The following is a 222,480-nucleotide window of genomic DNA, read 5'->3' on the forward strand; positions in this document are numbered from 1 at the left end:
ACGCGAGGCCTCGTTCGCCCTCCTGCATTCCTCGGCACTCGCCACAATCCCCAGAGCCTGCCCAGTCTCCCTGGGCTGCTATCAATAAGCAGCCACAGCCTCCAAGCATGCCAGGACTCCCCAAACTCAAGCTAAAGGGGACTGTTCCCAACACCCACAGCAGGATGGGTCACTGGGCTGTGCAGCATTTCTGCATGGAAAAAGCAGAAACATGTCCCACAGAGTTGTTACCCGAGCTCTGGCGCTGCAAGGAAAGGACATGGCAGGTCACTCTTGTCTCTCACAAGCGTGCGGGATGTCATTTATCTCGCACTACAGCCGGAGCAGCTACCAGGAGACCTCCAGGTCTGAGCTCTGCTCCCAGGACTGCACTTGCATCTGTGGGGAGGGAGGGGGACCCAAAGCCATCTCCTCACCCCAGCCCAGGAGATGCCCACTTCTCTCCCCTGCCAAGGAGCCTGTGGGGAGCGGTTCCCATACAGAGATTCACAGTTACTTAATGACTGTACCCTTACCTAATTAAAATTAGTGATTATTAGCCCCCAATAATGCTTCAATACAGGCAGGTCATGTAAATGCTAGTAATGATTTGTGGTCCGGAAGCAGTGGCTGAGACAGAGGCTCATGTACAAGTGTCTGTTCATCATCCAAAGCCAAGGACAAGCTTGGGAAGCCACACGCTAAACAGACACACACAGGCACAGGGGTTTCATGTGAAAAAAGGGAAAGTAAAAAAACAAAGCAAGGCATCAACGAAGCAAGGCAGCCTCTAGGTCTCACTGCAGCAAGGTGAGGGGCTATACATGTAGCTATAGATTTTATTTTTTTTTAATTCTGTGGAAGTTGGGAGTTGAGCAAATCTCTCCTGTGCCAGCGCTGGGAGAAAGGTAAGAATTGCAACAGGCTCCCAGACCGTCCCTGCCTCCACCCGCTCTGTGTCATCTCGTTAAATGCCAGCAGGAGGGTGGGGTGATCCCTCCACTCAGCAGTGCCTGGCACTGCCCTGCCCTAACACACTAGAAAGGGTGAGGCACACCCAGGCCGCAGGGCATCCTCCCTGCTTGTATTTACACGCTCTAAGGGCCATTCTTGCAAGTTTTTGCACTTCTTCTTGGCCTGTGTATGTTGGGAACGGGGTGGGAGGACAAAGGGATGCAGCAAACTCTGGGCAGGCTAATTCCCTCGTTGGCATGCAGTCCAACACGCGTTTAAGCTTCCCTCCTGGGTTAGTTTGCTGCAGGGCTCCTGGAAGGCGTCGGTGAAGCAGCCAGGCTGGTTTGGTGGCACGTCCAGTCTAGAGGTACCAGCTGCCCCGGCTTTGCTCACAGCGCTGCGTGGTATCGCAGCATCACAGGACTGCAGCTGACAGTCCTCTAGCAAAAAAGGTGACATTCTTGTCCTGGATCTTATACTGGTAGATCTGGACGAGATCCTGCTCCGCTGTCAGCTCCAAGGACGCTCTCCTAATTATTTTAATCTGCAAAGGGAAAGGAACAGGAATATCATCCCTTTGGCTGCCCCAGACACAGCATCCTAACCCCCCCACACCTCTTGCTGGCCTGCAGGGAAGGTGGATGACTGATAGGAAAACCACACAGCTGCCTGTAACCAGCCCCCTTGGTGGCAGCCCCTGATGAGGGGCCACGCAGTGACCAGGCCCCAGCAACCCAGCTGCCCTCCCAGCCCAGAAGAGATCACTACAAGCCAGGCTGAGATTCACCAACAGGATAGTTTGGGGAAGCTTCCCAGGAAATAGATATTTTTCTTTGCCATCATCTTGGGGCAGGAGACAACCTGTACTGCAGCTGCTGTATAAACGCCTTCCAGCTTCCAGGGATGGGGGAGTCCCCTGGTGGCAGGATATCCCTGAATATCCCCATGGAAGTGGAGTCACAGCTGTAAGAGTCCAGGTGCTCCAGCAGATCCTGGTGACCGCAGCAAGGCTGCTCGTTAGTCCTTAACCATGCTGCAGACCAGGTTAGTCCTGGGCCATCTCCCACGGGGCAGATGCAGCATGTCTCGCCCACCCTTGGGTGTGCAGACAGCGTTGTGCGTGACACCGACATGTGCCCCCTCTCCGTGCTCTCCTGTGCATTACCTGCCCGTGAACATCCTTGCAGAAGCCGGTCGCCAGCCCCTCCACCCACAGGATCAGGTCACTGTGATGACACAGGGAGTTCACAATCAGTTCATTTTCCTCGTCTTCTGAATCCTCGTTGCTGTGAACCAGCACCACGATGTTTCCCTGGAAGGAGAGCACCAGGCAGCGATGAGCCCCTGGCTGACTCCTAATCCGCTCAGGGAAAGGAAGGGGAGATAGCAACGGGAGCTTGCACAAATGCCCTGCTAACTAAGCTACTTAGGCATCCCCCAGCATGGCAGCTGGTTCTGAGCTAAAGTCCGCTGGGAAAATAAACAGCAGATACATATATAAAACTCTGAAACAGCTTGCTGTATATATACTGTATTTACATACACACACATATATATTAAAAATATGCAGCCTAAAAATACATCAAGCCCTGGTTGAGACAGCTGTCTAGTTAAACCAGTCTGTCAGGCCACGCAAATGGCAACTCTGAATGAATTCAGAACAGCTAAATAAAGACATGGCCAAACGGCCGCAGCCAGAGCTGTGATGCTTGAACCTTCACAGCTCTCACAAGAAGCAAAGAGCTCCCCAACGCAACACTGAATCTGTTAAAAATACATCCCAAGAGTCTCCGCCTCAGCCCATGCAGGTCACCAAGGACTTAAAATAACATGAAATTCCCAATCAATCAAAATGTACTTTAAAGCTTTGGGACATCTTAGACAGAAATAGAAATGTGTTAGCATTATCATCTTTTTTAGCTGTTTTGGAGGTAAATATTCTCAGCAAGCAGAACATCCCTTGTCAGCATTTACAGCACAAAGACCCTGGCACCATACAAAGTGCAGGCTAACAAAACCTGACACCGTCTACTTTATTTCACACTCAAGCAGAGAAAGAAGTGGCCAGGGTGGGGGATGCTGCAATGTAAATAGCAAAGGATGGATATGAGTGTAACGATTTTTGGCTGCAATGCTCTCAGAAGTTAACACATCGCTGGGGACATCTTTGTAGAAGTGCTGCATTGTCACGCGCCCTTAGAAACAAGCTGGTGCAACACACAGCAACACTGAAGATCGGCAGAAGCAGACTCGCATCCCCTCCAAGTGGACCTTCATCTCTGCCCGCTGCAAGACTCATCAGCCTCTCACTACCTTCATAACCTGTTTCCTTCGCTGCTCTCCCACACGCACACAAACATGGGTGTGAGTAGAGATCTCTGGAGAGCCAGGAGCTGTAAGAAACAATATTTTAGACCTTGAATCCCTGCTCACACTTCAGGGACAGAGAGTGCCCTTCTCCTGGGAAACCAGTTGCAAAGGACCCTACAGAGGTACTCCAAGGACTAACACAACTCCCTGAGGGTGGCCCTAGAGCAATGATTTGAATTTCTTGGATAGCCAAAGCCTTCCAAACCTCACCATGCACAGGTGAAAAAAGAAAAGAAAGCCAGGCTTTGCTCCAGAGGCTCTTCTCTACATGTAGTGTACAGGATGCTGTGTACAGAGGGAGCAGTACCTTCAGCTGGTAGCACACCGTGACTCTGCAGTAGTGGATGAAGTCCAGCACCGCCACTGGTGTGGCACCCAGGCTGAGCAGGACGCTGAGGTCATCCACCAGCAGCACGGGGCCCTTCCAGGAGTCGCTGCCAGCAGGAGTCAGGGATGTCCGGACAAAGTCAAACAAGGCTTTGAGGTTGGAAGTGCTCTCACTGGAAGAGAAGAAAGAGGTCTCAAGGGGCTTGGCCCACGTGTGCGTTGTGCATCCCCCTCCTCACCCACTGACCCAATGCAGGGAACACCAGCCTGCACCCTCCCTGCTGTCCCCACTGCTGTGACAGTCACTGCTCCTTTACTCAACTGTGTGCGGTGAAGCCCTCCTGCCCGGCTCCAGGGATCATAGAATCAAAGCATGGTTTAGGTTGGAAGGGACCTTTAAAGGTCAACTAGTCCAACCCCCCTGCCACAAGCAGGGACATCTTCAACTAGATCAGGTTGCTCAGAGCCCCGTCCAACCTGACCTTGAATGTTTCCAGGGATGGGGCATCTGCCACCTCTCTGGGCAACCTGTGTCGGTGTTTCACCACCCTCATAGTCAAAAATTTCTTCTTTACGTCTAGTCTGATATCTGCCCTCTTTTAGTTTAAAGTGCACTTGGCCTTGCTGAGCCTCATGAGGTTCACATGAGCCCACTTCTCGAGCTTGTCCAGTGCTTGATCCTGCCGCACTTCAGCAACACCCACTCACCCAGACCTGAAGGGCTGCATGGTCCCACGGCACAGGGGTCTGCGGGGTTTCAGTGCCTGCCCCAGGTCTCACCAAAGGCCTATCTACCCCAGCATGAGTCTGAAACAGCGGAGAACTGGGAGCATACAGGAACAGAGCAAGTACGCAGCAGTCCTTGCCCAGAGGCTGCCTGACCCAGAGGCGGTATCTGCCAATTTAACAGCCCTCAGTGGATTTTTTTCTACCAAATCATCAGGGACATGGAGAAAGTGAAGTGGGAATAAAAATGAAAGCCAGCATGGTTAAAGCAGCACTGTTCTCTTGGATGAGAATAAAACTCAGAATAATAAAAAAAAGCAATAAAACTGCTTGGATGGAGTTTTATTTGACACAAACCTGTTGAGTGCTGAAATAAATTTTCTCTAGACCTATAACATGCTTGGCAAAGAGGACAGGGGCAGAAATTGCCCCAAAATGCTGGAGAAGGGGGACAGAATCTGAGCAGCAGGGAGAGACAGGGCAGGACAAGCACAGCAATGTGCACAGCACCGGCATTTCCCTTCACTTAGGTGCCCAGCTACCGAGTCCTCGGGCCTTGGAGGGAAGCCCAAAAGGAGCCAGGTCTCAGCTGCGGACCTCACTGTTGCTCTCGGTGTTGGCTGCAGTGGTTGAAGACATGAAGGGGGAAATGCTCTGGGCTGGGGGCCCTGCTGAGCCCCAGCAGAACCACCAACCGCTCAGGTTTACCTTATAAACTGAAGAGGACTGGGCTGTCCCGACTGCTTCTCCTCCTCTCCAAACAAGAGGTCAAGGCAGGACTTGAGGCCTTCCAAGAAGACAAGCTGTCCCCGTTCTTTGGCAGCTGTCAGACTGACTCCCTCGAGAGAGGAAAACATGAAGTTGCAGAGCGAACAGCTTTGGAGGAATGGTGCAAACAGAACCAAGCGGATCGACAGCCAATTTTTATCAAGTCTTATCTAAATGTGCTAATAAAGTCAATGCTTCAGTGAGTCCTGCAAACGGGATGAAACAGGTGGTTCTGTTACACACACTGGTGGACACATTTGCTCTCCTGTATTTTGCCAGGACATTAAAAACAAACCCGACTGTGATTTGGGGGCTCAGACATCCTGGAGTTGCTCCTGGGAAGACAGCTTTGTTGCATGGGAGAAAAACAGCTTCTTTTCTAGAGGCAAGGAGAGGATGGGTACAGGCTTCTCCAGGCTGCCTCAAGGACCCTGCTGTGAGTAATTTCTTCGCCCTCCCTTCTTGGGTGGTGAAAGCCTTTGGTTTTCACTATCTCCAAATCATCACTGTGGCAATAACAACTCCCCAGCACAACCCACGCACCTGAGCGACGCACAGCCTGGATCTGGAGAACGCCGTTGGCTGTGCACCCCGATGCTTGCACAACGCCCGGGAGAGAGCAGCGCGGCTGAGGCTCCCATGGGAAGCAGCCTCAGCCCTGGCTCCCCTTCGGAGAAGGAGGAGGGACCATGAAAAACTGCCTGGGGCCACCATTCAAACTCAAGCCAAGATTTCCTGCTCTCAGCCATGCTTCACGATGAGGCTGACCTCAAAAGCCACGTGCTGGGCGCGTTCAGATTCAACAGAGAAAGCCCTGGCAGAGTTGCAGCAGACATGCAGAAAACCCCAAATGGAGATCTAGTTCATGAACTCCTGTCTCATCCTCCTTTCTTTCATCAGCAAGGGCTCCTTGTGCCAACCATTCTATAGCTCCTCAGTTTACTGGTAACTGCATCAGTCCACCTCTCAGGAGAAAATTTAGTACCTGTTACTGACATGATCATGCAAAGATCTCTCATGTGCACTATCTTCAAATCTCAGCCAAACTGTGCATTTCCCGGCAGGAAGAAGTGCAAATTTGCTTGGCTTTCCAGTGTGGGTTGCTTCCCACATTTGACAACGGTACTGTGATTTCTTAAAATGGAACCAAGAAGCATTAACGCCAAGATTTGCAACATCTCAGCAGCCTGGAAATAGGGCTGTTGTGCAAGGCAGCAGGTAGGTGGACAAGATAGAGAGATAAGATGGTTTACAAAGAGTTCAGGAAGGTTTAGCTCAATGCAATATTGCCTGACAGGCAGAACTGGTGAGCCAGAGGCAGGTAACCAGAAACAAGGATCCTGAGAAAGCAGTTCCCATATCCCTTGAGAGAAGACATCCCTTTGGGATGCTGCGAGATTTTGAACCCTCCGAAGGGGGTGGCTGAGCAGGACTGGTCAGGAACAGAGGTAAGTCCTAGAGCAGGAGCCCTTACCTTAAGCCAAGACTGGCTTCTGCTTGAATGCTGGAAGAGGCACACACCAGCAGCGCTAGTGGTTTTGACCAGGAACTTTTTAAGCATCACCGAAAAAACAGATTTTTGCTTATTTCCTAAGCAATCGTGCTGGGAGCTGCAGGACACTTGAGCACAGTCTGAGTTGCCCAGCAAGGGGAAGAAGGCTCATAGCAGCTCTTCCCCCAGGACCTTGAGCACTGAACAGAGTGCTGTGCTTGGCACTGTCCCAACACCTTCTTTTGAAAAGACCTTGGAGGTTTTCCAAGCATTTCCCAGTCCTCACGACACCCTTGAGAGCCACTGCGCTCTCTTTGCTCACACACGAGGGAGATGCAGCAAAGCAATGTGTCCACTTCTGCCTCCTGCTTTCTATCCCCACGTTTCATCTGCTCGACCTTCCTGTTACTCTGACATGAAAATGTAAGTGCCAACATTTTAAAGCCCCTTTTCTTCTCTTTTTTAATTAAAAAAAAAGGGAAAGATTGTAAAGCCACATCTTAAAGCATCTGATCAATAAGACAATCCCTACAAGGGGCTGGGCCCAGCTGCTTTGTGAGCATGGTATTTTCACATGCGGACCTCCAGAGAGAAGGTCTGGGTAGATAAGGAAGAGGTCCTTTCCAGGAAGATTAACCCTGAGCTCCTGCAAGGCTTATCAGTTGCCACACGTTCAGTGCTAATGAGAGGAAAGACAGATTTCCACCGCTTTCCCTCCCAGCTGAAATGTGAGGGGGAGAGATCCATTCATCAGGGCTGCTGTCAGAAAACACTGTCTACGGCAATTAGAAAACAACAGATCGGAGGCAACGTCTTCCATCACAGCCAGCAGATACTTTGACAAGCGGAGACTACTCCAAGGTGAAGGCCGTCTGACATGTCCCCACCTCAGATCCAGTTTTTACATCAGCCCTGAGCTTGCCCTTCTTTTTCCTGGTCTTCCACACGTGCTTCTGGGACAAAATCAGTCCCACTTGCCATGCACACTCTGGGAAGGAGAGCCTTAGGAAAGGCACCAGCCAGCACTTTTGGACATACCCCTTTTGTTTTCAAACATCTTCTCAATGAACAGTGTTGCAGCACACTCTTGCCTCATCTAATCCACATTGTCTCCTCTCTTTTCCCCTTCTCCCAGGCAATCCAGGAGCAGTAATTCCCACAAATGAGACTCTTAAAGAGTGTGGGGCCGTTCACTCTCCTTGCCATACCTCCTGCTGGCCCCGAGCCCAGCAGAAGCTGATATGGGCTGCAGGCAGAGGGATTCGGCTTTTGCAGGTGATATTTGCTCACTAAAACCATGCCAGAAAGCAAGGCAGGAACAGAGAGCTAAGGGAAGCCTCCTGGGCAATTGCAAGCACGCACAATGGAAACATTTCTAGCCAAGAACAGAAGAACCTTTATGTGGCAGGCCAGGAGCGAGGAACAGCCGGCAAATACCTGATGTGCCATAAAGCAGGGCTGGGTTGCACAACAGTCTCAGAAACCTCATCCCCTCGTGAATTTTTGGAGACCACAGGACTCGGCACTTACTGAAATGCTTTGTTACAGCAGTGGCTAAATTCGCTGTTAATGTCAATAATTCAGAAATGGACTTTAACTTTGCTTCAGACATTTCTTCCTGCGCACACAAACTCTATACTTCAGATCAGCAAGAAAAGAGTGTCCTCTCTTTAAAATACCCAGCAGCTTAGTGCTGTTACACCAGGGCCTGCCTGGATGACAGAGAGAAGGGCCACAGCATGAGAGGAAGGCTGCTGGGGCAGTGTGCTTGTGGGTCAGACCAGGAATTCGATCTCCTCGGGGCCATGACATTCCTGGGTGGACCCAGCAAGTCCAGTCTCATTTTCCAACTGGGGAACCAGGTCCCAGAGAGACAGCATTGGATGGAGACCTGGACTCACCCCACTGCAGTCATCTGCCACAGCAAACCTCTGCTCGTCTCCCACCTAGCAGCCTGCCTGATGTAACCTCTGGAAGCAACACAGGAAGGATCAGGACAGCTCAGACAGTGGAAGAAGTGCTCAAAATGGCCAAAGGCACCTTCCTGACTGCCACAGACACTACACACGTCCCTGCTGCAGAGCCACAGTGCTGCAGAGCACCCAAACAGCGTGCATTACCAGCCCTGAAAGCTTTCATTATCTCACAGCACCACGCTCCATTATCGCTGGGAGCACATAGACATTATCTCTGGCAATCTGTCATTTATCGATCAAGCCCAGAAATGCTTCTGAAACAGCAACTCAGCGTGACGGGAGCTGTGAGCTCCACAACGGAGCACAATTGTTCTTGTTCATCCGGGATGCTGCCAGCCGGGCAGCGTGGCAGCCCACCGGCCTGCCAGCAGTGACGTCCCTTCAAACCAGAACCGCCGCTTGCTGCTGGCCATGTCATAAGGGAAAGCAAAATATTTGCAGGAGAGAACTAGTAATGGAGCATGCGAGGCAGCAGTCATTAGCTCAAACAGCAAACACAGCCGTGGTACAAAGTGCGACGATCTGTGATCAGGCAACCGGCCAAGGTCTCTTCTCTAGTACAACTACTGGCAGGGGAAAGCAGAGGTGACCAGGCGATGTCCTGTTGTCTGTGATCTCAGCACTGTGGCAGGGGACAGGGGAGCAGGCAAGAGAGAGACCAAATGGGGACAAATACGTTTTTCCTTTAAAACAAAACAAACATTGTACAAATGAGGGTAGGAGCACCAATCTGGCAAGCTGCCCTGGTGCCATTAGTCTTGCCACGGCCCAGCATGTTCTCTACAATGTCGTGACAAATAACATTAACTATCCCTTAAAATTAAGTGCAGACCCTCATGAAAAGAGTGGGATTTGCAGAAAAGGAAAAGTGTAAAGCCAATATTGCAGCACAGGCACAAAAAACCAGAGAAGCTTTTTCCTGCAAGTAAAATACATCACTGCATTTAGCTAACACAGAAGGAACTGGTTCTGGACTGGTAAGACCTGGCAACACTGTGGGGAAGCAGCACATAAGGTAAGCATTACTTCAGCTGTGTATAAATATTCAGTATATCACCATACATCAGGTGCTACAAGGACCAGATCCACAAAACATTGCTGTAAAGACTGTGTAATACAACCCTGGCTCCAGGACCCTTCCTCCCAGGCCTGGGACCAGCCCATTCCCAGCAGAAACAGGAGCATCACTAAGTTATGAAGCTCTTGCACCTGCAGTCTTTCATAAATGCATAATCTTCTGCTAGGAATGATTATGCATGGGAGATTTAACCTGTGGATGGGATAACATAATGCAGGTGGCTGCCCACAGGCCAGATTCTTCCAAGCAGTTCCCAGAAGAACTACAGCCTGACCCCCTGCAGCTCTCCCAGCCAACGCCGAGAGCCAGGCAGCTGGTCTTGAGCTCGCCACTGAGGAAGAGGAGATGGGAAGGGAGCGGCCAGTCACTTGAAGCGTGCAGCTCACCCAACTGCAGCACGACACAGCTCAGGGTACTGCCTGGAATCGGGGGTTGCTGCAGCCATGTAAATGACATCCCAGATGGTCTCCAGTAGAGATCTACAGCAGCAAACTCTTAAGCAAGTCTAAGAGTGAAAGTACCCTGCCAAAACCCACCTTTACTGAGCCTGATGTGTTCATTTAGGCAAAGAAGGATTAAAGCAAAGACAAGATCTTATGGAAACTCAGACAGATATAAATAACTGATGTTACAACCCCCAACTCCTCAGAGCTTTGGAAGAATTCACAACAACCGACCACACAGGCACCTGTGAAGTTACAGCGTAAGACTGCCTCAGACTTGAAACCAACAGGACAGGGACAGCTCACCGCTGCGGGCGCGCAAATGTAATCGCTTCTCTGAACTCCCCTGGGCAAACCGTATTGTTCTTCTTATCACCTCCCTTCCCGTCAGTAACCTTTTTGTTGAAGCATCAGACAGCAAATCATTTCGATTTGCATTGCACGTGTGCTCCAGCTAATCCTCATGTTCTCTCCCTTCTCAGGCTCTCCCACGAGGGAGATGACAACAGCACCTATTAAAAGCACACGCACAAGCTATGCACCGGGAAATTTCACCACATTAGGCAACACACCAACAAACATGATTCTGCTTTTAGAGCAGGCAAGGATCCCATATTTAACAGCTGAACCTCCTACCTACACCAGTTGCTATGCCCTGTGCATAGCATAATGCCTGTGGGACATTTCCTGTCCCACTTAGCAAGCTCCCCCCAAGATTTCCTCCTCTCTGCAATGCGAAGGCCAGAACTATTCCATGCTCACAGAGGCTGGTTTGCTCAGCAGTGGGGAATCTGCTCCGCCGGGGAATCACACATTGAGTATTGGCCTGTGAGTTAAAGCTCCACATGGAAATGCTTCATTTGCTCATTCCATTTTATTTAACTTATGTCTCAGCTTTCAGACCATTGATCTCCTTTTAAAAGGTAAAAGCTGAGTAGTAAATAAAATACCGTTGCTCAACAAGCACCAAAACTCAACCCATATTTACAGTGGGGAATACAACGTTAATGCAACACCTTCTTCTTCAACACCTGAAAGTCTTTATAAGCAGCCGCACTGCTGGGATTTCCAGCAGAACCAGAGGAGGGAGGACTAATGCAAGCTCTCATCCCTTCGGCCCTGGAAGGTCACCTGGACTTCCCAGCTGGAGCATTTCACATCTGAGCGTTGTACAAAAAGCTGAGAGATGCAGTTTAAAGCCAAAGCTCAGACTGATTTGCTGACACTGGGAATGACCCTGCCTACTTTGTTTCTCTGTTTCAGGGTACACATAATCCTTGCCTGACTCACCACGGGAAGGAAATCTGTAAGAACATACTCGGTGCCTGTGGCTCCTCAGACAGCTCAAACTGATGGCTTCGCCCAGAGGCCAAAAGAGGCAGACAGGTGTCCTTCTGAATCTACAGGTGATTCAGCCCAAAGCACTTCACCACAACATAACCATAGGACAGAGCATAAAGTCACCTCAGGAGCTCCTGTGCCATAGAGCCAGTGCATCTTGCAGGCGTACAGAGAGGCCCTAGGGACACAGACACCACGGCATTTTTCTCCCCAGAGCACTAATGAAACTACATCTACCAGTCTGGGCCGGTCTGGGGAATGCTGATCTCCAGAAAACATTTCTAAGCACAAAGAAAGCAAGCAGCCGTTCAGCACTCTGCCCTCTCCAGGGCAGAGCCTGATGGGGCCCTTGCAGTGACCCTCATAGCCAGGTTTTTGACCTATATCACATTCCTTCTCCAGTGAGAAGTGTTCTCCAGCCCCTGCCGCAGGCACACCACTCCTGACTGTCCCCATCAAGATCTGGAAACATTAGCTCACATGCAATTCCTGTTCCCCATTCTCATTCCTTTCCACCCAACAGAAACTACCTGGACCTGTAATTATTAACCTACGCCAAGAGACTTACCAGCTTTTGTGCTACGATGTTATAGTGACTGAAGGACTGGAGCAGGGCCACAAAGCAAACCTTACAGCCAGCTGGGTGAGAAGACAAAAAGACACATTATCATTTCAATTTTGCAAGCTGCCATTATCGAAGCACATAAATCACAGCAGCCAGGCTACAAATCTGTCTGGAAAGGCCTTGAACTGACGCAGGTCTAGGCAGCCCCTCACTTGCTCGTGGCTGGGTTTTCAATTTTCACCTTTCTATAGGATTTCTGTATTAGGGAAAAAGTTAGTCAGTTTAAAAAGAAAGGGAAAGAACAAGAAAAAGATGACAAAAAAAGTAGGAGGTCCCTTTTCTGTCTCATGCCATCCTGCCCTGGGATCTCCTGGCACTGTTTGCTGGTATTACTGCAAGGAAGCCAATGGCCAACCGTGACACAAACTACTGAAACCACTGACATGCCAAAAATCCCTGTTTTGGCTCTCATAGGGCAAGTGACCTTGACTGGAGAAACACACTGAACAAGCAATTTTGACAAAGATACCTCACTAAAATGTGATTTTGGAAAAGCCGGCACGTAACAACCTGGCCTTATGGTTTGGGCATGAACAAAATCAGTATTTGTTTCTCCCTGCCAGAGAGCAAGACATGGATTTCAAGTGGAACAAGCCAGTGGCCCCCGTTGAGCCTTCACTGACCCCTCGGGAGCTCCCAGAAGTTCTGGGCACCAAGCAGGTACTTGGCCAACGTGGGGGTGCTACAGACACAGAGTAACTGGCAACCAGGTCCTGGGGTGGAAATGAGTGGGTGACAGCAAGCATACCTGCCTTGAGATAAATTAATAATCCCAAAGGGCTGCCCACCCACAAGGAGGCTTTTCCCAGGCAGGCGGGCAGCTCCCTGCAACAACTCCCAGGACAGTGCGGCAGATCAGCGTGTTAGCAGAGCCGTGCAGGGATGCGGGCAGACCCTGAGGCAGTGCCTTGGCAGAGCTGTCCCTTTGAACCACTCACACTGTTAATAACCTGCTCTCCACAGGCTTTCCTGCAGTTTCACTCTGTTCCATTAAGTAAAACAATTTTTTTTAAATGGGGTAAAGCCATAGCTGAGGAAGTGGCAGTTATGGGGGGCAGGATGCATTCAGCCCCACCACCTGCACAGCACTCTGAGCTAAGTTTCAAGTCTGATAGATAACAGATTTGCTGGGCTGGTTGCTTTGCCAACAGAAAGCTGGAGGAGTCTGTGAGTCCAGCACCCGCTCTACAGGGGCTGGTAAGTTACTCACAGGTGAAACTGTTAGCAGAAAAGCAATCAGGCAACTTGCCAGGCTCTTTGTTTGTTTCTTCACTCCCTACCAGCCAGCTGATCCTGATATTTTTAATTACATTATAAAACACCTAGGTAGTGAAGGAATTAGAGTCCACACCTCACTGTCAGATGTCCATGTGATTTACAACATTCACTGCACTCATGACGAAACAAGGTGCACAGACATTGCAGGATGTACCCAAGGATACAGAGCAAGTCCCAAGAACAAGCCCAGACTGGGATCCACAAATCCTGACCTCAAGGCTTTGCGCTAATCCGAGGATGCCTCACGCTCTGCAAAACCAGCCTCTGCTCACACAGAAACACTTTATGCTGAAGGAACCTCCAAGGAGCAGGCAAAGGCAAACCCTTGCCTTGGAGAGTCCTGCTGGTGACATACCTCTGAGGTAGAAGGAGAGGAAATGGTGCACCAGGAAGCTGCCATCTGTTCTGGTGTCTCGCAGCAGCGTGAATTTACCCTGAAAAAGAAGCAGCAAAATAATTTAACAGAGGAAGATGAGGGCACAAACTGCTCCTGGTTCCATCTTGGTAGACAAGACATCTGCTCAGGCTAGGGGAAACTCTGCAGGTACTAGTCAGAGAAAGAAGTGGACAAGCAGCGCTCCAGCCATCCGTCCGTTTACAAAGAGATGCCAGCGCTTCCTCCAGACACAGCCCACAGGGAGGCATCAGAAGATGTTGAGTTCGCTGCTTTCTGAAAGACATGCCCACCAGCTAAAAGCCCTTGCGTTAGACTGAGACCCCAGCTGGACCCCCACGCTCTGTGCCCACCAAGAGCCACCTCCTCACATGCAAAAACACCTGGTCGCTGCGGAGAACACCAGTGAGCAGCACTGCACTTTCCAGTGCCGGCACGTCCAGAGTATACACACGTATTCGTGCCCCTGGTGCTGGACATCATTGACACAGGTGGCTGTGAGCAATTTCCATCTCTCGGCTTTGTCCCCCTCTCCTCCAATTCACAGTCATCTTCTTCCTACTCCAAGTGGCCCAGATGGCAGGGGGACAACAGCCACCCACTCTGTTCCCAGTCCATTCTCCCACTGCCACAGCCAGCACCGCCTGTGCGCTTAAAATGGCAGCCCTGCTACAGCTGCTGCTTCTCCTGTCCCCAGACATCCCTCCCTGTCCCGTGTTCCAGGCTTACCTCAAACATGCCATGTTCAGAGCAGAAAACCTTATCATCAAAATATGTGTACTGGAGCAGAGCTCTCTGCACAAAGTATACACCTTGTTTTGATCAAGCAGGAAATTAATTCCGTTCATCAGTGCATGCTTGTTATCAGTACCAGCCTCATCAAGGCATTTGTTTCCATTAAAATCTTAGTCAAGATGTTTCTTTAATCAATACAAATCATAGAAGAGCTGCTTTTAATCACAGAGAACTTATCAATGCTTTTTTTTTTTTTTCCTCAATCTATTAGAAGAAAACAAAAAGCCTTTTGCAGCAACAAGCAATCTACCCATAGGCAATTCACAAGCCATCTATCAGAGTTAACTCCCCAGTGCCTAAAACACGTTACAAAGCGGTGCTAATGGAATGGCAAATATTGAACACATCTGCAGGGAATGCAAAGCAGAAGCCAGGGTAGAGAAGCACTGCTCTGCCTCAGCCAGCGAGAGCGCTCTTTCCCACCCAAAAAAAGGTTTATGCCTCTGTGGCCTTTACAATAACAGGAGACACCACCTCCGTGAGCATCTCACTAAGACGTATCCTCCATGGCTAAGCCTGGAGGAGTCTCTAGGTTCAAACAGCCCAAGCTCAAACGTTCAGCGGTTTATCTTCTGCGCGACTCCATCCCCTGCAACTTCCCTCTTCCCTGCAACAGCAGGCTGAATGCCACCCCAAGTCCCTTCCTTCGCCTGCTAGCTCTCAAAAGGCTCTCTCCTTTGCTCCCACATACGCTGTGCAGAACACGGAAGGATGTTATCATTCAGAGCATACATTATTTCACTTTTCAAACCTTCCAGTTATCAACCCTTAAATCCTGCCAACCCTCAATTCACTGTCAGACTGCAGCTGCTTAGATAGCACTCAAAACTCTTCATTTCTGACGCTTAGATGCCCAGCTAGCCAGGGGTGGAAATGTCCAAACGGTGCATCTCCAGAGGCAGCAGCTGCACCAAAGCACAGCTGGTGGAAGGAAGGAAGGCAACAGCTCCGGTAAAGTCCAGCACCCTGCTTGTGGTCACAGAACTGCCCCAAAGCCTTTATCAACTCCAGAGCACAGGACGCAAGTACAGGAATCGGGGTTCTACCAGTCGTGTCAACACAAGGAGGAAGGCATGCAAAACCAGCAGGAATCTGCAAGGCTTTCCAAGGTCTGCAAACCCCTGTGGTCATGCTGTCTTCACGTGAGTCCATGCACCTCTTGCACACATCCCCACAGACTATGTATATCAAACTGTTTAGCAGCTGGCTGGAAGAAACCAGGTCCCTGGAGGTCCTGAGGGCGGGCAGCTTCCCCTTGCTGCCAGGCAAGAGGAATTCTCCTGCTGAGGAGCAGGTAAGTCCTGGCCCCACCACCAGGACCACGTTTGCTGGCATGCAGAAACCCCACGGCCCCCAGTTTGCCACCACAGATGTGCGGTCTGATTCTCTTCCCTCTTCTGCACATCCTTCTCAAGCCCAGAAAGATGCTGCTGGGGATGAAGCACTTCCAAAGGGAAGGCCTTCTTGTAACACCTTCTCTATCCATCTGCCCCACACTCTGCTTTTTTTTTTTTTTTTTCCACTCTTTCCACCTGCAGGCTACAAGGCAGAAGCTGCAGCTACTTGTTAGAAACTGCCAAAATCCCTTGGCAGGGCAGCAGCGGGTGTCACAAGCATTCAGTGGTGACATGTCAGATACACCTACACAGGCGGCAGCTTCATCCACCTACCAGCCCTGCAGTGAAGGCATTTGTCAGCATTTTGAAAATGGCACAAACCAACCATGGAGACACAAAAATCAGGATGGCAGAGATGGGAAGAAGAGATCTGCAAAGGGCTGATGCTTTTTTAAGCACAGCAGGACACCAATTTCTAGCCAGCCTTGGCCAGATATCTCGGCACACCCCATGGACCGTGTCTCGCAGGAGGGAGAGCCCATACCCAGACTGCACGGCTCTGCACAGCGATCGGTGACACTAAGCGGCGCAGAGGGGGACTCACAAAACAAGAATACTCATGATTTACCACTGGCTTAGTTCATATCGCAGTGTATAAACTCAATCTTCCAACTCTGGCATCAGGGAACGCCACTTGTTCTGCAGCCAGCCATATACTGGTGCTACACTACTGCCAGACACCTCGAGGAGGAGAAATCTGCAGCGTGCGGTGGGAAGTCCAAGTCCCTGCCTGATGGGAGAGGAATAACCAACAGAAATCTGAGGCAATTCCTCACATAAAGGAGCCTTTGGTTCAGCTCCTCTGTTGGGTCCTGCCTGGGCTGCCAATCAAAAGTCAGGATCTTCAGGCCAAATCTCCTTTTGGTTTTGCTCTGCAGAATTTCCTATTCGCATAAAGGTGAGCCCCCTGCCTCCAAAACTGGGCTTGCAGGTGACGGCATCCCCACTCATCCCACGGCTCCACCATCAAAACCCGCCTCAGAGCACAGGTTCCACTCTGCCAACAGTCCAATTCCACCAAGGGCTCCTCGCTTAGCATTCCAGGTGCATTAAAAACCCAATCATCAACCCACAGGAACCACAGGGACTTGGGAATTTACACAGCATCAGGCTATCCTTTATGGAGAATGACACTGCTACCACCGAACCTTAGCCAACAACCTCTACCAGGTTTGCTTTGAGCCTCGAGGGCCTGACCTCTATCCAGCAGCACTCTCCCAGCTCTTCCCCGGCATTTTTTCCCCAGCAGACCAGCCCCGTCCTGCTCCAGGCAGGCTGACGAGGAATTACCTCGCTGGCATTTTCCAGTCCAGGGAGAAAGCTGCCCTGCTCACATCATAAGCTCTACGAGGAGAAAATAGGGGAAACTCAAGACTTACAAAATAAATTATCACCCCAAACCTGCTTTTATTATCTAAGTTACTATCTGTCAGGAAAGACACAGAGTAACGTGTAACACATGCGTATTTTATTAACTTTTTACCTGAAGCACTTTGCGGCTTTTATACAGGGCGAGGGCGCTTAGTTACAGCGTGACTTCATCAGCGCAAAAACTGCACGGATTAACTGAATCAATTTAGTGGCCTAACGGAAGAGAAACCTCTAAAACACACCAGAGGGCCCGGACGAGCGCTGGGTGGCGGGTCGGACCCCCAGGTTCGCCGTTATCCACGACACGGCAACCACCAACGCACAGACACGCCGAAGGCTGCGGGGACAGGGCCCGGCCCCACCGACACCGGAGCCAGAGCCGTGAGGGGCGGCGGGGAACCAGGGCCGGGCGAAGGGAAGGGCCCGGGGGCCGTTCACCTCCGCGGGAGAGGCCGAGGCCGAGGCCGCCGCCATCCCGCTCTCCCGCCTCCGCCGCCTGACGAGGCCCCGCCCCTCCCAGCATGCACCGCGCGGCTCCCGGCGGCCAGCGCTGCCCGGACTACAATTCCCGGCAGGCACCGCGCGGGGCCCTCACCGCCGCCACAGCGGCCCCGCTCCCTCCCGCCTGGCCCGCCCGTCCTCCCTCTTACCGTCTCCGGCCGCTGCGGGGAAGCGTCCAGCAGCTCGTTCAGCTCCGTAAACATGGCGGGCGGCCGGCCGCCGCGGAGAGGACCCGGAGACTTCCGGGCGGGGAGAGGCGGTGCGGCTCCCCTCTCCGGTCACCTCCGCGCATGCGCTGAGCGGAGCCGAAGGGCGCCGCCTGCTGGAGGGGCGGGGAGCCATGGCGGGCGGCGTTCGCCTCAGGCCGCCCGTCCCCGCTCCCCTCAGCGACCCGGCCGGGCCTCGGGGGCTGCCCGGCCTTACCCTGCCTCAGCCGGTGTCCCGGGACGGGTCCCGGACGTCCCTGGAGAGGTCTCCAGCATCTTCCCGGGGAGCCTGTGCCGCTGCGGCTGGGCCCAGCGCCGCGGTCTCCCTCGCCGGCCACGGTCCCCCTCAGGCAGCCTGGGGAGGGATGAGCCGCGTCGCTGGTCACACTCACCCTGGTGCTCAGCAGGCCCCCGCGGCCTTCTCAGCCCCTGCTGGTGCTTTGGGTTCATCCTGCTGCAGGACTTGGCTTTTTCCCGTGGTAGAGCTCCGTGAGGATCCTGTCAGCCCATCATCTCTCCAGCCTGCCCAGGGTCCCTGAGCGGCAAGCATCCCAATCGTTAATGAAGGTGCTAAATGGGACTGGATCCCAGTACCCACCACCAGTGACCGGCCTCCAGCTGGACTTGGTGGCGCTGGTCACCACCCTGATCCCTGGCCCAGAGGTGCCCCCCCACACACACACCCCTTTGCCAACTGCAGGTCCCTGGGTTTATATGGCGGATATCTGGGAGGGGTCTATTACTCTGTCCTATTAACGTTATTAGCACATTTGAGAGCTGCTGAGCATTAATTTGGCACTCTCAAAACAATGAGCCACAGCAGTTCCCAGCCAGCAGCTGAGTAGTAACAGCAAATTTACAGCCTGTAACCACGAAAATCCACATCATTTAGTGTTATTTTTGCCCGTGTGCCTGAATTTGCATTTTTTTTGGCACTGAATTCACCTTTCCATTTCATTGCCCCATCTAAGCTTTTGTAACCCTTGGTTTTCATAACGTGGATGAGGATTGCCCGGCTGAGGGGAGATGTGCTAGAGCCCTGGATGTGCCAAGGGGCCTGGAGAGAAGATGCACCAGCCTTGCACTGTCTCATCTGCTGTGAGCATTAGGGGGCATCAAACGATGCTAATAAATGGCAAGCGCCGAGCAAGAGAGAGGAGATGTCTGCATAGTTTCACGTGGGGCTCTTCAGAACCACAAATTATCACTACTAGAGGTTTAGGAGGGTGAATAAACGGGAGAAGGGGACAAGTCCATGGAAGAGAAATCTTCTGAGGGCCGCCACCGGCTCGGGAAGTCCCTGAGCTGCAAATTACTAGGGCCTGGGAGAAGAACTGTGGGAATGCAAGAAGTGCTTGCCTTGGCCTTGGTCTTCCCTCGCCTTCTGGTTAGCACGACTGTGGTAGAAAAGACAGTGGGCTGTATGAATATTTGGTTGAGCCATTGCATCTGTTCTTCTCTCTTTATTTCCTATGTTCTTATGTGTATTATTTGTAAAATTTATCATCCTGTTCTCCGTCCCTTCTTCAGAGTATTTAAGAATATGCTGGCTAAGGCAGGTCCCAGCCCAGACCCTGAGATATCCATTCTGTAATCTCGCCTGGTTGCAGAAACTGATCATTTGTGTCAGCCCTTTGCTTCCTGTCTTTTAACCAGTTATTTAGCTGTGAAAGGACTTCCTCTCTTACCCTTTGATGGCTTCATTTCTGTAAAAGCTTTAGCTGAAAGCTTCTTTAAAAGTCCCAATCACTTTGCTTTTGTTTTCCTACTCTTTCACAGAGCTGGGAACCTGGGTCTGGTCTCAGGGAGTCCAGTAACCAGCTAAGTCCCTGCTCTGTGTTGGTGCAGCCAGAGCCTTAATTCCTTCACCGCCCTTTGAAATAGTCTGGCTCCTGGCCTCCTAGTTCACATCGTTTGTCTGCAGAGCCCCATTCTGCGGCACAGATGACAGCAAAGGGAGTTCACAGACGGTGAAGAACCCGGAGATGTTCCTACCTGGGAGCTCTCTATAGGCCTGCATTTGTATGCTAGTGAATATGCCATTTTCAGACCACCTTTTGTCTGCACTGTATTTCTCTCTCTGTAGCACTTTTCTTCCAGCTCCTTCAGGAGCCGCAGAGCCCTAAATGCCTTGTAAATGAAATGTAAAATCCTCTCTTTTTCTCTTTGCAGTGGGAAGGGGACCAAAACCGCATGCACAGTACAGCTGCATCTCTCAAAACACCTCTTGTCCTTCTTAATATATTCCTTCTCACATTTCATGACTTGTTACCGCGCGAAGGCAGTGAGAATTTTGCTGTTAAAACTGTTGCCCCTTCCCTCCCATCTGCTTCATGCTTATTTGCAGTATTTACAATGCAGCAAACCTCGTAAGTATTGCATAGTGGAGCCATATGGCATCCATAGGTAACAATGCTGCTTACAATTAAGCTCCTCCACTATGTCAGACCAGTGGGTAAAAAGCAATTCATGACCAAGAGTAGAAAAAAAACAACTGAACAAATCAAAACAATTAATCTTGCGGTGTTCAAGGCAATTCCCAAGAGCATGGCAAGGAAGGTTAACTAAAAGCACTGGGCTTCTTGATGTGAGTGCGTGGAAAATGATTTTTAGGGAGAAAGCACTTTGATTCACCTCCTTTGATTATGTGTTTCTGGCAACAGAGATGCTTGCACTACTTATTGCTGAGCTATCCGGGATATTCCCGTCCCTTTGGATTTTAATGCACACATCAAATTGCACCACAGCAAGAGGAGTGTACCAAAGTGGGAGGGTTTTCTTGTCTTCAGATAACTCTGTTGTTGCTGATAGAATGCTAAATGCTTTAGTAATGCTTTGAGTCATAAAAGATCATTAGCGCTCTGAGGCCAGAGAAGGTTAATAAGAGAGCAGATGTTGGGCTGAGTCAATGGCCGGATAAGAAAAGAAATGGGCAAGTTGTCCCTTTAACTCAGCTTGTGTTCAGGGGATAAATTCAGCCTGCTCAATGGTCGGGCCTTGACATGGCAAAAAGCAGCTGGAAGGAATAATGGATGAGCTGAACCAGGTGCCGAATTTCTCTGAAGAAATGCAAGAGCCAGACTTTGAAAAGAATTTCTAAGCCAGCGGGTCCCTGCCTGTGACAGCCAGTGGAAAGAGGGAGCACGGAGCCCGGTGCGAGAGGCAGGGCTGTTCTCCGGGGGCGGCTGCTGCCTGCTCCTGCCATTGTCGCTGTTACTCAGATGTGTCACCCTGCCGTAACCTCGGTCCTCGCCCCTCTGCCATTAACAGCGCTCTTTTCTGTAGGAAAACTCAGGGAAAACTGGTTTCTTTCGGTCGCGCTAGCAATGCGGACATCTGACATTTCTTTTCCAGCTCGCCCATGCTTTGCAAATGAGCAGCAACACCAGAGCTGGTTATGGTTAGCTCCTAATTTCAAACATCACTGCCTGTTGTTGTGTTTGGACTCACTCTTCCCACTTTCAGCAGCCAGCAGATCTGCCCTGTGCCCACTGGAAGTGGGGGTTAGGTATTACACTGGCCGGCACAGGACCTCGCCATCTTCCTTGGAGACTGGCTCAGAAACGCAGAGGGTAAAATAGCCAAGTAGCAGCCGGGGAGCAGGGAGCGTTGGTTTTCATGTTCCTGTCTTCTTTAGCTTGGCAGCGGTTGGGAAAATCACTGCTGATGAAACAGAGTCCTGCAGGTATTTACAAAGCCTCTAGTCTGTGATTCCCCAAGGCCGCAGATCATAGAATGGTTTGGGTTGGGCTGTAGGGACAAAGCGCCAGGGAGGAGACGGGGAAAATAAATAGAATTTATATGCCTGAGGACACAGTAAGACAGCCGTTGACACCTGAGCTGCCTTTAAAAGACAGACACCTTCAAAAGAAAAAAGCGGAACAGCATCAGCGCCTACGACTCCCTCTTTTACCTTCTCCTTACACTGGTTGCATGAAACCAGATACATGCTTCAGGGTGGGGTTAGTCTCAAGTCTGGGTATTTGCTGTCCTGGAAGATTTTATGGGGGACTGATACAACTGGGACAGAAGAAATACAAGGTAAACAGAGAAAATAGGAAGGGCAATGATTTTTATTCTTTCCCTTTTCAGATCTTACTTTTTACCTATTTGTATACATGTATACATATATATCCCCCTATGTATGTAGCAACTATTAAAAATGTAGGAGGAAATTAAAAAATGTAGGAGAAAATTATTTAAGAATTACCATTCTGTCAGCCCCCAGTGAAGGTGAAGCTCATAAACCTGTTTTGCAGAGGCAACAACCCTGGCAGAGGGACAGAAGAGCAGGCCTGACATTTCTAATGAGAAAAAAGCAGAAGCATCGCACTATCACTGAGCATAAGACTGGAGGGACCCAGAGAGGTCGTGTAGATAGAGCAACACCTGCCACCAGGCAAAATCAGCTCAACTTAAACCCTTCTTGACAGATGTTTGTCCAACCTGTTCTTAGAAACCCTCAGTGACGATGACTCTGCACCCTCTCTTGGCATTTCTTTCCGGCGCCTCATTATCCCCGCTTTAGATACTTGCCGCTGATGTCAAACCTAAGTAATCCTTTGCTACATTTAACCACGGTTTGTTTGCTGATTGCTGGTGGCTGTGAAGAATAATTTACAGCATTCATAAAGCAAGGGGGAAAAAAAAAAGAGTTTTGATTCAATTTTCAGGTCACCTTTAAAATTCACTTTACCATTTCGAAGCAAAATGCCTGCTGGCTCTCCACGAGGGGTCTCCAGGCCTTTTCCAGCAGAAACTGAAAAATCCCTGGGAAAAGTGCTGAAACCAGCAGGGATCCAGCAGCAAAGTCATCTCAGTGAGGAACCGCTGAGATCCTGAGGATGGCTGCAAGCAAAATGGGATCAAAGCAGGCAGAGGAAACGCTGTCCTTCTCCTCTCCCAGATGCAGGTGTTTGGCTCTCTAAAGACACTGCTTTCTGCCCTTCCCACCCACCATCATTCTTCACGCTTCTTACCCTCTTCTGACTCTGTTCCTCATTTGGCCCCATCCTGCTTTTCTTCTTGCCTCTCTGATCTTTTCCTTCCCACCCTCCCAACTCTTGCTCACAGAGCTCTCCCACGGTTCCTTTTTTCCTGCCCTCTCCTATTTCTGCCAATCTTACCTACAACATACTCTCAGCATCCCAAGGACGATACAGACAACTTCAGAGATCCAGTTCTCAGCTCTGTATCCCTGGCCTGGGTCACCACGCAGAAGCAAGAGCTCTAAAGCTGCAGAAGAATCTCCTCATCTTCTCCCATATCCTTCCTGAAATCTCCTCTTTTCCAATGTCTTGCACAAAACCCTAGCAAGTTTGGCTCATCTTGTGCTAAACCCCACTGTCTGCCATGCCAGCCAGTATTGTCTCGCTGTTTCTTTGTACTCTTCTACCCAACAGATTGTCTCCATCTGCTGTCTCTTGCCTTGCAGTTAAATTCTGAGCTCTCTGAAGCAAGAACCGTATTTTCATGCTGCGTTTTTGTAGCACGTAGCAAAAGGAGATCTTCATTCAAGATCGAGACTCCTGGGTGCTTCTGCAGAATGAATTCTAATTCATTTAATAAATGCAAATTGTATACGTAGATTGGAGCAATATTCCTGAATCAAGAAGTATTGGGGAGTGAAAGAAGCAAAAAGCTTACCCTTCAGCCCCACCTCTGTCCATGTGAAGAAGTGGTGTTCTGGAGAGCACAGGATCATAGAAAACAGAGCTGAGAGGGACCCAGGGGATCGGCAATCCCACAGCCTCGCCGTATGGGAGAGTCAGCAGTTCCTGCCACCCTGAGAGGCACCTAACCCGCTCTTGATGACCTCTTCAAGGAGAGCTGCCCACCCTCCCCCGGCAGCCTGTCCTTGTGTTCTTTCTCCTTACAGTTAGGAAATACTTCCTAATGTCTTGCTGAACTGTCTCTTCTGGCAACTGAAGTTCACCTTTTTGGGGGGTCTTCTGACATGCCACCACAGATCCTGGTTATTCCCAGCCTTTTTGAAGAAGTCTTTACACCCGTTGAGACTGTTCTCATGTCCCCTTGGTCTTCAGTTCTCCACACTGCCCACCCCACCCCGCAGAGGCTGTCTTTTCTGGAGCTCTCATCTTTCTTCTTGCTTCCCTTGAACCTTCTCCCATGGGCTGCATCTTTCCTGAAGTAAGTGGCATGCCTCAAACTGGAACCGGTCTTGTAAAACCTTATCCAACCCTTGTGCTACCTAATAGATCTGAGGTGGCTTTAACTAGTTTTCTAAGTGCCATAGGATGAAGTTCAGAAAATGCCTAACCATTCTGTGTATGCTTTTAGTATTCTCATTTATTGCAGTTAACACTCTCTTGGTGGAGAAGAGCACAATATCCTATTTATTGTGGTAGGCACCTGCTTGCAGTTGACGTTTTTAAAGACCAGTTTTAAAAAAAACCAAACTGTGAAATCCTTGAATTCTCAGCTGCCTTTGTCAGCAGCGTTCCTTCTTCACTGGGTCCAGACCAACACTCTCTTGCTCGTTCTCCTCCTGCTGATGTAGTCTTTTCTTCTTCCTCTTAATGATGCTTGCTATTTCCATCTCAATTTGTGCCTTGGCCTTTCTGATGTTTCCCCACATGCTTATGCTACTCTTATAACTGTCCTTAGTAATTTGACCTAGTTCCAGCTTTCTGTAAACTTTTTTTCTTGAGCCTGAGGTCACTGAAGAGCTTGCAACGTAGCCAAGCTGGTTCCTACTACACTTCCTATTGGGATGGCTTGTGTGTGTGTTGTTTGCATCGTTTCTTTGAAGAACTGCCAGTTTCCTTAACTCCTTTCACTTTTAAACGTGCCTCCCATGAGATCTTACTTACCATTTCTCTAAGTGTCCCAGGGTCTCTTGTCTTTATTTCCCTTTTCTTCCACATCTCTTCATGAGGGTTGTGAGCTTGGTCACTCCACGCTCAGTCTTGGCCAACTTGCCTCCTTGCCTTTACGTTTCAAATCAGTCTCCAGTGGCTGATCGCCATCGCTGCCTGCAGGCGTGCTGGGCTGCCTGCACCCTGATCTCTTCCTCTCCCAGCAGAACCAGTTAACCTAAGCCGTGTGCTGGCCAGCATGGCCCAAAGCAGTGACAAACAGGGCCTGCCGTGGTTAAAGCCATCCCCAGAGCTTCACTAGCGTCAGCAAACGCATGCCCAGCTGTTCTTTCCCACACTGAGCATTTTACAGTTTATGAAGCTAAGAGGATTTTGCTTTTCTCCTCTCTTTAAATCCAATGTAGAGTCAGTTTAATACTGGATTCGCTCCCTGTTACAGTGAGACTGAGAATAATGGAGTAATTGGTATTTCCCATTACTAAATGCTGAGGTCCTGATGCTTTCTGGCTATGCAAATACTGGTTAAGGGCTCCTACAAGCCAGGAGGCAGCCCAGCAACAGTGGGAAGACCTGGATGTCAGCAGAGATGCTCTCACAAGCTCCCCACGCTGACCTACAGGACATGTCTTCTCCCAGATGTGCCTCTTGGGTCACCAGGAAGCATCCTGAGCTCCCCGTGCAGCAGTCCTGTGCAGCGGGTTGGCAAAGCAGCTCCCAGGGATGCTCCAGGTGGGTCAGGAGGGTTTGGGAATGGTCCCTCAAGCCCGACCTCCTTTCCCCAAGTCCTAGGAGGCTGGAGGTGTGGTAGCGAGGGTGGGATTCCTCTGACCACGTGTAGATGTGTACAACCAGAGCACATCTGGGCTACAGCTGTACTTAAAGGGAGCCAGACCGTACCGTGGTGGAGGACGTGGGTCAGATAAGCACCGACCAAGAGGAAAGGAGACAGCCAGCCTCATCTTCCAAATATTCCTCAAAGGCAAGGGGAGCTGCCGGGGCTGTAGGGCCAGCTCTCAGGCAAGGAAATGGCATCTGGGGGGCGTTCAAAAGGGCACATGGGGAAGACACGGCATTGCCACACCAGCACGGTCCGGCGAGGCAGCGGGATGCGGGTTTGTGGTGGGGTGGGAGTATCTGGGGCTGTGCCTAGGGCGAAGCGGGTGCCCCTGCCAGCGTGGTGGGTGCCAGCAGCCCGCAGCGACGGCCGCAGCTGTGCTCGGCGTGTGTAAACCCAAGCCAGCAAAGAGACGGTGCTGCAGAGGACATGGGCACAGAGCTCCCACCCCACCAGCTCCAGGTATCAAATAAATCCCCAGCCTCCGCTCTCAGGGAAAGCTCCCAGCAGCTCGGGGAAGGATGGCCAAACCCCGGGTCCAAAAGGAGCAGCGTCCCGCACCGAGGGCATTGAGCATGGCTCGGGGTCCACACGGCCTGCCGGGGACCACGGAGCCGCCGATCCAACCCCTTCTCCCCTCCTTCGCTCTCCCGGCCAGGGCTCAGCCGGTGAATCGGGACTCCGGCTATTTTGTTTCAGGCAGCCGGAGCTTGTCAAAAGGAAGAAAGGCTCCTTGTCTCGGGGTCGTGGCTCTAATCCTGTTATGTGTCTGTAAGAGAAAAGAGGACGATGGAGCGAGGAGCACAGACCTGGTGCCGATGCCAATTCCCTTCCCTTCGCACCCAGCGTCCCGTGCCAGCCCTCGCCCAGCCACAAAAGGCTGCCTCCCCTCCCGGCAAACTAACCAAGCATTTAAATTTAATAGCTGTCCGCAACCTCGCCGTTTCAAAGTGATTAAGCATTTGATTAAAGCCCATGTGTTGCTTTGCTGGCTGGGAGGCAAATTCCTCCACAGGGCCCATGAAATCGGCTCCGGTGACCGGCACGGCACACGGCGGATGCTCTTTGCCATCCCCCCCTGCTCTCCCCGTGTCAGACGAGGTGCTGACAGGGAGCCTGGCCCCTCGGGTAACCCCAGCTGCCCCCTCCATCCCGATGCACCCGTGCGTGCAAACAGTGCTCCTCCCTCCGTCGGTGCTCCGGCAAAGCCAGAGCAGGAGGAGAGCCCGCGGGCTGGGGACGTGCCATCGCCCAGGGGAGAAACCGAGGCACGGCGAGGGACGCTGAGGCCAGAGCGAGATGGGGCTCCAGGGCTCGTGGCCGGCTGGAGCGAAATCAGGAACGGAGGTTGTGTCTTCATGCAGAAAACAGGAGCTCGCCAGATAGGTGAGTACGGTCCGAAGCAGGGCGCACAGCAAGGAGGGGAATTATGGGGGTCAGACCGATACCCCAGAGCGGACGGACAGGGGGACAAATACCCCCAGCTCTCTTAACACGTGTATTATGAACAGGAGCATCCTTAGACCTGCTTAAATCCTTGTGACCCAATTTTGCCCTGAATCCCGATAATTCCCTACAGCCCATGTGGGTGAGCAGCTGCAGCCGAGAGTGCCAGGCTGAAGATGACACCCGTCGCCTCGAGCCTTCCTCGGGTCCACCCCTCGCTGCTCTTAAACGAGGGGTTAACACCGAGGAGTTACCACCTCGGCTTTGCAGGGAGGTTGTTGCCCCGCTGCCCTTCGCTGCCTACCTTGACCACATGCTGGGCTCCTCTGAAAGGACGAAAAACGGGTGGTGAAGGACGAACAACCCCAGTTGCTACTTTGCCCACCTCGGAGGCTCCCAAGGTGGGCACCTCCGTGTCGAGGCAGGGCAGATCCGGGATGGATGGGCTGTGCCATGCCGGCAGCACGACGGAGGGGCTGATGCCACGCCAGCCTCATCTCCAGGGTGGGCATCATCCGTGATGGATGGGCTGTGCCGTGCCAGCCTCATCTCCAAGCAGAAGAAGGAGCACGGCAGGGACGGCGGCTTCCCCAAATCACCCAAAGGGTGAAGGCTGCCCCAGGAGACCTGCCTGCTGCTGGCCAGCAAAACAGGGATGAGGTTTCTCTGTCTGGTCAGGAGACAAGCATTATGTCAGCTGCTTCTTCTTTGCAAAGGAGATTTTCTTCTCTCCCCAGGCAGCATCCGGCTGGACCCGCAGGTGCCGTCAGGAAGGATCCCAGTGAGGAGCGGACCATTTCCAGAGCCCACCACGCAGCCGCACGTTCACTGGTTGGACTCGCTCCGTGGCCGCCCCATCCCACCCCACGTCTCCCTGCATCTGGCCCCACCGACTCCCTCCAAGGGCGGCTGGAGACGTAGGGTGGCCTCCTCCATCCCCGCAGTGCCCATTCCCTCCTCTTCCCCGCAGCTCCACAGGCATTTCTCACCCACAACCCCATATCGTTCCTCATCCCCTCCAACATCCCCTTCCTTATGCATGCCCATAACCATTTCTTCTCCTCTCGCTCCTTGTACTTGTCCTGGTTTCAGGAAGAAGAAACCTGACTTTCCATGAGGCTTTCTCGGGCATCAGCATCTCCTGTCCGCTCAGCCAGGCTCCTGCTCCCCCAACACATCGCTCTCCCCCCGGGCTTGGCCCCAGCCATCTTTTCTCTCTGTGTCCGTGCTGCCCCGGTGCTTTATCCATGGTTTTAGCTGCCATACTGTCCAGCTCCGTGCTGGAAGGGGACTGGCAAAAACCAAAGCCCTGATGGTGCCGGTCAGCCACTCGCTCCGCTTTGCTTGACCCCCGGGATTGTCTGCCGGCTCCCACTGCCACCCCTCATTTTTTAATCTCCCCAAGTGAGCTGAGAATTAATTATTTAGCAGTGCGCAGAAAGCATCGGGAACATCTAAAACACGCTGAGCTGCAGCTTTAGCTCCTACCTGCCCTGGGGAGATCGCCGGCTGCATCCCTAACGCACGGCACGCTTAATATTGTATGTTGATTAATTGCTTCATTTCCTCTCTCCCGAGGAGCTGTGAGTTTTGGCTCGTGGGTGAATCCGTCTCTGGAAGAAATCGGCTCCTGTGGGAAGCAAGAGGGAGCCGCAGCCGGAGGGGAGGGTGGTGGGAGTGCCGGGGTTCCCTGGGGAGAGACCCCCCCGCTCCACGCTTGGTGCCGGGTCAGGGTGATGGCAATCGGAGGGGACTGCTTCTGATTTACACCGGCAGAAGCTGGGCCAGCATCGCCAAAGCTGACAGGGGTTTTGCCGGAGGGAAATGAGGAGCTGGGGAGTGACGACCCCGGGGCATTTTGGCTGCAGAGCCCAAAATCCCACTGACATCCTGGGCAGCTCCATTGAAAGGAGGCGGTTTGGGCAGGAGGGGGCTGGGAACACGCTGTCGGTGATGGCTGCACCCCCCGTGCATCCATGCCTTGCGGGGGGACCCCATGATGGGGACGGGGATGGAGCAGACCCTGTGAGCAATCCAGGCACCTCCACCAAACATCCCGGGGTGTCCCAGCTGCACCCGAGCGTGTCTGGGATGGCAGCACCCCGCAGGGTCCCCGCTCCGGTGGGACACGTTGCACCCCTGGCTTGGCAAAGCCAGGGAGGGCAGGGAAGGGGGGGACTGGGCACCCACCACCCGCCCTGGGTGACGCTCAGATGGGAGCCGGGGGAGCAGGGAGCAAACCTGCTGTGTCTGTGTCGGGAGATCGCAGGCACCGGCAAGAGGCTTAACTTTAAAAAAAAAAATGTTTTATTTCAAGATCTTCCTTTTTTTTTTGTTGTTTTTACCTGTATTTCAAAAAAAGTGGGGTAAAAGTACAAAAAAAGTCAGTTGCGGAATGGCAAAGGTTTAGAAATCACAGCGCTGAACTAACCCAAGCGATAGACACGGAGCACAAACCAAACACCCCCACGACACGACGCGGCCAAAGACCATTTACAGCCTTTGGCTTTGTATTATTATTAATTAATTTTTGTTTTCCTCTGTACAAAACACACCAAAGCATGCCACGGAGCGGGAAAAAGAGATACCAGACGGGGAGGAGACAGGAGATTTGTACAGCAGGGGATGGGAGGGCTGGCTCCCGCTCTCGCCTCCTTCTCCTCCCCTGCTCACGTCAGGTTGTTCTGCAGACAGTTGAGCTCGCCGCCGTCCTGCTCCCCTTTGCCGTCGTGCTTGGGCGACGTCGAGTTGTGGATGTTAAATGGCTCCTCGTCCTTCAGGCAGGATTTCAGGGAGTCCTGCAGCTTGTGGGGAGCGCTGGGGTCGTCCTGCCAGGAGAGATGGCAGAGGGAGGGGGGTAAGGAGACGACCGTGCCATGGGGGACGCTGTTGCAATGGCCGGGGGGGTGACACGCAGCGGGGACCGGGTGAAGGCACCGCTGACACCCCCAGCATCCCGAACCGGGCTCTGCCTCCTTACGGGCAGCCCCTGGCAGGAGGCAGGGCTGCCCAAAGGTGAATACAAATGTGTGTCCCCCCCTCAGAGCACATCTCGGCGTGGGGGGACATGGAGCTCACAGCACGGGGAGGGGGGAGCCGGCGGATGAGAGGGTCCGACCTGCCTGCGGTGACTCGTTGCCGTTCCCCGCAACGGGTTCCCCACCTCGGGGTGCCTCCAGCACCCAAAGCCGCTCGCCAACAGCACCCAAAAGAACCGCATCGGTCACGGGAGCCATCCCACCCGCCACCCCTCCAGCCGTCCCTGCCGTCCCCACCACCACCCCATTTCTCTTCCCATTTCCAGCCCGGCTCGTCTCATCGTCCCCGCGACAATTAGCAACTCCCCGAGCGGCGCTTGGCAGGAGGCCCGAGGGGTTGGATTTATTGCGGTTCGTTAGCGTACAGCTGGCCCCGCCGTGCCGCTGACCGGATCTGCCGGTGGCAAAACCGGGGACGTCTCTTCCCGACGTCTCCCCACGGCTGCCGGGAGCATCTTCTCCCCGGGGCTGGGCTGCGCCCCGAGTTTTTCCCGCATCCATGGGGAGAGCGGCACCCGCCGGCACCGGGGCTGAGCTCCGGCTGTGTTGGGTAATGTCTGTGCCGGGACGGTCCCGGCATCGCTGGTGGGGCAGGATGAGCCCTGGCATGGGGGTCTGCGAGGGCGGGATGGGCCGTGGCGGTGAGGCACCCCCGGCACCGTAGCAGTTACGGTGCTCCCGGTGCCGCTCGGCGAGCGGCGGATGGATGGAGACACCCGAGGGCCGGTATCGCACAGCCGTGCTCATACGAGGACGGGAAACCTCCATCTTCTGGGCAGTGGCCCTACGAGCGCTTCCCAGCTCGTCCCGGCTCGTGCTATCGACTCCACGGCAAATGCCACGGGACGGGCACCGAGCTCCATCGCCCGGCACAGCGGCCGCACCACACGTCCCCCAGCAACCCCTTTCCCAGGGGTGTCGACTCCGCTGTCCCCTCCGCATCCTCGGTACGCCGCATCCCAGGCACCGCGCTGCCGGGGAGCGGCACTGAATTCATCCCAAGATTCATCCTTTCCACAGTGGGGAGCCAGCCGGCTCCGGGAGCCTCCTGCCAGGGTGGCCGGGCCGAGCGGTGGCAGACGCTACGGCTGCTAAAAGTGGTCGAAATGCGGGGAAAACCGGCGGTGGGCTAAGGCAAAGGCTAGAGGGACCTACGCTCCTCCTCCGGCTCACGCTCGGCAAAGCCCTTCGCTTCTCTCTGTTTCGATTCGAAAGACAGGAGGTTGGAAGGGCAGCCCGGGGGGGGGGGGACGCGGGTGGTCGCATCCTGACCACGCCAGCAGCATCCCGGAGCGTTTCATCCTCCAGCATCGCCCGCCGCTGCCGGCCATCATCCGCCGGTCCTGCCCTACAGCGATGCCACAGCCGAGGAGCATCGTCTGCCGGAGCCGCATCGCACCGGCTGTCCCCTCCCTGAAAATGCCGGCACAGCCGCCCCCGTCACCCGCACACGGAGCCAAAGCCACCGGGCGACTTTGGATGTTGGTTCCCCGGGGAGTCACAGGGGCAGGAGGGGACGGGGCAGGGGGACAGCGGGGTCCGGTTTGGGTAGTCGGGGCAGGATGCGGCGTGGCAGGACCTGACAGAGGGGACGGAGCGGTGGCCACGGTGGGATGGGGACAGGGGGATGCGGAGGGACCCGGCGGTGAGACCGTCACCCAGGCAGTGCCCGGACCACGGATGTGGGGGGACAGACGGGACATTACCGGACAGAGGGACAAGGATAGGACAGCAAGCAGGAGCGGGGGGACGGTGCCACGAAATCCTCTTACGTTTGGGTGGGAGCCCTCGGCGATGGTGGAGAGGGAGAAGTTGTCGTTGTGCAGCTCGGACGGGGTGCGGTATCTGCCAGGGGGGGGAGAGGAGAGCACGGCGGTGAGACTGGGGGTGCTGCCAAACACCCCCATCACCCCTGACTGCGTTTTGGGGTGAACCCGGTGTCGGGGGGGGGGGTAAATGCTCCCAGCGCTGGAGGCCTGGGGGTTAAATGTCCCCAGGGATGGAGGTTTGGGGCTAAATACCCCCGGATCTGGGGGCGTGGGGGCTAAATGCCCCTAGCTATGGAGATTTGGGGGCTAAATGACCCCAGCTATGGGGTTTGGGGCTAAATGTCCCCAGCTATGGGGTCTGGGGTCTAAATGACCTGAGCACTGGCATTTTGGGGGGCTAAATGCCTTTCAATCTGAGGGTTTGGGGGGGTTAATCACCCCCAGCTCTGGGAAGGTGCAGGCAGGCGAGCAGTGAGGGCAGCCCAGGGCAGGCAGGAGCCGCGGGCTCCCAGGGCCTGAGAGGGAGACCCATGGGCTGGCAGGGAGCTTCGCTGCTAATTACACTTGGCACTCCCAAACACTAATTAACAGCTCATTAGGGACCCAGGCTGGGAGGGTTCTCTCCTCCCCGTCTCCAGTGAGGTGGGCAGCAATTGCTGGGGTGGTGGTGGGGGGGATGACCCCAACCTTCACCCACGCCAGCCCTGTCCCCCCCCAGCCCTGTCCCCAGGGACGCAGTCGGGACCATCTCCGGTGGCCCCTGGGCAGCGTGGCGAGCCCAGCCCGTGGCCCCAGCTCCCAGTGCAGCAGATTAACTGGTGCCAGTCAGGAGCAGCTTTAAAGGATTAACCGTGGAGCAGGAGCCACAAGCCACGTCCCCGCAGGGCACCCGCCTCCGGGAGCTTTCCCGCCCACCGTCACCTTATCCCCGTTGGCACAGGGGGTCCCGGTGACACCCCACGGGGACGGGACCGCATCCAGCCCCAGTGCCACCGCCGGGAGCTGAGACCACCCAAACCGCTGGGGCTACCGGGGTGCTACCCCAAAGCGGTCGGGGACAGTTTTAGGGGTGCCGGCCCCGTCCCGATGCCGCTTACTTGGTCTTGCGCAGTTTGCTGTTCTCCGTCTTGAGCAGGTAGAGCTTCTTGGCGAAGAAGACGGTGAGCATGAAGAGCAGCAGCACCACGAGGGCGGCCGAGCCCACGGCCACGCACATCACTTGGAAGTCGGTGACGATGGCCTCGCAGCGCGTGCCCTTGTGCCACGTGTAGTCTTGCGTGTTGCACCTGCGAGGGGAGGCGGTTAGGGACCCCCCACCCCAAAAACACGTCCCCGTCCCACAGAGCATCCTCGGGGGACACCGACATCTGTAATCAGGGAGATTACGGGGAACGAGATTAATGGGTCCTCAAGGACCACCCTGAGAGGGGTGACCCCCCCCCCCCCCAAAACGCTGGGATCAAGCGAGATGGGTGACAGTGGGGGATGCCGGGAGGGGGGGTCGGGGTCCCCCCCAGGCGATGCTCGTCCCCCGCACCCCATCCTGGCGGCGGTGGGGAGCAGGGTGGCCGTCGGGGACAGCCCCGTCACGCCACACATCCACGTCCCCCCGTGCAGGCGGGCTCGGCGCCAGCCGCACGACGCGTGCCGAGCCGTACGGCACAGCCGGTGTCGGCCCTCCCCGGGCGCAATCTGCCGGGGCCGATTAGCGCGGAGGCCCCGGAGCTTCGGCTGCAAGGCCCTGACCTAATTCCTGCCCAGCCGCCGCTCGGGGGGCAGGGAAAGCCCCTCTGTGTCCCGGCGGGATGGGGCTGTGGGGGTGAAGGGCCCTGGATGGGGTGCAGGGGGACAGAGATGTGGGAATGGGGTGCAGGGGGACGGAGATGTGGGAATGGGGTGCAGGGGGATGGAGAGCCCAGGGATGGGGTGCATGGAGACAGAGATGTGGGAATGGGGTGCAGGGGGATGGAGATGCTGGGAATGGGGTGCAGGGGGATGGAGAGCCCAGGGATGGGGTGCATGGAGACAGAGATGCTGGGAATGGGGTGGAGGGGGATGGAGAGCCTGGGGATGGGTTGCATGGAGATGGAGATGCTGGGAATGGGGTGCACAGGGTGGAGAGCCTGGGAATGGTGTGCATGGAGACAGAGATGCTGGGAATGGGGTGCCTGGAGACGGAGATGCTGGGAATGGGGTGCATGGAGACAGAGATATGGGAATGGGGTGCAGGGGGATGGAGAGTCTGGGAATGGGGTGCACAGGGTGGAGACCCTGGGGATGGGGTGCATGGAGACAGAGATGCTGGGAATGGGGTGCAGGAGGACAGAGAGCCCAGGAATGGGGTGCCTGGAGACGGAGATGCTGGGAATGGGGTGCAGGGGGATGGAGAGCCCAGGGATGGGGCGCAGGGGGACGGAAAGCCCACATACGCACCCCCCCACCTCCCCACGGGACCTGGGGTCCCCATCCCTTACCGGCAGAAGGCCCCGTGGCTCTCCACCAGGTAGCACTGGCCGCCGTTGTGGCAGTAGCTGGGGACGAGGTCGCAGACGGAGCGGCAGGAGCTGTTGTGCCGCACGTAACCGCTCCGGCACTCGGTGCCGTTCTCCGGCTGGCCCCGCTCCCCCGGCCGCGGCCGCGCCGTGGGGCTGCCCCCCGCCACGCCGGAGGGCTGCGGCGGGACCACCGCGTCGCGGCGGCCGGTGGGTCGGGGGTCCCGCGGCGCCGGCTGGACGCCGGGCGAGGGCGAGGCGGGCGGCCGGTAGCCGTTCTCGTCCTCCAGCCCCCCGTCTTCCTCCTCCTCCTCCTCCTCGTCCTCTTCGTCCTCCTCCAGCTCGTCCTCCTCGTCCCCGTCGGCGTAGAAGGAGGTGGTGGGGTAGAAATCGGCTTCGTCGAAGGGCGTGAAGTCGTCGTAGAGCTCGTGGAGGGCCCACGGCGTGGCCGCTCCCTCCGGCTCCCGCCGCCGCGCCGAGCCGGCCGCCCCCCGGCCGCCCCCGGGGAAGCCCCCCAGTCCCTCGCCCCCCTCAAACAGGTCGTAGTAGTCAATGTCGATGATCTCCGAGGCCGTTCGGTCGGCCGGCGGCTCAGCCGGGACCGGGGTGACGGCGAGGGGCTCCTCCGCCTCCAGCCAGGTCAGATCCGTCCGGCCGCGAGCCCCCTGAGCCGGGGCCGGGCTGGATGCGGCCACCCAGAGCTCCGGGGGACCCCCCGAGTCCCCCGCGGCGCCCGGCACGGGGCTGGGGTCGCCCGGCACGGGGGTCCGCGGCGTGGCCGAGCCCCCGGCCGCCAGCAGCAGGTCGGATTCGGCCGAGCCGGTGACGAGCCGCGGGCCGGGGGGGCTCGGCGGGGCGGCCGTGAGCCCCCCAAAAACCCCCGGGCTGGGCAGGGAGGCCGGCGTGGGCCGCTCACCGCTCCCCGGTTCCTCGGGGCTGCCGAGTGCCACCGCCACCGTCCCCCCGTCGCCCGGCCGGGTCGCCGCAGCCTGGCCGTCCTCCGTCGAGACGGATTTGGGGGGCAAAGCGCTGGCATCGCCCTCCCCGGTGCACCCCGCGCACCCCTCCGGCATCGCTGCAGGGTCCGTGGTGGCGGCCGTGCCCCCCTCGGGGGGCTCTAGCTGGGGTCCCGCCGGGGGCCAGCCACCCGCCGTGGCCCCCCCGGGGCCGGTGCCGTTGTTGGGCCCCCCCGAGGGGTCTCTGCTCGCCGGGTCCCACTGCGAGGGGCTGCTCTCCAGGGAACCCTCCCAGCCTCTCCCCTCGGCCTCGCTGGCGTTTTGGGGGGGCCACTCGGATGCTGGAGGGGGGACAAGGAGAGAAAGACGTGTCAGAGGTGCCCCCCCGCACCCCGGGGAGGCCGCGGTGGCCTGGGGGGGGTCCCTGCCTGCTTGATCTTGTGCCCACCAGTACCGTGACAAGCCATTTGGGGGGGGGGGGGGGCTGCACCCCAAGTCTTTTACAGCCTCTCCTGGGGACCGAAGGGGCAAATGCCACAGCAGCTCCCGGCTCCGTGGGTCCCCCTGCACCCGTGACAGCCCCAATCATCACCCCTCAACTCTGCGAACCCCCCCACCGTGACACAGCCCCCCCCCCCAAGCCAAGCTGTCCCTGGCCCAGACCCCCCAGCTGCCCTGCAAGGGGATCCAGCCCTCCTCTGGCTCCTGCAAGTGCACCCCATTCACGTAATGGGATCCAGCCCCCTCCAGTGGGATCCAGCCCCTTGTTACAGGATTCTGCCCCCCCCACAAGGGGATCCAGCCCTCCTCTGGCTCCTGCAAGTGCCCCCCATACACACAATCGAATCCAGCCCCTGCAAGGGGATCCAGCCCCCCCTGCAATGGAATCCAGCCCCCTTACAAGGGGATCCAGCCCCCTGCAAGGGTAGAAGGGGATCCAGCCCCCCCCGGCAATGGAATCCAGCCCCCTTACAAGGGGATCCAGCCCCCTGCAAGGGTAGAAGGGGATCCAGCCCCCCTCCCCTCCCCTGGCAATGGAATCCAGCCCCCTTACAAGGGGATCCAGCCCTCTCTGCTTCCTGCATATGCATCCCATAACCACAAGAGGATCCAGCCCCTGCAAGGGGATCCAGTCCCTCCTCCAAGGGATCCAGTCCCTCCTCTGGCTCCTGCAAATGCACCCCGTACACACAAGGGGAATCCAGCCCCCCCCCCCCCCCAAAGGGATCCAGCCCCCGACAAAGGGATCCAGCCCTCCTCAGGCTCCTGCAAATGCACCCCCATACATAAAGGGGATCCAGCCCACTGCAACAGGCTCCAGCCCCCCCCAAAGGGATCCAGCCTCCTTACAAGAGGATCCAGTCCCCCCGCAAAGGGATCCAGCTCCCTTAAGACGGGATCCAGCCCCCCCCCCCCCAAGGGATCCAGCCCCCTTACGAGGGGATCCAGCCCTCCTCCGGTCCCTGCAGATACACCCCATACACACAAGGGGATCCAGCCCCCCCCCCCCCCCCAAGCCATCCAGCCCCCGGCAAAGGCATCCAGCCGCCCCCCCCCCCCCCCCCCCCGCAAGAGGATGCAGCTCCCTGCGATGGGATCCAGCCCCCTTACCGGGGGATCCCCCACACCCCCCGCCGCCCCCGGTGCCTGCAGAGGAATGCAGCCCCCCCCCCCTCCTCCCCCAGACCCCCCCCCTCCGGGGGATGCAACACCCCCCCCCCCCCCAAAAACGATCATCCCTCGCCTGCACCACGACCCGCCCCCCCCCCACCCCCCGGGGGGGGACACACAGGATCCTGCCCCATCCCGGCGAGCAGCCCCCCCCCCCCCCCCCCCCCCCCCCCCCCCGGTACGTACCGAGGGCTCCGATCGCCAGCAGCAGGGCCAGGGCGAGGGGGGAGCGGGGCCGGGCAGCCGCGGGGGCCATGGCGGCATGGAGGGGGACCCACGGCTCCGCCAGCGGGGCCGGCACCGGCAGCGGCTCCGCCCGCGCCCCCGCCGCCGCCTCCCGCCGCTCCGCTCCGCTCCGGGGCGGGGGGGGGACGGGACGGGGACGGGGACGGGCCGGGCTGGGGGCGGGCGGGAGCCACCGGCTCCGCCCGCGGGACTGGGGACGCCGCCGCCGGTAGCACCGGGAGATGGAAACGGGGGACACCCGCCCCCCCCCCCCCCAGCCACCACCTTGACATCCCCGGGGGGATCCCCCCCACCCCAGCACCGGGATCCCTCGCTGACCCCCCCCCCCTGCCAAAAGTGCTGCTGCATGGGGGAGCATCCCTGCACCGGGGACCCCCCCCACCCTCCTGCACCGGGGGACCCCCCCCCAACCTCCTGCACCGGGATCCCTTGCCGAACCCCCCCCCCCCCAAACTGCTCCTCCGCAGGGGTTATCCTCGCACCGGGATCCCTCACTGATTTCCCCCACCCACCCCCAAATCTGCTGCTGCATGGGGGGAGCATCCCTGCACCAGCACTGGGACACCCCCCCCCCCTTAGCACCAGCATCCTTCACTGACACCCCCCCCCCCAAAAGTGCTCCTGCATGGGGGAGCATCCCTGCACTGGGATCCCTTGCTGACGCCCCCCCAAACTGCTCCTGCGCAGGGGTTATCCTTGCACCGGGATGTCCCTGCACCGCCCCCCACCCCAGAACCGGGATCCCTCACTGATCCCCCCCCCCCAAATCTGCTGCTGCATGGGGGGGAGCATCCCTGCACCAGCACTGGGACCCCCCCCCCCCCCCTTAGCACCAGTATCCCTCACTGACACCCACCCCAAAAGTGCTCCTGCATGGGGGAGCACCCCTGCACCGGGACCCCCCCCACACACCCCACCAGCACTGGGATCCCTAACTGACAACCCTCCAAAGCTGCTTGTGCATGGGGGGGGGGGGCATCCCTGCACCAGCATCAGGACAGCCCCCTGCAACCCCACCAGGACCTCTTTGCTGAGCCCCCCTAAAACTGCTCGTGCATGGGGGGGCACCCCTGTACTGGGACACTAACACCAGGATTCCTCATTGACACCCCCCCCCCCCCCAAATGCTTCTGTATGGAGACGGGGGGGGCATCCCTGCACCAGCACTGAGATGACATCCCCCCCCCCACCCAGCATCCTCATCTGGGACCCCCACCCTGCACCCCCAAGGCACCCACCCATGCACAGTCCTGCAGGGGGCTGGTTCCCCCCCCCCCAGCAGCAGCGAGGTGAGGGCAGAGCACCAAAATCCTGGGGTGAAGCCATCGCCCCGGGGTCACCGCGGGGCTGTGGCACAGGGCAGGGGGGCTGCGGCCGCTCGGACACCCCCCCAGGCGAAGGCCCCGGGGTCAGGTCAAACCCTCCTCATCCCCCAAGTGCGCCCCCCCCGCGCCCCCCGGCCATGTCATCGCTTCCCAGTGCCAAACTGGTCCAGATGCCACTGGGTGCCACGGGTCCATCACCCATGACCCATCCACGCGGGTGCCACGAACTGGGATCTCTCCAACGGGCTGGGGGTGCAGGCAGGGGGGGGTGCAGGCAGGGACGGGGTGCAGGCAGGGATGGGGGTGCAGGCAGGGATGGGGGTGCAGGCAGGGGGGTGCTCCAGGCTGTGGCCCAGCACAAGGTGGGGAGGCCAAGCCGACGCAGCGGCTGGATCGAGCGAGGGAAGAGCCGGGAGAGGAGAAGCTGCGGAGACGTGACCAGCCTAGCAATGGGGCCGGGGAGAGCCCAGAGGGGCCGCGGGCAGGCAGCGGGCAGGCAGCGGGCAGGCAGCGGGCAGGCAGCGGGCAGGCAGCGGGCAGGCAGCGGGCAGGAGCCCTGCGGCGTGCACGCTGGAGCAGGACCGAGCGGACAAGCACGCACCGGGGAGCCAGGCACACGCACGGCTTTGGGTGTGTGTGTGTGGGCACGGAGGGACCCCCAGGACCCCCCCGCCAAGCCTCGGGCTCTGCCTGAAGCCATGGGGGGGGGGGGGGGGAACAACGGGGACAGAGCCCAAACCCTGCGGGTGCCACCGCCAACCCAGCCCATCGCTGCCCCGAATCCCACCTTTGCAGGGGATGTCGTGGCTGTGCTGGGGACAACCACGTATGAGGGGACACCCCGAGCTGCACCCGGGGGGGGGGGGGGGCTCAGCCCAAACCCATTGCACGGAAGAGGGGCTCGCCTTTGCCCTGCTCCCCGCACCGCTCGCCCCGCGGCCACCTCGTCCTCCCGGGGCCGGCGCGAGCTCCCGGCTGGCCGAGGCTTTCCAAGGTCACCTCGTGTCCTCCGCCGCCACGGCAGCTCCCGCATCCCGCGCCGGGGAAGGATGCTCAGGGCAGGGCCGGGGGTCCTGGGGAAGCAGCGGGTGCTCCCAAAGGAGCACATTTCGGTGTCCCCCAGCCCCTGCGCGGGACCCACATCAGCTCAGCCGCCGATGCACCCCTCGCCCACGCCACCCCGTCCCACGCAGAGGGGCAGCCGTGGGGAGCGCGTGCAGGGGGGGCTGCAGGGACCGGGGGAGCTGGGCTGAGGGGGGACGGCGGGGCCGGGGGTCCCCTCTCCCCTTCCCCGGCAGCCGCTGCGCCTGGCCGGGCTCCCCGTGCCGGGAACAAGCCCCGCTCTGTCCCCGCTCAAAGGGGGATTGAAGGGGCTGCACCTGCTTAATATTCCCCGCGCTTCCGCCCCTGGATGCGTTTCCAAGGGGACCGGCCGAGGGGCCGCCGGGATGGATGGGGGGACACGGCCTCGACAGCCGGGGAAAAGGGTCGGGAAGAGGCACCGGGGGTCCCTCCGCCAGGTCCCCGCCGTCGCAGCAAGAGGCCGAGGAAAGACGGGTGGGATCCGGGGGATGGGGACGATGCTGAGGAAGACACACGGGGCAGGGAGATGGAGCCGGGGCAGGGTAGCAGCACCCATCCTGCACCCAAAGCCCTCCCCCAGCACCAGGGCAGGGTGCCGGCATGCGGCAGAGATGGCTCGAGGCGTTTATGCTCAAGCGGTTGGTGCTTGTTAAGCCGATGGAAGCTTCCAGCACCCACAGTAATTCCTGGGGGCAGGAAGCTCGTGGGGCTGGCAGGGACCCCTGGGGACCACCTGGAGCAGGTCGCCCAGGACCACGTCTGGACGGGTCTTGGATGTCTCCATGGCTCCACCAGCCCTCGGGGCAGCCCGTGCCCGTGTCCTGGAGCACCAGCTCCTTCTCTCCGGTGGGGTTGCGTGGCTCTGGCCCATGTCACCTCGCAGCCGTGGGGCACCTCGCCTGGGAGCATCCCCCCCCCTCCTGACCCTGCCGCAGAGGGGACATCGTGGCTGTGGTCGACCGGCCGCTCACTGGTGTCCCCTCCGGGTATCGACACCCCAAAAGCTCCAGCCGCAGCCAGCGTCACCCCAGGGCTCTGAGTGCCGCAGGGAGGAGGGACCTTGCCCTGGATCCCATGGGATCCATGGGGGATAAAGGGGTGTCAGCACCCCCCACCCTGGCTGGAGGCTGCTCCCCCCCAAAGTCCCGGGGGATGGTGCCCATCACATTTCCAGAGGCCCCCCCTCTCCAGTACAGGGTCTGCATCCATCCCTGCACCCGCGGCTCCGGATCAGCCCCCCCGCAGCAGGCAACCGGGGTGGGCAAGGGGGGGACGGAGGGTCTCGCCACCCTCCGTGGGCAGAACTCAGCTGCTGCTTCAGGGAGAGGAGGGACGGTGGTCGATGCCGTGCACCAGGCAGGGACATCCAGCTGGGGGATGAATTTTGGAGCCTCCCCCCTCCAACACCCCCGGGACACGCAGCGGGCAAAGTGTGGCAGAGCCTTAATGCATCGGGCTCCATCGCTGCGCTTAAATTTAGGACCAGACAAGGCAGCAGAGCCCAATGCGGGTGTCGGAGCCATCTCGCGAGTCTGCTGTCAACACGTTTCCTACAAACCTGCCTCAGGTTTGTCTTCGTTGGAGGCAGAAGCAGCAGCAGAGGGTTGGATGAGGAGCAGCAGGACAGACAGACAGCGATGGCTCTTCAGTCTCGCGGAAGAAATCGAGCGGCAGCTCCCTCCTCTCGGGCAGACCGGCTGCTGCCACCGAGTGCGTGTTTTCCTGGGGGAGTTACTCAAAATATTTAAGGCGAATTAAAAGATTATGAAATGCAGCCACACCGGCTAACCATTTTGGGTGTTTCTGGAGGAAGTCACTGTGAGCACTGTCTGTCTGTCCTGCGAGAGGGTCACACGCAGCTGGGGACAGATCTCCCCCCAAATTCCTTCTCTGCCCGGTTCAGGGCTGGGAGCTGAGCTTGCTCACAGGTCTTGCCCTGCCTTGGAGGTCCCCAAAAACCCACGGGAGGGGCTTTGCTCATCCCCCCCCCCCCGCAGCCCAGCTCTGCTTCATGCTCCTGCCAATGCCTGGCTTCGGCTGCCAGGCAGGGGCTGCCCATGCCGTCGGGAGCACTTGGCTCAGCCCCGCATCCCGGCTCATCCCGGCTGGCAGCTCCCGGAGCGTGCCGGCAGCCGTGGGGCAGCCCCACACAGCCACCTTCCCCCCCCCCAGTCCCTGAGAGCAGCTGGGGGTCGATCTACCCTGGCACCCACCTGGGTGCAGGTGACAGGTTGGATTACGATCGGGGACCCCATGGGGACAGACAGACAGATGGAGGCTGGAGGGAGGCACAGGCTGGGCTCCCGACGACCCTCACCTTCATGGGATCCTTCCCATTACCTGAGCACAGGGGAATCGCCTCCTCCCCATGCTCGTATGACCCACACCGGGCTGCATCCAGGTCCCCGGGGTAACGGGGGGGTCGATGGATGGTGCAGGATCGGCTGCAGCTGCTATTCCTCTTTTGTTGTTATTATTTGTTGTTTGTTGTTGTTATTCTTTTTTTGAAACCAGCTTTTGTTTCCCCGACACGGTCTCTCCCTGGGCTGCCTGCTTGACGTCCTCCCTCCACATCCAGGTACCAGAGATGTTAAACCCACCCTTTTTCCAATTTTTTTTTTTTTTAAGTAACAAGTATTGGAAAGGTGCAAAGAAATCACGGCTTCAGAAAATGCTGAATTGAACAGACAGGGCTGAGGTCAGCGTTTTCTACCCCGGCTCGGGCACTGCTCACCTCGGACATGCGAGCTCTTCCCTCTCAAAGCATCCTTGACCGTGAGTCTGAGCCCAGGGTCAAGCTCAGCTCAGCCAGGCAGCGTTTTAGCAGGACAGCTTTACCCTTGATTGGGGCTGGCTTATCACGGCTCCGAGGTGATGAGCCCCGATGTGACACCGACAGCTGGAGAAAGCTGCCGCCTGCTTCAGCTGCGAGACTTAAAAATCAACTTTCAGCCTCCTCCGTGCTCCCCCAGGCCCCGTGCCCCCGCTGCCTTCAGCCTCAAATTCCCCACAAAAACATCCAAACCGTTTCTGCAGGGAACAGATTCACCCACCACGTATCAGTCACACACCAAACCGCTCCCGACGCCGAGTTGATCTGAAAATTGCTGTAATTCAAAGTCCTCGAAACAGGAGCTATGTTTAGGATTGCACGAGCAGCACCGGGTAAAGACACATGGATCTGCAACCTCTGCGCGCCCTGCAGTGCTGGAGCCCTCCAAGCCTTCTCCTACCTCTGGCCAGAGCGATAAGCAAGCTGGCATCTTCCAAAAAATCCCCTCCCTGGCCTGCACAGGGAGATGGTGCCTTTGGCTCACGGATTCAGTGTTGCAGAGGCAGAGTCCCATCGTCCGAGCGGGCACCGGCTCTGCTGGAGGGCCAGAGCCCCCGACTCATGCTCTCCCTGCAGCGGCTGTTTTCAAGCCACATTCCTCTGCATCTGCAGAGGGAAAAGGTGGGAGAGGTTTAATACTTGCACGCTACAGCTCCCGAGCTCCAAAGATTGAGAAAAAAAACCCCGAGTAAAACAGGCCTGAGCTGCTCTGGGGAGAAGAGCCAGCAGAGAGCTGTGCCTCCAGGACTGAGCATTGCGTCCCAAGGACCGAGCACCACAGCCGCCAGTTGTGTTCAACACCTTTTGTGTTTGCCAGTGTTCACAGAGTCTGCAAGGAGTGACAAATAAAACTGTCACGGACTGGGGTAAGCCAGCTGCAAGCAATAGCACCTTTACCACCTCTCCTTCCTAGCTCAAGAAACCAGTTTAATTCTTGTGATTTGGCACAGAGGGCACTAAACGCACTTGAGAAATGCTTTTTATCTTCAAGGTTTCACTTTTATTACTGCTGGAAAGCAGGCTGAATCAAAGCAGCTGTTTCACAGTTAAGGACAAGGAGCGAAGACACCACTTCACCCAACGGAAAATGAAGGAAAAAAGCTCAGGAAGGCAGAAGAGCTGAACCCCCGCAGTGCACAGTGCTGAACACACACCTTATCCCTCTCACGACAGGTCACGGGTATTTAACAACCTCCAAGATTCAGCCTCTGTTTCCCCTGGCAGAGGGAAGGCAAAATTACAGCAGCAGAGAGAACCAGAAACCAGCTCTGTGCTGAGCATCCTCTGAGGGCGGAACCTGTCTCCGTTCCAATGGGTCTTCTACAGCGTCCTGGTCCCCAGCGCTGGGAGGGAACAAGGGATTTCCATGACATAGATCCTGCAGGGATCTGGTGGCTCTTCCAACAGCAGCATGTGGACAAATGCCCAGCAAGGAGATGTCCCTCAGGGTCCTTGGGCTGAACCTGCATTCTGGAAGCTGCTGGTCCAGGTCTGTCTGCCAGCTCATCTGCTGCTCCCACCCGCCCGGGACCGGAGCACCGGTTCCCCCCCCACAGCTCTCCATCAGCTCAGCAACGCCGACCCGGGTGGGCAACCTTGGCACCGGCCCATGGTGACCACCAGCATTGCCAAACATCCCGGTGCTAGAAACCTGGGAGCATGCTATAGAAAGGCTGCTGGTTTTGGCAGACACCAAGTTGTTTTTATCACGCTTCAACTCGGAAGGACAGAAAAGGAAGGATTTGGGGGAAAAAAAAAAAAAAAAAAACAACAACCCCAAATAATCACCCCTAGGTTTCCCGTTGCAGCCTCCAGGCACCACCCCGCTTCCAGAGAGCTCCCAGGGCTGCTGAAAAGGGTCCCTGCACCGTGACCCCCGGCAGCGGCAGGAGGTTCTAATGAAAAGGGAAATTCCCATGCGGGCAGCACAGGCGGCCGGGCAGGAGACGGCGCAGACAAAGAGCGACACTGTTCCTAGAGAGCCGGGCAAGGGACCGGCTCCGGCACAGCCAAGCTGCTGGCAGGTCACCCGCATCCGCACTGCCACCGATTGTCTGGGGCGCATCGTTTCCTACCGGGATTTGGGGGGATTAGTCCACGGGATGGGAGCTGGTGTCTGGCAATAGCCATCGGGGTTATCCCCAGCTGCATTGTACTTCTTTTTGTTGCAAAACCTGCAGTTTGAAAAGGAGTTTCCAGCCTTGCCAAAATCCTTTGTTTTAAAGTTTCTCGTGAGAAAGGCAGAGGAATTGAAATAACTGTGTTGGAGGACAACGCGTGCACTTGCATACTGGGACACCTCAAACTCTTTAGGTGTCCTAATGTGCATTTTTGGCTTTAAGTCAGCCAGGAAAAAAAAAAAAAAAAAAAAAAAAAAAAGCAGCTTTTTAGGAACCACATGGTGGAGCTGGTATCGCCAGACAGGACACAGCCGCAGCGGGGAGTTTTAGGATATTATTAGGAAGTGGAGACAAGTGCAGGCAGGGGGTGTGAACGTCTGTTCCCGTTCCTGGTCCGCTGCCCCATCGCTCCTCCTGCCAACAAGGCAACAGCGCTAAGAAAAGAAACCTGCACGCCCGATCTCCTGTCTCTGGCAGTATCACATTATTCAGATGAAGATGCAAACCCCTCCCAGCAGGGTGTATTAGCAGGAGGAACAGCAAATTTTTTGGACAGGGCAGAAGGGCCCAGCATGGAGCAGGTAAGCTTCCAATTTACCCTAATGACACCCTGGTCTCAAACGATCCTAGTGCAGTTTCAAAAGCGTGGTCCCAAACTGCATCTAGACCTCCACTCAACTTCACTTCTAATTACTGTCAAGACAACAGCCCCGCCTCAGCCATCTTCTGTCGCTGCAAAGCTTTAAAGGCTCATGAATAGAAAAAACTTAAAAAATGGACACTACGATCTACCATATTCTTTGCATTCCTTTAGGAAAAAGGTTTTCAAGACGAGAGAAGGAAAAAAAGACAATCGCCGACCGTGCGGCAGGATGAGAAGGGTGCAATCGCAAGGGACAAGCCTCACTGAAGACACCTGGAGTGCAAAGGCACTAAGAGCTCCTTACCTTTCCTCCCTGGCCCTAAGCAGGAGGAGCACTAAGGAGCCCACAAAGGGAGCATTTGGAGGAAGACCCCAGCCCTAGGGACCTCCCATGCCAGCGACGAAGGAATCCCCAATGGGGGGACGGGGCTTTCATGGGGTGTCCTGGACCTGGGGGCACATCTCCACCCCCGTGCTTTTCCTTCTTCAGCTTCAGGGAATGAGGGACTGCGGGTATTACACATGTGGGACGCCCGGGAAGAAGTGCCATTAGTACACTTCTTCAGAGGAAAAGGCTCTTACTTGGTGAAGTAGCAGGAGCATTTAGAATATAATCCAGATTGGATTCCTGGTTTCAGTTTAATCAAAAAGGCAAACTATCCTGGCAGCCTCTGGAGCCCTGCAGGAGAGGACAAAAGATCTGAACAGGCATCTGAATTAAACAATTAACAGTGAAGCTTGTATGGGAATAGAGGAACGGTGGGACCCTACTAGGTCAGCGTGCCCAGTCCTCCTCTATTAAAATCTGCCACTTCAGAGCACTTCTTTCAAGTGTGTGATTCAACTGGGAACGCAAACCTGAGCAATCGTCCAAGTTGCACAGCAAGACAGTGGGGAAGCAGGAATCAAACAGAAATAATCCTATTAGGCCTCGAATGCTGTTTTACTTCGTCCACATTCATTAAGCTTTTTAAATGTGAAATACCATTTTCCAAAGTGGCGGATCGCCGAAGGCCCTTCGCAATGCGCCTGCTTACCTGCGTTACTTTGGTGTCTCCCACCTTGCCGGGTAACAAGCTCAGGCTTTGTATTTACTCCATTATAGTTCAGATGCAGCCCCAAAATAGACCTCTATCCTATTAACAATTCTCAGCTCATCCACAACACCCAGGGAGGGAAAGGAGACTCCAAACTGGCACAAGCTTTGTACAAAAAAACCACATTTTTTTTTTATTTCACAAAATTGGGTGGCTGTGTTGCAGGAATAAAACCGGCCCTATACATAGGATCAGATGAAAAAGTCAGCACATGTATTATTTATACAGAAACACAACAGTGTCAAGAATTCAGGTACTCTGTAGGATCATCGCTAGTACAGTAAAAAATAGTCTCCATCTGGATCCTTTATACTTGAAGTTGATCACGCTAAAAACAACCTGAGGTTATTCTAAACTGGACTACGGTCTGAACCAGAAAATCCCATGCTCACCCCAAAGACCCTGGAGGGAAAGGTAACATTGGGGATGAATTTCCTTTGTGGGAGGTGGAAGGCAGGCAGGCCCTGACCGTTCTCTGCTAGGCACTGTGGATTCTTAGAGCTTGACGGTGGAAAGCATCGTTCCTATGCACTGGAAGTAACAAGGCTGCAGATGATCGTCCGAGCATGCAGTGGATGTGCAGGCAGCCCAGAAATGGTTACTCCACACCCATGCACTCTCAGGACCTCGGAAGTTCAACCGTTAGCATCGATGAGTCCATCACCTGAGTGCTCTTCAAAGCAAATCCTTTTTTTTTAAATGGTGTAAGTGGTTCTGCAGGTTTCAGATTATTTGGGAGATCTCTCTCCGGTCAAGCCTTAGACCACCACCTTGCACTCGGTCGCTGAAAGCCACCCTTCAAATAAACGAGCAGTCTTCAGACCTTTGGCAAGGAAACCTGTCAAACCCTCTTACGCCAGGAAGAGGGCAAGAACCTGAACCACAGTCGGCAAAGGATTTTTTGCAGTCACTAACGACGAGCAAACAAGCAGTTTTGGCAGTCTGGAGGTCTGTATCAGCAGTACTGCGCTGGTGGTCTCACTCAATGAGTGCTCCTAGATTTGCCTGCTGAAGCTGTTCCCTTACCCGCAACCCCCCAGACCAAGGAAGCTCAGCGAGTGGAAAGTGATGTGTGAGTTGTCCCCAAGACTCGTACCACGGTCGCTGACTCTGCCCACCTCGGCTGTCCGCAGGAGGTAGTTCTGGCATTTGCATCCCAGCCATCCCAACCCAATCCCATAAGCTAGCACTTCTTCGCTATCTACTTTTTTTTTTTTGTTCATTTTAAAAAGTAAAAAGTATATGCTCCAAAAAAGAGGGACTAAAAATCATGATTTTATTCCTCAGTTGGCTACTGTACCAAACTACTCAGAAGGAAGGTTCAACTACCACCTCCAAAGGCAAAAGAAAGGTAAAAACTGGAGCAAGAAAACTCCTACCATTGAGTGGTTTTATTCCAATTGATTCACTCCTGGCTTCATTCGCACTGGATCAATATTTTCTTTAATAAGTTAGCAAGACAGCCCCAGGACTCGGCTACTGTCCTTAATGATCAGATATCTGCAATGAAAACGGCTGGCATTCCTGCACCTTCTGTGCTACAGGACGCCCTAATTTTCCTTCTTTGCTCAAAACACTGGTTTGGTATCTGATCTTGATGCTTTGCTCTACCTGGAGAACCCAAAACATTAAATCACAGGTGGAGCGGGCACGTGCTACATCCTAAAGCTCAGTTAATGCCTCCACCTTAAAAGTTTGGGTTTTTTACCCTCCCCAGCAGATCCTAAAGCTCAAAACACCAAGACAAAAGAAACCAGAGTTGAGCACACTCTGAAAGGCAAGCAGACCAAAGCGTAAAGTACTTCCCACCAGCAACACGGAGGCACTGCTGGCATCTCTGATCTAAAGCTTTCCCAAGGGAATGCCAAGTACTGCCAGGTTACGAGTGGTGGGGAGAGGGGGGGGGGGGAAAGACGCTGTGTGTATGTGCTTGTATACGTGGATGTATATGCACACATACATGACCGGGGCAGGCCAACGGGAGGTGAAAACCTCCCAAGGGAACAGAAGGTAACTGAGGAATTCATTTTTGGTCACCACTATGTTGCTGTAGAAGTTCCTTCTTCCTTGACTGCTTAGGGAGCGGCTGAGGCCGGCGGGGCTCCTGCCGGAGGTGGGGTCACCCCTTCTGCTGGCGGAGGTGGCTGTGCAGGAGGGGGATCTGCAAAAAAACAGCAGAGGAACAGTGAGCAGGACACCAGGAGGGGATGAACGCGGAAAAGGAACCCAACGCAAACGCCCAGATGTCTATATGCCATGGGAGACGCGGTTGCCCGAGGGGAAAGCAGCAAGGACTGTCGCCAGAAATGGCCACGACTGCGGCTTCCCTGTCTCTTAAGCTTCACGTGAAGCTCCACTGCACGTTTTATTGTGCTTTTCAATCACTAAGCACTGCGTGGACTCTGTGAAAGAGGAAAAAAATTCCTGTTTTTTACAGAAAAGATGACAGGCATGCAGCTCAGTAGCTGGCAAAGTTCACGTCAAGCAACTTTCAGAGCTGGAATTAGCATTTCTCATCTCCCAGCTCTGTGCTCCAGCCTTTAGATTATGGCTCTTTTCTATTTAAAATGGATGGAACAATAGACTTTATATAAACAGAGCCTGCACTTAAGCTCTGAACAGTGTATGTAGGTTAAAGTAGAGGAATCCACAGATGCAGCAAGTAGGAGGAAAGAAATGAAGGATACAAAAGGCCAGCTTTCATGCACAGAGAGGAGATGTTAATGGAACATGACTGACTTGTTTAGTAGGGGAGAAAAAACCGAAATTAAGATAAGGGAAGAGAGCAAGCAGGAATACAACCTGACATAAGATATTCCCAGCGGTAGAGGCTCAGAAAAAGGGAAGGAAAACTAAGGAAAGCTAGAGCACCAGAAGAATAAGGAGCAAATGTCTGAACTAAAATAGCATCAGAGTGGAGTATTTCATGCTTATGCTGGTTAACACTGATGAGTCAGTACCCCTCAGCAACTCCCTTCAGCTGAAGCCAAAATGGGATGGCTTTTCCCATTAATTTTTTGGGATAGGTACTACAAGCTATCACAATTCCTGCCCGTTCGACGATAGTTACACTAAATAACATTTTTGGGGTTAAGACTGCTGTGCTGAAGCAGACCAACACCTTGTCCCAGGCTGCAACTAATATAGACAAATTTACTGAGGAATTCACAACAGAGCATCCTGCACCAGCCATGCCAGCTTTTCTTTTGCCTTCTGGGTTTGGTGACATTCTCACGCTCATTCAAGTAACACCCACACAGTGGCTACTGACTTCAGCTGCTTTTTTTCGGCTGGCATAAATCAACTGCATTTTCAGAGGTATAGGTATTTATACCATGTAAGGAACTTTCCCAATATACCTTTTGCTTCTTCCTAATTAGGACTTCCTCTTTCTAATTTCACGGTGCTAAAGTTTTCTGTAAGGTATTGTTGAACCAAATTATATTCTGACCTCCACTATTTAAGGATTTAGCTCTAAGTTAATTCCCGAAAGTCTACTGTGCATTCTTCCAGACTAAGTTGAGAAAGGTTTTTGATGATGACCACAGAGCTTTAGCGTCATTATAAATAAAATAAGGGATGTTATAAATAAAATAAAGGACAATGGCTTACGTTTGGATGCCTAGAGGGGAGACAAGCACTTAAAGCTTCAAGCACACCTCTGGCACCAGTCTTTGGCTGCCAACGTGCGCAGATCCTATTATTCCTGCAGCAGATAAAGGGGTTTCAACCACAATGACTTTTCCAGCAACAAGACAAGCGACAGAAAAGCCACACCAGGTACGTTCAAAATGTTTTCTGCTGGAGATCCACTTACACATGCCATTTGGAGCTGCTAGAGGAACACGAGGTCCAATTAGATTTCCTGACATCGGTGACATGCCAGGTGGGGGGGGGACCACCGCCGGCTGGATGGATGTTGGCTGACACACTTGGCATCATCCGGCCTGGCATGGGCTGTCCAGGTATCATCGAACCGGGCCCCGGCATCTGACCTGCAGGAGCAGTGAAGAGACATGATCACGAGATTCAGGTGAAACATGGAAGTGATCAGAAGAGAAAAACAGTCTAGTTGTTCTCCCAGCAGTGAGGAAAAAAAAGGTCTCGTGCATGAGAGCCAACTCGATACTTGGTCCAAACACCAAAGGAAATGCCTTTTCATCTCCCCAAAGCCAACACACTCCCTTCAGAAAGAGCCACGGGGCACTTATCATGTCTCAAAAACGTCGGCACAAGAAGCAAGCAGAAGGTAGCACTCACAGTCAAAACCCAACATTTTAAGTGAACCCCTACTAAAAAGGCATTTGATAGCAATCTAAATGAAGGCGCGGGAAACAAATTGCACTAGAGTAACAAGGCATCAAAGTAAGAACACTTGATGAAAAAGAGCAGCCACAAAGCCTAATGAATTAATTTAATGGGAGAACTGAAATCATACAGTTAAAAATTGGACTGTACAGAAATTTCTACCATTAAAAACCCTATTCTGATGTGAGGGAGAGTTCCAATAAGTCTTCCTTACAGATCAGCTCTATAAAAGACTTTTATGTTTCAGCTGCATAAAGGAACTGTTAGACTCGCCCAGCTTCGGACACCTACAACTTGCTGATTGATGCTTTAAAACCTCATTTGAAGAGATTACTTTGCATAATCCAATTACATTTACTTTTACACATTTACAGAAAGGTACAGTATTTTAGTTAGAAAAGCAGCTATTAGGCATGGATAGTAAAGGCTTCCTTCAGAAGTGCTCATTCCACCCCAAACCCCAGGCAATTACGTGAAATAAAGTGTGATGACAGAACCCTCGAAGAAAAAGAAGACTGAACATACATAAAAAGCATCACAGCCACACCGGCTGTTAAAGCCAAGAAAACGGGAGCTCTGGATTTGGGACCAAGTCAATACTTCGGCACAAATACTATTAACTCCTACTTACGCTCAGCTTCAGAACAAGAGCTTTGAGTAATATTTTATTGATGTCCGTTACTTCCATTTTGTAGGATGTCAGGAAATTGCACCGGCTCACAGGCTATTGCCTGAAACAGGCAGGTTACAGCTCTTAGCAAGCACGCTCCGGTCAGAGGTAGGACCGTACGGGCCCACCAGCAAGTTCGCACAGCCACGGTGGACAGGGGACAAAGCAGCCTAAGACAGAGCTCAGTCAAAGAGGAAGCAGTGGGCTGGTCTATGCCTGAATGGTTGGGAATTCCTGACTTAGAAGAAGAATCATCTGCCTTTTAAAATAACCCTGGTGATCAAAAGCAAACCCTGCTCTTTGGGAACTGTCACTACTTAATGCCTATACAGACACCTCTGCCTGAGGGCCACGTCACACGCTCTCACAAAGGTGAAGTCCACCAGACATCCCAAATCCTCCTCCATCACTGCCCTTCTGCAGAAAGCTAGGGGCACCACTGAAGAGCACTCCAAGCATGCAGAAATACCTACTGAACGATCGTTAAAAAAGAAAAAACGCAACACAAATAGATGAACTTGCTCCATTTCCCCAATGTTTGGTCCCTTCACTAACCACACAAGTTTGCCCTGCTCAGCCACGTTCCTCCAGAAGATGCTCATCTTCGATACCTATCTAAAGCACTCGGTAGCTTGTCTAGCCCTTGGTAGCTGGTCTCTGCCTGTAGTTTCATGGTACTTTAAACCAATAACCTGCTCTTTGAGAAAGACAGGCTATCCTTGCAAAAAGACAAGGCAGGATGACGGTATAAGGGAGTACTTGCTTCTGAGACCAGAGCCACTAACAGCCCCAGTGCAAAAGAATCCAACACACCACAGCCCACTGGCTTCATCCAGTCTTGGAGGTCTGTGACAGAGGTGCTGAACCACCTTAAATTTACAGGGACTCCGAAGCATCAAACCATGAAAACATAACATTGGAGCTCCTGGTCATGTAAGCAAGAGGTCCGTGTGCCAACCTGACACTGCTTGATCACAGGAGCAAGACTAGCATACCTGCAAGCAGCAGATATGAAGCTCTACAGAAACCATCAGATTTCTCAAACATTTACAAGGGAAAAGAACTCTGCAAGTTTATCCCTGGACACACTCCATTGCTGATCAGCAGCCTGCAGCGCACATCATGGCATTTCCATCACTATTTATTAAGGAGTAACAGCCAACCAGAAAAACTGCGTACATTTGAGCCTCTAATCCCCTCCTTTGTCCCCACTATTAACAAAATATTTTCTGCTTTGGTGATGGTGAATAGCTGGTTTTGAAGAAGCCCCTTGGTATCCTTACGCCTTCAGTCAACAACCTAAAGAAGAAAGAAAAGGTGGGATATTTCCTAAAATGACGTGGCATGCCTTTGTGAGTAACTCAAGGTGACCAAGTCCTGTACGCAAGAGCTCCAGTGACCGGTTCCCCTTTTGCAGACAAGTTGAGCTGGGTGTGTGGCCTCCTCAGCAGCAGCAGGCTGCAAGAGGACTGAAGCGTTACCACCGTCACAGAATAGCTCGGTTTGGAAGGGACCTTGGGAGGTCTCTGGTCCAACCTTCTCTCAAAGCAGAGTCAGCTCTGAGGTCAGACCAGGTTGCTTAAGGCTTTGTCAAGACCTGACTGACCTCTAAAAGCATCAGGAATGGAGACTGCACCACCTCCCTGTACAACCTGTTTCAGTGCTTGACCTCCTTATATCCAGTCAAAACCTCCTGTGTTCCAGCTTACATCTCTCTTACTCCTACCACGCATCACTGAAAAGCCTGTCTCTGTCTTCTTGATGACCTCCTCAGGGGTACTGTAGGGCTGCTGGTAGGTCCCTCCAAAGCCTTCTCCTCTTGGGGCTGAACAAGCCCAATTCCCTCAGCATCTCCATGGGAAAAGGGCTCAGGCCCTCAGACCATCCTTGGTGGCCCTTTGCTGAACTCACTCCAGTTTAATCGATGCCTTTCTTGTAGCAGGGGACCCAATCCTCCAGATGCGGTCCAACAACTGCTGAGCAAAGGAGGGGGATAATCACATCCCTCAGTCTGCTCCCTGTGCTCCTGTTCGTATAGCCTGGGACGGTGCCGGTCTCCGCCGGCTCGCTGCCCACCGGGATCCACAGGGCCTTTTCTGCAGAGCTGCTGCTCGGGGTCAGTCCTCCCAGGTACAGGACTTTGCATTTGTCCTTGTTGAATTTCACAAGGCTTCTGCCAGCCCATTCCTCCAGCCTGCCTCAGCCCTCCTGAATGGCAGCCCTGCCCTCAAGCATATCAACGGATAATACGCAGATAAGTGAAGATTTAAGCAGACGCGGCATGAATTTACTGCTGCTGGCATCTGTGCATCTGTTTTGGTCCAGCTCACTCCGAGATGAGGAGTGGGCAGAAAGGGCATGGCAGGCAACACAAGAACACTGTCACTGAAAGCAACAGCCAGGCGCAGGCTGAGACTTAAAGACATAGTAATCTATTAGTATTAGAAGTGGGTCAGGAGCTACAGGACCAGTGCTGTTGCAAGACAAAACGCCGGTGGGTTTTCAAACAGCCCAGAACTGCCCATTTGCAGACTCTTTGTCATCGGTTCTGTGCTAGTGCTGAGCTCCTAGGAAACTTCACCTTGGAGCTTCAGACACGAGCATAGTAGGCAGACAACAAGCAAGCAGCTCTTCTCCATTGTGCAAGGCTGCCTGTGTGCAGAAACCAGTCTGGGGGTATATACGACCTCAGCCTGAACAGATCAGCTCTGAAGCACAGCCTGTCAGAGTACGCGGCTGTACAAGGGCAGCTGGTCAAGCTCCAGAAGTCGGGATTTTCCCTGATTTGCAGGAGACAGATGTGGGAACTTCTGACATGCCCAATGTTATGTGATGACCTGTGGCACTACAGTCACAACATATGACACAGCAGCTTGAGTTTCAGTTGCTGGAAGTTCTGGGTGAAATATCAAAAAAAACCCCAAAACAAACCTAAATGTGAAAAAAACCCAACCTCTGCATCACCAGCAATCTCAATCTACACAGAAGAAACGGGGGCTGATCAGGCCACTTCAGTAACTGATACCCTGTTCTCTTCACTTATGAAGTGTCCTGACAACTTCAACTGAAAGGAGTTGCTTTCCAGGAAAAATTTATACTCTTTTCCTCCATTTACCTGTGCAAGAAGTCCTCCAAGAATAGCTTGTATCTTCAGTGGCTGCTTTTGCAAATATAGTCTATTCCTTAGAGCCCAGAACAGAAAAACACTGCAGGTTGCTTTTGTTTCACAGGCAAAAGGGGAATCTGAGCATCTGCCTCACTCTACTGATAGGCTGCATATTCCTGGTCAGTTGAAAGTCTTCTAGTGGACTCAAAATAATATTTAATAGAGAAGTGGACTCAGCGTAGAGGCTCAGGCGTACAACTAATGCCCATCAGAGTACTTGGGAGAAAGTCTGTATGGGGGAAGAGATGACAGCTTATTACATGTCTAAGATCATAAGAGATATGGGAAAAGCAAATAGGAAGCCTTTATTTCCTTGAATACAGAATTAAAGGTGGCCACTGCAATTCTTATGCTGCAGGTTTAAAAACTCGCTTTCACAGAACTTAGTCACACCGTGGAACTCGCTAACACAGATTTGCGGAGGGTAGGTCTATCGGTGGCTATGAACACACCAGTTCAAAGCGGGCCCCTAAGCACCGAGTGTCAAAATGCTCGAGGAGTATGACTGTGGAAGGCTTGATCTGCATTTGCCCCATTTCTTACAGTCTTCACAAAGCCTTTGCTATCTATCAGATCAAAGACAGCGATGTGAACATCTGGGCAGACCCAGTATACACACACACTCACAAGCTACTTGTGAAAAGCCAAGTTTGCTGGAGAACAGAGCAACGGAGCTGGCACACCAAGAGCTTTAGCATTGGAAACTGTGTCTGGATCTAGATTAGCTCACACAAGGGAGACAAGCACTGCCTCCTTGTACATCCTCATCCTTGCACTCCTCCCACGCTTTGACTCCAGTGTTGCACTCGGAGGGTACCACATGAGAACTGCAGCCACTTGGTACATCAAGACAACATTATTATGCTCTTAAGAATTCTGGCTCGAGTAGATCTTTTATTTTTAATGAACTCCTATACTTTCAACGCCCCCCCGCCTCCCAAAAAAAAAAAAAAAAAAAAAAAAAACCACCCAGAAACAATTGCAGCTGCAAGCATGCAAAAGCAAAGGCAGACTAGCAGAAGCAGATACAGGGCAACTCAAACTGCTGAGGGCAGAAGGGTGGCAGGGACTGAACCTTGCCAAAACAAGAAACTGGAGACAAAACACGGCCCAAAGACAGAGAGGGCTTTGTGGCAAAAGAAGATATTCACAGCTATGACGAATGTTATTCACTGGCAAAATTAAGGTTGATCAGGGAATAAAAATGTAAAAACTAGAACAACGTAGCTCTGTTTCAGAAGACCAGGAAAGCTGGGAACTGAGAAATCCCCAGCCTGGGAGGTGCCACGTGACAGGAGCCTCAACCTCTCCAAGCGTAATTTGGCCATCCTCCTTCTAACACCACATGCCTACAAGATTCTCTCCGCACTAATGAAGTGATTAATATTAAAAAAACCTCTTCTGAAGCACCTGAAGCTGGATCAGACTTACTACACACTGAGTGGCTTCACATGAGGTCTTATGCTCTGACATTGGGCAAGTATTCCTTCAGTGAGAGAAAGGCTGTCAAACCTGCAGTAATGCAAAGATTCATGGACTATGTTTTATATTCAAATCAACCATAGTCAAGCTAAAATCACTAAACAGAAATTAAATCAACTTTAAAAAAATTTGTTTCAAAGTGTCTCATGACCCTAAATCTCATAGTGATGCTCGTTGGGAAGCACCCTCCTACGTGCACCAAGGAGTCTGTAGAGCTTTTTTCTCTCTTAAATCTTGGAGATTTAAAAATAAGCAGCACTGCAGTTTTTCTGAAGCCGCCCATAAACTGAGAAGCTCCTCTGTGTTTGAATACAGGGTTGGCTGCCCATTTTTTGCCTTCCTGACGTGGTACACAACAACTGTATCTTAAAATTAGCTTAGGGTACTTGCAGAGGAACAATCCTATCACATACCAGAACTCCAAAATGCTGAAGTTGAGCAGTAGTCAAGCAATACCCAACCAAACTGGGATTAAGCAAGTGGAAATTACTACTATCACTATGGCAAAAATGAAGTCCTATTTCTATAGAGTTTGTAGTATTTTTCATTTTACAAGTGATACCGCTTCAAGACAGTGGCTCAAGCATAAAATGTGGAAGCGTGACCTACATAAGGGGGAGAGCTTAAAAACAGCAGACGCAGGAAGAGATAAAGCGAAAAGGTTCAATAAAACAAGATTTAGCAGACTAAAAAAAATCCTTTACACGTTAGAGATTGTAGACATTTTCTAATGCGTGCTCTGAAGCATTCCACTATTAGCAAACTGCCAACTGCAGATTCACATTACAGTGGAACAGATGAGGAACAGTTTTTAAACAATCTCCAAGGTATTTATCTCTATTAAATAAGCCTCTACCTCTATTAAATCAGCTACTTGAGGGGCATTGGAGTGGTAAACAGTTTTAGTATTTTTGTTTCACTGTAGCAGCCGACAGGGCATGATGCACAAAGCTTGGAGCCAATTCAAATCCTCCTGCGCACCTCTCCCTATTTACCATTCAAAGAGAAAATCTGCAAATGCAGCCAGCGTTATGTGAAGGGAGTTCCTCCTTTGGCAGCCAGGATTTCAGAGAGGGGGAAAGCAGGCTGCGCTCCGACGTTCCTCTGATCTCCGTAGGGGACGTGCCTCGCTGAAATCTCGCTCTCCTACTACTGAATGAATTGTTTCAGTCTTCACATGGGAACAAGCAGAGAACTGCTCCAGGGAATGCCTGCTAGCTTCACTGCAGAGCAGCTCTGCAGCACTGCAAGATGCACTCCTTCCCACTGGGAATGGTTTTCAGAAAACCCAGAAATCTGCACTTATAACCAACCTCTCAGACACGTCCTTTCCTTCAGCACGTCCTCTCCCCACACGCACTGCAGCAGACAATCCCATAGCCAAGAACTGTGAATAATTAACCACAATAACTCATTTAGCATCGCGTCTCAGGGGAGAGGCAGAATTTCCACTTCGCTTGCATATTGCGTTTGTCACTCCCCTCTGGCGTGATTCATCCGGCGCTGACGATGGAGGCACCGGCGTGCTGAAGTCAGACACCTCCGAACGCCAAGGTGCACCGTGCCGGGCTCGCGGGGCCCTGACATCCACAGCGTCTCACAGCTGAGGGCTCACCATTATTTTTCTACAACAAAGCACGTACGATGGAAGCACGATACTTTGTCGAGAAGCTGCTTACTGTGTCACACCAGCAAGGACAACCGTTCTGCAGGGCAGCACGGGTAACCTTCAAATATTAATTCATCTTCAATAATACATTCTTGTAAGGAGTTAGGAGCTGCTCAAACTTACCGGAGAAGCTCTGCAGATGTTAAGACGACAGTACAATGCAGGTCACTAAAATACATCTGGCATCCTCAGTGGAACCACTGTCCTGTGGCTGACTCTTATTTACTATTTCAGCCCATAATGCCTCCTGCCTGGCCAGGTTTTCATAGTCAAGAATATACCAGAGAGCACCCAACGTGGCTTTAATGTTTCTGCATTACCAACCACCGTAACACCTTGCAAACCCACAACTACGCAAGAATTACAGCACTGTGGATGAATACTGCAAACCCATTTACACCCGTATGACCTTGCTTTTATCTGACTACTCCCTGCATGTCTCCTGCCAGCAAGCTCATTACGTACGATGGATAAAAAAGAAAGCACTGACAGTTGTTAAAAAACATTTACCAAAAGGAAGTGACTCAAAATCCTTATCTGTACCAAAAAATCCTGGAATTGCAATCAGTCCAATAGGAAAGTAAGCAGCATCCGGTAGCTCAGTTTAAAACCGCAAGTTTTAAATAATGAAATGCACAACACTTACTTGAAAAAACCACAAGCCCAAAATTACTTACAAAGCATTCTTTTGATTATTTCAACCATTGACAGAAAATTATGAAAAATATATTGGGGGGAAAAGGTTATTAAAGTTACTCATCCAGCCATAGTGGAAAGTGTATTCTTACCTCCTCATTCTATTTCTGCTTTGGGTCAGAAATTATTTACTAGCTGAAAATCCCCCCTGAAGGGAAAAGTTAGTGACAGCTATTAATACATATCTATCACTCTTTCTCCAAGAATTTAACGAAGTTTCTCGTATTACACACCACAAGTATCATTTGTACAAGGCACTTCACATTTCACAAATAACCAGAATACTGCACAAAGGGAAATCAATAACGTGCTTCAAATGATACAACCAGCAGCAAGGCTAGTAAGACAGGAAGAAATTGGGAATTTTATTTTCTGTTCTAATTACAAGGTACAGCTTTTCACAGTGAAATTGGAATCCAATTTTACTCTTCTATTTTAGAAGTCTGCATTCCACGGGAAAGGAGAACAAAACAAGCTCAGTCAAAATGATGTTAAAGTAAAAAATCTGGGAAAGGAACTGGTAATGGGACTTGTTTGAAATCAGTGCCCGTGCCCAAGAACAGCAACATACTTCTGGTCATCAAGTTGACCAGAACCTCACTGCACACAGGCACCAAAGGACAAACTGAAGGCAGCCAAACTCCGAGCACAGGCTTGCACTGGAGAAGCAGGCATCAAGTTAAACTGCACGTCACAGCAAACTGATTAACAGAGTCCTATTTCAAGTTTTTAAACTCAAAGCTTTAACCACCAAGCCATGTTGCTTGCTATGGCTAGCAAAAAGACAGTTAACCCAGACCCAGAAAGAAAAGCCCTGGGAGAAGCAGCAAAAGCTTCTAAGAAGCCTCTCGGGCTGTGCATTGTTCACCATCTGCTGTAAAATTTTTGCTTTATGTGGAATTGACCACCAGCTCTCCTCTCTGGAGGACCTCTCCTGGCTTGTCCTGGTTTCTCTTTCACCAAACCAGCCCGTGGGCACTGGCCCCGGGACTGATTTCAGCTCTTTAGCATGTCCCAACAAATTCTGCAGTCCAGAACCAGACGTGGCCATGCCGATGAAAAGCGGCTCACTGTAAAGACTGACCCTCGACTGGAGACATTCACCAGCTGTGTCCAGAGACTGACATCTAAGCTAAAGAACATTTTTGTGGAAAAAGCTTCACTGTTAACTTTTAGTTAAGAGATTTGGCTTAACTGCTTCTGTCTCTGAAACCAGAAAAGCCATAAGCAGCAATATTTTTTTTTTCTCCCATTTATAAGTGCCTTTTCAGATCCTTTCATCGCTTTGTTTCCTACCATCTCTTCAGCTTTCATCAATCACTTTGAAGACATCCGACTTAGCATTTTGTTCACGGTCTACTGAACCAACAGTTACACTTTTAGTCACTATTAAGGTCAGAAACCTGTTTGAAAACATCAGTGAGAACCAAGGTAAAGTCTGGAGTTAAAAACCACGAAGCTGAACAGGAAATTGTGCAGGGTATTTCCATCTCCAGCTTCCCCTCGGGGCTGTGTTTTGGAACGTTTCCCACTTGTACTTCTCAGTTACTGCTAAGTTGTTTTGGGATTTTCCTCCAATGCAAACTGAATGGGTCAGTTCTTCCTGCAGAGCTGTTAGACAGACCAGCAGGCAGCAACTTGTGTAAGTCTCCAATAACATCTTTACACCTGTATGAAAAATTACACTGTGGTATTCATCACTGGGGTTTCTTGAAATTGGCCACCTTAGGGACAGCAGGTTGTTAGTGGAGAGAAGCTGAGAACTCAGGTAAAGAAACTGCTCCTCCTTCTTACAAAAGCATGTCAAGCTCTGCACTGGGAAGCTGTACACCAACAGCTCTGAAGCCAGAGGTTCCACTACAGGACTAAAAGCAGCAAAAAAGAGCTTTCAGATTTCTTCTGCAAGTGTATCTCAGTCCTCTCTAGCAGGGTGAAATTCATTTACCCACACCCTCCAAACTTTGGCATCTCCACCAAGACAGCAGGAGACTCACAGGCAGGCACGCTGTGAGGGAACTTATGGATGTGTGGTTATTAAGGTGAAGTTCACCAGTCTGTTTCAAAGGATCCCAAATTAGTAAACGAGCAGGAAAAATTGCTACTGATCTACGTATGTACAGGTTGGTCTGTCATTAAAGTATTGGACTATTAATGCTCCAAGACTTACAAGTCCAATAAATACACAATTGCCCTAAAAAAGTGAAAGTAAGGAAAATACGTAGGATAGAAGTTCTGTAGTATTTATCACAGATTCAACATGACCAACGTGAGGTGATAAGGGATTGTTTTTTAATGTATATAATACATGGGGTGTGTGTACACAAAATGCAACTGCTGACCACTTCAGCATGTCAGTAAGATTTCTGGAGGCTGCTACATGCAATGGAGATTCTCCCTGTGATGATGTACTTATTTGTCAAGGAAAGTCAAACTCTGGGCATCTTAAACTACCTAAACAGAAAATCAGGTCAATTTGTGAGTCACCATCTCTGGGGACTGAAGGATCACTAAGTTACTATTTACACACACACCCCCAGGACTGGCTCAGAGTTTAAGTGTTGAACTCACTTGAGGAAACAGCAAACTTTCCCATTTTCTCTCCTTGCCCTCAAGTTATACAGAACTCCACTGTGAAGCCAAAAAGCTTTGGCACTTATGGACTTCCCACGCATTTTCTAACAAACTTCCACTGAGAGCCTGAGGAAAAGGGACTATTTTGCTTCCTAGATCAGTTGGGATATGGCAGAAGCAGCAGAGGGGTTTGCCTTTGAACTCTCAAAGGGCCTCTGAATTCTCACCTTCACAAAAATATCAAACCAGCAAACTGTCAGACTACGTAAAAGGCAAGATCCTAGTCCTGTATCTGTACAGCATGAGACAGCACCAGATGCTTCCCTGTCATGGGAGCCAGAAGTGCTGCACCTCATCCATCAGTTTGCTGCCCTCTAACAGGAGGGGTGGTGATGGTGGAAAAATCAATCTATTGACTAACTTTAATCAAATCTGAAAAAGAGATGTACTGACTAATTAACACAGTACCACACTCCCCACAATACACACTGAAAGGGATCACTGGGGATACAGAGGGCCTGGATGATTACAATGGGGCTGAAGTAATAAGGTATTATGTGAACCAAGGATGTGAATATATTAGAAATCAAGTTTTATTAGTCCCCTAGAGAATACAACAATGCATTTAATCTTGTTATATTTTCAGTCTCAATAGCAGCTTGTAAGTAAGAGCTAGTCTAATGGTATGCAATGATTCCCCCCTTTAATCTGTTTTCAATTTGCTATTTTTTCATTCCACAGAATGTTTCTTCATTCTACTGCTAAGTAAATAGACCTGAGTAGTCAATACAGCATACGACAGACAAATTGAGCTACAATATTATTTGAATCTAGAAAACCCAATAGACCGTATTTTATCACACTCCCAATTCAATTTCAGCAAAACCCCAAACAGCTCCCAAAACAGCTCCCAAAACAATGTCAGCATTTTTTGTCCACAAGGGCACAATGAAGCCAGGAACTCACTGACTCTGGTCCCTTAAAAAGATCATTAGCTTAAGCATCTAGATCACAAAACAACTAACTCTTACCTTTCTGTCCAATTAGCATTACTCTGCATCTGTTGATCAAATCAAGTTTTTTTTTTTTACTGTGGAGATTCACACAGCTAGATTAGATAACTCACATTTTCATGGTCATCTGCAAATCCTGCTAGCTTACTATGCACTTCTGCTCTTTTCCAAACCATACACTTAACACAGGACTTTTCCCAAGATGAAAACTCAAGCTCCTGCAGGCTTTCAGTTGCCACATCCTATTTTTGATTATGATAGCCCAAACTCTTCAGTTTCTTCAGCAGTAGCCTATGCAAGATCTTTCAAAATATTTTCAGCTAACAACTGATCAGGTCTTCTTTTAGAATAGTTTTTGGTCAAGCAGTTGACAACTGACAAAAGCTATTCTCCTTCACTGTGCTCTAATTGGACAATCAGTTTACTACATGCCAGGTGGTGGGTGCTATTCTGTTTTAAATTACAATTTCAACTTTTAGCAAGTACAGTAAAGCCACCAATTCTAACTCCCATCTTCATAGCAAAAGTACAACGTTTGATAGTCTCAATCCCTTTTAACAGTAAAATGCTTTAACAGTGAGACTGCAAATACTGTTAGCAACTTAATTACTTAACAGGAGGGCTGCCAGTTTTGCCATTAAGCACAAATAGTTGTTTTGAATAAATGGCAGTAATGTTTTTTATGCCCAGTGGATGTTCCTCCTCCTGAGGTGAGGCACAATCACATCGCCACCTAATTTCTCCATCCTTCAGTATTAGGAATATCTCTACCCTTGGCATCAAGCACAACTGAAGGGCAGAAGCCAGAAAGCCAAGCCCTGAGTAGGGCATGGGAGCATATTAGAATCAGGTCTCCTGCCAAAGGAAACTCCTTAAGGAGCTTCCTGCCTCCGCTTCTCGCTCGGGTCCTTTCCCCTAAGGTTTTTTTTTTAAACAGTTAGGTGTGTCATGAACTGAAGAATTTGAGGGAATGATTGTTTTTGAAGGAGCAGAGATCACTGGGTGTTTCAAAAAAAAAAAAAGTCTAAGGAAATACAAACAAGCTAAAAACACCTGAAAATGATACTTTGTGGCAGCTCCATTTTTTAATTCTGAGCTTGGCCTGACTATCTCCAAGAATGGAGATTCTACAACCTCGCTGGGCAACCTGCTCCAGGGTTTGATGACCCTCACAGGGAGGAGGGGGGAAAGAAAAACAAACAAAAAAAGTATTTTTTCTGTGTCCTGATGGAACTTCCCGTGTTTTAGTTTGTGCCCATTGCCTCTTGCCCTATCACTGGGTGCTACTGAGGAGAGTCTGGCACCCTCTTTCATTCCCTCCTTTTGTGTAATCAAACACGTGGGTTAGATACCTCCTCCCCAAACTCCATATGCACATCTGGTACAGGGGCAAAAGCTATAAAATGAAGCTGCAGTACAAGCAGAGCTCATCTTTCTAGCAGACTGTGTTTCTGTTTTGTAAGCAGCGCCATTATAAAGCACTACATAACACAGACCATCCATTACACCTTGTGCAATTTTACCTGACAATACGTCTTCCTCTGATTTTACTCTATTATGAATGGTGATTAAGGCAAGGGGATTTTCTCCTTCCAACTCTTACCTGGCTGTGGTGGGTGAGGTGGTGGCATTTGGTGGTGCATCATAGGGTACGGTGGGGGCTGCTGATGAGGCAGTAAGCCTGGATGTGCTGCTGCCCCAAGGGGGTTCATCCCAGGCCCACTGGAGTGCTGGTGAGGCTGCTGGGGGTTTTGACTGTGCTGCTGCTCCATTTGCTGACGAGCCCTTAATTCAGCGTATTTCAGCTGTTCCATGTGAAAATTCTGGCGTTCTGTCAGCAACTGTTGTCTCTGCTGCTCTAACTATGTCAAAAATAGGGGGGGGAAAGGCAAAGCAAAGTTAAGAACTATACATTTAAAACATGTTTCTGCAAATCAAATACCTGTCCTATTGATACACAACTGTCTGGTTTGCAGCAGGTTTTGGTAAAGGGGTCGAGGCCATTCTCCAGCTGGAACAGATGAACCCACCTTGCTCTGTCCTAAAGAATCTCGCAGTAATACAACACATTACTCAGTGAGTACTGTGCAAAGCATGCAGCCTTAACACAATTCTAGAAGAAACTGTTATGTTTTTCTCTGAATCTTCTGTATGTTGGAACAGGAAACAAAAGAGATTTTCTAGGCTAAGACCAAAGCAGAATATGTGTGCAATAGCACCAGCTCAGTGATTACAGGCAGGATCCCACTCTGTAACTTTAAGTGTAGGACTTGAACATCATGATAGCCAGACAGCAATGATTTGCACTGTTAAGAAGAGAATTATATAAAACCTCATGTAATTTAGGCCAATTAACATAAACCAGGCTACTTTGTTTAATTATGAAGCCATGTAGAAAGTAAGCAAGGCCAAAATGAAAAGATAAAAAGGCTACAGAAAATATTTCTTAGTATTGGGCATCTATATGATTAATCACTGTCCTGGTTAAGGAAGCGTATGTCATTTGACTTATTTAAAAAAATTGTAACTCATTTCTACATCTATTACTCTTAAGCAATTGGACACATGGATTTGTGTGACTAGTTTACAAATATTTAATGAGTATTTTAAGATATATTCCATAATTTATCTGAAAAGCAGGTTGCCAAGGAGACTTCCACCTAGCAGAAGTTCTCCAAAAATCCCAAAGCTCCATCAATACTTTGTGTTAGCAGTTTGACTGCTGACAAAGCATGGATGAAAACAGAATACTACAGAGCACGCATTCACCAACAGAACCAGATGGGGACAGAGCCTAATGAATAATACATCCTCCTTGTTGGGGGCTGGTTTTTTGCATGTAGAGACTACAATGTGATTATTCATGCTGCCATGACTCCTTTTTCCTTGACCAATCTGATATGTTAGCGGGAAGAACTTGATAAAATGAAGAGGCACGTACACCAATGGTGTAATTGTACATGTGTGGAAACAGATTCAGTAGGTGGCAGGCAGTTCAGAGAAGAATTACTGCAAATGACCCAAAACAAAGGCTTAGGCAAGAAGTATGGCTACACCATACTTTTTATATTCTTTTTATACTCTTTTGTATTCCAGCTTTGCTCTCTTCATGGTACCCTATCCAGCTAGACTTAAAAAAAAAAAAAAAAGCCTTTACAAATATCCCCAAACAGCATCCAGTGCCTGCAAATACACCTTGTACTTAGAAAAACCAGAGAAAACTTCCCTTCTACACATTCCCTCCTCTCAGGATGAGAAAAGACAGTTTGACAGAGGAAAAGGCACATAAACACAAGTTATAACATGAGCTGGTCTTAAAACTGATGCAGAGCCTAAAACACCTGGTTCCGTACTAGGTTCTTGCATTTGTTGTAGTACTTTCAGAAGCAGGTTTATGGACACAACCTACAGTCGTACCCCACAGATTAGCATTAAGACAATGGCTAGTAACACATTTTCCAGTGGGCAGTCTATCAGTAATTTGTATTTGCTCTTCAACGCTCAAAACTTAGTTATACTTGCAGCAGACGTCAGGCAAGAGTGAGGCTAGGCACCTTAAGCAAGATCAACGTGTATCAGTTTCCCACACAATCTCCCCTACACAACCCGATTCAGGAAATCAGCCAAATTTTTAGGCACATTGTCATGAACACTACACTCTTCACGATCCTCAAATTTGCACCAGCACATTTCCACAGTGTTGTGAAGTGATTAACAGTTAGAAGGGACTATTACAAGCACTTAATGTATACTGATACAATAACCATCATCGTACTACAATTTCATCTTCAGCAAGTAACTCTTCCCTAAACAGAACAAGTAAAGAAAGCATTCACATGCTATTATAAATTCTGGGTCAACAAGGCTCCTACCAACAGGATCCCTGGTTACACACAGAGTTGACAGCACTGAAATTACTTTAGCTTAAACTCTGAAGTAAACGTGTTTTGTCTAAAAATCTAACACCCTCCAGTCTGCAGCACGGATTTCTTTCAACACTTAGAATCGCCTTACCTTTACCATGAGAAAAAGCCAGTGCAGCAAATAAGGACATATGCATAGCATGCAATGGCACTAAGGAATTTTTTTTGCTTTAATTATTCTACTAGATATCCACAATGACAGGTGAAAAGACCAAATTTAACCATCAGAAAGCCAAGGGAAAAATTTGTATGCACATTTTAAAAAAGGAAAATGTCATATGCCTCAAAATGGAAAAAAATCTGTCACTAATAGAATATATCCCCCAAAGAAAGAAATCTACAGCGAACCTTTTCAAAATAGTTAGGTCCACTTCTTGAGCTGCCAATCAGTGTCAAACACCACACTGAAATGGTTGAGGATGCCGAGCAATCTAGAAATTCTTGCTGACATTCTGCTACAACAAAAGACCACAGTTTGTCAAACTCTATCAATGTGATTAATGCCAAAGTAAGAATGTAAATTCCATTAAACTCACGCGGTAGGACAAATGTGAAAACCCCTAGCATTATGAGTCAATATCTTCAAAGCATCTTGAGTAATTGCTTATTGACAAAAATGAGAAAGCTATACAACAGAAAAATAAAAAAATTGACTGCTCTGATAAAAATGAAGTTTTGGGTCATCTTTACAGTAGCTGGAGAAAAACTGATTCTCTGAAAGTATGCTGCACTATATGTGAAAGAACACTTAGTAACTGACACGCAATCCAGCTGCTGACAGGCAGAGACAGCATCTCTTCCACATTATACCCTGATGTTAGGGATACACAAGTTGCCAGTGAGGTGTCACTAATAGTGCTACAATATAAATACAACCCTGCTTGGGATGCACCGCAGAGATGCTCTCTTAGTGTCACCACCTTCTTCAGCTGGCTAGACCTCAATCAAGACCTATGCCCTGGCTTACAGCCTCACTAGATTGAGGACAGAAACTAACAACCTTCTTGCTTAGCTTGCCCAGCTCCTCCTCCTCCTCCTCAGTCACACTTCATCATTAGATTTGTCAGTTCAGCTTTGTTCTATTTTGATGCTTTTCTGGTCCCTATGAGCAAACACCTTTTCCCATCTCCTGATGTCACTGCTTCCTTCCCTTCTCTTGAAGCTCTGTTGCCCTCCCCAGCTCAGGCAAACCCATCATCACCACAAAATGAGAAGCTGTTGCTCCCAAGCACATATCTTTCTGCTACCGCATCTCACTTTGAGGACTTTCCCAAGAGCTACTGAGAACGCCCTCCAAAAACTGAGCCACACGCTTAAAACCAAATCTCCAGTCTAAACCGGGGCAGGAAGGAAAGACAGAGCGAGCTGGTTTCCCTTCCCTTAGGGAAGTCAGGTTTCCTCCCATTTCACTCTTGTTACAGGGAAAAGCCATTCTTACGTCAGACACCATTCATGTGAGAAGGCCTACATAAAGGCTCAGGACCAATTCCACATTCATGCTTAGATGACAGGAGTAAGGATTAGGAAGCAAAACCACGATACCCCCAGTTTGCTGCTTGTGGTAAAGGGAAGATGCTGGATAAAGAAGGAGAGGCCTCAAATGCTACTGTAGGGGGTAATTATGAATTCCAGCTGAAGTAGAAAGACCTGCATAAAGCTGAAGTTGCTAGTTTTCCAGCTGTTAGCACACATAGATCTTTGCAGTGACTGATTTAATCCAGAATCCCTACTTACTGCCTCTTTCTCTCTGTCCATAATGGTTTCCAACTCCTCAAAATGGCGAAGTTTTATCTCCAGCTTTTTCATCTGTGTCTCCACCAAAAGGGCAACCAGGGACTTGATCTTTCTTTCTTCCACCGCTGCTAGGTGCTGAGGATAAAACACAGGTTTTTGCTTTACACGTATCTCACAAAATAAAGCACTTTAAAGGAACAAATAAGCCAACTATGCCTGTATCTAGCATTAGCCATCCTATTCCACTTCTGGACAGAAAACAGGGATTAGATTATCAAACTTATGCTCGGAACCAGAAGCCCTTGGAAGATTATTAAGGTTTTAATCAAATAAATAGGTGTCAAGTTTTAATATGAGAGGTATTGTGGATGCTCAGTACTCATAAGCAATCCAGCTTTGCCTCGAAGCCTTCCGAGTGCCGTGCAACAGAGAGCACTTTCAGTGGAAATGCAAATGAGGGAGCAAGGGTACGTTGTACCGAGTCAGCTGTAGGTCATCCAAAAAGCTGTCACCAAAACACACACTGGAGGCTTTTACCTGGAACGACCCACAAAAACAGTGAGATGACTCTTGCATGCTTTTGCCATTAAAATATTTTTTGCTCAAGTAAATGAGAAGCTATGTATCTAGTTAAGCATATTCCCATTACATGCACCACCACACCACTAAACCATAAGCTTTCTCAGCACAGCAGTTTCACCTCAGGCTAGGGAGAGCTTGCAGAGAAATCTCTACACAGGTATTAGAAGAAACTGTTAAAAAAAAAAATCTCCAGTTTCCTTTTATAACCAGGTTGCACAGTATTCCTACTGCAGAAGAAAGCTGAAGGCAAAGCTGTATTTAAACTGCAAAAGCAAACTGCAGAAAAAGGCAAACAGATTCTTCACAAGGCTTTAGCTTTACCCCATTTACATATACACACTTACACATAAATGATACAGGATATATATATATGTGTGTGTGTGTGTATATATATGTGATATATGAGACAGCTTATAAAAGTGCTTCACATTCTCCAAGTGTGAAAGGCATGTTAATGATGCTTTCTACTAGCTTCTGTTAAAAGCCTGCTGTTCAAAATGAAAAAACACTCAAAACACCCACCATGTGTACTGCTTGGGAGTTTCTGTATTAATAGTCAAAGGATGTTTCCTAATCATAGCGTCCAAGCAAAGCCTTACCGACACATCCAAGGGTTGAGGGGGAAAGAGGATTGGCTTTTGAGAAGGGAAAGGTGAGGGCCGAGGGGAAGAAGGAAAAAAGAGAAAGCTGGATCTCATCCAGCTCAAGCTGCAAACAGAGACTCATATTTAGCAAGCTGTGCCCCAGACCTTGGCTCAGAACTGGGAGAAATACTGAGCTAGAGAAAGGAAGCATTATAAAACTCGCTGGTAATCCTAATTATAAACAGAATTTCTCAAAAATGTATGATACTGTTTCCATCACTAATATGTTGTGTCATTTGACAGCATTCACCTCTGGTAACCCACAAGTCTTCAAGCAAGTCTTCAGTAAGTTTAGATAACATACATTCAAGGCTCTCACTAAGTTTAATTTAAAATCAGGTACAGTCTGAGAGAACCAGAGTGATCCCCCAAGTTCATCTAACAGCATGCCACTGTGAAATTCAAGTACGCTATTCAGTTAAATAATGACCAGTGGTGCACACATTTGAAATAAAGTAACTGAATGGCTGAAAATTTAGACGTCAATTAATACTGTTCAGTAAAACAAACTCATTTGTATGAAAAATAAGAGTGACAGAAGTACCTTTGTTGATACACACAGCTTAGGACAGTCATTTTGCCTTGCTTGATGTGTGCAATTTTAAAATGAAACCAGATTAACATAAAACCAGCAAGGCACATGACTAGGTAAAAAGACAGGTCTCAAAATATACCTTAGAAAGGAAATAATCATTCAAGTTTTTTCCTAAAGAGACTGCTCCTTAGCCTGGCATTACCCAGTGCTTTCACATGGACAAAGAACGAGTCACTACTAACTCTGCAGCGGACAAAAAAAATAGTAAGACAAAATTAATGGTGATTTAAATTGCCTGATAAACACATTGGTGCATCCACCTTAAGTCATAAATAAGCAAAAAAGAAGACAGTATGTGACATTATCCTGGGAAAGAGCAATTCTGAATGACCTGAGCATCACTAATCCAGCCAGTGGACCTGGCTTCTGGCTGAGAGCAGATACTGAACAATGCTTTGCTTTACTATTTAAACACAAGAGTCCCAAACACAAGTATAGCCACGAGTGCCTCTGCACCTGGGCTTATGCCCATTGCCACAATACTGACTCTAGTTTCGCTGCTCAGCAATTCTATTTCTGGGTGAATACTGATAAACTTGGAAGGAATCACAAGACTTGCTACTGACTGAGCACACACACATTACAGGCAGTTTCACAGAACCTAGCCCATCCCCTCATCTTCTTAAACCCAGCATTAGCTGTGAAATTAGCTAATCACAGCAAGAGCATGAGTGTGACAACCAGTATAGACAACTGTAAAACTAGACCACAAGAGACCTCTGGAAAATGGACAGCATCCTAGCACCATCTCACTGGAATACTGTGCTGAAGTCTTCTCATCCACACATGAGAGTTTAGCTGAAATTGCAACAGGCAGAGAAAATTACTCCTTCTTCCTTCCTTCTTGCTATTTTGTGAAAGGAGACTAGATGCTTCACCTAGCTTTTGTTTTGTGAGGCCAAGAGGGGATAAGACTGTCTTTCACAAATGAAACAGAAGAAATAAAGGTGGCACGTAACACAGAATTATCTAAATTAAGGCACACAATACGAAAAATTAAGTCCTGTCATGCGTACATTCAAGCATAAGATGCAAAAGGTCCCACAGTGAGTTTCTAGAGCAGCAGCAAAAAGGAACCAATTAAAGACATAATTTGATTTGCCTATAAACAGAAGATGGGATGTAGCTGCCTACAAAAAGAAGAAAAGTGATTTTAGCAACAGGGTCTCTTCTATTCCTGAATTTTACGTTTCCAAATACCTACAACAAATGAAAAAAGCAGTTAAAAATCAAAGGCTTTTTAATCCAGTAGGCAAAGTGCTGCAGTGGTACAACAGTTAGTGGCTAAAGCACGTTAGACTTCGAATAAAGCTTATCAGCAAAGTTTACCACCCATGGAAAAAAAACTTATGGACAATTACAGAAGGTTTTGCATCACTGGCAGTTTTGATATCAGTGTCTCCTAGAAAAGATGTATTCAATCACAGCTACAGCAAAATGAATTCAGGAAGTCATGAGATCAATGTTATGCAGGAGATCAAATTATGACCAGGACAGTCCTCTTTGGCAGTGTAAGCGATGGATCAAGACCTGCAGCAGAAGCTCTGCAGCTCAATCACACCTGGACAAAAGCTAAGAGCAATCTGCAGGAAAGAGTTCATTTTCTACCAGGTGCTACTTATGCATAGAAAGGAAAAAAATAGCTTACATTGATTTAGGAATCTGAGAAGAAAACGAGGAAAAGGGACTTAAATTCTAATATTGTTTGTACAGAAGCCATAACCTGTAAAAACACATTTTAAATTGTTGCTCTATTCTATATGTAGTAATATAGAGTCTCACCCCAAATGTACACATTCACTGGATATCATTTCTCAAATAGCACACCTTATTGGTGAAGCCACTTATCCCAAAAGAAAAAATACTTCAAGTGCCTGCCTTTAACCCCTGTTTCTTCTTAGAAGCCAACTGCAATATTCCTCCAACAGAAAATTGTAAGAAAAACAACTCTGTAACAGCTCTTCACATGGCCAGGTCTTGAGTTTATTATGAAGAACTGAATTACCCTCTCAGACAAGATACAGCTCACTGAAAGCCTTAACATTGTCTGGGTTTTTAAGTGCAAGTGGAAAGAGAAATCCCTGCTGAACTTGAATTCTACTCTGAAGTGTGAATGTCCTAATTATAATATATTATTTCCTGGAATATAAAGCTAAAATTCTTCTAGAATATTATTATTGCCATAATGAAAACTGCCATTAGCCAAGTCCCTTCTCCCTCTAGCACTCGTTATCACCAAAGGAAGGAAAGTAGGAGATCATCTTTATTTAGAGCAAGTAGCTTCCATAAAACAGAAATTAAGTTTCATGCCTCCTTATATATATATGCTGGGGTTTTTCCAACTTGGCTGAAAATATCTCTAAGTGTGATTGAACTGAAAGTAAGTTATTCTCTGTAAAAGAGCTTGGTGCTTGGAGCACCATAGGTTTGGAGACAGACAGGCAAAGTGATGCACAAGGAGCTAGTTAGGACTCCGCACTTCACCAAAATAACGAACCTGAAGTTTGCCTGAAAAGTGGGATTCCACAGGGTGCCTAGCTCTGACACTAAGTAACACTGAAATCACACAACTTCTGATTTTAGAACCTGGCTTGAAAGGTAATAACTAAAAATATCCTCAGATCTCATGGGTTCATAAAGGAGGGACTGTATCATCCATGACAAAACATAGCACCACACTGTCCCCAATATATATGATGCAGTTGGAAAAAAAAGTCTAAAGTTAAAGTTATAAGAGTCAAAGATTAGACTGGGAAAGTCAGTACGACATATGCAACACCTCATTACAGCTACTAACAGGTCCTGGAAATCCATCAGGAAATAAACACCATCCATGCTTTGCTTTTGGTATCTATAAAGTAGGTGACATGCAACATGGCACTGAGTCCAAGAGCAATTAAGAAACCCAAACTGCAACTTGAATTAACTCCCCACCCACCCACCCACAACAAACAAACAAACAAAAAACACAGAGAGAAAATGGATTTTGAAAAAGATATTCTAAAAGAAGCAAAGGCAGTCTCGTTCCTGCAAAAAGAAAATCAAAGACAACATGCAATTAGTAATTATAGGGTAAAGAAAAGCTATTAGATAGGACACTGATTCAAACCACAGCTCATTAAGAGACTACAGACAAACAGAAGTTTAATGATAGGAAGACAAGAACATGCTTTTAACAGACACACGGTACCTCTTAACACAAAAATCATTAAGCTGTCTATAAAAAAATTGTAATGCTAGAATTGAACATCACATTGTTTTTACAGACAAAGCGCCCAAGCACAGAAGGCTTGTGTGAAGTCCACCGAACAGCCGGTGGCACAGCAAAAAAGGCAACATCAGCGTTTTATCACCCAGACCTATGTCCTCAGCATTACAGCCAGACCTATCGAGCAGAGAAAAGTCTTCCCAAAAATGACAAGCATATTTTGGGGCTACTTCTTAGGGATGTTCATCGACTTCATAACCATAAAAGTAGCCACCTAAATTAAAACTGTACACTGTTTCACTTAGGAGTTCAAGCAGAAGAAACTGAAGATGGCACTTGTGCTCCTTCAAGGTATTAGAGATCAGAACATGAAACCGCACAGATCTGGAACAAAGGACCACTTTAAGAAGAGTTCCAATGTGAACTGGAAACCAAGCCAATGGATATTTGTGTAAAACAAACCTTTGCTTTGGTGGCAGCTGAGGCAAGGGCAGCAGCTGCAGCTGTAGCTACGTTTCCTTCCGAGATTTCGTGTTCCACTTTCTTCTTCCCAGCCTCGTTTTCTTTGTCTTTGCTTGCATCAACGTTCTCCTTGTTCTCTTCTGCCTCCTTTTCTTCTGAAAGAGATTTCCCGCCAAGTCCGTTACGTGCATTCTCCCCTTGTTAACAGTATCGCGTCAGGACAGGAATTACACTACGCACGCTGCTGTTAGTCAAACAAATTAATTCATCCACATGCTGTCACATTCCTACGTTATGGTACTGCTATTCGTCCAAATGCTGACAGGGGAACAATTCTAGTCTAAGAGGATCTGATCCAACAAATAGGGCAACTTTAAATGCTTTTATTTTTCATCCTGTCAATTCAACTCTGCCATCAGCTTACTCTCATCAGAAAAATTTCAGCTGCATTTCCAAATCAACTCCATTGTTACATCAAATCCAAATGCTTCTCGTTCTACCTTGTGCTAAAATACTGAATCTAAGTTCCAGGGAAAAACGATATATCCATGTGGTACAAGGGGAACGTGTTAAAAATAAATAAGAAGAATAATGTCTTATGTAGAAAAAACCCGGTACCCCTTAGGCTGTCAAAATAAAGGCTCTGCATCACTTCACAGGGACACTGAGCTAACATATTAACTTCTAAGGGTAGAAGTGAGCAGTCCCATTTCTTTGCATCAAAAATGATCAAATGGTGTGCAATACAGGCAAAAGAAAATTTATATGACCTACACGCACTTTGCTACTGCAATTTCTTCACCCAGTCACTACACACGGTGCAAGAAAGCTCAGCTGAGGTCTAAAATGAGTTCAAGAAAGAATTTAGTGCCTGAACTCTGCAGTGAAATTAAACTAGAATATTTACTACTGAACCATGAAGCAGCCTGATGTGCAAGAGGAAATATTTCTGCCACAGCTGAGTTTATAGTCTATTCCAACTACTTTAGAGGAAGGCTATTAAAGCTAACACAGCCTGAGGAACAGCTGGGAACCATTACCTGGCTTGGGGTCTGCAGTCACTTCACTGTCTTGCTCTTTTTCTGGATTTCTCTCATTTTCTCCTTCTTGTACTTTATCGCCTTCCTCAATTTCACTCTCTGCTTTGTTTTCAACCTAAATGGGATGAAAGATTGTTTGAAAAATGAGAGCTATAGAAGGCATTCAATGTTAACTTGGTTTATAGCTTTCAAATTAACTCACTATCATAAAGGAAGAGCTTATATTTTAAAGGTTGACTGCTACTTAAGCTCATTTTGACAATCGTAACTGAAATCTGAATAACAAAGTAACTGTTATACTGGACAAAGTCTATCAGATTCAGTAACCCAGGCCAACCTGGGTTCATCTGAAGGTACAAGAAATCCTGAACTAAGATGACAGATAATAACATGTTCTACCCCCCATGCTGCCCCCATTTATTCCAGTAGTTTGTGCATAAGTGTTATATCCTTTCCAGTGTCTGCTATGTTAATAATTTATACAGTATTCACCTATCCACACAGCTCCAAGTTCTGCAGAACTCATGGTCACAACAGCCTCCTGTGGCAATAAATGCTACAACTAAATTACATGTTATAGGAAGGTGCTTCTGTCCAGGAATCGGTGGAAGAGAGCAAGCAGCAGCTTCATGCTTAACACTGAAAGCATCATTTTCCCCTTCAAAATACTCCAGACTGAGTTGAATGTTTCTCATTTACTCTGCTCTACAGAATAATGCATCTTTTCATGCTCTGACCAAGTCTTCTACACTTACGTCTCCCTAAGTGTACCTGACTATTTATCAGAAAGGCAGCAAAAGAACTACCTGAAAACAGAGTGAGAAGTAACATCAAGACTACACTCCGCAGCCATTAGGTTAGTTTTATCTCATTCATTTGATGAAGCAGGCAACACAGAAATACCACCTGTTGCTGCAGACTCAGTAAGTGCCTACCACCTTTTATTTAACAGGGCGATGTTCTAATTCCAGGATATTAGTTAAATTCCAGTTCAGGTCTGAAACAAACACAGCCAGTGCCATTATTGTAGACTATCTGGAAAGAGGTACTGTGTTTACAGACATGGGGTTATGAAAAAGCCCAAAACAACTGCATTCTTGCAGGCACTATCAACAGGTTGAAGGAATTAATTCCTAAATATCTGATCTTTATGGGCAGGATGCATCATACCCAACATCAAGAGTACACAATACACACATCTATAACCAAGAGTTAGCCCAGACTTCTTGCAACGAGGAGTTTTATTGACCAGCTCAGCTACAGGCAACCTTAGTCAGACAGATCTCATCCTCCCACATCCACTAAAGCTGCAAGCAATCATGCAGACCGAACAGGTACCTAACTCACACTGCCACTGGAGAGCTGCAATGCAGCTGGGGCAATAGTCTCCTTCAGGTTCTCTGTTCAGCTCCACACCCCGCACTCAGAAACGGTTGCCAAATACTGCAAGTAACCCAAACTCGCCCGTTTCCTGGAAAGCTCTGATGTCTCTGATCTCATCAGAGCTGAAGGCTGCATTCAACTTTGGGAAGGCTATTAGTCACAAGACAAACTTTTCTAGGGCAAGACTTCAAAGTGATGCTTGCTTTAGACCACTACGAGTCATGAACCATAATGTACCAATGTCCTTCTGCAGCTTAAGTCTCAAATTCATTTGGTGTCACTCAGTTTACATTTCATCCAGTCCAACCTTTTTTTCCTCAGGACTAGAAAACAACACACCAATGTCTCATTGACGTTTGCCCAGCAAAAGAACTGTCTCTGTACGGTTTGAGACTAAATCACACGTAAGAAAATGAAGCACTATGGAGACTGAAAACTGTTCCCTATGGACACATACACTGACCAGCACACTACTGTCTACCTTTCTTATCAGGTATTTTAGAACGTAGCAATTCAGGTTCGTAAGTGTCAGAAGTATCTTTTCAGAACCAGTGTTTTGAGCCAAGCTTACCTTCTCAGACTGTTGCCCATCTGTCTCGGTTTCCATCTTTTCTTCTTCAGCTCCATCTGAGAAAAGCAGTAAGTAAAATATTTAGAACTGCCATAACATCCATTTATCACACTCGACATATATTTCAGGGTCAACTAAAATTTTCTGTTCTCTAACAGTGGTTTAAAGAAAGCCACAACACTAAACTCCTGGAAGACTAAAGCTTATTACACTAATTTTAGTTTAAAAATCAAGTTTACTTGCAAATCTAAATTTAACTGGTTTTTCTTTTCAGTCCAACAAGCAGAAGAAAACATTAAATTATCTATGCTCTGCTGAAACCCCTAGTTTACCCATCTAGAGAGACACCACCAAATCTATCCATTTTAGCTACATAAAGGACAGTTCGATGCACAGTTCTGCAATATTCAAGTCATACAGTAACTCCCATTGGTAAGTCATGGTATTATAAAATGTTTTTCCCAATACAGGCAATTTGATTCTGTAGATGGTTGTCAGTTACGTGATTAACCTCAATTACGGTGCTGCCAGACTTGTAATTCCTCCTTAGCACAAGATCCCCTGAGCTGCTTTCGATGAAAGGTCTATCCAGAGGCATTGTCATGCACTGCAGGTCAACTGAAGATTTAAATTCCATTTTGCAGGTGGTGCAAATACCAGAATTCTCCAAAGCAGACTTCAAAATAATTATTCAACACCAGAGTAACATTAAGCAGTAGCAAACTTGTTAAAGCACTGACACTGTTCTTAAAACACTAAGGATCTCTTGTTATTTCTGGCCCCAAAACCCACCAGAGTTCAAGGCAGCGAGCAGTTATCCTCCACGCTGGTTTGATGTGAAACCCTGCACGGTGAAACCTCATTTCACACCCTTTGTACCTGCTGCTCTGCATAAACATGATGACCAACTGGTTCTCCAGTCCTGTATGGCTCTTTGTGCTGTTCCTCCAAACACATTTCTCCCCAAAGCACTCTGAAATCATATCCAAGCCCTCAGAAATACATTCAAAGCACATGCTTGAGTCTGAATTGAACAATGAAGCTTAAATCAAAGAATCTGGCCCCAAAGGTATAGTCCTATGATAGAACTGTTCCTGGACGGTCCTCTCAGACCTTGACCATTCATTCTCTTGCTTCTTCCTCAGCTGTAATACCACCAGTACTTGTGGGTTTATACTGGAAAGTGGATCAATGAAATTATCAAAATTAAACCCTAACACTTTCTTTGCCTTCTCACTGAAAAAAGCAGTATTGCAGCTCCTCAAGAGCCCAACTGCAGCTGCCTAGTTAGGTGCTAAATAAGATGTGTATCACATTTGAGCAGAAGAGCTGGTTGTTGGTTAGATATAAAGCAAGAAAAGCACATAAATTACCAGCTGAAAGCTCCGAGTTTCCTCTGCATCCAAAATATAGCCAAACAAACAAATAAGAAACAGAGCTGAGGATGAACGAACACACCTCCTGACAATGTTGTCACAGGATAGCCTGCCCAACTCCCCGCTTTTTAAAAAGCATGCTTTCCAAGATGCTCTGAAAAACCACAGCCAAGTTGCACCTTCAGTGCTAATGCTGAAGAAGATAACAGCATTGGGTGAGCTCTTACTTCTCCCCAGTGGCTTCAGGAATTGCCGACAGATGTTGCTTACAACAGGGCTCTCCGTAACACCACCAGTTGGGTTGTCCGGGCAATAACCTTTTCCTGGACTTCTCCAGGAGGTGGAGCCTCAGCCTTACACCATGACCTGAATCTTCAGAGGAATCACACGTGACAGCCTCTGCCAAGGCTGGCTCCAAGCCAAGGTTCCCATACTGGAGTCATGAAGTACTTCCTTATGGAAAAAGAGAAGCGTGCCAAGCACACGTTCAGAGGAGACCTCTACAGAGAGCACAGGCAGCTCACCTACACCGCTGCAGCCTCCGGTTCTGAATTGGTCGTCAAAAATCTCTACCTAGTGTCTGACCAAAGAAGCACTCCTCTCCTCAGAGATCACAACAGAAGAGTACAAGTCATTTGGGAAACAGTCATAAGAAGCTACAAGTATATAATATGAGCTATTTGGACACTTGGCAGGTTCTCTCACTGCCGTGGATGCGTGGGTCCAGACAGCACCCACTGCCTCTTACGCCTTCATATTTGGAACCCAAAACAAGTTTGCCAGACACCCATAAAAGCCTGACCTTGACCGCAAGCACTTTCAGAGTGCCCTACCATCAAGCATGAAAAAACCCTAGCTTCAATACACAGCTACGGGCTTCCTGCTATTGCTCATTTTGTTTGGTTTTTTCTGGCTGGCTAGACTGAGCTCTTCAAGCTTGTAACCTCTTATTTACTGTCTGTTTGGCATTCAAATAGCTGTTACAGAGATATCTGAAGAGTTCTGCCAAAACAGAGCCAGGCACCCTTGCGTTACAGATTGCTTTTTGAGTAGCAGCTGACCAGTTAAGTTATTATCCCATCTAACTTCAGCATCCAGAACAGAAGACTAGATAACAGCCTAACTGGTACACATGCAAGACCAAAATGAAAAAGAAAAGAGAAATAAAAATAATAATAAAAAAAAAAATCACTGGTACCACGCACTGGATGCATGCACCTCAGAAGAGAAGTGAGTGTTCTAACAGCAGTTAGTATATTCTTGTGCTTAGGACACACCTCTCCCTGCTAGACCTTAGTTCATTCATTAAGTTATTCCTTTACAAAGCATTTATTTAAAGTGTTCCTACTAATAATAGCAGGCCTCTGAGATAAGAGGATAACAACAAGCATATTGATGGAGAATACCATGAAGGTGTCTGAATAATGTACCACTACTTTCTGGTATTTTGCATATGGATTATTTAAAAGTCCAAGAAATCCTGATTTATTTGCAGCACCCAGCTGTTCTGCAATAATGGACAAGAGGGAAGTGTCAGCACAATCTCATACACCTTGTCTAGGATCTTCGTTTCTGTTCTGTAGAACAGACTCTAGTACAATTTAATGTACAGGATATTAAAGAAGGAGCTTATTTAGATCATGGACTCCAACACATGCTGCCATACCAATATAAAACTGCTGGTGAAAAGCCCTGATCCATCTCTAAGCTTCTGAAGACATTAGCTGGTGTTGGGCGTTCATTTTCAGTAATCCTCATTTTACTGGTAATTCCCCTGTGCTACACTGAAGAAAAACAGGTGTACAGAGTGTTTTGCTTTAACAGCAACAACTGTAGAGAAGTTTTTACAAAAGTACCTTCCATATATAAGAAAAACATACTAAACTGTCTGACTGAAAGATAATGGTTTTCCTCTTGGCTTATTTTAAGATGATAAACCTGCTTATCTGAAGTATCTGCCACCATAATTCAATTTATGGAGACTGGGGACATACCTCCTCAGAAGTTTTATTTCAGAGTTAGGATTTAGTGACCTAATAATGTCACAGGGAAAATCTAGATTAGATTTTTGTCAGATAGCTATTTCAAGCCTAGAAGCAGAGCTCCAAAGTGGGCTTAGAAGTGTCATCCCTCCTAGCAAACGAAAGAGAAAGCTTTACAAAGAAAGCTTTATTCTCTCCTTTAGCAAAAAAAGCAGAAACAGTACAGAACACTCCAAGTGTGCTTGAGTTGGTAGAGTGGAAGATCATGAGCTCAAACTACAAAAATAATGCACAGGAATACACAAATTTTCATTCTGGTGTGGCTTAGCCCAAACACCAAGAACTTCAAGATTCCTAGTATTGGGATACAGTGTAATTGAAGTAAAAAGTCTATAATTTTGTATAAACAACCCAAAACTTAACCACAGGGAGAAGTGGATCAATTCTTAAGTTCTGCTTCATACAAAACTCCAGGTCAGAGTGAAACTGGCCAGAAAAGCTCTAGTCTGTAGACAATTTTAAGTCAGAACGGGGAGGCTTCTGTCTCTTAAAAGCTAATGACTTGATAATTTGTTCACTACTCTGGAAGGTGAGAACCTGAAGCTGAAGTTCTCCAGACTAGAATCTCCAGACTCAAGTCTCAGCATCCCGTATCAGCACCGAGCATCTCAACCATCAGGCTACTACCTCATTTGTTGAAGGCTTCTAGTCCAAAGGAGTTCCTACAGAAACCTGCAGCTTCACATATACACTCCAAGGGAGGAGAAAAAATTCCCTAGAAGGTTCTTGTCACACAATTGCACATGATTTGCTAAGGAATGCAAAACTTCACAGGTGACAGTACTCCTTGCTAGATTCTGAATCACATTGAGAAAGCTGTAAGGCAATAATTGTGTAAGTTGCCCCTACAAATGCCATAAAATGAAGTCCTGTAAGACATGGGCTTTTCTGCTCTACTCACAAAGTCAGTTTGTTCTTGTGTCTTTCGGGTAAGACTGAACTGCCTTTCTACTCTAAACTCAATTTTGAATGTGGTGGGTTTTGTTTTCTGATTACGACACATTTCAAGGTTTCCCATCTTAAGGTAAAGTTTTTCAGAAAAGCAGTGTCCAGCAGTGCATGAGTTGCTGCGGCAGTTGAAGACATGAGCACAGAATGAGTTTGTGTAGGTTTATGATGCACTACACACATGTCAAGCATTATCATAAATTCCAAGCATTTGGTATTAATTCTCTGCAAGTATTGGGGCAAGTTTTATTAAACATTCCTTTTTTTTATTTCATAGAATCATAGAATGGTTTGGGTTGGAAGGGACCTTAAAGATCATCTAGTTCAACCCCCCTGCCATGGGCAGGGACACCTTCTACTAGACCAGGTTGCTCAAAGCCCCATCCAACCTGGCCTTGAACACTACCAGGGATGGGGCATCCACAGTTTCTCTGGAAAAATTTGTAGACCAATCTGTAGACCATGGTAAGAGTTGTCAAGCGACTACTGCTGCGGAGGAAGTTCCAAGGCAAACAGGACACCCCAGAAAGACAAACTCCTTTCCATCCAACCTTTAGAGAAAAATTTCTCAAAGAAAAAAGCACATAGAGCATCTCACAGTAAGGAAAACTGCCCTTGGACTCTCCCTTGCATCACAAAACATTTGACAGACACTTTCCAAAACAAAGTGTTCTTTTACATTAGAGGGACATACTCAGCTACAAAGAGTCAGAAGGTATGTATGTATGACAGTAAGATTATTGTGAATATCCTGATTTAACTTAGGTTTTCTAGTCCTGGCTGTAATAATAAATGTTACTTTAAAATTAGGATGACAACTTTAGGCAGGTTGTAGTCAATGGTTTTTGAAAACTGTTTTGTCGTATTAGCTACTAAGCCCTTATTTGCAGTGACAGCGCTATGCCTCTGCAGTTCCCACTGGAATAAGTCATTCTGCACTTGTGTACATCGAGGGGGCCATGCTGAAATACTACATGTATAAGGAAAATGAAAGCTATCAATTATTAGTTTAGGGGTTAAATAAGTTTACCTGGGTTGAGGCAGTTTTTTGCTTCTAAATTACAGGCTGCTGAAAGTACCTCAAAACAATTAAGAGTCCCATAAAAATTAATCTGTAATTTAAACAAGAAAGGATCAGAAAAAAACCCAAACCATTTCTGACTCTGCATGAGAATGACAGAAACAACTCCTGCCTTTCAGTTGGATATGAACACAACCTTACTGATTTTTCTGTATGATCTAATGAGGTTAATGAAAATACCTAACAGACAATGCAAACAGGAATTGATTAGTTGGAGATACACGTCCCTGTTACAAAAGCTGAAGACTTACCTTTAATGAGAAAGACCCTGTAATCCCTTTTACATGGCACAATGATGCCTTTAACCCTCTTCAGCAGGTTTGGTATTATACCTTGCGGGATGTGGGGAATCAAATTAACGGTACTTCTTGAATCAGCAAGAAGCAGATGGTTGTGAGACACCACAAGACATCTTTCAAGAGGGAGAAACAAGAAACCACTTGCAGACCAGGGAACATTGCCTCTCCATGCCTCTCTTCAAACCTGAAGCAGCAAATATTTTCTGTCTCTATGGAAGCTTGTTCTGTTTTGCCTATTATCTCCAAGAACACAGAGCCCTGATTTCTAATACATGAAGAACTTATGACTTCTGATGAAGCCCAGTGACGTTACAGAGAAGTTAAATTGACTTTAAGTCAACAAGTAAAACTATTAAATATTTCCATGGCAAGAATTTACTGCATTACAAGCAAACAGACACTTGCAGCATGAGCAGATACATAACCTCCATTGTCATCAGAAGAACAATAAGCAAAACACCACATAGAAATGCACAGAATCACTAGCATGAGTTTCAACTCAGCAAATAGTTTAAAGATGCCCTCAAGACATCCTAGCCTCCTCTGTTTTTACTAAGGCAACACACACAACCTGTCAAAAGTCAGGCTTGAATATTAGTATTTAATTGAGAGGAAATATACTATAGCTATGGAAAACTCTTGGGTCTGAATATGATAATTACGCTATTATCTAAACCGTAATTTACATTTTCCACAGTAAGTCATGACTCCACAGCTGTCAGAGCTTCGTCTGTTTCTGCTTCATGCAGCTCATGGGCGTACAGCACAATAACCAGGTGGGCTTCCACGGAGAAGGGTGGAGAGTTCACAGAAAGCTGCTGCAGCTTTCGTGCCAGCTGCACGAGTTCATCACAAGAGGATTGATGGGCTCAATTCTCCAGTGGTGCAGAACTAGCTCACAGGCACCTGGATACATGCAAAGTGAATGAAGTACTTGGAGTCTGTTCATTTTAGCAACGTTTGCATTATTTCAGAGTTAAAGCACACCCTGGAGACCACGAGAGAAATTATCCTGCCAAAAATGAAGCAAAATAACTTCTCCCGTGTATGTATACTTGTGTGTAGTTTTCTAGTATGTGTATTTGAGAATGATACAAAATCATCCATAAAATGTTAAATTTAATCATCCATTTAAGTCGCTTACAGTTTTAGCAGAGCCAGTAAATCAGACCACCATTCCCTCAGTGTTTACTGTCACAGATGAGCTACAGCTTGAAGCATCCACACACTTGTGTCAGCAGAAATACTTTCAGTGAAACACTTGTTAGAATACGACCTAAAATGCACAAGTAACTGCCTCCAACACAGGCATATATGCAATCAATGTAGTTAATCACCTTTGGAAAGTCATTAAGAAAGTGCACATGCTCAGTGAAGACTTAATTGAAACTGCTAAGTACCACAGGCATACTGACTATTTCCCTTCTCTGGAGCCAAATCGATAGCCTGAAGAGCTAGGATGCCTTGTTTGCTCTCCTCAATTCGTTTTTACTAAAACAGATGCAGAGAGAGCATCTTCATCTACTGTACTCTAACCTACAGTAGGGCACTATCTTGGAAAGCAAAAGACAGTGTCTACCATGCTTACCACAGCATCTGAACCACTTGAGTCTCCTCTTAACTCTATTGAAGCCTTACTGTATCAATTTAAAAGGAACCACCATCAGCTTTTAGAAAAACTAACAATGAAGACTTAAAGAGGAGTTTCTTGGATATTAACCTAAGCTCCTGCAATCTGTTCCAGTCATATTTTCCCCTTTTGCATTCCATATTGCCTGTAATTCAGCAATATTAAGAGTTTTAAAATTATGATGGAGCTGTGATATAATTTATTTCTAAAATATAACAACCAATGAACTTCAATTATAGTATGGAACCCCAAGTAGATATTTTTAGTTCTCCATAGCGACATTTAAATACAAAACTTCAGGTCTAGCCATGCAAAAACACAGCTCCATTTCAGAAGTTGCACACACCACAACACTATACTTCAATATATTAAACACACCTCTGCAAGTGCAACCTATGGATTCCCCCATGCCCTCCAGTGCAAAGCTGTTTTGGTGGTGGAAGGCACCGCAGATTGTTGAGTGACCCAGTTCACTCTTGCTGAGCAGCTCCCCCAGGGAGAACCATCTGCTGTTGTCCTAATTTATTCCATTAGTCACAGCCCAATACAAATCGCATTAACTATAACAGGACAGTATTACTTATAGAACTCACCACACAGCTCATTCAGAAATAATCGTGTTATGGTCATCTGCTCTCCAAACTCCCCATATTAAGTGACAAGCACTTCAAAATCTCTATCTGCAACTTGTGCGCAAATTCTCCTAGAGAAATGGCTAACCTACAGACTAGCAATGGTAAACTTCCACGGTCCTGCTGCAGGATTAAGAATAAAGACCCAAAGTAGCATACATGTTACAGAGGTCCTTAACATACTACAGTGACACTGGTACTTGGGGAATATGGAAAAGGGAAACAAAGCTCCAGGAAGAAAAATTTAACTTAGTTATTTAAAAATAAGCTCAACTTATCAAATTAAACTTGGTCCCAGATGGAATAACATCTAGATTTGTTTTATAGCAGACTTGAAAATAAACCCCAAAGCCTTGCCCTTTCAACAGAGCTTCAATTTTTGCTGTCAGTTTTGGGCAACAGAGCACTGCAGAACAGGGAGAAGCAGATATTCCAGATGTTAGCGTTCCCCTTTAAGCATATACTCCACATCTTCCCAAAACACTGAGCTGCCTCACATCAAGTCTGTTCCACCGAGCATAGAACTAAAAAACGTGACAGAAGGATTGAGTGGTCTGTTAACTTCTTTTCTATTTAAAAATATCTTCATGAGTTAAGCAGTACTTTTAAATCTAATTTAGAAGTGTAGTTTTACAATGGACATTAAGTACCATAAATAGTAGACCCGCATCTTCACCTGTATTACTAGCAGTTGATAACTGAAGAGCACTGGAACACACGGGTCCCTTACGATCCCATCACACAATCTGGCACCTTGCTCATGTCTCTAGACGGGGTGACAGCAGGTCAACTATGAGATGCACAAGCACAGGCCAAATCAAACCTTCCAGTCAATCTAGTTTACATTCTGTTCACTCTTACCCAAAGCTATAAGTGCCTTTAAATATCCAATCACTAAATTCACTAAAATGATTTGTGATAAGCTGAACAAAACAGCAGCCAACAATGCTGGAGAGAAAAATAAAAGATCTACTGACAAGATGGTAGATCTGTACCAAACTGAAGAGATGAAAGTCTTTGAGAAAGTCAGTAGGTATATAGCAAACTGTGCGTGTCTACTCATTTTACTGTTGAAGGAGAACCAAAATAAACAGGAAGGGGTTACACAAAGAGGTTTCACTTTATAGGGAGTTGTCACAATATATGCTTTTACTCTCCATAGTAATGAATAAACAATTTGCACCTATCAAGGTTTCAGGTAAGAGACATAATACCAGAGTACCTGCTGAATACTGCAGAAAATAGCTCAACTGAAACCAAGCTCTAAACCAGGACCTTGTTAGTATGGCAGTGTAATGTACAACAAGAGCCAAGAACTGTGGCATTATTGTGTACCAGTCCACCATTTAATAAAAAGTTTCTCTTCTGCTACCACCATGGTTAGCAACGTACTCAGGAGTACAAGACCTACATTAAAACTGATTACTGAAAGGTGTGATATAACATTATAGATTCATCTGCAGCACAAAGAGCCAATAAAATTCAGTTTGCTTTACCATAACTATAGCGCTAGAAAGGCAGCATCCTCTAACTACTCTAATACCCACAGAATTAGGATGAAATGTTCTGCTCTGGTATTTCTGCTCACTCAACTCTGTGCATCCCAAACAATGACATTTCCATGTAGTGAGAGTAGGAAAACAAATTTCTAAAACTAAAGCTGGTCCTAAGTTCATTAATTCGGTGTCAAGAGTTAATAATCCTGCAGCAAGCAGAAGTGGAATGACCTGTGGAATTACCTACAATTTCCACCTCCTATTGGAGGTAAACTTACGGTTTATTATGAGTCAGAAGAAAATGCCTAAGGAACCTCATCTGCAGAAATTTCTGCATTTTGATGGACAGCCTACCGATTTTCTCTGGCTCATCTGGACCTGTTCCGGCAATGCAGCTGCTCTCTAGTCCATATGTTGGATCCACCTTCCCAGAGGCTCTTGCTGCTTCCTGTACTTTCTTTACATGAGCTTCAACAAGCTCCAGTGGTACCTCCTCTCTGACTCGAGAAAATTCCTCTGTTAAAAATCACACAGAAAATGTTATACTGTGAGGGTTTTAATGCAAATTAAAAGTTACGTTTTTCTCCAATCAATGTGCAGGTAAATCTCATGACAAAGTGAATTCTCAAATATAGAAGTTCCTTCTTTTGCATTTGGTAGTTAATTTTCTCTCTCAAATGTAGTAGGAAAGAACCTCTTCCCAATTTTATAAAATTGTGTTTTACGTGGAAAAATAAGGAAAAAAGTGAAAGGAACTATTAATGAGAGTGGTCATAGTAACACCAACTACTAGGTGGTGCTTGCAAACACTATCAATAGTCAATGAGCACAAAAGGGGAATGCAAGCCATCTTTAGACATTCAGTGGCCTTTAAGAGCTATTCTAACTTGCCTGTAAATTGGCCGTTTCAGTAACAACAGAACACAAAACTGGATATCAGTAGACCCGTTTTCTACATACACGTAAATTTGTTTTTACAACTTACTACTCATCCTTAAGAAACTCTAGAAACAGTTGATTTTAAGAGCAGACTAACAAAAGGCAAAGTTGTAGAGACAAGGCGAAAAAAATTGCTGGGGCAAACCCGTACCTAACGCAGCCTTTGCTGCGGCTGATGCCACCCGGGGATCCACCACCGATGCCAGAAAAGCAACGGTACTCATCACTGGATTGCCAGACTGGCTGAAAGGTACGGGCTGGTAAGCCAGCGGGCCCAGAGATGCATCAGAGTTCTCCAAATAGGGGTCTTCAATTGGAAGTCTCAGAAAATGGAGAATGCATTCATCTTGGGTACGGCTCCCAACATGCTCTGAGACTTTGTTCCAGTCATCTTTATACATCTCCAGAGCCTGCAAAAGACAAAAATCATTGAATATACATTGACTACTCGGGGGGGAGGAGGGGGGGAACAAACCTACCTTATGCAAAAAGATTTTTCAATACTAGTTATTTTGGTGATGGAACAATAAATCGGGATCAGACAACTATTTAAAATCATCTTTTTTCTGGTAGCAAAACTATTCTGCATAAGAAATATGAACATCTCACTGGGACATCAGCTAAATTTAAGCTGCAGGGATCATCACACAAGTTTTATGCTGTTACTGTAGCAAAAAGAATTGTCAGAAGATTTGGGATTTACCAATAATATTTGCATAGTTAGTGTTTCCCCATTTTGCTTTCACATGAAAAGCTTTACAGAGAAGTAAGTTCGCTTATCCTACCAAGTCTCACCAATTCTTTTAATTCCCATAACTACTCCCCCTGAGGGCACTCTTACGCTTTCTCATTTATGTCTTAACACACTAAGCCCTTTGAGGCAGGAACAAGATTTCTCTCACACACATATACTAGCTATGATGGTAAAGTCCAGTTTTTAGATCCAACAGATGTTATGAAAATGAAAGAGCATCAAACCAATATACCAGGGGAAAAGAGCAAAATATATTCGGTATCATGAGGCCAGAAGAGATAAGTTCTCTAGCAACTGTTAACCAGTCTGATTTTTGTTATGCATTCAGGTTAACAAATCATTATTATGTACATAAGCCACCTGATAAAGTAAGGACTTCCAGATTAAATAAAAGATTTTGTAATTCAGAATTTCAGTCGCTTTTAAACTTACTTAAGAAAAGTCTTAACAAAGCAATTTAATAACAATGAGCTACTGAAGTCCCTGCACTAGTTTTTGAAAAACTAACAAACTAGTACTGTAAAAACCCAAAGTGGTAGCCTAATAGAATATTATCCCTTAACAAGTGCTTTTTTTTTTCCCTGAAAACTGTTTTTATTATTTAAGCATTTGGATAGCATAAAATAAGTGTTGAAGTATCCTGAACCATTAACTTTTACATTACTGAGATGATTCATGGTCCAGTCACCTAGAAAAAGTAAAAAGCCATTTGAGACCTAGGCAAAAATACATTAAACTTAAAAATGAAAAGGGGATCTGCATCTCACAGTCATAACAGAAGTCTTCTGAAAATATTTAATACCAGAGACCTGAGCAAGGGTGGTAAACGCCTTTCTTTGTTTGAGTTGCAGATCCCACTTTCATTTTTAAGTTTAAAGTATTTGGCCAGGAAGTCAAGCTGGTTCTGTACTTACCCTACAACAAACATAAAGGTAGCTAACTCCTGCGCTGCTACACAGCAAGCGAGCAGGTGTTCTAGCAATAACTTGGGGAGGGGGAAGAAGAGAGTTTGAAGTAGGTATTATTAGACTGCTTGGAGGATCCCTATGATATGTCCTTGCTGACTTCCTGGCCATCAGGCAGGCTGCCTTGGACTTTAAGGCACCTACTTGCAGGTATAATATAGTTTAGAAGACACAGAAATCATCCTCCTCAACTAACTACTCATGACAACTGAGTTTCCCCAACCAAGCAGAATATCCATTTAAGCGTGAATGTTAAGTTAATGGCTTTTCAATACTTCCAATTCTTTCCCACAAGGCTGAGAACTATCAGAAATCTCAACCTCCAGGGTAACACACAAGGCTGACTTAACTTTCCACATGCACAACCTTTCATAGCATAAAGGGAGAATTCAGAGCAAATGGGCTACTCAACTGGACTGTATCCATCAGACATCACAATGAGGACACATCCAACAAGTCTGGGTAGTACCCACAAATACACAAAGTTAATATGCTGGATGTTTCAGCAGAGTTACTAGTGACAAGTAGAAGACAGAAACTGAGCCATCAGCCTCATGTCTTAGGAGTTCCCTGATCTGGGAAGGCACACTTCCACAAAACAAGTTACTATATATATGAAGGGTGTGCATTCAGAAGACATTCACCTGCAGGACTCTACATAAACCAGTCTTTTTCATCAACACAAAACATTTCTGAACATACTGTTTTCTTCACAGCAGTTCTGGAGGAAAAGTGTTTCAGCATTTTTGCAGCTAAAACATAAGCTATGAGAATTCTTCAAAGCCGAAGTAGTCTACTTGAACAGGACCCCTGGGCATGTCATGGATGTTGAAGGTCAGTTGGGGAAAAATGCAAACTGAGTAGCATTTTCAAAGATGTGGAAGTGGACTAACTAAAAAGACAGATGAGTTAAATCTGAAAGTGTTAAGAGATCCAAGAGGCACTGAACAAATTGAAGAAAAAAAGACCAAGTTGCCTGCAGCAGGAGGAGTTTTTTAGCCCCCCTGACCTGAAAGCGATTTAAGCTTTACCTGGCTGAAGTTTTAAGTTTCTCTCTCATAGCTAGGCCTCACTGCTTAAATTGTGTGGTAAGGAGGGAAGAAACCCCAGAATATCTTCAGGTACACTGGATGGAGAGAATAGGGTCTTTTGAGGGAACCTTCCCTCAAAACACTGTGTTAGCTGGGCAAGTACCAGACTACGGGAACACTGCGCTCCAGCAGAGCTCAGCTGGATGGAAAGAACAATACAGGAACTGTTAAAGACCACAAGCTAGACAACTTGATGGGTTTTGAAAGCTCAGAAGAAAGAATAATCTGGTCTGGGAATGAACCAAGGACAGACTACATTGGACAGCCTGGTCCATACTGCAGGAATCAACGGTCCCTAACTGCTTATGAACCTTTCTCCTAACCTCTGTCTGATCTTGCCCAAGTGTTCAAAGAAATGAGAAATTGCTTAGTTCACTAGGTCATACTCATGGGGAAATATTTGTTCAACATTCAACCTTCATTTCACTTTCCCTAATTTCATCTCTGTGCTGTAAGTTATGTGTCGCTGTCTATCCATTTTTAATCACACCAGCATATTAGATCAGCTCTGCTTTTCATGGCCATGCAGGGATTTTTTTGCTCATTCTCCTTCGTTGCTTGTTATTTTTCTGCTAGATGAACTAGCTCTCACAATAGTTGTCCTTACTATAAATAGCTGAAAATGCACTTAACTATGCAATAATAGTAAGCTGTGGAGATATGGAGAAGAAGTGTGACAGGGAAGATGATTCTGGAAGGGAAACAGTATTTCCTCCCCCCAATTTATTCAGTCAACAGGCGGAAGGACAATAATTATTTTAGATAAGATTTATTCTTTGCAACGCCACTGCATATATATTTGCCCAAAGCTACCCTGAGGATTTAATTGGACTGAGCTGGCTTGTTATAGCTGAATTACTTATGCTTGAACTGATATACTCTTTACTGATTTATTCATAGGTTAAATCCACGAAGAATGAAGAACAAAAACATTATTAATTTAAACTCACATTAAATAAAATCGTAATCTCAAGACTTAGAGGTTTTTGTTTTATTTTTTTAAAACAAAGAATACGTCACCTGGATTATTTCATTAGGCTACTACTTGCTATGTATGACCATAAGCTACAAACGTTCAAAAGAATGAATTTTAAATACTACTACTAGTAAGCAAAGAAGCCAGCATATCACGATATTAGTCTTGTTTCTCCATACAAAAATGCCTTGAAAGACATGTTAGCTGTTTTCACCCTATAAGCAAAATTCTTCCACGTGCCAATAGAAAAGTATCAGCTAAATAGTGTGTATCAACCTAACATAAAAAAAATTAAAATCTATTTTGGCTGTTTAATGAACACACTTCCATATCTCTGAAGGCTGAATCAAAGTACGCTGCTGATTAGGCACTTCGGCTTAGAAAAGAAGCCACACACAGAAGCTGAGTATTGTTCAGCACCATCAAGCACTGTCAAGATCCATTGTCCATGCTTTTCCTTATGAAATTAACTTTTCAATGGGTTTACTGACACATGTCAAGACAAAAAAGCCAGAACAATCACACAACTGCAGTCTGCTTTAAGCTCTCTCCAAGTAAAAACACACACCCCCCTGCGCCCAAACTGGAGTTCTTATACCAGAACCTTGAATTACATACAAGGAAAAAAATCAACCACCCACCCTCTATGTCAAGAAAATGTTCATATAAAAGAAAGCTAGGTAGATGATAATTTCTTTATAGGAAGTGGCAGCACATTAATTATTTCAGGCCACCGAGATTCTTCTGACAAAGCGCTATGAAAAACAGTGCTGCCCTGATGCGAGTGTGAAAGACTAGAACATACTTCTGCAGTGCACCTCATGTGATGGTTTTCATCCTAGACTGGAACTCCAAGAGACCTGACAATTACCATGTGGTTCAAGAGCATCAGATTGCTTAATGTGGGGACAAAGACCAGATTCTACTGTGCTAACAGTTCTTTGACCTCATTTTTACAGTACCAATGGGATTTGAGTCATCTCATATATATTTCTTGTAGACTTCAGAAAAAGCTTAAAGAATATATCAAGTGCAGCTTTGTGGCAAAAGGAATGAGTAGATGTATGGGATTAAAGAGCTACCAAATAAAGAGCTTCCCTTCTTAGTGGCAGGAGGCAGGAAATAGACTCATCTGTTTCTTAACTATTTCAACTTCAAAAATTAGCAGTTTCCCTTAACATGCTATGGCATAGCTGGAACCTTTAAATTTATCAGAATTTCAAAATATTCATCTTAGTGGCAGGTAAACCATTACCTGAAGAGCATTTATTTCATACTGTTAGTAACTTCTGTTAATGAAAAGACCTCTGCACTGCAAGATCTGCTCTTGAGTTTCTGCAAACGTTCTTAAACACTTAATTTCTGCTTTGCAGATACAAGTCAGATAGAACTGAACCATAAAGTACATGAAGCCCCTCTAGTACACAGATGTTACTGCCATCTCTTTTTAGTGCTAACATTCTCGTAGCCATGATGGTCAAATAAAGAGATACGGTTTGGAGGCAAAGCTATAACCTTTAACCAATTCAAAAGCCATAACCGCAACAGACAGAAAGGCAGCCTTGTATACACAGATAGTCAACCACCCCCCTCCTCCAGCTGTATCAGTTGGGTCTCAAGAGATTGCTTCCCACTATAAACTCTGCTTTGCTATCGCAGTTTCTGTAAAAGCATGCAGTTGTCACCTAACTCCACTTCAAAAAAATTATTAACCTATATGTAGATTTTCAAAGCATGTAATATCCTGCATGTTTTGGTTTCCTAGCCCCCACCCTCCATTAACTTACTTCTAATAGCAGCAATGTCTCTTGTTCTGTCCATTCTCTTCCAGCACTTGCACCTTTACTCTACAAAAGACAGGAAAACCAAAGTGAAATACAGGTTTCTTTGCACAGAACTTTTGAAAAGAAAACATTAAGAAGGAAAGGGGAACGATCTGTTATTCAATCCACTCAAACATGTACCTTTCACAATCTTCCTACTACAGCTAACAAATCCCTGGTTATCTCATACAGCAGTTCAATTCACATGATATACTTACATAGCTAAGGCACGCAGGTGAGTATATTCCTGCAGTTTCTGTGGAGGCTGGGGGCTACAAATCCCACCTTCCCAACACACCTTGGAGAACCTGCAACTCCTCTTTTATTCCAAGCTAAAGCAAAGTGATTTGGTACCCTTTTCTCAGGCTCCCAGGTATCTTTGCTTGCACATACAACAAACAGAACAGAGGACTTTCCTAAATAATAAAAACCAGTAGGAGTGCTGATGGCATGCTGGTCAGCTTGACTTTGACCAGTAAAATTATGCCAAGAACAAAGCAGTTTACACAAAGCATTCTACAGTTCACACCGACGGACAGCGGCAGCCAACAGACACAATGGAGTATCTAACCCCCTCACCAGCTGCCATACAGCCAAAGGAGGCTGCTGCCCATTGAGGTGATGGTATTACTCGATTCAGGCACACCTAGGATTCTCTCAGCTTAAAGGGCGCCTTTCTCAACAGAATAGGGTTTATGTCAACATAACTTCAGCTCCCATCAAACCTTTGCTTCCAAGGCAGAGACTGGACTGTGTAAGGTGCATGCTGATCCAAAAAAGTTCATTTATCTAAAAGTTCATCAGTAACTCGGTAAAGAAAATAATAAATCTTTACAAGTGAGTTGAACTATCTGAAAAGACAGATTAATTACAGCAAGCATATTCAGCAATCACTTGCTCCAAGGGTTGCTGCTCCCAAATCTATACCTCATGGTTAACTCCTGACATGTTCTAAAAGTTACAAAACTCTTGGTGAAAACCTCCCCTTCTGTGATTACAGACACCCTAATCCATTACATGCCAAATAAAGACCAAAGCAGCTTGTCACCTGCTTATGAAAGACCATTCTCTAGATGGGATGTCTTTGTGCAAGACCACAGCAAAAGGAAAAGGGTATTTAGGATAAGTAAATCTATCCTATCTCAAGATGCATTTCAGACAGATCATTAACCCAAACAGAACACATTAATCAAAGTGAGTCATCCAGCAGCTGATCAGTTCTCAAACAGGCTGGTATGAACAGCCAAAAAAACAACTGCCACACACATAAAACAAAAAGGGAAATCAACTTCTGCAAACAAATCTGCTCAAGTTCATTGGCATAGATGCTTGTAAACAGAATCAGAGTCTAGAATCAGTAAAAAAATTATGAATTTGGTGAATATTTATACCTCCCTAAACTAAGTGAAAAAGTCAATCCATGAAACGTGATATGGAATCAGGCTTTATAAATAAATCCTGATCTCTTGTGTTTTCGTTTTATTGGGTTTTTTTAAATAGTTAATTCATGATCTCTTAGGACAATGAACACTGTACTTACAGAAACCAATTACACAGAATTAGCCTGATGTCTGCCCAAGAGAGGCACTAATCAGCAGAACACTGCAGACTTTCCAGACTGAAGGCTATGCTGAAGTACCAACATGGTATTCCTGCAACACCTCTGAGCACTATCAGGTACACACACAGGTATCAGGCAGCAGGAGAAAGGCAAGAGGTTATGGAATTACCGGTATCACTGCAGTGATACCTCAAAACTTTAACTATCCAATGTAATACATTGCAATGACAGTGCCAAAACATCCCCTGCAATAGTTTTGTGACAACTTTTGTAATCGAGCAACTTTCTAGTTCTCTCAGTCTGGAAAATCCTGCTCAGACTTGGAAAACAGGATAGTTGAAGACCCTGCTGAAAGATCTCAAGTTTTTGTACTGAATTATTGGACAGTTTGTTCATTCTGAACCATTCAGGTAAAACAGGCAATAACATAACAAGAGTTCAGCGTCTGAAGACTGACAGTATTGAATTCCTTGGGATAGGTACATGGATATCAGATTTTGTAGAAATAAAGACAACACAACCATCTTAGTGTCCTACACTGAGACGTAAGAAATCTAAAACAGGAATGTAACAGAAGTTGTCTCAATGTCATCTAGTGGACAACACTTGAGGAAGAAAGCTTAACAGAAGGCACAGGGGAAAAAAATCCTAACATACTTGCCTTTGCTAAAGTCTTTTTTGAGTAAATGTCTGTGCGAAGTCCAAAGTTCTGCAGATCAGTAGGCTTCTCTTTGTTCTTCTCAGGAAAACTCAACATCTGCTGAGCAGCTGGAACCTGTGAACAAACATTACAAGAGAAAGATGAGAGAGGCAGGAATTAAAAGTTTTTCAAGGTTTTCAGACCAATGTTGAACAGAACACAGACTGAATGAACAAAGAAGTTGAACATGAGTCTACAGAGATGACTTTATATAATATCACTTGCACACAATACTAGCAGATTTGTTTTGGAGATTCTAACTACCTGAAACTCTCAACCTAGATGGACAAAAAAAGTGAACCTTTCAACAAATCACGCACAAATTATTCTACTGAGATATATACCGGCTAGAGCTAAGGCAAACACACATTAGTGCAACCTGCGGGGCTCACCTGCGGAGTGCGGATATGGAGAGGCATAAGTCCAGAGGGTGTATCAGCCAGCACATTGAAGTGAGGAGTAGGGGGAGGGCCCATTGCCATGGGACGACTTTCTGGATCCACTTGGTAGTTAATCAGACCCCACTGCTCCAGAAAAGCATGTACTCTATGAAGCAACGTGACAAATTAAAAACTGAATAACTAAAGCCTTGCTTGTGTTTGACATTGCAGAAAGGAGACAGCAAAGGAAGAAGTTTATGTTTCTGGATCAAACACAAATCCAGAAGCTTCTATAATCCTTCACTAATCATGAATAGCAATACAAACCACACGGCGAGTTTTGTGTGGACTTGACTGCACTTCAGCATGTTGCATAAAACAAAACATGAGATTTTTGGTTATAGATAACAGGAAATTACTTAATTAAGGACAAAGGCAAAGCAGAGCTAGGGCTGCATGCATGGAACCATTTGCAGACAATGTACAGACTGTGAGGGCTGCACAACCATACAACTGACATAACTGACTTGCAAAACCAGAATTTCTGAAAAAACTCCACATACTTACTAAACATCAGAACCTAAATAATCACAAGTCAAGATCCAAACTCTGTAGGCATGGTTCAGCAAGCAGACAGAATCTTATAAATAAAGAACAGTATAAAATAGTCTGGTTACCATAAAAGTGGGGAAACTGCTAATCAACAGCACGATGGCTATTGCCCACACCTATGCTGTCATACTGGACCACTTGCATTTCTAACGCAGCTCCTATTTCTTTTTGTTAAAGTGAAGGCAGTGGCTGAAAGATTCATGGTTTTTACCTCATGACAGCGCACACATCTCCAGTCAGATTCCTTCTGCAGGCAGTGCTGGTCAAGTACTCTTGAGGGTTTAAGCGATAGGTGTCAATCATGAAGTTGCGGTAAGCCAGGTATCTGAAAGACGATTGATACATAGTTCATGTACATTGAAGTCTAACAAAGTTCAGAATGCATTTTACGATTCACCTTCTCCAAACACCTGTGTTACCGACAAGCAAACAGCAACAGAAAATTTTTATTGATGAAAGTTACAAATCAGTATCAAAAGCAATAGGTAAGTAGAATTTATTTTTATAATAAATATATATATACTGAATATGACCCATCTCTTGCAGATTGTTTCATTCTGGATTCTGTCTGTATTTGGATTAGCAGCACATCGAAGCACACAAATTACAAAGTGCACAAATAGTCGTGGGCAAGTAAAATTAAAAAAATTAAGCAACTCAAATGGCTACGTTGACTACTTTGAAAATTGCAATCAAAAGCAGCAGTAATAAGTCTAGCACCACATGTGTCAGAAGACAGGACAACTCCTTGAAACATCTGCTTTTCCACAAATAATACAAAGAGGAAAGTAAGCACCTAGTCTCATGCCTTTGCTGCACCTCTGCTGCAAATATGTGATACATGCAAAGATCAGGGATGCGTAGATGGTCATATCTTCTCAGTTTCTAAAAGACTGACATTGCATCCTTGGTGGAAATAGGTCAAAAATATATTCTTGCCCCACTCCAAATCATTCTGTGACTACAGCTGTAGCTTGGTTGCTAACCAAGTACTCACTGAACAGACCACTAGCTACAGAAAAAATTACTAGGGTCTGGTCTTCACATGGAAACAGGCTAAATAATCCTTATCAATCCCCTCTGTGAACCTGGAAGGAAAACAACTATGCGGAAAAAACAGCAGTAGTACACTGGATGGATGCTACTGTTTCTACATGTGGACTTTTTAAATGCATAATAAGATCAGTAAGGAAAGGTTAGAGAACAGCAAAATGGAGAAGATAAGATCTTTGAAAAGCAGAGGGCAAGAACCCAGAAGCCAGCACAGCACTCCCCACTCACTGAGCTAGGAACAGTTAAAGCAGAAATGACCTCCATGAGATTCCCATATTTCAGTGCACAACAGTCCAAGTGAGCAGGTTTTGGGGTTCAGCCCATTTCCTGCACTGTAGACATTGCTTTGCAGGCTTTTTCAGTAAATTTCTGGAGTGTACTAATGCTTCCTAATACAAGTTGTTCAGAACAAAATCAGCTACCACAAAATTATTGCTAGCCCTGTTCTTTAGATGGAACAAAACCCATCTGCCAAAGACGAGTAAGTATCCTATGCAAAGATGCGTTCAAAAGAGCGTATTATAAGCAGATTTCTGCCTTTGGAAAATTCTTACATGCAGTGTGCAAAAGCAACTGGTAACCAAAAATATAAATCATACAGAGATGGAACACCAATGCCTTTCACAGGCAAGACATAAGCAGACAGATGCTGCAAGTACACACTCCTGCCAAAATCCCACATCTTCATTCTGCCCAAATTATATATGAAACTTGCTGGGAAAAGAGTTATGGAACTAGGTGTTGGGCTCCTCCATGTTGAATGTTTGGTAAGCAAGAAACAAAAAGGGAGCTTCTTCATAGAGGAATATTCAGGAACATTTTTGAATGCTCCTGGAGACAACTGGGTTACCACCTGCTCAAGAATAGGTACTTTAAAGCTGTCCTGGCTGCAGAAATTAGTTTAATATTTATTAGTTAAGGTCACATTACTAGGTGAAGAGAGAAGCCTAAGACAGAAACATCCCTAAAGTTTATCCTGAAGGGAGCCTGTTTTCAACAATGACATGACCCATCAGCTAAAACTTGTCAACAGCGCGAAAGATAAGTCAACTAGTATTTAGTTAAAATCCCTTTTAAGACAGAAACCACCCCTCAGGCACTACTGTCAGAAGAACGAACCTGTGTTAGCTTTTGAAACACGGTATTTTATTTGGCCTGAAAACTAAGCTGGAGGCAAGACATATCCATTCAGAAGGATGTTTCTATTCTATTTTAAAAGGAAACACAAAGCAAAGACAACATGCTACTCCTACAATCCCTAAATGGCAACAAAAATACATCTCTAGCATTGGGAGGAGTCCCTAATTTGCTTCACTCATAGGCAATAACCAGTAGCAGCTCACGGATGAGTATCAGGAGACCTGATGTTTTGATGTCAACTGAAAAAGGAAGCATGGGATTACACGTGATGACCACATCAATGGCAAATAAGGAAGATAAGCATTCTTTCACAATTCAATCTGTTTGCAGTCTTGGACTCCAAGTCCTAGAAACCCCAAACCAAAAATATGCTTAATCGTAAAACTGATGGAGCAGAGTTGGCATCAAATACATTTTGGATCAAATACATTTTGGAAACACTATGATACAGCTATAGTTACCTCTGCAACTCAGACATGTAGAGAAGTTGTGAGTAAAGACTATAGACTGAAAACCATTCAGGGTGCCAGGGACCTCAGGAGGTCTCTAAGCCAATCTCCTACTCAAACCATGGTCAGCACTGAATTTTGTCCAGGTTGCTTAGGGCTTTGTCCAGCAAGGCCTGAAAGACTCCAAGGAAGAACATTCCCAACTTCCCAGGGCCCCATTGACAAGAAGCTCAACGTGACCCAGCAGTGTGCACTCAGAGCCCAGAAAGCCAACGGTGTCCTGGGCTGCATCACCAGCAGCGTGGCCAGCAGGTCGAGGGAGGGGATTGTGCCCCTCTGCTCCGCTCTGGTGAGACCCCACCTGCAGTTCTGCGTCCAGCTCTGGGGTCCTCAGCACAGGAGAGACATGGACCTGTTGGAGCGGGTCCAGAGGAGGGACATGAAGATGATCAGGGGGTGGAGCACCTCTGCTGTGAGGAAAGGCTGAGTGAGTGGGGGCTGTTCAGCCTGGAGAAGAGAAGGCTCTGGGGAGACCTTAGAGCAGCCTGCCAGTACCTAAAGGGGGACTACAGGAAAGATGGGGAGGGACTCTTCACTAGGACATGTAGTGATAGGACAAGCGGTAATGGCTTTAAACTGAAAGAGGGTAGATTCAGATTAGATGTAAGAAAGTTCTTCCCTGTGAAGGTGGTGAAACACTGGAATAGGTTGCCCAGAGAAGCTGTGGATGCCCCATCCCTCGCAGTGTTCAAGGCCAGGTTGGACGGGGCTTTGAGCAACCTGGTCTAGTGGAAGGTGTCCCTGCCCATGGCAGGGGGGTTGGAACTAGATGACCCTTAAGGTGGGGGTCCAACCCAAAGCATCCTATGATTCTATGATTGCTCTGAGAACTAAATTTACTGTTATAACAGAAAAATTCTCAGAGAAGGGGATGTGTACTTTTACTAATGCACATAACAAGCCTTGCAGTAGATTCTCAAGATAAGCATCTGATGCAAAATCAGCAGCTTATCTTCTGATCTGACTTAGCAGTGTAACAAGTTAATCATTCAATGTATGAAAAAACTTGCAATACCTCAAGACAATAATCAGCTTTTTTTTTAATATTTGTTTTAAACAGCTTCCCTGAAGCTGTTTAAACTGTTCAAACAGTTGTGAGTATACGATTTTGAATTAAGAACACTTAAGTTCCGCAGTAGATACCAGATCCCACAAGGAGACGAGATAGGTACAAATTGGGTCTAAATTCAACTGAGATAACTCCACCTAGATTTAACAGGCATGGCCAGAATTAAAATGTCACTAGACAGTTTGGAACAGCTATATAAGAAAAAATATTTTTCTTCTTGCAACACACAACTCCAGCTCCCTGATTTAAATCAGACTACCTAATATCTGAAAGCACAGTAACATCTCAGGCCTGTGAAGATTCATTTTCTGACCCTCACCTACACTTTCAGAATTACCCATCAGCTGCTCAGGGAACCATGAAATCAACAGAGATAACTGTGCAAAATCCATTCCACAGTCTGACACAGCATCCTACAACAAACTCAGTGATCAGTGCTTACGTGCTAAACTCCTGAGTCTCAAAAATACAGCATGCCATGAGAAGGGAGAGAAAAATAAGGAGGATTATTAAGTTTCTACAGTATCATGAAATTTTCCATATGTCTTTGGAAGATGATCATGTCTTGTACCACACAAAAAAGTTCAGGAATTTGTTCCAATATTACTTGGGAGAAACTAGTTTTATTTTTCCTGGATAACCACTATTAACTACTGCTTTGATATTTAAACTTTTACCTCTACAACAATAATGCACAGACATTATCAAACTACAAGAAGTGGTTGTACAGGTGCTCTTTCCTTCTTTCATGCTCCTAGAGACAGTATCTGCTTAACACATGCATAGCTGAAGTGACCACAGGATTCATGAAACTGGAAGCTCCTTTATCTTGCCGCACTTTTATACACCTGTAGTCACATGTTTTACTTACATTTCTGGAGTCTTGGACTTGTTTTTTCCATTGAAGAATTCAGGAAGAGCACGACGTTCAATCACATGAATACTGTAACAAAAATACACAATTCAGATGCCAAAGACTAAATAATGTTGGAGTACTCTGCACACTTTCAAATGACTATTTTGAGGGAGAATAGCAAGGGTGGTTTGGTTTTAGAAACCCTAGTATTCTAGCATGACCCTTTGAAATTTGCTTATTTCATCAAACAACCAAAGCTGCATTAAAAAAGCATCACAAAATTCAGTCCTTGATCAAAGCAAAAATACACACCCAAAGCTGCCCTAATCAAACTCCGAAAAGTACTGAGCAGCAGCCCATTTCCAACTGTACCTTCACGAGTTCCATACTCTAACAGAAGTCTCCAACCTAGTTAGGACAAACATTCAGCAAAGTACCAATACCTCAAAGAACCCAAGCTTTTACGGTATATACTTAGAAGATGGAAGTACAAGTGCGTGCTTTGAGTCCAACTCCAAAGTTGGATCTACAGTAATTATTAGTGCTCACAAGTCAGGTAGGAGACTAGCTTCAAGAACGTAGCTAGTACCTCCCTGGTCAATTGGGAAAATAAAATCCAAAGTATGGATATTTGGAGCAACTAAACACTGTTTAAAAAGAATTCTTTCCCTTTGCACTCCAAGGAAGAAATACAGAACAAAACCTGACCACATATGGAAGAGCAGAACTAATGATACATGAGATGCTATGCATTATATAAAAAAAACTAAGGTAAAGATCACAGAAAATTCAGCTTTAGTTATTTGACAAATACATTTTTTTCCCTTCCATAGCTGTTCCAAGTAAAGTATTTAAGTTTAAATGTTCTTTTAGTAGAATCTTCCAATCTGCATATACTACTAGCCTGACAGTGTCAATAGCACTGCAGAAACTTACGGAATCACGTTCTCATATTTCCTAAAAAAAGGATTGGAGGAAGTTATATGATTTATTTTAACATAAATAAGAACATTTGGTCCTGAAACATTTTAATCACAGGGCGACTGCATCTGTGGAGTTCTACCAGCAACAAATGAACAAGATCATTTTGCATTATCCATAGCATATAATGCGATATATAAGAGGGTTTTTACTGCAAAGCAAAATTATAATTCATGTAAACAGCCAGAGTATATGGAACTTCATTAGTCAACTCATTTTTTCTTTTCTAAGATCTTAATATGCAAATTCCTTGAGGGACCCAAGATTTAACCCACCTATTACTAAGTGAAGAAATAGCTTCAAGATTAAAAACCCTTCCATTTTATAAAAAAAGTCTCAGAAATGCAGGCCTTGCTAGAGTAACTTAAGACAGAAATGTGTAGAATGGCACATACTTTATGCAAGTTAAAATCTGGATAACTACAATGGTCATTTAAGAATTGTTACTTTTAAAGGAAATAGAAAAAAATATTCTTTACAAATCTTCCTTCCTCCTATAAGTTCAGCTTTTAACCTATCATGCAATTCCCCTCTTACACTGATACCACTTACTCTTAACTTGTCATTCATAGGAAAATACTCTTAACTTGAAGATGAAGATTAACCAATAAACTTTTCAGATTGTAGTAACAATCTAGTTCTGGCAATGAAGTTGCCTAAAGCATAAGAGATTACACTGAAACTGAATTGAGCATTAAATAACATTTACCTTTTTACTAGAAAATTAATTTTAGCAAGGACTATTCTAAAACAGCAGTTTATAAAACATTTTGAGATAAGCAGATTAGAATTATTTTTCAGCTTACTTTAATTTAGTTGCAACTGGCCACATTAAAGAAGTATTTGCAATTTGGGAGGGCTGCAGATAGTGGTTAGTTTACGTATTTACATAACGCAAGCAGCATCTTGCTAGGACAGCAACAGCAGTTAACACCTGGAGCCTGAGGTGTGACAATGCTACATATATGCTCCCTAGTTCTCCAGAACTACAAAAACCTATCTCTGAACAGAAAAGAAGTGCTCAAAGACAGAAAAATGTCAGTCTCATAACTGTGCTGTTATTTCAGCCTTAAACCCAAATCACCTTAACACGCTGTTTCTGGAGCACTAGAATCCAAAAACAAAGCTTCTTTTCACATCATCCTGCTACCTTGTGGATGTCCACTCTACCCACCAGAGATGCTTTAAGTTTGCCTTTCAGAAGGTCAGAACAAGTACACCTGATGCAATGAGAAGTTTATTCTGTCTCTTCAGAAATACCACATTAGTCTTTTAGCTATGTTTCACAGACAGATTTAGCTCTCAGGCACTCCATTAGAACTACTGCTGCTACTGCAAATGCACCCATCAAGAATTTTTAACCAACCATTATTACCTCTCGTGCCCAAAAGGCACTTGTACAATAGCGTCAGAATGATCTCATGACTTGTTGTCATTGTCGTCATTTTCTCAGTAGGGAAGTAGTATTGTACCTTCACTTTACAAACAAGGAATTGAAGCACAGAGACTATAGATATGCCCACCTTGGTTTAAAGTAAACCTGAATTAGCTCGAGCTATACAAAGTTGCCTTTCCTGATCTACACCAGATCCACAGTTTTATCCCTTTAGGAAGTGCATCAATGGAGCATTTCATTCTGCATGTGTAACAGAACTACACCTCGAGCTTTTCCACTCACAAAGCAACTGGAGCACGTATAAATTCAGACTACGTGATCCTTAGCTTCTCTGCTTCCAGGATCATCTCTGAGTGGGAGAGCAAAGGGGCTGAGGAAACAGATGGTTCTATTTATGGGGATTTAGGTCAACTCAAGCCACTGGCACAGACCTAGGCTAAGCAACTGACTCAAGGTAACAAAGCTTGCCAGAGCTGGAAATTGAACCAACCCTTACACTAACAGTTCACATCCCATCTTAATTCACTACTATAAAAACTTACCCACTTCTGAAAGTTGCACATGAATCCTAATACTCAAGTGTCATAGCATGCCTTTTTAGATTCCAGCCTACACAATGTCTCAACTCCTAGAGCCAAGACAAAATACACACTCAAATGACAGCCCTTCCAGACAACTGACTATTCCTTATTCTGCTTCCAAAGCAGTTTTTATTTTAAAAAAGTACTACATTAAGAGTTTAACTTGTAGAGGGACTTTCATTCCCGATCACTTGCTTCTCTTCCCACACCACAAAAGTTTGAGTATACAGAGAACATTAGGGTTACTATAGCAAGTTATACGGTCATAGCACACCACAAACCTCTGACTCCAAGGACAATTCCAAAATGAAACAAGTATCCTCCCTGTATAAGCAATAACTTATCCTCAAAGTCAAGATCTGAAGCAAAATAAAAGGCCACCACCTTTCAGAAGTAGATACAAACACAGAAAGATCATACCAAGACTAGAGAAGTAGGTAAGACAAAGGAATTATTTTCCCATGGGGGGAGGGGATAAAAACCAATGTAAAGCAAGAAATGCTGAAGATAGACTGAAGATCTATGCTGTTTGAAATTCTCTTCCTCATTCCCAATCCCTGAAAACTGCCAGAAGTCAGCTCGGAAGGATTTTTAAATGGAAAAGATGTACCCTTATACGGGAACTAGACCTAAACAAAAGTAATTTCTTTCAGCTCTCAGCTTGATTTATGAGAAACAACCACCAAAACTGAGTCTTCCCCCAATTCCAAATGACTTTCTTACCAGTTGTAGTCAAACCAAGATGCATAGCTTGGAATAATGATGTGGTTGGTTTGTTCTGTGACGTTATCTTCACCTGGATCAATTGACCGACTTTGATCACCTTTGTTAGGATCTTCATCTTCCTGTGTCATGGAGGGAATACAACAGTTAATAGGTTGCAAGAGACGTACGTAACAACTCCCAGCCCACACAAAGCTAGTCCAAGACAAGTGCTTTCCAATCCTTTGCAGAATAAACTTTTCCTGATGCAATCTCCAGTCAATGGGAAAAATCTCAGGGACCAGAGAAAGTGTAATCTGTGTTCATAAAAATATTAAAGAAAGCACAAGGACAGTAAGAAGTTTTTACAGAGCCAGCTCTCAAATCTCAAGGACATACTTGGCTGTACAGTTAGATCAGGCTTTGCATCCTGTTCATAAAATTAAGCATGCTCTAACTATGGGAGAAAACACTGCATTTCAATTCTGCAGTATACTGCAACCACGTGTAATGAATACAGCACAAATCTAGAGTGCTTTGTAAGCTGTCAGCCTAGCTCTTGCTGCCATCTCCAGTTACTGACACCACACCAATTTTTAATATTGTCTAAGACAGGTTGTATTTTTTGACACTCTTCCCCCATTAACCTTTTCACTCCTCAGAAGTGCATTAAAGGAAATCAGATTCATTACTTCTAGTTTCACTGGGACACACTTGTCAGCCGTAACAGTTTCGTGTCTGCAAAACTGTGTCTCATTACACTAAATTCTTGCTTGGATAAACTCAACTTTGATCAGTCTCAAAGCTGGTCTCGGATATTTCTCTCTTGTGAAGAAGAGATACTAAGTTCAACTTGTAACTCTGCACATCCCTGCATTTGCTGCCACTCAGCAGGTGAACAGACCCATGAGTTTGCTCACACAGGGCTGTGAAGACACCAGTGAGCAAGATTTTCTAAGATTCCCAAGCAGAGGACAAGTCTTTGGTCACTTCCCACTGCTTCACAACAGAAGCCTCCTGTGAACGCTAGGAGTTCTGCAACTTGAGCTCCAGCACACTTTCGCTTCCTGATCCAAAATGATAAAGAGAAGGGCACAGAGGTAGTATAAAAAGAGGGTCAGGGCATGATATGAACTGTACGAGAAACCCTCAGGTGCTATTTGAAGAGCCTGTAGGCAACTCAACATTAAATGGTTTTCTTTACCTGAATTACTAACCCAGACAGATTTCAGAGAAACAGAACAGAGTGTTAAAAATAAGGAAGTCCCTAAAGCAAGAACTTAAAGAGTCATTGGTATCAGTGATCTATCTTTGTCTGGGACTAAATTCGCCCAAAGACAACAGGGTATCATTCTAAATATATTTAGTGATCTGACAATAGCTATTCAGAAAATAAGTTCTTCCTCTCATCATCCCCTCAACCTCCAACACTCTTCTCTCAAAATGCATTCACCAGAGAAACAGACCACACCCCCCAAAAAACACCATTTAACATAGGACATAAAAAGCAAACCTCTTCCGATCTAACATGGAACAAATACTAACGTTGCTGCTTGAGTCCCCACAGTTCCAGGTCATTCTACACCCAGGGATGGAGAAGTTATACCAGAAAAGAAAGAGCATTTCCCATACTGGAAAAGCCTGCTGTCGCATTCCTTCTGAGTTGGTTTCCCTAACTTGGAAAACAGTGCTTCTCTAAGAATCGTATTTGGCAATCTGTGTTCACATGTCCATATCTAGATACTTAAACCCACGGTTCCTTAGTGCGATACCTGCTCCTAAACTAAAAGAAAGGTTGCTTACTACCTAGCCAGTGGTCTGCATACCTAGAGTTCTTAGCTTTCCCCATTTTAAAACATCAGAAAGATTTTTTAGCATTTCTGAAAACACATACACAGATTGGACATATGAACTGAAATACAGTAAAACTAGCAATACTTCCATACTGGAAGTCAGATTTTCTTAATTATATGTATAACTAAGGTCACATCCAAGTGTCTGTGTCTGTGCAGGCCTGCAACTGTATGAACCTAACACAGATGTGATCTTTCCTTACCTGCATGATCAGGCAGCCATCTTATACTACGCAAGCTGTGAAAAATAGTGCCTGGCATAGTGACAATGCAGTTCAATACAGAAACTACCCCGGCAACACTATTAAAATGATTAGGAAGCCTATCCAGGATTTAGATTTAGTCCCAAATCCTAAAGAAAAAGCATAACCTTTGAAAAAATCTTACATCTGAAAAACGCTTCTTTGAAAATACTTTGCAACTGTATCCTCATTCTAATTTTTAATATACTAGATTTAAAAATACAAAATAATCTCACAGCATTTGTAGAATTTTTATAATAGCAAAACAACATTCCTATCAGTAACTAATGTAATCTTATATAACACTTGAAAAACTTTACAGGCTTAAGTTACTGAAGATGAGATTAAGATCTTGACAGGACAAGGGGTAATGGTTTTAAACTAAAAGAGAGTAGATTCAGATTAGATATAAGGAAGAAATATTTACGATGAGAGTGGTGAAACTCTGGCACAGGTTGCCCAGAGAGGTGGTAGATGCCCCATCCCTGGAAACATTCCAGGTCAGGTTGGACGGGGCTCTGAGCAACCTGATCTCGTTGAAGATGTCCCTGCTCATGGCAGGGGGGTTGGACTAGATGACCTTTAAAGGTCCCTTCCAACCCAGACCATTCTATAATTCTACGATCTCAGCTTCTACCAAATTTAGTAAGAAACAGCTGCTGTTACCTTTCCGCCAGTCGCCACTGTCTCCTCATCCTGTTCATCTGAAAGGTAAAAGCATTGAGAATTACACTAATAAAAAGCGTCTGATTGCTCATAAGCCTTTCTAGCAATGCAATTGCTGAATTTGAAAGAATATTTCATTTGTTTTGGAAGCAAAGTGAGGAGGAAAACAAAGTGGACCACACATCATTAAGGCAATCTCATCCTTATGCAGGCACTCAACTATCCCAGACAAGAGAACAGATAAGAATACAGAGGAAGGATAATTAGAATTCTTCCACACTTAGGAATCCATACCTAATTACCGCCTTTCCCAATGCCCTAGATATAGCCTTGTATAATAGGGTATGGGACACTAGTTTGTATCTGTTATGCCAAAGGCTTAGCAATGCTCAGGGAACCTGTGATTCACCTTGATTCCCAGTAAGAAAAGAAAAATTCTGCCAGGAAAGAGCTTATATGTCATATAAAAAAAGAAAAAAAAAAAAAAGAAGCCTACAACGGAACAGCCTTGCAAGTGAAAAAGACTCAATACGTTTCAACTCAAATACATATGAAAACTGAATTAATTCAATAAAAGAGTAGGATTAGAGATTCCTTTTAAAATTGAGAGATTTAAAAAATATTTACTCTGTTGGCCTGCAAGCAAGATTTTACTATAAAACTTAGGGGAGGGGGTGCTGGAGGGTGTTGAGTGTTTATTTTACCAAGGTCTGCTACTGTTCCTCCTTTCACAGGCGTGTTTTCACTGTCTTTCTTTGGGTTCACTACAAAAGTAAGCAAGATTGAAACTCTGATGAGTAACCGTCAGACAAGATACAATTATCAAAAAGTCTAGCATGCTTTTACTATCTTATCAATAAACTGTTTTGTTATGTCTTTCCAGTTCAAAAGAGTTCAGCTGTGCAGTTTGAGTACAACAGACCATTTGTTTGATTTCTCTGTAATTTCACATCTGAACACAAAGCAGCTTCTATTCATGCAGTTAGTGGACCAAGTACTGTACTTTTTCCACCTGTACAACATGTAACAATTCTTACATGCAAGTTCAAACCAGGTAAAAAGCAAACAGTGTGGCACCCAAAATAGTTTGGTGTCAAGGACTTGATAGAAGGAATTATTTTTCTGACTTATCTTTACTTAACAGGTATTGCATAGATCATTGCTTTTCTGAAAAGGATTAAGAACTGAATACATTTGGCATGTTGCTAGAGTTTCCACTCATTTAATGTGCTTATCTTGGTTACTGGGCATACAATTATTTTCCTCCAGAAAACTCCATCCCCCCAAAACATGAACTCTGTATAATGGGTGAGAGCAATCCTAAAATAGGTGAAACTAAACATTTAAGTGGATTTTCATAAATGTATTTCAAAAAGCCAAAATAAGGTGAATCTGCTGCCCTTCTCAGCTGTCACATTCAAATCCTTGACTAGATAAATTTAGATGGGCACAGACCACCTGGCCCCACAGCCCCAAAGTATTTCAAAGATTTGACAAAATACATGTGTATTTTTCAGTGCAGTTTAAGCAGTTTTAACATTCAAAGAATCCAATGTATGCATTTTTTACCATTTTTGGGAAGTACCACTTCTTCTATATTAGGTACTGGTGTGGGATCCTCCATGTCCTTTGTAAGATCTTCTTGCTCATCTTCTTCTTTCTGCCCTCTCCTTTTCCCATATAAGGCTGTTTGTCTAAAACAGATCATACACAAATTCTCTGCCAGCTGCAACTGTCAGATGTTCTCATCTTGACGTTATTCTTCAGATATCCGGATTAAAGGACTAGGTTAAAACACTTATAAAAACATGAATGCTGTAGGAAGTGGTGCTGGTGGAGTTACAAAAAATATTCTCTGTGTATTACTAAACAAAGTTTCAAAAAAAATGGTATTTTCCACTGTTTCAAGACTGGAGACCACCACTGTATATAAATCTTGATTCCAAAACTGTCTCCAGCATGCTGGCAGCACTTGCATACTAGCGAGATTCAAGGGAGAAGCAATTCACTTACATTTGTCCTTTAAAGTTGCAATAAGGGCATCTGCTGCACGGAACAGAAGAGGCAACAGACCATTTCAAGGCATGCTGCCTTATTTAAGGAAAAAGGCTGGCTTGTACCGTCGATTCTGTGTACCGAGGAAGCCATTTTGGGAACAAGGCAGAATCACTCACCGCTCTCTTTACACAATCTAACTCAGGCTTTACATTTGGAACAAAAAAGTAATTCAGATCAACTATTTCTTTCTCACCTCAGATGATAAATTTCCAGTTTTGTCTTCTTAGAGCCCAACAGGTCTAATAAACAAGACCTGAATTTTTTGTTCAAAAGCGCTCACCTCCATATCCACACATATCCCAATAAAAGCTTATTTATGGGAGTTTATAATATTGCCTTTTGTTTGTTTGCTTGGTTTAAGAGATCAAACTAGCATTGGAAAAAATGCTACTCTGTAGGCCACAAATGCTACTCCGTTAAAGTTGCATTTGAGAAGTGGACTTTAAAATACCTGGCTATTATACCTACATAAAAAAACCTCCTTCATTAAATGCAGTAATTTATGGGGCTATACTTCAAAAAGTGTACAGGTACTACATGATTGCACTAACAGAACGAGTTTTGAGTTATTTTAGAAGCAGCTGAGTAACTTTTCATTTGAGAAATTCTACTCTTGATGCAGCAATGAATCCTGTCACTGACACAAATAACATGCCAACTTGCACTAGATGCTCCTCCAACCTGCAGGCAATACATTTCTACAGAGTAAAGAAATTACATACACTGCACAAGCAAAATCACTCAAGTCTATTGTAGAAATAGTTATTCTACTGTAATCTAAGGTGAGACAAATGAAAGGTGACAGAGATCTCCCCATAAGCATTTCTTCAAGAAAATTTGCCTCAAATTCCAGGACTCAGACACTCACCCTTTCTTCCCTGTCTTTTTTCTCGACTCCACAGGAGTGGGGGGTGGAGAAGGAGAATGCTTTCTCTTCCTTGTACTTGCTGCTGCTTTCCTGTCTCTCCTCTCTGGACTACGTACAGGCTGTTAGAGAAGCAAAGTAGTTAGCTCATCTCAAACACTAGTTACTGAAACGCTGTAGGCTACACTCTTCCGTAATACATCCTACAACAGAGAAGCTAAAAGCAGTAATACCACAACATACACCACATTCAGCTCCAGAATACTTCCATTTGTCAAGGTGAAAACCCCTAAATTTTCTACAGCCATCCCCCAGATGCTGCAATGGCTATGTACTTAAGATACATAGATTCAGAGCAAGATTCAGAAGGTAATGTGCGACTTGGGTCAATATACTCTATCCAACAGGAGAGATTTCCTAGTGAGCAGCCTGGCCTCAAGGTTAAATGAACATGTTTTTAGAGTCCTAACTTCCTGCATTGGGAGGGATACAAAAATTAGTTTCAACAAGTACAGAGAATTTGGAAATCAAATATTAACTGATGCTGTTTAACACACCCCTGGCTTCATTTATGCGAAAGCACAGAGTGGGTCCTATCTCCTACCATCCTCAGAAAGGGGGCGAAAAAAAAATAAAAATCAATGTGCACACTGACACTTTTGGATAAAGGATATATGCCAGAAGAAAGTTAAAACTAGACTGTGTTATCATAGGCACCTCAAACTGTTCAACTAGCTTAATTTTAGCAACTTTGAGTCCCAAAAATGTGACTTATGCTGAGATAAAGAATATTGATGTATCAAGAGGTCACCCATTAAGCAGAGAACCACCTACCTCTTCATTTTTCATGGAGATTCTCTGTCGAAAACTCACTGATTTCCTGTTCTCATCTACCTCATAATCCTCTTCATTCATCCATTCATTGAATATATCTGTGTCCAAAATCCACTTGGCATGAACCTAAAGAACAGAACGACATGCTGATGTTTTTTGAAAAAATAACTCTGTGACAGACCTCATAGAATGAAGTACTTGCGGCTTTGTTATCAGAGTCTGAATGTCCAAATTCCTTGTAATGGTTTTACAACATAATAGATGACAGCTTCATGAGGCAATACAATAAAGGATAAACATGCGCGTAAGTCTACTGAATGCCATGTCTGTTCCTCCATCATTTTTAAGCCTTCTGAAGTGTGAGGTCAGTTTTCACAGCTGGGACAACAGCTCGGTATTAAGAGTGTACTTTGGATGCTGAAAATTACCATCAAAATCTTCTAAATACACAGATCACCGTAGCAGATGGGCCACAAAAGACCAAAAAAATGAAGAAGAGTTGGCTGTATCTTGGAAAGATTGACTATCTTGACTTAAAACATCCATCTTCAAATAAAGTTCTAGTTCGCATAGCTGAAAATAAATTCTTGAGCTTTAGGATTATTTATACACAAAAAGCATGTGTTCCAGTTATTTACAGGTAACTACTTGGAATAAGTAGTTTGAACAGATATCAAGTTATTTTCTGACCTCAGCTGCTCTAACTCTGCTGTTCAGATGAACGGCATACACACAGAACAACACTGCATGTTACGTATAAAAGAGTAAGTCCAATAAAAGGACAATAAAGTAGCATTTACTACTGTTTGATTATTACTGTTCTATATCATTCATTTGCAATGAGCTAAATCAGACAGGCAAATAATTTCTGTAGAAAGAAAACTAATTATGTAGAGAACCTAAATAAGGCTGATTTTGGTTTTAGTGCTCATGTGTTCAACAGATTGAGAAGCGCTGACTTTTCGCATTGTTACGACATGATGTAAGAGCAGAGTTCCCATTAAATTGAACCTTTCAATAAAGAAAGGTGAGATATGACCCTCAGGGATTCTTTCAACAGCTACCGGTTTTCTCATTCACTTCCATGTTGGCTCTAACTCTAGGGACAGTTGCATTCATACACTACAATTAATTAGCAGTGCCAAGGATTTTAGTAAAATCAAGAAACTTAAACTCTGCCCTGTACTAAGAGCATACAGAAGCTGGTATCTACAGTGGTACTGAGCTAAGACAAATGAACCCAAGAGCTTCTGTGGCAGTGTGAAACCAGGGGATGGGGGAGCCCACGGCCACACACAATCTGTCAACCAGACCACAGCTCTACTTTGATCCCAATAGCTGAATCCGCTGGAAATCACGTCGCCATTACAATAACTCAAAGAGAAAAGACAAGATTTCAGTGGTACCGCAAATGTCAAAAATTCAGATTTGTTCTCCTAAAGCAGCTTCTTAACTTCCATATTATCTAACTCCTAATATTTTTTGGCCATTTCTGTATTATAGAAGATGATGAACTTTCTGCACACAAAATATGTTTTAAGCCCTGTAATACACGTGTGGTAATCTCAGGTTTGTAACCTGACAGTTCTTTTCTCTAACAATATTCTTCAAAAAACATCACGAGGATATCGTATTTTTCCCCACTTCCTCTCCTTAAACACTGTACAATGCTATTATGCCTTCTAATGAGTTGTCAGGTTCCATCCGAGAGATGGCTGCACTTCAGCAGTAAGGGAAGGACTTACCTTTAAAAGAAAGCACCTCAAGTCAGGCCGAAATAAATATGGTAATTTTGGCGCTATCAGAGATGCATAAGCCTGTCCTTTTCACTCACAAATTAAAGTACTTTTTCAACAGCATTCCTCCCCAGACCAAAGCAATGTTTTAGACATTTTCATTACAGCTCTAGAAATATCACTCTGCTTTTCCATATATATGGAAATACAGCCATTGTTACTCAGCTGCGCATTAAAATATCTATCTAGTAGCACCTGAGCATGAGCTATACCAATACAGTAACTTTGGGAAACTGTTTAAGAGGGACTTACCTTCCATGGCTTTTCAGGAATTGGAGGATCCTCAATTTCAGCATCTATTTCATTGGCATGAACCCAAGTGTCATAGCTAATGAGAGGAGTCAAGAGAAAACAAAATTGGTCCCCTGGGCTGTTCATCCAGAAATATCACCAGCAGGAATTTTATTCAGCAATTTTGACATGTGCAAATCGTATCGCTGGGGTAGAATAGTAAAGTTTTTTCCACACAGTGAAATGTTAAAGCAATAATCACTGGTTTCTACTATAGAAATAGGACACACTGAAAAGGGAGGGGTCCAAGGCATTTAATGCACATTTTTAACTTTCTGAATTTAAAAGCCAGCTCAGTGAAGCCAGCTTCAGCTTAAAATTGCAAGTCTACTCTCTAGACTCAGGGGTATAAATGCAGTTTTTGAGTCACTTGTTCAAACCCTGGCATTAAGTTAATTAACTTGTATCTGTTCTTATGAGTTTAAAGCAAGAGATACTGGATTCCTAGAAGAAAGGAGTATGCATCCTCTCCTTCAATCCCTACTGCTGTAGAATCCATTTATTACTTACACTCACTTTTACATATGCTATTCCCTCAACAGCCTATTTATAAATGCTAAGAAACTGCACTCAGTAACAGCAAAAGCCAAAATACTTTGTAATCAACACCAGGCATGTACTGAGCAGCTAGAATAAGTCATATGCAAGAAAAGATGTGTATATAGTATTCCTCATGTTTATACTGATATTTATAAATACATATACACACAGAGTCAACTGATACGCTATAAATATAAAAATATTTAAAGGTTCTTCATGTATACGAAGAAAGACACTTAAGTGTGATTGTTCTTTGCTCTCTTCCACTGAAATACGCATATGGTTCCTGAAAATTCTGTGCATGCACAGCAGAGCAGATTTTAGTACCCTGAAAAAGTTATTTAAATAGAAGTCAATGCTGGGTTATCAATCTTTTGAGTCTTCCAAAACCTGGACTCAGAAACCAGTTATTACAAATACATTTACATTACCAACAGTACATACGCTATCTTTTAGCGCCTTCTAACAACATAGGTCAGCTTTCTCAAATATATGCTTTCAACAGTCACTTGCACTTGATTGAAGGCAATCCATGGAGTGAAATCTCTTTGTTGAAGAAAGTTGAACTAGGTGACTCGAAGTTCTCCCTTTTGGCTTTAAAGTCTTACTAACTTTATGGAAAGGCCCACTCTGCTCTTTGAAAGCCTGGTTCAATTTGCAACCTTACTAGTGACTCTGCAGAAAAACAAACTCTCCTTTTCTAATCTCGCCCACCTGCCAGTATCATAGATAGGTATGCATATTTCGGTTTTAAATCACTGATAAGTCTTTTCAAGCTTTGGACATTGAGATAAATGGTAGCAATACTAAATTATTGTGTGGCTACACTCCATAAGACAACCACTGCTTGTCTCGTAATATGAACAGCAATGTACAATCATTCAGAATCAAAACAACAGGAATGCAGTACTGTATATTTGGGTTAGATTTTTAGACGAGCCAGCATGAGATAGGTCTGAGCCTGTCATTCTGCATAACAAGAAAAGAGCATAGTTGTAGGCCACACAGCTGGGACGCTCCCCATGCAGGTTCACTACTGATAACCACAGAGCACTGCTATCAGGAGAGGTAATACTCAGTAAATGAAAGGAGCAGTTTGTTTGAGGACATGGATTTTCCTACTTGCGAGTTTTAATCAAGATTTTTCCTTCAATAAACTTAAGATAGATTTGGGGTCTGCATTCTTCCCCCACCTTTCTTTACCTGTCTGGAAAAAAGCCCCAGTGTACCAGCACCTGCTTGTCTTTTTTCATCACAGGTCTCAGCCATTCATCTGCAAAGGGGAAAGAGATCTAGCATCAGATTCAGATTGTAAAGCACATTAAACACTATTTTGCTTTTCCACAGTAAAGTTACTGCAATCATCTCTGATAAAAGTCTCCTGTAGTGCAATTACAATGGCCTGGCCTGCATTATCTTTGCCATGTCTAAACATGCACGTGCTCTGCCTACATACTACACAGATGTTACATTAGTAAAGTCATTTTAATGCTAAGAATTATTATGTTTCCTTTCCTGGCCACATACATTCATAGCCTAACACACTCCAGATTAAGATCCAAAGAGGCTTGGAACAGTCATCTGTTTCTCAACAGAAGCAAGAGGCATTTCTGGCTGACAGGTGGAAGCACTATCCTCTGCCAGCTCATCTTGTCCCATCTCATCTCCCAAACTCCTTGGCCATTTGGGACTGGAACTCAGAATGGAACAGAGCAAATCCTCCAAGAGGACACTCAGTAAAGACAGCAGAAATAACATGGAGAGACAGACACATGCTCCAGTCTGTCACTTTTTTTTAAAATCTCTGTATAAACAAAAAGACTAAACTTCTCCCAAAATGCTTTCTTGTCAAGCGGTAAGTATTTCCCCTCTGTCTTTGTATATCCTTGTTAGACATCTGAATCTCCTCATTAACTCCTTCTATTGATTTACATTTATTTCAAAAGACCTTCTTCCCAGTACTAAATTCTACTCTCAACAAGTATTTAAAAAAACAATAGAGTTTTGAAGGAAGAATATCAGGGCAAGGGGTGGTGGTGAAACAGATTTTCGCAAAAAAATTCCAGGAGTCTAACAAAACTTGGATTTCAACTTTCTTCTTTCACAGCAGTGCTAGCAAGGACTTCAAGTTAATACAGACTTACTGAGTAACACTAATACTTTGCTGATTTTGCAATAAGGCATAAGCTCAGTCTGACTGCTGTTTTAAAGGGTTTTCTTTCTTTTAAACTGCACATCTGACACAATGTAATAACCTACCCCCTGCAACTCAAATATGAAGAATATAGTCCAGAGCAGCATTAAAAGAGAAATCCTGAGAATCCAAACCTGTATAGTTTTACACTGCTTGAATTTATGGCTGTCTTCTCATCTTAGTATAATCAGGGGTTAAGAGAGCTCTGTCTAGCACATCTGCATGTTCACTGACCACAAGACAGATGGGCCCTACTATGCTCAACCCTCTTCCGAGAGCCTGAAGTGGTTAAACATAAATACAAACCTGTGGCTAGGCATGAGATTACCAGAAGTACAGAACACAGACAAGCACCAGAGGACAAACAATCCATGATTGCTCCTATACAGGAGTGAACACTTCCATCTAGTGGCCACCAGATGCCAGGGCGTATCAGAAAAAGCTTATTTCTGTCAGTGAAACTCAGACGATCCACTAGACATTCAAATGTATTTAAGGTAATAAAATTAGGAGCTTTTTTTTTTGCGATTTGCTGAAGGATACAGCTGTTAAATTGCTTTTGTGGAACCTATGTGCTTCATATAGAGGCAGACTGCATTATAATAAAGCCAACAATCTCCAATTTATCAGGTCTGGTTGTTACAGTATCCACCTTGCCAAACCACCTGCAATGATATTTATCAGCATTCCCAACCTGTCTCCTGGAAAAACAAGAACACTGCAAAAAGTTTTTCAATTCTCATTTACTTTAGCATCTATGCTACCTTTCCTACATCTAGTTGATTCCTAATAATGTTTTACTCAACAATTTGACCCATACTTACATACTGGGGGACACCAAGAAAGCAATGAAAGAAAAAAAATTAATGGAAACTTTAGTTTCAAGCCCCCTACTTTCACTATCCTTACTTTTAAATTTAAATCCAAGTTAATTTGTTTTTTAAGTTCTTCCAGTCCATTAACTTTGCTGCCCTTCAGCCTGCAAGTTATTTGGGACAAACAAAATATCTGCATTCAGCAATAAATAATATCTCAATTTCCAATGCAATCACTGAAGAGTAGTCAGCGTTACACACCTTAATCTAAAAATGTTGCATCAATTAAAAATGTGAATGTTACACCCAATAGTTAGAAGCAAGACACAACGATTTTATTTGGAGTTGTTAATCCTAGAAATACTTTTCCAGTGGCTCTCAGGAGCAGGCTAGGAACATTCTGCATCTGTGCAAAAGCTCCCGTAAGTGCTAACGGAATTTAGTTACAAGACTATTTCCACTTAAAAATTGGAAAGCAACTTTACCATCATCCATTGAGGTAGGACTTGGATAAACATGGTGGGTAGCCTTTGATTTCTCTTCAGTTACTGTTCCCTGTGGGAAAGGTGGAAGAAGAGAAGAAACTGCATGAGAAATCTTCAACACATTACCCCAACCTTCTCGGCTGCTTCTTTGTACCCACATCCCATGCAACCTAGAAGTATTCAAAACTAACTTCAATGCAACAAAGAATACCACCTCTAAGAAGTGTCAATTTTAAGACTGCTGCCAAACTACTTTGTCATCTCTTGCTCTTTTCATCTCAAATCCTTCCTCCTCCTAGTTCCTTCTGCCCCAATTTTCATCATAAATTGTTCCACTATCAGTTCATACCAACCTATTGGTGAATACTCTGTAAGAAAGCATCTGCAACTTTTTTCCACTAAGTACACATTTTGGTCCAAGACAATTTACATAAGATAAAGTCTATGAGAAACTTAACTAGAAATGGCTGCCTTGAGTAGAACATCCTTAGTATTCAAGAAAGGCTGTATGTCAAAAGACAGCATGAACAGCCAGTCTTTCAAAAAAGCCTCCTAAATCATAGAGCAAAGGGAATAGATCAGAAATACACTAACATGATACTATTGCTGTCAAATATTCAAACACAAGAATACTTTTTCTTCTTGCTGGTTTAGGACATCATTTTCTTGACATATGAGAAGGAACAGATGTACTTCTCGCCCTTATGCAGATGCCACAGAGTGGTACATAAAGCAAGTTCTCTACATATGAGTACAGGCCATAATTGTATTCCTACTGGACCTACATTATCATGCAAGAAAATTCTACTACGTAATTAGGTATCTATTAAATAAATACATAACACTGCTTAGTGTGGCCAGTCAAGAAAACCCTGTCCTTGCCTCACATGGAGAACCATAAGGATTCTCCCACACGCTGCAGAAATACCTCCAGTTTCCATATACAAAGAGTCATTTCCAAGGGCAGCAGAAATTCAGAGTCTGAAGACTTCTGAAGAGGAATTATGTTTTGGAACAGTTTGTATGAAAATGTTATTCAAAATTTACATTCCATAAATACTTGACAGATTTATTTAAAGGACTTAAGAGCACATGGGAGAGGTTACAGCCAACAATATGCAAACAACTTAGAAGACAGCATCAAAAAGAGGAAAATTAAAAAAGCATGAAGTTGCATTGCATTATGGTAGCAATATTTGGAGACTACTCTGATATCAGGGGCTGAACGGCAAGAGTTCCCACACCAACAAGAGTTCATAGAACAGGGTAAAGGGAAAGAAGGTGCTCTGAGCAACAGCAAAAAAGAAAGCTGGAAAGTAAGAATAATTTCAAAGCATTCGAAGGGGAAGGAAAGAGCCCTGGCTTGAATGAAGAACCTGCAAACTGTTTAAGGAACAATAAAGGAAATTCTCCCTTCATTCCCCATGAGCTAAAGACGCTTCTCCAGCTATCTAATCTGAGCTTTGTGAATCAGATCAGTAAGATTTATCTATCTCCTATGGAGCTTTAAAAAAACAAATACACAATAGATGAACAGGAAGTCTCTCTTAAATGCTATCTTAACTGAAAACAAACAGATGGATAACTTTACATTAAAACAGCTTTCTGAAAGATGTAAGCAGATTGGAAGGCTTATTCCCTGCCTCTGCTAAACTGAATGTGACTGGAAGCTAAGGACATAACAAGATGGAAGAGTTCTCTACTGACAAAACACTTTTCTCGAAGCAGATAGATATAAATGCTAAATCTCACTCATTACCTGCTTTCAAGTTCCTAAATTATTACTCTGGCTCTTCTCAAAAGAATTCTCAACATTTATAAAGAAAAACAGAAGCGTGACTACCAGAAACAGTAACAGCACCTTCATCAGCAGAGAGAACAAACATCTTACTGACACCTCTTTTTATAAGCCCAGAGATCATACTAGCACTGTGCTGGGACAAGAGATATGCAACTCTTCTGCACAGGCTGCAGTCAGAAGTTGGAAACACCAGAGAGGAGGGAGCTACAGGTACTAGGGATGGGGTAGAGGAAAGATGACAACACAGGGTTAAAAAAAACAACCAAAAACCCACACAGGTAGCAACACAAATACAAGATGAGAATTCAGAGGCAGGGCAAAGGAAGACAGCCCAAAAAACAGAATTAGGGACAATCTCTGTTTTCAGTTCTTCACATCCCTTTAGAGACAAAGTGGCCTGCTTTACAAGTCCCTTAAATCATTCATGGATCTAGCATGCTTCGAGTTCACTATAGAATTCCTTTATGAAAGGAAAATTGAATCATTAACTCCAATTTAAGCAATAGCAAGCATCCTGAATCAGCTGAACAATTAAGAGTAAGTTGTGAAAAATTACACAACTGAAGTTGCAACAATGGTTCATAACAACAACACACGAAATGCATTTAATCCGGAAAAGAAACGGTTTACTTTGGCTATAGCCATGAACTATCATAACACAAAAGGCTATCAGACCATCTAGAGTTCACATTCCAGGATATTTCTCCCAAGACAACTGAAAAGACTGTTTACATTTTTAAGAGATGAAGCTATCAATCTTATTCAGTTCACCATTTAATATATTAAATTGCAATGGCAAGATGCTGACTCTGTTGGAAATACGCTGACTACCTAACAAGCAAGAGACCATTGTTGCTTGCGTTCTGTTCAGCACAAGCAAGAAAAAAAGCAAGTAAAATAAAGCAAAAAAAGGCAGCGATCATTTTACAATTAAAGCTGGCTTATGCTGTCCCCATGTACCTAGAACACCTATATTACACCCTACCTTCTTTGGTCTCAGATTTGGACAAACAGTGAGCTTCTGCTTTATATAAGTAGGTATTCAACACTAAATCAGCTAGGGCCTGCAGCCAACTCATTGAGACACTGTAACTACTGTTCACTTCAATAGCAATTTTGGATTTACTTACAAAGTTATGATTCAATCTCCATGTGAGGATAACTACGAATGGCATCTTACAAATGGTAAACTTCTGGTCTTAAGTGACTTGCTGCTGCTGCCTTGTGTTGTCAGACACAATCCAGATGTAACTGGTAAGTCAGGCAAATACATTTTATCTTACAATTGACAAAGCATTTGTTTTAACAGTTACCTGGTGACGTTTGACAATATCCTTCAATTTATTAGCCAACTTCAATTCTATATCTGGAATGAGGTAGATGGTCGGTCTGCTCAGACAATTGTTCTAGTGGAAAGAATAGGAAGTGAAATAAGAAATTAGTAGGCCACCTGTGACATAAAACAAAAAAATTCTATTAAGATCACCAATGCTTGAAAAAGCTCAAGAAGAACATGTATCAGCTTGTGACACGGCACACTAACTCTAGCTCCAGAAACCCCTATGACAGCAACATTTCCTTTGCACACCTCCCCACCAAAGTCTTATCCTGGGTTTCTTTCTGGTCACTGCAGATCTGCTGTTAGCTCTGTTGGAGACATTATCACAGATAAAGGGAATGTGACCCAACCCAGATGTTCTCACGTTCCTGCTTTCACAACAGCATCTTTAATGGAAACAACAGCTTTGATTTCAAAAAAATTTTTACAGGCTCTGGAAGACTTTACTTGAAAGGGAATTTAAGTCCCCTGCGTGTCAACTTCCAAATCTGAATCTGTCTTGTTGCACCGACATGCAGATTCATTCATTTCTACAATATTGACAGGTATACATTCATTTAATTTTGAATTTTAACATGTAATCTATTATGTACTGAACCCACCATACAATGGCAATAGTTTTTTAGTATTGTTCCTTTTTGCCATCCTTCCTCCTATTTCCATTTTTGACAACTACCTGAAACTTATATCTTGACTCTATTATACACTGAGCTTGGTTTCAGAGTTTGGAAAAAAAATATTCTGTTATTCACACACACCAGTTAAAAAAATTTAACTTCAAATTAGATTCCATACAGCTATTATCTGCTCTCTTCTGGTAGTAACTTGTTTGATAAAGCAAGCAAAAGAGTCTAAAATGTACCCTAACCCTGAAAAAAGACAACTTGCATTAAGCTGGGAATCTCAAGAAAGTCAGCAACTGAATGGCTGTGTACAGAACTAGTTACTCAATCCTAAGGGTGCTACTTTCACAGGAAGACAGAGACACACAGGATGCTTTCTCCTACCTCACAAACAGCTGTTTCTCACCCTACGCATATCCGCAGAATATCAGTGAAAACATTCTGATGTTTTCAAGTGATAACACGGAATTGTGACTAAAACGGGTAGGAGAGGGAGGGAAGGGTATAATATTCCTACAGAAGTCCAGGAGGAAACTCTTCAGTGGGTGACAACTGAGGTACACAAAGAACAAGTGAATCCCTTCCCCTGAACATGCGAACACATAGTTTTGTGTACGAGTTTCTTGCCTGCACTAGTGTTTTCTCAATGTTCATGAACATCTCCACATTTCGATCCATTCGGGATGGATTCTGCAGGTCAAACCTCCGCCTGTTAAGGAAAATTATTCAAAAATATTAAATTCAACTCTCCCACATTCAGCAGTCAAGAATCTTTCACGTTCCATATAAAAAACAGTGTATCATGGTAGCTACATAAGAACACTTAAAGCACAATCACAAATATTTTTTCTTCACTTGGCAGCCCTCACAAGCAAGAAAAATCACGATGAACCAAATCAACAAAATGCAACCAATTTGTGAAATGTTTAGGAAAAATGAAGGTTGACATTGTCCAACAAAACCCTGTAGCAGGGTTGTGCATTCCACTACAGTCACAAAGGATAATTAAACAGAAACATAATCAAATGCTTACGATGATTTCAACAACTTGATGAGAAAATTCATGAACAAGCTTTCATGTTTCTCTTACTTCTAGCTGCGCCCATCCACCAGTCCCAGATTCTAATCCAGGAAAAACACAACAATTTCGCCTGCCTGAGACTTTCTAAACTACTTACCTATTTGAAAAGAGCCCCCCCACCCCCACCCTCCCCAACATACGGGTAGCTAATAATCCACGTAAGCATTTTATGATCGTCTTTATTGAACTGTGGTACTTTTAAAGTTTTCTATTTCATTGACAAAGTAATAAAAATTCTTGAAATAACAATGCAGATTTAAGTGTCTATCAGAAATGGGGGGGATAACACAAAATCTGAGACTTCCTGCTGGGAAGAACCACAAGAGCCCCCCCAAAGGCATTCTGCCACATCCACCTGAACTGCACACGTATTCAGAAGTCATGGATGAATCAACTCAAATGAACAATTTGAATGGCGACCCCCAAGAACCTGAGAGGTGGGACAATAACAGCACTAACGCCAGTCCCTCACTAAGTTCAGCACCCGCCGGTATCTGCACTGGCACTATCATGCAGGCTCATCACCACCAGCCAGGGTAAGCAGTGCTGTAGGAGCGTCTCAAACAGATTTGGGCCTGATCCTTAAGAATTTAGCCTTTTCCAAAGCATGATGATATGTTTAGGTAATCAGGTTGTTGACTCTTAGATGTAAAACACTGTCTGGTGCACTTCTGTACCTCCCAAGTTTTGGAAAAAGCTGTTGCTAGAGTCTGAAAACACTCTTAACTGGAGTTGGTGTTCAGGAGTGGTAATACTGGCAAAAGGGATTTCAGCATATAAAATAAAAAGTACCCTGTACACTTAACACAGTGAAAAAGCCATGCACATAATTACCATGCAGTGACTGATATGCTTTAAGTCAACACCCCAACTTAAAATACAAGAATTCATTCCTGTGCCTGTATCTAATGACAGCTTCTTTTAAACACATGCTTGTTTCCAGTAACACATCAAATCAATTTTTAAACTTTATAAATACACAATGAAGGTAAACCAAAGCAAGGGTGATTTTTAGTCACAAAACCCATTACCACACAAGGATGGCATCACATCAATATTACACTACTAAATTAAACAAGGACACTTCAGCTGAGACCACCATGTTTTTCTTCACTTGAAGCTCTCTAGCATTTTTCAGAAAGAAGTTGCCCATACAGGTGGTACTCCATAAATATGCTGTAGTTTTCGGCAGCACTAGAAATATTCTCTCTTAGTGAATGATGGCTTTTATCCTAAAGCAGTAGTACAGACTCCTCCCTTCACACTAAAGACATGGCAAACAAGTTAAAGATAATATTCTGGCATATTTACTAGAATTGTCCTTCAATTTTAAAAGAAATTTATGACCTTTTTAAATAGTGTTGTGCATGTTGAAAAGTTTATGCTGACTTCTAGAAGTACAGCCAGTAATCAGTAAGTCTGTCAGTTCACTGCACAACACAATTTAGTAAAGTATACACCTATAATACATAGGATTTGAAGAGCCAAGATCAAGTCAGTTCTCCAGTATTCAGCCACTGACAGCTTCATAGTCTGTATTCAAAACATATATATGCATTAAGAACAAACGTAATAGTTTCAAGGAAGCGAAGGAAGAGAAATGCCAAATAAACACAAACTAACCTAGCCACCTAATAAAGTCTTCAGTACCTATGACACAAAGACACTTAAGGCATTGAAGTTGGACCAAAATTTTTACATTTGGTTGCCTGAAATCTGCATTACGTATTCATTTAATGCTACACAGGTCTCCAAATTCCTGCCTGCTTTTGAAACCCATACTTTAAGAAAAGCACGTCAATATATTAAGAAATAGCACTTTTTTTTAGTTGCCCATTTAGATAAAATAGTAATACTAATTCTTCCTATCCTTAGTTTAACTGATACCCTCTGACAGGTTTTAGCAAACAACTACTTGAATTGCAGTGATAGACAAGGTATGTCCAGCTGCACTGGATAAGTGCACTTTTCAGACATACCTATTATGACGAGGAAAGGTACTTCTCCTATAAGACAGATCATTCACAAACAGGTTAAGCAAGAGCGACAATGCATACCATTAAAAAAAATAAAATCATATTTCAGGCAAAACACCACATATTATTTGGTTGAGTCAGTGAAGGATACATTCCAAGCTCTAAGTCTGATCCTCAGAGTTAAATTCAAGTATTACTTCCCTCTACATCCCACATGCACAAACACAAGACACTACCCACACTAGTTTTGAGGAATCAGCAAGAGAGTGAGAAGAGAAGAGGCAATCACATATCAGAGTTTTGCTGACAAATTTCAATGACTGAAAACTAAATTTGTTTGGAAAAAATTGGAATGTTTAAATATTCATGAAGTAGGAGCCACTTTACTCCTCTATCTTAAGGCAAAGAGATAGCAAGACACACCTTAAAGATACACCACACAGAACACTACAAACATGTATCATATCCTAGGTGTTGGCAATATTGGAGTAGGAAAAAGCCTGACAGCAGCTTACTCATACCAGTTCTCTAATATGCCCACCTCAGATACCCATTTAGCTGATACGAGTATAAACTCCTAAAAACAACCACCATACTAAAACAACTTTATTTTTGCCTTTTAATTTGCTCTTGTGGGTAACAGAAACACAATCAATTCCAGCAATGCTGTTACAGGTCTGCACAACATCAGATCAGAAACTATTTAAATTCATGTACAAGAATAATCTCTGCTTACTTTTCATCCTCAGATTTTTTCCAGTGTTCTCAAATATAGTAATTCATGCTACTGCTGTCTTGGAAAGAGGATTATAACTTAGAAACACAGGTCAAAGCACTACTGGGATGTCACATAAATAGTTTTAATAATACTAGTGTCAATAGCTACATGGGCCATGTTTCTAGCCACTTACACTCCCCATTTATGGAGATTGATAAGCAATGGAAAACTGAGCATTTATTAGTATCCATGCAATGCTTCATGTTTTCCCAACTGTAACTAAACCCTATACTCAATACAGTAACAAAGATTTACACCTTATAGATGGGAAACGGCAATTCTAAGACACTGGTTAATTTGCTCAGTCATACAGCAAGTAAATGGCAAAAAAAAAAAAAAAAGCCTCAAGCTTGTAATTAACTCCTAACCTACAGGCTCAAGACCTTAAGCTTGGACAACTTATCTTTAAATTTAGAAGTGTGGAGGTGTGTCTTTAAAAAGCTACCATCAGCAAAACAGGAAAAAAATTTCCTCTTCCCATCTCCAACTCCCTTGCCTACCCAAATCTCCAGCAAGTATTAAACTTTTAAGTAGTTTGCATAGGCATTTCATGTGCTTAATTTCATGCAAAAGGTGTATAAATCAAAAATAAAAACTTACCAGCCCTGTTCATTCTTATATTTGTAAGCAGCACCAAGAATGTGACATAATGTACCTCCAGCTTTGAAATCCATGAAGCACTTTGCCTAGAACCCAAAAGAAAAGTGAAAACACAGTGACATTGACTTTTATGTAATTATTTTAAATGAACACATACTTGTTAGATGTCTAAAACTCAGCTAACTTATCAAATGCATAGTTTAATTTTCAGATTAATCTCTTTGAGTTTTACGTTCTCCTTTAAGAGTGTTTTGAGAAGATTAAATGCATTTGGTTTACGTAGAATTCTTCATGTTTGCAAGCAGAACGCAATATATCCGAAAGCTCCAAGTCCTTCCTCATGTGAGTAGCTTGCAAAAAATTCCTTGCATAGCTGTAAAACAGAAATCCAAACTACTCTTTGAACATCCATTTCACAGTATATTAAGCCTAAAATCATAGCCGTCAGTTAAGAAGCTCTTCATCTGTATTAAGCAGACCAAAACAGATAATTAGAAATGAACATCTAAAACCAGGGCTTCATATTCTCTACGGCTCCTAAAGCTCTCCATTCACGTCCCTCCTCCACCACAACAAAAAGTTGTTTGGCAAGATCTGAAAAGGTCACCGTGCAGATCTGCCCTAAAATACTAAATCCAACTCATTTTTTCACTATCAATTTTAGCAGAGTTACACATTCGTAAATAGGTACTCTGAATTCAAGAACTGAAATTCAAACAGGAGCATAAGGAGACTGAAAAGCTCTACTGAGTCCCACCAAGTCCCTTCTCTAAAAGGTTACTACAAAAGCAGGACTGTTTCCTACACAGAAAGGTACATTTTTCTGATAAATTTTAGTTTGGAATTATCTTTGCTGTTTTACTAATACATCTGGTCAGGATGTTTGTATGTGATCGGAAAAAGTAAGCTACTGTCAAAGTCATCTCAGAAATAGAAGACAACTGCATAGCTCAGCTGAAGCCAGGTCCAGAGAAAGGCAACACTAGAATCTATTTCAAGCATGATTCACAGAGTATTGACACACAGGGTGTCTGAGGTTCTCAATATAGGATTTGGAATAGGAAGAAGAAAAATATGCAACAGCATTGATGAACTAACCAGTGATAAAGAAAGCAACATATGACATGATAACAGAACAAATAAAAACTCTGTTTCTGTCCACCAGGCCTTCTCTTCACAGTTACAGATTCCTTTCCAATATGACCAATAAACTTTTTTTGTAGTTCAAATCGATTATTTTTTTGAAAAAAAGAATTTTTTTTAGGTTTTTTTTTTAAGTTCTTGTAAGACATAAAAATTCATTTAGAAACACGCACTCAAGTAAGACTGCCCTGGAACACTTCTTTTCTATTGACTGCAGCACCAAACTGCTCTTGGGAACTTTTATATAGTATCAGGAAGACTTAAAAAAAGGTTATTTGGGCAAACAGGTCCATTTCCCAGACAACTTCAGATATATTTAAAGCAAGCTGTTCTAACAATAAACTGAAAAGACAAAATGAGGCAGATCCATCACCCAGCTAAGCTTCCATTAACAGAAGGATATATTCTGCCTTGAAGTCGGTATGCCCTGGCACTAACGAGGGTAATGAGCAAGGACCCACAGAAATGCAGACCCACAGCTCCCAGCCCCGTCAGAAGTGCACAACGGCCGTGTCAAGGGGCACTCTGGAGCTGACCCCTTCTGATGTTGCTCCATTCAGTGTAAGATACCCAACTATTTACTGGAATAGGAAAGAAAACCTATCTTTCCATATGTATGCTAAACATATGGACCAAGATCAGTCTATTTTTGTGTTTCTCAATAAAGAACTTGTACTATTCACAAAACAAAATTTGGGGAGTTGTTGAATGGCTTTCTGCAAGCTGCCTTCTGCTGGAACTAGAGAAAGCACAAAGCTGGAGACACCACACAGCCAACAGCCTTCCTAGTAGTTTTTCTACATTAGGAATGTTTCTGATCTAGCTTCTACCTTACTTTTTAGATCGGAACAGGTCATTTCTTTAAAGTCTGTTTTATGACACCTCAGAAGTATTTGCTAACACAGAATGAACACCAAATTACAGACACTCTTAGCATCGCTGACAAGCATTTTAAATTTGCTCTGCAGCCAGGCAGCTAATATGGTAGCATGGGATCTAAACGAAACATTGCCTTCCTTGGCTCTAGAGCTGCTAATGGAAAGCAAAGCAGTTCTGTGAGATATCAAATACACCAGTGTCCAATAACGACATAAAAAAGATCCTTCGTAAGCATTCAACAAGAACAGAACTGCTCCTGGTCTACCATCTGTTTAGAGCCCTACTGTGCACAGAAAGTAATAAAGAGAGCTCAAAGCTGCCATACGGGTACTTGCCAGTTTACGAGCTGCATGCATTTCAGTACTATTCTTAGCAAACTAAAGTCCTCTATGGATGGAGCAGTCTCTGATCAGAAGCTTGAACTAAACCAAAATGCTTTAGCACACTGAATGATTTTATTGCTGTAAGACTTGGCTCCGAGAATACAAGTGTTGGTTTACAAACAAGCAAGCAAATGCTAGCTGCTCTAAAAAGAAAAATAAATCCCAACATGAAGCCAGAAGACCCATTGTAAGGAATATTTTTGCCGCACTACCATGCAAGTTGCTGTTACTTATCTTCAGCTGTCCTACGCATATATGGTCATCCAGAATTGACCTTTCCCTTTTTGCCGACATGCCGGACGTATCATGCAACTGAATGAATTTGCTGCAGCAAAGCCCGCCTCATCTGCATTTTGGGAAACTGTTGATCCTACTGTTGTACCCAATGTCCCCTACTTCAAGTTCAGGGGCTGCTGCTGCAGCTTCGCCTTCATCAAGCTGCCCCTCAGCAGCCCACATAAAATTTTTCCATGACACCTTTCTGCATTACCGGGGCAATTCTGGAAGGCAGTCCTGCAGCCTGGCACAGGGCTCAGCGATCCAGGAGTCCCTGGCAGCGCAAGCAATTGCAGCAGCTCTGGCAAGTTAGGATTTTACTACCACACACAGGGAGTTCAGCCGATACTTAACCATGAAAAACAGTATACGAATCTCTTTCATAGACATAAGTCACTTCTTTAAAGTGTCAGCAGACTCTAGCAAGACTCTCTCATTAAACTGCGGTCATTGCTACTAGCACAAAAGGAAATTGCTTTTAACAATTAGACAAAACCTGTTTCTCAGAAGAGATGCAGCGGTCAATAAACCAGATTCCCTTCAACAATTTTACCCAAAATCCATCATAACAAGGCAATTAAGATCAACTGGCCTTACAATTTGCCATCTTAATAGTTAGTATCTTAATATAGCCTTTATTTGAAACATGCAAAACTGCCTTTAAGAGAATTAATCAGCTTTTTCTTTTTGAGCATCAGTAAGGTTAGACAATATGCATTTAAATACAATAATGAGAAGACATGCACAGAAGTCAAGCTGTAACAGTCCTTCATTCACTCTAGATCCATTCACAGATCCCGTACTGTACGGCATCCTTGCCAAGAACAGGAGCTTAAGCACAGAATTAACAACCCTCTCTCAAATGCAAAGTCTATTTCATCCACTCAAACCACTAAGTAAAGTGTTTGAACTTTATTTCAACAGATGTAGTCTGCCGTGATTCAGATGCAGTCAAGGTCAGAGAGGTTTACCTTGAATACCGATGGAAGAGACCAGCTTCCCTTTGTCATTTACTGCTCCAGCGTTGCAGAGCAGACACTTCAGAGAATGAGGGTGAGGTACACTGGCTACTACTTGGAAAATAAATAGAAACGCTCTCACATGAATGGGAAGAACCACCTTGGTTTGACATGTTCTCATCAGCAAGTGCTCCTGGTGAGCCACGTCCCTGTGTTTTGCAACAGCTGCTGTTCTCAAGACCAACCATCTCAAATAAACCGCACCGATAAGGGAAACACTGCAGTGTGTATTAATGGAGAACAGCAACGTGCAAGGAATGGACCATTAATGGCAACCTTTAGTGATGGTAGTTGTGAGCAGGAGTCACAAATTGAGGACTTCTGCAGTCATCTGCAGGTACATAGCACTCAAAGTTTTCATGGCTTGGGGTTTTTTTCTTTTACACAAGCATGACCTCCTCCTCTTCAACTTCAGATTCTCCCTTGCCAGGAACATGGTAATATTGAACAGTCACTAAGGTAACTTTAAACTTTCAACCTCTTCTAGCTTCATTCAGTTTCTTTTCAGTGGAAAGTCTGCAATGGCTTTTCAATATATTTTTGGAGCTTAACAATGTCACTTAAGATACCCCTTCACCCCACCTCTCTTCCCAAGTTAGTCACAGACCTAGAGAACTGTAGCATTCTGCATGTCTTCAAAGTGCTACAGTAGAATAACAAAGCCTACCTTGCAGCCTGAACCAGTATCTTGAATTACATGTCTAAAAAAGTGAACGCTAGCTAACCTCATCTTAAGAGTACATATTGCATTTTCTCATAAAAACAATATAAAGAAAGATGTACTGATGAGTTGTCTTCTATCGGAAGTAACTGAAAGCAGAGAGTTCCAACTGCTGAAAACTTAAGCTGAGCAAATTTGATCAGATTAGACCTTCGAAACAGCAAGAATAGTTAAACACAGGAACAATATATTTACAATGCCACTGAAATCTTTATTACCCATTTTTAAGATAAGACAAATTGATTTAAGACTTGAGAGCACTCAAAACGGTTTATCAACTTGTTGAATATGGGTACAGTTTTATGGTCTACATTGCCATATCAAAATAAAGCACCACCATGTTCACCTCTGTCCCTAAAGCTTTTCATCACCACTGAGGTATCAGGTGATCAGAATGGAAGAGATGGTGAGCTACATCTTAATGGCATCCTGTGATGCTTCTGTGTGCATTCCTAAGCACCAAGAGATTCACCCAATAAAACTTAGGTTTGAAAACCCCTCTTCTGAAGAAAACACGCATGAATTCACACTCCGCACAAAAGAAGTTACATAAGCAAAACGTTTGGGGAAAAAAAAATCACCATAAAATAATAAAAGATACTATTCTGTAAGCAGTGGACCAAAGAAGATAGGAGTATTTTCAATAGTTTTCTGAACAACTTCAGGTTACTGTATTGTAATCAGTTATACATATTTCCAACTTACTATGTATATATAAACACAACTCTAGACTGCATGACCTTAGGTTCCCAGTAAGTATTCTGTGGCAAAGATAAGAAAAGACCTTCCTGCTGATGTCCACAATGCTTACATACACATTTATGACAGTGGTCTTGGCCCACAAAACCTATCCGAAATCAGCCAACTGGGTGCTTGATACCACACTGCAGTCCTTGCCCTTCACAAGCAAAATCCCTTTGTTACTTTGTCCTTACCATTTGCCGCATCCCTCTTTCCTCCATCAGTTGTTTAGACTTCACGCTCACTCGGACAAGATTCTTTTGGTGGCAGGCGGGGTTCCAAGCACAATGGAGCTGATCTCTGAACACAATCACTAGGATACCACTGCTAAACATGTGCCAAGTTTGAACTTTAAATAAGCAACCCTTAAAATGTTGATATTGTTTCTGTATACCAATATCCTGAGTGACTAGAAAACTAGCCCAGACTAATTAGGTAACTATGTGCTACTGAAGAACACGGTAAAGCCATTTTTCAGCGTTGACAGCACTACAAGTTTGAAGTTTAATCAACAGAAATGCCCAATGGAAACCTGTTTGCTTTGGAAAGTGCATGTTATTCAGTCCATTTAGGATGCATCAGTCCAAACAGATCTGACTTAAAATTTACAAGTTTACATAGATTTTTACTAGAAATTAAAACCTTTCCACAATATTCAGGAAATCACTTCCAAATGTATAGAAAATACTCTGGTTTACATTGAAAGTCTACTTTTACGAAGGACTGTACTATTTCACCCCTTCCAGAGGATGCATCAACAAACGCCTCAGACTAAGCGCCGATCTCCCAATCACCTCGAAGCAATGCCAGCAGCACAGATACCGGAGGAAGAACAAAATACACTATTGTAGTAGCAGTGGGTTAACCCCAGTACTCACAGGAAGCTTTGTGAAGGCAGGATTGGTGACATGTTTTCCAAAGGCATCTTCCTGGAATTGCAGCAGCTGCACCACCAGCCCAGCCAGTGTTTTATTGGTAGGAGCATCTGCTTGAACGTACTGAAAGACAAAAACCACACGCTTACTTGCGATAGAGGATAGTAAAACATGAAGACTGATTTACTAATTCCCCAGACCACTTTATCACTTGTAGAGCACAGTTTAAGATTTAAGGATCACTGTGTGGCTGGGGGAAGGCAGGGGGTAGCGTGTCTGCGTGCACAGGAGGAACACCAAGCACAAACATCTTTCAAGTTTTAGTCTTAAAGTATAGCACATATCTGTGAATCATCATCAGTTCATCACGGCTGGCAGTGTTTTACAGATAGAGATTAACTACTTCAATCTGATTTGTAGTTCCTAATAAAGGAACAGCCTAATTCTGGCTCACATATACACAGAGCTTTCTACAACAACTTTACAAGCTCCTTCTGTAATCAACTACTACACATTAATCCTAAAAGCATCCATTTGGTACTATATAGCATGTCACGTACAAAGAGAAAAACTGATCCGGACAACTACATCTGCAATGCTTTGTGACAATCTAAGAATTTCCCAAGGTTATACTTCTAATAAAATGCATATATGTAGAAGGGGAAATCACAGCAAGCAATATAAAAAAAAAGCTCCCGTGGCTTTTGAGTTTTCATTACTCCTAATATTACAATATTCACTTACTGGATGTAATCTCACCGTGCCAGAAGACTTCTAAGAGTAGAACAAACATTACTTGTTTGCGTAGAATATGGAGTAATATTAGCTACCCTAGAGTCATTTACCTGGGTAACACTATGAAGCACAAGGCTTTTGCTCTTCCCTCAAATCAGATTCTTCTAAAGCCCCTTAAAAAAAAAATGCTGAGAGCCAGAACCCTCAAAAGTTTAAAGCAGTGGTATTAAATAGCAGACAAATCTAACTAAGCTTTCCAAAGCATCATCTACATAGCAAAGGACGCTACAAAGACATTGACTTTTCCATAACAATTTTACAGTATCTGACTACCTTGAGACGCAAATTCCTTCAGCACTTGTTAAGAGGCAGATAGACATATCTGAGAAATTAAATCTTCGCAACGTGAAGGACACAAATACCTGTAAGACTCCCCAGGTGTCCTGCCCTGTGTATAAAATCTAATCTAGAAACATGAGCCTATAAAGAACAGAAGGCTAAATTTCCAAAGCTGTATTTTTCTTAGCACTCTTCCCTCCCCCCAGGAAAGGCAGGCAATTGTGACAATTTTATCCAATTAGTAACTCCTATCAATTCACATCCGCTACCACAGAGATATGAAGCGGCAATAACAGTCAGTCTTTATTGCTGTTAGAATCTAGCTGAAGATAAAGACTTTTGCTCTTAGGCTTTTTAAAAACCTCTAGACCCTCACGCTCTTCTCAGCTAGCAACTATTCCTTTATAATTTTTGGACTAGAAGCTCTGGGTGCTGCGGCTGAATTCACCAGAGCAGTTTAAGCAACCTTTTGTTGGAATTACTGACCCTAGACAGGATGGCAAAAGGGAGCATGTGACTCACTCAGGTGCCCCAGTTAATCCAACATCTTTACTGAAAAACCCACCCCAGCCTCTGCATTAGCTTACCAGGTGCCGCAGCTCAGCAGGAAGCATGCCCTTCTCTTGCCTTTGTTACAAGTGGTAAAATTCTCCAGCAGGGAGGCACAGAATAAACCCCTATTGCTAAATTTGGCAGAACCCTTTTTATCAGTGTCCTAAGGGTTGCTAAACCAAGAAGGATGGTTACCAAAATGCATACAGTGCTGCGTATTTTTGTATCTGTTAACAAAAGATTTACCTTGTATTATTTTTTGTGTAGTTTAAAAGTGACTATCACACCCAGGATGTGCACAGATGTAGCGTATCACAGCTACTAGCCCTGAAGCTCCCATCATTTTGCACGCTCCACCTTTGCACCACCACCTTACACAAGTCTGAATAAAACTCTGAGCTTTTAGTCCAGCTATGCCAATTATACTGCAATGAAACAAATGTAAATTCAAAGGTGCAGGCAAAACAGCTATCTGCTAAACTACAGATTTAAAATTTGCACAAACGTGAAAACAAAAGCGTAGCAGATCAAGTGCCAGACTTCATATTAAATAATCCCATTTCTATTACCGATACAGCTTTGAACACATTCACATGCCATACATGTTAAATATGTTCAAAAAGCAAAGCCGCCAGTTCTAACCTAAGCCCCGCTATTTAAGACTGTCTACCCATGGAACTGTAGCACTTTAAATATATATCTAGAGCGACAGATATAAATTTTTTCCCAGAGTACAGTGTAGTAGTACACCTTTAGTTTTGCATGGGAGGCATACTCCAGGAAGATAAAATAAAATGCAAAAGTAGCTTTTGCAGATCTTCTCTGAAGCTACACAGTCTTCATTCTGGTAAAGTCGAATAGAAAAAAAACGTCATAACTGTTATAACTCATTTAATGGGGGGGGAAAACCTCTGTATTGCTCCATTTGCTTTTTTTGTACAGGTTAAAAGTCTTAAAGCTTTTTGCACCAAGGTTAACACAATATTTTAAATTAATAAAGCACCAAAAATGCATAAAATGCAACACGAGAAAGTATTGATGGCTCCTACTAACAATGAAATAGAAGTATAAAGCAATTCTGTACTTATGGCCATCATTTAAAACAAAACAAAAAACCCAATCACCAATCCAAAAACTTGGAATTTCACTAATCCAGCACTCAACCCATAGAGTCTATTTAAACTCACAGCTTCTTTAGGGCACCTAGAACAAAACTGCCTTCAGCATAACCCTCTAGCTAAGGTCCTCTCAACTTCCAGTTGGAGGATCCAACAAACCATGGGAATATAATTCATGACAAAGATAACCACAGAAGGAACTTAATTCTTCACACAAACAAGCCAACAAAAGCAGAAAATGAAAATCAACAAGGAAATAGTCCAAGTTTAGGGTTTTCTAGTAGGGTTTCTTTGTCACTCGTAAATGAGAGTCAACAAGACAACACTGCCTGCTGTAAATACATGACAACTTGGAGCACGCAGCACTGCAACCTCAGTCAAAAAACTCAATCCAGAAGAGGTGGTATTCTTGTATTGGCTAACTGTAATTTTCTTTCAAAAGTCTTCCTTCACAAGAAAACCCCAAAATATTCACGAGTATATGCCTGGGAAAGCACATTCTTAGACATGTGAAATTTTTCAGGCATTTATTCCCTTACTTGCAGGTCCCATTTTTACCTCTTGCAGGAGGCACTGACAGCTGGAAGCTATCAGAAAGGAAAAAATAACATTAGGAACCCCTGATACTATTTTGCACTGCCACTATCTTGCAATTTTTTTTTTTTTTTTTACAGGAAACTCATTACTTTGCCTGAGGTTCCCCCTAAACAATAAGGGAAAAAAAAACTTCAAAAGGAAACACAAAAGACTCCTCTCAATCACTCAGGCACACTAGCCAGCAATACAAATGGATCTTTAAAGCAGCAAAATCAGTAAGATGATTTCCTGATCAATAGGTGGTGGGTTTGAGGGGACCACAGAGGACTGAATTCACAACATATCTGCCAGTTTTCCGCTAGTCTCCACAGCGGACAGAAGCAGAAAACAATTCTGCAGCAAATAAAGGTTTTTAAACAGCAAATTCCAGAAGACAGAAATGATGCCCTGTTCCTAGACACACAGCTTTGGCATAAGAGGATTTTGTTCGAGTGCTGAAATACCAAAGCCCCATTGACACAGCAAAGATTCTTCTACCATTTCCACGTTAATTAGAAATACAAAAATACCCACACATCCTTAAGTAGAAAACATGTATGGTCAGAAGTCTTTCAGTATAACTCAATAATTCAAGAATAAGAGAGTAACTGCTAGCAGAAGAAATCACTTCACCAGCAAGATTTGCCATTGCAGCTGCACTGCAAAGCCTTTGTCACAGGCATAAGGGACAGATTCGTATACCCGGTTTTGATGTGGTTACTGACCTCAAATAACCACATTATGGCTCTGTGTTGTAGCCCTGATGCACAAAATCCTTTCCTTCCCCCAAAACAAAGAACATTTCAACTCAGATCACTAAATAACAGGGAAAGAAAAAGCAACATTAAAATACTTTGATTTAGGTTATAACCCTATTCCTTTTTTAAAGGTGAGAACACAAAAGAGCTGCAAACACAGAGAAAATCCTCCCTCAGATTAAATCAAAGTCTGACTGAAGAAATACTTGATAAGGCTAACACTGACACAAGAAGTCAGAGCCAGCGGAAAGATAACTACAAATCCTCTAAATTCAGCTCCTGGCTGGTGGTGGACAAGCAGGTGGTCTCCAAACAGACATCTTCGGCCATAACAACTGCCATTTCATAACAGCTGCCAAGAAGCGGCTCGTCCGTCCTCGCTGTCGGGCTGAGGCTTATTAATAGAAGGGCATAAAGGGATCCCACGTTGCTGCCCGTCATTATCGTCCTGCTGTAAAACAGACGTGCTCCACTGGCATTGGTCCAACACCTTACAACAGCACTGCACTCCATTAACGTGGAAAGAAAATTTATTATTCTACACTTGCTACTAGTGCAAGTGGGTCCCAGATACTCAACAAACCACCCAGACTTCCAAGCGATGATACGTCCTCATCCTCTGTGCGCTTTAGTGTCTATACAGACAGCCCATGCCATCTTCTCCTCTAACTCGCCCTTTAAGGCAACGCTCCACTTGTTCTTTAAAAATCAAAACAAGACACCCTCCTCCCTGTCCCCCCCGCAAAAAATCAGTTTTCCAACCTTCTGTGTCAGAGGGGAGGGTGCAGCTTCCAGAGGCACTGAGTAGCTGAAGCTCCTACAGGCCAATATATTGAACTGGACATGATGAACACACCAGGAACAGTCCTTAGGGACTACAGCGGTAAGGCCAAGGTTAGTTTCTGCATCCTTCATAATACATATTAAAAAAAAAAACCCAACCCAAACTATCTTAGGAAGATATTTTAAATACAAGAAATAACTCTGTTTTACAAGCCATTTCAATATGAGCAATTTGTTGCTTAATGTCAAAGTAACTACCTAAACAATGCATAATATTAGAGATCACTGAGCATTCATAAAAAGTGAATTGCCCAGTTTACTTTTGAACTATAAACTTCTACTTATAGTGGACACCTTGATGTCACCAGAGTTAGTCCACCCAAACACTATGAAAGCCTATCAGGTCCCCCAGGCCTTGAAAACCACAGCACAAACCTGTTTCCAACTCACAGGGAAGAAAGGCTCAAACATCCGTATTGCAGTCCAAGGCCTGGGAAGAAGTGGGGGACCTCCTGCAACTCTCAATGCAGAGACATAGCGCAAAATGACTTCCATACATCACACAAACACAAAAATAGGGAGCGGGAAGAAGTTTGGCATAAACAATTTTGTTTTCTGTCATTGTGTTTGTTGTCGCTAACAGCCCCTCCAGTGTTCCTTCCATCTTCATAGGCATACTTCACCCAGCCACCTGAAGCTCCCCAAGGCAAGCTCCCAACGCACACCGTCTTTCAGCACGTCCAGGGAAGGGCCTTCCTCATTGCCAGCATGTTAGCCAAGAAGAAAGGGGCCCGGAAGGTTTGTGTCAGGAAAACAGTACATCACAGCAACGCAGGGTTACAAAACCCACATCGCTGCCCAGTAGATTTTATCATCAAAAGATCTCTGGCAGAGATTGACCACACTGCTAGGCAGCCCACTCCTCCCCGTCAATGGGAGTTTTCCAATATCCAGTGCAAGTCTTCTGTAACTACTATTTAAACCTCTTACTTTTTTAGTTATACTCTAGAGACATGGAGCACTCGCAGATACTTGAAGACCTGTCTAATCTAGAGACAGGAATGAGAAGATTTATAATTGCAATTCTCTAACTCTCTCCCTGTCCATTGCAACTTCTGGATCCTTGACCAAGCTTGCTGCTGCTCTCGGGATTCTTTCCGACTGGTCCCCAACGTCCCCGGAGCTGGACACAACACCTACTACAGCTGACGGGTTCACCACTGCCCAGATGTACATGTAAGCATTTTTAAGAGTATAAACTGGACAAAAGTCAGCTATAATCACCACATACTTTTCTGAAAGAAGTCACAGCAAGATGAAAACAGACGCAAGATGAACTACAGTCTATTTACTGCACATCAAAAAGGAATTAACACTTCCATTTAAAGTATTAAAGATACATCTTTAAACACCAGTAGTAAGTACCAGCTTCCTTGTTACCCAAAGCAAAAATAATTTTCCCTTTTTTTTTTTAAAAGGATTTTACAACGCAGTATTTTGAAATTCACTTGCCCAGTAAAGATTTCTTCTTAGCCCAATTCTAATTACCTTCCAAAGTTTATGAAATAAATAGAACCATCTAATCTTTATAAGCAGTAATACTGTGTAAACCAATTATAATAAAGGAGTTTTTCTTTGGCATACAAAAGGAAAGCTCCCATTCCTGAACTACAGATAAGAGGCCCTAGTAGGCTAGTAAGGTGAGAACCAGTTGTCTAGGTAATTTCAATTCACAACAGCAACGGACAATAGCTGTTAATGCTTTTAATAAGGTGACTTGCTCTTCTGCAAAATAGCAGGTGCCAGTTCAAAGTTATTTCAAGAGTTTATTGTGTTCTTGTGGGTATTTGGTTATGAAAATGAAAGGAAAGAACGCTCCTCCTCAGAAGTCTAGAAACGGCAGAGAAGCACAACCAAAACAAAGTCAAACTACAGATGCATTTTTTTTCTGTTACAATTTCCTTATCAACAAGAATAGCTGAAGCTGCTCGCTCAAAGGACGACCTCCGCCCCATTGCGCCGATTCAACTGTACGTGGCTGCACTGGAACAAGCTATGTGGAAGGACCGGTAAAACACACCTCTGAACGTGTTCTGGTTTTTAACCCCGATCAGTTCAGATACCCATTTCAGAGCACTGCCACACAAATAATCCAATCAACAGCACCCGCAGAGCAACGGGCAAGCTTGTCTGGGTATTCCTGACACCAGACCTACCGAAGAATGGAGGGGAATGGAGGGACGGACTGCAAATCTTGGGTAAATATAGAGATTAAGGCACCTTTAGGTTGTGCAGCATCTCCCCTTGACATCGCTCTGCCCCAGCTAATGCTCTTCCTCGGATTGCTACAAAGCTGTCTGGACAGATTTATCTGCCTTCTAACAAGTTCAGGTCAGGTAATTTTTCAAGGCTTCGCTATTGAAACAAAGTTACAAAATTATCCTACGGGAAAAACATTTGAAAAGAAAACAAAGAAACAGAGAACAACACAGCAAAGCCTATGAAAGAGGAACAGGACTACAAGGGCAACACACAGCGACTAACGACCCTACCAAAAAGTGAACTTGCCCTAAGTACAAGCAACGCGCGCAGAGCTTTCCACGCGCACCAGATTCGGTGAAACGCCGTTCTGAACGGCACGAACGGTTTGGATTTGGGGGTGGGCGGGGGTTTTTTTTGGTTGTGGTTTTTTTTTTCTTTTTTTTTTTTTTTTTAAACACTTCAGGGGTGCGGTTTAAGCGAAACCCGTATAAAATCCTGGCAACCTGGGCCGGGACTTGCCCGCACAAGAAAATCACCGTCGCAGCTCGCCTCGGTATAAACATGGACGCGGGGTACCGGCCGAACCACCCCGTCTCCGAGGGAGCGGGGGCCCACGACGGATCCCCCACCACCCACGGCCGCCCCGGCTCCCCCCCGACCGCGCTGCGGGGCCGGGCCGGACCACAGCAGGAGGGGCCGGGCGCGGTGGCGAGGCCGCGGCTGACAAAAGGCCGGCGGCGGTGCCGGGCTTCCCGCCCGCCCGCCCGCCCACCCACAACCCACCCGCTCACCCACCCCACCGGCCCCGGGGCACCGGCAGGGAGCTCCCCCGCCCCCGCGGGATGGGACCGTGAGGGAACGTTAAACCGCCGCCACCCCCCGCCCGGTGCGTGAGGGGTTCTGCGTGTGTGTGGAGGGGGGGGGTGTGTGTGTGTCCCCGTCCCCCCCGCCGCCGCCGGTCCGCACCTTCTTGTAGTGCTTCCCCAGCCAGACGCGGACCGAGTCAAGCTGGGACACCGTCTCCGGGCTCTCCCAGAACTTCCCCGTCGGGCCGCCGTCTTTCCGTCGAGCCACCGACAACGCCGCTAACCCTGGACCACCGCTTACCGCCACGGCGGCAGTCGCCGCCGCGGCCGCCGCCGCCGCTCCCCCCGCCGCCGCCGCCGCGGCTCCGGGTCCCGTCCCGCCGCCCGCCGCCACCGCCGCTGCCATTGTTACCCTCGCCGAGCGCCGCCACCGCGGCCCTGCGCCTCCCACCCGCCTCACGCCGCGCATGCGTCGAGCGGCGGACGCCCCGCCCCCTCAGGCATGCTCGGGAATCTGGTTCCCCCCCCCCCCCTTTTCTTCCTCTTCCTCCTCCTCCTCCTCCTCGCCCGCCCCGCCGCCGGCCCGGTGCGCTCGCGCTCCCCCCGGTGCAGCCCTTCCCCCCCCCCCCCCCCCGCGGCGGCGCTCGGCGTCCCCGCGCCGCCGCCGCCCTCAGCGCCTGCGCCCCGCCGGCGCCCCTCCCCCACGCAGCCCCGCCGCCATCTTGGCGCATGCGCAGCCGCCGCGCTCGCGTGTGTGGTGGGGTTTTTTTTTTTTTTTTCCTCGCATGCGCCGAGGCGTCCCGACGAGCTCCCTCCGGGCGCCGCTCCCGCCCCGCCCCCACCTCCGCCAAGGCTCGGCGCATGCGCGCTGCCTCCCCCTCCGCCTCGCGCTGGCCGTTAGCGCGGGCTCACCTCAGCCGCTCCCGCCGGGGGACCCGGGCTAGGGAAAGCTCTCGGTGTACTCCGGTCCCGAAAAAACACCGTCCGTGCCCTTGGTACCGGCTAGGGAGAGCTCCCGGTCTGCTCCGGTCCCGAAAAAACACCGTCCGTGCCCTTGGTACCGGCTGGGGAGAGCTCTCGGTCTGCTCCGGTCCCGAAAAAACACTGTCCGTGCCCTTGGTACCGGCTGGGGAGAGCTCTCGGTCTGCTCCGGTCCCGAAAAAACACTGTCCGTGCCCTTGGTACCGGCTGGGGAGAGCTCTCGGTCTGCTCCGGTCCCGAAAAAACACTGTCCGTGCCCTTGGTACCGGCTGGGGAGAGCTCTCGGTCTGCTCCGGTCCCAAAAAAACACTGTCCGTGTCCTTGGTACCAGCTGAGGCGGGATGCTCAGGCGAGACCTCGCCCCCTCCTCACACCCTGGCCGGACACAGCAGCCCCGTCCATCCACGGCAAGCTCACCTTGTGGTGACTTTTCAAATCCCTCTACACGAGAGGTGCATCAATGAGTTTGGGTTGTTTTTTAACTTTGTTTGAATGTGTCCTCTCTGGTGCTACTGCGGCTCTTGTCACTTCTGCTTGTCCCTCCGTGGTTCAGCCTCCACTACCTTCACACATGACGAGGCTGAGGTAGGTGGGTTACTCCTGGTCACTGTGGAGGCTGCAGATCAGATCTGATCTGATCCAGAACTCCTTTTTTAATCTAACATACGCTACACTGGTAGAGACGAGCTGGATATGTAGGGTGGAATACCAAAGTTTGCTGTTCACCCTAGTGCAAGCAGAGTGCCAGGATGCTTTGGTGGCAGATTGAAATTTGTGATACCACCTTTTTGGCATTAGATTTCCTCTTACATAGGAAATAGCTTTTTTTTCTTGCCGTGGAAAGAAACCTGTGCACGCTTTCATATTTGCTCCTCCATCTTAAGGACAGCAGGCAGCAAAGCATCAGACCTTCATAAAGGATAACAGGACAGATCATCCTCAAATACAGCTGCATGGATTTGTCACCACACTTACGTTTCTTTTCCCTTCTGTATTTCTGAAGGCAGTTGACCCCTTGCTATCAGACAGACAATCCTTGCATTCCTAAGCAGAAATGAAATGAGCAAACACCTCGCAGGCTTCAGACACCAGCCCAGGCTGTTTGTTCTCCCCTCAGACACCACAGGGTATGGTGGAGTGCCAGTATCAGTGCCAGTGAAACCATCCTCGAGCAGCGTGGCTGCATGCACTGCTCCTACGGTGACTAAAGCTTTACACGGAAGAGAAGAAATGACCTAAGTAATGTTTTGGAAGAAAAAAAAAGTGGAAGACAGGGAAATGGAACCTCAGCTTTCAAAGTATGAAGAATGGCACCTCTCCACTATTCAATGTTAAGTACTGAAAATGACAGGATAGCTTACGTGAAAAGAAGGCGGCAAGCGCTAAGCGTACAGGTTAGCTTAGCTGTAATTCACTATTGCACATCAGCTAGAAGGGGCAGCTCTTCCAGAAGTCTCTTGACCATGTATTTATGTGAAACAAAAATGAAAATATCGTAATTAGGAACAATTCTTCAGATGGGTTTTGGGGAGATGGGTTATGTGGTTTACCAATGAGCTCCCTGAACTGCAGCTTCATAACATGGCCTGCAGGAATGCAGGTGCATGCAGCTCAGGAGCAGAAAAACCTTTGGGAGCAGAAATCGTTGAAATCATGATTGCAGTCATGCCCCTCACGTCTTGGAATCCCAGTGAGGAAGCATAAAAAAGAAGGGAGAGGGGGAAGAATTGAAGAGAGAAGGCAGGCAGGAAGAGGGGAATGAAGGAGGAAGTCCTACCTCCGTGAACACTACACACACCCTGATGTTTTGTAAAAGCTCGCAGAAGACAATAAAATGAACGCAGAATCTGATTTTCATGATTGTAGGGATTAAGGAAAATGTTTGTATTTCAGTTACATCAAAGATAATGATCTTGGTCTTTCTCCCTTGTAACCATAGTTTTCTGCTGTTAGGGCTAGCTCTCTTAGGTAGCATGGAATAGGATCGATGTGGAGCTTGACAGGGAAAAATATGAAATCAGATTTCATCTGGTGGGAACTGAGAGACATTTGATGTGCCACGTAAGAACCACGAGACTGCAAGGACATAGGAAGTGCTGGCCCTACACCTGGAACCCTCACATAAGCTGTCATTTTTCTTTCTTCCAAATTTAGAGCCCCCTCTGACCCGACTGTAGAGTAACTTGCACTCTGAGTCAAATGATTTGGCTCTCTTGGACAGAGGAGGATCTGGCTTTAGCCTAGTTTCCTAAAGAAACAAGACTTAGTCATACCCCCTCTGTTCCCAAACCTTGTGAACTTCGGACCTGCTGGCCACCTTCAGTCAGGTTTGACACACAACACAAATGCTGCAATTCCCTGGACAGCTGAGCAAGTAGTTCGTGCTCCAGGAGCACATCCTTCCAGGAATGCCATCAACGCTAGCAATGGCGTAATGTCTGGCCCCACAAAGACGACGACCACACGCACTGCAAGACTAGCTGATGAGGATTTGAGAAGCTTGTTTTAGGACACAGCTGGGCATGCAGACACCAGAGGAGGCAAAGGCAGTGCTTAGAATAGGAGCAGATGATTTGTGAGTTGAAGCTCAGGGTTTGCGTGGAGACCCTGAGTTCAGCGGAGAGATGTAATTGGGGAGTAAATGGGGTGCTGACATACATAATCACCCTACAGGCAGTTTTAGCCCTCGCATAGCTCCACAGCAGTGGAACAGTTGGATTGTCTTGATGAAGAACCTGATCAGGAAAGGCAGAGGGTTTTATATATAACCTTAAGGCAGCCTTAAAGGAAGACGAAGCAGTGGGTAGTGCCTGAGCTTGACTGAACAGAGCTGGTGGTACTAATGTATCATCAAGGATATTTAGAAACAGACAAACCTGCAGCAATCCCGCAGGATGCTGATGGGACCCTAGGGAGGAGAGGGACAGGGGCACAGGTAGAGCTAACTCACAAGAAAATACACAGACTGGGGCAGTGCTCATTATGGCTTCAAAATCAAAATGGTTTAAAATATGGTGAACAAATCTGCACCAAGTCTTCACTGCTGGGTACATTCAGAAGTTTTATTTATCTTCTCATAATCACATCTAGTCCCATGAAATGAGTCCTTATGAAGCAATTTTCCCCAAATTTCCTTTTAAAAACATTTAGCTTTGATCGAGTCTCTAGTAATGCTTTACTTGTGAATCCAACCATTCAAAATACAAAAATTCAAAGTGACAGGTGAAAAACCTGTATACAATTACAAAATACAACAAATTTTAGTTAAGAAAATTGAGTACATCTCCATGATGCGCTCCTATATTCAACTCCAGAAATATAATAAAGATGAAGGTGGAGGCTTCTCCAATTTTCATATGTTTCAAACCAACCTGAAGAAGCAGCAGAGTCCTTGGTCCACACAATCAAACAGTAACAGAAACCTGCACCCAGGTGTGGCAGTGATCCACTTAACTCTACAGCTTTGCAATTTCTTTTTGAACTCTCCATAATTTCACTCCATCTGTACACTTTTTGGTACAAACCAGATCAATTACTTCCAGCTGCCAAGGTGCAGTTACCTGTTTGCAGGCAGCATAACAGAGCACCACTACAGTGGTGAACCATATCTCTCTGGTGAAGGGCAGCCGCTGGGCTACCTGACTCTTCAGCACAGGAGAGTATCACTGAACCATGCAATTTTCTTTACAGAATATAACTAGGCAACACTTGGGCATTTAACTACCACTTTATCAAACATCATCAACTAGAGAGGCAAAAAGCTCCTTATCAAAATCACAACCCTCATATAAAAACATCCCTGGCCTTACTATAGGCTGCAAGTGTTCCCCCTGCCCCCAAACACTCCAACCCAGAAATAATTCCTTGCAAGAAAGAACACTTCCAGAGATACAGAAAATGATAAAGACAACCACATATCCAGAAATCTAGATTTCGGAGACCATTTTGAAAGGCAGCAAAGTGAGTATATTCCATAATGAACTGTTACCAAGGACTTTATTTTTTTTGCTCTAGCATATAAAAAAGAAGCATCCTTTGCTCAAGTTAATAATTAAGTGAGAAATTTTAGTCAAGCTAGAACATGGTTCCTGGTCACCTTAATACAGATTCAACTGAGTCTTAACAGCAGTTATAGTTTTGATACATTCTGGTGGGACACTTATCAAGATTGATCAGGTTTGTAGCTCATTCCTTGAAAACAGCTCACCGCCCCACTCACCTCAAAACAGCTGGCAGCTGGAAGTCCCTGTTACAGAATGCACATTTTTCTCAGCTGTATGGCTCTTCAGTGGCTTGTTGCCAGAATCCCTGAGACAATGTCTTCACTCCAAGGAGAGAAGGCAATTCAGAAAAGATAGAAAAAGTCAGAGAATTGTAACACATCAGTTTTGTTACAGAAAGGATACTGCAAAACAACTGTGTGTTATGAAATTGACCTGCAGTTTCATTGAAGGAAGCCAATACAAAACTTCAGTTATGCAGGGCAAGGGGAACCTGATTTTCATGTACCTACGAGATTAATTTTTCAAAGCTGCATTTTAGAGTACATGCCATGCAGCCTTCTCCTTTCACCTTCCTCACCAGGTCTTTGGTTCATATCAAACTCACAAGACTTCCTCAGACCTCTGTGGCATTTGGAAATTGATCTGGGAGCAAGTGAGCACCACCCTGAAACCTGCTGCTAGCCACTAAAAGACCCAACAGCCACCTCTTAGGCACTTTTGTAAAGATCAAGATTGAAAAACATTGTTTTCTTTCTACTGTTAGAATTAATTTTACTCAAATCTCCTTTCCTCTGTCTGTAGCAGCACCTAACCTTCCTGTGACAAGGCAGTTCAGCCTTGTTTTGCAGACCTGACCAGAAACTGGTCTTTCTGAAAAGCACTATCCCTTGGAAGTCTAGCATCATAGCTTCATCAGGTGCCTAAACCCCTCCTCATCCAGAAATCTACTCGTCTGCTGCTGAAACGAGGTCTGACATGCAGCAATGCCACACACCGCTGGTGCTCCACTGCACCAGTCCAGCAGACAGCCTTCTGACACTGCAGCGAGCGTAGCTAACACCACAGGTCGGGTTTAGTGTTGTTGCCAAGCCTTCCTGGGTTGCAGTGCTGGACCGTGAACTTCTCTATGGCTTTTATTGCCATGTGTTTGCAGATGTGTAACTGAAAATTGCATCCCCGTGAAGCTGGGTATGACAGTGTCTACAGAGGTAGGCCTGATGCCCTGCTTATTGCTAGAGACCCAGGGCTGAAAGTCAGCCTGGTCATAGCCATCTTCATTTGAGTGCTGGAGAAGACCTCGGTATGCAGAATCTGAAAGTGGAAATGTGCGAGGCTCCCAAGGCTGTACGTTCTGTGGAGCAAAAAGGAGAGAAATTAAAAGCCTAGAATCAAGTACTCAAAGAACCCTACAATACCCATCTCCTCCCTGTCCATGCCAACCTGCTGAAAGACCAGCAGATTCAATTTGTCAGGATGCCAAAGCAAAGCCAACTTTTCAGAGCAACGAACACTGTGCGCTATTCACACTACTTCCAGGATTACCAGTTCAGCTTTCCATTGGTATCAAGAGCCTGCTTTGCCATCTCCGCTGACATTCCTTGTTTTTCACAGTCTTTTTATCTGAAAAGGCTTTCAAAGCAAACACTGTGCCCTTGAGCCCAAACCAGGGACAGATCTAGTACAAAGTGCAAGACTGTGCTTGTAAGACTTCGTAAGACCATCCCTAAGGAAGAGCAAAAGGAACTCCTCTGGTAGTTTCAGAATTTAATCCTTAAAGTTAACTCCTTCTGCCAAAAAGCATCCCATGATGTATGCAACTGTCTGAAACTATTCACTGTCATGTAGGTGGCTCAGTCCAACCTACTGGGAATAATCTCAAACTCCGCATCAATATTGGTTTAGAATGATTTAAACTACGACAAAAAAGAATAATTTAACATACTGTGAATGCTTTAACCAGCCCAAGTCTCAGCAGACACACAAGCTGAACTGTCTTTTGAACAGTGTGAAGCTCATGTAGCTTTCAGAAAACTTACTTTATATACCAGTAAAATTGGTTTAGAAAAGAACACAGCTGACATTTGTTACAGCATAACCTCACCTGCACTGCTTCATCCAGCATTTCCAGGGAAGATCTGGTACCTTCACTGCAAGACAGCACCATTCTGGTCTGACTGTGGACAGAGAGGGATTGCAAACTGTTGCAAGTCTCAGGGCTGCACAAGCCAGTAGAAGCGTGCACATACAGATCATTAAGGCCATTAAATCCAGTAACTGGAGATGCTGGCTGAGGCTGCCCAGCCCATTGGCCATCCGCTTTGTTGGAGGACCTAAAGCAAAGTAGTATTTGGAGCACAGTCAGTTATGTACAGCAAGAAACTGAAATAAAAGATCACTGTACAGTGAAAAATGTAAGCTTTATCCCCTCCATACAAGGAGATGAGATCATATTGCCCAATTAGTGCTTTAACTAAGTAGCCTTTTCGCTCCTATCATCTCTTCAAAGAACATCTCATGGCTTCTTGGGCAATCACTGTCCATTTCACTCATCCTGAGCCTGAAGAGAACAACTAAGCATTAAGAGAGAGTAAAACCTCATGAAAAGAAATAAGATAAAAACCAAAAAAACCCCACACCAGCTACTAGAGACAAAACTGCTATAGCTGAAGCTGTCTGGAGGTACGCCAACATTCTTCCCCGGTGTGACCATGCTATTTTGGCCTTTTTCCAGACATATGGATTACTAACGGTATGACCCGTCAGTCCTTCTCCCCACTCAACTGCTCAACAACTTGTGAAAATATCAGACAATTTCAGCTCTGATAGAGGCAGGGATCTCAAAAATATGAAACTCTCAAAATTTAATGAAAGCAGAGACAGACCTACTACTGCCCCACTGAAGGAAAGGCAGAGAAGAATTCAACTTTTACCCCTGCAAACAGAACACATGTACTTCTGGACACAGAACAGATCGTTCTTTGTCCAGGCAACAGGTAAAAAGGTAAGGGAGATGCAGCAAATGAACGGAAAGCAATCTCCATAGCAGTAAGTTCTGTCAAACTGATTAAGTAAACCAGAGGAAAAAAAGGACGGAAAAAGTATGCAGTACTACAGTTAACACAAAGCTCTCAACACATGAGCCTGAGCTTAATATGAAGCTGATTTTTAACAGGACTGTGACATGCTGCATTACTATTCTGCTGATTAGGCCCTATTTTAGCAATGTTTTGTTTTTATTATGTAATAGACTAATTATATGAGCAAAATGATGAGCACCTAAGGATTTCTTCATTCAAAAGTAACTTCTTGAATTGGGATCTCTGTACAATTTAAAATTAAGAACAAATAAAGCCACCTTATTCTGCGTCTGCTAGCAAGAACGGTACCTGCTTCCCCGCTTATGGTAAGTAGCTGCGGCCCAGGAATCCCAGCAGGCTCGTTCAAGATCTTCATATTTGGAGTGATGTCTGGAGTACATCTTATCAGAAGTATCCTCCAACTAGGAAGAGAAGTTTTAGCCAAATACTTAAAGCATGAAAACTTGCCTGCAGGCCAAGCCTACTGTTTTAAAAATCCAGGTAAGCAATATTCAACCCATTCAAACCGTCTGGGAACCAGCATATGCACTTTGTATCGCTACCTCATTTTCCTACTTTTCATTATGTACTGAACCAGGAACTTGTTTGTCAGCCCAAGTTGTCAGGAGACAGATGCAGGCTGTTGTATGCACCATATAAATAGCTGCCAGGGGCATTAAATCATGCACAATGGAAGGGTTTGTTCTGCCTGCAGCTAGCAGCGGTGACCCACAGCTGACGTTCCTAACAGCTGACATGCCACCACAAGCCTCATCTCTGCTGCCCTTCCACTGGCTTCAGACGCAGCTGCATCAGGCAGAATGGAAGAGCATTTCATAGAGCAGCTTTGCTTACTGGGCTGGCAGAATTTATTAACTGGGCAAGACTGGCTCTAGCATTCCCAATGTACCATTTGCACCTTCTCAGAATGACTACAGACATTTGAGACAAACTGACAAAACTGTTTTCTTACCTCAGAGTCTGCTTGATTGAAAGGCTCCAGTTCCTCAAGCTCCACTATCCTCCAGCTGCAAGAGGTAACCCAAGCTAAAGATCACTTCAAAGAAAAACGCATTTGGTACTAATATTTAAGTCAAAATTTTTTTTTTTTTAAATTACATGCTTTTTTTTTTTTGTCCATTAGGAATAATTTCCTTATGTTATTTCATTGAGAAGAACAGCTCTCATTCTGGCCAACTAAAGCCATTTCCTCCTGTCACCCACAGGAGAGAGGATCAATAAGGCCTGGTCTATAGGTACCTTGGTACTACGATCTCTTTGTACTGAGGCTTCTCCACTCGAGTGGCAGCTGCCATTGACATGGGGATCACAATGTCGTCGATGTCATAGGAACGCTCTGCTTTTCTGCTTTTTGAGGACTGCTGAAACACAGAACAAGAACACCCCACGCAGAAAATTTATGTTGGCACAAAAGCATATTTGAATATACCACAGAATACAACTTCTCTGTAACAGCAAGTGCAGTGGGTTCTTTCCATTGTCACTGGCGTTCAATAATATTTTGGTCATGTCATGCAACCTCTGTGGTTCAGTTTATTCCTATATGAAACAGGATAATACTTACCTACCTCAGTGGGTGGGATTTCACTTATAACTTTGTATATACTTAGGTCATCCGTGTACCAAAAAAATTGAAACAGGCAAAGAAAAAGGCTATGATGATGATTCAAGAAGTAAGAACCTGTCATTCCCTAGACTAAAGGGGCTGTACTTGTTTTGCCTTGCAAAATAAGGTCTGAGAAGGAAAAAGTAAAAAAAAGTAAAACCATGGAAGAAGTCTACTTTCCTGAGGCTGAGGATACCGCTGTTGAGACAACAACTCGAAATATCACAGCATTTGGGCTGGAAGTCACAAGTATTTCCAAACTAAGGAGCAAGGCTCTGGAAAAACATCCTAGGAACAGTGAGATGAAGAGACCCCTAAATTATTTTGAGATGCATTTTGATCATTTTGTGAAGAGATCCATATATTGTGGTTCCCTGCAGAGCTGGAGATTAGACCTGCAATCCACAATGGAAGTGTCCCCTTTACTTATAAGCCAAAAAGAACAAAAAGAACTGTAGTGTCTTGGAGACTTTCTCAAACAAGCATCCTTTTGTTTCTAGGTAAGAGGCCAACCACAAATTGCAGTTCTTGGTGGCCACAAGGTTAGCTCTGGTTTACTACTGATGTGATATTCTTTAAAAACCTTAATAGACACAGGACTACTCAGAAGCACCCTTAAAAATCTGGAAGCGGAGACTGTACCTGAAAGAGCAGCTTACAAAAGAAGCAGCCAACTCGCGAGTTGAACTGTTATATCTTCTGTGCACCAAAGAGGGAGAACAGTACTTGCAAAGAAAGCACTAACAATGTGGGAGCCATAAAAGCAGAAAAACGAGTAGCCGATGCAAGTGAAATGGGTATAACAAGGACTGCAGGCTCCGTGGAGGAGCTCACTACGCCTTTTTACAGGAGTCATAGAATCATTTAGTCCAGTGAAGATCCACAAGCACTGTGTTGATCTCCATGAGATGGACCTGAAGCACAAAACAGTCAAACATAGAAAAAGCTTCTTAGAATCACAGAACCACTGAAGTTTGAAAAGACTTTTAGTATCTCAAGTCCAACCATTAACCTAACACTGCCAGATCCACCACTAAACCATGTCCCTAAGTGCCACACCTACACGTCTATTTAAATATACCCCCAGGGATGGCGACTCAATCCCTTCCCTGGGCAGCCTGTTCCAGTGCTTGACAGCCCTTTCATTGAAGAAATTTTTCCTAATATCCAATCTAAACTTCCCCTGGCACAACTTGAGGCCGTTTCCTCTTATCCCACCACTTGTTACTTGGGAGAAGAGACCAACCTCCACCTCACTACAACCTCCTTTCAGGTAGTTGTAGAGAGCGATAAAGTCTCCCCTCAGCCTCCTCTTCTCCAGGCTAAACAACCCCAGTTCCCTCAGCTGCTCCTCATAAGACTTGTGCTCTAGACCCTTCACCAGCTTCACTGCCCTTCTCTGGACACACTCCAGCACCTCAAAGTCTTTCTCATAGTGAGGGGCCCAAAACTGAACACAGTATTCGAGGTGCGACCTCACTAGTGCTGAGTACAGGGGGACGATCACTGCTCTAGTCCTGCTGGCTACACTATTTCAGATACAAGCCAGGATGCTGTTGGCCTTCTTGGCCACCTGGGCACACTGCTGGCTCATATTCAGCCGGCTGTCAACCAGCACCCCCAGGTCCTTTTCTGCTGGGCAGCTTTCCAGCCACTCTTCCCCAAGGTCTGTTTCTGTCAATTGGACTTAACAGTTACCTATAAGCAAAAAGAAGAAGGGAATAGTGGTAAGGGTAGCAAGTCTGAGCCCCGGTCCTTCAAGGTCTCCTTTGCTCAACATGCTTGGAGAACCAGGAATTACTCAGTGCCTTCCTAGAGAAGTGGTTGTTGCACGGCATATTTTTTAATCCTCCGCTACTTCTAGAAAAACAAGAAAATGTTAAAGATCATCTCTTTGCTGATATTCCTGCTTCACAGGGGGAAGGCCGTAGCAATTAAGTCTCTACTATTAATTTGTAGCCAAATAAAACTGTAACATTATGTATATATAGCTATTTGCTTACAAAAAAAAAAAAAAAGGAATATCTAAAGTATTGTCAGTACTAAAGGTGAAACCCACCAATCTGGCTGGGGAAGTAGTGCTGCAGGCACGTAGCCAGCTGAGCGCTGCCTGAGGAACAGTGAAGCAAGTAGCTGTTACTAACACCAACATCCAAACTGCATTTCCCAGCAGTCCATCAGCAGGAATGACCCTTCTGAATTCCCAATGAGTCAGCAAACCCAAGGCAATGCTTGGTAAGATAGGTGTCCCCCAGATCCTCTCCAAGGCTACTCCCCTGTTGCAGATTCATTTGCCACAGCTTTTGTTTCAACTCACCACTGCTGGGCTGCCAGTGAAAGGGATCTGGCTGGAAGAAGGAGCTGGAGGAGTCTCTGGGTGCAAGGACGGTGCGTGGTACAAAGAACTGTATTTATGTGCCTGAGGACTGGAAACAGGAAAGCTGCGACTGGATGTTCCTTCAAGCTGCCTTCTCCCTTCAAACACTGCACCTGTTAATAAAACACAAACAGAAAACCCAAGGTGAAGTCAGGCTGACTTAAAACCGGTTGGTGATGTTGCTACCCCTGTAAGGTCACCAAACCCGCCCTGGGGAACAGAGCAGAACAAATGTTGCCATTAAGACTTCTGTTTTACATTTGTTCTCTAAGTGAAGCATCAATGCTCTGCAGCACTGAAAGATGCTAGCCCAAAAATGTTACTTTTGGTGGGCATTTCCAAAAATAAAGTGGAAGGTGAAGTAGAAGTTACAGCCATCAAGAACTGCACCTCTCAGTCCAAAATACAGCCACTTAAAAACGCTTTCTTCACTGTCAAAATGGTCAGGCTGGTCCTATTTCTAATGATCACTCTGATGACGAACCACACTGATTTTAAGACAGATGTACCCTTCTCCCTGAAGTTCTATATAACCTCAGCTTGATATGCTTTTTCTACATCAGTTAACTTGTTATTCTTTCTCCCATTTGCAACTGGCTTATTCCATGCTGAATAACACAAACGGAGCAATCTTCCAAACCAATTGTGCCAAATTACTCCACTATTCAAATCCTTCCTGAGGATCTAGCTCTGTGAGGCTCTTGGAGAGTTAAAAATATATGAAAAAGTCATCCTACATTACTGCATCATCCATTAGAACACACTCTTCATGGCAGGTATCTACACCCCCATACACGCTGCCTGTAAATAATAATAGTTTTTCTGTAGTCTTGTGGCTAATTAGTTGAAAAAAGGAAGGAGGTATAGAAAGATAAAACAGAAGTCAAACAGCTGCTGACCAGGTGATAGAATCTATACTGGTATGTTATTCAAACATCCTCTAGTAGGTTACTCATATTTATTCAACACTAGCCACCTGCTTCATTACATCCTGAGCTGATTATTGGAAGGATGATATCTCCAGAACACTTCTCTTCAAAACCAACATCCTTCCCCATTCCAAGCTAAGTAACCTCAGCTCAGGCTGATTAAACATCATTAAATCAAGTTGTAGCTCAGATTGTTAGGGCCAAACACACAACCTGAGGCTGCTGATGTCCTTTCAGCATGGAAGTTGTTTTGAGGGTATGTGTGTGTGTGTGCTTGTTTTGTGGTGTTTTTTTGTTGTTGTTTTTAAATACTATCTGGTTTGTTCATGGTAGTTTGCATCAGCAACCACAGAACCTAAAAAGTATTCCAGATGCAGCAACTGTGTCCCTTAAGAATGTCAAGAACATGGCCAGCTTGCAGTCCGCACATTATGTTACTTTCAAAAAATGCATTTGGCTTAAAAACATGTCTTTTAAAGTCAAATGGAACACCAACCCTAGTTCATTTAAAAACTAGGATGTGTTTTAGCTGGGTTTTCCTCTTCCTGTCTTGAGTTGTCTGTCACTTAAACTACTGTAGACCATTTAAAAAAAAATCAACAACTCTGATGGACCAATGAAAAAAAAATTAGGCCTTCCAAAACAGGAAGAGCAGCATGCAACTGGAGCAGCAACTGCTATCACAGCAGAAAAAAAGATGCCAGAGTTTTGCCGGGCAAATACCAATCTACTCTGCTTTCAAATAAAGGTTCATAAAAGCTTCTTTTTGGGGTTGCTCATTCCCTTGAAAGAAACAGAGAACTGCAAGATTTATTTATTTTTAATAACTTAGCTGAGGCCAGTATTTCTGTGTCCTGCCAAGAGGTTCAGATTTTCTGTAGTTTGCAAGATGCTGGACTCAGTCACTTAGACATTACTATAGCACAGAGTTCAAATTATCTTCCACTGGAAGAAAGGGAGCCACTTCCTCCACTCCACCTTGACTGGTTGCCCTCAAGTACTGGTTAAAAGCCCACATTTAGTTTAACTTCAACTCAAATTCCATTTTGCTTAACTTACGGGAGGCATCCAGGAGCGACGAGTGTAGCTTTGGGAATGTGCTGTTAGTTGGATCTTGCTTCTTTCCAAAACAGGACATCTTCAGAGTCCTGAGTTCACGGCTCAGTAGTCTAGGCAATCCATCCTCTCTTAGTAAGGTTTCAAAGTGCAAGTGGAGAGGGTTGCCTGAAAGTAGGAGAACCAAATTCTTTTGGTAAGCATAAAAGTTACCTCTTTTCACATACAGCACGGCATACACATCCTTAGCAATTCACACCTGTCAGTACTTCAGTAAACAAATGAAGTGACACAGGTAACTACAGTAAGCATGGTCAATTGCAGGCTCTCACCCCATGTATGCTGTGACAGAGTGAACAGGATGAGCATGTCCCCAAAGAGCAGCCTCTGCCCTGGCCTTCTGCAACCTGCCACCCTACAGCCAGAACCTGACACCTCGCCATTGAGCTTCTCACCCTTACGCTAACCTGAATCATATCCAGCTACGTATTACTTGTTTGCATCATTATTTAATGAGCAGAGGTGAGCTTGTACTTTGTTTTTTAATGATAAAAGTATTTTTGGAGAGATGCTCTCATAGTTGCACAGTAGAAAGTGTTTTCCTCACTGTCCCTTAACCTACTTAAAAACTCCTTAGTGCACATTCTTGCTCTTCCACGGTTAAAGGCACTAGCACTACTGCAGCCACCATCATCATTTATTTAAACAGATAAGATTCCACAGAGCATAGTTCATAAAGCAACCACAGAGCACATCTAGAAGGCCACCAATGTTTAAATAACAGGAGCTTAGACTCAAAACAGTGATTTCACACTCGAAGCTGGTGCTAGTCATCTACCAAACAGCTGCCCCACAGCCTGTCAAAGTCACCATTAGATTGAGTCTTTCAAGTAGCCCATCAGCACAGGGGTTTAACAGGAACTTACAATAGTTGTTCTGCCAGCCTCCAGAATTAGAACGTTCCTTGCAGAAGACAGCTGATCCTGAAGAAGTGCCCTAAGCTTACATTAAACTAGAGATAGCAACTGCCTCAGATGCAGGCCAAGACACAACATGGTTTCCTAGGCTCAGAAATCTCCACGGGCTGCGTCCTGGGACTGAAGATGTGTGTCTGGTTACTATGCAGAACATCACTGGACATTTTTCATTATCCTCTAGAAACACGCTTACAACTCTGTCAGCGTATTTTTAACCTCCTTGCATGTAAGGAGGAATAACAAGGAGGGCAGCGGCACAGCAAGGGATCCTCTTCCACATTATAACATGTGATCTACTCACCGTGAGATAAAGAGAGTATGGGGTGGAAGCCAGAGTCCAGGAGGGCTACGCGCTCTTCTAGGGACATGGTATCAGGGTCTATTGTCTGGACAGAGGCTTTGCAGCTACACAGGATGCAAGAGCTGGGCCATTCACAGCTGCACTTCACAGTGAGAGGTTTCAGTGGCTAGCAGAAGAAAGGAGATCAAACACTTTAAAAGGGAAACGTGCTTCAGATTTAAGTAAAACTGAAGTTGAGATCCAGTAACTCCAGTCTGCTTTCTACAGGTGCACTAGTTTCCATTCACTAAAAAAGCAAAAGCCAGGCAAGTTAACTGTAACCAAGCCACAGATCTGCGGGATGAAAAATAAAGTCAAGACCCAGGATCAATGTTAAAACAGTGTGCAAGGGTACTACCACAGGCTATTTCTCCTTCTGACCATGGATGAGCTACCTTATTAAAATAATTCAGTGTGTTAAGGAACACATTGTGTGATTCTTTACTAGTATTTCCAAGCCAACAGAGCTGCTCCTCTGCAACTCCAGCAAAGCCTAAACACTATTAAATATTAGTCATTTAGCTTAAATAAGTTTTAAACAGAATGAATGTCTTAGAGTCATAATGTTGTGAGATTCGGTATATAGTTTGTTTAGCATTACTTCGTGCAAGTAGCTAGATTTGCGGAAGCCTTCGGCCGCAATCTGTGAACTTTTGCCTAGATATGCTGCACTTTTACCTAGTTAAGCAAAAGAGGGCCTGCAGAGCCAGCGCAAACCAGGAGACAGGGAGGCTGCAGCCACCAGCAGAAGCTGCAGCTTGGCAAGATAAGAACAGTTAACAGCCTGCCTGGAGACAGAGAAGGAATCCAATACGGTGTTAGAAGATCTCAGACCAGAAATCACCATTGGACCAAAAGGTGCGCAAAGAAAGCGTGAGGGGCGGGGGCATAGATTGTAAGGGTATAATTGCCCAGGGATTTCTTTGTTCGGGGTCCCTCTCCAGAGGCACCCAGCTCAAGCTGTTTTCTTCTGGCTGTACCGTCTGAATAAATTATTTTTTAAATAAGTTTCAATGCCTGAGATTCTGCTACAGGAAACCTAGGGTTCAAACTGCAGGGATTATACCAGACACCTGTACGGCATGAATTACCTTAATATTTAATAATTTTCTTTTCAAAACAAACACCTTTGCACCTTTTCCCATCCTGTTCTTCCTCATCTTCCTTAAAGGCTTTTTGTAGCTCTGATGCTTCCAAAAAACTTGATAAAAAAACCTGTTAGGCAAGCAATCCACCACTAGCAGCGTCTATTATTCTGAGCAGTATTGTCTTATTTTCCACTTTTCCTCACTTGCCTGTTTGGAGTGTAAGCTGCAACCACAACAGCCCTGATGTCTTTGTTCCACCATTTCTCCCCACACTGTCGCTAAGACACACCCGGTGCCCCTTCCCCATCAATATATCAGGTTCCGTAGGATCAGTCAAACCAGAAGAGGGAGCATTAATAATGCTTTTACCTACAGCCTACGCAGACTGAATTAAATTGTACTGGCTTTGCACTCTAGTGAAACAAAAGATCAGACTGGGGAAAGTAACACAACTTTTAAACTTTTTGTCTTAAATCTGCAGCTTGTTAAATACTTGTTACTTGTAAATCAATATTTGAGGAAAAGGCTACAAACAAGCAAATAAGATATAAGCAGTGTAACAAACCACCACTTGCCATCAGACAGATATTACCACACACATTCTTTGTCAGAATTAGTACATTAAACATCTTTTAATCATCAGGTAACTCACAGCTAGGTGTCCAAGGAGCACTTAGGTTCATCAGGCTTGGTAGCTCAGCTCAGCCTTCAAACAACTACAACCCAGTTACACTCACACACCAGCTTGCCAAGTCTTAACTAAACTAAGGTTATATATTTCTCGGGTTTTATTTTTGGGTGGGTGGTGGGTTTTCTGTTGTGGTTTGGGGTTGGGTTTTTTTTTTTTTTGAGGGTGGTGGTGGTTTATTTTTCCCTGGACAATTCCAAGGTAATCAACTCCAACAGGTAATTACCAGAAGGTTGCTGCCCATGCTAAAGTCTGAGGTACACTCTAGTCACTGTTACTCAAAAAGACCTGCTGCCTTATTTTTAAGAACAGAAATCTAGAATCAGTTTCTAAACCACAATTAAATAGAGAACTCATTACTTTTTTGACATACCTAGGAATTTCTTCTAAAATTCTATATGAATTTTAGAGAAGTGCTTGGAAAACACTGTACTAAAAACCAGAGTCCAACTTTATGATAGTTTCTGCTAAAAATAAATAAAACCACACATTCTAAATAAAAATGCAGCATAGCTTAGTAACCACATGGCAAAACTTTCACTTACCTTCCTGCTGAAGTGAGACACAGAGGTAGCTCGGACAAGCTTGCGCTTGTTGTATTTGCAAACTGGGCGGATTCTAGCAGCAATGCAGGTATTGTCCAACACAGAAACAAGGTTGTTAAGTGGGTTTGCTTTGCCAAATCTCTCTGCAACATTCACGCTGATCAGAGAACTGCTGCTGGAGGAGCCAGTACACCAACTGCAACCAAATGAAAAGCAACTCACTCAGAGCAAGAGTAGTAAGTTGTAATTCTTTATTTATTATTGCAGCTGTGATGCCCAAAGGCTCCTTAGTATTCACATCAGCAGCTAGGGCTTACCAGTTTTGTTCTCATCACATTTTTAGTCTTTGCTACATTCTCTCTCAAGGGGTATGTAGATTTCAGAATATTTCATTCTCAACATAGAAATGGACACTGAAGGATCTTAACAGCTATATTTTCATCAGTTAAGGGCAGAAAGTCTTAAAGCCATTACAGATGTGGTAGCCACTAGTAACACGTGCTCTTTCTCCAAAGACCTTCAGTCAGCAGCTCAATCTATCATCTGATAATAACAAAATCATTTACTTCCCATAAAAAAAGATAGCCATTAAATCTAAAAACATTGGCAAATATTCTTTCCATTTCTCTCTGTTCACCATGGAGTTATGGTTAAATCTACAGTTATATTTAAATAAGCAGATACAAGTTTATTGCCTTTTAGTATATTCTTCTGGAACCATCTGTAAAACATTGCCTTTGTAAAAGATCTTCTCTTTTTGTCATTGGTCATGTGTTCATATTAGCAGTTAAAAACTTTATTTACCCATTACATTTGCTGGTCCCAATCAAGCGCGATAATTTTTTTCTTTGTTTGCATAGCAAATGTTCCAGTAAAATTAGAAGTTTAAAATCTGTATCTTTGTCAGGTGAACCAGAAAGGTTCTAACTGGCTATTACAGCTCCGTGCTGAACTGTAGGACTGCCAGGCAGAAATCAACATCACCAGACATTGACCTGAGGTAGTGGTTGGTGACAAGTCTTTAGAACAAGAAAAAACCCAAGCCTCCTCACCTGCCCATTCTTCACAAAATGAAGAGTTGCTGATTTACATCCAAGTTAGATCACGTTATACTGTTGTCCATTTGTTTTCAGTTTATAAGCCAAATCCTATTCAGCTATAAACATATACACATAAGGAAACAAATCTGTAGAAAAGATGTGCTTAAAGAGACCCGAATTTCCCCAGTGACCTCTTCTTAACTGCACAAGCCAGGAAGATAAAATTTCATGGACAAGTAAGAAGCAAAGTGCAAGTGAGAAAGTATTCCACAAAAAATATATACTACTGATGTTCCACAAGTAAAACCAAACTAGTTCTATATAACAGGGTATGATGAACCTCTGAAGTCTATACCAGATCTGCATGAGACTATTCTTTCCCAATGGCCTCATGCCTCCTGTTGCCCTACACAGAAAACACAGGTTTGCAGCGAAACTGGTATACATATTTTGGACCTGAACAATTCCAAACCACAGTAACTTCCACAGTAGATAGCTCAGGTAGCGGGACAAGGTTGCTGTAATGAGATGTCACTGCCCAAACCTGAAAGAACTTACTGCCTATGGGATCCAAACAGGCCATCTCACCTGAAAAGTGACTATTTAAGAAGATGTAACAGCCAGGAGGATTTGTCTTGGCCTCTGAAACCAGGACACTGCTCTACAGCTCATTGCCACTCTTGCTCCAGGTAAGTGGAACAACAAAGAAAGAAGATCCCTGGCCAGAACCACAGTTACTGGGTTCATCTCCATCAAAAACACATACTCACTCATGTGTCTGCATCTGCCCTATTGTTATTTGTCAGACAAAGAAAATTAACTTCTAATGCTAGGTTTTTTTTAATTGTAGAGCATTCCACACCTGAATAGCATAGGAAAAGTTACAGACATGGGTAATTTTATTTGCAATTTCTCCATATGTCTACTTAGTCTCACAAAATAGCCTTAGATTTCCACTGTGAATTTTTAGTTAGGAGTATACCCAATGATCCTATAAAAGCTAGAGATAACCAGACTAGGAAAATCCAAGATATATTTTCAGTGTATCATAGACGACTTGGGGTATAAGTGTCTCAGTGACATTCTGAAAGCTTAACTCTAGAGAATGCTTTTAAACTTGGAATCAAGTGTCCCAGACCTTGTAGTCTTTTAAGTGCATTCTAATGAAGTCTCATCAAAGCCTCCAAGGGGCTCTTGTGAATAAAAATTTTGAGATATTTCTATTACCTTGTGTGTTAAACAGGAGGTTCAATGTATCAAAGTTGTATACAGAGAATTCTAGGGCTCTTACTCTTCCGACTGCTGAATAAAGCTCTGTATTAAGAAAGTTTAAAAATACAGGGCACAGCTTGTAAAAGTCCATGCTTTCAAATCTACACAAGATACAGTTTTCCTTCCAAGAGAGGCAGAAGCTTCAAAAGCCATTATTAGATTAACAGAAACAAGACAAGCAAGCTACTTCAGACAGTGTTTCCAACACAGAGGATGATTTAACTAAAAAAATCTGAAGAGAGAAAATATTTAAATTTGGGGATCATGTTACATATATCTACTCATTTAGGAGTGATCAAAGACAGATCATACTACACTCCACAGGAACTATCCACCGGAACTTATTTTTACAAGTTCCAAAATGGAAATCCTGATTCCGAGTATATGGTCAAAAACCTTTGGTCTCTTCCCTGATGAGGTCCAAATGAATTCCTAGTATATGAATAATTCCAGTTTTGGTACTTGAGTTTCACGCTTATCTTGGCATGTGAGCTGGATACAACCAAAGTTCTCAATTTTTCCAGAGTCTGCTTATTAGGGAACTGCCTTCCAACACAAGCACCCAGCCAATTCTACTGAAGAGTAAACAGCACTGAAAAAAGTCTTAAAAGCATTTAGGCACCAGAAACAAACAACAGGGCCATTTCGTTAATATCTTAAGCACAGTCTCTTCAAGTTACACTACTTGTAACTCTTCAAGTTAACTTGAAGAAACTGTGCTTAAGATATAAATGAAAACACCATGTAATGCTGCATTTGCAAAAACAGGCTACAGTGATGCATGGTAGCAAGTTTGAATTGACATAACCAGACCTAAACAAAAGAGCAAGGCTCTTGTTACATAGCAAAAGATGACAGGTCCAAGGACTAAGGTAGAACAGAAGGGTCCTAGCAATTATCCTACTGGTGTCTGGCTCCTGGTTTCACACCATGGCAATTGTTTCAGAGAGAGCAGAGCAGCGGTTGTTCAACCTATTTGCAGCACAGCAATCAACCATCACTCCCCACAAAATCAGAACTTCACCGGCTCCAGGAGGTCAATTTAGACATTCACATTCTTTCTAATAGAACTATTAATAACAGCCTGCCCTATAAGCAGACATGCATTGCTGATAAGGGAATATGGAGGTGCTCCTCCCGGGGAGCAAGTTCAAGCTGCTTCTACTTTTTCCTCTTCAGACCTTTCATAGAATTAGCTGTTAACCAGACCCAGGCACTGGAGGCCTGGCAAGAGCTTCCTTTATACAAGGAATAGCAACCACCTGGTATCCCTGCCAACCCAACTCTTCAGCCTTTTGGTTTTTCACAGGCGGAAACATGCACTACCAATTCAGTTTGTTTTATCAAGACTGGTAACTTGCGTATAATAAAACATACAATGCCTTACTTGCAATTAAGAAGATTAATTGCAAAGGGAGCAAGCATAGGATTTCATGGCATACAGAAGCAGAAAATGGTATTTCAGCTGGGTTTAAGATCACTACATACTTCTTAACTCTTCAAGTATGAAATAGAGACTCAATACACCACACTGCAAATAACTGTGGATTAGAATAGCCATTTAAACAGATTTAGACTTTTATAATTTGGTCTAATACTTCCAGAATCCTCTGGATTTCTACAATATAAGTCAAGGGAAAATGAGGTTTATTATCTGCAGAATTAGCCCAGAATAAAAGCACAACTACTAAAGTATCTACCTTCAGAAGATTACCAATCTTGAAGCTCAGGACTAATCTGCTACGAATTTGTTAACCTATCAATCACTGCAGCAGAAACACAGAACTAAGTGTCTGCTTTGAATAATCCATACTTTCTGTTCCTTCATTCTACTGCAGTCCAATCAATTCTAGGCTGAAACTACCACTGTTAAAAGGCAAGCTAGTTTTACTGAATGAATACAACAAGAACAACCTTTACCGGAGCTGTCAATGAAAGAAAACAAACTGTTGCCTAAGCAAAACACAAGATGTTTTATTTCATTAGGCAACATATCAGCCTGAAGCCTCTGCATGTTGTGATTACTCCAATTCCAAATCCCCAAGACTAAAGCTCAACCAATTGATTATAAGAGCATCAGGTACCTCAGGAGAAGGTGCTGATGATTTGCAAGAATGATCACACTGGATCAGACCAGAGGTCCATCTTGCCATCTTGCTCAGTATCCTGTGGAGCAGCTGGGGTAAGAATGGGTAACGAGAAAGGGATGCAGAGAAGGCCTGGTGGTCATTGGGAGTTCTTGAAAGCCATTCCACCCAGCATCAGCAGCCTGCCACTGAGATGGCAGTGAGGAAGAAGGGCACAGCAACCCGGGGACACGGATGCTTCACATTGCCAGGCACATCCTGCCACAAGCAGGTAAGTCCAGGCCACCAAGTGCCAAGGTGCCTCTGAACACTTGGGAGGGTGAAAGCAGCTCCCTGCTGTGCTAGTATGACATAGGCAAACCAAGGCTTTGCACAGGACCGTCTGTGCTCGAACTGTTTGTTCTTCACCCACCACAATGACAATGGCAAGATGTGGCCCAGGAGGATCTGCCTACATTAACAGAAGAACACCAGGTAGGTGGCTCTGCATGAAACAAAATGCAGTGGCCCTGAGGGGATGTCTAGAAAATAAGAATCAGGCAAGTACATACGATACATACCCTAGTGCTTTAAAGAGTCTCTCCCAGCACCTTTAGCTCAAACCACACTTAGCTTAGGTAGTCCCAGTGTATTTAGCAGCTTTCAGTGAATCTTTCTACCACACAGCAAAACGGAGACTGTATCCAGCTTTTTCAGGAGAAAATTTTTCACAGAAAATGGACTGATGATGACTTTACAGAAAACATAAGGAAAACCCCACAAGAAATAAAAGTGTTAAGTACCCCAAACTTTACTCAATTTAATTAGCAACTTGCCATAAACTTGATGACATACTTGTTTGAAATGATGCAAACTACAACCCAATTGGTGCTATTCTGATGTTGAGACAGCTTGACTGAAAATGGAAACACAGGATGTCAAGGACTACTCAACAGTATGTATCTTCTGAGTCAGTGGGCTCCAATCTTTTCTCACTTTCAAACTTCAAAATCTTTCTATTGAAGTGCCAACCTGCCTTCTTGGGCATTTATGCCTCCTTAAACTAAACTTGCTCATCTGTCTTTTGCAGATCCCTTAAAGTCTACAGGCATCCAGGACCACAGACTGAAAGTCTTCTCTCTAGATGTAAACAAAGTTGACAGGGGAAGGGGAAAACTCATTTGCGACCCTTCTTTGTAAGAGAAGGCTTGAAAGGCCACTGAGTTGCAGCTGTGTGCTTATGAGAAAGAACTGAGAAAGCAGCACGCATCTGGTGAAGGAAAGGAACATTTTCTTCATAAGACTTCAGTGCAAGTTTCACAGTGTTATTGTCTGTACTGGGTTTACATCCCTCCCTCCTATCGCTGCTTCATCCGATTTATAGAGGATCAGATACAAGGAAGCAGAGAAGGTTTTGGCTTTTTTGGAAGAGGCACTAATTCCTCCCTCTCCCAAGAATAACGTGGCAATAGGTGGAGAAATCTTTACAGAGGTGAAACACAAGGAAAAGAAATAAGATCAAAAAAACCTTCTCAAACAGAACAGCCTAAAAAGCCAAGAAGATATCACAAAGCTAGACATGAAAATGGACCAGTTGGAAGAACAGCATGGTAAATCATTGGGACAATGTGTGCATTTCATGGGCATACTTTTGAGGGAGCTTCTCTTAACTGATACATCCAGTACTCCATGGGATGAAAAGCTTATTCAGCAATTCTACAGACTAAAGTTTGCCTCTTGCTACTGAGCTTCTTGAAGACCACTGACTGCTTGCACAGGACATGTCCTCAAGAATTAAACCAAACTGAATGCTAGTTAAACACTGAACAACAGAAGGAAAGTTCCCAGTTTATTTAAAAATTACTGCCCCCCACCTCTCCCCAGGGTTTAACAAACAATTGATCAATAATATGTTTTTTATTACAGATTCAAGGCTCCATAAAAATATGAAGACTTAAAAGGCTAAACTCGAGGTATCTCTTCAACACCAACAAGACAGGTAAGATTTACTTCTCCATATATTGAAAATCAATAAGCAGAAAAATATGTTCTATATTCTACGGGAAGGACACTCAAAAAGCTCAGAAATCCACTCATTAAAAACAAAAATCAGGTCACCAGGATGCTGTACAGCATTCAGCCTTAACCTACACAGGCAAGGTACACTTTGGTCATCTGTGTATAAAAAGGAGGTAACATTTCCAACAGGCTGCCTACAAGATAGGCAACATCACCTATATATTTGGCAGTTTGGGGCGTTTCAAGTGCTTATTTCAAATTTTTACAACTGAACTGAACATACAGAAGTCTTCTAGCTAAAGTTCCCTTTCTTAGCCACTATCACCAATGCCTTAAATATGAAATTACTTTGATCAACTTATAAGAGGAGGAGAACTAACCAGGTAAACACTCTGTTGACTTGGCGGGGTGACGTGACACAGGCTCTGAGGGGTGCTGAAGACCCACTGATGGGGGTGCAGGAAGGACTTTGACACATAGTCTTTCCCAAAGACTGTGTAAGATGAGAGGTCTGCAAGAGAAAAATGAAATCTCAAAGTCAGTAAAGCTTAATGTGATAATGACTCTGAAGGATGAGGGCAGAGAGGCGAAAAGCCCAGAAAACCAAAAAAGCAGAGTAATCTAAGGAGCATTCTGCAGTTAAAACACTGAACTTAAATAGGCCCAATGTAAACAATCACATGCAATTTAATCAATCGCATTTCAAGTGACAACCTCCAAATCAATCTAAGTTCATATTTTACATGCATTCTTAACCATCACAAAGTAAGTATCACAGAGCTTTTCTTTCTCTGTTTTATAAGCTGGAGATTATTTTCAGAGCAAGACGGCCTCATTTTTGAGCTATTCTGCTTCTGCAAGTAGACAAAAAGCTTATACTGTACCAAAATCTGTACTAAATGCTGTACTAATTTCATAGAAACTTTTCAATATTTTAATGAAATACTAATATTATTTAAGAATATTTGATGGTTCACACAATTATAAACTCACTGGACATGATTTTGAAGTGTCAAAACCTAAATACTTTTGATTTCCACACCATTAAACCCCCATACTTTCAGTTTACTGTATGCATATATCTACAAAGATAAAAGAGCAACATAAGTAGTTTTCCCTCACACTGAAGTATCAATGTCACAGCTTTGTCAATCACTTTCCACAGACCTTGCACAGTAAATTAAGATTCACAGCAGATTTCTGTGGTGTTTGGGTTTTTGTCTTGTGGTTTTGTTTTGCTTTGTTTCGGTTTAACTTTGGATGACTAAGCATACACAAAAGTACAAGAGGTTTTTTTAAAGCAAAAAGGTGAAGCAAGTTCAGTTATCACGTGTCAAATACAAAGAACTGGTAAGCTGATATCAGCTGATAAATTACTATATTAAAAAAAGCAAAAATGAGTTTTAAAAACCCATTAAAATAGTATACTAAAACCAAGTTATTTGATGTGATTTATAAATTTGCTTCCACCAATCATATGGCTGTTGATTTAAGACTTGGTTTAATGAAAGTTTCTTTCTTTGCTTCTATCACTGCAGAATTATGTGTTTCTTGATTACTGACCTTCTTCTGCATATTAAACAGGAAGTGGGAGGGAACGGCGTCTTCTACAGGGCACCTTGGGATAGAAGATGAAGGCAAGAGCCACTTATTCTTCTTGGAGCTCACCAGTGACCTAGAACCCAGTTGGCCCTGCTTCTTCATTAGATCTCCAGGCTGCCGGTCACCACCAAGGACTACTGGGCCCTGGGGATAAAAAGCAACACTGAATTCCACTCACGGAAGCCACAGCACAACAAATATTTCTTAAGTATACTCTAAAAGGGAAAGAAACAACTTGAGTTACATTCCTATGGCAACTTCATTAATTCAAAACGTAAATGTTCTCTCTAACCTAGAGAAAGGAGATTGTGCTGGTTTCAGCTGAGGTAGAGTTAACTTTCTTCATAGTAGCTAATATGGGGTATGTTTTGGATTTGTGCTGGAAACAGCATTGATAACTCAGGGATGTTTTAGTTATTGCTGAGTCAAGGCCTTTTCTGCCTTTTCTTTTCACACCACCCCACCAGCAAGTAGGCTGGTGGTGCACAAGTTGCACAAGAACTATCCTCTGCTGCTAATACCATATTTCCAGCTGGGGTTAAACCACAACACAGTTTAAGGAGGAAACATTACTAGGCCAACATCAACGCCATTCTTCCTAGAAGAGCTGTCCACAACTGTGGCTCATAATTAACATGCTGGTTTCAAGGTCCTCCATCTCTGCTCACAGCTACAGGGAGGTATAAATGAGATCAGCGTAAAGGAAATCAAGGCATGACAGTGCCCACAGGACATTACTTGCTCAGTATTATTGGTCATGGACCAGCAGACATTGGTGACTGCTATTGTAGACTAGACTATTCAGAGAACATACACTAATTAGAATAACATGGCAGTAATCAATGAGTACTGCTCAAAAGATGACGATTGCCATGAAGAACACCATCCTCCCTTCACACTATTTCATTTCTATTTTTATAATGGGTCAGGAGAGCTGGCCGCTCTGCAGTTCAGTTTCTCCTGCTCCAGTCACACATACACCCTTCATCCTTACCAGCGTATGCCTTGTGGCACACGCGCAATGCTCTAACACCAACCTATTTCTCTTGACAATCTTCTCTGTACTCAACAGCAGCCTAATAGTTTCTCACACCAGCAAAATGTCGCTTTAGTAAGAGATCAGTAGAAAGGAGCTGGAAATTTAACATTCCTTACAGGGAAATTTAATGTTGTTCACTGTGTAGTCTACACTTTATAGCACCTGTGGTATAATTACACACATACTTGTGAATGGAAGAAAATATTACGCAGAACAATTAACTTATTTCATGCATTCGCATTCATGTCTGTATAAACATCATAATTGCTTGAGAACAGTAACTGCTTTACAGTATATTAAAAGATAATCATAAGCTAATCTGGTTAAAGAAATACTGAAATACAGCCAAGACAAATTCCAGTTACTCAGAAAAGATTCAAAGCATCTAAAAAGTTAGTATTCTCCTTCATCTCGTTGTGCTGCATTAGAGACTAATGTTATGAAAGTCTAGGGCCCTTAGGAATCATTATTTTCCATAGCATTAGAGTAGAATCAAAGAGAAATTTAGATCAGAAAGTAAACCTGGAGGTCATCTAGTCTAAGCCTCCACTCAAAGCAGGTCTGACTGACCCTCTCATTGGCTATCCTAGCCAAGAACACCAATAAATTAAGGCTTTCCTCACCCAAGATCTTGCAGGAGCACCTACAAAAGTGTACAAGGAGTAAGGCTATACAGGCCCTGCTCTTTACCTTTGCGAGACACACATTATACCCCAGTGGAACAATAAGTTTTAAGTTTATCAAAAAAGTCATCCAACATGTTTGATTTATAAAAGCTGATGCAAAAGGAAGTGCATTTATCCAGAGAACACACACACACATGCAATGAGGACAATAATTAAAACAGTCTTCCTTCCGGACAAAGAGCAGGAGGAAGGAACACACTCAAGCCAAGTAAAAATCCTCACATTCTGCTTTTTTCCCCCCACAGTCTAGGGAAATGAGCTTTTCTGTTTACACTGAAAGCCAAACAGATTCAAATCATTTCAAATCAGAACATGAGAATAACTTCAAACATTCAGAAGCACCTTGAAAGAATCAACTCAAGTGTTTCCAGAGACTTTTGCAGTAGATTGAGAGGCTCTCAAAAGGGGAAACCCCAAAAGGCATTTCAAGTTTTGAAGATGCAAAGCTTTGTTTAATTTTTTTCCAGGCAATCAGTCACACAGAAGTAAATATCATTCCAGTCAAGAAATGAGGATTCATCCTACCTATTTTCTACCATAATGCTTCTCAGATATTGAAGTGAAACATTAAAAGATCATGACCTGGAAGAAAAGCATAAAACTTGTGTACACAGTGTTCTGAGATTTCATGTGCTTTAAATTGATAATACTTTCCAGCAGGCATTGAGGCTTAAAATATAAATGGTACCTGTGAGTACCTCTGATGGTACCCTAGCACTATGCCAGTTTAGAAACCAACACTTGGAAGGACCAACTTGGTGGCTTATGCCACTGTGGAGCCCCATTCCATTACTGAGCTGCTCTGCCTGGACAAAATGATGAAGTGAACCCCCCCCCCCGCACACAGCAAGCTCTTACTACGATCTTTGTGAAGTAGACAGAAATCACAGCCCTCAAAAGATAAAGGTAACACCTCCTACTGCTATGGGACTAACTCAAAAGCTCTCACGCTTTTTCCCCCCTCACCCTTATTTCTACAGGGAAAATACCATTCTGCTAAAGAAATAGCCCATTAATAGCTTCCAGAGAACCTCCCAAGTCATAAAACAGAAGGCTAAAATTACCTTGGCAGCACGAAGTCGCTTGTAGATATCTGTCTGCTGTCTTATTCGATACTCCAGATCAGATATTTGAGCCTGCAGCCACGTCCAACGGCAAATAATGGCTGCTCTCTCCATCGCCCACTGGCACTCCGCATGGCGACGTCTGAAAAGCAAAAGTTTGCTAGTGCTTATCTCTTAAGTAACAGTTTCAACACTACAAAAAACAATGTGACAGAAGTTCAAGAACAATTTCACTATTAAGAAGCAATTAAGAGTTTGTGGGGGATATAGGACAAATTAGTTTCCCCCACACACAAATTCTACCAATGTCTAGCCTTAATTTAGAACTCCTATCCCCAAGATAGAGTGGTCAATACAATTTAACTGTGCAAAAAAATATATTAAAGAGGAGCAGATATCATTATTTTGACTATCACAAACCAACGCAGGAATCTAGCTCTTTCTAGGTAAGTGCAGAAACAACTTCTCTCCTCTGCAGATTTGGGGGCTGGAAGTCACAAAAACAACTGCCCGAAGGGATGAAGTCCTAGCTTGTGCTGCTGACCACAGCAGGATAACCTGTATTTGTGACACTTCTCAGAGCTGTTTGTCTAATGAGTTCTTAAAAACCTCTACTGACAGAAATCCCATGTGCCCTTCAGGAAGGTACCCCAGTGCTTCACCACCTCAGCTGCAAGATTTTTAGTCTATTGCTTCAATCTCTGCTGCTGTAACAGAAGACCATCACATCAGTGCCATGTAGAACACCTGATTTAAGACACCCACACACAGATAATACTTTCTTTATACTCAGAGTAAGTATTGTCTTCACTGAAAGTTACTGTTTGAATGAGGGTTTACCAAACAGTACCATACACTCTAGTGGGTTCAGCAGCCGATGTGCTGTGTTTAAGCGTCAAGCACTGTGCAGTAGCCTTACCAGCCTCCCAAACAGCATCTCTGCTTGTCAGTCAGACCCTTCAGGCTACAGCCAGCCAAGCAATGACAACCCAAACTATGGCACTTTAAGGAGCTGTCATGCCTAGCACGAACAACAGCCTGTAGCACCTGCTATAACACTTGGCATGTGCATTATACCTATAGGGGAGAAAAAAAAAAAGGCAGATAAGATCCCACATCTAACAAGCAGTTTGAATTTCTTTTGCTGAAACAGAAAAATCAACTTGCATAACAAAGTTTTTTCATAATTTTAGTATTACAATTCCAGTTATACTACTTACTAAACAGCCCCACAAACTACTATATCACTACGAACTGAAGCACACAAGCAGAGTTTATTGACAAGAGCTTTTCCACAGAGGGAAGCATATGATGCATGCACATTCTCGATCCACAACAGGGAGTTTTAATACGCAGCTCCGCATTCAGTGACCTAGGGCTCTGGGCAATTCTCGGTGGCAGCACTGTGGAGGGGAGAGCTGGCATCACAGCCATGGAATACAGGACAAGGCATGCCTTTGTAAGCTGCGTGGGATCCTACAGCAAGGTCGTTCTTATAGAATGAAAGTGTTGTTCTCTTTCAATATCTGCACCCACAAATAAATCTACAATCCTAAGACAACCTTGTGACTCAAAGACTTCCTCAGAGTTTTATTTCTAAGCAAGTAGTCTAAGAAAGATTTTGTAGCTCACAAACACTAAATACACTTAGCATTTGATCTGAATTTACAGAGATGAAAAGAAGCACACATTCAAGTAATCCTCATAATATAAACAAAATACAGCTACACAATAGTACTTCAATCACTGTAGAGGTAGAAATAATGGCTAATGCAAACACCAATCCACAAATGGAAGCTTATGGAAGCTCTGGTGTATGCTTTTGCTATCACCAATAGTTTGCAAAAACTTCAAAAGTTTTTTAGTGCAGGCAGGAATCTACCTGCAAAAGAATAGGAATAAAAAATTTTCAAGTTCAATTTTCTGTTCTTAACTCAGGACCATTCGCTTCACAATCTGAAGTAATTCAACTGAAACCTCTTACTGCCAACCCCATGGTGGGTTTTTTTTGCTCTCTTCAGAAAGCACATGACCTACTTTACCTCAACAGTAAAATGGCTAAAGAACAAAGACCAGATAACGATTAGGGCTAAAACCACTTTTGAGAAATGTTAAGAGGCTCCTTTTCATCTGTGTGGGGAGTCTGCTGTATCTGCACAGGATCAGATGTGGCTACAGTTTAAGAACTCTAATTTTAATAAAGAAACACATCAAAGAATTATTTAGAGCAATATATCAAATCTAAGAACAGAGCACTGACTGAATGAAAAAATCAGATCTCTCAAAGAAAAACTTTAGATTTTCTTTAAATTAAAGCTTCTAGAAACAATTGGGAATCAATGTGAGCAGAGAGATGAAACTCAGAAGGGGCCCCAAGCTAAGGATGCAGCTTCGAAGCAACTTCAAAGAGTCCAGTTAGCACATCAATAAATGAGTCTTCTGATTGACAAGTTCATGCCAAAGGGAAACCAAGCCACGATTTGACTGACCAAACACCTTGTAATTAGGCTTTATCACAGGAAGCTTAGCTGATAGGCACTCCTGAAAACAGACCAACTTTTACTGATGCAAAGACCTTAACCCAAATGCTGTACCTTCAAAGTACAGTTTACCATCCAGCCTGAAATCTGGTTTATTGCAGACATTTCCATTTAATTCAGTTTTTGAATACTACCATCTTCCTCTTCCAAAGATCAGGGTGTTGCGGTTGTTTTTTTTTCTCCTCCATACTACAGCAAGAGCATGTTGTTTCAAATGGAGCATCTAATCTGTTCTCTCAGTCTTCAAATAGGGCAACGCAACATTCAGAAATTAAGGTGAACAGGCCTACTTTACTAGATAAAAACAAGCACTGTCCAAAAGCAGCCAGTAAAAAAAGCTTAAAAGTAATTCTGAGCTAAAGACGTCTAAAAAGAAATTAAATAATAGGAAAGAGTTTTCAGGCTACAATTCCATTTGGAATTGGAGAACTGCCAGAACTCCTTCCAACTCCACTCTGATTAAAAAAAATTATAGCTGATAACAGGGAGGGGCAATAGAAGATGTTAGTGTCCTGGGAGTTATTCAGCCTGAGAGACCACTGCATCAGCTGGTTAACACAGAGCCATAGGAGGATGAAAGGCAAACTGAAGGCTGCCTCAGAACTGCTACTTTAGCCTAAGAATTCATAAAGGTACCAGTATATAGTGTAATATAAAAACCTGTTATAATCAATTGCAATAGTCTGTGTCCGTGTAAGTCTTGATTTTTTAGGGCTGGGTAAAGTGTCTCACATATTACATGTTAGCTGACTACACTTTAACGTAGAGGAAGAACAAGGGAGGCAAATGTGTGACTCATACCAGGTTGCCTGCTGGGCTTGCAGTCTCAATTTTTCTTCCTAAAGAGCATGGTATACTAGCTTTACTTGCATTTTTCCATTCAAAGCTTTAAGATATGAGTTAATCTTTCCCAATTGCTTGAGAAGAGTTAACTGCAACAAATTCAGTACACCAATGAATTCTTTAGACGCACCTTACTGAATCTCTCAAATCCAGGCAAGTCCCCAGAAGACCCAAATAAAAATAGTATGATGCAATTAGAGTTTTAAAACCAAGTGCTTTTCAGATTCTAGTTGTACAGAAAATTAAGAAAATCCCTGTAATATGAAAAGGAGTCTATCTGTAACAATAGCAAATTATTAGTACCAAATTGCTCTTGGGGAAATTCAGAAAATAAATTAGATCAGACACCAAGCATTCTGAAAAAATGCAAGACAATCTGTGGGAGCATTCATACAGATAATTAGCTAAATTTCTAGTACATTTACTACCACCATTATGCAGTTGTCACAAACAAGCGTATTAGTATTTTTGACAAATCACAGCTTCCCACAGCCTTGATAATTGCTGTACTTTAGTACTAAATCAATTAAAGCTTGGATAACTGTCAGTTTTCTTTCTCTCCCTAGAGAAAGGGTAGCAAACACACAGGTACTGAAATAGGTCACACAGAAATTGAGTTTGATTAAACTGACAAAAGTTAAGTGACACAGTACAGACCCGCTATTTAATAGCATTCAGGAGAATCCATTTTCCAGTGGATTAACAGGCAGTACATTTCTAGGGTATTACAAGAGAAGAACAGAAACTGCAAACAAATGCATGAATAAAATGGCTTGGTTATCTCATACTTTTAAATCAAGGTAGCAAGCTTCCCCATTTTATGCATATATAGTTCAATGGAGTTTATGACTTGAACACGGGACATTGTAGCTGCTAACAGGGTAATGTCTGTCAGAGACGCCACTGGCAGATCTAACCAGCAACATCTTCTGCACACCCACCTCACCTAGAGCAAAGCTCTGGCAGAAAGTCAGCACTGTTTTTGGCCACAGACAGTGCTCCTTGAAGGTATCCACTCAGAGTTACAGCAGAAAAAAACCAAGATCACCAACACATATGCACAGAAAATGCATAAAATCAACTTCAATTTTAAGAAAACTTACAAAAATCTTGTTTATAGACAAATACCTCTAAAGCCTCCCACAAACCACACAGTACTAACATTTACCTGACCAGGTGTGGTGGGTTGACCCTGGCTGAACATCAGGTGCCCACCAAAGCCATTCTATCACTCCCCCCTCCTCAGCTGGACAGGGGAGAGAAAAATATAACAAAGGGCTCGTGGGTCAAGATAAGGACAGGAGAGATCACTCACCAATTACCATCACAGGCAAAACAGACTCAGCTTGGGGAAAATTAACTCAATTTATTACAAATCAACCAGATTAGGGTAATGAGAAATAAAACCAAATCTCAGAACACCTTCCCTCCACCCCTCCCTTCTTCCCAGGCACAACTTCACTCCCAGATTCTCTACCTACCTATGGGGTTTATGGTCAGTTCATCACACATTACTTCTGCCACTTCATCCTCCTCAGGGGGAGGACTCATCACACTCTTCCCCTGCTCCAGTATGGGGTCCCTCCCACGGGAGACAGTCCTCCACAAACTTCTCCAATGTGGGTCCTTCCCTCGGGCTGCAGTTCTTCACGAACTGCTCCAGCATGGGTCCTTTCCACGGTGTGCAGTCCTTCAGGAGCACACTGCTCCAGCATGGGTCCCCCATGGGGTCACAAGTCCTGCCAGAAAACCTGCTCCATGGGCTCCTCTCTCCACAGATCCACGGGTGCTGCCAGGAACCTACTCCAGTGTGGGCTTCCCACAGGGTCACAGCCTCCTTCGGGCACCCACCTGCTCCGGCGTGGGGTCCTCCACGGGCTGCAGGTGGAGATCTGCTCCACCATGGACCTCCCTGGGCTGCAGGGGGACAGCCTGCCTCACCATGGTCTTCAGCTCGGGCTCCAGGGGAATCTCTGCTCCAGCACCTGGAGCACCTCCTCCCCCTCCTTCACTGACCTGGGGGTCTGCAGGGTTGTTTCTCTTACATGTTCTCACTCCTTTCTCCGGCTGCTGTTTTCTGTCTGTCCCAGCAACTTTTTTTTCCTTCTTAATGTTATCACAGAGGTGTTACCGCTATCACTGATTGGCTCAGCCTCGGCCAGCAGTGGATCCATCTTCGAGCCAGCTGGTATTGGCTCTGTCAGACACAGGGGAAGCTTCCAGCAGAAGCTTCTTACAGAAGCCACCCCTGTAACCCCCCCGCTACCAAAACCTTGCCACACAAAGCCAATACACCAGGCAGAGCAGGTCACCATGCTCTGAATTAGTGCCAACAGTTTCTCTGGCAATGCACAAAGCCAGAACAGTCATTCCCTTCGGAAATCTCTTACCTGCAGGGACTCTTACTTTCAGATCTCCTCCAGTTATTTTTTACTAACTCTGAAAAGAGAAAGACTAAGTGCTTACTGATAGTTTCTTTCTCAAATTATGTATCTGCTGCCACTACCAAGGTATGAAAACATCTGCAGAAAGTAAGCTTTTGAATAAAGACAACAAGCTAAAGCAATGTCTGAAAGAAGTTACTACCTCATCTGTAGATATTTTGACGAACAAGGCTTTTCACAAGGATGCAGTAAATCACAATTGACTTCTTGAGCCTAGATATCAGACTTTTGTTTTCAGAAGACATTTATCTTGCTTGTAGTTTTCCAGGAAGCTTTCTCTCTTCCTCCTGACAATGACTCAAGCTCACTAGAACTAATGAATCAAAATATTTGTTTCAACATGAGGTGGAAGGAACTCCATAAGCCTCAGGTTACGTAAAAACTAGTTGTTCACCTCCATCTGCAACTGCACGTGCGAGGTTGTTGAGGTTTTTTTTAAGGTAAGTTTTGTGTATCTATATAAAAACCCGAGCAGGCCATATTCAGCTTACTAAAACAGTATTAAAAGAAACAAGATGAGAATATGGGTCAAAAATCTTGTGATTGAGCAAGGGTGTAGAAAGCTCTGCATCCCACAGCCCACAAGAGTGCTCAACCTCGTAGACCACCATTCAAAGAAGAAATTAATACTTTTCACTAGAAGGTTTTTGAACATCCTTACAGCTGTGGGTAGCACAATCCTTACAACCCGATGACACCAAATGGGATCACTTGCCTCAGGGAACATAAGCAGAAGATACCTCTTCTGAGCATGCCACCTGAATCTCATCCACACAACAAACTTCAGTCATGACACGATGGGAACACAGAAGCAGAAAGATATTGCCCTAGGAACTTCACATAAAAAATAATCAGGCATGCCCAGATTTTAATGCACTAAGCCTGTGACCACCGTTATATTAGGCATATGTACTCTCCTTCCAAGGAAAAAGATATTCTAAGGATAATTCTGATACTCTGATAAATTCTTTCAAATCTGATAAATACTTTCACTTCAGAAACACCTGAATTTCCCTATCCTCACTTTAAATCACTGTCTACAACAAGTTCTTGACAGGTTTGAATCTGCTCCTTACAGATTCATAGACTGAAGGTTTATCTTGGACTCGGATAAGGAAGAAATTTTTTACAATGAGGGTGGTGAAACCCTGGCACAGGTTGCCCAGAGAGGTGGTAGATGCCCCATCCCTGGAAACATTCAAGGCCAGGTTGGACGGGGCTCTGAGCAACCTATCTAGTTGAAGATGTCCCTGCTTGTGGACCTTTAAAGGTCCCTTCCAACCCAAACCATTCCATGATTTGAATGTTGCCTTGTGGTAGGGAGGTCAAGAGCAGATTACAATGGTTCTTTCTAGCCAGAAGAGAAGATTCATGCTTTTGCCATTAGTTTAGGTACATTGCCACAAGGTAAGAAATTTCCAGGTGTAGTTATCCACATCTAGCTTTCCACAATATTGGGAGAGTTACTACAGCACTAACAGTAGTCATCAAAATGAGAAAATAAGTAATTAACACAGATTAGTTGAAAAAAAAAGTGCAATTTCAAAACATATTGCTTTTGCCAGATAATCTGACACAAGAAAAAGACATCAATGTACAGGAGTATAGTCAACACTTAAGCAAGACTGATCTACTATCAATCACCTTTTTTCCACTTCAAATCTTATTCTTGACTTTTCAGAATTTAGCTAATAATGCAGCAAGCAAAGAAAACCAACATTTGTGTTTATTAAAGGAAACATAATTACACGAAGAATCTAGAAGTAGAGAGGATAAAATAAAAAGCAAGACTCTGCAATTGATTTTCAAGCTTCTACTGGGTCTGTTCCATTCTACAGGCTCCAATCCCCATTCCACAATCTCAGCCTCCCTCTGCTTGCCCACACTGCCCCTTCCCCAGCACAACATGCAAAAAGCACCAACTAGTCCAAAACCAAACCAACGCCAATTTCCATACATTTGGCTGGTCATTGCTAGCAGACATCTGCCTCCAGTTAGGAGCAGAAGTTTCAACTGCTCCTCTACACAGCCCGTTTTCTGTAGATACCTTCCACAGGTCCAGAATCTAAACTCAGAATTATATCCAGGCAAGTTTTTTTCTGAGAGAGAGAGAAAACACACAAAAGCTAAAGTAAGATTTCACTCAGCCAAATGTAACCAAAGTATCCAACACAGCAGATTTGTGAATGCCTGCATAAGTGTACATGCAAAGGAACACGGAAAGGCAAGCTTTGTGCAAATCCTAGTTGGGATTTACACTGCTCTAATGACCAAAAAAAAAAAAAAAGCTGAGCCCAACTTGAAAGCCTTTGCAATTGAGAGATGTGAGAGAGCTGAGAGCACATTTTAAGTTGAAGCCGAAGTCAAAAGTAAAACAGGAAAATCAGCTGCTACTTATTCTACAGTTTTTCAAGCCATTACCCATACCAAACATCAGTATTTCATTGTTTGTGCACTGAATTATAAATTGGAAATAATGACATTCCTTTAGACACACTGTTTTATGACAGATATGTAGATTAAGCAACTGACCTATGATTAAAGCATTCATGTAAAAGTAAAGAGCACATATAGGACTGTAAAGCCTCCAAAACAGCTGTAGCTGTTTATAGTTCTCTCAAACCAACCATCTGGGCTGAAGCTGTTTGTTATAAAGACCAGCTATCCCAAAAATACTCAGAGTAGTTACAACTTTTGCTGTAGGTTGGTTAAGAAATAGTTGTTTCTTCACAGCCATGTTTCAGCAGCATGCAGTTTACATGGCAGGGCCATTGACTGAAATAGAGAAAACACTGAACAGCTGCCTATTCAGTCATCAGCATTCCATTTGCCAAACAAAGCAGGGGTTTTTTTGGGGGGAAAGACACATGGTAACATAACTTAAAACAATCCTAACAACACAAAAACTGCAGTAGCAAGCCCAGTATTTCCTGGGGGAATAATCCGACAACATCAGTACCTTTTAGAATATTGTTCCGCAAGTTTGGGTTTTTTTTCCTGTTTTGCAAGACTAGAATTAAGCCAAAAATCAGGAAAAATACTTGAAAATTATACTTCATCTTAACATGCCTTTCCTACAAATAAATAAAATGTACAACACCCCTCTGAAACAGCTTGGATTTTTATGGGAACTCAAACGAGTGACATTAAAGGGAAAGTACATGGCAAATCACTAGGAAGAAAACTGAATAAATATAGAATGTGTCTAAATACCACACATTTCTAAGCATGCAATGAAAGATCTGAACAAACAAGCCAGAGGAAGATAAAAAGGATCAGAGCCATGCTGGGAAAGGCATAATTTTATTAAGTTGCTATCTTGGATTTATGCACAAGAATTTTTTGATCCATTTTTGACTGCCACATAATTCTGAGATTTTTTATTTTTTTTTTTCAATAAACAGATGGAAGCAGGAAGACAACTAGACAAAGACTTAACTCACTGGCTGATGCCCTCTACTCTGCCACCTTCTTGGCCTCCTGGCAGATAAAAGCTCCCAACAAACTCCCTTGCAGTTTTTTTGGGGTCCTGTATCCTTATATGAATTACTCTCCAAAGGGCTGCAACTTCGTTACATTTTTCTTTGTTGCTCTCCAAATGCCAAAGGAGGCAGAATCAGGACACTTCAGCTTTGCTGATGCTCAGAAAAGCTCCGAGAGCCCGAGAAGACAGGAATGCAATGGTTTACTGGGAAGAGAGCAAGCGCGTGGAATTACATAGACTTCCATCCCAACAACCTGCAGGTTCTGAAGCGGAACGAGGACAATTAACATACAAAACATTTAGTTGTACATCATGGACAGGCAAATAAAGAATAAGTTTCAGTAAGAAATGGCAGAATATGTAAGTCTAAGAGACAGCTTGCTTTACTCTCCTTCCTGCCCCAAGACAGTCATTCCAGCTAAGTTTCCACTGAACAGGTTATCTCAGAGTTGAAAGAACAGTTACTTCAACAAAACAGTTAGAAAAAAAACTAACCCAGGATGTCCATAACTAAACATTCATATGTATCTGCAGCTGACTGCTCTCTCCCCTCTTTAGAAAAGCAAACCTCAGACCACTTCACAGATGAAACCCCACAAGGTACAAACATTATTTAAAGGATCTAATACGTACACTGAATTGCTCAGCAGATATATCTGACAGGAATAAAACATCACCTGGCTTTACAACCTGTGCCAATCAACTTAAAGTTACCACACAGAACCACTGCTGGTTTGTGTCTTTCCTAAAAAGTGATTAAGTCTTCCCAAGAACTAGCTGTAGCAAAGCCAGGTAGCCCTGCTCCCCTCTCCTCCTTCCCGCTGCCCAAAGAGCCCCTCTTGGCAAACACCTAAAACCATGAACACCAGCTTCAGGAGACTGAAAATGACAGAACAAAACTCATTTTTCTACACAGCTGACAGTTTCACACCATGAACCACTCCACCTGGCAGCCAGACACATGGCTGTGCTAGAACAGGGGCACAGAGCCGGGCCATCCCTTTCGCTAGCAGCTAGCTGTTATCTGGCTTCTCTTATCAAATTGCATTCTTTGAAGCATGACGCAAGTGCTACTTGTGGATATAAAGTTGAAAAAAAAACCAAACAACCAGTAGAGACCTCTGTTCTCAGCATAGCTAGTTTTCAGACTATTGACTGCTTCACACACAGAAAACAAAACTGATCATTTTGAAAGCCCTACATGTTTATTGTGAAAGGTAGACACGTTGCCCACCACTGAGATCAACAACCCTGCCAGATCAAAGCTGACGTGTACTGTTTTCTGGTGCACTTCAAAAATATTCCTATTGAAAAAGCACTTTAAGTTGGTTTGGAATAATATAGAAGACTGTTGTCAGCGCAGACATTGGGCTTTAGAAAAGCCTCCACCTTCATAGAGGTAAAAGCTTTCTCTTCATGTTATTTGATCCCCCCCGCCAAGCACCAATTTGGTTAGCTGCTTTCTAGTAACATTACCACAAAACAGTCCTGTTCTACCTTTATTTATCAAACCAGGGGCAAAGTTTATCCTTCCCCCGCCCCAGTTACATCAGGCAGCCTAACAAAAGGTCACTTCTTCCTACAAATCTGACCTCACTCATATCCTTAAACCAAGATAGACACAACAGCATAAGGCTACAAAGTGGCATGCACTGCAAAGTTTCTTGCAGATAAACTCCTCGTTAAAAATACTTCTGACCTAATACATGCAAAACCGACGCAGAAGAGAAAGCACCGTAAAAGCACATACAGTAAAGAACACTTGGTGTACAAGTTTTCAAGGAAAAAAAAAAAAAACATAAAAGCTCACAACGAAGACGAAGAGGTGAAGACAAGACGAAATCTCCCATCCTTGCTGCCTTCGGACCAAGGCCACCGCTGTCCCCGGCGCTTCTTCCCCAGGACACCGGTGAGACCAGACCCCAGGCACCTTCGCCCTCACGCACTGGAACTCACCCCCGTACTCACTCTGGGGAGGCCGCGGCGGGACGCCGCTGCCCGTCGCCGTCCGCCTCGCTCTCCTCGCCGGAGCCGCTGCTGCTGCCGGTGGCGTCGGAGTCGCAGGCGCCCTGCGTGGCGCGGAGACGGGCGGTAGCGCTGGCCGCCAGCAGCCGCAGGTCGGACCCCACGGCGGACGGGAGGCCGCCAGCGGGACCCGCCCGCCTCAGGTACCGCGTCAACCCGGCCAGCTGGTGCCGGACGTGCCGCTCCACTTGCCGGGCCTGCAGCGCCAGCAACCGGTGGCGGAGACGCCGCGCCCGGCTCCACAGCACGGCCTGGCGGCCCCGAGCGGCGGCCGCTCGCCCGGTGGGCGGCGGGCACAGCCCGGACGCCACGGCCGCCATGCGGGCCCAAAGGCGGGAAGGCGGCGGTGCCGCGCCTCAGTGAGGAGAAGGCACACGCGCCTCAGCACTGCGCAGGCGCAGACCGACTCCGGCATCCCCTCCGTTACCCCCTTCCGCCGGTCGCCCATTGGCTGGTGAAGCACACCCGCGCCGCGGAGCCAACCAGAAAAGGTAAATAGTGCCAGCACGTGCTGGGGGTGGGGAGGAGGGCAGGTTGGTGAGCCAATCACAACTGCCAGCCCGCCTCCCTCCCTTCCCCCCGAGGTTATATAAGGCCGTGGAGGGGCGGTGCTTCGTCCGTGAGGGAAGGGTGCTGGCGGCCATCTTGTCCCAGCGCGGCGCGGCAGCCGGAGCACCGGTCGCGTCCCCCGAGCGCTGAACGGGCCCGGCCCGGCGCGGCGCTCTGCCGCCAGCAGCCATCCCCGCGGCCCCCTGCGGCCCCCGGCCCGGCCCCGCTGCACCGCCGGCAGGGCGCGGCCCCGAGCAGAACGAAACAAAGAACACGTCCAGTACAAGGCCCGTTTCCACCGCGGAGCCCATCCTCCACCCTCGATCCATTTTATATGCTAATCCAATTATAAAAGCATCTCAGCCAGTGATTAATCCGGCCCAAGTAATGAAAAATCAACGTTCAGCTAACTCCCTGAGGGCTTTCCATCTTGCCTGAGCATGAGGGAAGGAGGGGCTGCACGCTAGCAGGGCTGCAGCAGGCAGGAACCAGGTCTCAGCAGCAGGTAGCTTGCAAACCACCATCTCTGCAGGGCAGAGTTCTCGGTAATTCGGAGTAGTGGGAAAAACTGGAAAAAACTCAACTTTAACCTGTACATAGTGGATCTTGGATCGAGTCAGGGAAAGCCTCCATTGGGACAGTCTGCATGGGAAATTAAGAGAGCGGCCGCGACCAAAGTCAATGTTTCAGGAATACATTGCGGTCTACCATCTCTAGTCTCTTCTAGGCAACGTCCTCCTGAATTATCCTTTCATAGTTTCCTGTAGAATAACACTGCGAGGCAGAATACCAGTGAAGCAGGGTTAGCATGAGAGCACTGGGAGAGGAATCCGTTCTCTAGAAAACACCACCTGAAAACCACACAAAGTGGCAGAGAGCTCCCAAAGCGCACAGACCACCAGAAGAAACGTTAAGACTGAAGACGCAATGCTTCCACATATGCTCATCAGAAGGTGGGATGGTTCATGTTATTTAAAGAAGGGACAGTAATACTTTTATTTGAAGTTTTATTGAAAAATGGTCACAGAATTAGCTGTTGTACCCTATAGTGTTGTATTAGGGGTTTGCGTCAGCTTGATACATTGATGTAGAGATTGAGAACATGGTTTCTAAAATGTTTTTTGGTTAAATATTTTTGCCAAAGCAATAAGCCAAAAGCAACATTCAAGAATTTAATGTTCACAATTGTCTCATTTGCCCATGCAAAACCTTTTCCCAAAGGTTTACTTTACGGTACAGCTGCAGCTGGAGAGATAGTGTCATTGCTGGTCATACTCTCAGGCCAATGTAATTCAGAAGAAAACTGTATCCATTTTAACAAATATTAGACCACAAAAAGGTGCCTGAGACAAGGCAAAAAATGGAAAAAGAAGAAGAAAAAGAGCATTCAAGAAGGTAAAGAGGAGGTGGTTTTTTCCAAGATCCTTAATGATCTAGTCCACTTCCAAGGAATTAAGATTTTTCTATTTCTAATATTAATGTTTAATTGGGAACAGATTGTAAAGTTACTTCATACAGTGAGATATCACTGGGTGTTTTATAACTATTTCATACTGGGGGCTGGGGGAAATCATGGAATCGTTTAGGTTGGAAGAGACCTTCAGGATCATCGAGTACAACCATTAACCGAGCGCTGCCAAGTCCACCACCAAACCACGTCCCCAAGCGCCACATCTACCCCCAGGGATGGTGACTCAACGCCTTCCCTGGGCAGCCTGTTCCAATGTTTGATAACCCTTTCAGTGAAGAGATTTTTCCTAATATCCAATCTAAACCTCCGCTGGCACAACTTGAGGCTGTTTCTTTTTGTCCCATCGCTTGTTACTTGGGAGAAGAGACCGACCCCCATCTCACTACAACCTCCTTTCAGGTAGCTGTAGAGAGCAATAACGTCTCCCCTCAGCCTCCTCTTCTCCAGGTGAAACACCACCAGTTCCCTCAGCCACTCCTCATAACACATACATTTTTTTCCTGACCAGCGCAGAACTTGGCCCATGTAACTTTTTTACTATCCCAGAATTACCCACATCCTGTCATGTCTCATCATGAGAACCATAAAGAGATATTAGAAATGAAAGCATCCAGTTTCATATAAAAAAATTAAGACATGATGTACTATCTGCTGACAATCCAGTCTAACAACTTCCATTAGAGGCACTTTTTATATTTTTTTAGCAGCTTGACTGCAAATTTCTTTCACAACTCTTGGACTTAATTTAAAAAGCAGTTTATCACTTTGTTCCAGTATCTACTTTTCTGACATTTAATAGGTTATCCAGATCACCAGCAGCTTTAAAAGGTACAGCAGGGAATTTCAACATCCTTCTTCACAACAGAGGGGATCAGGAAATAATCTTTCTTAGTTGTTCCATTGATTACAACTAGTGTTCGAGCCCAGACAGATTTTGCTTTTTTGGGTTTGTGATTTTTTTTTTAAACCAACTTCCTGCTTCTAGTGTCTTTAAAATACTTTTTTTGTTGTTTTTAATAACTTCAGTGAGCTGTTAATCAAATTCCATCTCAGAAGTTGAATTTTTCTTATACATTGCTTGTTAGCCTGTGTTGATTGGCTTCAGCAGAATCTCACCTTTCCAATTATGAAATAATTCAGCCTGATTCAAAAGAACTCTTGAGGCATGCTATTTAGCTAGATTGGTTTACTTGCTTCTCTGCGTCTTTTTTGGGTGGTTACGTTCACTTTCTCAACAATTTGGTTTCTGTAAGTCATCCCTAAGCTAAATTCAATTATTTTGTATTTGACTTTTACTAAGCTACAGCAGTTTGCCTTTAAGACTCCACATCACTGCAGCAGCTGTTGGTAGCATTCCACGGAGAAAAAAAAAGAAAGATTCCTGACCGTCTAGGGACAATGATGAGCTCAACAATTGCATTAATGACAACTGAGTATTAATGATAACTGACTTTGTAAGCAAATACTCACAGTAACTTTTCAAGTTAATCCTCACAACTTTTCTAAAAACTCTACTAACCTTTTAATATAAAAAAAGCCTAAGAAAGCTTGAAATAAAATGGAAACACTTTCCTCTATGCTACCATATTTTTCAGTATCCTCCAGGTATTGTGGCAGGAGGAGCAATCGGTTTGAGCTCTTCTGACAATAAGCTTCTATAAAATTACATTAACATAATATTAGGCCTTTTGTCTTTAGGACTATAACAAGAAAAAAAAAAAAAAAGCCAAGCATGACCACACACAGAATGGTATGAGCAAGCCTGCAAGATGGTCTAACGTAACTGGCTTGTAAAGGTGTTAGATCTTAAAAGGTCTAAAAAGAATATCAGCTACTCATTTAATTCATTGAATGAGGGTTACAACCTCTGGGTTGTAATCAAAGAGAGTAAATGAAAATCAAATTAAAAAGGATATTCTACCAGAATTGCAAGACAACTTCGTTGCTTGGACTCATTGAAAACTGAACAGTTTTCAGTCTCAAAAACCAGAATCTTTTGTGTGTGTGTGTTTTTTAATACAGTATTTTCATGATCTGTTAGGAACTTCATTTGGGAAAGAGACATATTGACCGGGTATGTCTCTAGTCTCATTTAAGGTTGGGCAAAGGGGATGTCTTTTTCCTAAAGCAACACTGTCCTCAGATGGTGCTGACCCCTTGGCATCTTTTCTGATAACTTTTAAACCTGCTAATTAGTTTCAAATAAACTCAACAGAGGCATTTAAAAAATGCAGAGATACCAAGTCCTCCTGTGGAAATGGGGAGTAAAATCGGCTCCCTTCCCACATGCGGTGCTGTAGGCTCAAGCAGTCTGGACACAACGGTCACATACTGATTTTCATGGTTTTTGCACTGCTTCTTGTTTGTTGTACAACTGAAGGTGAAGGGACATGGGCAGAAGAGAGGTTAATGGAAGAGGGGCAGTTTAGGGGATATGGCTGGGGAAAACACATGGATTTTTAGGCATCTAGAGGAAGATCTAAGATATGCTGGGTGGCGGATGGGACAGGAATAGAGGGAGGAGCTGCAATGGTTGTATAGCAGTTTGGTTAACTAGAGGGCAATAGACAGGAGACTGTTTTCTGTTAGTTCTGCTGGACATGGTATTTTTAAGGGTTTGGGGTTTTTTTTGTGTTTTTTTTTTTTTTTTTCAGAACAGAAATAGATTATTAAATAAGCAAAGCTTGGGAACAAAAAAAAGAAAAATCAAAATACTGTCCATGGTTTTTAATCTTCATTTTACAGTTACAAGGAGTGATAAACTGTATTTAGATCTTGTCTAAAAACAGCCTTTGCAGCATCTCTTAGGTTACTTGGAAAAGAGACTACAAAGTAATAACTAGTAAAAATATTGTAATCGGTAGGAAGCAAGTACAGAACTATAATTAAGTGATCATGCTTTAGATGGCTTGACATATTCTCTACAAAGTCATTGTATTAAAGCAATTTTCCATTCTAAGCCCCCAGAAATGAACTGCTTTACTTGTTACTTAACAGATGACTTTTGAATGATTATGCAGGCTTTTTAAGCTAAGCTGGTAATAATGGCAGAAGTTGCTCTCTTTATCTTAACCCTTTCTTTTATTGTGCTTGTCCTTATCTGTAAATGCTACAGGGGGATGAAGATTACCCATTAACCTTTCGGCCTTCAGAGTCTACAGAAATAACTGGACTTCACGCTCCATCTTCTGAATAAAGGTGCAGTAGCTGGAGACCCCTAAGCATCTGCTAGAGATGCCAATTTTCTATATTCTTTGCCACTTCCTCCCATCCCGCATGTGTTCTTCACTCTATCTTACCTAGACTTTTTGTTCTGCGAGCAGGCAGATAAATTTTAGGGAAATTCTTACCCTTAGATGACTTCCTTTCCATCATGTTTTTGCTCATGTCCTTTGTACAACTGACATGAATATAGCTGTGGCCTGCAGACCACAGTAAGAAACTGAGAAATTCAGTAAGCTTAAGTCATCCCGGGCATCTCAACGCTTCTCAGTGAAGAAAGCTTTTAACTAGTAAGAACATTTTCAAATGTCATTTCAATCTCACTGAAACAAAGCTTTTCTTGGCATTAGTACTCTGAAAGTTTTAATCTATAAATACACGGATGATAATGAAAAATCACGGTGAATAGAAAAGGCCAGAAAAACAAGTGAAAAACTCTGCATGCAAATAAGCTGTTAGGTAGTAATTGCTAAAACCTCTATCAAAACCACTTTGAGTTTAATGTTGTATTACCACATAGAACTTAAGACTTTAAAATTTTCCATAATTTTAAGTCTACCTTTTCCCACGTTTGCCTTGCTGTCCAAGTTCACGTTGCCAGAGAATCAGTAACACGATGGCAGATCAGCACACCCAGACTACAACTATTTTTTCCTCATTTTTTTATCAACAGCACCATTCCCTCATAAATTAAGCTACCCTCATCACACATTTGCTGCTAACCATTAACGCAGCTCACCATCGCACCCACACAACTTCAGCATTTCGTAGAAAGCAGACACATTTTGGCTTGTGGCTGTTGAGAACCCGAGCGTTAACAAGTCCTTGTGCACTGCTGCTGCCCTGCCTTCTCAGGGCAGTGAAAAGTGAGGAAATACACTGTAAGACTTCCACGCTATTTTACGTGTTGCCACTCAGTATCTTTGGGCAGCATCTGGAACAGCACACAAGCGTTTAATTAGGCGATTATTACAAATGAGGGCAAACATTAGTAACACGGGACAAATGCCACTTCTCTTTGCCCACGTTAGGATTACTCCAGTGAGGAGCAACGATGAGCCTTGTGCCGCACCAGAGGAGGAACTAGCCCACTCCAGTTTCAGTCCGTAGTAAGCCTGCCCCAGAAGGACAGCAGGCACCCGCACTGTGGATACTCAGCGGATCTAACTCTAACCAGTAAGTGAATACTTAAGATCTGGAGTAAGTTTCTACCTATAGATACATACAGCAAGTTGGTTAAACGTTAACACGGTTGTTACAGCTGGTGGCTGCTTAGCACATTGATAATATTAATGATGCACGTGGCTTCCCCCGAGTGGGGCGCAGTGTTTCGGAGGCTGGCTGGCAGATTGCCCGTGGGAGAGCTCCACGTTTTCCTGCTGCCAGCAGAGGCAACGGCCTCACCCAAAGATGGAGACCGAGCTTCAGTCCAGACAGAACAGCTTTATCCCTTCCGAACCCATCGGTGCTGGCAGCCTCTGCCGCAGAGTCCCGCAGGAAAGGCACCCCACACCCCGGCCCTACACCCAGCCGGTAAACCCGGCCCCAGCCCGGGCCGGCCCGCCCGTCCCTTCGGGCCCGGCCCGGCCCGGCCCGGCCAAGCGTTCAGGCCCCGCGGCCTCAACCGGCCCCACTGCTCCCCTCCCGGGCACCGCAGCCTGTCTCTGGCTAGGAAGGGCGAAACTCACAGGGAACGGCGGCCCGGCCCTGCTGCCCCACGGACACCCGTGTCTCCCCCGTAACCCCCGAGCTCCGGGGAACCGGTCCGGGCCTGCGGCCCGGAGCCGGGCCATAGCCGCTTCCTCTCAGGGCTTCATACCGCCGGCAGGGCGCTGAGGCGGAGGAGGCCACACAAACGGCCGGGACCGGGACCAGGACCGGGACCGGGACCGGGGCCACGGGGAAGGGCGGCCGCAGCGCCTGGGCAGGCCGCGCCCCCCATTGGCGCCAGGAGTTGCCATAGCGACAAGCCCCGCCCCCGCGCGGCCTCGCGCTCTCGTCCCCTTCGCCGGGTGGGGGGGGTGGGTGAGTAAAGCGAGCGGGAGGTTTCACATCCGGGGGAGGGAGGCGGAGGAGACGACGGCGGTGGCGGAGCGGCGCCCCGGAAGCGGATCGCGGGGGCTCTTGGGAGTTGTAGTCCGAGCGGCGGCGGACCGGCGCCAGAGAGTTGGTTGTGAGGAGGTCGGTGTCGGGGAGCGGGACCAGCGCCGCTCTGCCCGGGGAGGGGAGGGGGGGGGCTCGGTCCGCGCGGTGCGTGGAGGGACCGCGGTCCGGAATCCGCCGTCGAAGGCCGGGTGGGGGGGCTGCGGCCTGAGGAACAGGCGGCGAGAGGAAGGGGAAGGAGGGGGAGGATGGCTCCGAGCCGGAGCCGGGCGGGCGGGCGGGCGGCGGCGGGGGGACCGGCGGGGCTGAGGCGATAGGCCGGGGCGGGGGGCGGCGGGGCCGAGCGGCTCGGAGCCCCGGGGCCGGGGGATGGGATGGGATGGGGGGGGGGGCGGTGGCCAAGCCCGGGCGCGGTGCCCGCCCAGGGGGGCGGGAGCCTCGGGCCTGAGGGGAGCCCCGGCCCACGGGAAGGGGCCGTGCGGGGGCCTGGGCCTGTGCGGCCGGCCGGGGCGGACGGGGATGCTCCGCGGTCGGGGCAACGGGCGTGTTGCGGGGCGGGGGGCTGCTGCCCGCCGGTGCCCCAGCACCCCCGCGGGGAGACCGGGGAGCGCTGCCGGCGGGGGCGCGGAGCCGGCGGGCCGAGCTCCCGGGAGCCTCTCCCCTCGGGTGTCGGGAGAGTGGCCGGCGGGGAGAGCCCCGGGTGGAGGCGGGGGGCTGAGCCCCGCTTCGAGAAACGGCACGGGGCGACCCGGAGAGGGTCTGGGGAGCTGGGCTCTCCCCTGGTTTTCTCATCTGTGGCGTGGGGAAGCCTTCGCTCCTGTTACAGAGCTGTTCTCCGGCATGGCTTGCAGCCCTTGGCTTAGTTTTGTCTCTCCCTTACCTTCTTGTAACTTGCTCTGCTGTCACTAGTGGCACCATTTTTTCCTCCGTGGTCATTGGAACCCTCGCTCTGGGATGCCCGTTTGGTCCACGACACTTGGTCTGATAAGCGGTGGGTGCCCAAGAGCATCCAACGCCCGGTCCTACCTCTAGCGCTTTATTGTCCCCCTTTCCAGCTTGTCAGTTCAGCAGCGAGAGTCCTGCAGAATTAGGATTGGTGAAGAAAGGTTTCTTGCACAGATCCACCCCTTCTTTGGCCCAAAGGGCTGAAAGTCAAACTGTTTTGCTTTGCGTGGACCCCAGCGTAGGTGATCCTTGAGGGTGAATGATACGTAAGACAACACAGTTCCTCCTTTGTTCTCGCGACAAAGCACTTGGGGCTAAACGCTGCTGGAATATCACAATACACAATAATCAGAAATACTGTGATATTTACCGCATCTTGATGTACTCTTCCTGGGGACGTGATTTCTCCTCATATGTGCGTGTAGCTGTTTTCAGGTGGATCAAGGAAACCCAATAAAGACCCAATTCCCAGGCCTTTGAGGTTTTACCTAACCGTTCCCAGTGCCGTATTCATTAGTTTCACTCCTTGCCTTTGCAGTAGGGGCATTAAGTCTTTTGCTGACAAACTTTTAGTGTCTCTTTTGCCATCTGGGATTCTAGTGTTTTGCCAAGTGTGAGGCACGAGGCAGTCTGCAGTCTGATGGCATCATCGTGCATGGTTGGTTCTCATTCCAAATGTACCATTGCCTTGTCTGTAAGAGTCCTGTGTTGTTGTGTTCCGCATCTTCGTAAATCCAGTGTCCGATGAGGCCCCACAACTCTCTCCTGTGATCAGAGCCCAACAAAGTGTATTTTGAATCTTCCAAAGTGTCCCTCTTTCAGTGATGTTCATGCATCCCCTTCACCTCCATGAACGGTTGAAGCAACTTCCATAGTTGGACATCTTTTTTTGGTATCGGGATCTTCAGCGACAAAAACCTGGGATTTCTGCCAGGCTGCTGGCTGTGCTGAAACTGATTCCAGGTTCAGGATCCTCTGTTCAGATCCACCAGATCTGGTCCTGAGTAATCCAGTGATGATGCTGCAGGGGCTGATCTCTTAATGACCTGTACCTTAAACCTAAGCTTATCTATCCAAGCTCTTTTCTTCCTGCCTTGACCATGTTCCTACTGGATGCTCAAGCTTGGAAGACTCAAATTCCTCCATGTCATTTAAAAGGGACATCCCTCATCGGTGGGATTCTGTTCATGGACCTCACCCGGGTTGTTTTCTTTCTCTATGCTTTCATTCTCTTCCCTGTCCTGTCCCCGCTCCCACCCAGTCTGCCTCCAGCTCTTTTAGCCTTGGGGCTGTTACTGGTTGCACAGTAAGGGTCCCCTTCTCAGCTGGGGATTTACAGGCGTGATTATAAATAACAGCTTTGTTAGAGTCTTGCTTGTCAATGGGGCTCTCAGTTGTTACTCTTGTAAGCTCATCCATGTAGGGTTTTCAATTTTTTTTTTCTTGGTCTTGAGCAGAAAAGACCATTTTCTTCAACTTTATCTTGCATTTATTTTTGGAAGTGCCCTTCTGCCTATCCCAGTGTAGATGAGATGTTCTTTGTTTTCTTTTTCCACTAATTTGTGCTCTGTAGGTAAGCCTTGCAGTTTATCTGCCTGAATGGTACGTTGCCCCAGAAAGCTGTTATAGACTAACTTCCCTGTATTCTCTGGAATACACTTAGTCTGTCTGCAAGCAAACAGCTTCCCCATTTTTATCATGCTTAGAAATTTGGGAGGAAGATGTGGCCGATGCCTCCCTGGCTTAGATTTAAGAATGTATTGCAACATTCCCTGTCATACTCCTGGTTGTCTCTTCACAGTGTTCAAGGACTTACTCTTTTGTGTCGGAGTAATATTGGACTTGTATAATTTATCAGAAATACTGTTGGCTTTAAGATGGTTTGTACCTCGACTGAGATGATCCCTACGTGAAGGGGGCACAAGACCCCTCTATGTGGTCTGCTCTTTGCACTTTCAATTTGCATTCCTCCCATGACTTAGCTCCACGGTTGAATGCTTCAGCCTTAAGAATCTTGCTCGACTACCACAAAAGAGTTTTCTAACTTTGTTCAGTGCGGTTGTTAGTTATACCAAGGATGTTTTCCTCTGCCAGTCTTGGTAATTACTACAGCATATATGGTTTTTCATTTTTAAACAAGTCAAGTAACTGTGTTTTTATTTATTTAGTCATTGAAAAAGACAACGTGTAGGCTTGCCAGCAGCAGCAGGTTTGTTTTCATGTGCCTGTGGGGAGGTGACTTGCTGAACAAGGTGTCATGTCCACAGAGTTCTGTTCTGAAAGCGGTGTTATTCTAGGCCTTGTTTGCTGTTGCTGAAATAAACAGTAATTTTGTCATTAGTTTCACTGCAAGCAAAAGTGAATAATTTGAAAGCATAATATTTGTAGGGTATTAATTGTGTGCACAGGAATAGCTGTTAATATGGGTAGTTAGTGTTAGCTGTGTGTAAATGAGGACCCTCACCCATCTGATCCCAGTTTGGTAGAAAATCTTTGTTACTCTGTTATCAAGAATGCCTAAAATGTATTCAATATTTGGCATGACAGATAAAGTACCCCAAAACAAAGTTGATTGTTTTGGGGTTTTTTTTCTTATTTGAGTGAAAGCTGTTTTGATAAGAAATTAAAATAGGAAGTTTAACATAGTTTCAGCAAAGAACATTATCAAAAGTACGTATCTCTTTCTTCTCTTGTTTTTCTTTACAAAGGGGGAATAATGGCAGTAGTCTACCTGCTTCTGGCATAAGGTTTAAAAAAAATAAAAAAGCATTTCCGAAACCTACAAACCACTGGTGGAGAAGACACTTCCTCCCTTTGGGTGTAGAGCAGCCAGCTATAACGGGATAGCAAAGAGTACACGCACGATTCAGATGAAACAGGCAGAATATAAACACCAAGGTGAAATTTGTTGAGGGCTATCAGCTTCTTCTTGTGCAAAGGACAGCTAGTTTCATAAGTGCTAAGCACTTGAAACATCTCAAAAGAAATATTAATTCTAACTTCCTGTTTCTTTTTGCTACCTCTTGCTTTCCTAGGAATCAAACCTTTTCACTGTGATGGAGATGTTCTCGCTGAATTCCCTTAAAGGTAAGGACCTGAGACAATCTTCAGTTCAACTCTTTTTTTTTTTTCTGTGTTTAGAGATTTAATACTATAGCAGATTGATGAAGAAAATTAATTTGTAAGAAACAGTACTATCCTTCTCTGTGCTGGATAAGTGAGAGGTTTGTCCTACAAATGTCTTTGTCAGACTTCCTTCTCAATGCATTAGGGACAAAAAAGGAAGTTCAGATGACTATGCCTGAACTAGCGATAGCTATGTGACGTAGGATGCCAATTTTTATGTCTGAGACGCACTTTATTTCTGAGGGGAGCCCGGCGTGCAAAACTTGGATTTTAAGTGTAAAGCGAGGGTGGTGGTTGTAAGCAACGTAACTCCATTCTGTCTTGGTTAGTGTAGCACCTGAGTTAAGTGTTGCGGGTAAGCTTGGTTACAGTAAGTACAAGAGAGTATTTCAGGGAAACAACAGAATTTGGAAGGGGAGAAGACCTGTTGTGTTATCCAATAGATGACAACATAGACTTGTTTGCTCTTTAGCTTAAAGTAAAGGCCCCTTTTAATTTTACCCTCCTAAACATACCTGTATCCTTCTGTACCAATTCAGCAAGTGCTTTCTCCTTGGTGTTTGCATACTTTTAAGTATCTGTCAACTGTTACCATCTCCTTTTTTTTCACTGTCACTGCTTTGCCAACCTCTTTCTTTAGACCTTTTTTTTTTCCTTAAGAAATCCTTCCAGTCACTGGCTGGTTTTTGTTTTCTTTTGTTGTTCTTTTATGAACTCTGTTACTTGACCTTAAAATAAGGTGCATAGAATGGAGTAAGATATTCCAGATATGGCTGAACCAGTGATGGATTACTGCCTCCTGTCTCAGGGAAGTCATCCTTCTGCTTTAGCGCTTGGGGAACACAACAGTGTACCAGCCATTCTTGTAACGCTGCCATGCTAGTGAGTCACCAATATTGTCGATTCCGTATTTAAATCAAAAATTCCCAGAATGCTTTATATGTCCAGGGTGTTAATTACGTACGAACTAATTTTAGTTGGGAATAAAAACTCTCTCATCTGTCAAATAGTGTGACCTGGGTTGGAGTCTGAGAGAGGGAGAAGGAGCTTTTCCTGTGAGGGCTAGTGGTTTGTCATGGCCAGACTGGGTTTGGGACACTGGGTGCTGTAACACTTGCGCTCTGGGGGAAAAGGAAGTCTTTAACATAATGTGGCTTGTTAACGAGCTTCTGCATAGCGCTGCTGCCTCTGCAAAGGCTTGGCTAGAGAAGATTAATTAACCACAGCTCATCGAAGTGAGCCTGAACTGGCAAAGCCTGGGAAGATGGCTTTAAGCGATTATTTACATGCTGTTTAACACTCATCTCTGCAAAATAAAGGTATTTGGATTGAGTATGTGGAATCTGTGATTTCTGGAATTTTTTAATGAATTGAGTCTTAACTATTTTTTCTGTACTCATAAGATAATTTTTACATCATTTACGGTGACAAACCACTAGCCCTACTCATGTCTAACTTTCTGTGCAACAGCACAGTGTCTTTCACCGTCTTCTCCCAGATTTCTCCTTCCCAGTGACTCTGTGTTTCCAAGATTTCCCCCAGACATGTACTTTATTTATCTGTTTTCTTGTGTTTGTTTTGCTTTTAATTGTTGTGGTCTCCAGCCACGGATTTTCCTCTCCTTAGGGCTCTTGTTACCTTCTGTGTTTCTTCTCTGATGTTCACGACTTGAAACAGCTTAGTAGCTGTGACTATTATTTTTTTTTTTTCTTCACTGCCGGACAGCTTATTGCCTCATCTAGATCTTGGGAAAATGCTAAATAAACCAGCAACTGTATCAAGTTAAGTAGTTTCACAGTAGATTCGTCTTCCCAGAAGGACATATTATTTCCTTCTAGTCCTCCTTGAAGCTTTTGTTTCCAAACCAAGTGAAGTTTATTTCTGAAAGAGTTTGTGCCATGTGCTATCAAAAGATTTACATATAATTCATTTCCTTAAATTGAGTGACTTGTCTAGCAAGACTGTTTTCCTTTTTAGTGGATCAATGCTCTTAAAGTTTGTAATCTAAGCCTTTATAATTAGAGTGCCAGAATAACTTTCATGTCTTTCAAAAAAAAGAGCCCTTTTTGTGTCTTCTGGTGCTGCTTCAAGATCTGGGTTTTTTGTTTGCTTTTGGGTTTTTTTAGTAAAAAATAACTACACAGACAAATCACTAGCTAATTCACAGAGGTTCTAAAAAGTTGTGCCTATTGGAAAAGGCAAATTTGGTGTAGTAAGATTTTTTTTTTTTTTGAGTGTTCATGTGTGCTCTTCCAAAGTTGTTTTTTATACAGGGTTTTGTTTGATAACTTTCCACTTCTTGAACCTCTTCTTGTGGAATACAGGCTTTGTAAAACTTCGGTGTGCAGTTATATTAGTTCATCCTTTTGTGGCTTATCAAAGATTCCTCTTTCTGATTTAAAAACAAACCAACCAAAAAAATTACACACACACCCCTTTTTTCATCATGCTGCTTAAACAACCATTCATGTAAATTTTTGGTTTACACACAAAATATTCACCAAGCAATAAGGTATTTGGCATAAAAACGATACGCTGGTTTAAAGAAACACACAAGTTAATGGTAGTCCCAGGTGTATGTTGCAGCCAGAGATAATAAAATGTATATATAATAATTGCTTAGAAAAATAATTTAGACCTTTTAAACAAATAAATAAATAAAAAAATCCTGTAGTGTTTGAATTTCGGCCAGCACTACAGCATTGAGAATTTTATGCCTCAGATACAAAATCATTCGTATAGAACCAAATAACAGGACTTCAAGCAGGGAGAAGCATGTAAAAAGGGAAAGTGCTGCCTTGCTACCTAACTGACTTTAAGGTTTTTAGTGTTTATCTCAAATGTTAGTAAACAATGGGCTGCAAGTGGACTTTAGTAACATACACTGGAACACCAATTACCTAATCTGCATGTGTGTGCGTGTTAGGGTGCAGGCGGGGTGTATGTGTAGCTCAAGACAAGAAACCCGAAACGACTTTCAGGCTCCAGGGCGGTTTCTGAATTTCCCCTTCTTTTAAATTTTGATTTTTTCCCCTGAATCGTTCTTGCAGTCACTTGTATTAAAACAATCTGAAAGACTGCTTTGCCTGTAAACGTGCGAGGATCGCAAGAAATGTGTGCAGGAGTGAAACTGAGGGCAGCCCAATGCTGTTGAAAGCGTAGTAAAAGTTGCGTGTGTGGTTTTTTTTTTCCTCTGATGAGAGAAGGTTAGCAAGGATTCTCAAATAAAACCCGTATTTGGAGGACTGGCCCGTGGATGGTGTTTGCAGTTACCATCACCAGGTTGCTCAGATCTTGGAGCAAGTGACTCATCTCTTTGTGGTAACCTTTCTTTGAGTGTGTGTGAAGACATCCTATTTTTTTGGGGGGGGGTTCACTACACCTACAAAATATCGCCGATACCCGTACAGCGCGACACATCGTCGGCGTCCGAGCGCCCGCTTTGACTCGCCGTGTTCTTTCCGTTTGACGCGCACGTGTCGGGAGGACAGACAGCTCCAGGCAGGGCTGGCAGAGCTCGATGACGCAAGGGCCGTTGCTTTTTTAAAAAGAGGAAGAAAATGTCTTTCTGCCGGTTTTCAGCTCCGGGGGGGGGGGGGGGGGGGGGAGTCCTCGGCCTTCCCAGGGCGGGGGGGGGGGGGGGGTACCTAAACTTCTGCCGCTCTCTGCCTCCACGTGCTCTGGCCGGGACACGAGAGCAGGTTCTTTTTCGTTTCCTTTTCCCTTCTTTGGCTGTGTTAAGGCAGTTCCCGGGTGGCGTGGGGGGATCTTCCACCCGTGGGCTCAGCATCTCCCCCCCGCCTTCCCCTCCGCTTCCAATTCGGGGGACGGGGGCGGGAGAGCTGACCTGCACCAGGTCCTCCCCCCCGCCGGGGGGCGCTGCGGCGCAGACGGGTGCCTTTCCCGCCGGAGCGCCCGGCCGCGTTCCTTTCCGCGCTCCTGCCTGAAGCCGGCGCCGGGCAACCTCAAGATGGCGGCGCTGGGACTGCTGCTGCAGGCGGCGGCGGTCTGCGGCTCGGCCGGACCCTTGCGCCTCTGCCGCTGTTACCGGGCGGCGCCGGGGACGCGCGGGCTCTGCACCCGCCTGCCGGCGCCCCAGAGCTCCGTGGAGGCGAGGCAGGAGGAGGAGCAGCAGCAACAGCCGGGCGCCCAGGAGGAGGAGGAGGACACCGCCGCCATGGTGAAGGGTGAGCCGGGGGCGAGGCGAGGCGGGGCGGGGGGGGAGAGGAGGAGGAGGAGGAACCGCCGGCGCTCCCGGTGTGCGCGGCCCGGCGCTCGGCGGCCGGGGAAAACCGCTCCGTTCCGCGCCGGCCCCGCACGCAGCGGAAGGGAGGAGCGAGAGCCCCGCTGCCCGGTGCTGGGAGGAGGGAGCGTGAGCGCGGCGCCGCACGTCCCTCCCCCCCGCCCCGCCGCGCCTGCAGCCGCCGGCCGGCCTCCTCCTCCTCCTCCTCCTCCTCCTCCCGCTCCGGGCGGCTGGGCTAGGCCGCATCGGGCCGCCCGCGGCTCCCCCTCCCACTCCTCGCCGCCGGGAGGGGAGGGGAGGGGCGACCGGCGCCGCGTCTCGGGCGGGCGGGCGGCCATCGCGGCCTTGAGCGACCCTGCTCCGGGAAAAGGGGCTCCTCGCCGGGATGCGCGGTAAGGGAGAGGAGCCGGCCAGCTGCGGCGGAGTCTGCGCGCACGGCTGCGCCGCCGCCGCCGCAGGTAACGGGGCCGGTGGCGGTCGGTGCCCCTCGGAGAAGCGGGAGGAGGAGGGGCGGGGGGGGGGGGGGGGGAGAGCTCCGGTAGCCGCCGCCGGGCAGCGAGGGGCCGAGGCCTTTGTGGCAGCCCCCGCCGCGCTGCGCGGGTGCGAGGCGGCCTTTTGTTGGCGGGGAGAGTTGGGTTTCTGCAGAAAACGGAAAAGGGGTGCGGAGCCCTTCGGCTCAAGGTCGACCGCTTTGAAACCGGGCCCGGCCGAAAGTCTTCGCCGCTTCTGGTGGCCTGACGCGAGAGAAAAATCGTAAATGGCTCTTTGGCTAGAAATCCCGGTGATGGATTGAGCACGCCCATCGAGCATCCGCCAGGAAAACTCCTCTGCCGTCGCCGTTGTAGCAAGTTCCGTTAGGTCAGGGCTGGAGCACGCTGCGGGAGCGGGCTGCGGGCGGTTCGGAGCGTCGCTCGCTTTATCCGCCTTTTCGTGTACAAAGGGCTTCGGTCCGGCCTTCCGCCAGGCGGTCGTGCTGCCTGAGCCGAACGGAACGCTAATCGAGGTACCGACAGCTGCTGTTAATGTAAATCCTGATACTTGCAGTGTCTGTAAGTCTGGTCGGGGATGATGTCTCTGTCTAAAGCTTGGAAGGTTTCTTTTCGCTTTTGGATGTCAGCCCTTCAGCCTACAACAAAGTTGTGCGTGAGAGGGCGTGGGGTTCAGGCGTTTGAAGGGTAAATGCTTTCCTGGTGTTCAGAACGGATCCTTACTTTTCTAAAAGAATATTTGAAAGTGTGTTTTGATGTCGTGTTTTGACAAATGCTTTTTGTTAGATTATGAAGCGTGAAGAACGCTTCAGAAAGATAGGAGTAGTTTTGTGCCGGAGGTTACTGCTTCCAGGCTGTGACTTGAACTGCTACATTTTCCCTTTTAAAATCACTGGTTTCATTTCAGTTTTATTTCTTAGACTGTAATCTTCCACTTTGGAATTTTGGTTTATTATTACAGAAAAACTTCCTTTTTTTTTTTTTTTCCTTCCCTCATTCTTCTGTGTTTTGTTCCCACCCTCCAGCACTTTTTTTTTTTAATTATTATTATTTTCTCTCTGTAGTTTCTGAATTCTTTGGGTCTTAGTTCCATTTTCATTTCAGAAGCTTTGCTGAGTTTTATCTTGTAGTTCAGAGTCAGATAGTCTTTAATTGTTGCATTCAGGCTGTTCAGCAGAGCAAATTAACTTCTAAAGTAAATGCTAAACCACCCCAAATTATTGTTTAATGAGCTGGTTCAGGTGTTGTCTGAGAAAAGTAGTAAACCAATTTATTTTTGTTCTTCCCTCTTTTGTACTTCATTCCTCAGCACTTTTTCTAACATGTTTTCAGAGGGTACTTGAGTACTTTTCTCTTTGGGCTTCATTCAGTTCACTCATCCTTCTGATTTGTGTGGTGGATTGACCATGGAAGGCCATTCTGGTGAGAGCTTGGCGATAGTGGAAGATTCCTTTCAGACGAGCAAATAAAAAGTCCTCAGGGTCTCGTCAGAAGTCTGCCCTACCTGTACAGCTGCTACTTGAACACGTAGAGATCATAAAAGTTATTTTAAAAAACTACAAGACAAGTTCTCAGCCTTCAACTTGTAAACTGGTGTCTTGTTAGCCGTCCTCATTTGACTGCATTTGTTATTCGCCTTGGATACAAATACGGAAGAATCAACTCTGAACTCAGGCCAGCTTAAAAATGGCAGTGTTTTATTGGTATTAATATCTAAGGCTTTGCTTCGTTGGCCTAGATGGTGGGATTTTGGAGCAGAATCTGTGATGCAGACAGCTTCTCTGCCTGCTCAGTCAGGTCTGTGGCACTTCTCGCTTGTTACTGAGACTTACGTGATCTTGACCTCTGTTTTGCTCTGAGAGAGAGTCTTTCTCTGAGACTAATTAAATTTGCCGTCTCACAGTATCACAGAAGAATTTAGGTTGGACTGAAGCTCTGGATGCCGTGTGGCCTGATCCCTTTCTCAGAGCAGGGCCAGGCTGGAGTGGGTCGATGAGGGCTGTGTCCAGCCGAGTTCTGAGTATCTCCAAGGATGGAGGTTGGCCATCTGTCGTTCTCTGGTGTTCTCACTTGCTTTTGAAGAAGCCTTGTCAGTTTTACCAATTTTTAAGTTTGTTCTTGTTTAGGGAAGAACTGCATGGGTTTTTTTATTACTGTGTATACTTGAAAGGAGCCTTGGTCAGGGTAGCTAGATGATGGTTTAAAAAAAACAAAACCCCCCAAAAGTAGGAGTATTTTGGTGTGCTCCAAACTAAACTGCCAGGTGTAACCTTCTCTGTCTCCCTCCATCTCTCCCTAGTAAAACGTGTCTAGGCTAATTCTGTATGAAATGGATATTTTGGAGCCACAGGGCTTTCTTCTTTCCTGTGAATTTTTGATGTGTTGGGAGCATTCTTCACTGACTTGAATTTATTACTGCGGGGGCTTATATCTTGATGAGTGTTGTACTTAATAGTTTGTCTTTGCTGCTCATTTGTTGCTTCTCCAGGGATGTTTGTTTGTTGCTTCTCCAGGGAAGAGAATTTCAGGGAAGATAGAAACTGTTGAAATCAATCTAATCCTCCTCTGTCTTCCCTGAACGAGACTATGGGCCATTTTATTTGTGCTCTTGTTGTACCTGACAGCATCTTTACTTGTCAGATTTGTTGGGGTTAGTAGAAGGCTTAGCCACTACAGCTGGGAGTTGTTTGCTTGTTTTTTGGTTTTGGGTTTTTTTTTTTTTTTTCCTTTTCTTTCAGTGTTGGTTGGAATTATCACGGACTTTCATGATCAAGTTAAGCTAAAGCACTCACTGGCTTTCAGGAACTGAAATTAGTTAATTGGCTTCTTTGGTAAGCCCACCCTGAATTGCCTGCTATCCAAGACAGGCTTTTAATGTTCCTTAGTGATCTTGGAGCTGCAGTTTGGACATCATATGTGGTTCTAGCTTGATAGGAATTGGCTATGAAAATCAACTCTGTTTTGTTTTGAGAGTAGTAGCTTATACTCCTTGCCTCCGCAGGGCTGTGACTATCGCTAATATGATTCCTACCCAAATATCCATTCTCAGCAGTGAGAGAACTAAGACACTCTTTGGAGGAGGATGCCAAGAAATCCAATCTGGCAGGGAAGGAAACATTCTGCAAATCCAGTTCTGCAATTTTGGATTGTTTCTTTAAAAACTACAAGTGAGGCATGGCTTCGTGCAAGATAAGATCCTTTCAGCTCTCAAATTCGGGATAAGAATGGGCTGAGGGTAATCCATCAGGCCTTAGAGTCGCTGTTGATACGTCAGATGGCACTGCTGAATATGGCATTGTCAGCTGTGAAGAATACATTGTGTCTCGGTTGGTAATTCAGAGTCTGATCTGCAAGCCAGAACTAGGCTTTGTTATTTAGAGATCCTATTCTTTGCTCTAGAATGGATTAAATATTTAGTCTTCACTGAGTCACCTCAGAATGTGAGAAATTGGCTCTGTCATTAGGTAATTGCATTTTTTTTTTCTCAGGCATTTAAAAAGATTGTGCTTCTTACCTCCGCCTGTTACTTATCACAAAATTTCTCAGGTTATTGTTTTTGAAAGAGGAAGCAACTAGAGGCCAGATAATACAGACTGGTTTCAGAGTTTTGGGTAGGTGGTTTTTTGTTTTTTTAATTTCTCATTTATTAAGTGAATTTAATAGTGCATTTGGGAATTGTGTTACTACTCCTCCCTCTGTGCGTCCCAGTGATGTGGAATGGAATAGAACTGCAGAGTGCCAAAATCTTAGTCACTTTTCCAGTTTTCTTGAACAGGTTGAAGTCTGAATATAGTGGTGCTTGCTGTGTGAGTAGGTAGAAACATCAAATTTGCTGTATAATTACAGAAAATTGGCTTGTAGTTCTTTGTTAGGCTGAGACCATTTTCATCTCCTGGCCAATACATAGCAGGCAACTCATGGACAAATAGTGTTCATAAATCAGAGGACTTCCTGCATATTCCCCTGTAATTGTCCAAGAGTTTTGCCCAAGTATGTGTGAGAAACAGCAGCCTGCGGGCTTTTTAAAATTGTTCTTTATAATGGAAGATACCGCGGCTGACCATGATGCATAGGAGAGTGGCGGAAAGCCTGTTGTGTGTTGCTGTAGTTGAAGGAGGTTGAGCAGGCAGGAGTTCTGATCTGTTCCTTTTGACGCTGCCCTCTAAATACCAGCTTGTCCTCTGCATACCAGGCTGTAAAGTAACATCAACCTGAGCCAGTTCCAGCTGCCAGTCAGAATTGGGCAATTGTTGAATTACAATGCGACCTGTCTTCAAATGATACCCAGCTCTTGACATCCTTATCACAGGCCATGGAGGTTGTATTTCAGTATCTCCTTGTATGTGTTAAGGAACCTAATTTCCTTCTGTATCTGGTCTGTTTGGCTTCTGAAGGAGGTTTCTCTGAGATTCAGCTGGTTCTTCCACGGAAGAACTTTCAAACCTAAGTGTCGCCAGTAATTATTCTTTCTCTGAACTCTGGATCAGCATGCTGGGCTTTTGTTTGGTTTTTGTTGGAGAGGGTGATATGATCAGCAACATGGTTTTTTGCGCTCTGTTACCCAAGCGTCCACAGTCTGACAAGTGTTGGGTCTGCCATGGTACAACATAACTCTTTTTGCCTTTCCTAAAACTCCTGTGATTTCCCTGTTGGTCAGCTTTCAGGTGAGCCCTCATAATACACCCTCATGACTTCAGTTTTCCCTTGCTAAGCAGCTTCTTGGAGAATGCCTCTTCCGCATGCCTGTATTACAGAGCCTTTCTCTTAAATGCTTGCTTTCTTCTCTGGAGCTGGTTACTGCATATCTTCATTATAGTGACTCTGCAGTCAGACTTTTCAGCAAAACGTGGTGGCAGATCTTGGTGATGCTCTAATGAGTGTGACTGTTGGGTCGCTTCTCCTTGGATTTGGTAGCTCAATCTGAAATTCCAGATTCTGGCAGTACAGATGATCCTGGGTTGCTGACTTCTTGCTCGTTGCTGAAACTTCCCCTGAATACCTGTAGAGAATTAGAAGCCTTCTAAAAAGCAGTGCCCAAACCCACTGATGGTCTGCAAGAAGATTAATGAAGTTCTGACTGCCTGGGGAGCGTGTGTTTGTGATGTTGAGTGAACACAGTATCAGAGTTGAACGCAGTATCAGAGTGGCTTAACTGTGCTTGCTGCTGCCAGAATGGGAGATCCCCTTCCTCTCTTCTATTCCCCTGCACTGGTTTTGGGGACCTGCAGGACTGTGCAGTTGGCTGACTTACTTCTGAGCCCAGCAAAAACCAGCGTACTCCCTTTTTCTTGGTTTAGCTTTCTGTCGAATTAGGGCTGCAAATCATCTCCCTGTACGTTTGGGTTTGTGCCGGAGCTGGAGCAGCGGTAGTGTTAGAGCCTGGGAGAAGTGGCACCTACCCCTTGCCCCAACAGTGAGCTGTTAGATCTGCCTGTTTGTGTAGCGTGTAACTACGTCCGGAACTGTTATCACATTAAACTTAATCTCATCTTGCTTGGGCTGGTGCTCAAAATAAAGGCTCTCCCCTACAGTGCCAGGTACAACCATGATGCATGCGAGAGGTGAGTTAGAGCAGCTCCCTCGCCAGCTAAAACTGCTGGCGTTGGCATCAGGAAGGAGGCTGGAACACGAGGTGGGCGTGACGTTGCTCCGTCTGTGGGCAGTGTGATTTTTATTATTGTTATTTTTTTAAATGAGTGATTTGAACTGATCGTTAATATCCCCTTCCTGCAAGTGCTGTAGCCTGAGCAGCATTTCTCACCTGTCGGGGCAGGGGACGTGGGCTCCACTAGCCAGCCCTACCTGCCATCAGTACGTGCCGCCTCAGGCGCTGCTTCTCGGCTTCCTGCTTGGGCTGGTTTATCTCCAAAGATTGTGTTGGCAAACTTCTTTCCAGGGGGTTCTCTGAGCAATTTAGTATAAAACCATGTTCCTAGCTGCTAACCAAGCCATCTCAATACATTCAGGGAGAAGTCCCCAGGCGTTATTTCACGTTACTACCAATGGCTGGATCTAACGTATAACTTGTGTGTTGGTGAGACCCTTGATTTAACCCTGAGGTGATATGCATGGTTCGGGAGGGGGATGCAAATACCAAAGTCTGTTCAAAATAGTTATTGCTTAGTTTGGTTTTGATATCAAAGAATGACAAACAGAGCTGCTTTTGCCTCCATAGTGAGGAAACAGCACTGGCTCCATGCGTTAATCTGGGCTTTGAATTCTGTGCTAGGATATTTGTATTCAGATTCAACAGGTATATGTAGTCTGTCATTTTTTTCTGTTGATACTGTGTTCTTTTGGGGGAAAGAAGTCTCTCCAAACTGTTCCGTGATTGTTAGTGTCACTGAATCATGGAGTTGGACTGTCAGTGCTGCAGTTCTGACTAGAGGATATTCATACTTTTAAAAGAGGGGGAAACAATCTGTACATTTCAGGAGAAGTATAGGATGTACAGTGTTGTTGCCCATTTTGGATTTGCAGTGTCCCCTTACATTTGGAGCTCAGGAGACTTTGCACTCCTCTGTACCATTTTGCTGATGCCTGGAGACATTGTAGGCGAACCACTTAATACCTCTGCTTACTTTTCTGTCTGTAACCTTAGAGACATTAATGCTCAGAGAGCTGCAATGAAGCAGGTGTTATAACATGTTTTTGAACAGGACTGCACAAGAATTAGAAGACATTTAGTTCCTCTTATGGGTTTTGGTTTTTGGTTTTTTTTTTTTCCAGATTCCAGAGACTTATTAAAGGAATTTCCACAGCCTAAAAACTTGCTCAACAGCGTGATTGGACGAGCCCTGGGCATTTCTCATGCAAGGGACAAGCTGGTGTACATCCATACCAATGGGCCAAGAAAAAAGGTAATCCTGTTGTGCTGGGGATGGGTGGTGGGCAGGTATGTTGCACATAGAATGGGAAGTGAGCCAAGAATACTGCTAATCCTGGCTGTAACTCTTTAATAGAGAAAATTATACAAGTGTGTTAATTCCACATAAAAGTTGTGTGATAACCTTTCAAACAAATATTCTTGCTTTTTCCTCTTTCTCTTTATTTTCACATACTTTAATAGGTATATAAATGTAGGTCCTGCCCCTCTTCTTTTGTGTGTGGAAGGATGGATTTTTTTTTTCTTTTAAGTAGCTTGTTGTAACCATCTTTTCTCAGCAGAAAGACACATAGTCTGCACTCAAATGTGTTGGGCTATGTACCCCACTACCTTAGAAAATTAAAATTTAAATGCTATATTTTAGACCTTAGTAGGCCTAGTTTTTATTGTAGATTCTAATAGATTAAATGCCTAAGCCCAAAATGTTCAATTGCAACCAGAAAAGAAGAATTTGTTTGCAATGGAGGGGGCGCTTCTAATATTACTTAAGGGCAAAATGAAATACAGACTCGTTGTTGTTGTTGTTGTTAAATGAAGCAGAGGAATTCCAAGCAAACAGTTTGCCAAGTAGTTTGAGCACTGACTGGGATGCGAGAGGCCTAGATCCAAATCTGTGCTATGAACTGAGCAGAAGTTCTTAACTGATGGGTGCTCTGTGTTCAAGGGTTTGCCTCCTTTTATCATCATACCAGCTCTCATTCTCGAGCTGAAAGCACTTTCCAGCTGAAGTTTAACGCACATTCCAGGAAAAGATTCAGTTCTGATGGATTAACATTTTCCAATAACATTCTGTCTAAAATTTCCCAGACAGTTTTTATTACCACATCCTTTTTAAGCATCCCTGCATTTTAGGCAGTACATTAGTAATGGTTACTTTAGAGTTCCTTTATTATTTATGTTTTTGTTTTTCTTGCTTTTCCTCGAGCAGTAGTGCAGTTTCCTAACTTAAATTTTGGAATACCATAACCAATGCCTCATCATTTTAGTTTGCGTAATCACTTCACATTCTTGCTAGCACTTAAATAGATTAATGTTGAGGATAACTTCAGATTAAAAACAAAACAAAGAAAAAAAAAAGGGGGGCTCTTGGAGAAAATGAGGGTTGGATTGCAAAAAAAAACCCACCCAAAACCAACAACCCAGAAAAAGTGTGTGCAGACAGAAGGACAGGTGAGACAACCTGGAGAAGTCTTGACTGGAAGTGAGCAAGGTTTTTTTTGTGAGCACTAAGTTACTTGGCTTTCACAAGACAACTTTTTTCTCAGCAGGTCTGTGCCTTTTCATGCAGAGCCCCTAGGCAAAATACGTAGCAATTTCCTACAGTAAGATGAGATTCAGATGGCAGGCAGGCAGGCAGCCAGATGTAGACTGTTAAAAAGTTGGGAGCCTTTTCTCTAGCCTTATAGGTGGGGTTTTCCCAGCGGACCTAAATGCCACCTTTCATCTCTGCTGCAGAAACAGGAGAGAATTCCTTAGGCATTTCCCTCCTTTGAGCCTTGCAGAAACTCAGCTACAGCATCTGCAGGGCCAGGAGTAGAACGAGTTCTTGATTTGGAGCAATTTTTGAGAAAGGGCAGGGTTCAGCTTTCAGCATTCTTTGCCTCTGCAGGTTTTTCAGCTGCTCTCATCCGACTGTACTGGTATAAGAGGAGCTCTGGTAGTACTGTTAGTTCTCTTAATAGCTTGTGTTGGGCAGTGCAAACTGAAGGCTAGGTTCTCCTGTGCCTGATGAGTATGGTAGCTGCCTGCATAACTGTGATGCAATATGCTGCTAGTTAAAATTACAGTAAGGAAGCAGTTAGGAAGATTTGCTTGCCATTGAGACTGGAAATGTGGAGAGTGCATGTTGCTTCTCAGGCATGGTCTGGTATGCTGCAGTGTACATAGGAACAGGTACTCTGAAACTGGATTGTTCTTGTAATGAGCTCTTGGCCTTTGATTCCTCTAAGCTGACACACCAGCCTGTGAAGCTCCGGCCCACAGTACGTGCCACTGTGCTGGAAATCAGCCTGGCTTCTGGGCCTGGTTCAACCATGCAGCTTCTGTGTGACTGTGGGCACCTTGTATCCCTTTTTCTTCCTATGTTACTGGAATGAAGTTTCCCATAAAGGGACCAAACGAGCAATTTGTTTGGGATTTTCATTTGTAGTTCTCTTCTTTGCCTGGAGTGCAGAGATGTTTGAAGTAGCTATGCTTCTGGTGGAGGAGGGAGATTGTTCTGTGCTGTCTCACTTCACTGGTTACCTTTGCTTTTCAGAAAGTCACTCTGCATATAAAGTGGCCGAAGAATGTGGAAGTGGAAGGCTATGGGACCAAGAAGATTGATGCTGAGAGGCAGGCAGCAGCTGCAGCGTGTCAGCTCTTCAAGGTGAGCTTATGCTCCTCCTTAGCTTGAAGAAACAAGCCTTTGAGTGCGCAGGCCTCGTCCATTTTGGTGATATGATTTCTGACTTTTATCTCTCTCTTTGCCTGTTTGCTTTCTTAGTTGGCCTGTCTGTTAATCAAGGGTAGAGGGTGAAGTCTTGAGCTGCCTGAATCCATTTGAGCTTAAAAGCCCACTTACTTCAGCCAGGCATGAGCTCACTAAATTCTTTGAGTTCTGGTCTTTGTTCTTTATGTCTTAGACCTTAATCAGCTTCTGTCTAGTCTCAGCATCTATGCTGAGTAGAGCTTCCCTTGGGTATCTTTGCTGTTACTGTTCACTAACTCACACTTCTATTAGTCTACCTGTGTGTATTTGCAAGTGTAGTACCTTCAGAGGCTCTTGTTTCCTCTTCATGTAATCCATAGCATGGCAATTATGTGTTGTTTTACGATTACTCTTTTAAAGTTATGCTAGTCTGCCACTTATTTATGGCTGGAAGTGGTTCGTATGTGTGCACAGCCAGTATCAAACAAGTACAGTAAAGTTTTATAAAGGTCCCCATTTAAGATACGGCATTACATAGCTGCTATCTCAGAATAAGATGCATTTTGTCTTCAGCTCTGCCACTGACTGTTGTCTGTAACCTTGAGCAAGTGAGTTTGCTTTTGGAGTTTCCCTTTCATCTATGGAGTAGGAACAATGATTCTTCCTACTAAGGAGCCTAGAAAAGATGCTGCGGATACTCTTAACAATAAGAGAGCTTTTTGTTTTGGTTGTAGATCAAGAAAGCTACATTAAGAAGTAACTTTAGTTTTTAAATTAAGCCTTCAGAAGTTAAGAATTGCAGCATGAAAACTAGCAGTTTCTTCAGCTGGCCTCTGTGCTTAGGCTAGTTTCTTTAATCCTGTGATTGGCAAAACTTGTTTCACTGACTGACTTTGTTCTACCTGAAGCATGGTTGATGCTCATTCAGTTAACATTCGTTGGAAATATATTCTTGTTCTATCCTCTCTAGTCAGTGTGAAACAAAAGCATTGTTTCCTGCATTCTTTGAGAGCCTGGAGGTTTTCAAAGGAAAAAAATTTCCTACCTATGCTTATATTTTTCTCCAAATTTTGGGAAATGACTGAACTGTATTTTCAGTATAGAGCTAAAAAAAACCCCCCAAATCCTAAACCATAGATTCAGCGTGCAAAGTTTTGAACTCTGATGCTTTGCCAGCTAAACCTATAACCTAACAGAAGACCCTCGTAATGGGAGGCCTTGTGCAATCTTAGCCATAGAAATAGCTACAAATGCTGCTTTAAGTAAATAGTCATCAGTTCAAGAAAAGTAGTCGTGTCTAATTGGTGCAGAGAGTGTATGAATATAGCGATGTTGGGTACAGCAGCTAGCAAAGTGAATTCTTGCTGTCTTAGGCACTCCGACAGTACAAAATAATATGGCCTTGTCTAATATGGGGCCATTGAGAGGCCTAAAGATGTAACTTTTAATTTATTGCAGTGGTCTGGTAAGACATGGTGTGTCTCGCACTCTAGATATGTCTGGAGCTTCATGTAAGGTTCAGTCCAAATGCAGGTGGTGGGCCAGCAGTAATTAGAAACTCTTCTCTTTCAAAAACTGCTGGGTTAGGGAGATCTTACTGCTGCTTACACAAATAACTGTTCCTGTGAAAAGAAAGAAGATGAACCGTTCCCTGTATTCTTATCTTGTGTTATCCCAGATTATACTTGTTTAGACTAGCGTTTCCAAAAAGGTGTGTTTCATGCTCTGACATGGGTTTCAAAACTTCAGAATGCTAAACGTAGTTAATAGTTCGTAAAATACCAATAAATCTTGGCTCACCCTTTCTAACAAGCTCTATGATGCTAAGCAATTGTGCCCTGGGAAGTGAGGTTAGTGAACAGATTACCTTTCTTAAGAAATAATGGCAGGAGGAAAGCTTTGTTTCTGAAAGTCTCTTTTCTTTCTGTCCTTTGCTGTGGGATATGAAGAATTGCTCCTCCATTTCTCTCCTTTACCAGGTGTGTTTTCGTTTCCTGCAGAGTTACCCATGTCTGTCTCTTTACTGCAGCTAACAATGCATTTTCCTCTTGTAGGGCTGGGGTTTGCTGGGGCCCAGAAATGAGCTCTTTGATGCTGCAAAGTACCGGCTTCTCGCTGACCAGCTTGGCTGTCCCGACGAGAGGTGGTGCTCGGAGGGCAAGTGGCGCTCCAAGTCCGGACCTTCTCTCGCCGACTTGTCGACCTGCTGGCGACGGATGGAGCCAGATGATTCCATCCAGCCCATGGAACAGGGCAGGATGCCTAAAGCAATGAGGAGAGAAGAGCTGGAGGAAGGGGAGCTAGAGGAAGGGGAACTGGAGGAAGGAGAGCTGGAAGAAGAAGCAATCGATGTTTCCGATTATCTACCTATGGCACATCAGGACGCCCGAACCCCAGGCAGGGATGCAAGGTACGTCTGCCCTGATAGCTGCTAATCCAGGGCAGTAAAGAAGAGAGACTTTTCTTCGTAGCTGATGCATCCCTGCAGTTCCTCACAGTTGAGCTGCAGCTTCCCACGTTGCTGCTGTGGCCTGTAGGTGGGCCAAATGCCGAGTACTGTACTGTTCTCTGTGCAAGCCATAGTGGGGCAGCGTGGTCTTGTACCTGGCTATCATCCCAAGGGAATGCACAGGCATCTTCTCTGGAGTCTTGCCCTTTGGATAGGCTGCTGCCTACTTGTTACCTGCTGGTCTTACTCTTCTATGCCTAAAGAGGTTTCCATTTGCAGAAAGTGTGCATGTGCGCTTAGACCTTTTTTGACCACCCTGGTTTTTGAGGGCAATATTAAATCTGCACTTTTTTGTCACCATGGTTGTTTGCTTGACTTTGTATTTTATGAGTGCAAAACTTTGGTTTTTAATAGTCAACAGGAGTAACATCAGTAAGGACCTGGTGGTGGTGGTTGTTTTTTAGGGATGCTCTTTGGATTCAGAATTATTTATTTATTAATTAAATCTGTTAAACTCTGTTGACGCTATCTGGTTTGTAGTGCTAGTGTAAAGGTTTGATTGCTTTTTAGTAGGTGGCTTTACTGGGCTGGGAGTAACTGTTCCGTGACTGACAGATTTTAGTAGCAAGATGCAGCTTGACTTTTCAGATGACCAAAATTATCTGTGCCTTTAACTACTTGGTTTCAGACCTCAGTAGCAGACCTGAAGTGAGGTGGGTCTGAGCACAGAGTAGGTATTTGTATATCAAACTGTTCTCATCTTCCATCTAGCCGAGGAGGGAGTTCCATTGAAATGACAGACGACAACACTGCCATCCGTGCCCTGACACAGTTCCCACTTCCCAAAAATCTCCTGGCCCAAGTGATTCAGATTGCAACCTCTTCCTCCACAGTCAAGGTAAGGTGCTGTTTGACCCCTGCCAGGTACAAAGCTCAAAGACTGACTGGAATCACTTTGGATGCTTTTTTTGGGCAGCTGAGAACTGGGGAGAGAAGGGAAGTTAAAACTAGGCCTAGAAAAATCAGCCTGAAGAGCAAGGAAAAGACTTTGTGGTGGGAATTGAGGGAATGTCTTAATAGAAGCATGAGGAATGTTGTTACTTGAGGCCAGCGCAACAGAGAAGCTGCTGTCTGAATGACGGAGAATATTTTCTAAGGTGATAGGTTTGCATTTCCCTACATATCTGCAACAAACACAAGTTTGTGTTACTCGGAGCAATGTGTAATTTCTGTGCTGACAGAATCTTTCCACAACTCAATTCTTGCCAGTATCTGGTGATCCTCCTCCTTGGTATGTGTCACCTACCTCCTTTCCAGACCTCATGTGCTTAGCAAACAGTAGCTGTGCTCCACCCATAGGCTCTCAGTGATGTTCTCTACACAGTTGTCTGCTCTTACTTCTGTTTATCCAGTGCCTTGTGAGCTGGCGGAGTGGAATTCAGTGCAGTAAACCTGTTCCAGTGGACTGTTTAAAAAAAAACAACAAACAAAAACCCACAAAAAACCCAAAACACAATTTAAGCTCTGCTTAGAAATATTGGGATGTATTTGAAAATGCCTGCCTAGTTATGTAGGTTCTTAACAGCTCTCCAAATCTGATGTTGTTTATGTGTCCTTTAGGAGTACATGCAGTTCCGTACAGTAGGCACCAAGACGAAGATCTGCAAGCTCACGCTCCGCTGGCCCTGTCCAATGACTTTTGCTGCCAAGGGCCGTCGCAAGGTGGAGGCAGAAAACAAAGCAGCAGCACTAGCCTGTCAGAAGCTTAAGGTAAGTGCACATGGCTCCTGCATCCCATGTCTAAGGTGTCTATGAATAGAGGCTCCTAGCACCTGCGTTACTGTATTTGAGCCTAATGGGGTGATGCCTGAAACTTTCTGATCTTTGACTTTATGCTTAATAAACACATATTTCGGAACCTTAGGATTCAGTCCAAACTGCTGTTGTACCTGTCTAGTGTCTAATCTGTGATGACCCCTTGAAGGCTGTTTTGCTTGTTTTGAGCCCTCACAAAGTGATGTGTAGGAATCACCCTGGAAGTGTTAGCCTGTTTGCTTGGCCACCTTGCTGCTGTCTACTAGGACAGACGATCTTCTCATTCTTGTAGGTGGACTAATCCAGACACGTTGCTGCAATAGTTTCACTGCAGACTCTAGAGTCAGCAGAGGGGAAGTCCAAGAAATAGTGTAGGACTTATTATTGAATTGGCACAACATACCAGAACTATAGCAAGAGAGTTAACAGCCCTTGCAAGAGGGTTTTGTCGGATACAATTGTGGCTGCTCTTTCCTCGATGGGTCTGTTTAAGACCTTCTTCTGAGCGTTGTGTTGGGGGCAGGTAGCAGCTGGCTCCAGTCTGTCCGTTTCACCAGAGTTGAGATGGGATCATGTCTTGTTTCTTGCTGTAGCAAAAGCAGGAAATGATGGATTTGGGATATGGGGTAAGGAGTTTGCCCATCCGAACACGTAGGACCCACATGCTCCGTACACCAGCACTTCGTATGCAGCAGTCTTGTGTCTGACAGTGTTGTTTGCCTCTTCCTTTGCAGAGCCTTGGGTTGGTGGACAAGAACAACAACCCCCTCAGCCATGCTATGTACAACATGACTTCACTCCGGGAGCTTGGTGAGAATCAGAGGAAACCCTGCCACATCAAAGTCCCTGAAGCAACCCTGCGCAAGATTGAGAACTATCTGAATCACGTAAGGCTTGCTCAGCTGTCTGAGAATCACCTTTGGCTCATCCCTTTTAACTTCTGGAATTGCACGTGGGTTGAAAGCTTCATGTCAAAATGTTGAGGGAATTCATGGCTTGATAGTTTGCCACAAAAACTAATCAGTCTCTGCTGTCCTTTGGGGAAGGGCAACCCTTTCTGGGCAGTGGGCCTTCTCTGTATGCATCTGTGACGTTTGTCTGCATTATTTGGTTTGGGATGTTACGGAGTGTAGTTTTGGCTTGCTTATAGACTCTGTTGTAGGCTTATGGGTTCTGCCTTGTGCAGGCATTGGTTCCATTAAAATCTGGCTGTGCCTCGTAGCTTTACAAGGACCAGGTGCCGGTAATTGCACATTTCCCTTGGGAGTGTCTCGCAGTATTGTATGTTAGTGGTGGGTGCAGGTCCCCAGGCACCTGGTGGTGCTTTCGCTCAGGAGATCCCTCTCCCTGGTGGACCAGCGGTGAACAGACACCCGTGGGAGCTGAAGCAGTGCCGAGACAGGGTTCCTTAGGAGCATTCACTGTCAAGGCAGGATTTAGTGCTAAGGTAAGATGAGGTTGAGCATAGCTCAGGTACAAATGTGTGTAGCTTTAGTGAAGTCATTGAAAATGGTGTCTGTGTTTGGAAGTTGGCAAGTCACTGATGCAGTACTCTTGGGCCTGAACAGTAAAGATCTCGGGCGATCTTTACAGTATCTTACAGATAATGTAAAGTAAATGAAGCAGTAGTATATGTCCTAGAAAGCCAAGACTGTGCCTAAGACAGCAGCCACTTCTGCCTGACCTGCTGTGAGTGAGTGAACTAAGGGCTAGAAAAGTTAGAAAAACAGCAGCATCTTGAAGGAACTTGGTCTGCCTCCCATGCTTACACGAACATGAGCTGTCACACCATGTGTGGAAGGGATGGCTTTGTGACTCTGAGTAAGGCTGAATCCAAAAGTACTGATTTGTAGCTGAACTTTTAATCCTGCGAACATCTGGGCCAATGCTTTGATTTGTGTTCTAGACGATTCCTGACCTATTGTTGCTCTTTTTAGTGCTTCCTGTGGGATGTGGAACTTCTGTTTTTTCTTTTGCCAAGACAGAATATTTCTGGCTTAGCTGAATGCTTATGTTTTGTGCAAGTTACGTGTCTGGGCTTCCTGAGGGAGAGAAGGGTGGTGGTGTAACTTGATAGTTTCCAAAAGTTGTCTTTGAGGGGCTGTTGCATCACTTGCACGCAGCGTAGCCACTGACTTGGAGAGCTTAAGTTACTGTTTTGTGCCTGTCAGTTCAGGCATCAGCGCTAATACCCCTCTTAAAATAGGGGGTGCAATGAGGAAAATGCAGGGAGCTGCCCAAGTTATTTCTCACTTTAAATAACCTCAATTCAGGATAAAAGTGGCTGAGTTACCTAAAATCTGAGGAGACTTTGGCAAAGCTTCGTGGTCACTGCAAAGCCAGTCTGGCTGAGTCTGTTCCAGGCACTTGTCTCTTTCTGTCCTTCTCAGGACTGGTACTAATCTTTTTGTCCCTGGCAACTTTCTCCATCTCTCCCAGTATCCAGTGGACATCAGGGAATCCAGGCCCCGGATTGCCGATGACATGATGAACCTGAGCAAGGAATCTGGTGCGATAAGTGATGCAATCACAGGGAAGACATACATACCCATGTTGGAAGCAGAGGAAGTGCGCCTTAGCCAGAATCTCCTGGCCCTCTGGAAAAGGAGAGGATCCTCATGGCAGGAGAGCCACCCACTGCCAGTAGATCCTCACAAGGACACCATCCTGTCAGCCATCGAGCAGAACCCTGTAGTGGTAATAGCAGGAGATACAGGCTGTGGGAAGACGACGAGGATCCCTCAGCTCCTGCTGGAACACTACATCCTGGAGGGACGTGGCGCCCGCTGCAATGTAGTGATCACCCAGCCAAGGAGGATCAGCGCCATCTCAGTCGCCCAGCGTGTGGCACAGGAGCTGGGTCCCAACATGAGGAAGAATGTGGGCTACCAGGTGCGACTGGAGAGCAAGCCACCGGCCAGGGGAGGAGCCCTGCTCTTCTGCACCGTGGGCATCCTGCTGCGGAAGCTGCAGGGGAACCCCAGCCTGGAGGGTGTCAGCCATGTCGTGGTCGATGAGGTCCACGAGCGAGACGTCAACACTGATTTCCTGCTCATCCTGCTGAAAGGCATCCAAAAGCTCAACCCTGACCTGCGTCTGGTCTTAATGAGTGCCACAGGAGACAATCAGCGTTTCTCGCATTACTTTGGGGATTGCCCTGTGGTCAAGGTGCCGGGCTTCATGTACCCAGTGAAGGAGTACTATCTGGAGGAGATCTTGGCCAAGCTGGGCCGGCACCGACACCGGCACTATGAGATCAAGGTGGGTATGCAGTGTGGCGTTTAAGCTGTTTGCCTTGGATGAGGCACTGCCTCCTGGCATATCAGCAGGGGAGAGTTTGGGCCTGGAACTGGTCCCTTTTTCCTGTGGTTGTTGGACAGCGTTTGTTTAGCTTTAATTCCACATCAAACCTTGTGAGGTAAAGTCAGCTTAATAGAATCTCAGAGTATTTTGATTAAATGATGAATAAAGATGACTTCAGATTTGGGTCTAAGTTACTTTTGTCCCTCTTTAACCTGAAGCTTGTTTTATGTTTGAGTAAGCTAACAGCTCATTGTACTTGTGTATGTATATACATAGGTGCAGACTTGATTGTTTGCATACTCTGCGCAAGCCTCATCCGAGACTAGGATGGTTATGTCTTACTGCAGTCTGTTACCTAAGTGCTCGCCATCCTGCATGACTGAATTCCCTGATGACTCCTTTTTGCAACCAGTCTTACTGTTCCTCTGGAAAAGACCCTCCAGACGTGTAGTCTTTGCTGTGGTTGTTCTTATTTCAGTTGTGGGTCACGGAGTCACAGAACTGTTGAGGTTGGTAGGGACCTCTAGAGATCATCTAGTTGAGGCTGCTGGGCTAGAAGCTGTCAGCCCATTTCTCCAGCCTATAGAGGTCCCTCCCTATGGCTGAGCAACCATCTGGTGTATCAGCCACTTCTCCCACTTTTGTATCATCAGCAAACTTGCTTAGGGTGTCCCATGCCTTCAGGGCAGTCTCCCTGTTTCTGTTGTGGCTAGGATTTTTATCTGCGCTTTTTAAGCTGGCCTGATAGGTACGTCCAAATTACTGAGAGATACAAAAGCTGCTGCTCTGTGCCTGGTGGATTTGAAGTCCCAGGTGCGTATGGCACAGTTTTGTCCCCAAAAATTTCATGTTAATTTTTGTTACTCGTTGGGTGCTGTTCAGTAGAGGTACACAAAACTCAGTTAGCTTCCAAGTCTGGAGAACAGGAAAGGGACTTTATATTCTCACTGCACAGCAGAGGAAACTGGCAGCAGTTGTGACCAGAGCAGGTTCCAGATGGAGCCAAAACCAGGCTCCTGAGGTTCCTGGCTCCTAGTCCTGGGCAGGCCGTCCAAGTACACACATTTGCTTTCTCCAGAAGATGCTCTGGGAGGCTGTGTGCCTTTCTGCTGTCTGCTAGATTGCGACTCACTTATCTGCATGTGTCCTGTTTTATCCAGCAATCAGATGATGAATGTGTCCTTGATCTTGATCTGATCACTGACCTCGTACTCCAGATTGATGCTCACGGAGAACCAGGTAGGTTCTGCCTGGCCCTTTGCTCTTTTTTCCTTTTGCTGGGGAAGAAAAAATGAACCCTGGAGAGGCCAGACCTTTTGCAGAGAAAACATGATGCTGACCTGACTTCTGCAAGGCCACCTTGGATTCCTGTTGAACTGAGTGGTCTCGAGCAGTGTGGCATGAGCTAATTCTGGGTCTTTGGCTAAGATAACATGTGAGTCCTCAGTGTCTCAGTCTTAGTCTCCTGAGATACTGCTGTTCTTGGGTGAAGGGCAAGACTTGTCTGTGCTCCAGCTTGAGCTGCACAATTTAGTTATTTTTCTGTATTGGAGGCCTATCCCTGTTAAATATCTTTGCCTGGGAGGTGATGTATTTGTGAAGAAGGCAGGACTCTCAGATGACTTCAAGAGTTTTAAGTGTTTCAAAGCTAGTAGAAGGTATTCATCCTCAAACTACAGGTAGCCTGGTTTCTTCCTGGCTTTAAAACCTTGTCCTAACGAGCTCACAGAAGCAGATATAGCATAGCAGGTATGAAGTCTAGACAAATGTTCCCCTGGGTCTGACTTCCCATAATGGCTGTATCTGTCATTGTTCGTGATGAGTATGATGCAGGTTTCCTTAGAGATCAGCTGGCAGGGGGCGTCACAGACCAGGGCCCTGCTTTTCTTTGGGTTTCATGGCCTAAAGGTTGCTGTGGGCTTGGGGAAATAACAGGTGTCCCTTCTGTGCAGCAGAAGCAGTTTCTGTGTCTCCAGCTGCAGAAAAGTGCTTGAATTTCTAGGTCGCTTGTTCTGAACTCTTGCTCCTTTTCAGGTGGGATCCTCTGCTTCCTCCCTGGCTGGCAGGAAATCAAGGGAGTGCAGCAGCGCCTGCTAGAGATGCTCGGATCTCAGAACAGCCGGTACCTCGTCTTACCAGGTGAGATGGCAGCGCCAGACCTTTTCTGCCCAGGATTCAGGGGAATGGCTAGGCCAATTGACTCGATGAGCCCCTTCAGCTGTTGCACTCTGATACAGAGCAAGCTTGTATGCTCTGATGTACGTACCTGTTGTGTAATTGTGCATGTTAAGCACAAATAACTCCTCCTAGAAGAGGCCATCTAAACCTGTATGTGATCAAAGAAACTGGCTTCCTGTTTGCCTCCAGCAAATCAGAATCAGGCAAGGAGGAAACAGCTAAATTCTGCATTGCTGTAGCTGCATGCTGAGCCTAAATAGGAAAGATCTTCAAGCCCTGTTTTGCAGGATGGAGATGTACTCTGTAGCTCAGCTTTTATTAGTGAATTTAACATTCTCTATTCCAGGAGGGAAATTTATAACAAAAGCCAGTATTACTCTGTGAGGCTGTAAGATTTTGGGGGTTGTTTTTTAACGGCCCTCCCCATTCAGTGTCAAATAAGGCCAGCCAGGAGCACAACTTTGAGCGGCTCAGTTGCTAATAAATGCAGGTGTTCTTTTGTGAAAACTGCATGTTCTTGTGCTCCCCTGCTGTCCCGTGCGGTTGCTGGGAATTTCTCCGCATCACTGATCTGTAATAGGGCAAATATGTGATGTAGAAGAGTTACAGGCCCTTGCTGATAACTATTTTTGACCAAGTGAAACCAAATGACAATGAGGATACCCCATTCCCCTGCCCCATAGGTCTCCTGAAAAGGGGGAGCTGCAGAACTGGACTGTGGCAGGGAGTGGGACTTCTGCATGGGGCCCAGGGATGTTCTTGGTGGTGCCATTAGCCTCTCTGGGATGGGAGGTGACCAGAGCTCCTGCTGATGTTGAGCCATAGGTTGAAGCAACTGAAATGAGGCCTTCCCTAATGATGTGTGGAAATATTTTTTTTCTTTTTTTTTTTCCCCTGGGGTCTGGCTGGCAGGAAACTGCTGACAATGAACATTTACAAGTGGCGTCCCCATTTCTGGAAGCGAGAGGTGATGGTACAAGAAGGCTGAGAATCTCTGCCCACCTTGGCCTTGTACTGTGAAGCAGCTCAGCAGGGCAGGACTGACTCTGGTTTTATTTCCTAGTGCACTCCAACATCCCCATGATGGACCAGCAAAACATCTTCCAGCGGCCTCCACCTGGCGTCAGGAAGATCGTCCTGGCCACCAACATCGCTGAGACCTCCATCACCATCAATGACATTGTGCATGTGGTGGACAGTGGCACGCACAAAGAGGAACGTTATGACCTGAAGACCAAGGTACTGATGCTTTCTTGCCTTGAAGTGCATTTGGGATGTACTGGAGCTAATGGATTTTTTCAGAGGAACATTCGAGATGCCATTAATGGGATGATAGAGCTGCTTCCCATTTGGCCCCTAGGGTACTGGCACTGTGTCCCTGTTTGGGGACAGAGTGTTTGACTCATCACTCAGAGAGTGTTTGCCTTTACCAAGCTCCCTGCCACGCTCCCCATTGACTTCTGCTGAACAGGCAAAAGTCTGGTGTCTTCAAAGAAATTTAAGGCCAATCCTACTCCCTCCCATCTCTCTGTTACACCATCTACCATCTGTAGCTTTTCCATTTGCTTTCTGCCTTTTTCTATGATTTCATCATAAACCTCTTTCTAGCCAAAGCAGGGCAGCTCTGATCTATTAGGTACTGCTCTCGTTTGACGCTATCTTGACCCCAATGCTGTAGCTTGTTAGTCAGCTTTAAGGGGAGGGGGTTTACACTGCTCTCAGGCCACATTTCTGGTGGTGTTGGGCCCTGCGAAGGCTCTTGTGTGTATGCTTTTGTAACAACGTGAAGGCAGCTGTGCCACTGTTGCTCTTGGAAGAAGGGATTCTGGCTGTATACTGCTGCCCCTTCCCCTCCCAGTGCTAGAACATCTTACAGGGCCAGGTGGCAATTCACACCTTGGAACAGTTCTAGTGTAAAAACAACCTTTTTATATTTGCCCAGTTTTAACGCAGTTCATCTCGCAATGCAGACCCTGCAGTGCCTGTGCTAGCACGCAGCAGGACTGGCGTGGGGCAGGCAGGGACCGCGTTCCGCTGGCAGCTCCCAGCGGGGCAGTGGGATGAGCCCCTGGGGAGCGCAGTGGTGCGGGGCCGAGGCAGGTGCCCAGCAGATGGCATCAGGGTCTCATCTGTGCACTGAGCGGCTCACGCCTTCACATTGCTGCCTGCTAGAGACTGGCATTGCAAGATGCAGGAGAGTGGGAGAGGTTTTCCTTGCCCTTGAGCGGGATGGTTGATCAGTCGTGAGGAGTCTTGGGCATCTGTGGACGGGGTGGAAAGCTGCATTTAAACAGGACAGAGAGCCGTGAGAGCATTCATGCCTAATTCTTCTCCTAGGTGTCCTGTCTGGAAACAGTGTGGGTGTCCAAGTCAAATGTGGTGCAGAGGCGAGGGCGTGCTGGCCGCTGTCAGTCGGGATTTGCCTATCACCTCTTCCCTCGCAGCCGCCTGGACAAGATGCCAACTTACCAGGTTCCAGAGATCCTACGCACCCCACTGGAGAACCTGGTGGTTCAGGCCAAGATCCACATGCCGGAGAAAACAGTAAGCACAGTACATGCCTGCAAGACTGCAGCCGACTGAACCAGCAGGATGTGGCCTGCTTGATGCTAGTTCCAGAGATGTGATTTGACCACAAACATGAGTAGGGAAAACCCAAGATGCTGATGACTTTTAGTTCTTGCTTTCCTACATGCAGTGCTGTCTAGGGAAGTTAAGACCAGGAAATGTATAGATTGCTTCGATTACAGAGTGTGTCTAAAAGACTCTGCAAGAATGGAGAGGGCTGAGCTTATATCCCTGTAGGCAAACAAAGAGGGAACCATGTTGCAGTCTGGGGCCCTGGGGCAGGGCAATGGGCTTCCAAGGGCTCTCCCACGCTTCTGTATGGGAAACATGCCCTTTTTTTTTTTTTTTTTTTTTTTTTTCTTTTCCCTTCCCCCTGCTGTGTTGCAGGCAGTTGAATTTCTGTCCAAGGCTCTGGACAGCCCTGACATCAAAGCTGTGGATGAAGCAGTGATCTTGCTGCAGGAGATCGGTGAGCTAATGCTCTGTCCTGGTGTGGGTGTGATGGAAACATGTTTGCTGTCTAAACGGGGGAAGTGGGAGTTGGCACAGGATCCTGTGGGACAAACTGGGCAGGATTGTCGCCAGACAGGGGTGGCAGCTGATAGGGACTTCCCAAACCGCACACGTTGTGGTGCTGTTTTGTTTCCCACGCTGCTTTGCTCAAGAAGTGGATAGAACTTCCCAAAGTTTAAAACAAAGGCGGGGGGATGACAGAGAAAGAAGGAAAGTTGTGATCTGGAGTTCATAGCTGGGGCCTTGTTGATTGTCATCTGGCTGTTACAGCCTTTTCTTTGGCCTCAGGTCAGTCAGACCTGGGAGGTTCTGGGTGCTTATTGCAGGCACCTATGCTGTGCGCCTCTTCTGGAGGTTGCACCAAATCTCGCAAGCCTGGTAGGTGGGTTCTCCTGGCAGCTCCCCGAAGCCACCGGCCACACTTTGGCCCCACTCGGAGCTGATGGATGTGCCCTCGCGGGCGGCTCTGTTGCAGGGGTGCTGGACCAGCGAGAAGCCCTCACCACTTTGGGCAAACGCCTTGCCCAGATCTCCACAGATCCTCGGCTGGCAAAGGCCATTGTCTTGGCATCCATCTACCGTTGCCTCCACCCTCTGCTCGTCATCGTTTCCTGCCTCACCCGGGACCCCTTCAGCAGCAGCCTGCAAAACCGTGCGGAGGTGGACAAGGTGAGGAGCCTCTCCTAGAGGAGGGTAGAAAGCAGGGAGGGAAGGGGCTGACACATCTGTCTGTCTTCCAGGCCAAGGCTGTTCTGAGCCGGGAGAGTGGGAGCGATCACCTCGCGTTTGTCAGAGCTGTGGCAGGCTGGGAGGAGGTGCTGAGACGCAGAGACAGTCGTGCCAGGGATAACTACCTGCAGGACTATTACCTGTATGGCCCCAGCCTTCGCTTCATCAATGGTGAGTCCCAGAGGCCTGCTTCTCCCCTCTGTCCCCTGAAAAGGCTGAAGCACTGGTGAAGAATGTGGTGCAGAAATGGGGTAGACTGGGCAGGTGACTGCTGGACTGGGCACAGGTTCTGGCTTTGGCACTCGTGAGTGCAGGCATAGCCCTGGGTGACAGGGAGGCCACAGGCAGGACAGGTCTCCTGTCCCAGCGCCGAGGCTGAGCCTCCAAATCCAGAGCTGGTGCTGCCCTGCTGAGGTTCTTTCATTCAGTGGGGCGAAGGAGAGGGTGAATCTCATTCCCTGGGACTGTCTCCTCCCTGTAGGCCTTGTCAAGCAGTTCTCTGAGAACCTCTACGAAGCCTTCCTGGTGTCGTCCCCATCTGACTGTACCATGCCATCGTCTGTATGTAACCAGTACAGTGAAGAGGAAGAACTCGTCAAGGGGGTCCTTATGGCTGGGCTCTACCCCAACCTCATCCAGGTACTGGCTCCCCACTCTTGCCATTGCTCTCCTGGGCTTGCTGGTCACTGCGGGTAGCATGGAGAAGCGTTGAGGTGCCAGAGATGCTTGCGCTCTCTTGGAGCGTGTGTCCTAGGCGGGCTGACTGCTTGTGCTTCTGCCTGCTGCTCCAGTGCTGTGTCCCTGGGTCCCTCCTCGGGAGGAGTGGCCCCCCCAGCCTGGACAGGTCTGTGCTCGGGTTCTTGTAGCTTAGTCTGGGAGCCATCGAGGTGGCGTCTTCCTCCTCCTGTTTGCTGCCTTTGCACGGTGTTCGGTGACTGCCAGGTCTGGTCACCCCACGTATGTAGTCTGCTAACACAGCGGAGCTTCTGCCAGCGGAGCAACATACTTGCCTCTGCACATTTAGGAGAGATGGTTGTGGGGAAAGCCGGGCTGGCTGCTTGCGGGCTGTGCCTGCCAGTTTTGCAGGTGTTTGAGATGTTCCTCTCCTTTCAGGTGAGACAAGGCAAAGTGACCCGTCAAGGGAAGTTCAAACCCAACAGCTACGCGTATCGGACAAAGGCTGGCACTGTTCTGCTCCACAAGTCAACAATCAACAGGTGGGTGACCTGTGTATGTCTGTGACCGTGGGAGGGTGGGGACCCCACACCACGCACTTCACAGCACCAGCTGGCTGTGCTGAGGACCCCAGCACTGCCTCGGACACGTGTGACGGTACCGGAGTACGACACGTCTCTGCCCGTCGTTGACGAAGCTGTTCCCCTGTGCAGGGAGGCATCCAAGCTGTACAGCCGCTGGCTAACATACTTCATGGCGGTGAAATCCAATGGTGGGGTGTTTGTGCGGGACTCCTCCCAGGTCCATCCGCTGGCCGTGCTGCTCATGACCGACACGGATATCCACGTCCGAGGTGAGTGCTGCAGCAGCTGCGGGGTTGATGCATCCACCTGTGCATCCTCTTGTGCCGCTGCAGGCTCCTCCTGCCGCGCCTGATGCCCCGGGCACCCCGCTCCTACAGCTGTACCACGGTCTGAGGGGCTGCAAGGTGGCTACCCCCATCTCTGCTATCGGCGCTGCTTCTTCCCTTGGCCAACTACCTTCCCCTGCTTTCTAAGCCTCTTGCTTTGGACTGGGTGTTGCTGTAATGGGGCCACAAAGGCGATGATCTGTGAGCTGTTCTCAGCCGTAGCTCTCCAGGGAGACGAGGAAACCAAGCCACAGGCAGGCTGAGTGAGCAGGCTTGTGCCTGGAGGCTCATCCCTGGGGAATGAGGAGTTGGGCTGGTCTTCAGCCATGGCTGGTGCGTGGGGAGGAGCGAGCCCTTCTCCCCGCAGATGTGTTGCTTTAGCCTGTGGGTTTTTGGCAGCGCTGCAGTTGGTCTCTAGCCCTTGAGCTCACGCGGGCTGTGCGATCAGTCACCTCCTGTGGGAAACAGTGGGAGGATCCCAGTGCGATGGGTCAGAGTGCTGCCTGGCTCTTGTGGGAACTGTTTGACCCAGTTGAGTCCCCACACTCTCGGCTAAAACGAGCGTGGGGAGGACCTGCGCTGCCTCTGCTAACAGTGGTGGAGAGGGCCGAGTGGCCAGCGCAGGCTGGAGCAGGTCGGCACCATTCCTGCTTCTCACCTCCTCTCTTCTTCCCACTAAGATGATGGCTGGCGAGCAACAGTCTCCCTGACAGACAGCGATCTCCTGGTGCTGGAGGGAGACTCCTACACCATCCGCCTCCTGCGTGATTTCCGTGTGTCGCTCTCCAAGATGGTGGAGACGTGCCTGTGCTATGAGATGGCAGCCATCCCTGGGGACCTGCACCACCAGCACAGCCAGCTGCTCGACATCCTGGTGGATCTGCTCAAAGGCCCTCCTGGCAGCTTTGGTGCTTAGGCAGAGCTGGAGGATTGTGTGGGGACTTGTAATTTGTATAAAGATGTTCACAAATGTTTATTTAAATAAAGTTCTATTTATCCCTTGTGAAGTCATCTCTCTCCATCCTAGAAGATTAATGTTGTCTGAATCTCCTGCTGTCGGCTCCGTGCATGGTCACCGCGTAGGAAGAACCAGCGCAGTACCGCCTGGAATGGACTGGAAGTGCCGATGGACCCTGACGCGAGCTTCGTGGGCGCCCACCTCCTCCGCTCTTAACAGCGTCAGTCCCTGAACTGGAAAGCAAGGACACAGCGGCTGCGGGCCCTCCTCTGCCCCATCCCCACAGGGCCGGGCTGGAGCAGCTCTGGTGCGAGAGCTACTCCGGGCTCAAGAGGAGGACGGATGTCTTGGCTTTGCGGCTGTGCCTGCTCCGGGGGCCGGGGCCGGGCAGAGCGTGGATCCAGCAGCTCTGGTGCAGGGTGGTGATCGATGTCGTCTTCACTCTCCCCGCGCCGGGTGCCCCGAGGACGACGTCGGAGGGGAGGAAGCCCTGAAGGCGCCGGATGAGGCGCCGGACGAGGGACGTGACATTCCACGCGGGATCTCCGAGCCTCACAGCGGGGCCCTGCCACCCCACAGCGCGAGCGCAGTCGTGGCGTTATGAGTGTGAGATGTGACTTGTCGTTCCTGATCTGCCTGTACTTTTTGTCCTCTTGCGTTGTTATTATTTTCTTTTTTATTATTTTTAATTTCTTGTTCTCCCTACGTCAAGGAGGCCGGATCCCTGTAACTTGTGCAACACAGGATGTGATTGTAGATGCCAGTCTGCCTGTGAGCGCTTTCTCCTGCGGGAAGCCAGGAGCATAGGCACAAAATTCTTTGTTTTCTATGAACAGGGACCATATTTCTGTGGAAGGAGGATTGTGACAGGCACAGCATTAAGTGAGAAATCTGGAGTTTAATCCCAGCTTTGCCTTGGATTCCCTGTCAAATGAAGACAGTGACCTACCTCACAGGGCTGTTGTGAGGCTTCGTTATTGTTTGTAACGCATGTGAGCCCTCGGGCTGGACAGTGCCGGAGAGGAACAGGTACTTCACACTCGGTTTGGAGGCGGTGGGCTGTAGCTAAAGGGTTGTGCCCTCATGGGGTGGAAGCGTTGCGGGGCTGCGAATGGTGCTGGAGGGAGGGGCGGCTGCCGCTTTCCCCAGCAGCTGAGCAAAAGGCAGTCGCAGGGCCTGGGATCATTTGTTTTTATTCACGGTTTCTTACGCTCTTTGTATCTGAAATCAAGGCGAGGTTTGACCGCGCCAGCCGGGGCGCGCTCCGCTGGGTAATGGAAGTGGCAGAAACGCGACAGCCGAGCGCGGGTGCGAGGCTGTTTCTGCACACGGGAACGATGGCAAAGGGGTTCCTGCCCTGGCAGCGTCCGCCCCGCGCTCGGGACAGGAGCCGCCTTCCTCGGGGGCCGCCGTTTGGTTCTCCTAGTTGTTCTCTACTACGATTTAGTTTACTCGTCATGGGCTTTAATTAAACGGAGCTGTGGCCTCTGCCATCTGAGCTGATGTACTGTTGCAGGGGTGTGCGGGAGCCCCCCAGCTCCAGTGGCTGTGGGCGAAAAGCACAAGGGCGGGGGGCTGAGGGGGGGCTGGTGGCCAACTCCAGCGGTGGGAGCCGGGGCTGGAGGCGTTTCTGGTCCTGAGCCTCCTGGCTCCGCTCCCCGGGGCCGTGGTGGATGAGGCAGCGCGGGGCCTTCGGCGTCCTGCAGCCTGTGTTCACGCAAAACTTTTCATCTTCATTTCACTTGCTTGAGGTTGTCACTATTATTTGACCAGTGTTTGTTTCTTTTGGCCTGTATAATGGGCAGTATGGTTTTCCCTTCCAGCAGGTTTAAAAAAAAAAAAAAGACAAAAAAAAAAAAAAAAAGACTAAGCTATTGTCTAAATGGTTCAGAACTAGTGTGATATTGGGATACTTCAGTGGCTGTTATGTGATACTGGATCTTTTTACAACATAGATTAAAGACAATAAAAAGGGATAGAGTAGTAACTGCCTCTGTCCTCTTCATTCTTTCTTTCCTATTCATTTATTTTTAACAGCTGAGTGAAGTCTGAAGCTTGTTATTTTCTTGCTCCTTGTGGGGCTGCTCTTCCTCAGCCGGGAGCGGAGAACCTGCTCTCAGTTAAAGCCTTCAGGAGCCAGAGGCGAGCTGAGGGGGGATCGCAGCCGTCCCCCCAGGCAGCTGTCAGGACCCAGAGGCACCAGGAGCACTTTGGTGCTGTGTTTCCCGGGGGGGAGCTGCGGCAGCTGTGGCTGCCAGAGGCAGGGGATTTTCCCCGCAGGGCTGGGGAAGCGGGATGGGAGCTGGTGGCTGCTGCTCCAGGCACAGGGATGTGGGCGAAGCCTCCGGGGGTGGCCAGCGGCTGTGGGACAAAACCCGGACAAGGGCACGGCTGTTGGGCTCTCCGGCCAAGCCCGGCCTGGGTGTGAAGCCCGAGTGCACAGCCTGCCGCAGACAAGGTAGAAAACCTTTCTGGTTTTAAGAGCAGGCAGGGGGGGCAGCTGCTGTAAGGGGGTGGGTGGTGCCTCAGCCCCCCTGCTTTAGTCACAGCTGTGTCTGGAACCTTGCTCTTGCCCTGGAGCCGGGCTTGGCCACTGCTCA

At 45.7% G+C, this 222,480-nt stretch overlaps 5 protein-coding genes and 1 long non-coding RNA gene across 21 annotated transcripts; 2 read left to right on the plus strand and 4 right to left on the minus strand.

The window, feature by feature from the left end:
• Positions 1-567: 567 nt before the first annotated feature.
• ELP6 (elongator acetyltransferase complex subunit 6) lies at positions 568-18,101 on the minus strand. Of its 4 annotated transcripts, XM_030008187.2 has the most exons (7): positions 17,965-18,101; positions 13,713-13,791; positions 12,023-12,093; positions 5,065-5,195; positions 3,611-3,803; positions 2,099-2,245; positions 568-1,477 (listed from the first exon to the last, which is right to left on the minus strand). In XM_030008187.2, the coding sequence occupies exons 1-7, from the start codon at positions 18,016-18,018 to the stop codon at positions 1,349-1,351; spliced, it is 804 nt and encodes a 267-aa protein (XP_029864047.1). In that variant the 5' UTR covers positions 18,019-18,101; the 3' UTR covers positions 568-1,348. The 4 variants fall into 4 exon arrangements, with proteins under 4 accessions (XP_029864047.1, XP_040978332.1, XP_040978333.1 ...); XM_041122398.1 differs by lacking the exon at positions 12,023-12,093 and having other exon boundaries at positions 17,965-18,092; XM_041122399.1 differs by lacking the exons at positions 12,023-12,093; positions 17,965-18,101 and adding an exon at positions 17,427-17,819.
• Positions 18,102-26,470: 8,369 nt separating this feature from the next.
• On the plus strand, positions 26,471-28,236 carry LOC115338992. The gene is made up of 2 exons (XR_003922593.2): positions 26,471-27,081; positions 27,879-28,236. It is a non-coding gene; the product is annotated as an uncharacterized LOC115338992 (long non-coding RNA).
• A 1,397-nt stretch (positions 28,237-29,633) lies between these two features.
• Positions 29,634-37,444, minus strand: CSPG5 (chondroitin sulfate proteoglycan 5). Of its 2 annotated transcripts, none has more exons than XM_030008147.2 (5): positions 37,254-37,443; positions 34,423-35,737; positions 33,046-33,234; positions 31,952-32,024; positions 29,634-29,969 (listed from the first exon to the last, which is right to left on the minus strand). In XM_030008147.2, the coding sequence occupies exons 1-5, from the start codon at positions 37,321-37,323 to the stop codon at positions 29,811-29,813; spliced, it is 1,806 nt and encodes a 601-aa protein (XP_029864007.1). In that variant the 5' UTR covers positions 37,324-37,443; the 3' UTR covers positions 29,634-29,810. The 2 variants fall into 2 exon arrangements, with proteins under 2 accessions (XP_029864007.1, XP_029864008.1); XM_030008148.1 differs by lacking the exon at positions 29,634-29,969 and adding an exon at positions 30,497-31,377 and having other exon boundaries at positions 37,254-37,444.
• Positions 37,445-48,293: 10,849 nt separating this feature from the next.
• SMARCC1 (SWI/SNF related, matrix associated, actin dependent regulator of chromatin subfamily c member 1) lies at positions 48,294-139,010 on the minus strand. Its single transcript, XM_030008095.1, is given in 29 exon segments — positions 48,294-48,575; positions 50,232-50,310; positions 50,312-50,409; positions 63,593-63,851; positions 67,647-67,781; positions 73,138-73,292; positions 74,178-74,292; positions 76,132-76,187; positions 85,990-86,151; positions 86,726-86,984; positions 92,148-92,207; positions 94,406-94,519; positions 94,837-94,990; positions 95,648-95,761; positions 100,079-100,150; positions 103,745-103,866; positions 106,485-106,522; positions 107,189-107,248; positions 108,054-108,178; positions 109,411-109,529; positions 110,242-110,367; positions 112,290-112,365; positions 114,072-114,141; positions 116,363-116,432; positions 119,477-119,569; positions 120,753-120,834; positions 124,561-124,646; positions 130,601-130,720; positions 138,687-139,010. Coding segments are annotated over 29 exon segments (3,414 nt in total). The 5' UTR covers positions 138,996-139,010; the 3' UTR covers positions 48,294-48,489.
• A 3,538-nt stretch (positions 139,011-142,548) lies between these two features.
• LOC115338960 (KAT8 regulatory NSL complex subunit 1-like) lies at positions 142,549-178,720 on the minus strand. Of its 8 annotated transcripts, XR_003922586.2 has the most exons (14): positions 178,283-178,719; positions 167,004-167,145; positions 164,176-164,358; positions 162,993-163,123; positions 156,216-156,411; positions 153,856-154,021; positions 152,581-152,745; positions 150,533-150,708; positions 147,849-147,970; positions 147,562-147,616; positions 146,898-147,010; positions 145,613-145,841; positions 143,146-144,862; positions 142,549-143,049 (listed from the first exon to the last, which is right to left on the minus strand). XR_003922586.2 is itself a non-coding variant. In XM_030008113.2 (13 exons), exons 1-13 carry the CDS (start codon positions 178,657-178,659, stop codon positions 144,584-144,586), a joined length of 2,331 nt encoding a protein of 776 aa, XP_029863973.1. In that variant the 5' UTR covers positions 178,660-178,720; the 3' UTR covers positions 142,549-144,583. The 8 variants fall into 8 exon arrangements, 7 of the variants coding, with proteins under 7 accessions (XP_029863973.1, XP_029863974.1, XP_029863971.1 ...); XM_030008113.2 differs by having other exon boundaries at positions 142,549-144,862; positions 147,849-147,967; positions 178,283-178,720; XM_030008114.2 differs by having other exon boundaries at positions 142,549-144,862; positions 145,613-145,685; positions 178,283-178,720.
• Positions 178,721-184,735: 6,015 nt separating this feature from the next.
• Positions 184,736-221,867, plus strand: DHX30 (DExH-box helicase 30). Of its 5 annotated transcripts, none has more exons than XM_030008092.2 (20): positions 184,736-184,757; positions 189,665-189,716; positions 201,216-201,346; positions 203,630-203,740; positions 205,837-206,192; positions 207,003-207,129; positions 207,852-208,001; positions 208,781-208,933; positions 210,486-211,307; positions 212,510-212,588; positions 213,384-213,488; positions 214,591-214,766; positions 215,865-216,071; positions 216,483-216,564; positions 217,084-217,277; positions 217,349-217,508; positions 217,819-217,976; positions 218,451-218,554; positions 218,726-218,865; positions 219,603-221,867. In XM_030008092.2, the coding sequence occupies exons 2-20, from the start codon at positions 189,686-189,688 to the stop codon at positions 219,836-219,838; spliced, it is 3,522 nt and encodes a 1,173-aa protein (XP_029863952.1). In that variant the 5' UTR covers positions 184,736-184,757; positions 189,665-189,685; the 3' UTR covers positions 219,839-221,867. The 5 variants fall into 5 exon arrangements, with proteins under 5 accessions (XP_029863952.1, XP_029863951.1, XP_029863947.1 ...); XM_030008091.2 differs by lacking the exon at positions 184,736-184,757 and adding an exon at positions 185,665-185,762; XM_030008087.2 differs by lacking the exons at positions 184,736-184,757; positions 189,665-189,716 and adding an exon at positions 193,703-193,942.
• The last annotated feature ends 613 nt before the right edge of the window (positions 221,868-222,480 follow it).

This window comes from Aquila chrysaetos, chromosome 3 (genome assembly GCF_900496995.4).
Source record: "Aquila chrysaetos chrysaetos chromosome 3, bAquChr1.4, whole genome shotgun sequence".
NCBI lineage: Eukaryota > Metazoa > Chordata > Aves > Accipitriformes > Accipitridae > Aquila > Aquila chrysaetos.

Bases quoted from the DNA above. Each gene is read 5' to 3' on its own strand.
- CSPG5 (XM_030008147.2), bottom strand. From the start codon at position 37,323: ATGGCCCCCGCGGCTGCCCGGCCCCGCTCCCCCCTCGCCCTGGCCCTG. The intron at 33,235-34,422 runs GTAAGGGATGGG...CTCCCCTCGCAG, and splicing joins AGCCACGGGGCCTTCTGCCG to GTGCAACACGCAAGACTACA. The intron at 29,970-31,951 runs GTAAGAGGATTT...CTCTCCTGGCAG, and splicing joins CCGAGGGCTCCCACCCAAAC to GACGACCCCAGCGCTCCCCA.
- ELP6 (XM_030008187.2), bottom strand. From the start codon at position 18,018: ATGTTTACGGAGCTGAACGAGCTGCTGGACGCTTCCCCGCAGCGGCCG. The intron at 12,094-13,712 runs GTATGTCACCAG...CTTCTCACCCAG, and splicing joins CCTCTCCTTCTACCTCAGAG to CTGGCTGTAAGGTTTGCTTT. The intron at 5,196-12,022 runs GTAAGTCTCTTG...TCCTCTCTCGAG, and splicing joins ACATCGTAGCACAAAAGCTG to GGAGTCAGTCTGACAGCTGC.
- DHX30 (XM_030008087.2), top strand. From the start codon at position 193,726: ATGGCGGCGCTGGGACTGCTGCTGCAGGCGGCGGCGGTCTGCGGCTCG. The intron at 206,193-207,002 runs GTACGTCTGCCC...TCTTCCATCTAG, and splicing joins ACCCCAGGCAGGGATGCAAG to CCGAGGAGGGAGTTCCATTG. The intron at 218,866-219,602 runs GTGAGTGCTGCA...CTTCCCACTAAG, and splicing joins CACGGATATCCACGTCCGAG to ATGATGGCTGGCGAGCAACA.
- LOC115338960 (XM_030008111.2), bottom strand. From the start codon at position 178,659: ATGGCGGCCGTGGCGTCCGGGCTGTGCCCGCCGCCCACCGGGCGAGCG. The intron at 152,746-153,855 runs GTGAGTAGATCA...TCCTACTTTCAG, and splicing joins CATACTCTCTTTATCTCACG to GCAACCCTCTCCACTTGCAC. The intron at 150,709-152,580 runs GTAAGTTAAGCA...GTGTTTTATTAA, and splicing joins GTCGCTCCTGGATGCCTCCC to CAGGTGCAGTGTTTGAAGGG.